We start from the raw sequence: 224,355 nt of genomic DNA on the forward strand, positions 1-224,355 counted from the left end.
TACCACCCTTTTGAAAAAAAGTTGACTCTGCCTTTGGCACAAGTTTTTGCATTTCTCTTTATAAGGGATTGATGAGGTTAGATGTGAACAGGACAGCCAAATACGAATACTCCTTCACTTGATGAAATTCTTTCCCATTCAGAATCCATCTGAATGCTGAAGGATCTTTCTTTCTTTTGTTCTATCTATCATCTATCTCTCTTTTTGGAGAAAATTTCTCTAGTTTTCTGGTAGTTTATTTTCAGGCCTTCCTCAATACAGTATAATATTCTGAGAAATTTTTACATGATCTCTGCAGACCAGCTCTTGTCTAAGATAGCAGAGCAGTGTCATCAGCTTAAAGCAGAACTGGAATGGTACAGCTGGCCAAATGGGGTGGATGACAAAGCTCATTAAAGTACATCAAGAGAGCATTCATATATTCATATATTTCTCCTCCAATATAAAACGTTCCGTCACAGACTGAGCTGGCCTTGCAGTGTGGCTTCTTTGTTATAAAATGAAGCTCACTGTCCCACCCTGTGACTGACAGATCTTTTTGGCTTTACCTGGAACTTTTGGGGAAGTTGTGAGAGTTTCCTTTACTTTAACCTTTGCCAGAAATGGCACTGAGAGATTGTTGTCAAAAAACAGATTAAAGGTTTTATTTTACAAAGAGGACCAGAGTAGTTGGAATGAGGAAGTCAAGCTTTTTCTATATTAATCAGGTATTACTCAGAGGTTCTTAGTTACAGGCTTTAAAATAATTCTTAGGCTTTTCTTTCAGATTTTAAGTTTTCTCTTAAACCTTAGAGGTACTGTTACTGAGTTTGTCTAAAAACATGTCTGTTTTTCTTTTCTTATCTTTTTGAGTTCCACCGAACTCCCCTGACTTCTAGAAGGTGGGCACTCCTGGCTAGTACAACCTATATCTTCCTTCCTAGAAGTACCAGTAACCCACTGATTACTGAGAAGGCTGAAACATTTTCTCACACAAGAGTCTGAGAAAATTCTTATATCTGATTTCCTCTTTTTAACTATGCAGGGATACTCCTCTCCTTGGAAGAATTCTCCTTCCAGTTTGGTGTGAATTGGAAGTATAGTTTCATTGCCCAAATTCCCTCTGCCAAATATCTGTCCCACTGTCTAGACACTGTATAGAGCAGTGGTCAGTAAAAACTCAGTTCTCTAAAGTTTCTCCTCAGAGTGGATGGTCAGCTACTGTCAGAATCCTCTCTCTTTCTGAACCGACATCAGAATTCCCTTCAGCATACAGCATATATCAATGCCATATCAGCTGTTGCCAGTCAGTCAGAGTGCTCAGAAGAACAATTACTAGTATTATAGTCAAAGAAATTGTCTAGTTTAGGCTGAAAGCCTACAAAAGTCAGAGAGACTATTTCTAGACATAGTAAAACAAAGAGAGATCCAGCAACGGGTTTAAGTATAACTATAACTAGCTAAAAATAAGTCTTAAAAACTCTACCAGGTAATTAAAAGTTGCTCTCCTGCTCCGTTGCTCTCCTGCTCCTCAATGTCAGTAGAGAAAGAGAACTGAGTCACAATGAGTACAGAAGGAGTTAAGTTACTTAATCACTAGCAGGTAGAGGCAGACTGATTAGAAGCCAAGTAAATAATAGATAATTGTCCGATAAAGCCAGTTTGGCATAGCGGTTAGGAGTGCAGATTTCTAATCTGGCATGCCGGGTTCGATTCTGCACTCCCCCACATGCAACCAGCTGGGTGACCTTGGGCACGGCACTGATAAAGCTGTTCTGACCAAGCAGTGATATCAGGGCTCTCTCAGCCTCACCTCCCTCACAGGGTGTCTGTTGTGGGGAGAGGGAAGGGAAGGCGATTGTAAGCCGCTTTGAGCCTCCTTCAGGTAGTAAAAAGCAGGCTACCAAACAAACAGGTCATTTTCTTCTGCTTCTGGTATACTATACTAGTAGGGTGTATAAAACAATGGTATTTTGAGATACCAATACCAGTACGGGTAGGGAAAAGCGGCATATAAGAACCAACTCTTCTTCTTCTTCTTCTTCTTCTTCTTCTATAGTATTCTTATTCAGTAAATATTTGGGAAATCCATTTTTTTTGCTCCAGTCTACTCTACAGGGTATAATGGAGAATTGATTCTGTTATCTTGGGGTCAGGGTGGGGGAATGTTTTTTGAAGTAGAGATAGCATAGCTACTGATTCCTCTTCTAAAAAAAAACTTCCCATCTTTCAAGAAGATTGGTCCAGGGTGTCTAATTCTATGGACCCCTAAAGAAGGTACTCCCATCCTCCATTATGTCCAGTGGAGAGGGGAAGTGTTCAAAGGGATTGTGATCCCTTTAAATGCCTTCTCCAAGTTCAGAGTTCACCCGGAAGGCATGTAGACAGACTGCGATTGCTTTAAATTCCTTTTAACTTCTGCTATCGGGTGGTCTCAAAATCCTAAATATTTTGGAAATTTTTTCAGGCTCGGCCAAAATCAGCCTGATCTATATCTGGCTGAAAGATTTTTTTCCCCAGCTAGAATTAACCAAATGCACACCTCCATCAAAAACACTTTTCTCATTTCCCTTATAGCCCGAACTATTAGTTCCTTAAAGGAGGAAAATGGTAGAGAAGAAAGAGTGAGTGAGAGAGAGATAAGCAATAATAAAGCCACAAAAGGAAAGCAGTTAATTACCATTTACGCACTGGGAACTTCACTGCCCCAGCTCCTGTGCAGGAGCACAAATCAGGAGCAGATGAGGTGCACCAGCCTAAATGCTCCCCCATGTGTGTGCAGGATGAGGTGGGGCAACCTGCCATGACTAAAACTCCAGCCTGCAGCACGGCATGAAACCTCCAGTGCATAAATGGTCAATGTGAAAAACCCTTTGGACTGTTTTTACATCCACTCCAGCAGGTCCATTCCCCACAGGGAAGGGGAGGAAGACTTCAGCATTGAACCTACAAAACAGAAATAAAAAGAAAAAGCAAGCCAGAATAAAAGCTCCATAAAATGGAGAAAAGGTTAAATATTAAAATGAAGATAATACTAGAATAAAGTCCATTGAGCAGGGGAGAGGGAGGGAGTTTTTTGTTTTTTGTTTACAATGCTGAGAAGGATAACTGTTTTATTGTTTTACTAGTAAAAAAAAGCCCATTGTACAAAGGATACAATGGGCGCTAGGAGCCAGTGGCCAGAGCGAGGGATGGAAGGCGACCTTAAAGAGGAGGCGGGCGGCGGCTCCTCAGCGGGTTGGGCTCCTCGGCATGCTGGGCTGCGGCGGCTCGGTTCTTGAAGGCTGCTGGTCATCGTAGATCCTTCTCGGCGGGGCGTGGCGCTGGCAGGCGAGTTGCTGCCGCAGCAGAGCGAGGCCTTGGCGTCGCGGCAAAGGTCCCTCCGATGATCGCAGGGCAGGCACGGCCGTTTGCTGGGCGGGCGGCGCCGGCGATCGCAGCGCCGCCTCCTCGAGTAATGGAGGCTCTTCCGGTGCCCCCAATCACGGCTGCGGCGTCGATGGCGTTGCCGCTGCTTCCAGTGGCCACAGGTCAGCTGGGTTGGTCAGCAGGCCGCCGGGCAGGGAACCCCCGGAAGCCGCGCTCTGCGCGATTGCCGGGGGCTCCCTCTGGCGGCGGCCTAACGCGGCGGCCTGACGCGAAGCGTCTCTCGCCGCGCCAAGCCGCCAGCAAGGAAGCAACTGCGAGCGGCGCTTCGCGCGGCTTGCAGTTGCTTTCTTGAGCGGCGGCTTGATGCGGCGAGAGGCGCTTCGCGCCTCTCACGGCGCCAAGCCGCCGGCCAGGGAGCCCCCGGCAGCCGCGCTTCGCGCGACTGCCGGGGGCTCCCTGGGCGGCGGGCTGACGCGTCGGAGGCACTTCGCGCCTCCGACGCGTCAGCCCGCCAGCAAGGAAGCAACTGCGAGCCGCGCTTTGCGCGGCTCGCAGTTGCTTCCTTGTGAGTGGGGTGGGAATCGACCGAGCCAATCGGCAGGCGCTTCGCGCCTGCCGATTGGCTCAGCCGATGGTCCGTCAAGAGGAAGGGGCCAATTGGCACCCTTCCTCATCCCGGACCGAACCCGCCCTAACTCCTCCTACACAGCCCTTACGGCTTTATTTAGTCCGTGGCGCCCGTGGCGCCATGGGCGGTGTAAAGATAGGGACAACAAAATCAGAGTTGAGTAGCACCCTTAAGACCAACAAAGATTAAAGGTGCTACTGGATTATGATTCCTCCTTTAAGGAACTAATAGTTCGGGCTATAAGGGAAATGAGAAAAGTGTTTTTGATGGAGGTGTGCATTTGGTTCAGTCTAGCTGGGGAAAAAATCTTTCAGCCAGATATAGATCAGGATGATTTTGTTGTGCTACTTCAGACATATACGGCTACCCACTTGAATCTGTTTTATGGGGAGTTTTACTGTGGAGTCTTTTACTGCGTTACCCACCACTAACTAGCTTGACTGGGAGTGGCGGGTTAGAAGACAAATAAATAAATAAAAGGAATTGAAACAGATAAAAGAAGAGTTGGTTTTATACCTCGCTTTTCTCCACCCAAAGAAGTTTCAAAGTGGCTACACTACACTACATTAAGGTTTCTTCCCCCCGCCCAATGACTGAGGGGAAGAGAGTTCTGCCCTCCTACACGCATTGTTTTCAACGGGCTCCAGAAGGGATGGAGAGCACCATGAGAAGAGGTCATTCATAAATCAGACTTTGTGCAAACATGGCTTACAAAACAATAGTGAGAAGTCGCTCCTCAGAGCTGGACGCCCACCTAAATTGTGATCTATTTTGTTGGCAAAACCCATAAGCATTCTGGGAAATCACCCGACCTGGGTACATGAGCTGATGAACCAATCTACAGCTCTAAAAGTATAAACAGTATTTATTTAATTTGGATTTGCTGTTTCATTCCAGGAGTGCTCATGGTACAAGCCCAATACAAGGAAATACCTTTTTTTTCCCACCAGCATCCTCCTTCAGCTCATTACATCAGTCCCAAATGGGAACTTCAAGCCACCTTCATAGGTAAAGTTTTGAAGAACTAGAACAGGTAAACTAAACTTAGTGTTCTCTTCTCAAAAGTTCCTGGTTATTTTTTTCCCCTTACGAGGCCTATATTTTCCAATCCAGACCATGTGCCAAAATATTCTAAAATGGCTGGTCAATTATTTCGGACTAACAACCTCCTTCCAGGGAGGGGGCTTGTTTGACCTTAGGGCTGCCAACCACCAGGTAGCACCTTGTTGATCTCCCACTGTTACAACTGATCTCCAGATGATCAGTTCACCTGGAGGAAATGGCTGCTTGGGAAGGTGGACTCTATGCCGTTTTACCCCATTGAAGCTGCCCGCAACCCAACCCAACTCTCCCCTGGCTCCAGGCTCAAAATCTCCAAATATTTCCCACCCAAGAGCTGGAAACCTGAGGCATTATACCTCACCGAGGTCCCTGCTCTGGCTTCCCCACCAAATCTCCAGGAATTTCCCAACCTGGAGTTGGCAACTATACTTGAACTAGCCCTAGAAAGAATCAGGATCTGATACAAATAAACCAAGTAAGTAACTACAAGCTAATTTGTCATTTTTCAAATTAGCAACTACCTTCAATGCATTACATCAGCCACAGGAAGGGATTATGCTTATGAGACACTTTCATTAACTTGAGCAAGAGAGTCCCAGCATGGTTCCTGCTGGCACTTCTTCTGATGCCCATTGAGTGTTTCTCAAAAGTACATTGATCCAAGTGGGGCTTCTGCCCAGCCAGTGTGGTGAAGCAGTTGAGAGTGGCAGCCATTTTGTGGTTACACCCACAAGGCTGTGTGGGGATGCCAAAGGTTCTCACAAGTTCAAAAGGCCAGGGAGTCCTTGAACTAGAGCATCTTAGTAAAAATGAATGTTTTCATGCCCCAATGTGCTCCAGAATAGTCTAAAATGGCTGGTTCTTACCTCAGGCGATTAGTCTCAATGACAGCCATGTCAGAAAAGCATATTAAAGGAAGCTGAGGGTATACAGGGCCCTGTTTCCATTCTAGCTTGTGCCAGGCTCAGAATGAGACAAGGAAATGACCATAATTTTTGTCTTATTTACACTGTGGTGCTCATTGTCATCCAATACACAGATGGTTCTAATGTTATATTGTGAATGTCCCAGATATAGAGAATGTTGCTGTGCTCATCCAGCTGATTTTAAACAACAGCAATGACAATTTCTCCACAACTGAGAATCCCACTACAGCTCCCCTCTTGGCAGCCATCAATATTTGAGCAGTGGAGAGCCGTTAAGGCATCTAAGAGATAATGCAGACCATTACTGCCCTACAGCAAAGACTCTCATATCCTCAGGGACTTGCTTGTGTCTTATTTTCCTCTGCAACAGCAGTGCTGAATATTTTCACTCATTCTGGTCTCCAGAACCAGAATTTCCAGTAAAACTTCAGGACAAACCTCTTTCTTAGCCTGAAGCCTTACTGAACAGCCAGATAACTCTGAGCACTGTTCTTCCCTTTTTTTCTGAGACCTCAAAGCTCTGTCTTTAGAAGGCAGGTCATTATGGCTTAGTACAGGAGTGAATCAAATATAGAACCGTGGATTCCTCAATGTGAACTCAGAAGAAAAAAGGAAATCACGAGGCACATAGTAGTCTTCTCTATGTTTATAGATGAAAAGGTTATAACATATAATATAAAGTCTAAATGGTCAAACATATGATCAAACATAAAGAGTCAACCAAAGAGTGGGGGCACTTTATGAAATCCCCAGACGATTATGAGCATTTTGCCAATGTGATACTACGACTACTACTATGACAGTATATTGGAAGAGCAACCACTGAAGAAGATAAAACAGAAAGCGGGTCACTTAACCTAGGATCCCGTTTTGGTTGACTCTTTATGTTTGATCATATGTTTGACCATTTAGACTTTATGTTATAACCTTTTCATCTATAAACATAGAGAAGACTACTATGTGCCTTGTGATTTTCTTTTTTCTTCTTAGTACAGGAGTGGCCAAACTGTGGCTCTCCAGATGTCCATGGTAGAATATTGCACATTAAGTATTTCATGAAAGCAGTTCCTATTCTGCATACAATAGATAATGCACTTTCAATACACTTTAGAAGTAGATTCTCTGGTTCCACACAGGAAAACCCAGCTGCCAAAGCACATTGAAAGTGCATTATCCTATGTGTGCAGAATGGGCCCAGGGTTGACAGCCTCCAGGTGGGGTCTGAAGATCTCCTGGAATGACAGCGGTTTACAAAATAGCGTGTTCAGTTCGCCCTAGAGGAAATCACAGCTGAGGATACTATGACGAAAAGATGCACAGTTGATTTCACAGTACCAGTAGTTAGTCCGAAATTGAAATCAGAAAGCCAAAATTATAAATCTCTCATTCCACTTTTGTTGGACATATTAATCAATCAACTTCTCGGCAACCAGAATGGGGTCCCAGGTAAGCTCCTTCCATTTTCTGAATCTTCCTCAGTGATTGCCAATCCAATATCTATGTTCCATTTAGCAGTTATCATAAATCAAGTAAGGCTTATCTCTGAGCTGTAAGCTCTGCTCTCTCAGGCCGTTTTCTCTCAATATATCCAATAAAAGTGGAATGAGAGATTTATAACTTTGGCCTTCTGATTTTGACTTTGGACTAACTGTGGATCCCATGACGCCTGCTGCTGTGTTTCCAATGCATCCTCAATGACCTACATTGATCTATCCATCCTGGATAACACAGAAAGGAATACCTGGCCTTGCTTCCAGACATACCCATGATATAAAAGGGCTCTTCACCAGCATCAACAAGCCACCTAACTTAACCACAAAGTGAAATCTTGGAGCAAACTCCAGTGCCTGCTGGTCCTGTTCTCCTGATCTAGTCGGGCAAAAGATCAAGAGGAATACTGGCTGTATTAATAGAGGATCGTTTTTCTGTTCATCCTTCCATGTGATGAAGGATGTGATGTTAACAACATAAATGATTTGGATGAAGGAATAGAGGGAGTACTTATTAAATTTTCAGATGACACTAAACTGGGAGGGGTAGCAAACACGCCTGAAGAATACATCAGAATACATCTTGACAGGCTAGAAAACTGGGCTAAAATGAATTTCAGTAGTGATAAATGTAATGTTCTTCAATTAGGTAGGAAAAATCATATGAATCATTATTGGATGGGAGAGACTTGTCTTGACAGTAGTACATGTGAAAAGTATCTGGAGGTCTTAGTTGACCAGACACTGAACATGAGTCAGCAATGTGACTCGGAAGCTAAAAAGGCAAACAGGATTTTGGGCTGTATTAAAAGAAGTATTGTGTCCAGATCATGTGAGGTGATGTTACTGCTTTACTCTACTCTGGTAAAACCTTACTTTTGGTACTGTGTTCAGTTTTGGGCACCAAAACTGAAGAAAGATGTAGAAAAACTGGAGCATGTCCAAAAGAGGGCTACAAAGATGGTGAGGGGTTTTGGAGATCAAGTTGTATGAGGAAGGTTGAGGGAGCTTGGTCTGTTTAGCCTGGAGAGGAGACTAAGAGGTGATATGATAGCCAAATATTTGAAGGGCTGTCAGAGGATGGAGCAGAGTTGTTTTCTGTTGCCCCAGAGGGTCAGACCAGAACCAACAGACTGAAATGCCCAAAGTTTGAGTCCAGGGGAATCTTTAAGACCAACAAAGTTTTATGCAAGGTATAAGCTTTTGTGTGCACACAAACTTCCTCAGATATAATGAAATGAAACTTATCAGTCCATACATATAGTAAAGAGGGAGCAGTAAATTAGCATACAACAAAGTGAAGATGCTTAACAGATTCTGGGACCAAGCAGAAACAACAAGCTTAGCATTTAAAGTGAGCATTTGTTTCCTTTGGTTTAATTCGGGGGAGGGGGGACAGAGAAGGAAATAAATCCTTCACAATTAGAGGAGTGAATGGGCAGATGTACCCTTAATTGTGGGATGCTGAGAGTCATTAACCATACATATAGTAAAGAGGGAGCAGTAAATTAGCATACAACAAAGTGAAGATGCTTAACAGATTCTGGGACCAAGCAGAAACAACAAGCTTAGCATTTAAAGTGAGCATTTGTTTCCTTTGGTTTAATTCGGGGGAGGGGGGACAGAGAAGGAAATAAATCCTTCACAATTAGAGGAGTGAATGGGCAGATGTACCCTTAATTGTGGGATGCTGAGAGTCATTAACCGGGACTGTGCCATTATGCTACCTTTACCATCATGCAATGAAAATGGTGAGAACCCAGAGCAAAGAGCAAATCGGATTGGGTTTGTACAGAGGGGAAGGTGTTCCACTGGAAGAGCAAAGCTGTGGCCAGGCACCACTGCTCCTGCGAATGAAATGAAGAGTGTGCGTATCTGGCATAATTCTGAACTTGGCTTTGTTTTTCCCTCTGTAAAAAAACAAACAAACCCACAGCTCTATTGTTCTAGCCGTACAATCGTTAACATGCGTACCTGTTGAAAAGAACTCAAATCCAGAAATATGAGAAGGGAAACCACCGGGAGGGGAGTGCTAGAGTAGTCATGGGAGAGGGGGGACCGGAACAGTAACAGCCAGCCTGAGAAAGAACCCTGAAAAACTCGCTCATTTTGGGTTCGTCCTCTTAAAGGGTGTTTGTAGGGCTGCCAGGCGGGCCCTGGAAATGCCCTGGAATTCCAGCTCATCTCCAGGCTGCAGAGATGGGTCCCCTGGAGGAAAGGGCTGCTTCGGGAGGCGGGCTCTGCGGCACCAGGCTCTATCCCCAAATCGCCAGGACCAGGCTGCGGGGCCACTAACTCCACGCCTTTGGGCCCCAGCCCCGGGCCACCTCCTCGGCCCCCGCCACGGGCCGGCGCTCCAGGCGCGCGGGGATCTTGCCGCGAGAGGCGGGGCGGCCGAGTGCGCGGCGCGGGGGGCTGGGTGGACCCGCAGAGCCCGCAGCCAATGGCGACGCCGGGAGCCGCAGAGCCGAGTGTCCAGAAGGGCGGGGCGAGGCCGCGCCTACGGCTTTCGAGGGGCGGCGCGGCGAGCGGAGGGAATCGGCCGGCGGCCCGAGGTGGCGCCCCGGGCGGATGGATGGCGCCCGGCGGGCAGCTGCCGGGCGGGCCAGCGAGGGGGCGCGCGTAGCACCGCGCGGGTCGATTCCCGAAGGGCCCCGCGCAGGGTCTCGGCCGGCTGACGGCGGGGGAGCTGGCGGCTGCGATGCTCCGTCGGAAGTCGCCCTTCCTGCTGGGCGCCGCGGTGCTGAGCGGCCTGAGTGCCCTGCTGCTCCTGCGCCCGGGCCCTTGGCCCTCGCCCGCCCGCCGCCCGCGGGGCTCCGCCGAGAGCCGTCTCCTGCGCCGGGCTTGCGAGGCGCTGCGGCGCGACGAGCGCGCCTTCGTGTGGGGCCGCCCGCTGGCCACGGCCTGGAACGGCTCGTGCGGCGACTACCTGCGCGCCGGCCGCTACGTGCCGCGCCCGCTGTCGGCCGAGGAGGCCGCCTTCCCGCTGGCCTTCGTGGTGACCCTGCACAAGGACTTCGGCACCTTCGAGCGCGTCTTCCGGGCGCTCTACGCGCCCCACAACGTCTACTGCGTGCACGTGGACGAGAAGGCGCCGGACGCCTTCAAGCGGGACGTGGCGCGCCTGCTGCGCTGCTTCCCCAACGCCTTCCTGGCCTCCCGCGCCGAGCCCGTCGTCTACGCCGGCATCTCCCGCCTCCAGGCCGACCTGCACTGCATGCGCGACCTGCTGCGCTCCGGCGTCCGCTGGCGCTACCTGCTCAACCTGTGCGGCCAGGACTTCCCGCTGAAGACCAACCTGGAGCTGGTCCGCCACCTGAAGCGCTTCCAGGGCAGGAACATCACCCCCGGCATCCTGCCCCCCGCGCCCATCACCCTCCGCACCCGGCACGTCTACCGGGAGCGCATGAGCAAGCGCGCCTCCTACGTGGTGCGCACGGCCGCCCTCAAGCGCCCCCCGCCCCACAACCTCACCGTCTACTTCGGCTCGGCCTACGTCGCGCTCACGCGGCCCTTCGTGGAGTTCGTCTTCCGAGACAGGCGCGCCCTCGACCTGCTCGAGTGGTCCAAGGACACCTACAGCCCCGACGAGCATTTCTGGGTGACGCTCAACCGGATCCCCGGTAGGTGGTCGGGAGGCCGTTCGGCACCGACGGCCCTGGACAGGGACGCCGGAGCACCGGCCGGCCTGTTGGCCGACCCTGTTTCCATTTCCCACCCTCCCCTGGTGAGATGGGGGCTGAGACCTAGGAGGAAAGGCTGCAGATTCAAGTGGGTAGCTGTGTAGGTCTGAAGCAGCACAACAAAACAAAATCACAGTGGCACCTTTAAGACCAACAAAGATTTATTCAGTGTTCAGTCTGGAGGTTGAGAGGGGACAGGACAGCTCCTGAAGTGTGTGAAAGGCGGTCGCTTGGAGGAGGGCAGGGAAAGCTTCCTGTTGGCAGCTGAGGGACCTGGGAACGTTCAGCCTGAAGAAGAGCAGGTTGAGAAGGGGCAGGATTGCTGTCCTTAAGTCTTTGAAAGGTTGTCGCTTGGAGGAGGGCAGGGAGCAGTTCCTGTTGGCAGCTGAGGAGAGGACCTGCAGTAATGGGTTTAAACCACATGGAGAATGGTACTGGCTAGATATTGGGGGGGGGGGGATTTCACAGCATAGTTCAGCAGTGGAATCAGCTGCCTAAGGAGGTGGGTGAGCTCCCCCTCACTGGCAGTCATCAAGCAGCGGCTGGGCAGATCGTTATCCTGAATGCATTGGGCTGATCCTGCATTGAGCAGGGGGTTGGACTAGATGGCCTGGATGGCCTCTTCCTTCGCTAGGATTCTCTAAGTCATGCCACCAAGGACGCAGGAAATGGCTGCCCGGGGAACAGCCTGAGGGTTGCAGCTTGGATTTATGTTAAGATTAATTCATACTCTCCATCCAGGTTCCTAGAAACTCAACTATATTACAGTGAACAAATAAAACATGGTGAGAGAGCCAGTACAATGTAGTGGTTAAGAGTGGTGACTGGGTTTCACTTCCTCCAGAAGTGGCCAGCTAGGTGACCTTGGGCTCATCACAGTTCTCTCAGAGGAGTTCTCTTATAGCTCTCTCAGCACCACCTACCTCACAGGGTGTCTGTTGAGGGGAGAAGAGGGGGAAAGTGTTTGTAAGATGCTTTGGGATTCCTTTGGGTGGTGAAAAGCAAGGCATAAAAACCAACTCTTCCTCTAAGTGACGTAAACCAGAGTTCAGCCCCTCACAAAGGAATCTACAGCAGGAGACTCCAGTTTCGTTGAGCCTGGGGGCACCTTTGTGATTCTGATTACAGGGCAGGAAGGTGCAGCTACACAATTACCACTGTGGGAGGCAGAGCTGACCCCATACCTAGAAGAAGCCCGAGGGCAGGGGACAGGGGAGAAGAAAGGGAAGGAGATTGTAAGCCACTTTGAGATTCCTTCGGCATATAAGAATCAACTCCTCCTCCTCCTTCAAGAGGAGTCAGTATTAAGAACACACCAGGAAAGAGGAAGGAGTGAAAGCCTGGGATGGCAGTTCCCAGAGAAATGAGATTATTTTAATCTGCACAGCCTATCTGAAAGCCAGTTTGGTGTAGTGGTTAGGAGTGCGGACTTCTAATCTGGCATGCCAGGTTCGATTCTGCGCTCCCCCACATGCAGCCAGCTGGGTGACTGTGGGCTCGCCACAGTGCTGATAAAACTGTTCTGACCAAGCAGTGGTATCAGGGCTCTCTCAGCCTCACCCACCTCACAGGGTATCTGTTGTGGGGAGAGGAAAGGGAAGGTGACTGTAAGCCGCTTTGAGCCTCCTTCAGGTAGGGAAAAGCGGCATATAAGAACCAATTCTTCTTCTTTTCTTCTTTTCTTCTTCTTCTTCTTCTTCTTCTTCTTCTATCAGATCTCCATTGAGCAATCAGGAACCCACCTGGCCCAACTCACATTCTAAAAACATTCAGCAGGCACCATTTAAGGTGCTGGCAAGCACATGATGCCCGTGGGCACCATGCTGGGGATTGCCTAATCTAGAGGAACCATAAATTTCACCCCTCATACATTAAGGGTACAGTTCCTCTTATGGGCTGATCACTGGTTAAGAAGCAGGAAACAGACCAGCTGTTTTCCGGAAGAAGCAAACAGTTGGGGGTTTCATGAAATCAACACCGGCTGACTTCTTAGCTAATTATCCAGCACTGAGGGTTGGCGGTGAGGTCAGTGGATTTTGTGGATGGCACCAAATTATTTAGGGGGAAGGAGATCTATGTGGTTCTGAGTAACACAGGGCAAACTAAATTTTGTGTGTGTGCATGCAGTGATTTATCTGGCTGTTCCAATGCAGAAAAGGGATTTTAGGACTGTAGTCCGTGGTTCCTTGAAAACATCATCACAGGGTGCAGCAGTGAAAGAGTCAACTTTCAACATAGAGATCTGGATGAAAACTGAATGGCCAGAATCATAACATCTTAAGTGTTGGATCCATTTGGAGTTCTGGGTACAGTTCTGGACGTTTCGTCTTTCAGAAGGAGCTGGGAAAAGGACAGAAAAGAGCAGGGAAAATCCATTCAGTGAACATATTCTCTACTAAACAAATTTTGAGTCCAGAGGCACCTTTGCAATCAGCAAAGCTTAACTCTTTTCTGTCTTAGCTTTTATTTGTGCTCACCTGAACCACTACAAGGAAATCGTTGGGGACTTTTCTTAGTTTTTTTATTTTACTTTCTTTAGAGGGAGACTAATTGGGAACATAATAAATGTTTATGTATTTATGCTTCATGAGAAGAAGGTGGGCAGGGAGAATTTCCCCTCTGCTTATCTAAATTAGAACTCCAGCACGCCCCAAAGGAATTAATTGGCAGGAGATTCAACACAGACAAGGCAAAGGACATCCCCAAACAAAACGCAGCCGACTGTGGCAAAGTGATGGCTTTAAAGGGGGAGTTGACAAATTTTGTAGCATTTAATTCAGCAGCTCTTCCGCAGATGACTGAACGGAACCTCTGTGGACCCCCAAGCAATGGACTTTTCATTACGAGCTATTGGGAGGGGGAGAAATAACAGGGAAGCTCTCTTGTCTTCATGCCCTCCAGCTGAGCTTTGTGGAGCTGCTGACTGACCAGTTAGAAATGGGATACTGGACAAGAAGGATTCGTGATGCTTCAAGGATTGGTTGGGGGAAGGAGCAGAGTGTGTTGTTTTTGTTATTTTATTATGTAGAAAATTGGAGAGGGGAGAGAATCACCAAATCTTCAAAAATAGAATTCTACATTTTAATTGAACCGTGGAGTAGTTGGTGTGCCCTGACCTGGGTCGTCCAGGTTAGTTGGATCTCATCAAACCTCAGAAGCTAAACAGGATCCGTCGTGGCTAGAATTTGTATGGGAGACCTCCTAGGGTTATCACGGTTCTGGAATGGAGGAGGCCTCTGGGCAACTCTTACCTAGAATATCTTGCCATGAGTCAGCTGTGACTTGATGGCAAAAAATAAAATAAAATGGGTGGTACAGAATCACCCCCAAATTAAAACAAAGAGAGATCGTACCACTTGATTGTGTCCCTTAGCAAGCAGACTTTAGCAAGGGAGTCATAGAATCTAGCCTCTGTTTAAACATTTCCAAAGGTGGAGAACTCACCACCTCCTGAGGAAGCTTGTTCCACTGAGAAACCGCTCTGTCAGGAACTTCTTCCAGACGTTTAGATGGAATTCCTTTTGAATTAATTTCATCACATTAGTTCTGGTCTGTCCCTCTGGAGCAAGAGAGAACAATTTTGCTCCATCCTCCATATGGCACCCTTTTAAATACATGAAGATGGTTATCACATCCCCTCTCAGTCATCTTCTCTCTAGGCTAAACAGACCAAGCTCCCCCAACCTTTCTTCATACATCTTGGTCTCCAAACCCCTCACCATCTTTGTTGCCCTCCTCTGGACACGTTCCAGTTTGCCTAAATGACAAGGTAAAGGTAAAGGTATCCCCTGTGCAAGCACCGAGTCATGTCTGACCCTTGGGGTGACGCCCTCTAGAGTTTTCATGGCAGACTTAATACAGGGTGGTTTGCCAGTGCCTTCCCCAGTCATTACCGTTTACCCCCCAGCAAGCTGGGTACTCATTTTACCGACCTCGGAAGGATGGAAGGCTGAGTCAACCTTGAGCCGGCTGCTGGGATTGAACTCCCAGCCTCATGGGCAAAGCTTTCAGGCGGCTGCCTTACCACTCTGCGCCACAAGAGGCTCTTAAATGACAAGGTACAACTGTAGAAAACTAGAATTCTACAGAATTCAAGAGTGTGCAAGAAAAGTTGCTGTGGGATCTGTGGCCTTACGGCAAAACAAACCAGATAAGATGGACCTCTCATGGATCAAAGAAACAAGAAATGCGTGATGGTCATTCTCTCCTATTCTTTGCAGAAAGTAGGATGCCAAAACCGGAGAGGGAAGACCCCAAACTTTAAGACTCAAGTGGGAAGCAATGTTGGTCTGGAGCAGCTGAACAAATTTAGAGTCTGGTTGGACCTTTAAGACCAACAAAGATTTTAGGAATGGATGGGACCAGGTAGGGCTTTTTGCCCAACAAGGCTTCTGTTAGACTTGGAGATTTGATTGGCTGTGCAAATCTCACTTTGACAGCAGCTAAGCTGTTGCAATCATTTTGTGGCTGGCTCTGCCTCCTGCCGTAGCCGTTCTGCTGCAACCGTTCTGCCCCTGTGCCCTCCGTGCCATGTCAGAATTCCTAATGTGCCCGCAGGCTCCAAAACTTTGAAGATTCCTGCTCCGAATGTTAAGAGCTGGTTCGCACAGACAAGGGCAACGTTCACAGTTTGCATCATCAGGTGGTGAACACGCAGGTCTGAATGAGGCTTCTTGGATTGCCACAGACAGGACTGTCTTTTCATATCAAACACAGTGGCTTTCAATTCACACATCAGCACCGCACCACTGAATTCAGAGTACACTAGGGCAGGAGTAGTCAACCTGTGGTCCTACAGATGGTCATGGACTACAATTCCCATGAGCCCCTGCCAGCAAATGCTGGCAGGGGCTCGTGGGAATTGTAGTCCATGACCATCTGGAGGACCACAGGTTGACTACTCCTGCACTAGGGCATGAATCGATCCCACATCTGGTCTGTGTTAGCCAGTAGCCCTCACCCACGTCATCCAGAGCAGAAATGAAGATGGTTTCCATGGCCATACAGGTACCAGCTAAGGATGCCAGCCTCCAGGTAGGAGCTGGAGATCCCCCAGAAACAAAGCTCATCTCCGGACTTCAGAGAACAGTTCCCCTGGAGAAAAGGGATGCTTTGGAGGGTGGATTCTTTGGCAGCATACCCCACTGAAGCCTCTCTCTTGCCCTGGTGCTGCCCCCAAATCTCCAGGAGTTTTCCAACCTGGATCTGGCAACCCTATCCCCTCTTCATGCTGGCCACCCGGAAACACTAGTGCTAACATAATTTTTAAAAGTGGCTGGAAAAAAATTACGGAACCGTCTACCTACGGGACCTACATCACGGAGACCGGTGAATGTGGGGATTCCAACTGCACTGCTGATATGGCGCTGCCACAACCCCCATTTCTGCTGAATCACTGACCTGGGCCCAGAGTGCCATCTGAAGCAGAGCTACACCTTCACAGGCAACACTTAGCAGGGTGTGACTGTGATTAGGTTTGCACTGCTGGTTCCATAGCCAAATGGCCCCAATTAATCACACCCAGTTGATCACACCCAAATGATCACACATTTCTTCTGCAGTATTTTTATTACTGCAGAAGAAATGCGGACACAGGGAAGTTCCCAAATCTGCGCAGAGAACAATAGCATCACATGGTGTTAAATACACTTTCCTTGGAGGCAGGGAAAGATGATGCCCTTGTAGGATGAGCCAGTAGCCTGGGGTCTCCACCTCCTGGGAACAGCCTACAGCAGTGGTCCCCAACCCCCGGTTCAGGGACCGGTACCGGTCTGTGGATCAGTTGATACCAGGCCGCAGCTCCTCCTCGTCCTCCTCCCTGGCTGCAGCCTCGGGGGCTGCCCTGCCACTCTGCCACCGGCTCACCTTTGGTGCTCTCCAGCAGCCACTATGGCTGGGGCTCCCCTCGGTGTGGCACTGCGCAGCTGCTGCTGGCAGCACCCCCCAGTGGGCAGCGGGACGTCAGGGGCACCAGCGGCAATGCAAGTAGAGCAGGGGCTTAGGCGGTGGTGACGATTCCTCGGTAAAAGACTCCCCCCCCCCCGCGGACCTCAGCAAAATTGTCAAGCATTGACCAGTCCCTGGTGAAAAAACGGTTTCGGACCACTGGCCTACAGCCCTTACTCCAGCCTTCCAGGAATTGTTGACAGGGGTCTGGGTCTTTGCCTGGCATCAATCCCAGCCCCCAAGGTTTATAGATTGCAATGGGTTACTCATGCCTTCTGGGCTTTGGCGCACAAGATAAGACCGGCTTTACCTTGCTCAAAACATTCTCTCCTCTGACTCGTGGGAAGCTACATCCTGGAGAGGAACATGCTGCTCTCTTGATAGGAACCAAGGGTCAGAACCAGTCAAACTAATATGCAGAACTGTAGCCAATTTCTAATAACTGTATGATCAATCAGAAGGTTGCAATCATTTACCACCAGGCCATCAGGTTTGCTACATCTTCCCAGTTTTCCACTGGACCATTCTTGATCGTTCATCGACATGACAGCACACTTCTTGCTGGGCAGCGATGCTTCCCTCACATGGGCACTGTGGGGAGAGGGTGATGACCTTTTCTTGTTTACAGACAGCCAGGTAACCTAAAACAACTTTATCCGCAATGATAAACTACTTTAACGATAGCATGGCCAGGCCTGCAACAAACCAAGATGCCAACGTGGCTTTCATATAGGTCCGAGCAACACCATCAGTGGACCCAGCAACATCTGCTAGACCAGGGGTAGTCAGCCTGTGGCCCTCCAGATGTCCATGGTCTACAATTCCCATGAGCCCCTGCCAGCGTTTGTTGGCAGGGGCTCATGGGAATTGTAATCCATGGACATCTGGAGGACCACAGGTTGACTACCCCTGTGCTAGACCATCTCAGGTTCATAGTCCTGCTCATTCTCTAATGTGATTTATGCCATCCTGTGTCAGCAAGGCCCTTCCACCCTGCATTGGTCGAGCAGGCCAGTCCCTTCAACAAAGTATTAATGGACATAAGTTTGACATCAAGAACCACGACATTTGAAAACCGATAGGGGAACATTCAGTTGCTGATCTAAGAGTAGCAGTTCTTTTACAAAGAAAAGAGCAATTGCCGAATTACAACTGTTAATGAAGCTCATGACAATGCGTCCTCCAGGACTGAATCAAGACTTAGGTTTCCTGTCATTACCAATGCTGATACCTCCATGCCTGCTACCCCTCTACATATTACACCTGCTATTGCCATTCTACTACTATTGCCATTTGTCCGCTCATGTCATTCTGTATCTGAAATCGCTCCACTTTCCAGTTCTAGCTATATCTGAAGCAGTGAGCAGTGACTCACCAAAGCTCCTACCTTGCCACATGTTGTGTTAGACTTTAAGGTGCTGCTGGACTCTGTTCTACTGCTGCAGACAGACGAACACATCTTGATCTATCCTTTGGAAGGGTGACTGTAGCTAAACTTCAAAACACAGAGCGAAAAGGGCCACCAAGGCTGTGTCTTCTTAAGCTGCAATAATGTTGCATTGCAGCAGTAATTCACAACTGGGTTTTCCTATGTGAAGAACAGAGAGTCCTGAAGGTGAATTATTTCTGTGGTGTTTTATGGTTCAGCAATATCTTGATGATTCGTCAGTGTACCTCAGCCTAGGTGGGATGCTACACTGCATAACAAAATCCAGGGAAAGTGGGGTTTTTTCAAGTAATTCTTCTGATATTTATCATAAGGCTTGTGCAGTATAGCCAAGAGGCTTGTCTGGCAGTCAGGCGAGGGACATTCAGAGGTGGTTTGCCCTCGTGTTCCTTGGAGGAATTACCACCCCAGTCCTTTTAGCTCTCCCATCCAAGTGCTAGCCAGAGTCAACCCTGCTTAGTTTCTGAGATTAGACGGGTTTGGGCTTGCCTGGGCTATCCGGGTCAGGGAACGATTCCTCTGGTATTCAGGCTGGAAAGGTAATTCAGGCATTCTAGCCAAAGGACACCCTGGCTTGGATAGCCCAGGCTAACCTGATCTCATCAGATCTCATAAGCTAAGCGGGTCAGTCCAGGTTACTGTTTCGATGGGAGACCAGAAAGCAAGTCCAGGGTTTCTGTGTAGGGGCAGGCAACGGCACACTGCTGCTGGTTGCGTCTGGCCTTGAAAACCCTCTAAAACCACTGAAAGTCAGCTGTGACTTCACAACACTTCATCAGGGAGGGGTGAGGGGCATGGGGTTCCCACTGCAGGGTGGCTTGAAGGCCTGGCTTTTCCCATATGCATGGGCCTAGCCCAGCTGGGCTTCTGATGGCTGCCATGACAAGAAAGGGAATGCAGAAAAACCAGCATTCCCTTGCTGCGGGCCATCGGAGGCCTTAAAGCAGGCCAGGGCTGGGAGAGGGCCTGGACGGTGCTGCCCGTCATGTATAAGTGGGGATTAGCCCTGCTGTCATGCAAGCGCCAGCCCGCCTTTTCCTGCCCATGTATAATTAGTCTATGTGCTTGGCAACATTCAGGAAACTCACCATGTTCTAAAAGCTGGCCCTTCCCTTCCCTTGACCTCAGAGCCTCCCTTGAGGGCACAGAAGTGTCAGGAGCCCTGACAAGTGAACTTACTTGTTCCTGGAGGACAAGGACTGTTCTCATCTCTCAAAGGACACCTTCAGGCTAATCCATGATGCCTCTTTATGCAATCTTCCAAAAGCCACACAGACTGAAAATACAGGCCAGCCTTCTTCGGAGCTTCTTTTTCTTGCCTACTTTTCCATTCCTGTGGGCCATTCCACAGCCCTTCCAAAGAACCGATTCTGGAAACCAAGTCTGGAGATCAGAGGCAGTACCAGGACATCTCCAGGTCTTCTTCTAGTGTGGTTGAAGTCAACTTTGTGACTGCTGAGTGATTGCTGAGTTGCACAGACAACTAAATGACTGCTGAGCTGCACGGTTTCCTTTTTTGATACCCAGCTTGATCTTGGCAACTCTAATCTGGGATCAGCTCTCCTGCTCCATCCCCCAGGAGCAGCACTTCAGGGACCAATCTGAGCAGCAGCAGGATGGTGGAGGCGGGGAAGTTTCATTTGCCTGCAGGTGGAAATCTCTCCTGTTAGCAGAGACATACTACAGGGTGCATGTCCAGGCTTATGAACACATATTTGTTCCACTCGTCCAGGAAGGGCCTGGAGAACTGCTTGCTTATAATCTACAAAAAAAAAAATCACATGCAATGATTTGTGGAGTGATATTGTAGCTCACATTTCCAAAATCTAAAAAAGGAACACTGCCACCCTATGTAGAGTTGCAACTTTCATTATTTCCTGTCCCTTCAACCACATCTTGAGACCAGTTAATCACTGTGTTTTATAATGATTTTAAAAAATTGCAAGAACGTTGGCATCAACTTCCAGCTAATCCATATAATTAGAAAACAATAATTTCAAGATAATGTAATTGCTGCAGCATAGACAGCCAATATGCCAATAATGGCCTGTTTCACCAGCACAGTCTACAGTTGTGGGAGTTGGTCACTGTGGTAGTCCTCATGGCCAGTGGTCCCCAACCTTTTTATCACCGGGGACCGGTCAATGCTTGACAATTTTACTGAGGCCCAGGGGGGTAGTCTTGCCAAGGGACGTCACTGCCGCCACCTGAGCCCCTGCTCCACTTGCTTTCCCGCCGGCGCCCCTGACTTCCCACCGCCTGCTGGGGGGCGCCGCAAGCAGTAGCTGCACAGTGCCATGCCGAGGGGGAGCCCCAGCCATGGCAGCCACTAGAGAGCACCAAAAGTGAGCTGATGGCAAAGTGGCAGGGCAGCCCCCGAGGCAGCAGCCAGGGAGGAGGACGAGGAGGAGCTGCGGTCCGGTACCGACTGATCTATGGACCAGTCCCAGTCTTCGGACCAGGGGTTGACAACCCCTGCTCTAGCCCCTTTATGCTTTATAGACACATATGTTCCCTACACAGTGAAAACTGATATGGAATCTTGTGTGCCACCTGCAAGAGTTGGCCTGAAGGCTTGTCATTGTTCGTTGACACTTATCTACAGGAAAGCTTAGCCCATCTGCTTCCGCCAAAGGAAGGAAGGATGTGACAAGCCATGCTGAAGCCAATCGATGACTGCAGCATTACTGATTCTCCCCCCCCCCCGGTTGATAGCAGCTTTGGGGACAGTGCAGGGTCATGTAGCCAGTCAAATCCAACTGGGGTGTTATGTTATAAAGTGAATTTGTTGAAGGGGGGAGGCAACAGTCAAGTACAGCCAGTCTCAGGACTGTAAACAAGCACTGAAAAAGTGAACAAAATGGGGGGGGGCGGGGTGAAGCCCCCCCCCCCAGTCTCTTTCATGCCAAAACACTGCTTTTGAAGATTCAGGGCAATCCTGTTGACTTTTTAAACAAATGCATATTTTCCTGGATTCATGTCAGAGATGAGGGGACTATTTTGTCTTGGCTGGGGTCTAAAAGGCATGTTGCTAAAGACAAGCAAGGCTAGGTTTGATTAGTGCCTGATACGATTCCAAACTACCTGTAAAGGAGGGGGGCAGAGTCATAAGAACATCAGAAAAGCCTTGGCAGATCAAACCAGCCAGACATCTAACCCAGCATCTTGTCTCACACAGTGGCCAATCAATTTGATTCCCCATTCCTCCACATGTAGCCAGCTGGGTGACCTTGGCTTGGTCACAGAGCTGTTCTTGCAGAGCAGATCTTTCAGAACTCTCCCAGCCCCTCTTACAGGGGTCTGTTGTGGGGAAAGGAAGGTGTTCGTAAGCTGCTTTAGGACTCCTTTGGATAGTCAAAAGTCACTGTTGGGTGAGTGTGTGTGTGTGTGTGTAAAAGTGCTGACAGGTTTTCAAGGGAAGAGACATTCAGAGCTGTTTTGCACTTGCCTGCATTTTGCACCAGCTACAATTTCCGGGTCAGAGACAAGGGCTGCCCTGCATAGAGCAAGTTACAGAAATCAATTCTGGAGGTGACCATTGCATGGATCACCATATTCAGGGGACAGGTAGGGTGCTAGTAGCCAAGCCTGGCAAAGATGGAAGAACACCTGGCAGGCTACTCTCTTGTTCTGAGACTCCATAGTCACTGAGGCATCCAAGGTCACATCCAAATTCCTGGCTTGGGGCATGATCGTAAGTTGCGCCCTAGCCAGGGCGGGTAAAGTCTTGCATATCCCAATAGAACAGGCAGCGGGTGATGTTACCCAAATTGCTGGGGAATCATGAATATAGCAAGAGGCAGGGTAACACAGGATCTTTTACTACCAATTTTTACGGGGTCCTTTCCCTGGAAGAAACCCTTCTTAAATGAAGAAGACAATTAAGCTTACACTCAGGGGATTTATTTGGGGAAAATATTGGGATACACTCAAAACACACACAGAGCAAAAACATACACTAAGTTCTACAGGGGGACAAGTTACACTAAGTTCTACACTAAGTTCTACAGGGGGACAAGTTCAAGATACTGCACCTTTCTTGGATCCGAGCAGCCCAGACACAGGGTTGACGACATCAGGGGTGGACAGGATGTCGGGTGTGGAGGGAACAGCACAGGGTGTGCACAAGGCTTGATATAGTGTTTGAAATTCCCGGGCCAGCCCCAGAGACTGCCCACTAGGAGGTCCGTGATTGTTGAGCTGATATTATGAGTACCTGATAGGTGTGTTTGAACTGTGAGGTCACTAGAGTGGGAGGTGTAGAGTAATCTCATCAATTAGAACAATACCTTGGCTAGGTGTAAAAGGTAAAGGTAAAGGTATCCCCTGTGCAAGCACCGAGTCATGTCTGACCCTTGGGGTGACGCCCTCTAGCGTTTTCATGGCAGACTCAATACGGGATGGTTTGCCAGTGCCTTCCCCAGTCATGACCGTTTACCCCCCAGCAAGCTGGGTACTCATTTTACCGACCTCAGAAGGATGGAAGGCTGAGTCAACCTTGAGCCGGCTGCTGGGATTGAACTCCCAGCCTTATGGGCAAAGCTTTCAGACGGCTGCCTTACCACTCTGCGCCACAAGAGGCTCTTAGGCAGGCTAGGTGTAATGTGTCGCTAATGGCCCTGTCTTTGTTTTATCAGGAAGGACTGGGGGAAGACATTTGGGGATAAGAGGCGCTGCTAGGCAGAAATTACACTGGACAAGAGAGACAAAAGAAGTTGCAGTTAGTACCTTGAAGGGATATTCCTTTCCTGTAGATAGTCTAATGGTCTTTGGCTGGGGGAGGGGGGGGGTGATTTAGATAACGTGCACATTTAGCTCAGTCAGTTGGGCAAGGAGGAAATGTAGACCTGGCCTGGCTTCCTAGGTTTGTTGAGAGGCCCTACTGACTCCATAGTCAGTCTCTGTCAGGCTGGTTTCTGTGTGTGCCACCTGCTCAGAGTCCAGCCATGGGCTTCTGTGCATGAAGGTGTCTCTGTGTGAGGCACCCTTCCATTATGGGCTACCTCTAGGGTAACAGTGATGGGAAAGAGCTGCACCTGAGACTTTGCGGGGCCTCTGCCAATTGGAGCTGACAGTAATGACCTTGACGGGCCAGCACTCTGATTCTGTATAAGCCAGCTTCATGTGTTTATGTATCTTTTCAGACAAAATCAACAGTGAGGTAATTCTCAGGACGATAGATTGAAGTCTTCAATGCCCAGTTTGGAATGTTCAAGATAAACATGGATAAAGGATAATGTTTCATTTGTTTTCTCCTCGCACAATAGGTGTCCCGGGTTCCATGCCCAATGCTTCATGGGAAGGTGACTTACGAGCAGTTAAGTGGAGCGATATGGCAAGCCTTCATGGAGGGTGTCACGGTAAAAGACATTCTTTCACTGTTTCTCATGCAGTTTTGGCATTTCTAAAATCCTACAAACTGTCCTGAGGCTTTTTTTGTGCAGAGATTTTACTTTTTTCCTTCTATTTTATGGATTTTTAAAAAAGATTCTATTAAATCAGGTGGATTTCTGAATCTCAATTAGTCAGACCCAGAGGCAGTTGGTCCTGTTGGTTTACCGGGCATTCTGCCCTCCTGAAAAGGATTGGCCAGATGTTAGCATCATCTGTGCAGTCTGGTGATAAAAGAGGAACAGGGGAGATGCTGTGGCTCAGAGGTAGAGCAGCTGTTTTCCACGCAGTAGATCTCAGATTCAGTCCCCGGCATCTCCAGTTAAAAATGGAACAGTCCATAGGTGATGAGAAAGACCTGTGGACCGGTAGCAAAGCAAAGACACTTTGGACAAAAATACAGATATTGTATCTTTGTTTTCATATATATGACTAGTATCAAAGCCCATTTTAAAAAGGGGCTTTGAAAGGGGCGGCAAGCAGGAGAGCGTGAGAGGGTGGCCGCAGCTCCCTTTGGCCTGGCAAGTGCTCTCGCCGCTAAAGGGAGTGGGAAGTTCACAGCCCACAGGGAGGCTGCAAACTCCGCCTCCCCCAGCTCCCTCCCAGCAGGAGTGTATCTGCGGGCTGCAAAGCCCTGTCGCTGCCTCTCTCCTCATGAGCCACAAGGTTTCTAGCAGCCAAGGAGGGAGGGTGGGAGCTGGAGCGGAAGGGCCAATCAAGGTGGACCTGGACAGACAGGGCCCTGGACAGTCTCCTCCCAGGAGGCTGTTTCCCAAATATATAAGGGAGCAAAATAGTGTTACGGATAACCGCAGCCAGACTCTTATATGCTCAGTATGCAGGAATGCCTACAGTAGAAGACTGGCTGTTAAAGATGTTGGAATTTGCAGAGATGGCTAAATTTGGGTCTTTGATTAGAGAAAAGACAGCAGCTCCTTTTATGCCTAAGTGGAAACCCCTTACTGACTTCTTGCATGAAAGGGAAAACTATGATTTGATGATTTCAAATAATTTTGAAATGAATTTAGTACAAGAAAGTTATCTTGTTATAAATGGGTGAATTTGAATGATTTGGTAATTGTTCGTGTCCTGGTTGCCTGGAAACTCAAAAATCTATTGTGATTGTTTTCCTTGTCTGTTTTTTGCTCTTCATTCTATTTTTCGGTACTTTATATCTTTTTGCATTCAGAACTCTTAATAAAACTTTTTTTAAAAAATCTCTTCCTGAGACACTGAAGAGCGGCTTCCAGTCTGAGCAGGCAATACTGACATTAATGAACCCAGAGTCGGATTCATTATAAGGCAGCTTCAGGTGTTCATGTGTCTCTTCTGGCCCCACCATTCCTGTTTGAAAACATATTTTAAATTTTTGTGTAAGTGTGTGTGTGTGTGTGTGAACATTACAGGAGCAGTAGCACAAGAGCACATGATGAAAGCAACAAAACTGAATACTACATTTTCTGTGCTTACAATGATGAATCTGTATGTAAGAATGTTTGAAAAGAGGCCAGAGAGTGACTGTGGTTTAGTGGTTGAAGTGTCAAGACTAGTTCAGGGGTGGCCAAACTGTAGGCCTCGAGATGTCCATGGTAATTGTAGTCCTTGGACATCTAGAGAGCCACAGGTTGGACACCCCTGGACTAGAATCTGGTTCTGTAGAGCAGTGGTCCCCAACCTTTTTATCACCGGGGACCACTCAACGCTTGACAATTTTACTGAGGCCTGGTGGAGGGGGGTAGTTTACTCCTCTACTCTCAGCCACTGCCCTAACGCTCTCTGATCACTATGGTCATGTTTAAACATCCCTTCAAAATAAGATACAGACACGCCACAACAATGAACATAAGGGACATTTTATTTTCATGGAAATTTTAACTCATGACAATGACAAATCAATGGGAACCCTGAGCTTGTTTCTCTGCAACGAGATAGTCCCATCTGGGAGTGATGGGAGACAATGGCACCCGAAGTCTGTTGTAAAGGGCCGGGGGGGATGAAGAAAAGGGCTGGGCGGGGAGAAGGCGTCCTTCGCGGCCCACCTCCAATTAGTCGACGGACCACATGTGGTCCATGGCCCACAGGTTGGGGATCGCTACTGTAGAGGTTTGGTCTTGGGCCAGTCTCAGCCTAACCTACCTCAGAGGTTGTGAGGATCAAACAGAGGAGAGGAGAAGGACATGAGTCGCTTTAGGTCCCCCTTGGGATAGAAAGGTGGGCTAGAAAAAAAGCAAATAGAAGAGGCACAATCTGTTCCTTGCTACACTTTCTTTGAAGCCCGTCATAGTCGCTGAACACAGTGGGACATCCGTTTGTCTAAGATGTGGGTAAGGCTGGTTGCAAAGATCTCAGTGCAAGGTCGTCCTTAGTCGTCCTCATCTGTCCCTCACACTGCTTTTCTGAGACACTTTATGCCTTTGCAGGTCATTACGTCAGAAACATTTGTATCTATGGGACGGGAGACTTGAAGTGGCTGCTGGACTCCAAAAGCCTGTTTGCTAACAAATTTGAACTTGAAACATACCCACCTACCGTGGAGTGCCTGGAGCTGATACTTCGGGAGAGAGCCCTGAACCAGAGTGAGGTACCTGTGGATCCCAGCTGGTACTTTTAGCCAAACCTTGGAGCTCCCTCATGACTGATGAACAGAGACAATAATGGAGAGTCAACCTTCTGGAAGAACCATTTTTTCCCTCTTGAAGACTTTGCAGTTTAAGAATATTCAATACGGGTACATTTTTTTTAAGATTGTGAAAATCTTTGCACTAAGGCTGGAATTTAGAAAAGCAATCAGAATATACATGGACCGTTGTTTTTTAAAATTATTTACGAAGGGTTTCCCCCCCCCTCCAGAACTTGCATCCCATTTTGCAGGAAATGACCCTATTTCCCCAAACAGCCATGTGTTCTTTGTTTATTCCTTGGCCACCCTGCAGAATGCTCTGATAAAGGGAGTGGAAGACAATGAGTTCAAATTGCAAAATGGTTGAATTAAGATCTAAAAATTGGAATCAAGCTTCACTGTGTGGTTGTTCAGATGAGTAATTTCCAGTTCCTTCATTGTGCCCCTTAACAGGACTGGGAATGAAACTACCTTTAACAGACAACTTTGTTGTTGTCTGCTCTGGCTGATGGAGCCTTTCTGGGGATGCAGCTCTGGAGATTTTTGCTCTAAACGGACATGGCGATTAGGCTTACTGATACACTCCTAAAGAGACCCTTCGCTGTGCAAGGAGGCTGCAAGCCTCTGTCTTTCTGGTTCACTGTGAGCAAGAGTGGCTAGGCCAGGAGATCCTACCCAGAAAGCTTTGCACATGAGAAACAGGCCAAACACTGGCTCTACGTGATGCCAGTCTCACACAAAATACTTCCTGGCTGTCACAACAGTGATGCAATGAATCTGCACAAAGAAAGGGCTTGGAAGGCTGATTTTTCCATCCCCCTGGCACAACAGTGACAAAGGAACTGACAGCACCTGGCCAGTGGCTAATCTTCTCAATGACCCCCTTGAAAGTATTGTTTCCCTTAATGTTTCTTCCCTCCAGTAGCTCCTTCTTATTTTTAATCACTGGCACATCAAATTCTCATTAAGAGAGGGCCTGTTATACCTGGACACTCCCCCCCCAGCCCAAATTCAGATGTGGTCAACACCCAGAATTTGCCTGGAGCCTTACGCTGACTCCAGAGGTTGCCCCGTAAGCCTATTAAGGTTTCTTTATCAAAGTTTGGTTCACCCATTAATGAACCCTCTGTTTCTTTGATATTGCTCAATTAATCCTATCAAACATTGTCACAGGGATTCTGTGCCCTGTCCATAGCCCCAAGTACAAAATTTGTTATGAAAAGAAAACAGAGACAAGCCTTGGTTCTTGTGTTTGGTTCTTCCTTGCACGAAACCCTGCTGCTCCTTCTGGACTCCTCTCTACTTGTTGGATGATAACTTTAAACTTTCTTTGACTCAAATGTAATCTTCTATCGCACCCGATCATTACCTTGGTTTTTCATCTGTATGATCATGTTTAGCTTAAATTGAGTGTATGTTGTTAGTTCCTTTTTTATTTGTTTTAATAAAAATCCTTTTAATTAATTTTTAAGAACTGTCTGTGCCTAATATTTTTTACCAGATACTCTCATGGTATACATTGGTGGAGTAATCTCATTTGTTGCCCTCTCACAGGGCTTTGTCTCCTAGAATTGCTAATTCCGCCATCATAAATTCAAGGGACAGGTCTATTTCAGCTAACATTACCAGGTCTCCTGGCGTGTCAAGAGAACTCCCACTCTTTGCCCACTATCCCAGCTGCCACTCAGCAGGCTGGCAGGAGGGAAATGACTGAGAGAGAAGAGTTGTCATTTGATGGCACTTCCAGCATAAACCAGGAAGTGACACCACCACTTCTGACATAAACCAGGAAGTGACATCACATCAGTGTAGACTGGATTTGGCTTTACACCTCATCGAAATCCCTCCCCTTCCCAAACCCCATTCTCCAGGTATTTACACACCTGGAACTGGCCATCCTCATCATACTTCATACTAAGGATGCCACTCCCCAAGTGGTACCTGGGGAATCCCCTGGAATCACTGCCCATCTCCAGACCAAAGAGATCAGTTCCCCTGGAGAAAATGGCTGCTTGGGAGGGTGTTATACTCCATGGAGGTCCGTCCTTGCCCCAAATCCTGCCCACTCCAGGCTCCACCCCCATAGTCTCATTTACCAACCCAGAGCTGGTAGCTGTACTCCATACTGAGTACAGTTCAGCCATACTAGCCTGTGTAGACCAAGAGGCCTTTCCCACCATCAGCACTAGGAGGAGGAAAGGGTGCTTGAACTAATGGGGATCCTTCCCTCTCTTTAATGATGGGAGCTGCTTGTATACCAGTGGCTTTCTAGGTAGGAGGGTAAGAAAGAGCATCTGTGGGAGCCTGGAGAAAACTTTCTGTCGGGCTGGTTGTATATTAACGCTTCTGCCACATTTGGCTTGGCTGCTTAGCAGCGCTGGCAAGGCCGAGGAAAGGAAACGTCAAAAGTGTACACAAATTTATCAGTATATTACAGCCCAGCACATTTCAATGTGAGAGATTCTTCCTCAGGCCAATTAAGCCTGTTTCTTCAACTGAGGGGCTGAGCCTAAATCTCCTGTCTCTTTGACGTTATGTAAATGGTAGTCATTCAGGTATGAGAGGAGACAATTTGGCTTAAGATTGCAGGGCCCTGTAAAGAGGAATCTGCCCAGCTCTGACCATTCTGCATTCTTTCCCTTGAAACATATCAGCTCCCTGGAGTTGCTCTTTGTTCCTTCTAGGAAAGCAAGGCAAAAGGATACTTCAGCAGACCCATCTGTCACTAGGAAAGCATGTAGGGGAGGGGGGTAAGCCTCACCCTACACGATAATTCAGGCTGCTATTGATACCAACAGGATCCCACTACAGATCATATCAGCATATTACCTTCCGTACTGATATCGTTACCAGGTAGCATATAATAATGTGGAAATAGGTTCTCTGGGAAACTGATGTAGACTCTCATCATAGAAGAAGAAGAAGAGGAAGAGGAGGAGTTGGTTCTTATATGCCGCTTTTCTCTACCTGAAGGAGGCTCAAAGCAGCTTACAATTGCCTTCCCTTTCCTTTCCCCACAACAGACACCCTGTGGGGTGGGTGAGGCTGAGAGAGCCCTGATATCACTGCTCAGTCAGAACAGTTTTATCAGTGTTGTGGCGAGCCCAAGGTCACCCAGCTGGCTGCATGTGTGGGAGTGCAGAATTGAACCTAGCATGCCAGATTAGAAGTCTGCACTCCTAACCACTACACCCTTCTATGACCATTGACTTGAAGGAGCGTTGAAAGATGTCACTTAAGTTTACCAACTTCCAGGTGGCACCCAAAGATCTGCAGACAACAATCGCTCTTCAGACAACCATGAACTGGCTGGACAGATCCTTATCCTGCATGCTTGAGGCTGACCCTGCATTGAGCAGGGGGTTGGACTAGGTGGCCTGGATGGCCCCTTCCCACTCTAGGATTCTATGGCTCACCAAGATCTGGTTTTATATTACCCTTTGATTAGCTGCTAACAATCTCCTTAATTTGGGAAGCACAGCGTCACAAAGGAGCTTATCTCGGTAGAACTGGGAGAAAAAGGCTTGCCTAATGCCACCCAGGGAGCTTAGGTCTGAGAGCGGCTTCAAAACAGGGTGTCCCAGACCATAGAAAGCTGTCTTTTATGAAGTTAGGCCATTGGTCTTTTGAGGTGCGTGGCAGCAGCTGCTCTCCATAGTCTCAGGAAGAGGCTTTTCTATTACCTCGGAGGTTGAACCTGGGACCTTGGAGGGGTAATTAAAGAGTGGCAGCCTCTAATCTTGAGAAAGGGACTTGATTCCCCACTCCTCCACAAGCAGCCAGGTGGGTGACCTTGGGCCAGTCAAAGTTGTCTAAGGGCTGTTCTCGCAGAGCAGTTCTCTTAGAGCTGCTCTCTCTTAGTCCACATGCCTCACCAGGTGCTTGTTGTGGGGAGAGGAAGGAAAAGGTGTTTGTAAGTCACTTTGGGGACTCCTTTCTTTCCCACTGTGCCAGGGCAGTCAGCGGACCTGTCTCTGCAAAACCAGCCCAGCAGGAAGAAAGGGAAGGATCGACTTAATTGGAAAGGAGACTTCCCAGGGGGCTTTGGCCGGCAGGCTTCCTGTTTTCCAGTCCAGGGCTCAGGTGTGTGCAGGGTTAATTCCCTCTGGTGCTTTGAAAAGCCACACGAGGGGCAGTTTTTAATGCAGTGCAGGAGAATAAGAATTTTATTTATAGATAGTTCCGCAAGTGGGAGTGGGAGTCAGTCGCAGGATAAAATTAAACGGGCATCCAGTGGTACCACAAGCACTGAAAGAAGCTATTCCACAGAAGCTATCAGGCACACCCATCTGAACAGCTCAACGCTGACTCATGGAAGCTGATGCCAGACTGTGTTTTGTTTCACTCTAAGGTTTCACCGGTCTCTTGTTTTATTTAGATAAATAAAGCCTCCTGGGAGGCAAGGGTATGCGAGAGTCCAGGCCGTGCGCGGAAGATTAAATAAAAGCAATAATACAAAAAAGCCACTCATTGAATGAATGGAAACCCATTCACATTGGGACAAGGTGGAAAAATAATAGAAAAAGAGTTTTGAAATTCAAGAAAAAGTGGGAAAGAGCTTATTAAGAAGTTTCACGAAGGTTCTGGGATGTATTGTAAATCTTCCTCTGCCCCTTTTAAAAATCATGGCCATGGTGAAAGTGGCTTAATTTCTGTTGCTCAAGGAGATCTAAAATATGGTATGTTAAATCCCTGGGTTCAAAGAAAGCCAGTACACTGGGAGTTCAATTAGCCTTTAATTGCGATCTCAGCATGAAGTTATAAGAAGAAAAACTGAACTGAGAACCCTGTCGAAAACCCCAACTTAAGCAAACAATGGATCTTCCCACCACGGACTGCCATTGGTCAGTTTCAGGTTTCAACTGGCTGGATCCAGCAGATGGAATCTGGCTGTGCACTGGTCAATTGTTTCTACGCCAGAAATCATAAGGACTGCACTGGTGACACAGCTGAACAGAAGGTGAATGGAAGATGTGTTTTTAAAGGTTTGAAAGTTTTAATGTCTATGTTTATTAACTATATGGTTTCTTTTCATTGTGGGGATGCGTCCATAACAACCAGACAGAAAATACCCTCAACATGGATCATTGTCCATAGAAACCTTTGTTGTGGAAGTGCTAAGTGATCGACAAACACCTGGAAGCCCATTGTTATTCTCACTGGCCTGCATTTCTTGTATTTGTCCCCTGAAGACAGACTTCAATCTCTTCTTATTCTTTTATTTATTTTTTCATGCCTGTTTGCCTTGCTGTGATTATGCAAATACTTTCAAACACCAAAGAGCCTGAAATTCTTGTCCCATTCCCTTCCAAAACTATCCCCCTCAGTCACATAGTTTTGCATGTGTTTGCTGATCTCTTTATTCTTGAAAAGAATTCTTTATTCTTGAATAGGTCAGTCTTCAGGTGGGGCTGGGAGAGTTCCCATTTTTACAACTGATCTCCAAATAATAGCACCCCCTGGAGGAAATGGCTGCTGGCCCTTTATCTCTTGGAGCCTAATCTAGCCACTGATCCATGTGATAGTCACCTCTAGATTTGACTTCTGCCATTCATTCTATTCAGGGCTGCCTCTGAGATTGCTCCGGAAACTGCAACTGGTGGTTCAAAATGTCCTGACACTGACTGGGTGGAGAGCGGGTATAACACTAGTGCATTGTTTCCTTAACTCAGCTGCATTGCTTCCAGATTGGAGACCAAATCAGGCTCAGGATGCTGGTTTTGACCTTTAAAGCCCTAAACAGTCTGGGACCAGCATATCTACGGGACCACCTTTTACCTCATTATCTCCCAAGGTCCCAAACCCAAAAGAGGTGATGTTGGCCTGGTGGAATGTGCTCCCAAGAGAGATCAGGGCATTGCAAGACCTAAACCTGTTCTGCAGGGCCTGCAAGTTGGAGCTCTTCCACCAGGCTTATGTCAAGGCCGAAAATAACACCCACCAATAAAGGCTGGTCTCACCGCTGGAGGAGGAAGTGAGTTGGAAAAATAACAATACCTCCCTGGGAAATTCAGCGGTCAGCATTAGGAAAATTGTTAAGCTTTCGATTCTTGGATGTTTTAAATACAATGTACTGTTTGGAAGCAGTGATGGTCTGGCTCAAGGAGAGTCACCTGAAACTCAGCCCTTCTAAGACAGTCCTGTGGCTGGGTTGGAAAGCATCAGATCAGGTAGCACGTCATCCCTGCCTGTATGGGGTGCAGCTGGAGATCTCACCCTTGGCCAGGAATTTGGGGCTGATTTCTGATGCCTCCTTATCTATGGAGGTGCAGATCACTAGGGTAACCAAACGGACATTCTTTTACCTGTGCCAAGCAAGGCTACTACCACTCTACCTGACCCCAGAACACCTGGCTACAGTTATCCACATGATGGTCACCTCCAGGCTAGACTTCTGTAACCTCCTCTATGTGGGTCTACCCCTGGGCTTGATCCAGAAGCTTCAGCTGGTGCAGAATGCAGCTGCTAGAGTCCTCACTGGAACATCTTGGAGGGCTGATATCCAGCCTGTGCTGAGGCAGCTGCATTGATGGCCACTGCTGTTCTAGATCAAGTTCAAGGTTTTGGTACTGACTTTCAGGGCTTTACATGTGGGCCCAGCTTACCTAAGGGATCGCTTATCCTCCTATGTCCCTTGCAGCAGTGGTCCCCAACCTTTTTATCACTGGGGACCGGTCAATGCTTGACAATTTTACTGAGGGGGGTAGTCTTTTGCCAAGGGACGTTGCCACCGCCGCCTGAGCCCTGCTCCACTTGCTTTCCTGCCGGCACCCCTGACTTCCTGCTGCCCGCAGAGGGGCTATTGCCAGCAGCAGCTGCACAGTGCCACGCTAAGGGGGAACCCCAGCCGTGGTGGCCACTGGAAAGCATCAAAAGTGAGATGGCGGCAGAGCAGCAGGGCAGCCCCCGAGGCAGCAGCTGGGGAGGAGGACGAGGGGGAGCTGCGGCCCGGTACTGACTGATCCATGGACCGGCACCGGTCCCCGGACTGGTGGTTGGGGACCACTGCCTTGCAGGACTCTTTGTTCTGTGGGTACAAACAGACTGGTGATTCCTGGCCCTTGTTAAGTACACCTGGCCTCCATCACCAAAGTTCAAATGAACTGATTATCCTCTTGTCCAATTTTTTCATCGTCCAACTTTCACAGCCGTACGTGGCTACTGGAAATATGATAGATCAAACTAATATATATTTGGTAGACAGGCTTATGTCTTTGCTTTCCCATGTTCGGTTCGAACTTGTCATTGCTGAGCAACCAGAGCAATTCGATGTTTTATTTCCATACTGCAATCACCAGTCTCATCAATTTGTGATCCAAGCAAAATGAATTCTTGAACACATTTGATCTCTTTGCCATCGTTATTGTGAGATGCCTGTTTTTTGCAGTGGTCATTGTTTTTGTCTTGTCATAATGTCTCCATAGGATCTACATTTTGTAGCAAAGGAAGAATTAAAAGATTCCTAGGCTCAGAAAAGCAATGACGTCCAAAGGCCACGTGATACAGGGTGTCTACACTCCCTGTGCCACAACTGCATACTCTATCAGAGTCTGGTATCTTAAAATACTTCCCTTGCAAGATGGTAAGGCATTAAGGCATGCCAACATAAAGGCACACCTTTAGTGAGAAACAGTCAAATATGAGCAGTAACTGGGAAGCTCTCCAGGTGAAAGAATACCAATAAGCTGACCAGAACAAATACGTCCTGCTCTACAGATTGTGCTGTTATAATCATACTTAAATAGACATTTCCTAATCAATTTTACGGCTTCCTGTCTGGCATTGGATTAAAACGAGTCCAAGGAAAGACTGGGGAGCTGTAGTTGTTGTTTGACAAGTTTATCCCAGTGGGAAACAGACTCCTCTCTGACTAAGCTAAGGAAGCCCTCTTGGGTGTATAATTTTAACTTTCAGGGGGAAAGCCAACTCTAGCCTTAACCAGAGCCAGAGCCTTCTCATCCACGGCCCCAACCTAGTGGAACGAGCTCCCCAACTGAATCAAGCCCCTTTCGGAACAGTTCCCTAGGGCTTGCAAAATGGAGCTCTTCCACCAGGCTTTCAGATGAGGCCAGTGATGGGGACCTCCCTACAACCTGTCCCCTTGCCAGGCAACCTTGACATTCAGTGTGTCCCTTCAATTGTTTATGATCACCCATATGTTGTGCTGTTGAAGTTGGATTTTTGGTGTGTGTTGGGGGGGGGGTATGGTTCAGTTCAGCTCTCTTCTTGTACAAGTGGAACGAGAAAGATTCAAGCCGAGGTCCCTCCCCGCTCCCCCCAGGCATTTCCCAACCCAAAGCTGGCAGCCTTCCTAGGAAGGAAGTGCCAGAAAAATGCCAGAAAAAAAAATCTTATGCCTTGAATAAAACTTTTCTGGTCTTCAAGGCGTTCCTGGACTCCAATCTTGCCGCGCTGCTTCAAACCAACCCTGCAAAGGACCCCTCCCACGGTTGTCTGGGGCTCAAGGGGTTAACAGAGCTCCGCCCCGAGCGTCGTTCGCCCTTCTCTCCCGAGCTGGAAGGCTTCACCTGCCTTTGGCGCTGGCTGATGACGTTGCGCTGTGGGAGGGGTCCGCGTGGGAGCGCTGCAAGTCCGCCGCCCTTGGAGGAAGGTCAGTGCAAAGCCTGCAGCTCCTGGCGCGCGGCGAACCCCGCGCAGACCTTGCAGGCATTTCCCCCGCTCGCTCTGCTAGGGATGCCAGCCTCCCGGCGAGACCTAAAGTTCCCCGGAAGTGGCAAATATGCTTGGGAAGCATAGGTGTGCACGTGCCCACCCCGGGGCCCCTCCCCTTCCCACTCCCTCCAGGCCCATCATGGGCCCTCGGGGGGGGGTGCAGGCCGACATGACCATATTAAGTTCTAGCACCCCAAAAATGTTTAACAGATTTAACAAATATATATAAAATTAATGAACTCCCACCCATTCAGGAAACCCTTCCTGGGCCCAAAGAGACCCCGGGGGTTCACCCGATTCAGACTAACCAATTAGACTTTCAAGGTAATTTGGGGGGGAGGGGGGCTGTCCAGTCACATTGAACCTACTCGGGTTTTTGAGGCAAGAGGTGTTCGGAGACGGGCTGCCTGACTGTCCCCATCCTGGACTTCCTCGGTGGTCTCCCAGATGCTAACCTGAGCCAGCCCTGCTCAGGTTCTGAGCTCTGGTCTAGTCTGGTCTACCCAGGTCAGGTTATGTAGTTGATTTTGTTTTTTTCAGAGCATCCCCACAGAAAAGTTCATAATGTTAACCCATAACCCATAACCCATGTGGACAATCAAGGGGTGGTATAGCTTTAAGCCTTTCCTCCTCTCTCCTGTGGTGCCATGGTTGAAAGTGTTGGACTAGTATCTGGAGGACTGTGGTTTGAATCCCCACTGGCACCATGGAAGCTCACCTTTGGCCAGTGACCCACTCAGCCTAACCTACCTCTCAGGGTGTTTATGAGGATAAAATTGAAGAGGGACATAAGGAACGAGCCCTCTCCTTGAAAAAAACCACCTGAGAGCTGCTTTTTGAAAGGGGGAGAAGGGGAACCTTTGACAAGAACAGGGGAGGAAATGTAACTTATAGGTTTGCCCCTGACTGCCCCATGTTAAGGGAAAGCACAGAAGTAGCTCCAGGATATGAATCTGTTGAGACTGCTTTGGATTCCCTTTCCCTCTCCTGTTGTTAGAAGCGGCCATTCCAGGGGATGGAGAAGTGGGGTTTATTTATATTTATTTATTTTTAAATTTATACCCCACCTCTCATGATACTGTCACCTTGAGGTGGCTTACAGAATAAAACCATAAAAACAATGTATCCCATAAAACCCCATTAAAACAACAATAGCATTGATCACAACATCCCTCCATTGTAAGATTGGCAGTAACAGAATCTCCCCAGTGGGAGCTCATTCACCAGGTTGGAGCCAAGGACGAAAAGGTTCATCTTCGAGGAGGGTGTCCAGTTCATCAGTGATGCTTGGACAGAATTTAATTGATCCTGGCAGTCCTTCTCAAACAGCTGCCCCTGCCTGTATAGTCACAGATCTTCGTAACTGTCTTCATCCAATCTCAGCTATTGTCACCCAATTTCTGGGTGAGAGCTGGCTAGGTGTTGTGTTTAAGAGTGGCTGCCTATAATCTGGAGAGCCTGGTTTGATTCCTCCACAGGATGCCAGCTGGGTGACCTTGGGCACAGTTCTCACAGAGCTCTTCCAGTCATCTCTCTGTTGTGGGGAGAGGAAGGGCAGACAATTGTATGAGATGCCTTCAGGTACTAAAAAGCGGGGTACGAAACCCCAGCCCTTCTTCGCTTCTTGTTCTTATGCCTCTTGACTCTAGCCAGCCCTTCCTGGCAACTAAACTCTCCCTCTACCTATATGCAATAGTTGAGGATATTTCGTTTCACTGTATATCCGATGAAGCATGCATGCACACAAAAGCTCATACCTTGAATGAAACTTTGTTGATCTTAAAAATGCCCCTGGGCTCAAATTTTGTCCTGCTCCTTCAGACCAACACAGCTTCCCACCTGAATCAGCGATCTGAGAACACAGGTAAATAAAGTCAAGCAATCAGACTTGCCCTAACATTCCACCTGTTCCTATTTCTGTCCCAGAATGAGTGTGGATTGGATTGGCTACGGCTATGCAGCGCTGGTCACTACGGGTGGAGTAATCGGCTATGCCAAAGCAGGTATCGTACTACGCAAACCTTAGCCTTTTCGGTGTTCCTCATTCTTATGGATTCAGCACCATAACACAGGAGTGTCAAGTAGTTGTGGGGCTGAAGCCCCCTTGGGATTCCCTGGAGGGGGCACTGCCCCCCTATGGGCTGCCAGATAGCATCATGAAGTTGCTCAGGCTTAAACTGTGCAGGCTCATCCTCTTCACCTGTACTGAGGTTGCCAACTCTACTTTCTTTCTTCGGGGCTTTGGGTCATTTTCAGGAGCACCCCTTTACTGACTTATTTTTTTGTTGTTCCTGGGATTTTGGGACGTTCTGCCTAAAGCTCCTGCTTTCTACCTGCGGATCACTGAAACAGACAATGTACTGGAAGTTAAGGTGATTTTGGTATCGTGGGAGTCATAGCTTTCAAGAAAAAAATAGAGGGCGGGGGAATATTTCTGTCTTTAGCCATGGGTTTTGGCGGGGGAGGGGGGGGCAGAGGGAGAAGAGACCTGTGGCTTAAATGCTGGGAGTTACGGTGATTTTGATATGCTGAGACTCGTAGCTTTAGAGAAAAAGGAAAGGGAAGTATGGAAATAGCCATCTTTTTGGCTTTGTGCATCTGTTTATGGGTGGGGGAGAGAAGAGATAAAACTGGCTCTTCAGATACAGAAAGGAGGAGCCTTGAGAGGAGCCTGAGGATTGGTGTGATAGCTGCAGCTTGACAAAGAAACTGGTTGAAACTGGCCTCCCCTTCTTGCACCCACGTATGACAGGAGTGGGAGAGAAATTTCTGCTTTTGAAAAGCTGCTCAGTTTACTTATCTGAGTTCTGTCCATCGGTGAGTGGCTGGTGACTGAGGCCTGACCATAGTCCCATATGAGCCTCATTGTGGCCCAAGGAAGGAGCTTTGCTGCTTCACGTGTTGGCAGATTTATCAAGGGCTTTGGAACAAGGCCTTCTCTCTGGTGCAAGAATTGCTTCATGCCAGCTCTGTTCTTGCCTTCAAAAGAATTACAAAAACCTCTCTGCTCCGGACACTTGGGGGGGGGGGTGTTCAACTTCCCTTGTAGGTATGTTTACCCTGAGAAGCTCCCTGTCTATTTAAAACCAGGGCCTGTTTACATTTTTTCCAGGGTGTGATTTGTATACTTTTTGCGGGTTTTGACTTATGTAATGTTGGACAGGGTGACATTATTTACCTTGTTACAAGCATCTCTGGCACCAAATAGTGCATTCCATGCCTGTATCTTTGCCCTGTTCTAGTGAGCAAAGTATGTCATGGCGAATGGATATGTGGGGCTGGGGGCTGGTTAGGGGTTGCCTGGGTGCCTGCTGATAGGTGTCCTCTTTCCTTTAATCAAGGCAGTGTCCCGTCTCTAGCAGCTGGCCTCCTGTTTGGTGGTTTAGCCGGGCTCGGTACCTACCAGCAGTCTCAAGATCCAAAGAATATTTGGTTCACCCTGAGTAAGTGTTTCTTTTTTTAGACATAACCAGTTGGCATATTTAAAGGAAAAAAATGTAGAAAGTTTTCTTTTCAGGGGTGCACCAATGGCAGGGCAGTGGGTGCGGTCCAGCTCAGGTGCACACGAGGGGGCACATTGTCAGAAACAAGCTTGGTTCAGAATCAGAATACCTTTATTGGTTAATTTCCCAACTCCTCCCTCCTGCCCCATCACCGCAGGCAAGTGAGACACAAAAGTTCTCCCCTGCAGCATCCCAGCTGCACATGTGCAATGCCTTGCCCTGTAAATCAGGGGCAGACCGCCTGTTCATGGACTACAATTCCCACGAGCCCCTGCCAGCAATTGCTGGCAGGGGCTCATGGGAATTGTAGTCTATTAACATCTGGAGGACCACAGGTCGACTTCCCCTGCTGTAAATGACTCGACCTGGGTGTGTCCCAATGTTGCCTGTCTGTCACACTCATTGAAGGAAGGTGGGAAAGTGCGTTGCCCCCCTCCCCCCACTTGTGCGCACAACATTCCTCAACGGCGGGGCAGACGATTAGGGAGAAAGACAGGCTCCTCCCAACTCTGTTGGAATAATTGAGTGAAGAGTGATGATGCTCCTTGTCCTGCCCTTAGCCCTGGCTCCTCCCCTTTCCCTCCTCCCCCAAGGCTCGTTGAGGAATGTCCGGGCAGAAGGGAGGGTTTATATAACCGTTGAAAGTTGAGCTTTTGCTGTGTTTCTGCCCATCTGCCACCATCCCTCATCCCAGCCTTGATTCCATATCTCAATACCAGAGGATGCTGAAGGATGGTAGGAGGAGAGCAGATAACAGTATTGCAAGGCTTGTTCCTCTCAAGTTAGTCTCAAGAGGGAGCCCACGTTCTCCGATAGTGCCATGCTTTGCAAAGGGTTGGACCGCTTTTAGGTCAGTGGCTCCCTTTTCTTGCCCCTCTGCACTCACGTACTCTTCCCCCTTGACTCATGACTTTTCTGCTCCAAGAAGAGCTTTTGCCACTGTGCTGGAACCTTTAAAAAGGCAGTAAACCACACTTGGAGAAACACAGGGATACAGCAGATTTTTAGGAATGTAGCATAGGGAAGTGCCCTAGTATTCCCAGGTTCTGTGGGTCTGTGCAAGAGCACATGCTTTGTTTGCAGAGGGCTGCAGGTTCAGCCCCCAGCATCTCCTGTTGGAAGGATAACACAGCTAGAAATACTGCTGATGACAGCTAGAAAGCTGTTGCCGGAGTAAGCTATTTTGACCTCGAGAGTCCAGTGGTTTGGCTTGTTATAAGGCAACACCCTGTGTAAATTCAGTAATGCTGATTCTTTAATACACCACTGAGTGAGTCAGTGCAGTATAAAGATTTTCAGTCCATGAAGTGGCATTAAGTAGGCTCGTATCTACATCTTTGAAAGATTTGAGGGCAAGCTTCTTCCTCCTTTAAGATCTGTCATGCTAACTGGGGGGTTTGCTGGTGTTTGTTGTGGATTTGTAAATAGGCTAAAAGTTATTTGAATTAACTAGAAGGCTTCAGGGGCATGTCCTTCATGCAGCACAGACTCAATCTCACAGAATCCTAAATTTTTTTTTTTAAAAACTAGTAAGTTTCTAGTCCTCTTCACTGCAGAGATAATCCTCACTAAAGGCTTAGAGAGGCAGTCTGAGCTGGTCATTTTAGCACATCTTTTAGTTCCTCTTCCAGCAGCCATAATTGTCCTTTACCTTCTATATTTATGTTGACTCAAAAGTGTTTTCTAGAGCCCGATCCTCCTTTTCCATTTCTATAAGCAACACTCTAAAGGAGAATTTTCTCAACAAAATACTGATCAATTTCAAAGGATGTGGGATCTAAAGCAGTTGCCAGGAACTAGGCTGGACAGAGCATGTGGCTTATAAATATCAGCCATCAGTATCTCTCTTCAACCAGCTGTTATTTTCTCCCCTTTAAGTTGCATCTGGAACCCTGACTGGTGTGATGGGAATGAGATTCTATAAGTCCAGGAAATTCATGCCTGCGGGGCTGATTGCTGGTGCCAGGTAAATAAAGCAGCGCTTCTCCAGTTATTATGGTTTGATAGAATCATGGAATCATAGAATAATAGTTGGAAGGGACCTCATAGGTCATCTAGTCCAACCCCCTGCACTGTGCAGGACACTCACATCCCTATCGCTCATCCACTGTAACCTGCCACCCCCTTGAGCCTTCACGGAAAGCCTCTCCATCAGATGGCTATCTAGCTTCTGTTATAGTTAGCATGACAGATTTTCCAAAGATGGAGAACCCACCACCTCCCGAGGAAGCCTGTTCCACTGAGAAACCGCTCTAACTGTCAGGAACTTCTTCTGGATGTTTAGATGGAATTTCTTTTGAATTAATTTCATCCCGTGGTCCGTCCTTCAGGGTCAAGAGAAAACAACTCTGCTCCATCCTCTATATGGCAGCCTTTTAAATATTTGAAGATGGCTATCAAATCCCCTCTCAGTCGTCTCCTCTCCTCTCCAGGCTAAACAGATCAAGTTCCCCCAATCTTTCCTCATACATCTTGGTCTCCAAAAGCCTCACCATCTTTGTTGCCCTCCTCTGGACACACTCCAGTTTGTCTACATCCCTCTTCAACTGGGGTGCCCAAAACTGAACAGTACTCCAAGTGAAGCCGAACCAGAGTAAAGTGGTACCATCATCTCCCGTGATCTGGACACAATACTCTGTTTGATACAGCCCAAAATCTCATTTGCTGTTTTAGCCACTGAGTCACACTGTTGACTCATGTTCAATGTATGGTCTACTAAGACTCCTAGATCCTTTTTGCACATGCTACTGCCAAGACAAGTCTCCTCCATCCTATATTGGCGTGTTTGGTTTTTCCTACCTAAATCTAGAACTTTTCACTTGTCCCTATTGAACTTCATTTTATTCAGTTTAGCCCACTTCTCGATGTATTGTTTGGTTCCAGTAAATAGGGAAAGGAGCTAAGCTTAAGACCAAGTTGCCTGTGGTTGTGTGGCTGACATTACTCCTGTCCGGCTCGTAACAGTGTTGACCAAAGTGTTGTTTTGTCTTTTGACCTCTCAGCCTGTTAATGGTGGGGAGGCTGGGACTGCAGATGATGGAGAAACCCCTTCCGCCATAATTGCACAGCAGATCAGCAGCCAGAGAGACGGCCTGGAGAGATTCTCTGAACAGACAACTGGAAACAAGCATGGATTGTATTTGTGTCCATTGGATACCGAATGTTCTTGACTGCCTAGCTGCTGGGTGGAAGTACCAGAGCAGGATGTTGCCACGTATGCCGATCATTCTCTTTGCTGGCTGCTAGAGCACAAAGAGATAGCTGCAGCTTTTGCTTCTCGAAAATACGCACATGACAGATTTTGTGCGGTGGATTTGAACATTTCAGGACTGCAGGGGTGGGAGGGGACGGGAGACAGAAATACCTAATGATGCCAGTGTCTTTCTTCAATTTATTTCTATTCCTCCTCCTCCTCCCATTCTCTGCCAACTCCCCCAACCATGTGTTCATGTTGCTAAACAGAAATGTTGAGATTCCCATACAAGGATGACTTAGCATTTTAAAACTCATCCTGCTGGGGCTACAAATCAAGGACCAGAGGCTCCATGAAGTAAGTGGGGCTTGTTTCTGAATCAGTGCATGGGACTGGGCTGTATGCTGTGAAAGTGCTTTTCTCAAAAACCAAGTTCAAATTTGCTAAATCTCTGGTGGACTATGTGCAAATTGTTATTAGATCAACGGCTCATTTATTAATAAACACAATTTCAGTGAGTTCAGGGGTCTTCATTTAGTGCTAACAGCAGGAGTGTGTTTGTGTATATTTAATATAGACGTCCACGCATATACTATACATATATTGGGTTTCTCTTGGGGACATATTCCTGAAAGAACAGCCTGAAGACTTTCATTAGGATTCACTCAAGAGCACTGCTTTCAAGAGCAATCTAGACCTTTATGGGTATTTGATATCGTTACAACGCACATTCTTTACCACTGCTTTATATCAATGTTGGTGATGGTAAAGGAAAGAATATGATATTGCAAATCCAGGTATTCTGTATGAGGAGCTTACACAGAATTGTTGTTTTCAGTGGCAGTCTAAACCTGAGATGCTAATAAAGTGCAGAACTGTAAAAAAAAATGACTTGTCTCCTAGAAGAATATTGTCTTATATTCCTGAAAAAATTACTTTATTATGAAATAAATAGTTTTCATTTGAAAAAACCAGCCCACGTGGGAAGGTAAGTGACTTATTTTTACCAGCATAAGAAATCTAAACAAGATATCTAGAAGACAACATTTAATATAAGGGAGCAAAAGTGTCAGTAGCATAGCTTTAGTCTGATATTCTTGTTACTTTGCATAGGGATAAAATATTACTTATTGCCCTTGTGGTCGCAGTTAAAAACAAAGTTTCAACCTTAAACACACTTAACACATAAGTAAACCCTACTGGGGGAAAAAATCAAGACAGACAAGACTTTCCCACTGAGCCCTAATTCAAGCGTCAGCCAACCAATAAATACTCTACAACAAATATACATTCTTTAAAAAAAATAGTAAAATACATACAAAATAGCCTTTGAATTAATCTTTCAACATTTCACATTTTTAAAATAAGGTACAATACATTCTACTTTTAAAAGTTTGGATTGTCACTTTTAGTATAAACAAATATTACAAGATTTAGTAGCTGAAGAAGCCCAAAGCTCAGAGCGGAGTGTAATGGTCTCTAGTATTTTAGCACATCTATTAAAAACCAAAGTGTCTTCAAAAAAGCACATAGATTCTGTAAATTATGGCATATAGAAGGTGCAGTTTTTGTCCCGTGGCTGGAATGAAGCCTTAAGAATAAACAGTCTGACAGGTTAACTAACACCTGGCATAAGCAGTCCCTTTGGGAACAGGCAGGGGATTCTAGTTGTTCAGCTTTGGTTACCAAGAGAAGGCACTACAACTGGAACAAACCAGAACGCAGAACTAGCAGCTCAGGCTTCTTGCACACTATTGTGATGCTCCCATCCCAAAACTCCCCTCCCATGAACAGGAGGAAGGTGGTAGGGGCAAGGGTTTGGGAAGAGAGGGAGAGTCAGCTGGACGTATAATACATTGTGTTTTCTAACTTGGCAATCCTGTTGACTGGCCTTCTGTGGAGGCAAGTGGGGTTCTCCAACGCCATTCGTATGCCAGTCACAGGATCTCACCTGCATGTCATCTCCATGAAACCTTCGAGCCCAACTGAGAGCTCTTTTTCATGCATTAGGATGCTTTGGGCCCATATGCCGCTTAGGCCAGGACAGGCTTCACCTCTCAGGCAAGTGCCAAGCAAAGCTGAAAGCGCTGAGTGTTTATTCAAGATACATATGTGGAATCCATTGCTACACATGAAGGTCTGTGGATTAAGATCAAAAACGTTTTACCTGGATCTCTTCGGTGCCCACGCCGGTCTCGTACAGTCACAAGACACGTGTCTGCGTTCTCAAAAATGGTTTCACGCTTGCAAAATGGAACATGGAATTGGTGCTCAGGGTTATCCCACCTTCCTAAAATGATTATTTTGCCGGTCTTGATTCATTCTCTGGAATCCAAAGCAGTACAGGTGCAGCCCAGCTCAAAACAAAAGCAACTGAGTTCAATTTAGGCTGCAGTCTGATGTTTGTTAGGCAATGCTGCATTCGGACTGATAAGTTTTGTTCCCACTGTTCAATCTGAGTTACCCCCAAAAAAGTTCCCAAAGTAACATCTGCTTGGAAAAAGAAAATCCACCTCTTGCCTATCCACATAAAACGGAGAGACCTAGAGTTGTCCAGTGGTTAATACACCAATTGACATGTTTATGCCATTAAAAATAAACTTTAAGGAAGAGATGGATCCAACAATTGTCATCCCTCGAGCAGGAATTCAAATACTTGTTACCTTTGGCAAGATACTTTATGGAATATGTAGTAAAAAAAAATCCTACCGTAGAGAAACTTATTCTGAATGCTTTCTAAATAAAATATATTTATTATTGTTTCCTATCCCTAGAGGTAATAAATTTCATGCTCTCGGTTTTTTTCAGGAATCAATATTCTGTTTATAGAAATGCATCTCAAAGTGTCCCAGGATAAAAAGAATGGAAAGAATGTCACAGTCGACAGAAGCAGCTCTACCGATGTCCTCCGTACTTGGCCATCCAGTCTGTCCGTCCGTGTACTGGCTGGATGGGCGGCGGCCGAGTCAAAATGTTAATGCCTTTTGTTGCTGGGTTGTAAGTAGTTCCTGGTAACTGAGCACGAACAGCTTTTGTTTTCCAAGCATATTCCGAGGAAGCAAGAAAATATGAAGTCAATACACATCAGACTGACTAAATGGCTTCTCTTATGGCTAAACGGAGTCATACAAGACCATCTATAACCCCCGATAGTGAATGCCTAGAGCAGAGGTAGTCAACCTGTGGTCCTCCAGATGTCCATGGACTACAATTCCCAGGAGCCCCTGCCAGCATTTGCTGGCAGGGGCTCCTGGGAATTGTAGTCCATGGACATCTGGAGGACCACAGGTTGACTACCCCTGGCCTAGAGCTTACAGGCAAATCAACTATAACATTTCACTTGCATTGGTAGGAGAGGGAACACTAAGCTGGTCTAAGCATGTCTAATTATGCTAAAGGGATTAGATATGTCGCTTTACCAAAGCCACAACAAAACATCTACTGTTTTTTAAAACAGCATTTGTACAATAATATGCTCATATGCAGGACCACACTCCTTGCAGAGAAATTCTTTCACTCCAAGACAGCTAGGCTACCTCTATGTATCGTGCTGCCGACTGATAAAGAAACCTTGTTGCTTTGAATCTAGAAACTCCCATTTTAGACAGAGGTTCGGGCAGAGTGGCACAGCCCGGGATACGGCCAAAGAATGAGCTGAAGAGGACTTGATTTGGGCTTGCCCGATTTAGCTTCTTGCCGGTTTCTCCGCACACTACTTGCTGCCAAACCAACTCTAGAGGAGAAAATAAAAACCTCACTATAAGCCAGGGGTGGCCAAACAGTGGTTCTCCAGGTGTCCGTGGACGACAATTATCACGAGACCCTGCCATCCGTGCAGGAAGGAAATGGCCAGAATGGAACCAGGGGGAAGAAAATGGTTCCCACGAGTATGGGACTGGGGCTGGCAGGGGCTCATGGGAATTGTAGTCCACGGACATCTGGAGAGCCACAGTTTGACCACCCCTGCTGTAAGCTGAAGCAAGGATCCTCCCCCAACATCAGTGAAGACTGAGGGAAGAGCCCCCTACTTGCCTCCGTCACATGACGGTTTGGGCAGGAAACTCCAGCATGCGATGTGAGTGTTTCAAGAGCATGGAAAGTCCTGGATTCCTCATTTCCATGACTGGCCAGTACACTCACACTCCCATGCGGTACTGCACAGAAGCTACCAAGATCAACATACATTTTTCAATTTAGGATTAGAAAGAAAAGCAGTTTAAACGGTTCAGATTTCACAGTTTTTAGAGAAACTTATATCAGAGATGCAGGAACGATGTGGAACCCTCCTGGAACATCAGCTCCACACAATGGCTGAAATGGATGCTGCGGCTACACACATGGATTTCACCCTCCTGCCTCTGTGTGGGAAGTCTTTGTGTCATAGTTGCAGGCTGACTACAGAGTGTGCACTCTCCGTGAAATTCGGGCAATCCATGCATTTCCCCCCCTCTCTGCATTTCAGACATCCTGTATGAGCAGCACAGAAAGCAGCTATGCATTCATCTGGCATTTTAAACATGTAGATTATGTCAAGAAAGCAAGCTTGGAAACCTTGTTTTAACACTACTGTCAATAGCAAGCAACTGAATTCTGGCTTGGCTTAGCGCTTTTACCTTTCTTTGTGTCACAGATGGCAGGAAGATCTGATAGAATAAAAGATTGGGGGGGGGGAACAGTGAGAACATTTCAGGGGGAGAGAAAGGATAGTGAGTATGAAAAAGTGAACAAGAACAGGTTTTCTCTGAGGAGATAAGAGATTATTACAAAACACTCAGGGAGTTAAAGGAAAAGCTGGACAGAGCAATCTTAATTATGCACTGTGTTGTTCTTGCCACCATGAAATTCGTAAAGTTATCAGTTTCTTTCAAAGATCTGTTTCGTGAGCTTAATTATAAGTCTTCATGCTGAAAGTAAATATTGCTCTTTAGGACAAAATCTGAGTCCAGTGGCACCTTTAAGACCAACAAAGGTGCCAGTGGACTCTTGTTTTGTTGTGCTGCTTTAGACCAACACGGCTACCCACTTGAATCTATTGCTCTTTAGGATTTGCCCCAAACCAGGGGTAGTTAACCTGTGGTCCTCCAGATGTCCATGGACTACAATTCCCATGAGCCCCTGCCAGTGTTTGCTGGCAGGGGCTCATGGGAATTGTAGTCCATGGACATCTGGAGGACCACAGGTTGACTACCCCTGCCCTAAACCTTTTGAGTTTCCAAAATGGAGGACCCTCCCCTGACAGAGGCTTTTGCGGCTTTGGAATATATTTGGCCATCTCCTGCAATCCTGTAATAAATATAGATTTCACAATGATGGCTAATAAGAGCTGAAACTAAATGCCAAGTAAAAGAGAAACGATTTATAAAGACTGAAGGAATCATGCTGGAGAGGTGCTGTACCATGGAAGCCTGGTTAACCTTTGCAAAGTTATGACTATAACCTTAGCTTAGGTAGAATGGTCCATTGCTGGAAACTGACAAAACTTGAGAGAGAACAGACTGGTTCATGCCACAGCCTTGGTCAAATGGTCTGTGTTTCCATCACTTGGGGTGCCAAGCCCCATCTTTAAAGAATGTACAAAGGGTAAAGGAACCAGGAACACTTAATGCTGCTTTTTCCCTACACTGCAAGCAATTCGGGCTTACCTGTGGCCGATGGCCCAAGCGGTGCTAGCTGAATCCTTTGACCGGCGGAGCCAACTTCATTTTTGTGAAAAGAAGGGATGTAGCCTCCAGAGGAATTGTAAGCTGCACCTACAAAGCCAGGGTTTCCTGTTGGTAAGTACAACATTTTATAAGTTTTTCAGGGGGGATTTGGACAGCACTTTCTTACCATTACTCTGACGATCACTTAAAGACTCTAAAATCTTACAGAAGCTTCCAAATATGTTCTTCCTTTTGCATCCTGGTTCACCTCAGAGACTATTCCACACAGGTTAGATAATGCACTTTCAATGCACTTTAGAAGCAGATTTTCCTGTTCCACACAGGAAAATCCAGCTGCAAAAGCACACCGAAAGTGCATTTTATCCAATGTGCCCAAGTTAGACTTTTCCACACTTACTGCAGTAAAAAGGACAGCCCACCCTGGGAAGGGCTGATAAGATTATATATTGCTCCATACAAAAATACACAGAAAAACAAAACCAAGGAGGATTCTGATGAGTATGGAAAGGCATACAAGAAACCATCCTCAGAGGCAGCTCTTTCACCTGATGACACTTTTCTCTCATTAAGGTCATCTAAGACTACTGTGATGCATGGCTACTTCCCCAAACTGAGTTAGTCACGTCACATTTGGCCCAGAGGAAACCAGCTAGAGCCCAACATTCCCATTGTTCTGCATGCCAATCTGTCCACATGCTGAAGTTCCAATCCCACAAAATCAATTCTTTTCATCTTTACCTAACATCTGCCAACACCCACTAGCCCTACCTGAAATCAGTTTTAAAATCGCAAACAACATTTTAAAAGTAGTTTTTATAAAATGGTACACAAAGAAGGGTACTGTTGCAGTTTAGAAAACAGTCCAGTATGAGTTCACAGTCTTGTCTTCGTCGAGGCCAGGACATTTGTAGTAAAGTGGATTTACTAATGCAGGTTCAGCCTGTTTGAAACAGACCTTGGTTAAGACCAGGGAAGACCTTCTGCAACATACCGGTAGCATAGGACAGAAACTCAACAACAAATGCAACGTTACAAACAAATCTCAGTGGCATCTATCTACAGCAGGAGTCCCCAAACTTTTGGCACCTGGGGGGCCCATTAGTGTGCCCAGTGCCTAAAGAGGGCCACATATTAAACCAAAATGTAACAAAATTATTAACCTACTTATTTAGATCAAAAGTAATCAGTGAATCTGTTCTGAAATTTCACCTGCAATAGGTTCAGTGCTTTGATGTCTCAAGATTGAATTGTAGATTCCCATCCTTCTCAAATTTTAGAGCATTGCAGCATGAGAAGTTTGAAAAGGTACCTTCACTAACTTCTGTCACAAAAATGTTTTTTTGCTTCAAAAGCTTTAAATTCAGTATATATGTCACACACAAGCTTTACTTTCCCTTGCAGCCTTAGATTCAATGTGTTCAGATGTTCTGTGATGTCCGTTAAGAAAGCCAAATAAAAAATCCATTCAGGGGCAAAAAGCGCTTCTTGGCCTTTTCCTTTCTCCTTAAAATAGACATCAATATCATGATGTAGACTGGAAAAAAAATAAAGGACTCTGCCTCTGCTAAGCCACCTAATTTCTGCATGGTACAATACATCCCCATATTCTGCATCTGTCTCTGAGAGAAAAGTTTGAAACTGAGGATTAGCAAGTCCATGATACTTGATGTAATTAATGCTGGATACAACAATATGCATCACACTTTCCCACTGAAGAATCTTACTACACAAGGCTGATGAGTGATGCAGTGAAATTACATGGGAAGTGTACTGTTTAATTTCAATATCTCTCCATTGATTTTTGCAACTACACAAGTTTTTCTTCCCACCATATTTCTCAGTTGTGATGCTTTTCAATTTATCCCAACTCAGACCAAGATTTTCTACTGATTTACACATCTTCAAGAACATAATTTCTGCAGATTTGGTGCCTTTCAACTTCTGCAGTGAACGCAACTTTTCTGTAATTCTGAAGTTGGAATCTATTACCCTGACAAAAATTAGTAGTTGAGCAGTGTCTATAACTTTATTATAGTGTCTATAATAAAGGGGAAAAATCAAAACTTTTCCCCTTGACAACCAGTGACATATGCAGCTCTTCTCCTAGTTCTTCAACACACCTGGTGATTGCAGATGCAGATTAACTGACATAACTAACACAAGATACCTTCTCAGGGCACATTTCCTCCATTACTTAACCATGCACTTTTTAACAAATTCACCATTAGAGAATGGTCTACCACTCTCAGCAATACATTTAGCAACATGATAGCTGGACCTCACAACAGACAGGTTCTCTTCAACGTGCTTTCTAAAACTATTTTGCTGCAAAATCATTGTTTTTTTAAAGAAAGTTTATCTTGTTCACTCGCACCTCTCCTTGATGTATTGAGCAGCTCTTGTGACAGGATTCAATGTGCCTTTAAAAATTGTACTTTTTTAATACTGAAAACAAACTGCTTTATCCTTGTTAAAAACAAAGAAGTACTCAGTAGTCCATTTGTCACTAAAGACACGGTGCTCATGTGCAATTTTTCATTTATTTGGAACAGAACTTCCTTTTGCAGACATCTTAAAGGGTTTTTAGCAGAGCAGCAGTTGCAGAGTTTTAATGTTATCCTTGAATAAATAAAAATATGAGTAGTATAATTTTAGGGGCCTAACTCCTCCCTTTCCCATTAAATCCACTCCATTCTAGCTCCTATTAGCTGGGGATTTTCAATTTGACCATGGAAAAGAAGACCCCTGCCCCTCCCCTTATCCACTACAGTGCTCAGAAGCACTGGACTATATACACAGGCTAGGAACAATTATTTAAAAATGGATTATGTATCTGGCCTACCAAATGTTAGAGTTATAATCCTAAGTACATTGAATACTATGAGATTTATTTCTTAATAAACACAGTCCCTTGAAGTATAAATATACACCTGCAAATACGTTTTAATTTTAATACGTTAAAAATTGGGGTCCCTCCAAAAATGGGCAAGTAGACAAAAAGAGTGAATGAGTGCAGCCTTCCAGAGGATATGTCATTAAGTTGATTTCAAATTATACACAGGATGCACATACCCATCACTGCCTGCCAGCCAAGCCTCAATCATGAGAAGTGAAATCGCAGCTAGAGGAAGGGAAATTTGGCTGGAGGAAGATGAGAAGGGGAATGCCATAAGCTTCCCTGCTAAGAGAATATTCAAGGGGCTACTCACTGGCTCCTGCAATCATAGATGTATAAGAAGACTCCTAGCTGGAGTGAGGAAGGGAGGACAGGCAAAAGGAAGCAAGGCTAGAAGTCAGAGCAACCAGCTCTTGTTGTGAAAGGAAGAATGTATTTGGTTGCAACAGCAGCAACCTCACCAGTGACTTGGGAAGCCACTTGCTTTGATGGGTAGAGCCTCTAGAAATGTTCAGTATGCAAAACACTTTGCATCCTTTTTTTGTAAAAATACCAAGCCTTTTACTGTTCTTTTCCCACCTTTTTTTGCAAAAGCAGACCTGACATCTCCTGAACCCATCCACACAGCTACTTTACCTTCCTTATATACATACATAGCTTCAACATGGTAATTCACGGAGAGGGGGAGTTAAAAAGCAGAGTGGTATGGGTTAGGGTTGGGTGCCCGAAGCAACCGGTCTCTTCTGACGCCTGTGTGTGTGCGCCTGCCGGCACCCATGCCTCCCCCCCCCCCCGTGGTGCGATGCGACGCTGGCTGCGCCAGGAGAGACCAGCTGCTTTAGGTGCTGAAGCACCCAACCCTAGTATGGGTGCCTGCACTTTGCTGGGTAACAAAGCAGCTAGAATGGCCAAAAAGCTATTATGGAGGATATAAAAACAAGAGAGGGCTGATAGAAGAAACCATGGAGACCAAAACAAACAATGTTACTATTGTATTTTTTGCAAGAAAGGGACAGGATGAACTGCATTTGATGCTGCCTCTTGAGGCAGGAAGAACAGTATGGGTCTGAGGGAAAATGCCCTGAAGGTTATAGCAGCAGACAAGCAGGTTGGAGGGCCACACAGAAAGAGGTTGGGGGTTGCATGAGGCCTGTGGGCCTCAGTTTGGGGACCCCTGATCTAGAGTAGCGATCCCCAACCTGTGGGCCGTGGACCACATATGGTCCTTCGACTAATTGGAGGTGGGCCCCGAAGGACGCCTTCCCCCCCCCCCCCCCCGGCCCTTTACTTCATCCCCCCGGCCCTTTACAACACACTTCGGGTGCCATTGTCTCCCATCACTCCCAGATGGGACTATCTCGTTGCAGAAAAACAAGCTCAGGGTTCCCATTGATTTGTCATTGTCATGAGTTAAAAGTTCCATGAAAATGAAATGTTCCTTATGTTCATTGTTGTGGCGTGTCTGTATCTTATTTTGAAGGGATGTTTAAACATTACCATAGCGATCAGAGAACGTTAGGGCAGTGGTTGAGAGTAGAGGAGTAAACTACCCCCCCCACCAGGCCTCAGTAAAAGGCGTTGAGTGGTCCCCGGTGAGTGGTCCCCGGCGTTGAGTGGTCCCCGGTGATAAAAAGGTTGGGGACCACTGATTTAGAGTACATAATGTCTGTTCCCCTTGTGAAACCGGGGCCAGAAAAACAACACTGTAAGTACTATACCCGGGGAGAGATGGAGTGGAGAGATCATGTGGCAAAAAAGTCAACCCAGGGTAAAGGGCCACCTTGTCCTTAGGAAACTTAAGTGTATGGAGCCGGAGGTCACACTGTAGAGCATGCAGTTCTCTCACTCTGCATGCTGAAGTGATGCCCATTTAAAAATGCAGACAAAACAACTCCAAGTTGACATGCCAAACAGTTTATATATAAGCCTGCGTTTGGAGTCCTGGCCCTGAAGTTCCAAGGTTTGCAGCAATCCCAAGAAAACAATATGCAAGATCCGGGTTTGCTTACAGAGAGGCTAATAAATCATTACACTTACAGAAATGGCAGGCCAGCTTCCATTTGCTGGGCCTCGAACTCATACAGCGAAGCTAGCTAAAACTTGAGACAAGACATATAGCTAAAACTAAACATCTTATATCCTAATTGCTGGCTGAACAGAGGTGTATACCCGGTACCTGAGGGGCCATTATCCCCAGCACAAGCTTATTCTTACACATTTTGTCTATTGTGCAGTCTGTCTGGAAGTGAAAGAACTCCTGGCCTTCAAAAGGCACATCTTCTACCATTGGCCCTGTTGTCTTTAGGCAACACCAAAGATCTCAGCCAAGAGTGTCTACTGGCACCTATAGCGCATGTGCAACAGTGAAATGCACACTGAGAAGCATTTACTTTTTGTTTCCACAATTTACCTCACTCTGTGTGCATAAGCAAGACACTTTTTTCATCACTGAGCAGATGAACTGGGACCACAATCCCAGAGGAACATTTGATACCTGCCCGTTATGGCTGTGAAATTGGTACCCTGAAACCCAAAGTCCTGGATGAATAATTTTTTCTCCCCAAACCATCAAGCTTACACCCCTCTTTGTCTAAAGGAGAGGACTGAGAACCTGCCCTCTGCTTGAACACATTTCAATTTGGACGTTTGTTCTACACAAATATTCACAGAGCTTTTCAGTTTTGCATGGATTGAGCCCTTTGTTGACTCAGCGGAAGAACCATCCTCCTGCCTTTGTCTCAAACATGCACTTTAGTACAGCGCCAGACTCAACAGAAATTACATTATCCTCCAAGGATTTGAGAAACTACGTTGCAATGGGTTTGAGATTCATAAGCAAGGGTCACTTGACTATTGTTCTACCTACAGTGATAATATTCCAGAGGCATCTAGACAAGAGCATTACAATATTGGCCATTTTATTTTCGATTCTTTTCCTAATAATCCCCAGCATGCAGCTGGTCTTTTCCACAGCTGCCACACATTAAGTTGAAAATTTCATCAAGCTAATCACCCCTCTATGTCTCCTCCTCCATCTTAGCCAGTTACAGCACCATCAGCAGATATTGTGATCTGAGCTGGAGGGAAGGACCTTCTTTTGTAGCTGTGCACTGAACCAGATTGCCTGGTACAGCCATTCAACTCTATGGCTCACTTCTATACACACCGAGTTTTCTGTGCTCTGTACATACCAGGCTCTCTATGTGTACCTGAGAGCTGATGGACTAAAGCCATGACATGTCAAACTAACATGGGATACTAATGCCTTTGCAAAAGGATATCAAATACATACAATTTGAAAAGAATAAACCGAGAAGGAACAGTGGGCTGCCGAATGTTACCATAAATTACCTTTCGAGTCCTCTAATTTTTCATTCACTCTTTCTTTGCATGACAGCTTTTCGATTGGCTTAATTATGTTTTCTTCTTCAGAAGAAGCAGCAAAGCAAATGGAGGAGGGAAAAGGATGAAAATAAATACTTTAGGAAAACAGAACGAAGGGATGAAATGTATGCAAGACTAAAAGAGAGGGAGAGAAATATGGAAATATAGCACATGTCAATTTGTTTCTAGGAGATCCCACAGTTATTCCTCACTGAATCTGAAACGTTGGGTCTAGCCACAAACTCTTATGCTGGAATCAATTCTGGCTAGTTTTTAAGATGGTATAGGACTCCCACTTATTTAATGCAACTGATTAACTTGGCTACCACACTGAATTTTGATGCCTCTGTAATTTTATTACTTCTGTTTATGCTCAAAGAATCATCTTCAAAGAAAGCTAAACCAGTGACCACTTAACTTATACCAAGATCTAAGCAAGCAATGTAAAAATTTAAATCTTACAAGACTTCAATCATAAAAAAGCCAACTGAACACTGCAAGAGTGAGTTACCTTTATTAGTCCTAGAAAGAGAATCATAACACATGTGCTAGATTTTATGAGCCTCTATTCTTTTATACACTTTCTACAGCACAGGAAATACTATCATTTTTATTACCTAAGTTCATGTAAACCTAATATTAATACTCAAAAATAGCCTGGACATTTAGGCAAATGTGCTTACTTCTTCTGGAGCACATTTACAGTTTGAGGGTATTTGTAAAATGCATTTTACAGACATCCAATATGATCGTTCAACATAAATAAAAATCCAATTCAACTCCATATAGAGTCATATCATTCCAAAAGAGCCAGAAAATAAGAACAGCGCCTCTTCTGGATATACAAACCTTACCATCCAATTTCTTAATGCATCATATGTCTGTAAGGACCAACAGTTCAGTAGATTATCTATGCTTCTGGTTACTAGGCAAGTGTTTTGAAGGAATGAGTATGTAAATAATAGCTACAGATTTTTAAACTGGGGGAAAAATCTTGATAACTTTTGTCCAGAAAAACTGAATGCAAGTTGGCCATGCCCCATGCTAGTTCAATATTTAAGTTATTATAACTGACATTATCTTTTAAACAATGAAGGCTTTTGGTTTCATTTGCAAAAGGTCGTGTCCTGTTCAATATTCCAGGCCAACCCAAAGGAAAAGATAGGTCAATTGCTTAAATTAACATGGTAAACCAGTGATTTACACAGGATTAGAATGAAAAAACCTTCCTGGCAGTGTTTCAGTTTCAGATTTAGCATGGGCATCCTCCACTCCACAAAATGAGATTTAATTTCTCTATGCTATCTGGAGTTCTAAAAACCAAGCAGGGTTCAAAAGACTGGGTTAAAGAAACAAAATTATCTTCTCAGATGAATAAATCACCAACCTGTCCCACTATATGACCGTATTTCCAATATACACTTTTTGCACTGCTTCAGATACTAGACCTCTAAAAAGCCTCTTTAGCACTTTGTGGCATGGCTTTATGGCCCTGCAGGTATGTTTTCATTTACACTGCCTCTGGCTACATGGCTGTTTTTGCAAATACTGATACCTGAATCAAGGCCACAATTTAAAATCAATGCAAACTAACTGTGAAGCAACACGGTTTGCAACCAAGGGCTTCTTCCATGAGAGAAAGGGCAGGCCAGTTGGTGGGCTGAAGAGAAAGAAGAAACACTCACACTGTTTAATACCTGGGGGGGGGCACAGTACTTTGAGGAGCACAGCAACAAGAACGGAAAGGTGGGAAACTGTTGTTCAAGAGGTGTTCCACTCACAGGCCTCTGGGCATAACCCAGTGTATTTGGAAATAACATGCGGTGCACATACCTTTAATGGCATGTCATGTTAATTACCTGCATTAATTCGGCTGAACGATAGCCCTCCGAGAGGTGCTAGCGGTTTTGAGAACACAGAATTGTTCCAGGTCCCATGGCATCCTTCTTTATTGGCTGCTCCTGAGGAGACATTCTTAGGGTTTACACCTTAGAAAAATAATTATTTTTTAAAAGTTAATTCCGAACACAGACAGTTCCCATACGCAGTCTGTCACCCTCCAGCATGACCACTCGTGATATGCCCCAGACAAACATTTCCTTCAAAAGGCAATTTTAGGTCCTTGTGCAAAGTACTATATAAAAGTAGAAGAGAAGAAGAACTGGGTGTTTTTATACCCTGCTTTTCTCTCCCAAAGGAGTCCCAAAGCAGCTTACAAACACCTTTCCCTTCCTCTCCCCACAACAGGCACCCTGTGAGGTAGGTAGGGCTGAGAGAACTCTGAGAGAACTGCTCTGTAAGAACATCTCTAAGAGAACTGTGACTGGCCCAAGTTCACCCAGCTGACTGAATGAGGAATCAAACCCAGTTCTCCAGAATAGAATCCTCCACTCTTAACCACTACACCACGCTGGCTTTCCTAATATTCTCACTACTACTTACAGCAAGTTACTTAATGTGTTGGATTCCAGATTTAAATGGACATGTACTCTAATTTCCCTTTTCCTGCTGCAGGCTGCTGTCTTGATGTGTCCCTTATCCCCCCAGGAGTAGCATCTCGTACTGATCTGCAGCAGGAATAAGGAGGCAGGAAAGTTCCACTCTGGCCCTGGAAAATTCCATCTAGACCCAACTCACAGGGGCAGCAATCCATTCATCCCGTGCACCTGCTCTCGTCACTATTCAACAACAGTGCCAACCACCCAGTTTTCCAAATGATGTGTGTAAATAAGTGCAAGGTTCTTTGTTGCAATAATCAGTTTTTCATGGTGGGAGTTGCTGTGACAGGAAACAGAAAAGAACAGGAAAAAAGTTTGTTCTTATATGCTGCTTTTCTCTACCAGAAGGAGTCTCAAAGCGGCTTACATTCCCCTTCTTTTTCCTCTAGCCACATCAGACACCCTGTGAGGGATGTGAGGCTGAGAGAGCCCTGATATTACTGCTCAGTCAGAACAGCTTTATCAATGCTGTGGTGAGCCCAAGGTCACTCAGCTGGCTGCATGTGGGGGAGATGGGAATCAAACCAAGCCCGTCAGATTAGAAGCTGCTGCTCTTAACCACTACACCAAGTTGACTCTCCTAAACTAAAGCCATGCACTGTGGTCAGCTGCATATGTAAAATAATGTACTTTTCATGTGTTCATTGATTATGCTTCAGGTTCCAGCTCTTCAAGACAACACACAATCAGTTCTCCGAAACAGAAGTAATCAGCAAGAAGGGAGGAATTAGTGCTATGCACAGAAAAATAACCTTGACTCATGGAAAGTTCACCTCACTATGGAAACTGAAAATGACTTGATCTGAAGCTGGTTCATGCCTCAGACTGCTGATGCACCTATTCAATTCTGCACATATTAGATAATGCACTTTCAATGTACTTGAGAAGTAGATTTTTCTGTTTCACACCGAAAAACCCAGCACTGAAAATGCATTATGTAACACAGGGGTAGTCAAACTGCGGTCCTCCAGATGTCCATGGACTACAATTCCCATAAGCCCCTGCCAATGCTGGCAGGGGCTCATGGTAATTTTAGTCCATGGACATCTGGAGGGCCGCAGTTTGACTATCCCTGATCTTACACGTGCAGAATCTAGATCAGTACTAACTAGATCAGTACTGTGACTACCAGTGGCTCTCCCGGGTCTTAGCCAATAGCCTTCTGCCCAGTAATCAGACAGGTGAGGGAATTCACCTGGGAACTTCTGTAAGCAAAGTGCATACGCACTCTACCACCTAAGCCATCCAGGGTCTATATTACACAGTCGGACTTCCAGCCTGGCCTTCGTAAAGGCTGAGCCACGCTGCAAGCTGTTTATGACATTCTTCTATCCAGGACCGCTTTTTGAAATGATATCCAGTAGTCCAAAATCATACAGGAGCAGAGGGAGCTAAAGACCTGGTTGTCTGAACTGCCCATGCTGAAATGCAGTTTCTCTGCTGCTTTGGCAAGCAACCTCTCTCTTCACCCTTTACATGTGTATTCTCTGTTGTACTGTGCATGCTAACAGACAAAGCTCCCCCACTAAAAAAGCAAAGAGGTCAAAGCATTATGCAATTCACCCCACCCCCTTTTACCAGGTATGTATCTCGACTGCTTAAGGTAGTACTGTTTTGCTGATGTAGTGGATATCCCAGAGTCATTTCTCTTTAGAACTTTGTTTTCTCCTCCTGGTTGGCCTGAGGTAGGGGACTTAGGAACACTGAAAGCAAAGAGAATGTATATTAAAACAAGAGAGATTTCTGCTCAACTTCAGATTTGTCTGCCTGTCCGTTTATTGCAGAAGCGAAGGTAACTTAGTGCCTGGTTGACGTACAGTGCAGACACTAAAATCACACCGGAATCAGTGCCAATGTGTTAGGAAACAGAGCAATTCAGACTGCACTTCTGATAGAAAAAGCTATGCAGACAAATGCATTCAGGTTCTGAATGGGCTTCTTTCGTTCTGACAGTACTGATATAATTTCTTATGTGTGTTGTAACTAATTATTACAGCTAAATCTCTCCAAGTACTTTGCAGAATGGAACAGTGAATAAAAACCTTTTAAAAATATTCACAGTAGCTCTAAAAGCAAGAGCCAGTCTGCCATTGCCTCATCTGCTTTTATCTAAAATGCTCTCAAATAGCAAAACTGCTCCTGGCGTCTGCCATTTCAAACCTGCAGATGGAAGAATACTCCTCTCCTCTCTCTCCCTCTCCTTATAAGACAATTCCTTCTACAAAGAAAACAAGATATCAGGTGGGAAAGTCCTAGCTGACCTTCTTTTAAGACACACTGATTTTCTTCACCTAGATTCTTGGCTTTGGGTGGAATATTCACATATAACTCACTTCTTACAGAATGGAGCTCAGGGACATTACAGAGCACAGGGTCCCTCTTTTATGGAACTGAACAGTTCTCCAGATATAAAATATGTCATTTATAAACTGGCAACCTCTTTTTTTCCTGTTCAAATGTGTCGCTTGGCACTTGTGTCCATGTCTAACTGGACAATTTGTGATTTCTTTTAAAAGGGATGGAAGAGGAGTGCCAACTCATGTGGTCAGACCTGAGATATATAGTCAAGGTTCAGATATGTAGCCATGTTAGCCTGTAGTTCAGACTTTCTCAACCAAGGTTTTGTGAAACCTTGTGGATTCTTGACAGCTCTGGAAGGAAGTGGGATTTTTAGATTTGTTAACCATTTATTGGGTGATATAGTCATGTCAACCCATGCCCCAATGGCCAGTGATGGGCTTGGAGGGGGTAGGAATGGAAGGGCCCCAGGTGGGCATGTACACACTTATGCCTCCCAATCATATTCTGCATGATCGTGCCACTTCTGGGGTTTCTTGAGGCCTTAAGAATGTTTCAGGGGGTTCTCAGTGGTAAAGAAGTTGAGAAAGGCTGCTGGACTAGAATGACATTCAAGTCCAGGAACACATAAAAAATCAGCAACATTTCCCAGATGTAAGCTTTCATGGGTCAATATTGACTTCGCCAGATACACGAGAAACACTAAACATGCAGAATAAGAGCCTCTCAAGAATAAAGTAAGGTGACTTGCAGTTCACATTTTGATACTTTTGCAATAAACACAAGTTGGATGCCTGCCCGCCTGCCACCAACCATGGGCACCAACACAATCCCAGTGCAAGGCATATACACAGCCCCATGGTGGAAGGGCCTCCCCTGCTACATGACTCCTACATGACTCCTGTACCTCGACCCACTCCCTTGCTTCCATCCACTGACTGTACAAAAGAAACACTTTGGCATTCTGCCACATCCTTTGCAAATCTCTTCCAGGCAACTCTAATCTTGTTAGTGCTGAAGCTAGTGCCAAGGCAACGGTCTAAGGACTAATCTTGCAAGTGCCAGCTCCCCTCCAATCCAGTTCTGCCAGGGCACATGGCTGACTAAGCCCATAGCTACGGACCTTCTGCTGAAGGGGCTGTGCATCTCCAACCACACGAGCTGACGAACCATTTGTATCTTAAAGGAGCACTGGTTAGAATAAATTATTGTCTGTTCAGATTGCAATTCACTTTTACAATAGGCCTGCTAATGAGAAATTGCAGTGTAGAGCAGGGGTGGCCAGACTGTGGCTCTCCAGTTGTCCATGGACTACAATTACCATGAGCCCCTGCCAGCTACAGTAAGGGGCTCATGGTAGCTGTAGTTCATGGACATCTGGTGAGCCACAGTTTGGCCACCCCCGGTGTAGGGGGTGATCTAAGAATCTTCCAGAGAGAGGCAGAAGAGATTACTTAGCTTGCCATATATGAAGAAGAAGAAGAAGAAGAAGAAGAAGAAGAAGAAGAAGAAGAAGAGTTGGTTCTTATATGCCGCTTTTCCCTACCCAAAGGAGGCACAAAGCGGCTTACAGTCGCCTTCCCATTCCTCTCCCCACAACAGACACCCTGTGAGGTGGGTGAGGCTGAGAGAGCCCTGATATTACTGCTCGGTCAGAACAGTTTTATCAGTGCTGTGGTGAGCCCAAGGTCACCCAGCTAGTTGCATGTGGGGGAGTGCAGAATCAAACCCAGCATGCCAGATTAGAAGTCCGCACTCCTAACCACTACACCAAACTACACCAAACTGGCACAAAGCATTCTGAATGTACACCCTGGGACAATCCACAGAGATTTCATGGAGAAGGAACTGCAAGTAAGACTGCATGCACACAAAAGTATGTGCCCAGAATTAAACTTGGCTGGTCTTAAAACGGAGTATCCAGCATGTAGCAAGTAATCACCAAATGAATCCATGCAGGCTCAATAAACAGTTTCAGGAGGGAAACCTCTTAAAAAGAGTGTGCCAATTTCCAACAGACAAGTCCTGGTTAATTGCACTTGTTTTGGGCAAAGCTTCTTCAGTGCACAATGTTACAATCTGTGTCAAAAGATTAAAATACTAAACATTCCACTATTCACAAAGGGTTTTGTACTACTACTGGAAATTGGCACACTCCTGTTAAGAGGTTCCCTTCATTAAACTGTTTACTGAGCCTGTGTGGATTCATTTGGTGATTACTGGGTCTGAAATGGTGCCCAAACTTTGGGCTCAAACTTTGTTCTGCTGCTTCAGACCAACATGGTGACCCACCTGAATCCACTGTCAAATATGAACTTCAATGCACTGTTAGCATGTGTACAAATAGTATAATAATACTAGCTTTAAAGCCCATTCCTAAGAACGGGCCTTGAAAGGGTCCCCTCCCCTGGCCCCCAGCCAGGCAGCTTAAGGTGGATTTGGGCTGCAGCTTGCAGCTGGATCAAGTGGGGCGGGCGGGGGCTGAGCAGCTTGTTAGCAGGGCTGGGACAGAGCTCCTTAGCAGGCAGTCAGCAGGCCGGGAGGCCCTCGTTAGGAGGCCCAGCTTAGCAGGGCAAGAGGCCCTCGTTAGCAGGCCCTCCACCCCGACCCTTTGCCCAGGGCCCTCTCCCCTTACCTGCTGCTGGCTCCAGGCACTGAGGTGCATCTGAGAACAAAGAGGCTAGAGTCCAGGAACAGAGGGCGGGAGCTGCAGGGGCAAGGCCAATGATTGGCCCTATTCCAGCTTGGACACCCAGACACGTTCCACCCCCCAGGCTGTTTCACAAATATATAGAGGAACCATGGATAAGGATTGCTCAAAAAATTTCTTTTTGGATGACAGGTTCCAGCCTATATACGCATTCACGTGGGCAGACACGGTTTTTTAAAAATTTAGTACAACTGATAAACTACTTGGAAGAAGAGAAAGAGAGCCTTACCTAAAGAGAGATTCCTTTGTTCTCTTCTCATTCATTGTTGTAATGCTGGGTTTCTTGGAATACGAAATTCCAAATTCTGCATCCTCAAAATCATCCCAACTATCCATAGTCTTTAAAACAGTCTGACCCCAACGTCGTCGGCAATTTTTCAGGCCCACTGCACCATTTGAAGGTCCTATGGCTGTTTGCTTCTGGATGGATTACAAAAAGGCTATGTTATTTCTAAGATCATATTGTGCTTTTGCTCAGACAAGCCCGATCTCATCAGATCTTGAGAGCTAAGCAGGACCGAACCTGGCTAGTATTTGAATGGAAGATCTCCAAGAAACATTAGGGGTCAAGAAGCAAAGGCAACCAACGGCAAACCACCTCCAAACATCTCTTGCCTGGCTGCCAGACAATCCTTGAATCTCCTGGCTACACGACACATGGGATGAAAAACAAAAAAGGAACAAAAATCCAACCTGGGAAAACAAATTGGCTCCTCTGTCTTTCACTTAATTCCCCCCCATTTACTTGCCCAAATACAGTGTTGACTGAAAACTGTAGGGAAATTATTTTAAGGAACAGGGTGGCGCTCAAGCAAAAGAGAGTAATTCCCAGCATGATTCACAATGACAACTGAAACCAAGGTGTTGAAGATTTGAACAGGGACCCAGTCATTTGCACCTGAGAAGCTATTTTGAACAATGAGAGAACGTTGTAATCTAAAAGGAGAGATTTGGTATATGGGTGTACTTTCAAAAAAAAATTTGGAACCAGAGCTACATTCAGGTGATGGAGGCCATTCGCTTTGGCTGCTTATCTTCCCCGTTTGCTATGCAGTGTCATCTCCTTCCCTCCCCTCTGCAGCCATGTATCTTTGACCTCCCTTTATTTAAAGTTAGAGGGACTTCTCCCCCACCTGACATCCTCACTGCTATGAATCTCATTGGGTAGCCTTGGTCCAGCCTAACGTAACTCACAAGATTGTAAAGTTAAAGGGAGAAGGGAGGCAAGAAGTAGCATATAAGCTACCATGGGCTCATTGGAGAAAGTACAAGGCAACATTCGATAGATCCTTGTTTGTTTTGTGTCTTAATTTTCTGCTTTCTCCGAGGTATCCATGTGTCAACACAAGGACTGACATGAGGGTGATATGATGGCAAAGTCCACTCAATGGCTCTGTGCTTATCCCAACAAAATGGAATAAACTGGGATGCTGTTTAATCCTGTGTTTAACAGTTCTAAGAACTCATATTATAAACAACATCTTCCAGTGCCTTGCAACTGGAACTCTACAATAATATCTTCATAATCGTCTACACAGAATACAGAAATGTGAACTGCCTTTAAAGTTTGACGGGATTTGAAAGTTAAAATCCATTATCTTCTGTATGATTAGTCCTCTCCATCATGGATACATAAACACAGGTGGAGTTCATGTCAAGTGGCCAGCTACACTGAATGGCCCATCTGAGCCCTAAACACTATCACCATGTGAAGTGCTGAGAGAGGGAGACCCTTCGGCCCAAGGGAAGAGAGAGCTGCAGAAGAGAAGCCGAGCAAAAACAGAATGAAGAAAGAAAGGAGAAATAGGTATAAGCCAAATGCTGTGGGCTGCGGAAAGAACAGATGCTGGAACAAAATGAAAAGAAAAAGGGAAATCACCAAGGAAGCAGAAAGCAGGCAAATCCCACTGAATAAAAATGCTATGTGGAAGAAGAATTCAATCCTGATTTTTCCACCCTTTGCAGCAAACAAACAAACAAAGTGTACCTGAGAGACCATCTCTCTGCCTATACCCTCAAAAGAGCATTACGCTCCACCACTGCCAACTGGCTGGTGATTCCTGGCCCCAAGCAAGCATGTTGGTCCTCAACGAGGGACAGAGCTTTTTCTGTCATGCCCCCCACCTGGTGGAACGAGCTCCCTGAAGAGATCAGGGCCCTGCCTGAACTCCCACAGTTCCGCAGGGCCTGCAAAGGGGAGCTCCACCAGGCATTTGCCTGAGACCGACCACAGGTCTCCCCCACCTCTGACATCCCCTCCATGGCCTGAAGCAGCCTGACCTCTCTAGGGGGTTAGCTTGTTATGTTGTTATTGTTGGGATCACTGAAGTTGTTGTTTAGAACCCCTGTTGGTTTGTTATTGTTGTATATTGACTAAGTTGTATGTTGACTCGTTCCAAGTATCCCCCTATGATGTTGTATGTAAACCTCCCTGAGAAATATAGAAGGGTAGTATAGAAATCAAATCAAATGAATAAAAAGTGCATTGCACAGAGTGGAACCCAGGGCAAAGTGAATCCCCCTAGCCCCAAATGAGTAAACTTACTAAGTGATTCCCCCCCCCCATGAGTACACCATCTGCATCCAAAAGCACAATGCCCACAAAAGGAATGTGTGCTTGCCCTATGCTTACATAGATCTGAGTCCCATTGCAATTAATGGGAACTCTGTTATTGGCAGGCAGCAGTGCCTGTTAAGCTTTGGGGGTTCCCTATTGTGTTTCCAAGGCTAGAAAACACCACCCCCACCGTTATCCAGCATTTTTGCACGAGTTTTGGGGTGGGTTTCATTTTCCAAACAGCCCAAGCTGCAGCCAAAAGCTTGGACATCTCTTCGAAGAAGGAAGAAGGAAGAAGGAAGAAGGAAGAAGGAAGAAGAGTTGGTTCTTATATGCCACTTTTCTCTACCCGAAGGAGTCTCAAAGAGGCTTAGTCACCTTCCCTTTCCTCTCCCCACAACAGACACTCTGTGAGGGAGGTGAGGCTGAGAGAGCCCTGATATCACTGCCCAGTCAGAACAGTTTTATCAGTGCTGTGGCGAGCCCAAGGTCACCCAACGGGCTGCATGTGGAGGAGTGCAGAATCGAACCCGGCATGCCAGATTAGAAGTCCGCACTCCTAACCACTACACCAAACCATACACATGCCAAGCATTGATTCCCCAGCCCCAATCCAGTCAGAATTTGGCACAAATTTTGGCTTGCTGTTTGATTTGTACCCATCCCTAAAACTCTCGGCATGATTTGAATTGCCCTTGTGCAACTATAACATGACTGATTCGGAGGTGAAGTGTCTTGAAGACCACTTACTGGTGATGTGTTTTTATTGATGGCTGGAAAGAACAACTGCTGCTGCTTTGATGGGTGCTGGTTGGCTGAGTTCAGCGGGAGCTGAATTGGCTGGAGAGGCTGTTGGTTATTCTTCAACAGAGACTGTAGCTGAAATCTGTCCGGTGCATCCGGTGACGTCTGAGATTCTGGCTTAGATACAGGTTCTAATCTTGACGGAGGTTCTAGCTTGGATAGAGATGGCCTTGGCTCTGTTTGCTGGACTGGCTTAGGATGCAGCTGTTTCTGATCCAAATTCTGTGGAGGTGGTCCCAAAACTTGGCCAACTTGGAAGTAGGGGAATTTCAGTGCCTGACGGGAGAAGAAGAGGGAAAGCACACTGATAATGGAACTCTCCAATGCAGACAAAAAAAATCACACAGTGTAGGAGTAAGATAGGCAGACACTAATCCATCTCTACCCTAACCCGGATAGCCCAGGCTGGCCTAGTCTCATCACGTCTTGGGAACCAATCAGGCTTGGCCCTGGCTAATATTTGGATGGGAGATTTCCAAGGAATACCAAGGAATGGCCAACAACCCCTGAGTGTAGGCAGTTTGCCACTGCCAACCCCAGAGAAATCACATTGGCCTCAGTCAGGTGAAATGCTCTTCCAAATGAGATCAGCGCCCTGTGGGACATTAAACAATTCTGCAGGGCTTGTAAAACTGAGCCTGTGGCTGAGGCCCAAATTGGTATGTGACAATATTTGGCCTCCCCGCTGAAAGCATTTAACAAGTCTAGATAGTTATCACAATATCTGCGATTTTATCAAAGGGAATGTTAACATCAAAAATGCACTTTATGTCCCTTTGTCTCCCATCTGAGAGAAGGTGGTGGCTTTGATACAGCTTTCAACCCAAATTGACTTGATTAAGCGAGTATAATATAGGTTTGTATCTTATACAGAATGTTGTGAGCTGCCCTGAGCCTTTGGGGAAGGGTGGAATACAAACCTGAAAACAAACAAACAAACAAATAAATAATAATGTAGCTTGCCTTGAACACCCTAGGGCGTCAGCTGTGATTTGACAGAAAAAGGGAGAGAGAAATCCTCTCTCCAGCCCTATCCAACGACCTTGAAAAACAAGGTACCTGAAGGCCAGCATGCCTCTTTGGGGATATCATGCTGCAAAATCAAGGGAAGCTAATGGTTCCTACTTTGACAATTTAATCTGCCAAATGGAAGACACAAGGACTAGAGTTCTTAAAGGCCAGTAAGCTCCCCCCACCCACAGAAAAGGAAGATATGTCAATCCAGAACACAAAGGGAGGAACAAGCATCTAAGACTGAGCCTAGACATTCAACAGCCAATAGTGTGCATCTTCCCTTGCCTAAAACTGCCGGGCTGTGATACCGCAGTTGCAGCTCCTGAATTATTTCCAAGGGCAGTGCCATGCATTACGGCAATCAACCTTTGAGGCTTGGACATGGATACTTGTTACATGTCTCTGAGTGCCTACCACTGTCAAGAGACACCCCAAATCTTGCAACAAGTCCACACGTCATTGCATCAAACAGTTGTGATGAAAAAGTGCTTCTGGCCACTGCCCCAGCCAACTGATGCGCCAGAAGGGGAAGGTTCAGAACAATGTTCAGGCTGCAAGACAGGGCAATCCAACCAAACACAAGCCATTCACATAGTGTCCTTTTGATCCTGCTTAGATTCAACCCTTGCTATAATCTATGTCTGAAGTGGGAAGAGAGATTTCTTCTCCTGTAAAGTACAGCACTGACAGCAGTTACCACAACAATCCTACAAAAGTTTCCTTAAGTTATGAAGGCATCTTCGACTTGCAAATCCATTAACTCAACTAGTGGCTATTTCTGGCAGGTGGCAATCTTACATATTTATTTTATTACATGTCTTGATTGATAAGGGGGGAGGAATATATAAGCATTTCTATTTCAAGTGTTAACCATTTCTATTTTATTATTTACAGAACTAGCCTGCATAAAAACGCTCTCCTCCCCCCCCCCCCCCCCCCGCAGGGTTCTGTGCTGTTCACAGTGTGGCTCAATGTAAGCTTGACCCAGGATTTCTTATGACCGGACTTACATACCCGACTTGCAGTAGGTCGCCTCTTTGGATCCCAATTCAACATTTCATTCATGAGCTGGATTGCTTCATTGCTAGCATTTGGGATGAGAGTCTTTAAGTTTATGGGGACACACTGGGGGAAGCGGAAGTTCATTGCAGCCGCAAGCTGGTACCCTTCTGTCCAATCACTCTGTCAGAAGACATATACAAAGTCATCTTTGGAAGCCCCGTTGCCTTTGTGCTGTACTACACGAGCCTGCCCACCTGCAGAAAACACCACTGACAGGATAGTTCATACCCTACACCTCTGCCCAATGTTGATTACTATGGGAAAATTCCTCAAATACTATTAATTCACTTTTATGAACCTCTGTCCCTACAGATCCTGCAATAATCTGCTGCACTCTTCAGTAGAACGACTATTATTACAACCCTGCAGTGTTCCCCTGGGACCACCCTAATCTGACTATAGGATAAAACTGGCATCTACAATTACCGAAAAGGGCCAAATTCCATGAAAAAGAGTGAAGTTCATCTGGAGGTTTCTAATTTTTATTTTTTTTTGGGGGGGGGGGATACCTAAGGGAGAACAAGATAGAAATTTGTAAAATAGTGTGTATTGGGGGAAAGTAGCAAGACTGCTTTTCAAATTTAAAAAGGGATAAAAGAAAGCACTTTGTTCATACAATGTATAAGTAACTTGTGGAACTCATTGCCACAGGGTAAGTGATCCACAAACTACAAAGGGAGGTGGGACGAAATGCACATTGGGCATGAATTCTCCTTGAATGCCATCTTGTTACAAGAAGATAAGAAAGACTTTTTCTCAACTGCTTACTATTATATTATCTGCCTCAAACATTTTAATTGGGAGAGCCACACTGATGATTCATATGTACTTGTCCATGTAGCAATTGCTTTGTGACTACTGTAATTCTTTTTGCAAATACACTATAAATCCTAATCATTTAGTTAGGTAGCTGAGTTCACACGCACAAGGTAAGTGACGGATGCTGCTTCAGAAAGAATTAGAACACCATTCATGGCTATTAGACCCATCAATGGCTGTTATCCAATACAGAAGCTTCACATCAATACTGGTTGCTGAGGGCCCCCTTGCCTCCCCAGCTTGAAGATGGAATTGGGATTAAGTGTGTAGCCCTTTGGTGGTTTCACTCTTTTCTGTCTGGCTGGACATCAAACCTCCACTGGAAGTACAAAACCAAATGATCAGAATTTATCTTGTGGAGCGCTTAGGGTCCTATTCTCTCACCCATGCTTATATATCGATATAAATATTATTTTAATGAGATTTTCGCTTCGTGTGTCAATATGCAGATGACACCCAGCTCTGTATTTCATTATCCAAGCCTCCAGATGTATTTTTTTTTTAGAACAAAGTTTGAGTCCAGGGGCATATGCACAAACACTTCCTCAGATACAATAAAAAGGGAGTGACCCTTTGACAGTCAATCACCTCATTTCAAAGAGGAGGAGGATGTAGAGGTGCCTCTGTGCTTGAGAGGTGGATGGAGAATAAGGGCAGGGTCTCAGCATTCCAGTTAAAAATACACCTGCCTATAACTCTCCTATTTTGATTGATTTAATTCCTTTAATGTGTTTTCCCATGGACTGTTTATGCACTGGGAACTTCACTGCCCCAGCTTCCTTGCAAGAACACAAATTGGGGGCGGATGAGGTTCACCGGGCCAAATGTTCCCCCATGTGGGTGCAGTAAGAGGTGGGGCAACCTGCCATGACTAAAACTCCAGCCTGCAGCCCAGCATGAAACCTCCAGTGCATAAAAGGTCCTGGAGCTGACCCCAAACAAATGGTAACTTTATTAACTAAGATGATTATTTCTCTTTGATTCTGGAATATATTAAACATTTTCACTGTGCTATATGTTAATTTATTACGCACACTTTGTCTATAAGCATGGACTGGTAATTCCCATTTCATTGTATCTGAGGTCATGTGAATGCAGGTGAAAGTTTATACCTGAATAAAACTTTGTCTTAAAGGTGCCACTGGACTCAGATACAATGTTCTGCTGCTTGACACCAACGTGGCTACCCACTTGAATCTATCTTCATTTCTTTCCAGATCAAGCTGGGCCCAAGGGGCAGTGGACACATAAACACCACACAAATTGCATGGTGATCAAGAGAGTGTTATCTTTTGTGTTATGGGCATCAAAAGAGTGTTATCCATCCCATACAGTTCAAACATGCAGCGGGCTGCCTCAACATCCAAATCACTTTCTCAGTGTAGTAAAGTGGTTAGAGTGTTGGGCAAGGCAGTGGGAGGCCCAGGTTTGGATCCCCACTGTGCCATGGAAACCATGCTGGGGAGGAAAATCAGGCTATGAATGAATGAAAGAGTCTTATTCTCACCAATATCAACATTATATATTGGCCAAACAGCTCACCTTCTTTGGGGTTCCTAACACTTGGCAAATTTTGAAGATTTCATCAACTTCACTTGTCCCTGGGAAAAGGGGCCTTAATGTGTATAGCTCAGCCATTATGCTGCCAACTGCCCATATATCGATAGGGGAACTATAAACCGAAGATCTCAGCAAAACCTCAGGTGCACGATACCTGGGATAACAGAAATAAGTAAATGCATTTCTATTCAGATACAAATGGCATGTGAAGGTCTAGCTGAAAAATATACTCACCACCTGGTAGAAACATAATCAGTATACGGAGGCTGCGATCTTAGCTCTCTAGCCAGTCCGAAATCAGCTATTTTAACAAGTTCCGGACCCATACAGAGAAGGTTTTCAGGTTTCATATCCCGGTGGAAAAAACCTGTCAATGTAAATACAGAGGAGGGCAACATAAAGGGGGGGGGAAACCTGATCACTGTATTGACAGCTACATAAAGGATTTGCTTTCAAAAATCTACTGGAAAATAAAGAGATCCCCCTCTTTTGATTTCTGAGCCTGATAAAGACTTAAAGAATAAGGCAAAATGGCTACAATCATGGGCTGGCAATCAGAATTTTTTACTCACTGTAAAAAGAAACAAAATGTGGAGAGGGACAGCTTCCAGCAATAAAATAAAATAAAATCTTAAACTCATAAAATATTTCTCAATAGGCTATCAAAAATAGATAAGAACTTCTAATCAAACTGGCTATATTTCACTCATATATGTACAGTGTTGTTGTGTTTCAGAGGACAGTATAAAATGAGCCAGCAGTTTTATTCCCCATATGGTCCATAAGGAAAAGTAAACCTTTTCGAGTTACGAACACGCTACTATTCATTTCCACTTTTACTCAGAGAAAACTATGTAGCAAGAGACCTACCATGTTTATGGATAAAAGCTAGTCCTTGCAATATCTGATACATAATGTTTCTGATGACAGACTCTGGGAACAACTTATTTCTGCAAGGAAACAAATTCAGAATTACATATTTTAATGCAAATTATAGCTCTGTATGCAGCCCCCCCTCCCCCCACATACACGCACACAAAAATAGGACATCACTTTACAGTGTGGCTTAGACCAAAACTAACAGTAGCATTTATGGTTCTTGTTTTACTTTTATTCTCCCACAAATAATAAAAATCACATAGTGAATGAAAATAACAGCTTCCTCCCTTGCTGGCAAAGTGGGGGCCTCACACCAGACATTTACACAGTGGTCTAATATCTGAATAGGGCATGAGCACAGGCTTGAACAGTACAGCCAATATCCCACTTTGGACCCATGCACATTGGATTTCATATGCCCTAGTAGAGCATGACCAATAAAGGCAGAATACACACAAGCCCAACGGGGGGCAAGAAGTCACAAACTCACACACCAAGAAACTGGATATCACCAGAAAACACACCACAGATTTGACAAACAAATTTGACAAACAGGTGAGTAATTTGGAATCTGCTGGATCCACAGCTCAATTCTCAATGAGACTGCTGTGGATGAAGAGTAAGCCAGTTTCTTTCATACTCTAGCCCAAGTTTGGAACATTTCTACTTTTTATTTATTTATTTATAGTTTCATTTATTTTCCGCCCCTCCCATGAGACTCAGGGTGGATAGCTTTAGAGGTAAAAACATAAAATCGTAGTACAAAATAAACATGTAATGTATATCAATTAAATTATTATTATAGGTACAAGAAACAAGGATTAGAACTAATTGCCTCCTCTTTCTCTCATGGGAAAGGGGGAGGGTTCATAGAGGTGGCCATTTGAGTTGGCTGGTGGGTTCCGACGGGGAGGCCTGTGGATCTGATGTTTACAAACCTCAACCATAGATAGGCCTGGCAGAATAGCTCAGACTTACAAGCCTTGAGGAACTGTCCGAGGTCCTGCAGGGCTCTGATCTCCGTTGGCAGAGCATTCCACCAGGCCAGGGTCAAGGCCAAAAAGCCTCTGGCTATGGTTGAGGCTAGTCTGATCTCTTTAGGGTCATGGATCCCGAGCTGGTTCTGTTGACTAGATCTTAATGCTTTCTGAGGGACGTAGTGGGAATGACCATCCCATAGATATGATGGTCCCAGACCGTTTGGGGCAGAGGTAGTCAAACTGCGAACGCTGGCAGGGGTTCATGGGAATTGTAGTCCATGGACATCTGGAGGGCCGCAGTTTGACTACCCCTGATTTAGAGCTTTGATAGTGAGAACTTAAACCTTGAACCAGATCTGGTCTTCTGTCTGGAGCCAGTGCACCTGCAAGGGCCCTCCATTTTTATTTCCTAGCCTTCTGTTCAAAGACAATGCAACATACAGAGTATTGTAGAAGAGCTTGCAAGATCAAGTCAAGTGAACTCTATAAAACAGCAGATTCAAATGTGTCACCAGAAGAATGTGTCACTGAAAGCTGAATGCACTGGGATGCCATATTAAGTTTCAAAAGCAGACATACCTGTCCTTCATTAATTGATACAAATTTTCTTTCATATACTCAAACACAAAATAAAGATGATCATTTTCTCGGATAACTTCTTTCAGCTTTATCACATTGGCATGATTCAGTTTCTTCAGTGACTGCAAGACAACCAACAGGATTATTTTGAGCTTGCTACAGTTCCCCGAAATGTATAAAAACAGCTGCTTGAGGAAGTCTGTCACCACAATATATTTATTATCTGCCATTGTGATATTGTTTTAATTACGTTTTAATGGGTTTTATGGGATTTTATTGTTTTTATGAATTCTGTAAACCACCGCGAGACATTTGAGAGCGGCGGTATATAAATATAAATAAATAAACAAACAAATGCCTGAGCAAGACACAGGCCCCATTTTGAGCACATGAAAGGCAAAACATAGCCCAGAGGTCTCTCTATTTAGATTATTTATTATTTATTGTATGCTGTGTATAGTGTAGCCAGGAGACCTAAGAATTGTCTGGCAGCCAGGCAAGGGATGTTTGATTTGCCATTGCCTGCTTCCGCATCATGACCCCTAGTGTTCCTTGTAGGAACTACCACCCAAATCCTTGGCGGTCTCCCCTCCAAATACTATCCAGGGTCAACCCTGCTTAGCTTCTGAGATCTGACAGGTTCAGGCTTGCCTGGGCTATCAAGGCTAGGACTCCATCTAATTGTTCTATATTAAATGCATACAGTTCTCCCTAACTGCTTAACTTTTGGTTGTAAAGCAACCATTTCAGTTTACACTGGCCAAAGATCCAAATTAATCCCATAATTCCAGGGTGCTGGGTTGGCGTGTCTTTTAAGCCTTCCTGGATGTACCAGCAGTTCTGTTTCCGGCAATATGTCCTCTCAAGTGATTAAACGGACAGTCCCATTTTCATGCTAATTTGTTTCTATCAATCTGGATATATCTCTGAGTTCATCAAAGGTGGACCAATCAATGACAGCCACAGCTATAACTCTGACTAGGGTTTGAGAGAGAAATAACTTGGAAACCAAGTTAAAGGATCCATCTAGGAACATTATAGCCTGCTTCATTTTGAACTTCATTATGACCTTCTTATCAGTTCTGATCACTAGCCTTCCTTAAGCCCAGCCAGAGACAGAAGACCTGTGATTTTCCAGAAGTTATTTAACACTGAAAAGCAGCCATGGAAGTGGAGCATATCATACTAAGGAATGATCTAACCCTCTGAGGAGCAATCTAAACCTTCTGGCAGAAATCCTGACCTGGTAGTAACCCCAGTAGAGTAAGGCAGGAGGGAGACAGAGCTTATAGTTCCTCAGCAAAAAGATCTACTAGAAAAAAATGTTTTGGATAGAAGTGTGGAACCCCACTTTACCCTGATTCAAATTAGGGCCCCACACAGCTACTTTTTAACTATAAAACATACAATACGTATATTCATTCTACTTGTGCTATAAAGTTCCAAGTGGTGAAGTACTAATACTTCTGACTTTGGGAGTGGCCTGTCATGTCTTTAACATCCCACTTTAACATTAACAGCCAGATGAGGGTATCCTTAGAAAACCCAGATTTTGTGTCACCCGGCTTGCTGACATCATAGTAACATTACAAACAGTACAGACAATCCAAAATTCTGATACTAAGATAAGTCTCCAGGGTAGAATATCTTCCAAAATTCAAGCCCATGGTCAAACCACCAGACTTAAACAATAGTTGACTTTCTAGTACTGTTGAAAAATGATGCGGTATTTAATTTCTAATTTTTTGTTTTAACAATTCAAGCCACTATAACTACCATGCAGAAGGGAAGGATATAAATTTAAAGGAAAGGGGGGGAACCTTTAAAAAATAACCACAGTAGTTTTAGAGGCAACGATGAAGTAGGGGGAGGTAAAGTAAGTCTGCCTTTGCCTCTTCTGCTGTTCTCTAAAATGCTCTCAAATAGCAAAACTGTTCCTGGCGTCTGCCATTTCAAAACTACAGATGGCGGAATAGTCTCCTTCCCACACACTCTCTTTATAGGTTAATTCCATACATGTAGAAAACAAAATGTCAGAAATGTTCTAGCTGACCTTCTTCTAAGACATGCTGGCTTTCTACATATATATGAAGGAATATTCACATCTAATTTAGACCTTACAACATGTAAAGTGAACTGTTTCATCATATGGTGGGATGTTCTTGTACTCCAGACATGAAATGTGACATTTGAATACAAGGTGACTCTCAGTAATTTTCCAGTGCAATTGTGTCAATGTGTAACTTTTTAAAGGAATGAAGGATGGATTACAGTTTATGTAGCCATTTCTCTGCTATATGGTTCACTATGTGGATTCAGGTGGGTATCCATATTTGTTTCTAGCAGAACAACATTCATATGCAGCAGCTCCTTGAAGACTAGCAACATTTTCCAGGCCATAAGTTTTCATGAGTCAAAGCTCAATGTCAGATGCTATAATTAAAATTAGCTTATTATGATAATTACCTTGACTTCTCTCAAATTCATACATTCATCCCAAGAGTAGAACTTCCTTTTCATTCTGGAATAAAAACCACAGATAATTAAGTAGCACTTAATTGAAAACAATTAAATATCACATAATTGAAAGCAAAAGGAGACAGAAGCCAACTAAACCTAGCACTGAAATATGGTTAAATTGCTAATCTGCTCCAGTAAATAGCAGGACAAATAAATATATAATCTTGATAACAATTGTAGAAATGCAATGCATTTCTACAAAGAATCTTCAGCAATGGGTTAGTGCAACATACAGTCCATAATAAAATCTTCCCCAAAGAGTCATAACTAACAGGGCTCACAGCACCTCTTAATGCTGCAGCTCTAGTCAAAGGCCCAGCCATAAAGCCAGATGGTTTTACTCTAGTTGGATATATTTTGGGCATTACTAAGCACAACCAAGAGGGGGGGGGGAGACACACACACACAGAGATGCAACCCCACCAGAATTACCTTTCAAGACACTATTTAAAAACCAAAATATTTAATGGCACGTACCTTTTGATGGCCACTAGCTCCCCCGTTTCATTGCTCTTTCCCATCAACACGCTGCCATACGTCCCATCTCCAAGTTGCTTCATGGTTGTATAACGATTCATTTTGCAAGAACAGATTAGCCGATCCTCAGAAATTATGAAACTCTTTTTTCCCCGGTATGGACATCTAGAACGCTTCTGTTACATAGGTGATCTGTCATAGCAGCTGCCTGAGTCATCGGTTTTCTTTTCTATTACTATAACCACTTCATCCAGAAATAACGTAGCAGGAAAGGAAATAATGCTGCCATTCTTACAAGCATCCTTCACAACAAAACATATAGTTAAGTATTCAGTAAAAAATACATCACAGCGTCGCAACTTTCAACCACCTAGTAAATTTATATATTCTCTACCAAGGGAATATATAAAGAGCCTCTTGTGGCGCAGAGTGGTAAGGCAGCCGCCTGAAAGCTTTGCCTATGAGGTTGGGAGTTCGATCCCAGCAGCCGGCTCAAGGTTGACTCAGCCTTCCATCCTTCCGAGGTCGGTAAAATGAGTACCCAGCTTGTTTGCTGGGGGGTAAACGGTAATGACTGGGGAAGGCACTGGCAAACCACCCCGTATTGAGTCTGCCATGAAAACGCTGGAGGGCGTCACCCCAAGGGTCAGACATGACTCGGTGCTTGCACAGGGGATACCTTTACCTTTACCTACCAAGGGAAGTATGCATACAACGTATATCTACTAATATATTTTTAACAGGGAATCAAAAGTAGCTTTCCCAAACAATCCTTGTATCGTACAAAATGGGACCATGAATAATATATTAGAATGGCATCAATTGGGATGACTAGGAAAGACAGGAGTCAGTATAATTCCAATATCCAGGAGAAAAGGATGCCTTTGTTTGACTAAAAGTTCTTTTTTCAATTTTTTCAAGCAAATATACAATTAAAATGTTTTTTCCCAGTCAGCAATACACTCACTAGAATCCTAACAGTCTCAGTATTTAAACTTAAGTCTTTAGCATGCATAATAGTGAAGAAATATCTGAAAACGTAATTACTCTGGATGTGTGACTCTTTCCAAATTCCAACACTGGAGCAGTACATAACCTGCAAGGATTCATCTCATCACAGATTTATCCTATTCCAAACTATATACTGCAATTTTAAAAAAAACCTCCACAAACTATAGCTTATGGGGAAAGTAGTTATCCAATATAAGTGAAACATGAAATAAATACAGGTGCTGCCCAGGAAGATATGTGACAGCCTAGGGGACAAGAGAGAAAATTTTCCATTTCCCTCAAACCCTTTTCCATTTTCTAATAAAAATATCTGAAGTTTTGGGGAGCATCAAAAAAAACCCAACCCTCCTTTGAATCGGGAATGAGTGAAATGTTTTTAAAACAAGGTTTTACTGACTCAAGTAAACAGGATTTTACTGACTCATAGTATGAAGGTTTAGATTCAAAATATTTTCCAAGGCTGTTTTTTGTTTTGTTTATGTATACATCTATGTATATCTACTAAGTGGATACATAAACGTTTTCAATGGTATGAAGTTCAATTCTGTACTCAAACATGTTATTGTGACTTTATGAGTTGAAATTACAGGCTTTCATTTGTTTATGATAGAAAACAAGAAAAAATATTTTCATCCTCTTCCCATGTCCCTGGGTGTATATGACAGTGATACAGTGGGAGAAAAGAAAGCTGCCATCTGGCCATACTTTTAAGTCCACAAAGGAAACAAGAGTATCAAACTGAATTAACTGTGTGATGGGGGTATAAAGGATGACGTCTAGGAGATAAGGAAAGAAACGGTGACTTTCAGAGTAAATACAGAAGTGGGGTCATATTCACAGAATCAGACGATGGGAAGAACAGAAGAAATTAATCCTTCAGTTTATTCTGTCTAAGATTATTTAAATTATTACATGTTCTGTCTTTTTATCAGTACGATTATTATCATTGTTGTTGTTGTTAGAACAACTGGATCCAGCCCACAGAGCATTCTGCACCGGCCCACAGAGTATTTAACACCTTCTCATTTCATGGATCTTACGTAGAACTGGGATACAAACTGACATTGAGGTCCCCCGGGGAATACTTGTTAAGAGAAGATGGAAGAAGAAAAACCCTACTGTAAACAACAGATTGTTCTTTATAATGGATGACATGCTACCAATAATCTCCTTGTAGAAGATTAAGGAAGGATTAAGAAAGAGGACAGACAGAGGACAAGTTCCGTTTACTCTAAGATCTCTATCAGAAAACTTGCAGGAATTAACAGCAATTCATTATACTGAATTAACTAGTATGTACAACCAGATTTTCAAGCCAAATTCCAAAGAAAAGGTAATTTACCAGTAATGCCATTAAGCTCTTAAAATGTATTTCCCTAACTATGAAACAGCAAGGACACTGAGGATTGTATGTAAGTATTCCAGAAGTTGTCCTATATGTTCTGTCAACAATAACCACTGACCATAAAACCCTCTCAATAAAGTAAATGAAACTGCCTGCATAAAAATGTAATGTAAACACACGTTATGAGTGGCAGAACTGGAATCCAAGTAGGTAAGGCTGATCAATTAACCATAAGCTTTGCGGTTGTGAAAACACACTCTAAAAAGCATTTGGAAAGTACGCCATGCCCCGTGTAATTAACAGTGCCACTGAAGCTGTTACACCCTTCTAATTCCACTAAAATCAATAAGCAGAGAGTGATACGGCTCCATTTAGCATGGTCCTGGAAATCAGTTTTCTAGAGAAAACCAGATAACTACATTAAATAACCTACCCAATCCAGATACAGAATGTGCTAGTGATCCGTGAGCATATCTCTGTTGCTTTTTTTCCCTTGCTGCCAAGTCACAACTAAATTATGGCAGCCCTGAGCGATTTTAAAGGCAAGAGACATTTAGAAGTGGTTTACCACTGCCTGGTTCTGTGTAGAAATCCTGCGTTGTCTTGGTGGTCTCCCATCCAAGTCCTAACCAGGGCTGATCCTGCTTAGCCTCTGAAATCTGTAGAGATATCCCTGTTGCTTTAAATATCTTTAAATTACAGCACTACATACAGCCCCAATATAGATCAGAAAATCATGCTCTGTTTAATTTGTAGCAACATTCTAAGCAGAGTTATGTCCTTCCAAGTCAATTGATTTCAATGGATTTAAAGGACAGCAAAAAGAAACCTATAAAGGGTGCCCATAGTTCTTCAGTGAGAAGGTGGGCTTGCTTGCCAAACCAAGACAATTAGCACAGATAATTTTTAAAATATACGTCCAAATGTAAACAATCACGATACCAGGGTTCTTACCCAGTAAAAGAAAGTTGGATGATTATGTGAATTTTAGATGAGTAGTAACTAAATATGCATCTTGACGAAAGCAATAGGACTTAAGCAAAAAACCCCAAGCAACTGTATTTTGTTTTAGATAATGTTTTCTAGTAGTCAGAATCTTAGAAAAGGCATTTCTTCCTGCCCACGGCAGGAAATGCCTTTCCTAATATTGTGCTTTTCATAGTTTTTATAAGTGACAGTACTTAAAATAACATCTTATTTTTAAACGCTGTTTAATGAAGACATTGTTTTAGTCACTATAAAGTGTAATTAATTAGTCTAACTGATCCATCAGTCCACTGTTGCAGCTCTACTAAATGCCATCTTTTCAATGATACCTACGGGTGAACACAACTGCAGCAAATTCTAAAATTCAACAAGGCTTTAGAGACATCAGAAATACAATGTTATTAAAAAGAGGCTTAGGGGGAATGATGACAAATGGGATTGATTGGGAGCATTTGATTTTGGCCATTTGGTTCTGGAATATTCAGCAACTTACAAGAACATGGTGCTGCCAGGACCCTATGATTTGGGTCAGAAGTCTTACTACAAAAGAAGGGTTTTTAGATCCCACTTTTCACTAACTCAAAGGAGTCCCAAAGTGGCTTACAAAACCTTCCTTTCTCTTCCAACAACAGACACCCTGTGAAGTAGGTGAGGCTGAGAGCACTCTGAGAGAACAACTCTGCGAGAACAGTTCTAAGAGAACTGTGACTGGCTGCACATGGAGACGTGGGGAACCAAACCCAGTTCTCCAGGCTAGAGGCCGCCACTTTTTAACCACTACACCACACAGGCAATGCATGCTCTGCAGACAAGTAAGAAGGTTGTATAATGTGGTATTCCTCTAAATATAGCACAGAGAGAACAGTTTTCTTCTTTAATCTGAAGATTCTTCATGAATTTGCCATCAGGAAGAACTGAAACAAAGTTTTGGGGGTTTTAACAACTACTGGAGTGAGAAATATTATGCAGGCAATGGAGGCGCTGTGCATGTGCATACTAAAAGGAACTACAAAGTTACACCCAAAATCCTGGAAAGTATACTCTCCTTGATGTACTGGTTGTAGTGGTTAGGAGTGCTGACTTCTAATCTAGCAAGCTGGCAAGCTCCCCCACATGCAGCCAGCTGAGTGACCTTGGGCTCCCCACAGCACTGATAAAGCTGTTCTGACCAAGCAGTGATATCAGGGCTCTCTCAGCCTCATCTGCCTCACAGGGTGTCTGTTGTGGGAAGAGGAAGGGAAGGCGATTGTAAGCTGCTTTGAGGCTCCTTCTGGTAGAGAAAAGCAGCAGATAAGAACCAACTCTTCTTCTTCTTGCTCAAATCAAACATGTTGCTCTGAACCAACATAATACTCAAGGATCATTGTAAAACACATGCAGACTTGCGTGGATACTGGTGCTGTGCCAGAGAACATAAGAACAACGGCCTATTTAGCCCAGCATTCTGTTTCACACAAGTGGCTAATTAGATAGCATTGGAAGACCTCCAAACGGGACATGGGGTCATTTTATATTATTGACCCTCCCTCCCCTGTCTGTGTTGTCACTGCTTGGCCTAGCCTCCATGAATTTGTCTACATCCTTTTAAAGCCTGAAACAGATCCTGTGGCAGATCCACGAGTGAATTATTCACTGAGTGAACAAATGCCTCCTTATACTTGTCCTGAAATTATCCCCCATAAAGTCAATGCTAGCTGAAATACTAATGATTAATTATATAAACTGCTGCTCATAGGGCTAAACTCTCACTCTGAGTTCTTTCACACTGAAAATCTTGAGTACTTATTATAACTTTGTAAAGGCAACTTTCTATGCATACCACCCCCATTCTCCCGAAACCCCCAATTCTGCACACGTTGGATAATGCATTTTCAATGCGCTTCAGGAGTAGGTTTTCCTGTTTTACACAGGAAAATCCAGCTGTGAAAGCACCCTGAACATGCATTATCCAACATGTGTGGAATAAGAGTTTGGGCCTCTTTACAAAACAAAGTATGCAGCATAAACACGGGCTGTCTCCACACCCTATAATTAGGCAGATAGCGGCTGTGCTGTTAGAGCTCCTTCTCCCATTAGAAACAGGAGCCTTCATTGGAGGTTCCACACAAACACACAATTAGCATCTTGCATAGGGTTCACCTTGCTACACTTTTCTTCTTTTGTTTACTTTTACAGGACAAACTGCTTCTGTTGCTAAACAGTGACAAGTGGTAGCCTAGGTAGTAAAACAGACCTTTCACATCCTTTTATTCATACAAAAGGTGCAGCCTTTGTTTTATTCCAGAAGAATGAAAAAGTCTTTCCCTCCTGGGACTCTGTCAACATGCCCATGAAAGGAAGCTCTTTCTCCACCACCCAACTGTATTTTTGATACAGCACCCATATAAATAAGATGCAGTCAAGATCTTTCCACTAATTTGCTAAGTTTCTATTTATTTCTTAAAGCCTAGTCTTGACACCTTTACCTGTGAATATGTCTCCTTGATCTCAGGTGAATGGACTTGCAAGTAACCTTCATTCTTATGTAGAGTCAGGCAGATCTACAGAAATCAAACCCACTCCCTACCATATAGCAAGCAGGGTGACTTTGGGCTAGTCACTTTCTCTTTCTTTCTAGTCACTTTCTCTCTCAACCTAATCTATGGGCACTTGCACACAACACTAAATAACACACTTCTATGTCACTTTCGTTGCACTTTGCAACTGGATTTCACAAAGTAAAATGACATTATTTAGTTGGTCACACAGTTGTAAGAACAGGACAGGCCCAAGAGAACTAAGTGCCACATGTGCCTATGCCCTTTGGAGAAAAGGCAATATTAAAACAATGTAATAGATGCTTTCCACTGAAATCAATAGGGTTGTAAAAAGTTCTTATCTTCACAATTATGCCCTAGAACTGCAATGCTAAACACTTAGGTTAAATTCAGATGTTATGACCTATTCAACGCAGGAACCTATTGTCACATAAGTACCAAGAGGACTGCAGTCTTAGATGCACTCCCAAGTAAACCTATTTGGGGGCACACCTGTAAAGCCACTGGTCTCCCTAATCTAATTTATTCTGTATGCTTGAGAGTCAGCATGGCGTTGCAGTCAAAAGCGGCAGACTCTAATCTTGAGAACTGGGTTTGATTCCCCACTCCTCCACACACACCCAGCTGGGTGACCTTGGCCTGTTCTTGCAGAACAGTTCTCTCAGAGCTCTCTCAGCCCCACCTACCTCACAAGCAAGCCAGCCGCTTTGGGACTCCCAAACAAAAGTCACAATACAGCTTTCTTATGAAAAAAAACAACCAGCAAGCAAAGCAACACAATGCAGCACAGAAGCAAGCCCCATTCCCTGAAACTCTTGCTCCGGCTGTGCCCCCTCCCCGAAAAATTATGGGAAACGTAAAAGCTGGCATGCTGCAAGTGACTGTTGCTAGGACTGCGTTTGGATTTTGCTTTGAATTAACACGAGTGAGGGTTTGGGGTTGTGGGCTACTTGTTTTTGTTGCTTTGCTTGCTGGCAGAGTGCGTTGACTCAGGAGATCCGGGGCCTTACAGGTGTGTCCCCGCACAGGCTTCCTCGGGAGAGCCTCGAAGCCCATCCTGGAAGAGACTCGAATGCGCCAAAGTCCTGCCAGGAGGACTCCTCCCCCCCCTCCGCCACGCCCCCTCCGCTCGGCCGCGCACTCACTGCGGGTCTTCTGCGGAGGCGCCGGGGCCGCGCCTCACCCTCCGGGTCTTCCTTCTCCCCGCGGAAGCCTCATCCCAACCGCCGACCGCGCCTGCCACTCGCCCCGGCCCGGGCTCTGCGCCGGCGGCCGCTCGTCTCCTAGGCAACAGCCCGCGGAGCCAATCGCCGCGCCGCCTCCCGGCCGCGAGCCAGCGTGTCGTGGAGGGGGCGGGGCGAAGGAGGAAGGTACCGGAGAGCGGGCGCTCGGGCGCCCCGTTGGGCGGCTGCGATTGGCTGGCCTCCTGACGTCCTCTCGCGCTCGGCGCTTCGTTTTTTAGGGTTTGACGCGCGCCTCTAGGGGGCAGTATTGTGCCCGAGAGTAAAAAGCGAAACGTTTTCTTTTTGGGGAGGGGGATCAGAGATGGGGTTAGAACCGGCAAACCTTTCGTTAATGTCCATTAATATTTTATATTTATAAATAGATTTCCACTTAAAAGGTGATTTTAAAAACCGACTTCTCCCAATTTACTGTTCATGTATTTATAGCCATGCTGTAAACTGCCTTGAACCTTGGTAGAAAGGCTGTATAAAATCTTATTATTGTGGTTGTTGTTGTTGATGATATAATAACAATAACAATAATAATCCAAAGAGGAACCCAAAGAAATTGTAACCATATAAACTAAACTTGTAACTCCTGCTTGGTCCTTGAATCTGTTAAACATCTTCATTCTTCTGGATGCTGATGTTCGGCTCACCCTCTGCCTATATGTATGGAGTAATTCCCATTTCATTGTATTTTTGGAACGTTTATGCCTTGCATAAAATTATGTTGGCCTTAATGGTGCCGCTGGACTCATATTTTGTTCTGCTGCTACCCACTCGAATAATAAAAACAATACAACTCACCTATAATAAAAACAAAATAATTAAAGCAATTGGTAGAAAAATAGCTTTGGGGGGGGGGAAAACCCTTCAAGATACTCACAAAGCAAGCATTTGGAGGCATTTCTAAAAGGAGAACCAGTATGGCTAAGAGCGGTGGCTTCTAATTTGATTCCCTGGGTTTGATTCCCCGCTCCTCCACATGCAGCCAGCTGGATGATCTTGGGCTCATCACAGTCCTGATGGTTCTGTTCTAACTGAGCAGACCTCTCTCAGCCTCACCTGCCTCACAGGGTGTTTGTTGGAAAAGGAAGGAAATGTGATTGTAAGCTGCTTTGAGACTCCTTCAGGCAGTGTAAAGCAGGTATAAAAAACAACCAATGGGGACCCCAGCTCTATTTCCTGCGTGACATTGCCCTTTGCTGTTTAAAACTTCCCCTCATAATCCCATATTTGCACAGTGAGCACCTACCACAGCTGAAAAATATAGCCTTGTCCCCAAAAAACTTTGGTGGAAATACAAACGCGTAGCCTTTGAGATGCCACAAGACTCCTGTTTATTTTTGCTGTGACAGACTAACATGGCTATCTCACCAGAATTATTACTGAATGAGAAAATACATTCAGTAATATAAAGTAGTACACATTTCCCAGTTTTATTTGTTGGGGTAATCGTTTGGATTACTGGGTGGATGTTTCCCCAAAGGCAACTAATTATGAAGAGAAACTCTCCATAGTTAGATTCAAATGGGTAGCCGTGTTGGTCTGAAGTAGCACAACAAAATCAGAGTCCAGTAGCACCTTTAAGACCAACAAAGATTTATTCTCCATAGCTAAAGTTCCTTCTTGAGTGTTATGGAAGGACTTGGAGAAGATGAGATACCTACATACATCAGGGTAAATATGGCAGTGGACGTAAGGTGGACACGGCAGCTAGGAATGCCAGCCTCCAGGTGGGACTTGGGGACTCTTGGAATTATAGCTCATCTCCAGCCTAAAGAGATCAGTTCCCCTGGAGAAAACAGTGCTTGGGAGGGTGGATTCCATAACATTATACTCCACTGCAGTCCCACCCCACCCCAAATCCTGACCACTCCTGACTCCACTCCCAAAGTCTCCAGGTGTTTCCCTACCCAGAGCTGGCAACCTTAAAGGTAACTGTGAATAGGCTGAAAGTGAAGCGCCTTGAGGGGCAGCATGTCTCTGGGGGAGAGGGAGTCTAATGTGGAACAGCAGATCTGCTGCCCTATAAGAATGTCTCTTTACCTCAACCTAAACTATATTTGTACATTTGTAAATAAAGGAAATAAGACAAAGACTCCAAAGATCTCCAGGGTTCCAGGCTTCACTTAAAGAACAGCACTGCCCCAGAACTTCTTTCTATTTGGAGATGTACATAACTGTATAAAGTTGATTGCCTGAAAGGAAACCACATAAGATCCAGTAGGTTTATTGTCTGAATAAACGGGTTTAAGGTTGTACTATGTGATGGCAGTTCTATAGTATGATGCCAGTTATATAGTATATACCCTGCCCTGAGAGAAAGTTCCATTGAACACAGTGGGGATTACTTCTAAGATAATTTGCATTGTGTTGCAAGAAACTATTTCTATTTGCTTTACTTAGAACCAATTAAGAGTGAAAATTCACTTGAGTTACAGCCATTGTGACTGTTTGTTATACTGACTGGCTGCCTCGGTCAACATTTCGATGTGATGATAGATAAAGTGATTTCACAGCATGTCCACGGCATGGAAAATCAAGGTAACTGAATCTCTTTTCTGGAATCTAAAGGCTATATTGTTGAAAGGATTAGAGAACTTCCCAGGTGAAAACAGGCTCAAAAACTTAAAACCCAAGCCAGGTGCCAAATTAGGCATGGAGAACTACTGTTATTGTTTTCATAGCAGCAAATCTAAGGTCTTGGTTGAACGAATAAATGAAATGGTAAGAAAAATATGAAAGGAGTCTAACGAGAATTCTAGTGATGTACAAATTACTAACTGGCCGTTGGTTTATCCAAAGCAATACTCTAACTTGAAGATTTTGATCTGAAATGGGTCTGAATCAGCAGCTTTCTGCATTGCTTTCTTTTCTGTATCTGAGCAAGATAAGACTTCCCAGGAAACATGCCATCTTGAAGCCTTGTTTTACCTTGTAGCCACAGGTTATGAAATAATTTCATTTACCGGACACCACAGACTGGGTGGTTCCATGGAGTCAATATTGCTGCTGCTGATTCACCTGTCATCCATCTTATTAAACAAAACATCAATTGACCAGCATTAGGACAGACTTATAATTCTGTTTACCTTAAGGAGGTCCAGCTAAGAATCAAAGTTCTTAGACTGTTTCTTTGGGCCTACTTATATCCTTGAGCCTTCTTACTAGGGTTACCAGCTCTCAGTTGGGAAATACCTGAAAATTTGCTGGGGTTTGGGGAAGAATGGGACTTCAGTTATAATGCTATGAAGTCCACCTTCCAAAGTGGCCATTTTCTCCAGGTGAAATGATCTCTGTTGGCTGGAGATCAGTTGTAATCCCAGAAGATCTCCAGTTACCACCTGGAGATTAACAAAAAATCGCATGTGAAGAAAAGAATTTTTTTTCCCTGAGAGTATTAGAAAATTAATTTTTTGCCATACATGTAAACGGTTGTTAATTTTTTTTGACTGTGTGGCCAACTCTATATAGTGTTACCACCTGGAGATTGGTAATACTAGCAAAGAGTATTGGCCATCACTGTAAAATCCGTGGGGTCCGAGGTGAAACAGATACCAGTAGTGATTTGAGCTCTTTATTAAGATCCCAGCAGGGTATCCCCCCCCCAGAAAACCCTCCAGGAAACCCCAACTTATATACACAGGCAAGCAATGGATCTTCCTGCCAGTGGGCGCTATTGGTCAGTTTCAGTTTAACCTGATTAGATTTGGCAGACAGGATCTAGCCACACATTGGTCAATTACACTGTAAACTGCCATCCTGCCTTTGCCCTCAAGCTCGGTCCTCAGCAGGTCTACGGACACAGCAGTTAAGATTTTGGAAGAGGAGGAATGAAAGAACATCCCCTTTCAAAAGCATAGCATTCAAAGTCAGCAGATAATCAAAAATTAATTCAAAAGTATGCGTTCATAAGCCCATAAGAAGTGCCTTGCTGAATCAGACCAATGGTCCATCTAGTTCAGCATCTAGGACCAACTTCTTCAGAGCCAACAACAAGACACAGAGGCTGAGGCCTTCCCCTGATGTTGCCTCCTGATTCTGGGATTCAGAGATGTAGTACCTCTGAATATAGCGGTCCCACTCAGTCACCATGGTTAATAGTGTTGGGATTTCTGGACTAGTCTTGGTTCTGAGTCCCTCCAGATATATAGAGCTGCAGAGTACAGGAGCATTTGAAAGTATGCAATTCTTAGCTACATTTGTGGATGAGGTTGAGATCCCGTCTCACAGCACTTTGATATTTAAAAGAGAGAATCTTTACTGCTCCTTACTGAAGCAGAGTACAAAAGCTTAAAGACTGGTTGCAAAAGCAGCACATTGCAAGTCTCTATGGCTAGGTGGCAAGCAGACTACATCTCACACATCAGCAAATGGAGAGAGCTGACAGCCTTAATTGCTACTGCTTCTTGCTTGAACAAAGCATACACTGTTCTTTCTCTTCATGAAGAAACAGGAGGTAGGCAGGAGCCCATCTTAAACAAAGAGAGCTCCCAGGCATGTGCTTGGGATTTTTCCACTGCTCATGACTGCAACCCCAGTACTCACCATCTAGCATCCCTAGTGAACACACAGGTGCAGCTTAGTGGCTTAAAGGGCTTAACAACAGCCCTTCAAGGCTGACTTCACCAAATTACTTGCTGACTGCAATTCCAACAATTAGCCATGGATCAACTTATCCTCCATGAATCTATCCAATTCCCTTTTAAAGCTGTTTATTCCTATGTCTCTCACTACAACCTCCAGCAGCAAACTCCACGTTTTGATCACTTCATCCTTGGGCAGTGAGTTCCACATTGGAAGCATATTTTAAGCATATCTTAATGCATTTTGTACATGTCTGTATTACTCTTTGTGGGTCACATTGTGAGAGTTTTCTGTCGGTCTGTCTGTTCCTCCATCAATCACGCTATTAACTTCTCGTCTTTTGCTCCCAGTTCTTAAGTTTCACAGGTAAAAGGTCAGGCTGACCGCAGGAGCTCCTTCTTGTTTATGAAGAAGACGGAGCATTTCCCAAAGCGATGGGATGAACAACACGTCCCGATCAGTTAGCACTTCATTTTGTCCTTCAGACACAACAACCGCAGCATGTTTTGCTCTTGCTGCGAACCAGGGAAGGAAATGAAAGGTAGCCGGGGGAGAGCGAAAAGAGCCATGACGAGCAACGCTGCTTGCATTTTTACGAAAGGCACCGAAAGCAACAACATCTCATGGCACCTGCTCCCCTACTCAATTTACACGATCATATTTCTATCTTCTCCTTCCTCCAAGGAGCCCATTTTATTCTCACGACACCCCTGGGAAGTAGATGAAGCTGCAAAGAACTGACTGGCCCAAATCTGTTTCTTGGCAGAGTGGAATTTGAGTCTGGTTCTAGTCCCGCACTCCTACCATACTGGCTGTCTGCACTGCAATGTTCCCCATATTATTTCAAGATGGTTCTGATCCTCAGTTATTAGAACTGTTTCCTTTCACCCAGCCTTTCCCTACGCCAGAGGTCCCCAACCTTTTGGAGCCTGCAGGCACCTTTAGAATTCTAACACAATGAGATCATCTAAATATTGACTACTTTGACTCATAGCAATTCTCTGGGCAGAAGCCTTTTGCCAGTCCTGATTTTTGTGACCTCTGAACTGAAGACTAAGCCCTGAGAAACTCATGCAGAACCCCGGGGTTTGATATCCCTCAAGTCATTTAATATCAATTTGAAGCCACTGTGAGAAGTCATCAGGATGTTTAGGCTGCAGTGTCACCAATATGTGGATGATACCAAGCTCTACCTTTCCTCCTGGATAGCCCTGCCATGCCCAATCCCATTAAGTCTCAGAAGCTAAACAGGACCAGCCCTGGCTAGTAATTGGATGAGATTTGGGTGGTAGTTCCTCCAAAGAACATGAGAGGTCAAGATATGGAGGCAGGAAGAGGCAAGCCATCTCCCAACATCCCTTGTCTGGTTGCCAGGCTACACTACACAGGCCATGTGATATATCTACCTTTCTTCCCCACCTCATTCTGAAGTGCCTGGAGGCAGGAATGAGAAAACCAAAGTGTTTTAAGCCCAGTTTTAGTTGGTGTGTCAGCTGCACCCCTTCCTGGTTCAGTCAGATCTAGCCATAGTCATACATACTTTAATGACATCTAGACTGGACTACTGCATTGTGCTCAAAGGCATTGCCTGAAGAGTGTTTGGAAGCTGCAGCTAATGCAGAACACTGCTGGTGAGACCCAGCTCTTGGAAGCATATGGCAAGGACACTTGCTACCAATACACTCCCAAGCTCAGTTCTCAATGTTGGTTTTGAACTTTGAAGCTTTATGTGGCTTTTGCGAGGGCAGGGGCAGGGCTCTAGGTACTTTTCCATTCTAGGGCCGCTTCCATCTTAATAATCTCAATCTGAAAAATTATTTTTGATATAACTTTAAATGCCTCAGCATTTTTTTTTCTGTTTTAGGCAAGATTTAATAGATTTGCCAACATTTTCTGATGTGAGAAAAACATCTAAATATGTTTCTTTGGCCCTAAAAGTTCATTTTTTGTTTCTGATTTTAAAACCAGGGTATCTGAAGGACTGTTTTCTCCCATATGCTCCTGCCCAGGAATTAAGATCACAGGGACAGGCTCTAGTCCTGACTGTCCCATCAATTTGTGGAACAATCACCTCTGGGAGGTGCATCTGGTCCCCACACTTGGTCTTTAGAATATAATTGAAGATGTTTTTATCGAAGATGGAAAACGTTTTTAAAAACACAAAATTTAAAATCACAATTCAGGAATGTTAGTAAATGTTGGTTTTTTTATGCTTTTCAATTTTTTAATTTTATGTATTTTATTTATTATCTGTTGCAGCCTGCCTTGAATTCTGTATGGAAGAAAGGCTGCTAATACTTAAAAAAAAACTGCAATACTGACACTACATGCTTGCTTCCATTCACCCAAACAGAACAAACTTTGAGACTGTAGGAAAATTCATGTATTTGTCCCACTATTATTACCACTCTTTCAACAACTGACACGTTTCTAGCATGCCCCAGGGGTCACATGGCTCCTTTCACTATTTGTCAGTGGCCTCATTACAAAATGAGCTAATTTTTCTTATGAAAATAATAGACATGTATCTCTCTGGATTATGGCCAGCATGTCAAAGTTTCCTACTTCTTTTACCGTGGAAGATTTCAAACTGATATGTGCTTTGCTTTACAAATGAGACATTTTTGAAGAGAGATTTTGTCTTAAGAATCTCTATTTACTTTAACCACATAGTCAATTCTGTTTAATTCTTTTCTTACAATTTCTACTTCATTGAGAAATGAAAATAAACAATACAAATAGGTTTAAATGAACACCAACACAATAACATCTGGGGCAAGACTAGAAACTAGAAATCAATTTTATGTAATTAATGCACTGTGGACAATATTGCTGGTGTATTGCTGCTTTCGACTGAAAAGCAAAATAAATAAATAAAATGTTGCTACTCTTCTTAAGCATAGCGACTTGTGTCACTTGTGTTTTCCTTTTCAAAAAGAAGGATTAAAAAAACTCCCATTGTCCAAAAAAAAAATAGTTTGTGAATTTCTGCACCATGTAAACCAACGGTGGCCAAACTGTAGCTCTCCAGGCAGCCATGGACTCCAATTCCCATGAGCCCCTGCCAGCATCTCAGGAGCCACAGTTTGGTCACCCCTGAATTGTAAACAGTTGAAACATAAGTGAACAAGGAATTGGCTTGGCCTTTGGTATCGTTGCGTCCTAATTCTCTTCTTCTGCACATTTGAGTTGCAGCAATGGATATGGGGAATGAGCTATATAAATGCTTAATAAGAATTTGGGTCCATGTTATAATCAGTGACATGACACACACACATGAGAACAAAAGGATGTAGCAACTGTTCCAGCTTGAAGGGGGGGAATCCCTAGACGTTCAAGGAAAGTCTAGCTGTATATATGAAATGTCAGGCTGTACATGCTTTCTTTCTGCAAGCATTGGCCAATTTACAATCTCCATGTTTTGAGGACCAATCCTTAATGAGAGGGCTTCAAAGTGCTAGAATCAATATAAATGCCAAAACATCATCATCTTTATTTTTGTATCCTGCTCTTCTAGGTAATTCCGGGCAGGTAACAACACAGGTTAAAACAGTAATTACAGTAATAACATTAAAACATCTAAGTAAATTATATTAGCCCCTGCAATAAAACTTGGGGAGGGGGATTCCAGATCTTCCTTGGAGAGGTAGGCTTTCCTTCTATTTCGGCAGTGAGGCCAGCATCATGTATGTTAAAAATATATATTCTTATATGTTATATATTATATTATTGTTATTATTATTATTATGTATATAAGAGGTTATCTTACTGTCTCTTTTCTATGGTTAATTACACACCTTGCAATAGCAACAGTGGTAAGAAAAGAAAAAAGGAATCACTATCAAAGTAAAATACAGCCTGTTAGCAATCAAAATTCCTTTCCAGGAAAACTGTAGTGAAGTACACAACTCGATAAAATAAATCCCTGTTTATTATATTGTATCCTATGTCAGTTTTCTTATTCATGATTCAGATAGCTATTTGAACTGTTAAAGAGTAACTGTCCAGTTTCTGTACCTATGCTGTTCACATATTGAAAACATTTTCTGATAGTCCAGACAGAGGGAGAATATGCTCATATAATGACAAAATACACAAAGTGAAGAATCTCTCTTGCATGCAAAATCCATTTGAATATATCAAAATTCACTGTGCCTTTGTGTGTGTCAACGGAAGATGCACCAGTGACTTTTCCCGTAATTCTGGAAGCCAAAATGAAACTCCAGAATAGAAGCTACTAAAAGGCTTAGGAGAAATCACAAAGACTGCCAAAACTGTCTTTAATATGGATAATGCTTGTAGATATTTTATAATAAAATTTTAAAAATCTGCTCTCCATTTTATTGCTTTATTGCCTTGTCTCTGCAGGGTTTTTACATAAGCATTTGCTATATATACACATTCTATTAGTAAATGGTCCTTGTACACAAATGTGTCAGCTGTTTATGGAGTACCACATTAAGGGCTTAGTATTCAGTATTCTCAAATCCAAATGTTTCCCCCTCATATTCCGTATAATTCCTTTCTGTGTTTGGACCATTCTGATAGGTTTCCATTGACTCTCCATGTTCTGGCTTATTGTGGGTCAGAAATTGTTCACTGACTGAGTTGACCATTCTCCAGTCTTCCTGAATTTTCACCTCAGGGCAGGCATTTCTAGAAATACTTTCCCCAAGGGGACAGCTCAAAAGATCTTTTGCTTCATAAAAACTGTCACCACATTTCACCACCGATGACTTATAGGTTTCGTAGGACATCTTAGTGGTTGTAGTTATAATAGTCTGCAGAGCTGGAAATTCGAGAGCAGAGTGAGAATCGTAGCTGCAAAGATACCCTCCAGTATTTTCAGGGTGATTGGCACCAGGTTGGTTCATGCCATGGCCAATGCTTTCTCCATTATTCGTTTCCTCTACCAACTGTTTCAATCCCTGGTGTTTAAGGATTCCATCTAGGTTCTTTTCATGGGGACTTAGTGAATTTATGCAATACGGGAGTCTGTCCAGCATGACATGATCAGAATCCGCGGGGATATCCATGGAGTCTTTGTGAAATGTTGAATACAAACCGGATCCAATATAACCAGGAAATGCGCGTTCATAGCCACAACTTGGCTTAGCTGCATGGATTGTGGAGCTTGGGCACTTTTGGAGTGGCAGTTCCATAGCCTCAGGAGCACTGGCTGCATCGTAAGCCACTTTGTAAGAGTCTGCATTTTGAAATGTATGAGGAGGCTGGGCTGGGAGTGGCAAACAGGTCTCTGGAATTATGCTGATTTTTTCTGCTCCTTCACATGCCAAATGATGGATGTAGTGAAAGCATTCGCTGTTCTCATTACATGATCCTATCTAAACAGAATATCAATTAAATTGATATTTGGAAGCATACGTCACACACATACATACACAAAGTTATTGCAGGATAAATGAATATGACAACTGAGATAAACCGGTTTTGTTCAGTTTTAAAACTATTTTTCAGATGCATGGTGGAGATTGCTTATTTATTTAGGCTTTTTTTTTACCCTGCTTTTCTTCCCCGTGGGAAACCAAAGCAGCCTACAAAAACACAAATGCAGAATTAATAAACAGACAATTTAAAGAGACTGAAATACCATTTAAAGGAAAAAACAACAAGCAAAAAGGACCCTGGGTTGGACTCTGATCCTTTGGGTTAGCTTACTGTCCGCCAATATGGTCTAAGAGACGAGTTTCTGGCCATGGCAGAGCTTATATTTCACACGTTGCATTGTTTCCCCTTCTCTTCCTCATCAATCTCTGCTCCCCCATGCCCCGCTCTAACCATTTCTAGCGTGTGGATTTCAACCATTCCAGACTTGGGACTCACTAAGTTCTAAGCCCATGATATGAGGTCACATGACAGGAAGAGGGGAAACCAGAGCTGTGACCTCATCCGTGCCAAGGCTGGTAGCCACGATTTTGGGGTGGTGACTAATTCAGTTGTGTACAGCTCAGTCCACACTAACATTTTGCTGCTACAGTACTTGTGTATGGGATTGTGTGGAGAAATTCAGCAGGATCAAATCACCTGTAAATCATTAAAACCATTTTGCGCTAGTCAATTTATTAAACCTTTTCCAGTTCTTCAGAGGAGCTCAGGTGGCATAAATTAGTCGTCCCCAACCTTTTTATTGTCCCCCAGCTGGGGACCGGTCAATGCTTGGCAATTTTACTGAGGCCCGGGGGAGGGTAGTCTTTTGCTGAGGGACGTTGCTGCCGCCGCCTGAGCCCCTGCTCCACTTGCTTTCCCGCCGGCGCCCCTGACTTCCTGCCGCCCACTGGGGGGCGCTGCCAGCAGCAGTTGCGCAGTGCCACACCGAGAGGGAGCCCCAGCCACAGACCATGGAGGAGGAGGAGGATGAGGAGGAGCCGCAGCCCGGTACCAAGTGATCCACGGACCGGTCCCAGTCCCTGGACCGAGGGTTGGAGACCACTGGCGCAAATGGTGCTTCCCTAATCTACATATCATGCATCTTCTTCTTCTTGCTTCTAGATCCTTCATGTAGCTGAGCAATGTTTCCCTGGTTAGCTCGAATAATCCCTTCTTGAAATACCAAACATAGAGAAGGCCTTTCCAGTATGAGCAGAGAGGAGAATAAAAAGTTAAAGGTATCCCCTGTGCAAGCACTGAGTCATGTATGACCCTTGGTGCCCTCTAGCGTTTTCATGGCAGACTCAATACGGGGTGGTTTGCCAGTGCCTTCCCCAGTCATTAGAATATATGCCATGTATTAGAAGAAGTAAAAGAAGAGCTGCTTTTTGAATGACATTTTACAAGTTACCTGAAAGTCCAGGAGCCTTTTTTTCTGGGATGAGTGAGAAGGAGGTGCTTGCTTTTTCAGGGCACTTCTTCTGGCCTCTGTCTCAGATTTGCTCTCTGGTCTAGGATGGTCATGAAGTCCCTTGGCCTGCAGAAGGATTCGTACATCAACAAGGAAAGAAATAAGGATGAATTGAGGTACCACCTAGCAATCCATAAGCCAGTTAAGGAGAAGTGCATGAGTGTAAGTCAACATGATTTACAATCGAAGGCTCCAGCTTAGTTAGTCTGAAGTCTTGTCATGAAAGAGACTCAAGAAAATCTAATAAGCAGGTCTTAATAACTATTCTTCAAGACCTTGGTTGATTCACAGAAAGGAAAACACTCTTTTGCCCTGGGTCAAACTACCAGCAAAGTCTGCTTTAGGAGCCCTGTTAAAATTTGAGGGGTAGACAAACTGCTGCAGCCAAAGGAACAAACAATCCAGTGGCACCTGAAGGCCTAACAAGTTTATTGCGGCATCAGCAATATCTACTGTGAACCAAATCCCACTTTTTCAGCTGCATGAAGCTTAACATTTAGTCAGCCAAGAGATTTATCCCCAAATCTCCAAGTACCAGAGAGGCCAGAAGGCAAGATATCATATTGCACAGCACAGGTGAATGCAAGAGCCAGTCAAAAGAATAAACGGTCAGCCCCAGAATGAGTTTAGGCCCCTTCCAGCCCTTAAAGAATTGTCAACGAAGGATGAATCTGAACTGGTAAAGAGATTCAGGTGGGTCACCATGGTGGTCTGAAGCAGCAGAACAAAGTTTGAATCCAGGGTGCCTTTAAGACCAACACAATTTTATTCATGATACGATATCTAAAGATGTGTGCTTGCACACAGAAGCTTCTATCTTGACTAAAATATTGGTCTTAAAGGTGCCCTTGGACCCAAACTTTGTTTCAAAGTGCGAAGGAAGAGCAATGACTTTTTGTCAGAAGCAAATTATCTGAAGTTGGCAATGACTCCGTCTGACAGCACCAGTTTTGCATGTGAATCTCAACTCAGCTCTGAACTGTTTCAAAAGATCCTTCTAAGTCAGCAGTCCTTCTAAGTTGGTAATTCATTGTTTAGAGAGGTTGTTTCTGAAAGCGCTACTGCCTCTTATAGCTTCTTCCATGGTTTGTTAATTTTGTTTTTTACAAATTGTCCCACAAGGATTGTTTCATTATCAAGGAAGAGAATGCCATAGACTAGAGAAATGTGGAATTTTTACTCTTTTCTGCCCTACTGTTTCCTTCCTGGAAAAAGTCACCCTTAAGCTGTTTTTATCCGTCCTAGGAAAAAGTACATAGCCCCCACCATCACCTTCTGCAGGAATGCCTTAACCCCTCAGTATTAATTCATACCTTGCTGGACGCCTTCATAATTTTGCACTTTCTGTTTTTCACCCACAAATGAAACATACGACATACTTATATTTTACCTGGAAAAAAATCACTTTGCCATCATGTCTCCAGAAGTTAGTTACTGGGTAGCCACTGTGTCCCCGGCAAGGAATCAACTCAAGGGCTGAACTGCAACTGGGGCAGTGCTTTTCTGTAAGAGAGAGAAATCGTCGATCTCAAAGTTAGTGCCCTCCGAACTGGCACCTTCCTTTGCTTCCATGGCCTTGGAAAGGTGTAACTCTGGAGAGGCTGGCACTGCTGGTGGCAAATCAAATGTAACATTCTATATTCCAGCTTCCAAACTTCCAAGCAAAGCAAATGAAACATCCTGCATCTACTCCCCCTTCCCCACCCATCAAGTTGCAGCTGACTTATGGAGACCACAACAACAGGAAGAAAAATCTTATTCCAAACAAGGGTCCAGGAACCAAAAAAAGGTTAACAAGAAGGGAAATGTCCATGGAAAGTACGCTGAAGGCCATATGGCTCCCTCTTGACTGCTGGATGCTGAAAGTGCAGGCTGGGACACTATTCATGCTTGCCTTGACCAGGACCTGTTTTGGATAATTCAGAGAATCCATTTGAGAATCCGTTTATTTTATGCGGTCTCTCAGTCCATACATCTGACTAATGGTCCACACAATGTCCTTTGTCTATGTGTGTTAAGGGATTGGCTGTGTAAAGGAACCAACACTACAAAATCCACTATATATTTCTTGTATGCTGTTCTTACATACATGCCAGATGACTGATCATGGCAGCAATGCTGAAATGCGTTTGGTCAGTGGCGTTGAGGTTGTAGTATGTTCATAAGATGGGATTTTATCAGAGGCGATGTATCAAGCCTTTGGGTGTTTTTCACTTAGATGGCATTATTAATAAATACTGGTGTTTTTATAATCACATTGAAATGTATAAACTCTACGGTGATTTGTTTTAGAGATGTTACCGAAAGAAGAAGAGAGCTGTTATTTTGTACCCCGCTTTTTACTACCCAAAGGAGTCTCACTGGCAGTCTTCAAGCAGAAGCTGATCCTGCATTGAGCAGAGAGTTGGACTAGATGGCTTGTATGGCCCCTTCCAAATTTATGATTCTAGAATTCTAAAATGGCTTAAAAATGCCTCCTCCTCTCCCCATAACAGGCACCCTGTGAGGTAGGTGGAGCTGAGAAAGCTCTGAGAGAACTTTGATTGACCTAAGGTCACCTGGGTGGCTGCTTGTGGAGGAATGGGGAATCAAATCCAGTTCCCCAGATTAGGGGTCTTCTCCATGGATTCAACCTTGGAAAAGGCAGTGTGGATGCCAGAGTAATTTTGCCAGCTGAACACAGTTACAAGGATGCTCCAAAGAGTCATCCCATGTGCATGTTTCATTCATTTGAAAGAGATCTTGTCTGTGCCCAAAGATCTCTGAGATCCACATATCAAAGAGCCTACTTTTGGATACTAAAGTCAAGATTCAGTAGGAGTTGCACTGTGGTTGGAGATCTGATAAACAGACTTCATCTATATGGAACTCTCTGTTAGGAAATATTATTTTTTATTCTTATTATCTTATGGTTATTTTAATTATTCTATTAATTATTATTATTTATCATATGGCATGTGTAGTATAGCTAGGAGATGCTAGGATTGTCTGGCAGCCAGGCAAGGGACATTTGGTGGTTTGCCCTTGCCTGCCTCCACAACAGGACCCTATTGTTCCTTGGAGATCTCCCATCCTAAACTATAGAGAAAGCCAGCTTGGCGTAGGAGTTAGGAGCACAGACTTCTAATCTGGTGAGCCGGGTTTCATTCCTTGCTCCCCCACATGCAGTCAGCTGGGTGACCTTGGGCTCATCACAGCACTGATAAAGCTGTTCTGACTGAGCAGTGATATCAGGACTCCCTCAGCCTCACCTATCCCACAGGGTGTCTGTTGTAGGGAGAGGAAAGGGAAGGCGATTGTAAGCCGCTTTGGGACTCCTTCGGGTAGGGAAAAGTGGCATATAATAACCAACTCTTCTACTTCTCCAGTAATATCAGGGCTTTCTCAGCCTCACCTCCCTCACAGGGTGTCTGTTGTGGAGAGAGGAAAGGGAAGGCGACTGTAAGCTGCTTTGAGGCTCCTTCAGGTAGAGAAAAGCAGCATATAAGAACCATCTCTTCTTCTTCTTCCTTAAATACTAGCTAGGGCCAGCTTCCAAGATCGGATGAGATCCAGCTTGTCTGGACTATCCAGGGCAGGGTAACCTGTTAGGAACCAAACTCTGTGGGTGTCATATACAGCTCCCCAAGCAAAGATGAACTACACAGCCATTTGGGGGCTTCTCCCCGTTCACTTTTCTCACTTTGTTGCTTTTGCCGGGCTTTATCGCATATAGCAGGGCGGAGCTGCAGCTTGGTCCCATTGGGCAGTGTGCAGTTCCTGGCACACACCACCACACCGAGACAGGACTTCTTCAGGATTTGGCAGTTGTGGTTGTTGGTGTTGCGCATGGCCCAGCCGCTGAGATGCCGCTGTGCGTTTTTGTCCTCGCTGGAATAAATGAACCTGTTATAGCCATCTGGCCACTCCTGGAAGGCATCGAAGTGCTTGGGCTCCTGCGTCAGAGACAAACAGATAAAAGAGAAGGAGAGGAAGCGGAGGGGCAGGAAGAAGGAAACTTTAAGAGAGCAGGCATCTCATGACAGGGAAAAGCTGGACCATCCTTTCCTAAAAAGGCCAATAATCAATACACCAGGGTTGCCAGGTCTCCCCTGACCAGTGCGGGGGTTAAGTTGTGAGCTCTTGTTTTGGAAACTCCAGGAGATTTGGGGTGGAGCCTGGGGTGGGCAGGGATCTCAGCGGGGCACCATGCCGTAGCATCCCCCCTCCATAGAATCCATTTTCTCGAGGGGAACTGATCTGAAGATGAGTTGCAATTCTGTCGGTCCACTAGGTCCGGCCGGAGGCTGGCATCCCTAACGCCAGTCCCCTTTTGCAAAAAGTGCAGCACAAAAACTGCAGCACAAGAGCTTCTGTGTATGCATGGAACTGTGTATGCATGGAACTTCTGCTTTTCCCGTCAGTATCCCCCCTATTGTCAGATCCACATTCCTATCCCAAGTGAATGCTAAATATGCCAGTGAAGCAGTAGGCTTACAGTTGTTAGGGCATCCCCCCAAAAAGCCCTGTTCCCAGATGTTACTCATCACAAATGATGGGGGGGGGAAACTAAAGAGAAAGTATCAGCAACATCAGCAACACTAACTAAAAATGCAGTCCTAAGAGTAAATACAGGTGTGATAATTAAGGATGACACAAAGACCTAATAATTAAACCACCATGATCTAATATACATGAATTAATACAATAGTATCATGAACTCCACAATAATAATAATACAGTTACATAAAAGGTAATAGGCTTAGAAAAAATGTTCCCAGTAGACAGTCAATCCTGGGAATCAATATAAATAGAAGAACATAAATGTGTTGAAATACTCAGAACACCAAGTTTCACTGTAGCACAGATGCTGGAGCATGACACTTGCATTGAAGCTTCATATTGCTTGGTGGTGGGGCTGAAGCATTCTATTCAGTCCAAGTTCGGCAGCCGCATGGCATGGCAACAGACATCTCAGGCAATGTCTGTTTTGAGTTTCTTTTTCTATTAGTCACAGGAAAGCCCAGTAGACAAACCTTGCATGAGAATAATCTTAAAGCATGCTCACCTTTTTGGTGACTGTATTGTTGTTGAGTTCATGCTACAATTGTATTAATCCATGTATATTAGTTCACCATGGTTTAATGATTAGATATTTGTGTTATCCTGAATTACCATGCCTATTTTGACTCTCAGTACTGCATCGCAAATGATGAGCAACAGAACTCTCCTTTGTGAATCTGGCATTTCAAGTTGCATTCTCATTGTGTCAGCTTGTTCAGGGACCGTGATGAAGGTTTGCAGCCACCCAGAAACATTTCAGCCATTGGGACAGAAAATATTTTTAACAGCGAAAGCTCAGCAAGAGGTCATTCACTTATCGCACCCCCATGACCACGTCATTAAGCCATTTGGGGCACCCTTTCCTTCGTTTGAAATCCGTGGGTTCCCTGCGCTCCCTTCCTCCTATGCTGGAACACACATCTAGGTTTGCAGAAGGGGAAGCCGATCCAGATAGCCCAATTTGTCTCCCTACAATCCATCCATGGTGTAACGCAGATTGGACTTCATGCTATTGTTTGATGGACTAGGGCTTGAAAACCACAAAAGTTTTACACAACAAGGATTTGACTCTACCTGACTAAAAAATCAGAGACATCACCCTGCCAACAAAAGTGCGTGTAGTCAAGGCTATGGTCTTCCCAGTTGCAATGTATGGCTGTGAAAGATGGACCATAAGGAAGGCCGAGCGTCAAAGAATTGAGGCTTTTGAACTCTGGTGCTGGAGAAGACTCTTGCGAGTCCCTTGGACTGCAAGGCGAACAAACCAGTCAGTCCTAGAGGAGATCAGCCCTGACTGCTCCTTAGAAGGCCAGATCCTGAAGATGAAACTCAAATACTTTGGCCACCTCATGAGAAGGAAGGACTCCCTGGAGAAGAGCCTAATGCTGGGAGCGATTGAGGGCAAAAGAAGAAGGTGACGACAGAGAATGAGGTGGCTGGATGGAGTCACTGAAGCAGTTGGTGTGAACTTAAATGAACTCCGGGGAATGGTAGAGGACAGGAAGGCCTGGAGGATCATTGTCCATGGGGTCGTGATGGGTCGGACATGACTTCGCACCTAACAGCAACAACAACCTGACTATGCTAATCTTTTCCAAACTTTTGGCTGTGAAGGAACCCCTGAAATATTTTTCAGGCTTTGAGAATCCCAGAAGTGGTAACCTGCCCCTTCAGAGAAGAGGGTGTGGAAGTAAGATGGGGAACCCATCAATCAATAAATCAATTGATCATTTGCTGTTCCTGTAGTTGAGAAATGGACCAGATCCATAGAGCAACAGGGGAAGTTGGTTCTAGTGACATGTAGTGATGTCAGTGACCATTAGAACTTCTGAGAATGGCCACATAACCCCTGGAGAGATTCCCTAGAACCTGGTTGGGAATCCCTGGGCTATGCAGACAGAGGGACCTGAGCCTTGAAACCAAGCCTAGTAGTCTATAGCAGGGGTAGTCAACCTATGGTCCTCCAGATGTTCATGGAATACAATTCCCATGAGCCCCTGCCACCAAACTCTGGCAGGGGCTCATGGGAATTGTAGTCCATGGACATCTGGAGGACCACAGGTTGACTACCCCTGGTCTATAACATGATCTGTGTCTTCTTATCCATACCTGTGGCAACTTGGGGTCATTGATGTCCCACGTTAACTTCATCCCATAGGAACAGACATAGTTGGAGTCTTCAAAGGGATCTTTCGACATGTTGATCATGGACCTAGGAGAACAGGACATGCAACATGTGGCAGGAATTCCTTCTAACGTGGGTTACTGGGGTCCTCTTCCTAGCTGTGTGCTATCTGCCCTGATTCCATCTTGGCTACATTCACCTTTGCAGCCATTGTAGGAGCTAACAATGCCAAACTTTGGAGAAGGTGAGGCCAAGGTTCTGCTCGAGTGATACTAATGAGGGGCGGAAAAAGGATTCACTGATGGGGACATCTGGATACCTCCCCATTGTGCTGGGGACTTGTATAGCCAGGCATTCGCCTAGGTCTATCGGTGTAATTTCCACAATGAATGCAAGTCTTCCCAGGTACAAAGTCTAATTCCTACCAAGCAGCAAGGAGGGCTGGATTACCTTTTACAGACCCTGCCTGAATGTCCCCTCTCAACCTGTCCCAGAGATAAGCAAAGACTCTACCCTGCTGGCCCTGTTGTCCACATTACCTGGGTGCAATCACCTTTTGCTGCATTCCTGCTGACACCCCCCTTCTCAATGCAGTCAGAGACAGGGAACTCATAGATTCTCATCCTGGACTCACCTGAAATTAATCCCTTCCTTCCTTCCTTCCTTCCTTCCTTCCTTCCTTCCTTCCTTCCTTCCTTCCTTCCTTCCTTCCTTCCTTCCTTCCTTAATCAATCAATCGCTTTGATTTATATAATGGCCCCTCCCAGATCCCGGCTTGGGGCGATTTACAACATATAACTACATTAAAAGCATTAGAAGAGCTGTTTTTTAATATCCCACTTTTCACCACCCGAAGGAGTCCCAAAGCAGTTTACAAACCTTTCCTTTCCTCTCCGCACAACAGAAACCCCGTGAGGAAGGTGGGGCCAAGAGAGCTGTGCCTGGCGGAAGGCCACCCAGGGGCTGCCTGTGGAGGAGGAGTGGGGGATCCGAGCCGGCGCCGCAGAGGAGGGTCCCCCCCGCGCATCACTTGCCTGGGCAGCGGCCGCTCTCCTCTGTCCGCCGGCGCCGGTGCTGAAATCCCTCGACGGTCGCGGCGGGGCTGAGGGCCGCCTCTTGTGAGAGCCGGAGCTGGGCAGGGGCTCTTTTGGCAGCCCCCTCCCCCGGGAACGGGTCGGCTCCTCCCCCAGGAACAGCCCAGGCCGCTGGGGAAAATCAGAAAAGACCCCTAAGACGGTCCCGATTTCAGCCGCGATCCGGCAGCCCTGCCACGCCGAGAGGCCGGCCGCCGCCCTTAGCACGCTTCCTCGGAAGTAAGCTCCCCTGAAGTCCCCCTCTTCGCTGGCTTCGCCACGCATGCCTTTAGAGTCGTCCAGGCTCCTTTTGGCGATCCACAAACTGGCTGTGCGGGACGACTTGCCCTTTGAAAACGGTTTAGGAGCTCCGGGCAGTCCGCCGGGGGGCGGGAATGTTTTGCCCCAAGAGGGTTGAGGACCGCTGGAGCAGGTACGAAGCCCGAAGCGCTGAGGCAAGAGAACAGCTCGAGCAGACAGACGGGCGCGGAAATCGGCTCGATGGGAAATGGCAGCCCAAGCACGCAGTTAATCTCGCCTTATTTAACAATTCGGTTTCAATTCGGTTGGAAGTGAACTCTAGTCAGTTGTGGGCTGCTCTTTTAGAGGTCGGAAGCCAAATCACGCTTTCACGCGCATTGGATAATGAACTTTTTTCTTATTTTTATTTTAAGAAAAGAGATAAGAATATAATAGAAAGATAGGGAAAAAATCCAAAAAGGGGCTATCTATAAAGATTCACAGTGTTATTTTAAAGCTGCTATGCACTGCATCCTGTGTTAAACAAACAGAGACGTTCTCCTCAATTTTTTTCCCTCATCATAACCTTTACAATGATCCTTTATTTTTATTTCCAAACATTATAACCCATCTATTTTACAACTGTACTGTTATTTTTCATCACAATCATCCATCTCATCAGTTATTAGCAAGGAGGACTAATACATCAAAATACAGCAGAAGAAGGGAAAATCTGTTAGATATCTGGCAATTAGAAAGAGATCAAGAAATATAACAAAATATAATTGTTCAAATACCAATACTACATAAATGTATATTCACGTTATTCTCATTTAATAAAATACATATGCCATGTATCTATATACCATTCGACATTACTTCACATTCTAAATTTATTTAAATTAAACCGCCCTGAGCCCCCGGGGAGGCCGGTATATAAATATAAAAAATTAAAATAATAAATAAATAAATTTCCTGCTTTTATTTAAAAAAACAAACACCTTTCCATTTCTCTTCAGATTTTGACCTTGATTTTCCCCCCCAACATGATGTCATCTGTGGTTTGTAACTTTCCGTGTGAAACAGGAATATCCACCTGCAAATGGTTGCAATGTGCTGCAGTTGCTTTTAAGCAACTGATGATATTTGGAGGAAACTCTGGATTTAGTAAATAGTAATTGAAATAGAGGAGGAGAGGAAGGCTGGAGAACCGTCATCTCAAGAAGAAAGGCTTTTTGGAGGTGCAAGGGAGAGAGAAAAAAGTTAACAAAAACTGAACAAAAGCGCATTTGTCCCTTATCCAACAAGAGTCAGTTATTATTATTAATTATTATTATTATTATTATTATCCTTTAATTTATGAAACTGAATTGGGGGCTTTGGTTGTCAAGTCGCCGCTGGTTTAGTAGAGAGCGATCCGGGAGGGTTTCCAAGGCCGGAGAGGCGCTTTGCCACCGCCTCGCTCGGCACGATCCCGGGTCTTCCTTGGAGGTCTCCCATCCAGATACGAGCCGGGACCGACCCTGCTTAGCTTTGGAGAGCGGACAAGATCGGGCTTGCCTGGCAAAACAATCTCCCTGAACTCCCTAGGACTCGTTTCCAGGCAAACATGCAGTCGGGACGGGAGTAAGTCCACTGAGCTCGGGACAGGATCAGGCTGCGCGGGATCCAGAGCCTTTTGGTCTCACGGCCTCCTTCCGCCATCCAGCAGCGTCAAGGGCGAGACGCCAGCGAGCCCAGCGGGCACGAAACGGATGCTGACCGGGGGTTCTGCCCATTGAGTTTGGGAACTTCGTTATTTCTTTGGAAGTATATTATCCACTGTGGTTATTGCACTGTAAGTCGTACGCCTAGAATCGAAAACTTCTGACTTACTCAGCTCTTACTCCCTGCACACTAACAGGATCAATCGAATAGCTTTTTCCCGGGGGTGAGCCCTGCTGAGTAAAATGGGCTTGCTATCGAAATGCAAGAGTAAGCGGGGTTTAGGGGTTTCCCGAACCAGAGGGCAAAATGCACAAACTCGTGTTCCTCATGTGTTCCTTACTGACAAATATTCTTCGCACGTATTTTTGCTCAAGTAATCTTGAATGCAGTCAAGCCTTATTCCAGTATTCCTACCCGAAAGATATCTCGATGCCAATTATTTTTTCCCCTGCGTAGGTAATAGGATTGCACTGAACAGAACGGTTTAAAAACTCTCTAGGCTCCATTAGAGACCCTGGGCTGTACTGCTGTTTACCTTATTGTAAGCAATGTCATGTCATTTCTACACCACTAAAGGGCCAGATAAAGACTTATGCGACGCTTCAGTCCTTTCTGGTGGTGGTTCCAGACTCGTGAACGACTACTGCCTTGGCTAGATTCACATGGGTAGCCGTGTTGGTCTGAAGTAGCACAACAGAATCAGAGTCCAGTAGCACCTTTAAGACCAACAAGGATTTATTCAAAGCATAAGTTTTCGAGTGCAAGCCGTTGGTTATTGAACATCCACTTCTTTGGTGCTTTTATGGGCTCACTCTGTGGAAAGCTCTTTGAGCCCTCTCGAGAATGGCGGAATCGAAACGACGAAGCTAAAACCAAGGAAATCAATGCCCAGCCCGATCCTGCATGCGCTGGGCGATTCCGAAGTGAGAGCGGCCGGGAGCGCAGCCGTCTTCCGGCTACCAGGCGCGCTCGCCTCCTTTTGCACCCGGGCCGGCGTGTCGTCCTCGCTTCCAAGCCTTGCCGAGGATCAGGGCGCGCCGCTTTGCAAGCACAGCCCGCGCCGATTAAAAGTTCTCTGGCCGCGACGCTAGCACGTGGCAGGCAGGCAAAGCGGCGAGTTCCGCCAGGCCCTGTGCAGCTCTAGGCCGGGAAGGGCGACGTCGCCATGTTGCAGGTCCGTGAGTGTTTCCCCCCAGCTCGGAGGGGTTGCAGCGGGCAAGGTTTCTCTCTCCAGGCCTTCACGCGATTAATTTCCCCGGGGAAACCTTATTTATGGCCACCGCGAGCTTTGCGGAATTTAATCTTTGGGTCTTTCCTGTTTGGCCCAGTAGTAGTGCGGTCCTACGAAGACTTACTCCACCGAGTAATCGGTGCGCTTTGTTTGGGGGAACTTTGCAGAGCGTGCCTAGGGATGCAGGCCTCCAGGTGGACTTGACGATCCCCTGGAATTCTCGCTCCTCTCCCGTTGCTCAGGAGAAAATGGCTGCTTGGAAGGGTGGAGGTAGGGATGCCAGCCTCCCGGTGGGGCCTGGAGATCCCCTCGAATTGCAGTTCATCTCCAGACTAAAGAGATCGGTTCCCCTTGAGAAAATGGCTGCTTTGGAGGGTGGGCTCCATAGCACGATATGCAGCTGAGAGACCCTGCCCTGCCCCAAATCCTGCCCACCCCCAGCCCTTCTCCCAAAGTCTCCAGGTATTTCCCAGCTCAGAGCTGGTAACCTTAGCATGGGGTTATTAGCTGCTCAGCCCATTCCTTTGAGTTGCTCACTGTTGAGCATGTCCTTTTGAGGGAGGACAAGGAGATGACGGTTTGTCTTGTTAAATGCTGGCGAGGGGATTCCTCCACTCCTGCCTAAGTAGTTGTTGCACTCCCCCTGCGATCGAGGCTTTAGGCTCCTGGTCAGTTGGCGTGCCATGTCTGAACTGCCCCAAAGTGTTTTCAGAGGAGCTGTATTGAACTGCTAATGCATGGGTGGCTGTGACTTTTATTTGTTTATTTGTGGGATTTTTGTACCTCCGCTCCCAGCGAACAGTGTCATTCATAAAAGCAATATACAATATAAAAATTATACAACCTGATTAATAAAAGTTAGCAATCTCTCCTCCCCCCAACAAATAAAATGGGGGTACATAAGGGTGGGGTCCCCGAGAGAGAGAGAGTCAGCCTCAAAATGGATGCTGCAGTTTCCCTTCAGTCACATAGTCAGGATCCTTACCCAAAGCATCATTCATAAAAAATCTGCATGGCCAATCAAATCTCACCTGGCCTGTCAGAAGCTTTGCTGGGTAAGGGCCCCACCTGGGCCTGCCCACTTTCCAAAAAAGCTTGGTGGGTAACAGGAAAGGTTTTGGGGTGCCCACAGGCACTGCATTGGGAACCCCTGTGCTAATGACTTAAGTCTTAAAATAACTCGCTTAAATTTTGTTTTTATTTACCCAAGGAAGAAGATATTCCACAGCAGATGACTGAAATACCAGACCACGCTGAATACTATGTAAATAATCTCTCCAGAACTGTTTAAGTCAGAGTCCTTTGCGATTTTCTATACATACCTAATGCTTTGAATCATAAAGTTATAGAGTTGGAATGGACCTCCAGGGTGATCTAGTCCAACCCCCTGCACAATGCAGGACACTCACAATTACCTGCCCACTCAAAGTGACCCCAATTTCATGACTAAGTGATTCCCTGACCACTAAAAATCTCCAGAATCTATCCTGGCCTGGAGGAAATTCACCTACCATCCCACAGTGGTGATTAGCAAGGAAGGGCCACAAGAGACAAACACTGGCACATCCCTTCCTGCTCCCCCTTCCTGGCACATCCCCTTCCTGCTCTCACAGTCTGCTTGACCTTCGGTATATGTCATTTATGAATGAATGTATTGCAGTGTAACTCTTGCTTGACCTTCTGGGCAATCCAAAAATGTGCAGATCCATCTGGAGAAAGTAATCTGCTCACTTTTCAGATATTCCTACAAGATTGTGTTTCCTTGTTCCATTCTAGCTTGAGTCATTATTAGCTGATGCCTTTAAAGGGAAAGGATTTCAGAAAATAAGCGAAGCGTTGCAAGAAACAGTTGTTTATCCCCAGAAGTACAGCGAACAACTATTAAACCAGCTCGACAAAGTCCTGAAGAAGGCAAGTCACCCAACTTCTAAAGACGTTAAGCTAAACTACTAATTTAGGCAGTAACCCTTGTTTGGTTCCCTTTCCTTCCACAGGAACTGGACAAAAATGAGTTCTCAAATGTTTCTTTGTTGCTGAAATGCATCCAGCTGTATTGTAGAAGCGATCCTCAGGAAGGTGTAAACCTGCTGCTTCAGCAAGGATTGATACCAAAGATAAGTAACTCTCTGCTTGGGGGCTATCGTGTGACAGATCTAAGCAAAGCAAGTTTGTTTTTAGGACTAGAGAGGCACCTAAATGGTTCTTTGTCTGTGCTGAATTGAGGGGTACTTGTTTTCTCCCCTTGCAAGCATTTAATTTGACTGTGATAACTTCATAAGCAGAGAATGAGATTTTCAGTTTTAAATAGGCTTTGTTACATCAGTGGTCCCCAACGTTTTTATCACTGGGGACTGGTCAACGCTTGACAATTTTACTGAGGCCCGGGGGGGGGGTAGTCTTTTGCCGAGGGACGTCGCCACTGCTTGAGCCCCTGCTCTGCTTGCTTTCCTGCTGGCGCCCCTGACTTCCCACCGCCCGCTGGGGAGTGCTGCCAGCAGGAAGAAGAGGAGCTGCGGCCTGGTACTGACTGATCCACGGACCGGATCCGGTCCCCGGACCGGGGGTTGGGGACCACTGCATTACATGATTAAGGGAATGATTGTGTTGTGTTCAAGCACAGCTAATAACCAATCTGTAACAAAGTCATAGCACATCAAGGACATTGCAGCTTATCTCTTGCGCTTGTATGTAAGCAACACATTTCTGGGTAAAGCATCCTCCCTCCCTAATTTTAAACTGTTCAGGCATTGCTGGCCATATTGCTGCGATGTATTGATGCTTCCATATCTCCTCCTCTCCCCTAAGTGTAGAGATCCTTAATGAATATTAAGGACATTTCTTAAAATGATGTAGATTCAGTTCAGTGTAGTCAGTGCTGTGTCTAAGAACCCATGCAGTCCTGTTTCCCCCTCCCCCGAGACAGTTGCCTCATCTCCCTTTAGTTATCCCTGCAGAAAATAGCTGGTATAAATGGAGCTTAATATGCAGCCAGTTGGCTCTTGAAAGTTCCCTTGGAAAACAGAATGTTTGCACATAATACCATGCTTGGGATTCAAGACGAGCCAAATACTTTCTGTGCAGACAGACTTTGCTACACCTAAATGCTAGGCTGTATGTAAGATTATAATTTGGTATGCGTGTACCTGGCTGGGTAACCTTCCTTTTTCAGCTTGTTGCAATCCTCAGCAGAGGCTTTGGATGAGGGGAATAAGCTTTTGTTAATTTCTTGGGGGCCCTGGAAGTTGTACAATGATTGCTAGAGCTTGTCTGTTCAACTCCTCTCAGTGTTCTGCAGGGCCTGCAAAATGGAGCTCTTCCGCCAGGTCGTGGGATGAGGCTGGGCGGCATGGATGATCTGGCCCCCCTTATAGTGGCAGTAGCGTAGTCCATCTGGCACCCTCTGTTCTCCCCCCCCCCACCTCTATAGTGGGGCAGTGTAGATATGAGCTGTATTTTTGCCGCATCTTGTCTTGTTTTTATTATGTGGGGAATTGTATATGATTTGTTTTAATATTTCTATTGTATGGTTTTAGGGGGATTTTTATATGCTTGTAACTTGCCTCATAAGAGCCTCTTGTGGCGCAGAGTGGTAAGGCAGCCGTCTGAAAGCTTTGCCCATGAGGCTGGGAGTTCAATCCCAGCAGCCGGCTCAAGGTTGACTCAGCCTTCCATCCTTCCGAGGTCGGTAAAATGAGTACCCAGCTTGCTGGGGGGTAAACGGTAATGACTGGGGAAGGCACTGGCAAACCACCCCGTATTGAGTCTGCCATGAAAACGCTGAAGGGCGTCACCCCAAGAGTCAGACATGACTCTGTGCTTGCACAGGGGATACCTTTACCTTTACCTTTTAACTTGCCTCGGGCCTCTGGGGAGAGGTGAGGGATAAATCCAAGGAATAGAATAGAATAGAATAGAATAGAATAGAATAGAATAGAATAGAATAGAATGAAAAGTTTTGGCTCAAATACTGGTCCAGCCACTTCCTGGGTCAACCCGAGGCTCTGCACCAGCGGTCCGCAGAACCAGGAAGTGTATTTGGGTGTGGAGAGTGAGGGTAGAAGGACGTTTCCACCTCCTTTCCCTTTTGGTTTCTGCAAATATCCAGTATGTGCTTGTTAACTTATAATTACTTAATTATATATTGCCCCCCCCATCGCCCAAGAGCTTGAGAGCCAGCCTGGTGTAGTGCTTAAGACTGGAGGACTGAGCTGGGTTTGATTCCCCTCTCCTCCTCCACATGCAGCAAGCAGGGTGACCTTGGGCCAGTCGTAGTTCTGCTAGAGCTGTTTTCATAGAGCAATTCTGTCTGAGCTCTCTCAGCCCAACCTACTTCATAGGGTGTCTGTTGTGGGAGCGAGGAAGGGTAGGTGATTGTAAGCAGCTTTGGGACTCCTTTGAGTAGCAAAAAGCAGGGTATGGAAGCCAGCTTTTCTTCTTCTCTTCTGACATAAATCAGGGCAATATTTGTGCTTCTGTATCTCTGTTTCTACATGGTCACTTGGTTTGAAAGGACGCGAGAATTTCTGAGCCTGATAGAACCAAAAGAAAGTAAATTCTTAGCGAGGCTGGTTGAAGACTTTTTTGACACAACGCTGGTAAGGACACACAAAAGGAAGGGCTTCAACTTATGGGGTTGTGTGGCGGTCTTTCTACATTCCTGCGTGGGCCATACCTGTTCTCTGGCTCCATACAGTTAAGTATGTTATGAAAACATACCTAACTTTGGATTGGGGATATGGGCAAGGGTTAAAGGGTCTTATAGTGCAGTCATCAAAACCCACTGAAGGCTTAGAGGGATATAACTCTGTTTAGGTTAAATCACTTGCCTGAGAAATGTTTGAAGATGCTGCATTCCCTGATCTGGAAACTGCAAAAATGCGGCCGCCTGGTCCCTGACTAGGACCCCTTGGAGGGCTCGCATCCCACCTGTCATCTAGTTGCTGCACTGGCTCCCAACTGTACTCCTGGTCAAGTTTAAAGGGCTGGTTTTAATCTTCAAGGCTATATGCAGCCCAGGCCCTGCATACCTATGGGAACGCCTCTGAATATGTCCTCAGAAGAGCCTCATGATCTGCCAATACAAACAGGCTCATGGTCACTGACCCCAAAGGAGTTTGGCTGGACTCAGCCAGAGCCAGGCTCCTTGGCCTTGTCCCCTGCCTGGTGGAAGGAGCTCCCAGAAAACATCCGGGCCCTGTTGGAGCTCAGTGAGTTTTGACTGCAGGGCCTGGGAAATGGAGCTCTTCTACCGGGCCTATGGTCGAGGCCAATAAAACAGTCAACATCAACCTCTGATTGGCCTCCCTCCTGTAGCGCACCCCCACCCAGGGTTCTGAATCTAAATATGTAGTCTAGGTGGGTGTTCTCTATTCATCTCCATTCTGCTCTCCTCTTCCCCTTTGTCCTTTCAGGTCATTGGCAAAAGCAACCCAGAAGGTCAGTCACTAAATTTTGATAATTGCCTAACATTTATATATATACTAGGGGCCAAGCCCATTGCATTCAGGAATACAACGGGCACTAGATTGGGGGGGGAGAGAACTCTGCGGATCGCCTCTCCCTCCCCCCAGGACCTGTAAAGCTGCAGGCAGCCATTAGGGAACCCACCGGCAGGGGCAGTTCTCATGCAGGAGGGATTTGCAGCCTCCGAGCCTCGGAGGGAAGCGGAAGGAGGAGGGGATGATCAGGGGTGGGGGATGGAAGGTGATTGCCTGGACTGACAGGCAAGCCGGTTGGAGGAGGAGGAGGCACTCGGGTGGGACAGCCGCCCTGAGTGGGTGTTAAGCACTGAGTGGCACTTAAGCTATCAGACATGCTCCTCCTCCCAGCCCTCACCAGAAATATTAAGAGGAACAGGTTATTATGAATTTATTTATTTATTATAATTTATTTGTATTCATATGATTAAGCCTTACATTTTCAAATGTGATGGTTTAACAGTCCCAGCTCATATATATATATACTATAATTGCTTGCATGCAGCTTTGAGCTACTGAGATGAGAAGAGGTTAAAGAAAGAGCGGTAAGGTTTTGTTCATTGTACTGGTTGCGTATTCCATTCAGCATAGCTAATAGAGTAGCACTCTTTGCTCTGGCTGCTTGGAAGTTACAAGCTGAACAGGCAAAAGTTTCAGAAACTAGTACACAGCAGGTCTGTCGGCTTCATTAAACCATGGGTTTGTTGTTAGTTTCACTTACAGCGTTATAAGAATTTATCCTGGTTATATTCTGAATTTTGTATTTTATAGTGTATATATTGTACATTTTATACTGCTAATATTTCATATTGTTGCGGCCTGTGGCCATACGTAGTAAATTCAATAACTAAATTGATATGCTGGGTTTCTCCCCCTGCCCTTCATTGCTTTGTTCCAGGGAAGAAACAGCTCCTTGCTTCTTTCATCCCTTACTTGGGACACATGGCTATTGAACCTAAAGTGAGCTGTGCCTTGCGGCAGGAGGTTAGTCTCGGGCAAGGCGAAAGTGAAATGAAAAGTATGTGGGATGAAGCCTCCCTGCCGTTAATGACTCTTGTTGTGCCGCATTTCTCCCCATCACTGCAACGAAGGCTCTGAGGACCCTGAACACACTGTTGGACAACGTCGCTCGAGAGGAACGGAAGAAGTTTGCGTTGTCTGAAGAGATGTGCTCGCTTACGTAAGCACGGTTCTACTGTGAGGGATGTCCATTACACAAGGGAAAATATATTGTGTCTCCTCTCATGTACAACTTATTGGTCTCTCTTAGCAGAAACATGAACTTTTTGCTGAATAGAAGGTAGCATCCCCATATTGAAGGGCCAAAGGCCGATATATATGCTATATTATTCAATAGAGGTTGAATTTGGATATTATTCATGATATTTACATGCAAAGGACAACCATTGAGGAAAATTTCCATTTGAAAATGGGACATACCTAGAAACCGTTTTGATTGGATCCTACAAGCCAATAAACAAGAACAAAGAACCCTTTACTTCATTTATTCTATAATTATTTTAGTAACATTTATAGTAGCCTTGGGATAGGATTTTTCTTTCTCTTATTGTATTCACTACAAACCGCCCCACTTGTCTATATTTGCTTGAGTAGAAGGTAGCTACAATGTGGCCCTGTTTGCGATAGCATTTTGCAAAATGCAGAAGAAATTTTGTTTAAACTGATTTTTGTTTGCATTACTTATGACAGGATGCCTGGCATGTTTTGCATTGTTCCCAGTTTTTATGATCATATTGTTCTTGCTTTGTTTGCTGGAAGTCTCATGCTATTTAATTGGGTTGTCTTGCACGTTGAGTCTCTGTGAGAAAGGCAAATTGCAATGTAAGAATATGAATTATGTCCACTATTAAGGTAACTGTTGTATGCAACAAATACATAATACTATTGCTATACATTTATAGATTTATATATGTGACAGTGGTAGCTAAAATAAATCGTATTAATGTAGAGCAGTGGTCCCCAACCTTTTTATCACCGGGGACCACTCAATGCCGGGGACCACTCAACGCCTTTTACTGAGGCCCGGTGTGTGGGGGGGTAGTTTACTCCTCTACTTTCAACCACTGCCCTAATGCTCTCTGATCGCTATGGTAATGTTTAAACATCCCTTCAAAATAAGATACAGACACGCCACAACAATGAAGTGTGTTGTAAAGGGCTGGGGGGGATGAAGTAAAGGGCCGGGGGGGGGGGAGAAGGTGTCCTTCGGGGCCCACCTCCAATTAGTCGAAGGACCACATGTGGCCCGCGGCCCACAGGTTGGGGATCGCTAATGTAGAGTCTAGTATAGCAGGTTAAGGACATGTGGTGGTAGTTTTGACACAGAATGATAAGTTCTTTGAAGTTTACAATTAAATTTTGGTAAAATATTTTTGACAGGTCACAAGATGGTCAACATTTTGTTTTAGCTGCAGCCTAATCAATCAGTTTATGTCTTCCAACATGGTGTAGTGGTTAAGAGCAGTGGCTTCTAATCTGGAGAGCTGGGATTGATTCCCCACTCCTCGTCCACATGTAGCCAGCTGGGTGACCCTAGCTAGTCACAGTCCTGTTAGAGCTGTTCTCAAAGAGCAGTTAGCTCAGAGTTCTCTCAGCCCCACCTACCTCACAGGAGGTCTGTTTTGGGAAGAGGAAGGTGATTGTAAGCCACTTTGAGACTCCTTTGGGTTGTAGGGAATAAAAGCCAACTCTTCTTTTCCCATTTAGCTGACTACTTAGTCGTAAAACATTATTTTGTTCACCTCCATATAAACTCATTAATCCATTATGTGGTTGCAGGAAAGAACTTGCAAAAATGATCCTGGATGTTGGAGGTAAGGATCCAGGGCATGTATCAGTCGGTATGCCTGGTTAAGCACCCACTTGTAGCTAAGAACATGAGTTGTACAATCCAAGTCTAAAGTTTCAGCATTATTGTGGACATGCGGCATAGTCCCTGGCCGTTTGCAGCGTGATTACTGTTGATGCTCCCGTGATGAGCTGAATGGTTATAAGAGCGAGTGAGAGATTTCAGGCTGGGGTCCCCATTCTTATTTCACAATTGTTCTTTGGAAATGTCATAAGTGAATCAGTCCTTACCAGTTCTCATTTACCTTTTAGCATCTCATTCTTCTGAAAACAGTGATCTCTTTCACAGGAATGGATAGCAAATCATTTCTGATTTTTTTCTATTTGGCTTAGCGGTATTTCCACCCGCTGTCTAATGGACTAGACTAGGGCAAAGGCTACATGCCTAAAAGAACAGCACTTCTTGGCTATAATTTGCTATGCTAGGAAGATAATGGGTCCTGCTTTACTTGCCAGAAGAGTTCCTGAATTGCAGGAGGTGTTGTGTGTGTTCTCTTTTGAAGAGCTCTTGTGTCTCTGCTCTACAGACTACGATATCCAGGTTGCTATTTTGGAGGCCCTGTTCAGGCTCATGCTGAAAAAATGGAGAGATGACCTTGTTCACAATTGGTTTGAAGATAAGCATATTGCTGACGCTTTCAAAGAAATCAAGGATAGAGACTTTGAGACGGTAAGCTCTTCTGTGTTTTCACGGTAAAACAGTTCACTGATTCCTACATAGGTTGTTTTGCTTTTGCAAAACATCCAGTGTACCAGGGGTAGTCAAACTGTGGCCCTCCAGATGTCCATGGACTACAATTCCCATGAGCCCCTGCCAGCACCGCTGGCAGGGGCTCATGGGAATTGTAGTCCATGGACATCTGGAGGGCAGCAATTTGACTACCCCTGCACAATAGCATGGGAGAGATATCTTTTAGGCTCGTGTTTAACAGGGACTTCTCTTCTACTGTTTACTAAATTCATGCTTATGATCTTTGGTAGTATCGCTGGTTAACTTTAAGAAAATGCGAGTGGTTTCATTCTGTTTTGTATTGATTATTTGAGCTAAGCTTAGGTTTTCTGTCAGTTTACTTTGTATATTGGCTCAAAGGATCCTTGAGTTTAGAGAGTGCAGATCAGATTTGGAATACTGCTGTTACTCTCTATTCTTTTGTTCTTAAAGGACTGTAGGAAATTTCTCAATGAAGTAAACGAAAGACTCGCGGAAAAGAGAAGGTACGGTTTATGGTGAACCTGTTCACCTGAGGTTTAAGCATCAGCTTTTATTTAGTGACCCACAGAGTCTGGGAGACAGGTAGCCCTGCTGTAAAGATACCTCCATGCTTGAAAGGAGACGATTGGCATGGCTTAGTTATTTGCTCTCAAAATTTGAGTCCAATGGCAGCTTCAAGACCAACAAAGATTTCTTCAAGGCATGAGCATTCGTGCATGCACACTTTCTCCTTATATCTGCAGAGTGGGGCAGGGTGGTTTTTCGTCCCCAGGGTGGAATAGAGTATTTTACTGGGGTTTTATTGCGTGGCTTTGAATGTGTAACCTGCCATGAGCCAGCTTGGCTGGGAGTGGCGTGCTATAAATCAAATAAATAATAATAATAATAATACTTGTAATAATTCCTGTTCCATTGTCTGAGGAAGTGTGTCTGCACATGAAAGCTCATGCCTTGAAGAAATCTTCGTTGGTTTTAAACGTGCTATTGGCCTCAACATGGCTATCTACTGTATCTATCTTAACTACTCTCAGCATTCCACAATTAAGATTAAATCTGCCCATTCCCATCTTGACATATTTATTTCCTTCCCTTTTCCCCGCTTATTAACCCAAACGAATGATGACCTTATACACTCAGCTTGTTATTTCTGTTTTAGTTTTGTTTGACCTTTGGATTTGTTAAACATCCTTATTACGGCTTCATGCTAATTTACTGCCCACCCTCGACCCCTATGTAAAGATTCAGGAAATTCTGTCTCACTGCATCTGAAGTATGCTTGCACATGAAAGCTTATACCCAGACCTAAACTTTGCTGGTCTTAAAGGTGCCCACTGGGCTCAGATTCTGTTTTGCTCCTTCAAATCAACTCGGCTACCTGCTCGAATTGGTCTTCCCGGGATAATTACAGTTCTTACTTTGTTGCGCCCCCTTGTGGTAACATTTCTCCCCTTCAGTATTGCTACATTCCGCAGCAGAAATAGCTGTGTGCAACTGTGCTTGTGCATAAATTAGCCTCTTATGTTGTGAGAGAACTGTATATGGCAGGCATGGTGTATTGACAGGGGTTCTTGTCATGATGGGGCATTGGGTCACCTCTGAGCTTGCCCCTTCTGGGGCTCTGCTTGCTCCTGCTGGGTGCTGGGAGTGATGAGGAAACCTTCCTGTTTGGTCACAGGAGGCAGTTACCCTCTGATGTTTCCTGGGTTAGTGTTAGGGTTCCTGGGCACATAAAGGTAAAGGTATCCCCTGTGCAAGCATCGAGTCATGTCTGACCCTTGGGGTGACGTCGTCTAGCGTTTTCTTGGCAGACTCAATACGGGGTGGTTTGCCATTCCCTTCCCCAGTCATTACCGTTCTGTTTTGTGCTGTGTGGGGGAGAGAAAAGTAGCATTCCCAGCTAACTGATAGAATGAAACTGCTTGTGACTCTGGGTGTGCTTGGATTAGCAGATCCTGCCCCACATTTGGAGAAATGCATGCTTTGTGGGGGTGGTAGCAGGTCACCTTGAAGTTGGGGAAAACCACATGTTCTTCAGTCCTGGAGTGGACCTTCGGAAAACCAATTAAGTGGACACAACTCATTCTTTCTAGAGCGACTGGAACCAAAGTTCTGCTTAGGATCCCTGCTCTAAGGGTAGAATTTTGCTTTTTTTGCAGAGTGTTCTCATTTCCTTGTAAAGCTGCATATGCTGACATGAACGAGGTACTGTCTCTCCCCCCCCTTGTTTCTAAGTGACATAGTCAAGAATTCTGAATAGCAACACTATGTCTTTTAGATAGCTTTTAATTTTAATTATATCTTGGTGTAGAACTTAAGAGTGGTAGCCTCTAATTTGGAGAATCACCCCCCCCCCCCGTTTTTCCACATGCAGACAGCTGAGTGACCTTGGGCCAGTCCCAGTTCTCTCAGAGCTCTCTCAGCCTCACCTGCCTTTAAAAAGTGGGTATGAAAACTGTGTTGTGGAGGAGGGGTGTGGAGAAGAAGAAGAAGAGTTGGTTCTTATATGCCACTTTTCCCTACCCAAAGGAGGCTCAAAGCAGCTTACCTTTCCTCTCCCCACAACAGACACCCTGTGGGGGAGATGAGGCTGAGAAAGCCCTGATATCGCTGCTCAGTCAGAACAGTTTTATCAGTGCTGTGGCGAGCCCAAGGTCACCCAGCTGGTTGCATGTGGAGGAGCGCAGAATCAAACCTGGCATGCCAGATTAGAAGTCCGCACTCCTAACCACTACACCAAACTGATGTATATTTATGAATGCAGCAGCCCTCTTTGATTTCATTTAGCTGGGTGTCTCTATGAGGGCTGTGTGCTACGCAGGTGTCTCTTAGTAGTAACCAACTTGTATGTTGCAGCAGACAGAGAAGCCCTTCTCACTTGCACAGAGCCCACAGAGGAGAAGGACTGGAGAAAGTTTAGTGCTGTTCTCCTTGAACTCCCCCCTCACCTTTACGTCTTCCATGTCTTGAACCCTGTGGAAGTAGGTGCTGCAGAAAACCTCCTCAGTTTGCTCTGCAAGGCAGATGGACCAGTCAGGGGCTTAGTTTACACGGGAGTCGAACAAATCAGAGATCCCAAGGTCACCACCGAGATCCAATGTTAGGCTGCAGGATCAGGACCTGAGAGACCCAGGTTGGAACCTCCTTTCTGCCATGGAAGGTGTGCAGATGGCCTTGGGCCGCTCACATTTATTTATTTATATGTACATCCATACATACATGCCACCCTTCCATATGGCTCTGGGTGGTTTACAGAAAGCATCATAGGGTAGATACATAGATCATCATAACAAATATAACAATCATAGCATATCAGTTAGAACAATATTTTAACAGGAACAGGAACTTTGACAGAATCCTTAGGTGGGTCAGATTATTCAGTCATGGAAGGGTGTGTCTGGGGGGGTCAGTGGATGTTGTTGGGTCTGCCAGCCTCAAGCAAATGCCTGGTGGAGGAGCTCCCTTTTGCAGGCCCCTCGGAATTGTGGGAGTTCAGGCAGGGCCCTGATCTCCTCTGGGAGCTCATTCCACCAGGTGGGGGCCAGGGCAGAGAAGGCTCTGGCCCTGGTTGAGGTCCGACATGCTTCTTTGGGTCCAGGGATCACCAGCCAGTTGGAGGTGGTTGTAAGTGCTCTCAAGATGGCAGCCCCTCATGGGGTTTTTGAGGCAAGAGATGAACAAAGGTGGTTGGAGGGTACCTGGCACTGTGCAGCACCCTTTGGTCTCTCACCTAAGTACCAGCCAGGGCTGACCCCACTTCAGATCCAAGATCTCAGTGGTCCCAACCCCCACGCTGAGGACCGGGATCGGTTCTTGGATCAGTCGGCACCCGGCCGCAGCTCCTCCTTGTCCTCCTCCCCGGCTGCTGCCTCAGGGGCTGCCCTGTCACTCTGCCGCCGGCCCTCCTTTAGTGCTCTCCAGCAGCTGCCATGGCTGTGGCTCGCCCTGCTGCTGGCAGCGCCGCCCAGGGGGCGGCATGAAGTCAGGGGCGCCGGCAGGAAAGCAAGCGGAGCAGGGGGCTCAGGCAGCAACAACGACGTCCCTCGGCAAAAGACTACCCTCCTGGGCCTCAGTAAAATTGTCAAGCATTGACTGGGCCCCAGTGATAAAAAGGTTGGGGACCACTGCAAGATCTGATGGGACTGGGCCAGCCTGAGATATCTTTTAGTCGGCTTAATTTATCACACAGGATGGATAATGTAAAATGGAGAAGGGAGGAATGATGCCGCACGCAATTTTTGGAGCCTGTAACGGAATAAATAACATACAACTGCAATTTAGCATAACATTTGCCCTTCCAGCTGCTGGAAGGAACATATTTGCCATCAGTGTTTCTGGAAATAAAACTGTCTTTCTGTTCCAAGTTAACAAAGCCGGCCGATGAGAAACTGGAGGAGTTTTGGATTGACTTCAATTGCGGAAGTGAGAGTGTAACTTTCTACTTGAATAACCCCGAGGTAAAAAAGCAAAGCCCAAACCCACCCATGGACTCCTGGCGTTTGGCTGGAAGGTAGTAGTAGGTGTCTTATTCCAAATGTTCTTTTCCAGAGTGCTCTCTGGGAGTCTGTGAGATTGCCAAAAGAAGACGTCAGCAGTTATTGTGTGCAAGGTAAGACGCTGCCAACACCAGCTTAAACTTCGTGTTAACTCAGAAAGTTTGGCTGTAAATTTTATATGGAACTGGAATTCTTGTTGCACAAAGGCAGTGGTAATGCAGGAGCCGTACTCCCCCCCCCCCTTCCCATATATATTTTTCACAGAGATGTGAAAGGGGTACAGAATGAAAAATGGGCTGTATAGCATAATTATGTATATATTAAAAAATAAAAAAATGATGTAACACAGGATGTATAAAACAAAACCACCCTAATTTTCAAAACACTATAAAATAAAATAATACTACAATAATAGTACATTTATATCCAACATTTTAAATCTCAGGTTCCATAACTCACCTGTTTTACATCTACATTATTGATTTCATCTTCTTTATTACATATTTGGTATTATTGCATATTATATATATCTGTTCCACATAATATATTTCTGGTAAGGCCTTGGACGAGGAGCATGTCTCATGTCTTAAGTACCACTTAACACCAACTCAGGGCGGCTGTCCCACCTCTGAGTGCCTCCTCCTCCAACTGGCTTGCCTGTCTGTCCAGCGGCCAGCCAGTCGCCTTCTGTCCCCCACCACTGATCCCTGCTATGTGAGAGCTGCCCCTGCCAGTGAGTTCCCTGACAGCTGCCTGCAGCCTTTCTAAGTCCTGGGGGGAGGAAGAGGCTGTCTGCAGAGTTCTTCTACTCCACCCCCCTAATCTAGTGCCTGTTGTATTCCTGAATGCAATGGGCTTGGCCCCTAGTGTATATATATTTGCTATCTCTGCCTACTCAGCGTAGCTTTTAAGAGTACCATAAGAACATTTGTAATATATCTCATCATAAGAAAGTAGAGGATATTTCTGCTCAGGACTCACTCCTCTATACATTTATATTTTCATTTTGCTCCTGCGTTGCAACGTGTGTATATTCATTGAAGTGCATTTATGTCCAGTTTTAAAATTTGTCTTCTGTGGGCATCGTAAACACTCATAATATAGGAATTTTGAAAGCACTTCATTGTGAACTGTGAAGCACTGGCAGAAGTTCAAGAGCTCTTTTGTATTTATCCTTTCATAACTAGCCTTTCCTGGTGTTCCAAGTTAGGAGTGCACATGGGTAGGCTTGCCATCTGCTCACCCATTCATATGACAACTAATCCACTTACTTCTGTACCTGTGCAGATAATCTCCCCAGGAGAACTGGGGACAGGGATTGCATTTGAAATCAGAAGGGACAGTGCTTCCTGTCAGCATTCTAGCAATGTGCTCAGATCTCTATGTTATTTACCGCAGGGCTTTGGGGTGAAATCCTAGACCACCCCACACCTCTTTCTCTTGCTGCGATAATCCTACAGAAGGGCATCTGGTAATTCAGTTACTTGCCATGGGCAACGTTATGCCCTCACTGTCCTATTGATCTGAATACTTAGATACTCTCTTACACTGTAAAATGATCCCTGGGACACATAATACTGATTTTCCTAGCTCTTCTGAAGTCTTCGGGGAAGTTAAAGCTGGAAGAATCCACCTGCCTCACTAGAAAGAGTCCTAGATTGCTACTGGTGCCACCCATCCCCTCTAAAGTAGTTTGGTGTAGTGGTTAGGTGGGTGAGGCCAAAAGAGCCCTGATATCACTGCTTGGTCAGAACAGCTTTATCAGTGTGGTGGTGAGCCCAAGGTCACCCAGCTGGTTGCATGTGGGGGAGTGCAGAACCGAACCCGGCTTGCCAGATTAGAAGTCCGCACTCCTAACCACTACACCAAACTGGCTTTGGTGTTCTCTGTGGTAGGTGTGTTGCTCTGAAGCAGGCTCACAGAATTTGTGGGGTGCATACTTTCAGGATGGCAAGTCTGTTTTGTTCCAGAGGGAATTTAGTGGAGGGCCCTTGGCTGTGTTTTAACTCTGCTTTTAATTTATTTCTGGTTTCTTACAATAATTGGGTATTTGCAGGTTTAGCACAGCAGCTAACAGCACTGGGTATGAATACTTTAAATGATTAAAATTTTTTCTCTCTTTTTGTAATAAAGAAGAAGGGGGAGAAAAGATTCTTAAAATGCTCTTGAAGAACACCACTACAATCAACAGAAAAGAAGTAACAAAGATAAAAATTCACTTTGATGGCAAGCTTGATATTTCAGAACCCCTCACTAAAATCTCTGGAAAGGATAAAATGGCAAGTATCTGTATTCTCCCCCCCCCCCCCATCTTTAGATGCTCGAGTAGATGTTCTCTCTCTTACCTTCTGAATTCTGTGTATTTATTTATTTATTATTTATTTATTTATTATATTTATATACTGCCCTCCCCGAAGGCTCAGGGCGGTTTACATAAGAACAAAGAACAATACATAAAACAGTCTATAAACATGTGAATAACCTTTACATATATTAGGGCAGTGGTCCCCAACTCCCGGTCCGGGAAGTCATGTCAGTTGGTCACACACCCCTGCCACGACATGTCACCAGAATAGATGTCACCACCTTTCCCCCTCCTTTTGCTCCCTCCCCCCCCACCTTTACTCCTCCTCTTCCTCCTCATGTTGGCTTGAAAGAATGGCAGGAGACAGCCCAGACCCTCCCATACCATGACCCAATTGATTCCCCTGCCTTTGATTTTACATCCATGGCCTATCCACTGGCAGCCAGTTCCCTAGCGTGTGGCCAAGTCCATTAAGGTAGGAGGGGTAAGGCTGAGGGACCCCCCTGGATCTCCCACAGAATCTCTGCTTCAGTCTCTTGAACCAGATAAGAAATAAATGCTTGAATGCCAGTCTCTTCCAGCTTCATTAGGGAATCTGAACTGTAAGCTAAGTTCTTAAACTCTTCCTTTTCAGCAGCTTGGACAGATCGTATTGGATAAAACTGGTGCCGATAACAGCAGGGATCAGCCACAAGAAAATGGCATTGGTGAGTGTTTCCTGACTTACCCTGGTTGCATGCAAATAGGCCCCTGGACAGCAGTAACCATGTTTGGTTGCTTTGGCCCTGGTTGAAATCCCAGTGAAATGACGGTCCAGCTTTCTGATCCTTGCTGGTTCAGATAACAGAATCAGACTTTCCAACACATTTCAGGGCAAGGTTTCATATTTAGGTTTCAGAGTGGTGTTTACGCTTGTCTGTTGCCACCAAAATGTGGACGTCTTGTGGCACCTTAGAGGACCAGTGAACTTCAGGCAATTCCTCATGCCTGCTCTTGGGCCCCATGGAGCCTTTGCCCCAGATCTCCAGGGTCTGTCTTGTGCCTCTCAGTCTCACATGTGCCCCTGTCTCCTTGCTGCCATGGAACACAGGTAGAGGCATTCCCACCACCACAGTTTTCATTTTCTCACACTGCTCCACCAAACTGTAGTCCACTCCATTGCAAAACTCATGTGCAACTCTATGAGTTACATGATTTCATGAACAGAATGTTGGCAGGGTTTAAATACACAAAGGGGTCAAGCTGCTTAAAGAATAAATAGCTTTATTAAGAATTGGGATAACTTTGGAAAGAGAGAGGAATGACCTTACTGTTTAACTAACTGTTCTTATTCGTCGGAAGGCAAACAAGCAGGAAGTGTGCTCCAAGGAGCAGGAAGTCTCGAGCTGAGCCAATCAGGAGGAGATTATGTGAAAAGTACCAAGAAATGCCTGATCTAAATATGCTAACTTCATGTCTCTTCCACTGCCCCCTGTAGGATAGTCTTCCCATATGCTGTTGAGTCATGCTCATTACAGATCTTGCATTTTCCAACACAGAGTTGGTGGTGTATTCGCAGGACAGTTTGAGGTAGTGAAAATGAGTATTGGCGGGTGGGTTTGAAGCCAGTTCTCCTGTGCCACAGCCATGGGGAGAAAACACAGGCGAGTGTGAGGCATAACCATTCCCATTGAACGTTTGACGTGAACCCCTTGTGTTGTGCATCTGAAAATTGGCAGGAAAGATCTCTTGAGGAAAGGCTAGAGCCACTAAGATCTTCATCCCAGCTACATGATGGGAAAATTCATAGCTGGATATCTTCCCGTAGAATCAAGAAGAAGAAATTAAGTTAAAACAACAACAAGTAATGGTGCTTCACTCCCCCCCCCCATTTGTTTTCATGAAATTAGTGGGCAGGGTTTGAAGCTGTCCTTGTAGATTCTTCATGTCTAGGACTGGAAACAGGTGGCATTCCAGGGACATTCTTTCAGTCCATTTTATTTCTATAGCCCACTCTTCCCTAGTTGGCTCAGCATGGGTTGACAGTGTCCGGTTTCCCCTGGCGACAGGGAAATTAAATAAGGGGCAAAATGAGAGGGTGTTGTGAGTGTCACAGTTCATTTGGGCTAAGAGTCTTCTCTCTCCACGTATGTGAGATCACCGGCTGTTCTTGCCTCTCTGAGAAATAGGTTGTTATGCCAGAGGCTGCACCTACAAAAGAGTCAAGAGTCCGTACCTAACAGAAGGTGATTTCTAAGTAAAGGGATAATTGAAGAGCAGTCTGACTCCTCGCTACGCTCTGCGTGAATGTGTGTCAGTGGGGCAGGGTCAGAAGCTTCGTATGGCTGCCCTTAAAACCTACGTTTGATCTAGCATAAAGGCATTCAAAGCATCTCCAGGCTGGTGCAACCCTTCATGACATCTGTGTGGCGCAAAGGATTCTGAGTTATGCTCTTGGCTGCATAACTGGTTTGCATGAGTTCCTACCCAGGCTAGTTGTTCTGCCTCATTTTCCTGAGTAAATTGGGCCCAAAACTGAGCCTTTTTTGGCACTTCTCAGATCTCCCCTCCAGGTTAAAGAAATGGGCCCCCTTTGACAGTATCCCTGAATCCACCTGGGTGGTAGTATCCTTGAGCCATATGGAAGGGCGGTATAGAAATCAAATAAATAAAATCGAGGTATTTTAGATCCACAGTCTTCTCACAATACACTAGGTTAGAAACCAGTCAAAGTGTGATGGGATTAGGCTGGCAGGATTTATTCTTGATGCTTCCATGCTAGAATCTTCGAGTTGTTGCATTGTTCTCCAGACCCTTGTAAATTGTACTGCAGTCAGTCTGTTCTAGTTAACTTCCATGATTCTGTGTTTGACTGACTGTTCTGTTTCTTGGATCCTCCTTTCTGATGATCAGGATAGTGTTTGCCTGCTCTCCAGTCTGGTGGCACTTTACTGGTCCATCAGGATTTCTCAAACATGATGGATTCTGAGAGTGTATTTTTCAAGTTCCTTAAATACTCAAATGCTTGAATTGGTAGCCTGTAGGAGGCTTAATCCATAATATTAGAGAGCCAGCTTAGTATAGCAGTTAAGACTCGACTCTACTCTGGAAAACCAGGTTGGATTCCCTACTTCTCCTCCACAGGCAGCCAGCTGCGTGACCTTGGGCCTTCCACAGATTTCTCATAGCTCTCTCAGCCCTGCCTACCTCACAGGGTGTCTGTTGTGGGGAGAGGAAGGGTAGGTGATTGAAACCTGCTTTGAGACTCCTTTGGGTAATAAAAAGCAGAGTACTAAACCCCAGCTTCTTCTGTGTATCACATGTACCCTCTTGAGTTCCAAATCATGTCTTTCATTTTATGTTATTGGGGTGTAGGGGGTGTGCTGATGCCCTGCAAACTCTTCTCTTGTATTGCATTTGTGCTCACCTTCAGGCTTATATCAGATCCTCTATAAGCTTTAGCTGCCTTAAAAATATTTTTGGGGAACATTGTCTTGCAGCGCCAAGCGACTGTACAAACTGGGTAAAAGATTCTGAAGGTACAGATTCCTTATCGGATATTTTTGGAGCGCATCAGAGTGATGAATCTGCGACTGCAATGACAGTAAGCGTGTACACCTTGGTCAGGCAAAGGAACTACCGTTGCCTTTTCTTCTTCCTGCATTTCACTCTAAATTTTTGCCTGTTTTGTTGAATCATGTGATTGCTTTCCTATTAACTCTATGGAAATATCCTCTGACCTCTGGATTGTCGGTGGGCAAGAGAATGTTGATTGTTGCCTGGGCTCCCTGATTGGCAGCCATATGGGAAAGGATCATCTGGGCACGCACCTGATATGGTCCGCCAGCTGTTGCTTTCTGCTTAAAGGCCCTAGAGCAGGCTTTCTCAACCAGGGTTTTGTGAAACCCCAGGGTTTCTTGATGACCCCGGAAGGGCTTCCTGAATGGGTGGGCGTTAATTAATTTTTAAATATATCTTTGAAATTTGTTCAACATTAATCATGAGATGGCCATATATGGTCATGAAATGGAATCTTTGGTGACTTTCATTAGCCCTGCAAGAAATTTTAATTTTAATCCATAGATTTATCCTAATCTACCACCCCTCAGATACTTGAGTTCTATAAGAAGGAAAGAACTCAGTTTTTAGTAAATCTGAAGCTCATTCGTTGTATTTTATGAATTAACTAGTATCAAAGCCCATTTTAAAAATGGGCTTTGAAAAGGATGGCAGGCAGGAGGGTGTGAGAGGGTGGCCGCAGCTCCCTTTGGCCCGCAAAGCGGGCTAAAGGGAGTGAAAAGCCCCCCCCTGCTGGCAGCAACTGGGCTTTGCAGCCCTCAGGGAGGCTTCAAACTCCCCCCCCCCTAACTCCCTCCCAGCATACCCAAGCATACCTGTGGGCCGCAAAGCCTGTCACTGCCTGTCTCCTCGTGGGCGACAATGAAGGCCGCAGTCACAAGGCTTCTAGCAGGCAAGGAGAGAGGGTGGGAGCTGGAGGGGAAGGGCCAATCAGGGTGGACCTGGACAGACGGGGCCCTGGACAGTCTCCTCCCAGGAGGCTGTTTCCCAAGTATATAAGGGAGCGAAATAGCGTTAAGGATTGGTCTTTTTTATAGTGGAATATGTTGGAAACCGCCCTGAACTGGCTACTCTGAGAAGGATGATAAATAAATTACACAAATAAATAAAATCAAGCTTCTCTGATTGTCGGTGGGCAAGTCTTTGTTGCCATAAGTGTGTGGCCGAGCGCCTGTTTGCAAGACTGTTGCCAAATGTCTAATTTCTGGTGTAGGCAGGCGTGTGTGTGTGTTAGCAATGGAAGTCCATAAGTGCTGTGTTCATTATTGGCAATCTCTCTGGCAGAAAATGGCTACTCCTGTTGATGCCACCGCAGTTGATAAAAGACAACAGACAGGAAAAGAGCATGGCAGTCCTGCAGAAGGTCAGAATGCTTCTTGCTGCATCTTCTTCTAAGATTGCAATCCTGTTTACTTAACATAAAATATCTTTCCGACACTGGGGCTTGTTTTCGACTAAATTAATTCAGGTGGATGGTTAGATTGGAAGGAACCAAAGCTGCTTTTTGACAAGTAAACATTTTCTGTGTCTTTTAAGCATCCGTGGATACAGTGGCGATTCCTCTGACACACTCAGCAGCTATACTGCAAACGCCTTCACCGTTGAAACCTTCTCCAGGGAAGCAGAAGTATAAGACTAGGTAAGTTCCGTGGCTGTATAGAGCTGATCTCCGAAGTGTATCTTTTATTTTCGGGAAACGACATGGATTTGACCAGCTATGCTTGCTTATGCTACTGAGTTTCTGCTTAGAATTGGCACACTGATCAGCTGATTTGTCAAGGATTCAGTGATGATGAGGATGCCTTTAGGAAGGGGGCAGCTGCTTGCCTCTTGATCTACTTGTTAGCAAGAGAGAGTCCCCTGGCGACACAGAAGTCATGGATCAACCTGGCAGCACAGCAAAGTATCTTCAGCAGTTGCCTTCCATAACTGCCAGCCTCTTTACTGAAAGAACTGCTGCCTGCTTAGCACAGTCACCTTTGAAAAGAAGAGGAGCTGCCTTTTTGTATCCTGCGTTTTACTGGCCATCAAGGTTGCAAACCTATGGGCCATATTTTTCCACTCAGTATTCTACCTAATATAGAAGTTATACTTCAGTAAAGGTAAAGGTATCCCCTGTGCAAGCACCGGGTCATGTCTGACCCTTGGGGTGACGCCCTCTAGCGTTTTCATGGCAGACTCAATACGGGGTGGTTTGCCATTCCCTTCCCCAGTCATTACCGTTTACCCCCCAGCAAGCTGGGTACTCATTTTACCAACCTCGGAAGGCTGAGTCAACCTTGAGCCGGCTGCTGGGATTGAACTCCCGGCCTCATGGGCAGAGCTTCAGACTGCATGTCTGCTCCCTTACCACTCTGCGTCACAAGAGGTGCATGTAGGACTCATAACTATGGACTACTACAGAAGAAGAAGAGCTGTACGATGATTTTGATCGATGATTTTTACTCCCCAAACATTGTGGTTTTCTTTACACTAGCTATTGAACAGTACTTTGTTTCTGTGTGCCAGTCACGGCCACAGCATTTAGACTTCTCAGTTTTTCACCTTTTATTGTTATTTCTTGTCTCTTTAGCAATTTTAAGTGTTCCATCAATCATTCATTGAGGCTTTTCAGTTCTTTTGACTACAGGGAAAGTCTTTGTACATTCTTCCTTGATAATCTCTGGTTTGAACACATAGTTTTTCTGGTTCCCTTTCCACTTAAACTTAGTAATGCAAATCTGTTCTTTTGTGGTCTTTAAACTCTTTAGGAATGTTTAGATTGTATTTTTGGCAGTACTTAATGGAAAATCCAATTGAAACTAATGGGAATTTTGCTTTTAAGCAAATTGTTGATGCCTCTCTAAATGCTCACTGCTACACTGAAAACTAGCTGGCTTTTAGCTACCATCCTGAAGGGTCATTCCTGTCCTTCTTTGTTTCTGGTATCCACAGGGTGCCGAGTGCAAAAGGAGAATCTGATATCCTGCCTATAGAAACAGTCATTGTAGAGGTATGTTTTAATTTGTATCCCATTACGGTGGTTTAAAAAACTTTTTGTTATAGCTTTCTGGGTATTTCAGATTTATTGGCCCAGATTTCTTGGGATAGGGTAGGAATGTATAATTCAAAATGCCTGCACAAATCTTCAGGAATAAGAGTTAGCACAAGTTATTTCATAATTTGTTCTGTTACCTTGAAAACATCTTAAGAAACTTACTGATAAATTTTCTTAATGATCTGAAATCCGTGAAAGAGATCCGTGGCAGTCCTAGCAGTGGTGGTAACATGTTGGTGAGGAAGCATTGCAGGAATATTTATGAAAATAAGAATCTCTCCTGTGAATCACTTCTGTGTAACCACAATAAATCTGTGTGACTGCTCCTTGCTGCTGTTGCTTGTTGTTTGAGTAATAAAAGATGTCTTCCCCCAAATCTTGTTCTAGCTTGAGCCACTTTTTTGTATTATATTATTTGCTTCTGAGTTGCACGGGGGGGGGGGGGGTTCCCTGCCCCTCCAATTCATCCTGAGGGCTAATTTCCTTCCAGTTCCCTGATAATGCTGCAAAGGGCCTTCTTTGCAGCCTGTCGCCCTTGATCTCTCTTTTCTAGGATAAGGAGAAAGGCAGAAAAAGAAGTTCAAGCAAAGAAGCGATGGAAGCAAAGTAAGCCATTAAGCTTGATATATGCTCCCTTCAGACATTTACGCTTAGTGAGAGCCCTTGGTAGGTGTTCCGTGTGACCACATGGGGTGGGGCAGAAATACGCATGATCATCCTGATACCCACGTGTCCTGTTTTGTCTGAAAGGGCCAACACGTGTTTTCAGCTTTGTCACATCCTGACTTTTCGATGGTTGGTTGGGTGCTAACCACAATTAGTCCAAATGCCAGTACAGATGAATAAGACCTGCTATAGTTAGCTCTGAAAATTAAGGGGAGGGTGAAATAGGCATGTAAGAGCAGAGGTATATTGATATATTTATTTTTAATTTTATACATGAGTTGACGGTGATGCGTGGCATGGTGGTTAAAGAGCGGCGGACTGTAATCTAGAGAGCTGAGTTTGATTTCCCATCCCTCCTCCACATGCAACGAGCTGTGTGACCTTGGGCTAGTCACAGTTCTCTTGGAGCTGTTTTCGCAGAGCTCTCTCAGAGCTCCTGTCTACTTCATAGGTTGTCTGTTATGGGGAGAGAAAGGGGAAGGAGTTTGTAAGCCGCTCTGGGACTCCTTCAGTGAAAAGTGGGGCATTAAAAAAAACAACAGCTCTTCTTGATGTACTGACCTTGTTGAAGGTGCTGGGCACCTTCATTCACAGACATCTGTTTTGGAAATGCACTGGGGAGAAATCCCTCCTCCCGTCTCTCTCTTTATATTGGCAGAATTTAAGTAATGTTTAATGCAGCTTCTCTGAGTCCATGGGGCAAAGCTGTCATGAGGTAGTTCTTTACATAATTCTGCATGGGAAATAGTTGTTTGTACCTATTCACTCAGTGAGCAGTTGCTCAATAGCATCTGAGGGAATCTCACTCAATCTGTCTTTGACAGAAGGAGGCAGGAAGGAGATGTACAGTGGCTTTCTTGAAATTGCCACATTAAAATAGAACCCCAGAATTATGACGGTGCACGTGGAAGAAATGGACGGGCAAGAAAGAGTACCTTGTAAAATGACAGCCTATTGAGAATTGTAAGAAATTATGGGTGGGGGGAGGTGTAATAATGAGCCTTCTTTAAAGATGGGCCCCTCCATTCAGTTCCACACAACTTAAAATTCTGTATGTTCTAAGCTGCGCAAATAAATGCATAATTCCATCTGTTTTCAAGAGTTCAGTGATCTGTTGATCTTTATGTTGCAGGAAGGATGTGTATGAATTTGGAAACTTATCTGATCCTGTGGCGCACAATGTGGTAAATATTTGTTTGTTGAACTTTCATGCTGCTGCTCCTGACCAGCCAACTCATGGCGGCTCACAACAATAATTCTAACAATAAAGCCAACGAACAGTGCCATGAAAGATCACCTCCATCCTCCCCAGCCCACTCTAACCCTACCTCCTAGCTGCCATCTGTGCAGGGCAGATGTCTTAAGCTGGACCATCAGAGGAGGGGCTATAGATCCTCCCTCAGCTGACCTCAACCAAGCACCTGGTGGAAGAGCTCAGTCTTGCAGGCCTTGCAGAACTGGGTTAGTTCCGTCAGGGCCTTCAGTTCTTCCAGGAGCTCATACTATGCTAGGGACTATTTTTCCCTGGATATTTTTCCCCAAACATATTTATTTCAGGAGGTACAAATGCAGTGAAATCCATGGCTTCCGATATATTGCTGCTTGAAATTCCTTCATAAAGAGCTTTGAATTCACTTTGTTTTTAGGTCACTGAAATGAAACACAAAGTTTTTGCCCAGAAGACGCCTTTACACAGGTATGGGAACGTGACACTGAATGTTTTTCCCATAACCTTTGTGCACAAGAGAGAGATGTGTAAGTGAGCAGCAAGAGTAGGCTGGAAATGAGGAGGACAGGTTCCCTGGGCAGTGGAAACAGTGAGGGTGGGAAGACTTGGGAACTGAATACGTTGTGAACCAGTCTGAGCAATGGGGGAACATTGAAGAGAAAGTTGGAATGATAAAGTCATACAGTGGCCACAACCCAGGTGTCATCAGGTCCACCAGCAGAGCCAGAACTGCAGAAACCATAGCCACTGTTGCCCCCCAAGCACCAAGACTACAGAGCATCACTGCCCCAGATCTAGTGTTCCATCTATATCTTGCAGCTTAATAACCACTGATGGACCATATATTGATACAATCCCCTCTTGAAGCTTTCTCTGCTGGTCACTATCTCCAGTTCTTGTGGCAGTGAATTCCGTGTATTAATTTCTCTTTGGTGTTAATTCCTCTTCCTTTTATCTGTCCTGAGCTTAAAGGTAAAGGGATCCCCTGTGCAAGCACCAAGTCATGTCTGACCCTTGGGGTGACACCCTCTAGCATTTTCTTGGCAGACTCAGTACGGGGTGGTTTGCCAGTGCCTTCCCCAGTCATGACCGTTTACCCCCCAGCAAGCTGGGTACTCATTTTACCGACCTCGGAAGGATGGAAGGCTGAGTCAACCTTGAGCCGGCTGCTGGGATCAAACTCCCAGCCTCATGGGCAGAGCTTCAGACAGCATGTCTGCTGCCTTACCATCCTGTGCCACAAGAGGCTCCAGCTTACTGCTCATTAATTTCATTGAGTGCCAATGAGTTCTTGTGCTGCGAGAAAGGGAGACAATTGCTTTTTTCTCAGCCTTCTCTATCCCGTGCATAATTTTGTAAACCTCTGCCGTGTCCCCCCTCAGTCGTCCTTTCTCTGTGCTAAAAGGCCCTAACCCCTTTAACTTTTCTCCCCAGGGGAGGTGTTTTGCAGTAGTGTGCTCTGAGCTTCTAATTTGGTGTGCATGTGGGTTGGGTTGTGCTTGCAGGAGGCTGGAAAAAGGAGCTGTGGAACTTCAGAAGACGAAACGAAGGCAGGTAATGAGCTCATATTTAATATTGCTTGCTTATGGGTGTAGAGGTTTCATTAATAGTAGATTAAAGATGTACACGAGTAAATTCATTGTCATAACCTCTCAGCAGTGAGGAAAGGTCTGCCCTCTTGAGTTTTATTTGGGCATTCAGATTTGCATGGCTTTAGATTCTCTGCTTTTGATGCCACGTACACATTGGGCACAGTATCAGAATAAGATAGATTTTTGTAAGTCCTGTTTCTCTGGATGAGCGTGGATACAGGGATTTTTCAAATAAATAAAGAATGGGTCTCTGCTTATCTACAACTAGCATTTTGGGAGAGAGATTATCTCCTGTCCTGTCCCATTTTTCCCTAGGCCTTTGTGGGTGTTAAATTGTTTTAAAAAGAGCTTATTTCCTGTTGACAAAGGTATAATTGTTAAACCAGGCAAACAGATGTAGCCTTTTGTTGAACCAGCTCAGCATTGACAGGTGGAACTCTGTCTCCTTGGTAGGGCATCTGCTTTGCATGCAGAACATCCCAAAATCAAGCCCTGGCATCGCCAGTTCAAAAGAACAGAGAGGGTGTGATATTGTAAGCCTCTAGCTGAGGGCCTGGAGAGCTACTGCCAAGCATAGTCGTCGAGACTGAATGTGATAGACCAGCATTCTCTACTTTTTTACCACTGAGAACCCCCAGGAACATTCTTCAGACGTCAAGAAACCTCAGAAGTGGCACAATCGTACAGAATATGATTGGGAAGCAGAGCTGTGCACACGCCCACCCGCGGCCCCTCCCCTTCCCATCAATCCAGGCCCATCATTGGCCACTTTGGGAGGGAGGGTCAAAATGTCCATATATGGTCATATCACCCAATCAATGACTAACTAATTAAAAAATATATTAAAATTAACTCTCCCCTATTTGCGAAACCTTTCCAGAAAGCCTGTGACAGGCTAATGCTCTTGCTTTAGTGCAGTGGTCCCCAACCCGCGGGCCACGGCCTGGTGCCGGGCCGCGAAGGCCATGGCGGTGGGCCGCGGCTCCCTCTCCCCGTCCCCCCCCCCCCCCCCGCAGTAAAAAACTTCCCAGGCCGCAAGCTTGCAGCCCGGGAAGCTTCTTACTGCGGGAGTGGGGGAGAGGGAATCAGGGCCGCGCCTGCGCGATTTCGGCCTGCCGGTCCCCAGCCTCAAAAAGGTTGGGGACCACTGCTTTAGTGTCTGCTGAGTCATAGGTTTGTGACTCTACTCGCAGTCAGATACATCAGGGGGATTCACCTGTGTGTGTGTGTGTGTGAGATTTTGGCCCTTTTTCTTTGGCTGCATGTGTCCTTCCTGATACACATGTGTCTGAGTCCAGTTGTACACCTGCCAGCTGCCATGCTGTTGTCGATGCATCGTGTACTTCTGCCCTCCGTATCAGAGAGCAGCTGGTTTTGAGATCTGACATGTAACGGATAAAGGACCGAGTGGGATTTTGTCCCCATCTTGCTGTAGTCGGCTACTTCCAGGAGGCATCTCTTCTCTGAGAGCAACCATGAAACGCCCAGCAACAGTGCTAGTGAGAAAAGCTGGATCATCGAGACTCAGAAAAAATCCGGGTCCAGAACTGTCGACTATACTCGTAGAAGGCCAAAGGTCCGGAGCAATTTAAAAGGTAAGATGGATTTGTACCGTACAGTCCAACGTCATTAGAAATGTCCAGATCTTATTCTTGTTTTGAATTCAGTGGGACTTTCTCCTAAGTAAATGAATGCTTAACTTTATGCTCCGCCGCCACCAACTGGCTAATGATCCCTGGCCCTAAAGAAGCCCATCTGGCCTCAACCAGGGCCAGAGCCTTCTCTGTCCTGGCCCCAGCTGGTGGAATGAGCTCCTGGAGGAGATCAGGGCCCTGACAGAGCTAAAACAGTTCCACGGGGCCTGCAAAAGAGAGCTCTTCCACCAGGCATATTTTTGAGACCAGGTGACCAGCAACATCTGCAGGGCCAATGCTCCCTCCCTGCCAGAGATCGACCGATGGGTTCTGCCCTGGACCTGTTTGCAGCATTATATTCTGTTACCTCTGTTTAATGTTATAGTTAATGTTATTGATACTATGAAAAGCTGAGATCCATGTCATGTTTTCTCTGTGTTTATGTAAACGGCCCTGAGCCTCAGGGGAGGGTGGTATATAAATACAATCAATCAATCAATCAATCAATCAATCAGTCAGTGCCCCTAAGGGACCATCCCTGTGGTTTGTCTTAGCTGTCACTCAAGTTACAGCCTGTGCTTGGCTATAGCTCACTCTTGAGGAGTCTGTGTAATTCTCACGCTTGAAGTATAAGAAGTACTAGGTGCCTGTTGTTTGTGTCTTGAAGTCATCAGCGTTGGTCAGTCTTCTGTGGTCCCAAAAATGCGTCAGCCTTGGAATGCTGGTGGTTTCATTTTGAACCTAGGAAAGGAAGGCAATCGTAAGCCGCTTTGAGACTCCTTTGGGTGGTGAGAATCAGGCCAAGAGGAAAGGTTTCTGTGTCACCTTAAAAGTGAACACTTCTATCCCAGCATAAGCTTTTGTGGACCACAGACTGCTTCTTTAGGAGCTGTGAGTGGAATTTCTCTTTGCAGACTTCTTGCAGAGAAGCCTTTGTTGAAAAAGCGAGGTTGAGGATCCATAAAGCCCAGGAAGTAGATGATCAAACGGAGCAATTCCATCTAAGACTCCATCCCATGTTATTTGTATTTTAATGGGTGCTTGACCCCCCCCCCCCTTACATAGTTCATCTTCATAAGATGAACCCACTCGTTGCTTCTAAAGAAGCTGGTTTACACGGGGAATCCCCAAGAGCAGTGAAGGGATACAATGGGATCCTTAAATTTTGCTCCCTCTTCTGCCTGCAAAAATGTTAGGTAAGATCCGAATCCATCAGCAGGAGCTACCTATAAATTCTGCTTCCATTTGGCTGCATTAGTGAAGCGTAATATTTGTGCATTAACAGTGGATTCATTTGGCTTGTCTTACCTTAGTACTGCCGTTATCTTCTCCAAACAGTAGCAGTGATCACCATGCAAAGAAGGTAAGATAATATAATTCTCTTTGGATTATTTTGGATTTTTATTTATTTGGGCTTTTATACCGCCCATTCTTTATTTCTCTTATTTTGAAAATAAGTGGGAAATCCAGAATGCAGTTTCCCCATTTCTTTTTTATTCTAGCTCGGCTCCGTGGTTTTTCGGGTGTCAGAAGTGTTTTTCAGTTCGGCGTTCAAGCCTTTTCACGGATGGCTTGCAGCTTTGTGACTTCTGTAACCTTGATCATTTTTTTTAATGGTTTAATATCAGGCTTTATGGTTAGTAGCTTCAGAAATGTGCTTGTGAATTGGGTGGCTGGCTGAAGAGAAGTTCATCAAAGCTGGATATTTGATCAGGCTGAGGGAGGCAGGACTGGGCAGTCTAAGTGTTGCCCTGTAGAGCAGTGGTCCCCAACCTTTATATCACCGGGGACCACTCAACGCCTTTTACTGAGGCCCGGTGGGGGGGGGGTAGTTTACTCCTCTACTCTCAACCACTGCCCTAACGCTCTCTGATCGCTATGGTACTGTTTAAACATCCCTTCAAAATAAGATACAGACACGCCACAACAATGAAGTGTGTTGTAAAGGGCTGGGGGGATGAAATAAAGGGCCGGGGGGGGGGGGAGAGAAGGCGTCCTTCGGGGCCCACCTCCGATTAGTCGAAGGACCACTTGTGGTCCGTGGCCCACAGGTTGGGGATAGCTACTGTAGAGGACCAGTGTAGTTTAGTGGTTATAGTTCCAAATGAGAATTAGGCTTCACGAAGGGCACAACATGGTCCGTTTGGGTCTGACTTTGGCATAGCAACCCTGATGAGAATGAGTCATGGCCCATTTTCTTCTGGGTACCATTCAGTGTCCTGGTGCTGAACTACTTGGCCCCTGCCTGCCTTAATTGTCCAATTCCTCCTTTATGTTCCATGATATTTTAAGGTTAATGCCCCCGCCTGGTGCATGAGCTTCCAGAAGAGCTGAGGGCCCTGATGGGGCTAACCCGGTTCCGTAGGGCCTGCAAGACAGAGCTCTTCCTCCAGGCATTTGGTTGAGGCCGGGCAGAAGAAAGATCTTAGCCCCTCCTCTGATGGGTCCAACAGTAATATCTCCCTGGATATGTGGCAGCCAGGAGATGGGGGGGGGGGTGGCAATGACTGGCACGGGGATTTGTGTGTGGGGTTATGAACTTCTACTGCTGTCATTGTTATTTGATGCTGTAAGCCACCAGAGCTGGCAGGCAGGGAGTGGCGGCCTAGAAATTGAACAAATAAAAGCAAAGCAAACAAATAAACCAACAAAAAACAATCACACCTGCTGTCTCCTACTCTAGAAGCTGACAAATGGAATGGGATTTTCTCATTCATTCAGACTTTAGCAGCCAGTGACTTTGGTCACCATCGTGCATGCAATGTGGCCTCTTCCGCAGGGCATTCCAGGCATGAGATGAACAGAGCTGGTTTGCCATTGCCTTCCTTAGTGTAGCAACTCCAGTTTTCCTTGGTGGTCTCCCATCCGAGTCATGACCACAGCTGAGGCTGTGTAGCTCCAAATCATGGGCGTAACAAGGGCTAATCAGGCTGCTGGGGAAACTACCAAAGAGGGGGAACAAATTCAACCCTGATGGTCCAATTTTGTTAAGAGGGTCAAGCCACAATAAATAAAATAAAATAAATATATAAATAAATTGTACAGTCTGATGTTCAGACACCTAATGTTTTTAATTATGTGCACACTATATTTGTTGTAGCTTACTCATGCATACATGCCATGAACAATCTTGTCCAAATATCCCTACAGGGTAAATGTTAACAAGTTTTTTTCCCTTGCCTCTTAAATGAAGCAATAGGTTGACTTTGCTTCATCAGAACCGGCAACCTCTCCCATCTCTTACAGAATGAATTAATTTAGAAGCCTACAAACTTTTCTTCCAGGTTGGGACTTCATCCATGTACAGAGACATGGCCAAGAAAAGAAGGCAGCTCTTAGCTGCACAGCAAACTGGTATACCAACACCCCTGGCATATAGGAGTCAGAGTATGTTGTCCTTTCAAAATGTACCATGTCCTTTTTGTGTGGTGTTGATGGTGAGAGCGAATTTGGTGTAGTGGTAAAGAGTAGCAGCTTCTAATCTGGAGAGTTGGGTTTGATTTTCCAGTCCTCCTCCACATGCAGCTGGGTGGCCTTGGACTAAACACAGTCTTGTTAGAGCTGTTCACACAGCAGTTCTGTCAGAGCTCTCAGTCAGACCTACCTCACAGGGCATCTGCTGTGGGGAGAGGAATGGAAGGTGACTGTAAGCTGCTTTGAGACTCCTTCGGTTAGTGAGAAGTAGTGATTTTATTTGTTAAAATAGTTACACCTTGCCTTGTGGCCCAGGGTGGCTTACAGACCGCAATTAAAAAACAGGCCACAATTAAAAAACGCAATAACCTCCCACATTAGACCTCCTCCTCTGTCCCCCCACAAAAAGATGTCTGCAACCTATATTAGGGATGTGCAACACCCCCCCCCCATGGCAGCTTGACAAACAGTTGATCCATGGAGAAATGTATCTCTGCTGCAAAGCTGATCCCCAAAAAGGCTTTTGTTGATGCCAGATGGGTTTCCCAAAGTGGAGGCAGGTAGCAAGTGGCCACCAGAGGACCTTACCTGTTGTATAGGTGCTCTGCAGTTGACGTACCACAGTGGTGGCACACGTGTATGTGCCAAGTGAACAGGGAAACACTTAAAAAAATTCCTTGAAGCCTCAAATTTCCCTTTGGCATGACTCTCAGAGCTGGCTCAAATATGCTGGAATAGCAGGCTTGTGCCTTTTCCCCTAATTGTATGCATTCAGACAGTAGTTCTGGAAATTATCCCATGTTGAATCCTCCTGCCCCCTGAAAAGTCATCTACATACAGAAAGCTATCAAATTGGGGGGGGGGGGGGGTAAAATTTCTGCTGCCTTCTTTCCAGTCTTAGAGCCCCACAGGTGTCTTTCTGTGACGTGACTTTTCCATGGAGGTTCATACATGGGGATGAGGGACAGCATTCAGATAAGCTCAATACTGGGAAAAAGGTATCTGAGGGGTTGAGGTTCTCTTCTTGCATCATGCTAAAAAGAATAAGGAGAGAAGTTTTACTTTACAAATGAGATCGCAAATCTGTAGGCCCAAAAATGTGTTCTCAGCTGTTTTGGGAGAGGCCTAAGCTGTTTCACTGAGACCTAAGGGAGCCATTTCAAAGGCATGTGTGATATTTGCTCACGGATCATCCCATTAGTTGAATGGGACTTCTGTAATGTTCTGCTGGCAAATAAGTATTCCTTCTTGTTATTGCGTTTAGATTATGTACCTCGTGAACCAGTTACCTTGTCAACCATATAGTCCTTTTCAGTGCACCATGGACTTTTAGCACATACATAGATAGCCACTACTTTCTTGTCCATTTTATAAATATATAAATAAATAAATTGTACAGTCTGATGTTCAATTGTAACCTGATGAAATAAGCTGTTTGATATCTCTGTGGCTTTCAGGGACAAGTACATTTCAGGGCTCCCCCCACCCCACCCCCCATGAGACCAAGATCTTGCAATATATTTGACTGGTCATTTTCTTCTCCCAGATGGCTTGGAAATAGCCGATGCCACTCAGCCACTGAGCAGTCCTTCTTCCCTTGATGACTCAGATGCCGACGGAAGCAAGGTATGGGGGGGGGGGGAGTGTCTGCATTTAGCTTGCTGTTCCTACTTCTGAATTTCAAGTATAATGTGAGAACAGAGCACAAGAAATATGTTCTGTCTAGAAACTTGATTGTTAGTTCTTCTTGCTCTCCCTAGAACTATGATGCTGCACCCAGTACTCTGCCTCTGAAAGACTCCAAACCTAAGCGCAAATTCACAGGTAGGGTTGAGCACATATAAAACAAAATGTGGGGAGGGCCAGTGGGCTGGCTTAAGCACCTATGCTGCTAGTTGCTTTAAGGGGGAGGCATGATCCTTTCCCCTACTTTTGTTCCCCTCCGATCTGTGCAGCCCAGCCTGTGGTATTGAGCACTGGTCATCTTTGCAAGATCATCAACGTGGTCTCCACTGCAAGGGGCCAAACTGATTTTCCTGAATGTTGTAATCATCCGGTCCTAAGTGGGGTTAAATCTGTTACAAACTTGGGTTAGATCTGTTGCAATCAAGATTTGATTCCAAAACCCAGTTAGCATATGGGGACAAGTGAAGTGAAGACCTTCTAAACCCCTGCAAACTGCAGTAGCACCAAGACATATTCTTGTTTCTATTAGGTTTCCAAAGTACTCTCAGTGAGAAGCGATTGAAAGCCACCAAGAGGAAATCTGGTCACGAGAGGTCTTCTAGCCTGTCTTTTGAACCCAAACAACTTTTTGATTCCATGGAGGTGGAAGAGGAAATTCATAAAGGTGACTATAGGTTACCTTGTGCCACCCACTTTTCTAAAGCTGTCTGTCATTTTAGTCACTCTACAAATCCTAAAGGCTTCCTTATTTTCCAAAATTCTCTTTTTTAGTAGTTGCCTCTTTTATGCAATGTGGAGAATTTTGCTTTAAAAAAATTAATCTGTAATTGTTTAATTATTGTGGTTTTGTTAACTGAGAAATCTGGTTTGTAACTCTAGAAGTATTCCTGAAATTTAGGCATTTGGCTGAAGAGAAAAATTACTCTAGCATGAGATCTTGATAGTGTGCCTTTGTAACTTTACTCGGAAATAATCAGGTTTCTGATATGGGAAGGGTAGAAAAAATACCCAAGTTGGTCTTCAAGGTCCCAGATGCGTGTTACACCATTCAGTGTACAATGGGTTCCTTGTTTGTAATATTAGCCTAATGGGCATTTAGTTATTTAAATGCATAACACGCCCTCTCCACTAAAGGCCGACTCAGGGCAATGAACAGCATATGTACCATAATACAGTTCATCTTGTTTAAAATATGTAAAATCTAAAATCCAGAAGTCTAGAGCCAGGACCTGAGGGCCTGGGGTAGGGTGTGGTGTAAGGTGCAATATAGGAGGAAGGCTGAATTAAATGTTAGCTGTTTTCCTGGCCTCAGCTGTAAGCCCTGCAGAAGAGCTCCGTTTTACAGGCCTTGCGGAACTCAGTGAGTTCTGACAGGACCTGAGGTTTTCTGGGAGCTCTTTCCACCAGGAAGGAGCAAGGGCCAGAAAAGCCATGGCTCTGGTTGAGGCCAGTCGGATTTCTTTGGGGCCGGGGACCACTAGCGTGTTCGTATTGGCCAAGTGTAAGGCTCTTCTAGGGACATATTTGAAGAGGTGGTCCCTTAGCTCTAATGGGCAAGTTGTCCTCAGACTTCAATGATACCAGATTGGATTAAGTATTGCGTACCCTAGTCTTTCCATACGTAAGGCAAAAGAATGATCACATTGACAAAGAGATGTTAATACAGATGTTATGCTCATTGAAAAAACTAAGGGTGGGGTGTGCTGGATCACTTGGAAGATTCATTTTCAGTAATGCATCATTGCTATCAAGTTCCCCGGGGCATCCAGAAGAGGGTAGGACCAAGCCAGTCCCATCTTTCTGCTTGGGCTCTTCTTCATCTTCTGCGGAGGCGACCTGTACAGTGGAGCGCATGCAACTTGTGCTAGAGCCTTCTGTCTTGCATGAGCAGAAATGACCAACATTGTTTTTTATCTGTTTGAATCCAGCATCAGCAGCCTTATGCATCTGCTTGCATTCTGGTGTACAAGCAGGTCTGAGTGAACCCAGTAAACCATTAGCTATTGTGGAAGACTCAATGCAGGGCCACCGAGTTTGAGTCCAGTGGCATCTTTAAGACCAACCAAGTTTTATTCAAAGTACAAGCTTTCGTGTGCATTCGCACTTTGCTAGACAAGCTTTTATCTTGAATAAAAGCTTGCTGGTCTTTAAAGTGCCCCTGGACTCAAACTTCGTTCTGCTGCTTCAGACCAAAGTGGCTGCACACCTGAACCAATACTTCTTTCGTGCAGGAGAAACCGTAGATGTGTTCGAAGATAATGTATCCCGCATGTTGCAGGAAGATGTTGGTGATCCAAGTGTCATTGCCGCCTTTGAGACCTTCACAAATGAACTGAAGAAAACGTTTTGGGTAACCCACTTGTTTATTTTTGTTCAATGTAACCGACTTGATTTTGGAATACTTCAACATGTAGGTGATTTCATATGCATAATTCTTCCTCCCCTGGCCTAATCGGCTGGCACCGTGATTTAGTCTCGGTACAAGAGGATAGAGATTTACACGCGAAATACCTTGAAGCCACCTGAACAGAATATGTCCGCATTATTGAACCAGATACATCAATGCCGGTGAGTGCTGAGGTGAGGGTGGAAATTGCCTTGCATTGGCTGTCGGAAAAGGAATCCTTTCTTTAAGCTGGGAAGGCAGGGCAGGAGCAGGGAGCTGTCTAGGCTTGTGTGGTTCGGCACGATTCGGCCACTTCGGCAGCCATTCAAGCCCGAGGCGGTGCTGGCCTCCTCGGGCTTGAATGGGTGCCGAAGTGGCCAAACCGCACCGAACCGCACAAGCCTATGTCAACACCTTCCTGCTGCCACCGATATTTTCACCCGTGAAAATATAGGACCTAATGTTTTCTCTCCTGAAGGATTGAAATAATGTACGTGTGTGTGTGTTTCTTCCCCCGACATCAGTCTGAAGGAACTGGAAAACTTCCACAGGACAGTTGTTCAGGAACTAGACAGTCTGGAGAAGAGAGCTCAATTCCTCTCAAACCTTGAGGAGGACACTGTGGTAGGCTACCCCTTTTGCTCTCTCGTGCGTCCTCTGTAGATTGGTTTTTCTTTCTTGTTTAGTGCTTTAACTTGAGACTCACATTAAGAACATCGTTTCAGGAGTTTTGGACTAAGCAATCCAACAAGTTGAGCAGTACGCTGAATGCTTTTTGTGCTCGTCAAATGCAGAGGTATTTCTGTCCCGGCTGTCTGTCTGAGTGGGCACAAGTGGCATCTTTTCAGGCACTACTTTGGTGGCTTGGGGTCCAGAACACCCTGTTCTTCTGAGGGCTTTTGTGGCCTGTTTTCTCTCACCGCTGTTGAGGGTGTCTTCAAGAGGCAAAGCTAGCAGATCCAGCTCAGTGGCCCACGAAGGTACGCACCTTTCCAGGTCAACATAGCCAGTGACCAAGAAGTGCCTTCCATTTCAGAAAAATTGGACTTTTCCAGTAATACATTGTTAAGGGGGGAAAATACGGTCCTTTGCCCGCACTACAGGGCAAACTCTTAACTTGACATTTAACTCCACAACTCCCAGATAGAACATCGGCATGTGGGTTCTTGGGTGAGCTCTTAAAAAGGAGGGGAGGCAAATCAGAAAAGCTCAGCAGGAGTTATGGTTGAGAGAGAGATTCTCAGCCCCCCACGTATTAAACCCAGCCAAGGCTGGATCACTGAATTGTCAAAGGCTTTTGTGGTTGTGGGATTTCTGGGCTCCGTGGCTGTGGTCTGGTAGTTTTCATCCCTGATGTTTCGCCCGTAACCGTGACTGGCTTCTTCAGAGGTAGAACATAGCAAGATGGGAATCCCTCCGTGCTCAAGTGTGGAGTGTGTGAACAGTGGCTGAGCCTTTTATTTACTTCTCAGGGTGGGGTGTTTGGTTGAGCCCGAGAGCGATAAGTACTGGGGAAATTGGACCCCCTTCCCCTAGTCGCCATGCTTAGGTGCTAGACCAGGGGTAGTCAAACTGCGGCCCTCCAGATGTCCGTGGACTACAATTCCCAGGAGTCCCTGCCAGCGAATGCTGGCAGGGGCTCCTGGGAATTGTAATCCACGGACATCTGGAGGGCCGCAGTTTGACTATCCCTGCCGTCAGCAACTACCCTGAAGTATTTCCATCCTCAGCTGTTCCAACATCTGAATCAATAGCATTGGAGTTCTGGGTGAATTAAATGTGTTCCCGCCATCTTGGGATTTGTGCAATATTAGGATGTTTTATTGGGTTGTTGTTTGTTTAATGAATTGTGATTTTACTGTTTCATTATATATGTTGCAAACCGCCATGAGCCAGAATTTCTCAGGATGGCGGCACAAAAGTCAAACGATTAAACAAACAAACAAATAAATGTATCCCTGTCTTATCTGCAAGTCTCCCCGGGTGATGGACTTGGAACTAGGAAGCGTTTTTCTTGTGTCTGGATGGAGATCAGGAGCTAGTCCATTTGGAAGTGTTTTTCTGAGAAGTACATCCAATGCCTCTGAAGGAGCCAGCCACAGTTCCTGGCAGAACCTCGGGGACTAAAACTACCAGATCACAGCCATACTGCCTGGAAAATCCACAACCACCAGTTCACTCTGGCCACGAAGCCTGTTAAATATCCCAAAAACTAAGACAGCCAGGTTGGTGTAGTGGTTAAGAATGGCAGCCTCTGAGCTGGAGAACTGGCTGTGGTTTCCCACTCCTCTTCCACATGCAGCCATCTGGGTGACCCTGGGCCAGTCACAGTTCTCTCAGAGCTCTCTCAGCTTCACCTACCTCGCAGGGTGTCTGCTGTGGGGAGGGAAAGGGCAGGCGGTTGTAAGTGAGACTCCTTCTGGTAGAGGAAAGTGGCATATAAGGACCAACTCTTCTTACTCCTCGTTATGGCTGGTGACCTTGTAGCTGTTGGAAGCTGAGTAAAAATACATTCTGGTGGATAAATCCATTTATGCCCAGAGTTGTTTTTCTTGCAGGATGCAGTCCATGAATTCAGGGCCAGACGGAACCGCAGTGAATTTAAAGGAGACAGTCCAAAATGTCAAGGTACGCATTGCAGGCAACAGGCAGGCAGGTCTGCATGTATTACAAGCTGAACATCAGAGGGGAAATGAACCAGTGAAGCATGAGCATAATGTTTAACAAGGAGAGTTCTGCAACAAAAGAAGGTTTTTATACCTTTATTTGTGTTTAGTTGGGTTAGACATTCACTGCCCAAGCCAGCTTTAACAATGAAGGGTGGAGGATTTTGCCCTCTTCTGTTGTTTTGAAATGTAGCAGATAGAGGGAAGACTTTTTTGAAGATGGGAAAACGTGTGTTGCATTCCCATGTGTGAAACCTTCTCCACACACGTCTGCCACAGGTTTTCCCCAAGCTTCAGGGAGCTCAGAGAAGCATCCAGGGTTCCAGTTCTCCCTCCCCCCTCCAAAGACAACTCTTTGAGGTAGCTAAAACAGAGAGAAGGTGACAGGCCCAGGCTGAGTGCAGCTCCCCTGGTGCTTTCTACACCTCCCGTTCTGCATCAGGCTGAGCTGCTGAGATGGTTTGAAAGCCATTTTGCTGGTTTTCAAAGCTTTCTGGGACTGGAGATCCTTGGCTGGCCCTCTGACTTGAGAGGTGGGTGGTGCCTTCCAATTCCGCCCTCTAGCTGCCTTCAGCCTGCTGGTCACTCGGGCAAGAATTGACAGCTGCCTGTATGTGTGCTTTCTCTGTTGTGGCTCCCATCTTGTGGAATGGCCTGCCCAAGGAAGTCGGGAAGGCTCCCACTCTAGTAGCCTTCTGCAGATTATGCAAAACTTAAATATTCAAGAGGGCCTTTCTGCACAGATTATAGGATTGCACTGTGCAAAATGGGGAAGAATAGGGATTGGCATCAACTGGAAAATTCCAGTTCGCTTTAGGGTTTGGGTTGTTCCTGAATGAGAACGACCTGAAATGAACCAACAGGTTCAGACTTATGTATTGTATCCCGCCACGAGCCTTCTTGGGAGTGGCGGGCTAAAAATCAAATGAACTAAACTATTTTGTTCTGTTTGGGGGAGGGATGAAACAGTAGTCAACCTGTGGTCCTCCAGATGTTCATGGACTACAATTCCCAAACGCTGGCAGGGGCTCATGGGAATTGTAGTCCATGAACATCTGGAGGACCACAGGTTGACTACCCCTGGTTTAAATGACTTGAACCCCAAACCTGTCAGGGAGAAGTTTGGGGAGGTACCTCTTCCATTAAGGTTCCATACTGCTGTGTATAACTTACAGTAAGTAGTACCCTGTTATGTTGATTTTGCACTTATTAATGTGTCAAGTTAATCTTTGTTATGCTTAAATTCCGTCTGTTGATTCCAGACTTCTACACTCCTGATACACTGTTATTGAATGGCTCCTGCATTGTGCAGGGGGTTGGACTAAATGACCCTGGAGGTCCCTTCCAACTCTTTGATTGGACTGTCTCACTTTGCATAATCCATTTTGGTTCCCTGTGAGAAAGGTGGACATTAAATAATGTGAATAAATATTCCCCTTCTTCAAGGAAACATGCTGTTTGAGTCAGTCGCTGTTTCGTATTGCCCCTTTGAAATGCTCCTCATGACTCAATCATTGGTCCCTATTGACCCATTAAAGCACCTTTAAATAGGCTGGATCATCAGTGTTAATAAATGGTCACTTTACATTTTCTACAACTTTTCACTTTCATACTGAGATGGCCTTTTTCTCTCTCCACAGTTTGGAAAAATTATAGACCTCGAGGAAGAGAGAAACAAGGTTTTCATTATTGCTTCTGACTGATGATTAAAACTAGTTGCAATAAATCTAAAATTCCTCCAAGGCAAATGTTTGGATTACTTTTACAGTTTATTTACCACCTTACCGTCATTCCTGAGCTTATATGCAGTTCACTGTCTACACTGGGGAGGTGCACCAGGGAACAATTTGGTACTGTGTTGATTTGGATCCAATCAATTGAGGTATACCCAAATCATCCAAATCCCATTATCAGTATTCGATTCAGATGATTCAGGTACAGCCAATTCAATTAAGCCACAGCCCGAAAAAACAGCGGATCCACAGAGAGAAACCTCTCTCCACAAATCAGCTATCAGCTTTATGAGAGCCAGCTTGGTGTAGTGGTGAGGAGTGTGGACTTCTAATCTGGTGAGCCGGGTTTGATTCCCCACTCCCCCACATACAACCAGCTGGGTGACTTTGGGCTTGCCACAGCACTGAGAAAGCTGTTCTGACCGAGCAGTAATATCGGGGCTCTTTCAGCCCCACCTCCCACACAGGGTGTATGTGGAGGGGAGAGGAAAGGGAACGTGATTGTAAGCTGCTTTGAGACTCCTTTGGGTAGAGAAAAGCAGCATATAAGAACCAACTCTTGTATGTGGGGCATTTCGGGGGCAGAGCCCAACAAACAGCTGAAGATCTTTAGGATCAGATTTTGGTGGGATCGTAGTCAGTCAAATCAAGCTGGAATCAATTTGGGCTTCTCTGATTCGGCTCGGATAAACCTGAAAAGTACTCGAAGCAGCACTGATGCAAGTATTTCCAGGTTTTTCTGAGCCAAACTGCCCATCCCTAGAATGGTTGTGCATTTCTCCTCTGGCCCACCACGGGGCAGCACCGAAGAGCTCCCAATCCCAACCTTCAAAATAGCTGAAATGCTGTGAGTTACTTCCAACTTTGCCTCAACTGATTATATTTTATATATAAGCCCTCTGGGGCCTATTATGTTTTGCATCTTAAGCTATTCTGTTATCATGCTTCCTAGGAGACAACTTGGTTTATCCTAAACAGCAAAAACATTAAGGGATTAGCAGGTCAAAAGAGGCTTTTAAAGCGTTTCAATCTTTGCCATTAAATACGATCTTTCTCGGTTGCCCTTTGGACTTCTGGCACCACCTAAGAACTTTCTAATTAGGGGGAAAATGAAAATAACCGAAAGCTGGTCAGAAGAGTTTGGAGTAGGTTGCCTCCGTTGGTCTGGGATCAGGAAGAAGAGTGAAATTCTGGCAGGGGCTCATGGGAATTGTAGTCCATGGACATCTGGAGGGCTGCAGTTTGACTACCCTGGGTTATGATATTACTTGCTTTAATGTTTCTGAATCATTTTCTTTTTTCACAAATAGCCTTGAACTAAGGAAATATGGTATGGAAATGGCTACATAAATACCTCCCAGGGTCTATTAAGTCTTTCACCTCCTTGATGTACTTCCTAGATTAGGGAGGAAAGGGGCCGATCTTGTCCCTGGCGTCTCCCTCCAAGTCATTTCAGTGCCTTGCAGCGGGAACAAGAGAGAGACCATGAAATGCACTGACTGGAAAAGGTATTTATTTCAGTGGTACATTACAGGAGAATCGCTTTAAAAAGATTCCATTTGGGGTATTTCAGAATAGCAGCATCTTGTTCATGGTGTTTTTACATTTTGAGCAAACCTGATTTCTAATTTGTCAAGTGTTTTTGCGTCTGTAAGACGGTGTGTTTTGTCAGCCCTTTGAAAGATTGAGTAAGGCATCGTTCCTCTTTTAAGCATAAGCTTTTTTTTAAAAAAATGAAAAGGCAGTCTCAAGATGTCTGATGGGCTAGACTCAAGAAACTGGAACCAACCTGTGACATCGGAAGTTCTCTAAGAGCTCACCCAGTGACCCCAGCAACATCTTCATAGCTCAACGGTTCAGAGACAGTTGGGTAAAATTTCAATAACTATTTTCCTCGCTTTTATGGTCACCAAGTTCTGGGATATGGGACCTCATTCCTTCTGAATCAGTCTAATGGGAGGCTGAGCATTTTTTTGGTGTGTGCTTTTAAAATCATACAACCTCTCTGTACTCATGACCTAAAGCTGCCTATCTCATTGTTCTCCCCTCTTCACCTCATCCTCACAACGACCCTGTGAGGTGCACTAGGCCAAGGGCTGGTAATGGGCCCAGTGGCACCAGCAGGCCCCCATTGGCCAAGCCGGGACACGGACCTGACTGGGTCCGTGCTTTGGCTAGGCTAAGGCTAGGCTGGCTCACAAATGGCTCAGGGTGTAGCAGATGATGGATTTGCAGGTCATCCAGAATATGGCTTCCCTGGAGTCTGGTCACACTCTCGAGTCTGCCAGCCCAGCTCAGAGTCTTTCTGTGATCTGTCCTCCTCCTGTCCCCCTGCTCTTTCTTTCTCCCAAGAAGCTCAGGTCTTTTGAATTGGCTCTTGCTCCCTCCGCTTTATCCTCCTGGGATGTAAATTAGGGTAAAAGGTGTATAGCCAGGGACCACCCTGGGAGTAGGGTTATTATAAGTCCAGGTCTCTGGAATCTTTTTATTACATCACATTATTGAGAACCAGCATGGTATCGTGGTTAAGAGAAGCAGACTGTAATCTGGAGAACTGAGTTTGATGCCCTACTCTTTCACATGCAGCCAGCTGGGTGACCTTTGGCCGGTCACAGTTCTGTTAGAGCTGGTCTCAGAGCAGTTCTCTTAGAGCTCTCAGCACTATCTACCTCACAGGGTATCTGCTGTGAGTAGATAAAGGTGTTGGGAAGCCACTTTGGGAAGTGAAAAGTGGAGTATAAACAACCCAGCTCTTCTTTACTACATTAGACCAGTGCTCAGAACAGATGCTTGTGAAAATTTTTAATTTGAAATTCAAATGGCCAGTTTGGAAACCACCTCTTCAAAGAGATTCCCCTTAAAATGAGAATGGGTGCCTTTGGTTTTCATAGTTCTGTGACGAGGGCTTTGCTGGGGCGGGGCGGGGCGGGGCGGGGGGGGGGGGACACGATGCCTTCTTTCCCGTATCCCATCCAATGATTACTTTTGGAGATTGCAGAAGTCTCTCCTCACTGGTTGCCTGAATCATCCCAATATTCTTTCCTTATTGCTACACCTTAGCAATTAACATCGTGACCAGGAGAGAGGCTTTCCTTGTATTGCTTTTCAGGGATGACGCTACATTTAATTTTTTTTTAATCAAGCAAGTATAACGGACAGCCTGATTCTCGACTGGTTTCCCCAGAAGTAAATCCCATTGATAACTGTGCTTTGGACCCCAGTCCTAGAAGGGTTTGTTTTAACGTCCAGAGACTAACGTAACTTGCTAGTTTCGGGGCTGCAGCCCCCGTTATTCCCTGCTCACTTCTCCGTACTTCCATAACCTCCTCATCTATGGCGTCTTCAGGGTTGGAGTTAGAGCCACAAGGGAAAGAAAAGCTCCCTGCGCACTGCTGTTGGTGGTGCAGATGGGGAAAGCTGAGTGGCACCAAGGAGCCCAAGGCCCCTGTCCTGCCCCGGCCTCATCTGAGTGGGCTGAGCCCTCTTTCCCTGTGTACGATGCGGGGGTCGTCAAGCTGGCCGAAGAACCAGCCGTCCAAGCCCTTCACAAAGCAAAAACACCCCCTAAAGGCTAGCCAAGGACGCAGGTGAGCCAGCCCTAGAAGCCTCAGGTGCATCACTTTATTTCCAAAGAGATCACTTCAAAGTCATTTGCAGACTTGCCTGAGCCCGGTTGGTTTACTCTTGGGTCAGCAAGCGTCTCTCTGCACTTGTTCTCCGTTTTTGTGTGTCTTTGTACACTGCATGCACCACTGGGTTGCATGAGTCTGGCAGAAGCCAGGTTTATTGGGTGGACGGCCCCATTTTGGGTGAGGGATCTGGAATGCTTGGATCTCTTCATCTCACACTCCCAGTATGTTTACCGAGAAACGTTTGAAGGGAAGAGATGGGACCTGAAGAACTTGTGTTTCGTTTGATGCGTTGGTGAGACTTGTGACTGTCCTTGCTCCAGCCCAGGCCGTGACAGCAACATGGCAGCAACATGCTGGGGTGACACAGCTAAGTCAGCTTAGATGCCGCACTAACAGCATCTTTGCTCTTTGTGGCCCTATCCATTTTGGCCAGCCCCACCTTTGCCCATCTGAGCCCACCTGCTGTGCTTTGTCTGCTGGCTTGTTGCTTAGTGATGGCTCACCAAACCAGGCTCTGTTCCCGCCCATTTCCTGACACTTAGCTAAACGGAGTGAAATGTACATCCAATAGCTGCAAAGCCCTGTTTGAAAGAAGGCTGGATCTTAGATTACAGAAGTGTGCTGGTAATCCGAGAGAGGCCATACAGCAGCCAACCGGTCATCGTGGACAGGTGGCAGCGAGGGCCTCAAGATGAACCCTCCCCCTGATCTTGCCTCCTAGCACTGATCCTTGACCTCTCACCCACCCCAGCATCGGGTGGGGGTGCAGTCTTAAACTGCTGTGATGGCAAACAGCCCCGAAGTAGACCTAGTGGATGCTAGAAGACCACCGAGGGGGAAAGCTTGTAAAAGTTGGAGATAGCCTCCCAACTAAATATATTTCAGCCCTCTTTATGGGCAACCTCTGTGCATCTTTGGCTTCTATAAGCAAAAATAAGAGGGCAAACCAGGAGCCAAAAGGTTCTGATTTTAGGAATGTGTAAGTTATTAGAGCTTGTGGCTTTTAAAAATCTTTTCCTCTGATTTTAAACAAGTACTCTCCTAGCAAACGTTTAGGAAGGTTTTGTGACTTTAAAATCTTTCCCCATTTTTAAATCTTTTGCCCTGTTTTAAAACAAGTACTCTCCTAGCAAACCTTTAGGAAGGTTCTGTGCCTTTTTAAAAATCCTTTCCCCTGTTTTTAAGCAAGTATTCTCTTGGCAAACTTTTAGGAAGGTTTTGTGACTTCAAAATCTTTCCCCGTTTTTAAACCTTTCCCCCTGATTTTAAACAAGTACGTGTTTTGCGTGGACTTTCCCTTCCTGAGCCAGGGAGCGGGAGGGCAAAAAGGCCATGAATAATGTTACCATCGACTGTCACAATAACTATCACAGTGTCTAGGCTATACAAGATTTGGTGTGTGAGACACACTTACTGAGAGGCGAATTACAGCTGACACGCTTGTTCGCTTGTAATCTCCTGCGATTCTTAAAAGTGGGGTGGATGCCACTGTGTGCAAGTTCTCATGGCAGGCCCACGCAGAGCAGATGCCTCTATTGGCACTAACTTGTAGTCAAGCCTAACAAGGCCTTGGTCAGACAACTCCTGCCCTTTTGCTATAACGGAAGCCATTTTGGGACACGTAGGTGGTGGCAGTCAAGTGTCATGGGCACACAAGCTGGGGGTACGCCCCCCCCCCATCTATCATTGATAGAATGGAGGGAAGGAAATAATTTGGAAATGAAATAAAGTACCTGCTTTGCCTAACCCCGATATTACTGCGTGTGACGGAAGAACTAATAACGAAGCAGCTCGCAGATTAGATCCTAAAGGTAGTACGCTAGTGCGAAATGCAACCACACTTTAAATTTTTCTGAAGCGAGGGTTGTGTCAGGCGTTCTGCCCCACTGGAGATGAAATTGTGGCATTGTTTTTGGCTGAGGGGTGCGGACGATCGCAGCGTCCACCCTGACACATTATTCTGCTGGTGGTTTTCATCAAAATGTTAGCTACTACTTTGCCTTCTTAACCTTAAACGACAGCGAGTTAAACACCTGGGAGCAAGATAAATGTAACCAGACTTGAGACGAAGGTCGTCCTAAAAGCTGCGCCCGCTCGAATGATCGACTCGAGCCCCGCAATCCTAAGAACACATTCCTGGGAGGAAGCCCCACTGGAGAGTGAATGAGGCTGACTTCTGCCTGGACCCGCTTAGGATTGCTCTCTGTCTTTTTTAGGAAAAAAAAAGAGTGGGAGGAATTTTGTCGGCTACAATCTATTGTTAAAGTATACTCCTTATTGTGCTTTCTTAGCGGTCAGAGCACCGTTAGCTGCCGATATGTACTCTTTGTGGAACCCGTTCTTGATTTCTGTCAGCGGAGAGACGTCTTTCGTGTCAGTCCTTGAAGGTCTTTTCCGATATGTCTGGAGGGAAAAAAATACCAAGAAGAAACAAAATTAGGAGTTCTTCCTATGTCTCAAGTAGATATAAAACATATAGAAGTCCACCAGGTAACTTTTAAGGACCTTTCCTATGCATCCTTCGGGTGGTCCATTCCCAAGGACTTTGTTCATCTCCTCTTTTCAGCTGCCTGAAAACAGATGCTGTCCTGGTACCCAGTCAGCTGGAGCCTGACAGAAGGGCAAAGAAGCTTTTGGGGTGGTTTAGAGCAGGGGTAGCTAACCTGTGGTCCTCCAGATGTCCATGGACTACAATTCCCATGAGCCCCTGCCAGCAAATCATAGAACAGAATCACAGAATCCTAGAGTTGGAAGGGGCCATACAGGCCATCTAGTCCAACCCCCTGCTCAACGCAAGATCAGCCCAAAGCATCCAAGAAAAGCGTGTATCCAAAAGGTATGACATTTCACATCAAAATACTTTTGAAAATTCATGGTATAAAAAAAGTGCATAAAGTACTTGTTGTGGCTTCCTTCTTGGTTTACACCATTCAGTGGCAGCAGATGAATTCCTTTCCTAATCAGCTGCCTTCTATACTGGCTCCTAGATATGAGTGCAGTAGCAGTTTAGGGACCAGCAAGATTTTTGGAGTATACGTTTTTGAGCATCAAAGCTCCTCTCATCAGGGACCTGACAAAGGGCACTTTGACTCTCAAAACCTGAAAATCTTGCTAGTCCCTTTTTCAACCTTTGACCGCGATCCCATTTACCCCCCAGCAAGCTGGGTACTCATTTTACCGACCTTGGAAGGATGGAAGGCTGAGTCAACCTTGAGCCGGCTGCTGGGATCGAACTCCCAGCCTCATGGGCAGACAGCATGTTGCTGCCTTACCACTCTGCGCCACAAGAGGCTCTTGTGACTATTCAGAATTATGACTATTCACCTCTGAAAAATGGGTCTGGTGCCTACATTTTTAGATTGGTTCTCTGAGCCAAAGGAAATGTGTCAAGGCCTGAGATAAGGGTTAGCTTACCGACTAATCCTCTCAGGAAGAAGTGAAGGACTAGGAGATATTTACTTGTTAGTAAAGTATAACCTGACCCTATCCGGTCTTCCTTCCAGTCCTCTGATGCTGTGGGGTGGAGAATGATGGAAGAGGTTCCATGCAGTATAACAGTATGTCTGTGATGGGGTAAGGTCTTGCGTCATGCTTTTAAGATGGCCGCATTAGTGGATTATGCCTGTAGCACTGGAGATGGCCAAAGTGATGGGTAACCCTCTTTCTGCAGAAGGAGAACTGCTGACCCCTGCACTAAATCTAGAGCAGGGGCTTCTCCTCTCCTCCCCCCACTTTATTATTTAAAGAAATGCCCAGCAGCATCTTTTCTCATGGAACTGCTGATAAGCAAGATTCTGCAGAAAAGTCATTGCTCAGCTTGTTATGTTAAAAAAGGGAGAAGCTCTTTTCCACCCAGTACAAGAACACTATAGTTGTGATTAACAGCGGAATGCAATATTGTTAAAACCAAAGAGGTACAACCAAGGCAAATATAGGGAACATGAAATGTGCATTTCTAGGGCAAAAATTTGCCTAGAGCCCGCTGCTGCCACAAAAGTCAGCACAAAGGAGATAACTAGATCTTTGTTAATGAGATGGAATGCTTCTCTTCACCATATACCGGAGTAGCAGCACACCCAGCACAGGGTATTGTGATTCTCTGAGTGCTTTTCATACACGAAGCACTTCAGTTTCATGTTCACAACCAGTCTGTGCCTCTACAGCTGGCTAACAGATGGCCCAAAATCTAGAGGGAATCCTTGGAGCTCAGCTAGCCCTCCCCCATTTGGGGGAGAGGGGGGAGGAAATTAAACTGATGGTGAAGTAAATGAGAATAAATGTAGGTGTATTTACTACATCACAGAGTGGACAAATCTTTAATCTATTTTCAATTGCTGACAGTCAAACTCTGGATTTCAGGACGATTGAGTGCCCTGTTCCAAATTCCGGTGTCATCTTTTACCCAATTCCAGTCTGTTTCCAAAGCTTCCAAAAATCAAGTATTGCTACTGGTATAATTAAGGCTGATTGATTAAAACCACCAAGAGGCCAGCACACCATCAAAATATAAAATGTTACTCTCTTCCACCTGTAAACCAGATTTTGAAATGACAAAGGAAAGCCGCTCTGAAAACCTGCACTTTCAAGATGGCATGGTGTGTATGTTTCTTTTCACTGAATTGTTAATGGCCTGACTTGTAAGTTAATGATGCAGAAGAAGCTGTGTTGATCTGCTTGAGGGAGTTCTGGGTTGGCTTTAACTCCTGTGCAGACAGCCGTTCAGCTAATGAGCTCCTACCACAACCATCACCACTTGCTGTGTGTATTTAATATGTATGATGCTTTATGTTAGTAGCTCACGTATAGGTTGAAGCACTGGGTTTTTTTTCTCTACCCTACTTTTCACTACCCAAAGGCGCCCGAAAGCAGCTTACAAACACCTTTCCCCTCCTGTCTCCACAACAGACACCCTTTGAGGTATGTGGGGCTGGGAGAGCTTTAAGAAAGTTGCTCTATAAGAACAGTTCTAACAGAACTGCAAATTGTCCAAGGTCACCCAGTTGGCTGCTTGTGGAGGAGGAGTAAGGAATCAAAGCCGCTCCTTAACCATTATATCAAGCCGGTTGGGTTCCCAGATGTCTCTGTTTCTGCAAGGTAAGCAATAAAGCTCCCTAATACCAGATTATGCAAACCCAGAGGGTGCATTGGATTATATAGATTTGCTTTGCTCTCTCATGAGGAATGTACATGTACATGCATGTGCTGTGCTATGTGACTGTGCCCCGCTCAATACCTTGTTTGATGCAAATGGCAATTCATCATTCCCATCCGAGGCCAGCAGCTTGAAGCCAGCTCTAGATTCCAGCACTAAGACTTTAACTTCCATGTCGCTTCCCTGTGTTGAATTCCAGCTGTTCTTATTGTACTGGGTTTGCTAGCCCCTGTTTTAATGTCACATGTCTCCCCTTCCCCAGTTATTAAATCCCGGTGAAATTTGATTTTGCTTTGGGAGCCAAAGACAAGCAAGGAGTTTGCAAAGGACTCCAAACGCTGCAGAATTGGACACTCCCCCCCCCCCCCCGCGGACACATTATCACACTGCAGTGAACACATTATCACACTGCAAGATTGCTGAGGTCGTGTCTCTTGCTCGCTTTCATGGTGAGATCTGGCATGAGTGATGATTTTAAAATTTAATAGGATTCCCTTATCGTGTTCAGCAAATGTCAAGGGAAAGTTTGACCAAATTGGCTGTGAGGAGGTGTGGCCCCTTTCCCAAGTTTTAGTTAATATCAGCTGGTCATCAGTCCTCATCCAATAAAGGAGAGATTTGTTAGCTAATCTTATAATGTCCCCTGTGAGCATCTAACCCCATCATCTCTAGTAACCTCAGGTGGGTAGCTGTTTTGGCCTGAAGCAGCAGAACAAAGTTTGAGTCCAGTAGCCCCTTTCAGACCAACAAAGTTTAATTCTGGATATAAGAAGGGCTGTTTTTTATACCCCACTTTTCACTACCCAAAGAAGTCCTAAAGTGGCGTACAAACACCTTTCCCTTCCTCTCTCCATAGCAGACATCTTTTGAGGTAGGTAGGTCTGAGAGAACTCTTAAGAGAACTGCTCAGTGAGAGCAGCTCTAAGAGAACTGTGACTAGCCCAAGGTCATCCAGTTGGCTGCATGTGGAGGACGACTGGAGAATCAAACCCTGTTGTCCGGATTAGAGTCTGCCACTCTTTAACCACTATACCATGCTGGTTCTTTCATGTGCCTGAAGAAACGTCAAACTCAAAGTGTGCTTGCAAATGGAAGTTTACACCCGGAATTATACTTCATCCCTAATAGTGAAACATACAGTTCTTCAAGACCATACACGGTCAGGTTCCTGTGTACCTTAAGGACCATCTGTTTGCATATATTCCCCAAAGAGTGACACGCTCTACCCATTCAAGCCACCTGGTGATCCCTGGCCCTAAAGAAGTCCGCCTGGCCTCGACCAGAGCCAGAGCCTTCTCCTCCATGGCCCCAACCTGGTAGAACAAGCTACCCAATGAAGTCACAGCCCTATCGGAGCTCAAACAGTTTTTCTGCCAGGCTTTCAGATGAGGCTGATAATGGGGACCTCACTCCAACCTGTCCCCTTGTCAGGCAACCTTGACTTCCAGTATGTCCCTGACTGTTGCTGTTATCTCTTTCTGCTGTTCCTGATTACCTATGTAAGCGTTTATATCCTTTCTCATTCATGTCGTTTCAGGTGTTCTATGTGTCTTTCCCATTCCCCTCTGATTTTGTGTGTACTGCCCCAAGATGTCACAGTGAGGGACAGTGTATAAATTGCATAAATGAATAAGCAAACAACACATGTATTCTTCCTCTCCCCCAGCTTACCTTAACATAAAAGTTAACAAAGAGAATGACTAGTGTGGCCATGTATGAGGACTGGAAGATCAGGCAACCAAATGGAAATCCGCATGGCTTCACGACAGCACTGAGGGTGTGTGTAATGGTGAGCAGAAACTGTATCTGCAGGGGGAGAAAGACACACTTATTGTTGGCACAATTAGGCATTGGGCCCAAATTCCCCAAACACACTTGCAAATTCTGCATTGCTGATATATGCCCACAGAAATAATTTTAAATGCACCTTAATAGTATTAGGCTGCGTGCATATTTTTGCTCAGTAAGAAGGTGGTAATAACTCTTCACAGAGTCAGACCTCGGTAGTTTCTTACATTTTGTCAGGAAATACTGTGCATGGCTATAAATAAGCGTATAATTATTAATACAAAAGCCATTTGCATTTGTTGCCAATTTATTGCCTAAAGCAGGGGTAGTCAACCTGTGGTCCTCCAAATGTCCATGGACTACAATTCCCATGAGCCCCTGCCAGCAAATGCTGGCAGGGGCTCATGGGAATTGTAGTCCATGGACATTTGGAGGACCACAGGTTGACTACCCCCTGGCCTAAAGTACCCAAGCATTTAAATTTAAGCATCTAAATTTAACATTGGCTACAAAGAACCCAATGCTAGAATGATCAAACACATTGCAGACTTAGGTTCCCCAAAGGGCTACAGACCATGTTGTCTTTGTAGCCCATGTTACATTTACATGCTTTTTGACAAGAAAGATGAATGAATTTTGATTAACCTGGTGAATATATTTATATTGATGAAGGCTTGTAGCCAAAACATCCACCTTGTTAAATAACATGAGTTCCAGTTTTCGATACTTCAAGCGATAAACTTGGCAACACAGATGCTTTTGTTTTAATAATTCTAAGTTTGTTTAGAGTTGTACATAGTAATTTTACTGTATTTAGCTTGAAACCGTAGACCTCATAACAAACTATAGTGGGGGGGATTAAGATGAGGCCCCAGCAAGATGAACACAGCTTTACTGAACAAGCAACATAATGATCTATGCCAGCCTGAAATTTGACTGTCATTTTCTTAATGGGATAGTCACACTTTTTAAATGCCATAACTCTAGATAGGTCCCTATTCTCCTCCTCCTACCCCCCTCTATAGAAGAAATAATCTGTTGTATGAGAATGTGCTCCCACTCTCACCCCCACCCCCAGCCCAGTTTTCTCCTTAGCCCTGTTTGAAGATGGTTTGTAAGGGGGTTTGGCTTACTGCTGGGTAATTTTTATATTTCACACTGCAAATCAACAAGAGCGAATGAGAATCTCAAGTGTACCAGCTGTGCCTGCGTAAGGTATTTCTTCCACCATAAATACTTGTGCATGGACGGAATCACAGACAGACCGTAGTAGGAGTACATGAGGACATGGATAAAACTGTTCAGAGTGGGTCCAAAGAAACCTGTAACAAATGCATTAAACTGGTTAGCACAGTGCATTTTCGATAAGGGTCAGGTGTTCTAACCACCAATGCAGCCACTCACAGACAATCTGAAGAACTGACAGAATCCAGCAGTGCCTCTTTTTGGATTCAAGGCTCTTTCAGACAATGAACTGCTCTGTAAATACTATATGGGTCTGGAGAAATATGAGCAGGAGCTGTTCTGTGGGTTTATGTTGCTCCCCTTCCCTCCCTGGAGGCTCAGCAAAAGAGGAGACCGTTGGAAGGGCAGATCTACCTGGTAGTGTGGCAGACTGGTTGAGCTCTTCCTCAGAGAGAGAACAGAAGGAGAAAAGATTTAGCATGATTAGTAGCCAAAATCTGTTCCCTTTATTGCACTGTGATCAATTGTGAAGAGCAGATCCTATGGGCCACTGTCCCTCCAATCCTTACTGCAGCAACAGGCGGTAACAAATCCCATTCTTTGTATTCAGATACTGAAAGGAGAGAAAGCGGGCATTCCCAGGTCTCACCAGCACAGCACAGATTGGGCTGTAAGTAGAATTTCTTTATTAGAATCACAGAATCAGAGTTGGAAGGGACCTCCAAGGTCATCTAGTCCAACCCTTTGCACAAGGCAGGAACTTACAACTATCTGCCCACACACACTGACCCCAACTTCATGCCCAAGTGATCCCCCCACCAAAAATCTCTAGAATCCAGCTTGGCCTGGAGGAAATTCACCTACCATCCCACAGTGGCGATCAGCAATTCCCTGGGTCTGCAAGGACCACAAGAGACAAACACTGGCACATCCCTTCCTGCCCACCCACTCACAATCTGCCTAAGTTCATGGAATCAGCATTTCTGTCAGATGGCCATCTAGTCTCTGTTTAAAAAGTTACAAATTACTTTGCATTTTTATCCATCACAAATTCTGCTGAACAGAGGCATGTATGAGATGGTCACCATAACATACGAAATCGGACAACACAGAAAAAATGGCAACTGAAGAGCAGCTCTGTTTATTTTACAGTGTGCCTCACCACCCACTCACTGCTTCCTTCACGTACCTAAGATTCCTAAATATACCAAACAGTAACCTCAGATATAGCCAAATCTCGAATAAATGAAAATACCCAGTTTTAAGCAGTACAGTTTCTCTCTAATATATAATCATAAATGTGTCTGTTTTGTTCACATATTTAGACTACAAAAAAAGGATAAAATCCTCACTTTGTCCACATGGTATCCAGTTCATGACACACCACCAGATGTTAAACATCGTCGCGTGATGATAAACATGAAGGAAAGTAATTTGATTGTTTTTCTTCCGTAACACAAAGAAAATAGTGTCAGCAAATTCAATTACTTTGGAAAAGTAATACCACCACAGCACCTTGGCCACCTGCAAGAACAAGACAGAGACATTAATATCCGCTGCTTGAAGGAACTGCATCTGCTGTTCCGCAAGAATGTTCCGTCCAGGTGAAACTTCCGCTTACAAATATCACTGTTGCTCAAATTAAACCAGGGCTTCCACAAGGGTGGAGCAGATTTCTGCCTGCAGAGCATGACTTTCTTACTGCAGCTCAAATTGTCCATGGAAAAGCTGCTCCTGTGCTACAGGAGACTCCAATGACAAAACTGGGCGGTTGCAACGATATTGCAGGATGGTGAAAACCGGACCTGACTGTCCAGAACTCCAGTAGGATCTTCATAAATTGCATGAGTGGGTGACAATGTGGCCATTGAAGTCTAACGGAGCTAAATGTAAGGTGATGCACACTGCGGCAAAGAATCCCAACTTCAAGTAAGTGTTAATGGTGCCTGAACCTGCTGAGACCGAGAATAGCTCAATGAGTGTCAACCTACTAGGCCACAGCACTAGATAGCTCAGGCAAGGCCAATCCCATCAGATCTTGAAAGCTAAGCAGGACTGACCCTGGCTAGTATTTGGATGGGAGAGCTCCAAGGAGTTGGATGGGGTTCCTCCAAGGAACCTTAGGGGACATGACGTGGAGGCAGGAAATGGCAAATCACCTCTGAACATCCCTTGCCTGGCTGCCAGACAATCCTCGGATGGCTACACTAAACACGCCATGCAATACATGACAACAAATAAATAATACCACAGTGTTGAAAAAAGGCAACCTATGCTGGGGATTATTAGGGAGGTGATTGAAAATAAAACCGTATTATAATGCTTCTTTATAGATCTATGGTGTGGCCTAATTTGCAACGCCGTGCACAGTTCTGGTCACTGTATCTCAAACAGGGCATTGGAGAGCTAGAAGAGTACAGAGGAGAGCAACTAAGATGATTAAGGTGCTGGAGCAGCTTTCCTTTGAGGATAAACGGAACAGCCCGGTACTTTTAAGTTTAGAAGAGAGATGATTAAGAGAGGGACATGATGGAGGTTCATCAAATTATGCTTGAGAGCAGAGAGAAAGAACAAAGAGAACTTTTCACCCTCTCTCAAAATACTAGAACTCAAGGGCCTCTAATAAAGTTCATGGGTACTAGATTCAGGACAGACAAAAATAAATGCTTCTTTACTCAACAAGGTACCTGGTGCCAGGAATTTGGGAGTGATCTTTGATGCCTCCCTTTCTATGGAGGCTCAGATCATGAGGGTAGCCCAATTGGTGCTTTACTACCTTTGTCAGGTAAGGCTACTAGCACCCTACCTGCCCCTAGAACACTTGGCCACCGTGATCCATGCAACCATCACTTCCAGATTAGACTTCTGTAACTCACTCTATGCAGGCCTATCATTATCCCTGACCTGGAAATCACAATTGGTTCAAAAAGTGGCTGCTAGGGTCCTTATGAGATAATCCTGGAGGACCCATATCCAGCCTGTACTGAGGCAGCTGCACTGGTTGCCGTTTAGCTTCTGGATCAGGTTTAAGGTTTTGGTTCTTTCAAGGGCATCCGTGGCTTGGGCCATGCTCACCTGAGGGACCGCTTGCCTCCTTATGCCCCCCGCAGAGCCCTTTGCTCTGTGGTTTTGAATCAGTTGGTTATCCCCGGCCCCAGGAGGCACACCTGACCTCGACCAGGGCCAGGGCCTTTACAGTCTTGGCTCTGACCTGATAGAATGAGTTCCCAGAAGAACTAAGGGCCCTGACAGAGCTCTCGCAGTTCTGCAGGGCCTGCAAGATGGAGCTCTTCCACCAGGCATTTGGTTGAGACCAGATTAGGAAAAACGGGTCCCTCCTGGTATAGGCCCCCATAGGCTGGACATTGCCAGAAGATCTCCCCCCCCCCCCGGGTGTGGGTGCAGTGGTGGCTGCTATTATAGGGGGTTGATGGGTGGGTGAGGGGAGGTTTATAGAGTGTTTTTTTTTGCTGTATTTTATGTATTTTGTGTGGGTTTTAAATTTTATTGCAAACTGCCATGAGTCGGCGAGATCAGGGAATGGTGGTTAATAAATGTAAACATAAATAAATAAATGACTTAAATAAGGAATGTACTGCTGGAGGATGGCAAATAGATTCATGGAAGATAAATCTATCAGGTGCTACTAGCCATGATGAGTAAAGGAACTTCCTCATCCTGAGGCAGTTGTTTGCTACTGCCAGGAGGGGGAAGACTCAGCCTGGAGACACAGCGCAAGACTGGATAAATGGCTAATCTGATCCAGCGCATTCTTCTTCAGACATTCTTGTCAGGGTTTTATAGTGAAAAACCATACAGAGCATCGCCAGATACAAGCTGGAACAAAAAGGGAAAGCATGGGGAAATAACCAAAAGCCAATGGATAAATCTTAAAAAGGTAAAGGTATCCCCTGTGCAAGCACCAAGTCATGTCTGACCCTCTAGCGTTTCCTGGGCAGACTCAATACAAGGTGGTTTGCCATTCCCTTCCTTAGAAGTGCGGACTGGCATGCCGGGTTCGATTCTGCACTCCCCCACATGCAACCAGCTGGGTGACCTTGGGCTTGTCATGGCACTGATAAAACTGTTCTGACCGAGCAGTGATATCAGAGCTCTCTCAGCCTCACCCACCTCACAGGGTGTCTGTTGTGGGGAGAGGAATGGGAAGGTGACTGTAAGCCGCTTTGAGCCTCCTTCGAGTAGGGAAAAGCAGCATATAAGAACCAACTCTTCTTCTTCTTCTTCCTTAGGGTCATTTGCCATTCCCTTCTTAAGGATCGTCAAAAGGCGGGTAAATGCAATGATGGAAGACAACTGAGAAGGAAGACTATTCCTTTTCGGAGGCCTGCTGGAATCGTTCCTTGTGCCTTACCCGGATGTCAGCTTCTCCGGCGCTGGTAAGGTTCTGGCACTGCAAGTTATAACCTCCTTCCCAAGTGGCAAGAATTAGCTGGAGGAAAAAGCACAAACATCACTCTGAGTAGAGATTCTCACTGCAACGATGAATCGTTGATGCCGTTTTTATAATGCTTTTCATATAACATTCCAAAGCAGCTTACAGTGACAGAAAACATGTTTTAAAAGTTAAGAACCCAGATAGCAGCATTTTAAAACAATCATCATCAACCAAGAACAGAAGCAAAAGAGCTGCACCGGCAGCAGACAGGTTGCTGAGTCAACCCAATAAGCCCAGGGTTACTCCAGAGGGGTCACTCCAGTTGGGGGGGGGGGGGATTGCATTTTTTAATATACATATATCTTAAAAAATTTAACTAACTCAGGGAGAAGTCAGGAGGTCAAATTGGTTTTCTGCTTGCTCTGCAGTGGCCTTGTTGAATTTACAATGGAAAAGAAATGGGAGGGAAGATTTGAATCTGCTGCACTTTTGCCCCCTTGGGGCAATATAGGTAGGTAGACAGATGGATAGATAGATAGGTAACAAAAAGACTTTAAGCCTCAATATTTTTTTTTCTGGTACTTGGATCAGAGTTTTGTCAAGGTGAAATGCGTATAGCAGCAAATATGAGAGCGCACATTAATGAATCTTCTCAAAATTTGTTACGTGCCACCCAGCTGCATAGCAATATAAATCTCTAGGGGGAAATAACTCATTCTGCCTTTCTTTCTTTTGTGCTAACCACAACATCAGTTAATTGTTCTTTGTATTGGCTACTGATGTTGAAAAGATCAGCCAACTTCATACCAACGAGGTGGCAAAGCAGAGGGCTCCTGCACATGTCAGCCCTTTCCCATGGCTTTCCCCATAGGGTAGGGGTGGCCAAACTTTGGCTCTATAGACTACAATTCTCATGAGCTGGCAGGGGCATGCCATGAAACTTAATACAAGTTACTCTTGGGACTTGGATTCTGTTGTCCCGCCGTGCCCAGTGCCCACCCTACCAGCGCTGTGGGAGAAAGGGGATAGCTCCATAACAATCTTTCCCAGCCAGGCTTGGCCACAGAATTCTCACCCCTGGCCATTCCACCAGAGTGTGCCCCACTGTCTTGGGGACCACAACAAGAATCCTTCTCTCACAGTTGGTTTCCTGTGGCTGGGGTGACTGGAAGTCCCCTAAATTAGCTTGAGCAAGTGATACAAGAACAAACCCCCAAGGTTGGCTGACACAGATTACCCCGAAGAAGCGAGTTGTGGGTTGGGGGAGCTTGGAGTAAAGCAGGCTTCTTCAACCAGAGTTTCATGAAATCCTTGGGTTTCTTGAAGGCCCTAGAAGGGTTTCCTGAATGGGTGGGGGTGAATTAGGTTTTTATAGATTTTTTAAAATTTCTTAAACGTTTATTGGGTGATATGACCGTATATGGTCCTGTTGATCTATCCACTCCTTCCAAAATGGCTAATGATGGGCCTGGAGAGGGTGGGGAGGGGAGGAGCCCCAGGTGGGCGTGTCCACAGCTATGCTTCACAGCCATATTCTGCAGTATTGCATCACTTTTGGGGGTTTCTAAAAGCCTCAAGAATGTTTCAGGTGTTTCACAACAATGAAAACGTTGAGGAAGGCTGGAGTAAAGGAAAGTCACCCTAGTATCTCTGGAACAAGTCCTCCAGGGCAGGTTGGGTGGGGGAAGACATGCTGGCACACACAGATCATGCCCCCCCCCCCAAGCTGGGCTAATCACAGTCTTGTTAGAGTTGTTCTGACCAAGCAGTAATATCAGGGCTCTCTCGGCCTCCCTACCTCACAGGCTGTCTGTTGTGGGGAGAGGAAGGGAAGAGATTGTAGATTCCATTGGGCAGTGGAAAGCCTGAAGAATGTTTCAGGGGTTTCTCGACAGCAAAAAAGTTGAGAAAGGCTGGCCTAGTGGAGAACATTTAAGATTCTGGCCTTGATCTGTGGAATTCTTTTCATAGGCAGCCACTACCCCCTGTACCTTACAACCGCTGCAAAGAACCCTTTTGGCTTTACCACTCATTTACCAAGTCCGTATTACAGATGCATGCGTTATTGGTAACTATAGGACTGCCTCAGAACTGGAAGTTTTCCGAAACACATTTTGGAAGTACAGTATACCCTCTGGAGAGAGGGATACCCGGTTCCCTGGTCCTCGTATTCCATTGCTTGCAATCTGGGCCCTCTTTCATCAGCTTTATTGTTGTCGTTTTGAAAGCAATCCATGCACTCCAAAAGGTAATGGCGCCGCTTGCATAATTCAGCACAGGGTTTTTAAAATATGTATCTATTTTGCTGCCAGGGCCGTAACTGATTCCTGACTCTGGCTCCGTGCCTGCACAGCTTTTCACTTGTGTCCTTGGAATCGCAAGACAAATTTCCTTATGGAGAGGCGTCTTGGGATTCCGGTCTAAGGGGGGTTAAGTGCCGGGAGGCTGTTTAAAAAATATTCCCAGAATGGTCATAAAAAAAGAGCAGTGATCACCAGTAATTCCGCTTTTCTTTCTGCACCGTTGCTTTACCAAATTATAGACCTTTACCTTTTATTTAATAAAGAGGCAAAAGTTAAACGTGGGGTTTAGAAGGGGATTGCTCTGCTTAGTGTTGCACTAGGGAATTCTTTAACGATCCTGTCCCTAGCACAGGCCGTCTCAATGAGACCCTGGGGTTTCTTGGCTTACAATCTGACCCTGGGGTTTCTTGACAGCCCTGGAAGGGTTTCCCAAAAGGGTGGGAGTTAACTCATTTTAAAATATATTTTATAAATTTGTTAAACATTTATCAGGTGATATGACCATATATGATCATGTTGACCCACCTCCACTCCCAAAATGACTAATGATGGGCCTGGAGGGGATGGGGAGAGGTCCCAGGTAGGCGTGGTTCCCAATTCTATTCTGCACAATGGTGCCACTCCCAGGCTCGGTTGAACACTGGAGAACGTTTAAGGGGTTTCTCAATAGTAAAAAAAGTTTTAAAAGGCTGGCTTAGTAAATAGTGGTAAGAGGAAAATAATGTCTGAAAGAGTTGTGCAGCTCAAAGGGAGAGGACCCATTTTTTTGTAGAGCAAAACAAAATCACATCTCCCAAGTTAGAAGATGAATGAGGAACGTGGTGTCATGGTTAAGAACCGTGGCCTCTGAAGAACTGGGTTTGATTCTCCACTCCTCCTCCATATGCAGCCAGCTGGGTGACCTTGGGCCAGTCACAGTTCTCTCAGAGCTCTCTCAGTCTCACCTACCACATAGAGTGTCTGTTGTGGGGAAAGGAAGGGACCATAAACCGCTTTGAGACTTTTTTGAGTAGTCAAAAGCAGGGTACAAAAACCCAGCTCTTCCTCTTCTCTTAATAGCAACTGAAGACAAGCTGGCAAGAACTTGCAGCTGTGGAATCCCCACAAATGCAGATGACACAATTTGGGCAGGATGCCCCAGGGGTAGTCAAACTGCAGCCCTCCAGATGTCCATGGACTACAATTCCCAGAAGCCCCTGCCAGCATTTTCTGGCAGGGGCTTCTGGGAATTGTAGTCCATGGACATCTGGAGGGCCGCAGTTTGACTACCTCTGTGCTGGACTGTTCTGAGCCAGCTTTTTGGAGTCAAGATGCAGTTTGACTAGTAATCTAAGGAGTCAATCAAAGGGCTCATTATCTGACATGGTCCCTTAAATGTCAAATGCCAGCTAACAAAACTGTCCAGCGTGTCTGCTGTGCCCCGATGAATGCCAGGGAAGGCAGAGAGGAAGAGCCAGCAGGACAGTTTGGCATACTGACAAACACATCTCCAAGAAACGGAAGGAGCACAGATTTCCTGTTCATTAGAACAGTCTTCATATCGTTTGACTTCATCACCAGCGGTGACGAGGTCAGGGAGTCAGTCAAAGAGGCTGAGGGAGGCCCCACTAAAGGGAAATCTTGGACTGGTCTTTTGCCAAAGGCTCTTCTTCCCCCACATCCCATGTATTACATGTTACCTTCATGCCAAGATTTTATTTCTGGGGCTGGAAAGAGCCATAACTCTGGTCCATTCTGCCCACATTGGAGAATGCCCTTTCAGTGTGCTTTTGCAGCTGGAGTTTCCTGCGTGGGACAGGAAAATCTACTTCTGAAATGCATTGGAAGTGGATTCTCCAACCTGTGTAGTCGACTTGTATCTTCCCTCTTTGCATTATTTCCCCTGTTATTTCCTAACAGTTCAGCACACCCCAGCTGATTTTTCAAATAGGTGCGTTCCCACACAGCCTGATTTTAGTCTCCCTCTGCGTGGAACTGCTTTGCTCGGCTAATAAACCCTGGGCTTGGCCTAGTGTAGATGTCATGTGAAATCACGGTTTTGTTGAAATCGGTACGAGTAATTTCATGGTCCAAACATGGCCACTCCGCCAACTAGGCTTTGTGAGGCAAAGTAAACTAGACAGATTAGACTCAGTCCGGAGTTGTTTTATTAAACACTATTGTCCCTTGAAACCAGCCAGGAATGGTGGCTGGGTCTCTGTGAGAGAGGCTGGGGAAAATTGGAGCAGGCATCAACCAGCAGGCTGGTTGGAGCAGGCATCAAGCAGGCATCAGCTGCAGGAAACCGACTTGAAATACTCTGCTCTCCTTCCCTGGTTTCCCCCATAAGCCGTAGTTCACATAAACCTCCAAGATTTTGAGTGGAAGTTCCTCCAAGGAACGCAGAGACAGGAAATGCATGTCCCTTGAGAGCTAGCATGGTGTAGAGATTAAGAGCAGTGGCTTCTAAACTGGTGAACAGGGTTTGATTCTCTACTCCTCCTCTACACGCAGCCATATGGGTGACCTTGGATGCATCACAATTCTGATACCTCACAGGGTGTCTGTAGTGGGGAGAGGAAGGGAAAGGTGTTTGTATGCAGATATGAGACTCCTTCGAGGAGTGCAAAGCAGGGCATAAAAAACAACTCTTGTTCTTCTTGCCTGGTTGTCAGACAATCCTCAGACCTCCTGCCTACACTACACATCCTGTACGATAAAACTTATCTCAGTAGTCAGGAGATGAGCTGTAATTCCTTTAGACTTCCCAAGTGTCTGGAGAGTTGGGAGGTGCCGACTGAGTATGACAGAGAGCTCAAGGCATTTACACTGAAACAATCAGAACTGTAACCTGAAAGTGCAAGTCTGAATGTTTGTGCTCTGAGTGTCTTTGCTGCATCTGTAGTGCAGCAAGGATTCCCAGCTCCAGGTTGGGAAATTTCTCGAGATCTTGGTAGGGGGGGGGTGAGATTGGGTAGCTGTAGTGCAATGTCTTCTTTTATGATACTTTGCCACCATAGGAGGTGGTGGGTTCTCCATATTTGTAAATTTTTAAACAGAGGCTGGATAGCCATCTGACGGAGAGGCTGATTCTGTGAAGGCTCAAGGGGGTGGCAGGTTACTGTAGATGAGCGATAGGGTTGTGAGTGTCCTGCAGAGTGCAGAGGGTTGGACTAGATGACCCAGGAGGTGCCTTCCAACTCTATGATTCTAAGATTCTATGATTCTAGGTGACAACAGGCAGCTCGCAAGTACTTAATGCAATAGTCAAATTCATGTTAAAACATTGCTGTTTTTCCTCTTTGGGGAGCTGCTTTGTATACTTTCTTTAAATAACAAAAAGGCCTAGCAGACATTTCCTAAATGAAATAAATAAAATGACAACTCATAATAGCCAGGGCATGGGCTAGATTGTCTCCTGGATATTAGGTTACTACCGACCTCTGATGAACAGCAAAACGTTTTGATATTCAGTATTATGGGGAAAAAGCTTTTCCATTCAGATGGCCCAATTAAAAAGCTTCTGTTGTAATGCAAGTAAATGACCTCTGCTCTACAACCAAGTATAAATAGACTCTGCTCATAATGACAGTCTTGTCACAAAAACCCTTGACTGTTTGAATATGTGAGACAGAATGCAAGACGGAAGACAGATGGATATGAGAGAAGCCAGCTATGCATGCTGACTTGGTTAGGGCCAAACCAGGGCAAGCTGTGATATTGATGCCCATCTACAGTTCTAATGTAAGGTCAGCCACTGAAGAAACCACTGATATTTAATAGAGGCATTGGTCCTCCATGCAATCACTGTCTCAATAATTATTCTTATCATGCTAGCTAGCGTGGTCTAGTGGTTAAGAGCAGTGGACTCTAATCTGGAGAACTGGGTTTGATTCCCTATTCCTCCTCCACATGCTGGGTGAGCTTGGCATAGTGACAGTTCCCTTAGAGTTGTTCTTGCAGAGCAGTTCTCTCAGAGCTCTCTCAGGTCCACCAACCTCACAGGGTGTCTGTTATGGGAAGAGGAAGGAAAATATGTTAATAAACTACTTTGGGACTTCTTTGGGTACTCAAAAGTGGGGTATAAAAAACCAGCTCTCCTCTAATTCTAATTAGGAGAAAGATGGACAAGTATTGAGTTTAGGATAAAAATGCTGGTAGTATTCTGACAAAGGGAGCTTTTACTCTTGAAAGTTTATGACCTGGAGATCTTGTTGGTATTTTAAGGTGCTACTGGAGCTGAATCTCGCTCTTCTACTTCAGACCAACACAGCTACCTACCTTAGGATGCCAGCCTCCAGCAAATACAGCTCAACTTCAGACTACAGAGATCTGTTCCCCTGGAGAAAATGGATGCTTGGGAGGGAGGGAGGGCATTTGTATGGCATTGTACCCAGCAAAGATCCCTGTCTTTCCCAGATCTCCAGGAGTTTCCCAATCTGGAAACGTAGACCTGGCAATCTTTATCCACATGAAATGGGTAATCTTCTGTGAGTGCTATTTTGCTGACAATATTCAACATTCTGATTTCCTCCTAGGTGAGTGGTTCAGTAACAAAAAATCACCTTTCATGCACCTTATGTCCAAGAATATGTTTTGCAGTTTTGTGACCAGCAAAAAGGTCTAGCCGCTTGAAGCAACTGCTTCCGATTCAGATGGGAAATGACAGTATTACAGGGTTCAGCCACATTTCAGAGGAGGGCTCTAAATAAACTTCCCAAGGATTCTTCCCAAGTTTCCCCACCATATAGATTCCCAGTTCTCCGCTGCTACTAGAGGAAAAATCATCCCTCTTTCTGGTAGGGAAAGCATTCAGCAGGCAAAGTTTTTGCTGGCATGGAATAATGGTGAACTTGATGCTGCAGGTGTCACGTTAAGGGCTTCCAATCCGGCTAGCAGTCCATCCCCAGTCGTTCCTTGCAGCCAGGTTATCCTCACTCCCCTCTCCTCGGCAACGATAAACCCACGAATCCATGTCAGTTTCAATCACAATGAAAGCAGCATTAAGGCAGGGGGGGAACCTGGAGGATTTCTCTCTGCTATTCCTTCTCCATATTTCCGACTTCGGCAACAACAGTCCGATACTGAGGCAAGGGTTAAAGAAGTACAATTTGCGCTTCTGATATTTTCCCTGAACGGCTTGAAGGCAGGCCTAGGGAAGCCAGCTGGGAGAGAAGATACGGCAGGGTCCAAAAATAGGCAGCACGTCGGACTGTAAGACCAACCCTGACAACATGTCAAATATACAATCCGTGTGCCAAGTATAAACGCTCTAGCACAGCAAGTGTCAGCTTATCTCCTGGGCACTTAAGAGACCTGCACATGCTGGAGAGGCAAATGGAAGTCTATGTCTGGAAGCCAACATGCATTTGCCTGCATTCTGTTGGACCCAGGCTTGTTTCGGCTGATACAGATAGGAACCATTCCCTTACTGGTTGCATTCCGTTCCTTACTGAACTCCAAACAGGTCTTCTTTTCCATTTCATGTTAGTTGGATTCAGCATCCTCAAAACTTTCCCTGGGACTATAACTACTCCTGAGGTCTCTATTCATGCACAAGAAACATGGACAGAACGGGCCTGGGACAAAGAACAGGGAAACGCTCTTGATGTTATTCAAATAACGTTACTCCTTCCTGACTGAGATTTGCCTCGGAGACTTACAGTGCAATTCTGTGCACTTACTCCAGTCAACGCTGGAAGGAATGGGCTCAGGAGGGGGTTAGTCTGCCTAGGATTGCACTGAGGGTCTTCTGAAGATGTTGCAGGACTTGTCTACTTGGAAAAACATTTAGTGATTAAATCTTAGCACCAGTGTTAAACAGAAGTCCTATTTTGGTCTGCATAGAGCAGGGGGGCTGCGAATTGTGACTCTCCGGACATCCATGGACTACATGCTGGCAGGGGCTCATGGTAATTGTAGTCCATGGACATTCGGAGAGCCACAGTTTGGCCACTGCTGGAACAGAGAGCACTGCTTCTGTTTCAACCGGGTGAAGGCAGAATGGGTTGGAGCAGGACTAGCAAACCAGAGTGGCTGTTGAAGCAGGGTCCACGTTCCTGCTTTACTCAAGAAGTCTGAGAACTCACCACTCCAGGGCTCCTGTGGGCTGAAGCCCTGCTTTCTATGTAGGTTGACTATTTTTAGATGATCTTCGAAGAGCTGCAGTGTAATCCTGGGTTTTAGATAGGCCACTGAGATATAAGACGGCTGGGACTTAAGGACGCAAGTGGCCTAGAGACCTCAGATGCTTGCAAGTGGTCGAAGTAACCTCCAAAACGTGGCAATGGCTCATAGCCACAAAGGAACATATGCCAGATGGCATATAGAGAATGTCTACAATTGCAGAATCACAGAAGGAAGAAGTTGGTTCTTATATAGAGAATGTCCAGAACTGCAGAATCGCAGAATGAACGCTTCAGTCAGGAGGAGCTCCATGTTTTGGAGGAGGGGAGACTGGGCACCAGAGCCCACCAGTCATGCCGCACTTTCTACCCACTCCCATGTGAGCCCGCACTTGCCTACGTATCCTTTTCCGACTTGCAGATCTTCCCGCCACCTGCATTCCCAGCTGCCAACGTTGCCTCTATGCCTTTTGGCTGATGGTGTTAGGCAGGGCGTGCAGTTGGAGATGCTGTCAAGGAGCACCACCACTGAGCATCACCCATATGTTCTTCTCCAAGGCAGCTTGCTCAGCAAGGAGCAACAGTCGTGGAGCACATATGAGCAGGTGGGGGATGGGAAGGAGGCAGTCAGGGCATGTGGAGGATGGAGACTGGTAGCAATGGGCCCCACTAAAAGCCCTGAGCCCTGGCACCTGCCATTCATTCATTCATTCATTCATTCATTCATTCATTCATCTCTCTCTCTCTCTCTCTCTCTCTCTCTCCTTCCTCCCCCCCCCCCCTTTCTCACAGGGATTCAAGGGAGATAACCCATTGGGAGTCAGTACAATCAACAAAACAAGACGTTCAATAACTAACACATTAGGCTATCAGTAGTCTGGAACCACCAGAAAGAAGTAGAAGCTCAGCTTCAGTATTCACATAAGACAGTAAGTGGTATAGACGGTGAGGGCTGTTCGTAGATGGGATATGCGGCCTCGGAGGGTGGAGGAGCCTCCTTCGTTGGAAGTTTTTAGGAGGAAGTTGGATGAACACCTGTCAGGAGTCCCCGAGAAGGTGGGGGGCTGGACTGGATGGCCCTTTGTGGTCTGTAGGATTCTAGGATCCTGCTTACAATATGCTATATGCAGCAGTTCACAAGCCACTATCATTTACCCAAGTAAATTTGTGAGCCATTTTGTACAGAACAGCTGAATCACCTGTGCAGAGAAGCCGTCTTGAATAGTTCAGTTTTGCAAGAGTTTGTGAAAGGCAGGGAGAGTGAGAGCAGGTCGTTCCACAAGGCAGAAGCCTCAATGGGGAAAACACGTGCTATCTGTCCTCATTCTTTGCTTAGCTCTGTGTCTTTGGGTGTTCAACAGCGGCATAGAAAATGTTCAACACTATCAAAGAGTGCAATGGAATTCAGGGGCTTACTGTAAAATATAGGAATGGACATGACCACATGAAACTGTCTTATACTGAATCAGACTCTTTCTCTAGGCATCGAGGTCAGTATTGTCTACTCAGACTGGCAGCAGCTCTCTGAGGTCTTGAGGAAGTCTTTCCCATCACCTGCAGCCAGATCCTTTAACTGGAGATGTTGGGGATTGAACCTGGGGCCTTGAAGCTGATGCTCAACCACTGAGCCCCAACTGCAGCTGGATATGAAGTTCAATATGAAATTGGGAACCGGACATTTTGGAGCTTGTGAAATGCACAGAAGGAGCTAGGAACACAGGACTGGATCCAGTGGTACGCAAACAGAAAAAAAAAACCTACTTAGTGTACTCTACTGGCAGAAGTGACTGCACAAGATCCTGTGCAACAGATTCCACTTCCACCTAAATTTGCTCTTATACACAATGACCTACAAAGAAGATCTTGTGCAACAATCTTCTCCCGCTTTCATACGGCACCTCGGAGATTCCCTTTGAGAATGGGCTGCTTGGGTCACTTCCTGAAACCCCAGCTTTGGTTGCTCAGCATCTCGTGCAAAGCGGAAGCACAAATATTGCTACGATTAGCTTGCCTTACTGCAAACAGCTACTGTGGTCCCTTTTCCTGTGTTTCTTTTTGCACAAGTACCCCAGAAGTGAAGATGTGCTTTGTCCAACTGATAATCTTTTATTCTACAGGACTATGAAGGAACAGATTGCAATAAGGTGGAGAGGTTAGGTGTGGTCAGGACATTCAACTGGGTTGTTCTTCATCTTATGTGTTTGTAGTTAATGTATAAGCAGGGCTGCCAAGAGCCACCATGGGCCCCCAGACAATGATTCCATCTGCCCCCCATATGATCTTATCCAAACCAGATATCATTAACAAAATGAACAAATTGCTTGGCTTGCTGTTACTATGAATCTATAATAATAAAATAATTGACCTGCCTGTCAATGTATATTTATTTATTTACATCCTATTTTTCTCCCCAATGGGACCTAAAGCAACTTACATGATTTTCTCTTCCCCCAGGTTATCCTCACAACAACCCTGTGAGGTAGGTTAGGCTGATACTATGTGACTGGCCAAAGGTCACTGTGACGAACTACCCTTTCTATAACCTTAGAAGTGCTGTATAGAATAAAAGATTGTGAAAGGTTAATTCTTCACTCAAACAGAGAGCCTTGAATGACAGGCTTCTCCAAGCAATCTGATTGGTTAGCATCAGCAGAGCAGAGAAAGACTTGAGAGCTGCATGCAGAGGAGAGAATCAGTCAGATTTTTGCCTTGATTGGGTCGAGTATGATTTCAGCCTAAGCTGAGAGCAGTTTAACACAGAGAACTGCCGAAAAGCTGGCAAGGAAGTATGGGAAGTAGGTGAAGATTCCCATTTGGGCCAAGGAAAGGGAATAGATCTTTTACAGAGAGAAGAAAATTCCCTACCCAGTCAAACAGGGAATTAGCTCTAAAGATTGCAGAGATCCCTGGTCTGGTGTGATTAGAATATGCCTTTAGAGACCTTAAGAGTTAGTTAAAAACTCAAGATGAGTACCAGCCTTCTGGAAACAAAAAGAGTTCATGATTACACAAAGTATGCTGAAGTATTTGGGGGGAACACTGGAACAAAAGCCTCTCAACATAAAGATTTGTCACTCTTAACAGCTTAAGAAACTCTTATTAGCCTGGAATATAAAAACTAAAATCTGATATTTGTCCTGGTTTTACCTCAGAAATTTCAACCCCTGATTTCCCCTCTAAATTAAGTACAATATTTTGTTGTTTTTCAATTTCAAAACGCCTCAAGTGCCATTTAAGTTCTTTAAGTTAAACAGGGTTCCTAATCCTCTCAGGTTCTTGGGCTGACCCAACAGCCAAAATACCATACCGTGACAGGGTGGGACAGCCAGAATTCTTCAGCAAAGAAGAAAATGCATGACTAAGATAGCTCATCAGGAAAGGCAAATAAAAATGGAGGGAAAATCTGGTCTCTGAGGGAGGGAAGTGGTGGGACCATCATAGGCACGCAGCAAGCTTCCATGGCAGAGTGGAATTTGAACTTGGGTTTCCCAGATTCTAGTTTGACACTTTAACCACTACACATTGATAGGCATAACTCATCAGAGAATAAAGCTAGGAGACTCAAAACTGGCCACTAGCTTAAGGATAATTGTGGTCCAAACTGATAGACATTGGACAATCCTAGCCCAGGAAAGAAAAATCGCCACCACACCATGCATTTTGCAACCGAAGCCTATCCTCATGACAGACAACATATAATAAGAGTTTTTAAGCAACCTGGCATGTTTCTCTAAGACACAGATCCTTAGTAATAATGAACCAATGTAATAATGAACAGCCCAATGCCTGAATTGTAACTTCTGTTGCACATGTGGGCACGAACCAGCTCCTGAACCTTTGTTCATGACGAATTTGGGTTGGTTCATGGTTTGTGAACAGCAGCCTGGCCACAAGGCAGAGTTTAGAGTTTCATGGGTTGTAGCTGAATGGGGGAAGCAGGATGCTTCAAGCCACTTAGCTGTTTAGATCAAAAACAACTGAGTAGTGGGAGTAGTCTGGTCTTGCAGCTCGGCTGTTTTGGCAACTTGTGGGAAGAAGGAAGCAGGGGTTTAAAACGTCAGAATTGCCAGCCAATGTGACTTGGGAAGAAACCAAAAATCTTAGTAAATATCAGTCATCTGAACTCAGGGCCCAAGAGCATAATTGTGCTGCAGTTAAGGGGACTTACCTCTACAAGCATGTAAAACGAAAGCATTGTGACTCCCAGGTTATATACAATGAGGAGACCCCTGAGTGAAAAAGCAGGCCTGTTCTTCATAAATGCGGTGCCCAGCCATATCGAGAGCAGATATCCAACAGTCAGTAAAAAAGTAGGCAGATAAGAATCCAACATGAGCCATCCTCGGACCCTAGGATCTGAGAGAAACAAAACAAAATGTAAAGGACTTTGTGTGCATATGTCTTTCCTTTTCCTGCAACACAATCATGAATGGCCTGGGCAATTTCCTAACAGCAACACCCCCCCCCCCTGATCTTTGAATTCCACTCCTATTGCTGTGTTCTCAAAAATGTCTATGTTACAGCTGCCAACCTCCATGTAGTGCCTGGGGATCTCTGGCTGTTACAACTGATAAAACTGATGAGTTATTGCTCCAGGTGACAAAAGTTCAGTTCCCTTGGAGAAAATGGTAGCTTTGGAGGGTAGCCTCTATGGCAGGGGTAGTCAAACTGCGGCCCTCCAGATGTCCATGGACTACAATTCCCAGCATTCGCTGGCAGGGGCTCCTGGGAATTGTCGTCCATGGACATCTGGAGAGCCGCAGTTTGACTACCCTTGCTCTATGGTATTATGACCCATCCGCCCAGTGCCTGCCCAGCGCCCGCCCAGCTGGGAAAGGCCGAGGGAGGACCAGCCCTGCGGCTGGGTGGAGCGGATGCTGGAGCGGCCTTTCTCCTGCCCCTTCAGGCGGCCACCTGCATGTGTGTGCCTGCCACCCACGCCTCCACCCTGCCTGGCTGCGACGGGCGGGACACACCTGGGATTTTTGGGGAACGTTGTGGGACGCAGGACCATTCCTGGAAATTCAGGACGGTCCCGTGAAAACCGGGACGTCTGGGCACCTTACCCATGAACCAATCAGGATGAAGGAGGAGACTATTTGAAAAGTACCAAGAAGTTCCTAATCTAACTATGCTAAACACACATCTTCTCTGATGCCCTTTGCAGGACACTCTTCACATGCTTCAGAATCATGCCCACTACAGTTCTTGCATATCCCAACACTACAGAGGAAAGCAACAGCAGACCACCTCTGCTACTCACGTGCCTTGGAAACCCCATGGCAGGGTCCCCGTAAGTTGGCTGTGATTTGACAGCACATTATATCTATGCACTGGTGTTTCCTTTAGTTATTAGGAAGAGGAGATGGGAAGAGCTGTTTATTGATATACTGCTTTTCACTCAAGCTGTTTTTTTATGCCCCAAAGGAGTCCCCAAGTGGCTTACCAACAGCTTTCCTGTCCTCTCCCCACAACAGACGCTCTGTGAGGTAGATGAGACTGAGAAAGCTCTGATCTATGAGACCAGTTCTAAGAGAACTGCAAGCAGCCCTGGTTGCAGATGGAGGAGGAGTGGGGAATCAAACCTGCTCACCACTCTTTATCCACTCCACCATGCTGGCTCTCCTTAAAGAGAAGTAATATGTCACTTATCTTAGTCATAATATTCTTCAACTGGTTGCTATGAGTTCTGCTACATTTCTTAAGCTCCCAATACCCATTAAATGAATGACATCAATTATGCATGTATGGGGAAACACAGATTCTGTGTTTGCAGTGAGCCATGTCAATGCAACTCATATACTTCTTTGTCAGATTTGTATTTCAAACTTCCACTGGGAGATTAGGACAATGTACATATTCATTTTAACCTTACAACCACAATGAACTGGCCAAAGAGGTCTTCCAGCCCAAGGTTAGTACCAGATGCATTGCATCATAAATAATCAAATAATCTGGACAAGTCTGCAAGGACTGGGGCAGTGGAAGGACTGGAGAGAGATGAAATGGGTAGGCGGTAACAACATACTCTGACTTCAACAGATAAATGCCTTGCAAAGTGGGGCCTCTCATTTTATTCTGGGGGTGTTCATTAAGGATACCCAAACGCTGCCCTTGGAAAGCTCACATTTTATGTTTTTAAATAAATAATGATTTAAATCAGTAAATGTACCAATGTTTTTCTTATTAAGCAACACTTTGCAAGATGATTTTAGATCTGACATTTGCTAGATTCTCTGTCCCATTTGACATTCTTTTTCTCGGTTTGAACCTTCCATGGGGAATCACAGGACTCTTGAGGCACTAGAACCAAGTTCTGATCTGTTGACACCTTTAAGGCTAACAGCATCTTATTCAAAGTATAAGCTTTCGTGGGCAAGATACAGTGAAATGGACGTTACCAGTCCATACATTCAGGCTAAGGGTGAGCAGTAAGTCAGGACAACAAAGATGTTTAACAGATCAGTTGTGATAATAAATGTTGGAAATGTGTAGATAAAGTTGGTTCTTTCTATCACATGTGGTGGAAATGTGAAAAGCTGTATAAGCATTGGGCTAAGGTTCATAAAGAGCCTCTTATGGCACAGGGTGGTAAGGCAGCAGAAATGTTGTCTGAAAGCTCTGCCCATGAGGTTGGGAGTTCAATCCCAGCAGTCGGCTCAAGGTTGACTCAGCCTTCCATCTTTCCGAGGTCGGTAAAATGAGTACCCAGCTTGCTGGGGGGTAAACGGTAATGACTGGGGAAGGCACTGGCAAACCACCCTGTATTGAGTCTGCCATGAAAACACGAGAGGGCGTCACCCCAAGGGTCAGACATGACCCGGTGCTTGCACAGGGAATACCTTTACCTTTGAGGTTCATACAATAATGCAGAAAATGTGGGACTTGAATTTTCCTCTGAACCCTGATTATATGCTACTAAGTCTACTGCAACAGTGCCTTCCAACACATACAAGAAGTCTATTCTTTTATGCGACAATGGCAGCAAGACTAGAAAATGGAAAACGCAGGAGCTACCGTCAATAGAAGACTGGTTGAGCAAACTGGCAGATTTCGCCAAGATGGCTAAATTGACATTAACTGTTAATGGAAAATCAGAAGAAGCTTTTCACGAACAATGGGGTCCCTACTTGAACTATTTAAGAAAGTAAAACATACGGGAAAAGGAGGGGGTTCTAATATGCTTAGATTCTAAATAATTGCTTCACAGATGTTTATTATATGTATCTATTCTGTTTCTATCTTTTTTTGGGGGGGAATTTATATAAAAAAAAGATGTTTAACAGATCCAAGGACCTTAAACATTCTGCTACTCCAGGCTAATATGACTACCAACCGAGGGATTCTTAGGAGAACCTGCTGTGTAAGTGTTCAGAAGCAGCACAAGAAAACATGTGACAAACTAGGCTGTATTCATTACTAACAAGAGTGAGAAAAGGAGCAAGACTATGGTAAATTGACAGCCGGTGCTATAACATTATCCAAAAGTATCATTGTTCACAGACAGCATACCAGATGCAGGAGTCTAATGCCTTCATACTCTCCTTCTATGCTTCCCCAAAGCATCTATCTGGCTACCTACTGCTAGGAACAGGAGACTGGAGAAGGACCTTTGCTCTGAGCCAACAAAGCAGTTTTTATGTTTATTTGCCTAGTTTTGCATCATCTCCCATTTAAGCTCTATGAGCTTGTAGGTTTGTCTACAAAAACAGGGGGGGGAGGACTTGTGGCCCTAGGTTCAGGGGAGGGAGTCAAGGTTCAAAGGGGGAAAACTGAAGCAGAAAACCTGACAGGAGGAAAAAACCCTACAGGCTTCAGCTTTTATTGGACACAATCACAGAAGTATTGGCAAAATAAAGGGCAGGGGTGGCCAAACTGTGGCTCTCCAGATGTCTGTGGACTACACTTCCCATGATCCCTTGGCCATGCTAGCAGGAGCTCATGGGAACTGTAGTCCACAAACATCTGGACAGCCACGGTTTGGCCATCCCTGGATAGGGCATTGATCCAGCATTGGACCTGTTAGTTGTTGACCCCCACTATCATCCACCTGGGTAAGGAATGAGGGATGGCAACTCCTGGGTCCCACATGGGTGCAAGCCACTCCTGGAGTTTCCTTTCCATCTGAAGATGGGAACCAGACAACAACTAGGCTTGCCAATCTCCAGGGGGCTCCTGGAGATCTCTTGCTATTGCAATTAATCTCCAGATGACCAAGTACCCCAGGAGAAAATGGCTGCAGTGGAAGGGCAACTCCAAGGCATTTACCCTACTGAGGTCACTCTCTTCCCCAAACCCCACCTTCCTCAGTCTCCACCCCCCACAGGTCTCCTGGTATTTTCGAACTCAGAGCTGGCAACCCTACCAACAGCCCCGAAGCTGGAACTGGCAACTCTAAAGCTGCAGCCAATTGAAGAAAGGCCCCAATGATGGCTGACTATGTCTGGAAGAGTGGATCAGAGGGAAGACTCTAATTCCTAGGTCCTCCTGGAAACTCTGCCCCATCCCGGCCAGCAAGTGCCTGATTTGCTGACCTGGGCTGTAGCCAGGGTCCATCCATGCCCCTTGCTGCCCCTGCAAAGCCCCTTTCACTGCCTCCTAGCCCAGCAATGGCAAGAGTGGCCCCGGGGCTGTCACTTCTCAGAATTCCACATAAGAAGAACAGCTGGGGTTTTGTACCCCACTTTTTACTGTCTGAAGGAGTCTCAAAGCGGCTTATAGATTAGAGGCTGCCACTCTCAACCACTTAATACGTGATAGTTTCTCTTTCGACCCACAGCAGAATCCCGATAGCTCCACTGAATGTGTCCCCCAGATCCTCTGTAGCTTTTTCTTATACCACAACAAAGGAAATGTTTCCCAAAACTGTTTCCTCCTGTGGCAAAGAACAGGCCATGAATATCGACTTAATGCCTTTTGCCCCTCAAGTAAGCTTTCCGTTCAAGTGAGCAAACTGGCACAGGTAGCCTGCTTGTTACTAAAGTGCCTTTAAAGAGCCCTTCAGAGCTATAATATCTATTGTGTGGCTTTTATGAGCCACGACGGCTTTCGGGCAGCACACTGTGGACAGAGAGATAAATAAAGCTGAATATCTGGAGACTATCATTATCCTTTGTTTGAAGTAACAGCCAGTTTTGCGAATGTCTTCAAGAGACATATTCAGTTAGGTAAACATCGGCTTCTATTGTTTTGTTTTACGTTTCCAGTGCTTGGAACACTTTAGAAGACAGAGGAGCTGCAGAATAACATTTCCAGTAGTCAGAAGTGGATTTTCATTGCTCTGCACACTTCTTTTTTTTTTTTTTTTGGCCTCTCCTTATAACCAGGAGATATAACCTAAATAATGCAAAATTAATCAATAATACATGCAGTCTAAATAGTGCAAAGAGAGATCATGCACCTTTGCTAAAACTGTATGATGTATAGTGGCTGAAGAACTCAGATTGTCTTGGAATGAAAAGCAGATGCAACGAAGCATGCATTTTTGGATCATTACATATTTAAACCATATAATTGATCTGGATTGCCCAAGAAACCCCGATCCTGCCAGACCTTGGAAGATAAGCAGGGCCGACCCTGGCTAGTATTTGGATGGGAGACCAACAAGGATTTGGATGGCAGTTCCCCCAAGGAACACTAGGGGTCATAATATGGAAGCAGGCCATGGCAGACCACCTCCAAACATCCCTTGCCTGGCTGCCAGACAATCCTCCGATCTCTTGTACTTGACAATCCTTGGATCTCCTGCATAATGTTTCTGCCTGTTTCTGCTGTGCTCACTCCCACCCACCTCCAAGCAAGCAACAACCCCAAAATACAATACAGAGCCATGTAGCACAAAGATCAAGGGAGGGGAGGTAGGAGGGGAGCCCAAGGCCTTTTCAGACCTGGCCCCAACCTGGGTATAAATTACATGTAGCTTTTGTTCCAATCCCAGGTTGATTCAGTCCCTGCTGTCTACAAAGAATGCGATTTCCGTTTTGATTTTGGGCGATTTAAAGTTTCCTTCTGCAGCAAGAAGGATTGATCCGGAGTGACCCTACCTTTATTGTGCAATATCTTCGAGTGATTTTAACCCTCAATATTTTAAGATTCGGATAGAGAAAGCAGGCTGTTTTGAATCTGGGCTCTGCTCCATGGTAGAGAACCCCTGATTGACCAAAGCTGCTCATGTGACAAGCTTGCCTTAAAGGAGAAGTTCTTAATTTCTCTCAACTTCTGTCGGTCTTGGATTTTTTTCTTTCTCCTTTGCCTTCTTTGATCCTCTCCCCTCTCTCCCCCTTCAAGAAAAGAAATAAAGAGGCTGTGCTTGGCTCCCCACCCCCTTCTGAACCACCCTAACCACATGCAGAACACTTTTCTGTTTCAATGGGGGGGGGGGAGAGAGGAAGACCCGAGTTCAAATCAATCTGAATTCAACAGGATTGACAATGGAATAAACAAAGTAAGTGCAGACTCTGATCTGGTGAAGCAGCCTGCCAGCTGAGATCCAAGCCCTGAAGGACTTACTACAGTTCTGCAGGGCCTGCAAAATCAAGGCGTTTCCACCAGGCTCAGGGCTGAGGGTAGATGCCTGCTGTCGCTGGTCTCCTGGTCGACCCCATTTCCCTTCCTCAAGTAATGTATTTTTAGGACGGCTGGGTTTGTCTTTTAAATTTGAAGTGTTACTCATTTTTAATAATGTTATTCATATTTATTCTTGTTCATTGTTGTTAGCCGCTCTGAGCCCACTGCAGCACAGGCGACGTATAAACTGAATTTATAAAACAAATAAATATCTACTGAACTATGGGTTGTCTTGGCTAGGGTTTATGTAGCGCTAAGGAAGGGAGCCAGTGTGGTGTCACGGTTAAGCAGCTTCTAATCTGGCAAGTCCGATCTGATGCCCTGCTCCTCCACATGCAGCCAGCTGGGTAACTTTAGGCTCATCACAGCCCTGATAGAGCTAGGCTCATTCCACACACAGAGGATAATGCCCTTTCAATGTGCTTTGGCAGCTGGATTTTCCTGTGCGGAACAGGAAAATCTACTTCTAAAGTGTATTGAAAGTGCATTATCTATTGTGTGCAGAATAGGCTGTGTTCTGACTGAGCAGTCCTGTCAGAGCTCTCTCAGCCTCACCTCCCTCACAGGGTGTCTGTTGTGGTGAGAAGAAAGGGAAGGCAATTGTAAGCCGCTTTGAGATTCCTTCAGGCAGTGAAAAGCAAGGTATAAAAACCAACTCTTCTTCTTCAAGACTGTGTATGGCTATAATCAGTATTCTGTGTTCTGCCAGGGCACTCATGACCAGGACTCCACCTCCGAGTGGGGGGGACCCATCTTGTCCCTTGGTATGAGCACCTATGGGCTATGCTGTGGTTTTTGCTGACGTAGCTACCTGCCGGCTTGGGGGGATGGTTCCAGGCTGGGATAGTTTAGGATGCTGACTAAAGCTTGGCGGACCCCTTGGCAGACCCCTTCCCCCCAAAGCTTCTGTGACTTTAGGATCCCCCCCCCCGCCATTGCACTTCTAATGTTGCAACACAAATGTTGCTGCGAGTTTTTGTGCAATGAACAGACACAATTATGAAGTAGCAGAAAACATTATTTGTGTATTTGTTTTTGTCTTCACCGGCAAGCAGACAAGATACGTGTGCCTCTGACTCCCGGCACAGTGGCTGAAAAGATGAAACTGGGGATTAAACGCTTTATTAGGTCAGCTTCCTGGCCAGCCCTTTAGACTATTGGATTAGAACAGTTCAAAGATTATGCAGTCGATGGGGGCTGCAGCCATCTCCGAGAGCAACAGGGGAAGGAAACTGGATGATTTTCAGTCAGTTTAGTTCTGTGGTCGCCACAAACTTTTAAAATACAGGCTGAAATGTGGTGCAGTGGTTAGAGTGGCAGATCAGGACTTGGAAGGCCCAGGTTCGAATCCCCACTCGGCTGTGGAAGCTTCTTTGGTGACCTTGGGCCAGTCACACACTTCCAGCCTAGTCTACCTCACATAATTGTTGTGAGGCTAAAATGGAGAAGAATGATGTCAGCGGCCATAGGTCCCAATGGGGGAAGAAGACAGGAGATAAATGAAGGAAGCAAACAAACCAGGCTGATAATGTCAGTGTCCGTTTACGCGGCATAAGTTGACATGGGAAAGGGTTATTCAAGAGCAAATAAGCTGCTGTTGGCAAGCTCCAGCTCTCCTGGGAGTACAACTGACCTCGAGGTGAGAGAGACCAGCTCAACGTCCACTATGGAAGCTGGACTCTGTGACATTAGACCCCAAGCAGACCCACCCCTCCCCAAACTCTGCCTTCTGCAGACTCCATCCCTAAAATCTCCAGGTATTTCCTAACCAAAAGCTGGCAACAAGGCACAGCTGCTTCCAAGTGGAACTTGGGGATCCCCCAGAATTACAGCTCATCCCCAGACTGCAGAGATTAGTCCCCTTGGAGAAAATGGATGTATGGATGCCTTGGAGGGTGGACTCCATGGCATGGCAAGTCCCTGTCCCCCCATGAGTTTCCCAACCTAGAGAGGAAACCCCATCCTCTTCGGCAGTCAGGGGGGGGGATCTAGCAACATTGCTGGCAGCCCTAAAACAGACAGGTTTTTGCTGTTGTGTTGTTTCACCTTCAACAGGTTACTCATCAAAGATCTTCCAGTGCGTGCAAAGTACGCATTCTTCGTGGCCTAGAAAGCGTTCTTTTCCAGCTCCATGCTCGTATGGGGAGGGGGGGGGACTGAAGCAGCACCGGCAACAGCTGCCTCAAGCAGTTCTCCCGACCCTTCTTCCACACAATGAGTTCAAGTAAGAAAGATGCCAGCACCTCTCAGGATCAAGCAAAGGACTGACGCAAAAGAAAGGCTGGCGCTCAGGTCAGTGACCCGGGGATAACAGGAGCGATTTGCTGTTTAATGCATTTAAGCGCCATCGGCCGCAGCCAACGAAATTTCAGAAAATGTGACGATGGTGGGATCGTTGGGGTGGAGAAGAGCGAAGGATTAGTCAATTAAAATTATGAATCAGAACCAAGTGAGGGTTTTTTATATACTCTAGGGCCCAAACAGACATAATTGTCAAAATAAGCCTGAAGACGGTGCTGCATAATGGCTAAGAAATTGGATATGAATTCGCAAAGGGTCATCAAAGGAATGGCTTGCTTTTATATTGTTAATCTGTCATTTTAAGCCAACTCAAGCGGGACTCGGACAGAGCAGCACAGAAAGCTCACAAATAAATGTGTAAATGGAGGAGGAAACAAACTGGCCACCAAGCTGAAGCCCCGTAGCATTGTCAACCGACCGACCATCTCCCACGATCACAATTAATCTCCAGATGGGCCAGATCAGTTCCCCTGGAGAAAATGGCTGTCCTGGTGGGTGGACTTAAAGGCAGGGGTAGTCAAACTGCGGCCCTCCAAAGATCCATGGACTACAGTTCCCATGAGCCCCTGCCAGAACACTGGCAGGGGCTCATGGGAATTGTAGCCCATGGACCTCTGGAGGGTCGCAGTTTGACTACCTCTGCTTTAAGGTATTTATACACTGCTTAGGTCCTTCACTTCCACCAACCATGCCTTTCACAGGCCCCACCCCTCCAAATCTCCAAGTAATTCCCAACCCAGAGCTGGCAACCCTATGGATACACCACATCCATAATTTCCCACCATAAGCATCAATTCCACCTTAGTTTGATAATTTCTCAGTTTCTGACGCTCTCTCTCTCTCACACATCTCCCTTTCCCCAGGTCCACAAAATTCCACGGCCTGTGGAGAATAGCCTAGGCAGCAAAACAGTCACAAGGAGGATCGACAGCAGAAGGGAAGAAGAGTTTAAAAGAGGGTCTGCAGTCCAAAGTAGTTTCCTGATCTCTGCCTGCCCCTAATCTTAATGGGACGGACAGGGAAGGAAGCGTTTCTCTGTCCTGATCTTAGCGAAAGGAACGTGTACAACAGGTACATAGAAAATGGGGGTGGGGTGGGGAAAGAACTCCAATGTATTTATACTCCAATGTCAAGACAATACTTCAGAAAGGATATGGACAGAATTGAGATGATTCAGAGGAGAATGACGAAGACGATCTGGGCCTGGGGACCAAGCCCTAGGAGGAAAGGCTGCAGGACTTGGGAATGTTCAGCCTGGAGAAGAGGAGATTGAGAGGGGGCAGGATGGCTCTCTTTAAGTATTTGAAATGTTATCACTCAGAGGAGGGCAGGGAAAGGTTCCTGCAGTAATGGCTTTAAGCTATGTGTAGAAAGGTGGGGGGTGGATTTCATAGAGTACTTCAGCCATGGAATCGGCTGCCTAAGGAGATGGTGAGCACCCCCTCAGTGGCAGCGACTGGACAGATACTTATGCTTGATGCTTTAGGCTGATCCTGCATTGAGCGGAGGGTTGGACAAGATGGCCTGGATGCCCCCTTCTGACTAAGAATCTATGATTCCACATTTTGGCCAGCATTGTACTGTATTGCAGTACTTTTGTTCTGCAGTTTATGAATGCTAGGCAAACTTTTTGCAAATGGTTGAGTGGCATTCTCCTGCCCTTACAAATTGATTCCCATAGATGTTGCACACACTCCTCCTCCACATGCAGCCGCCTGGGAATCCTGCTTCTTGTGTGGAGGAATTGGTTGCCTTGTCTAAACCATGTGGCCCTCATGCTGTGCCGTGGTTCACTGTGCTTTCCCTCCTCCGTTTCTTCCCCCAAGAGGGACTCACCCTCAGGGTCATCTCTGTCCCTTGCCCATCCGCCCACCCAGCCTCTCCTCCCAGCCACTTGCCTCAGCCAGTGTTTTCTCCCCTTCATCATCTCTCTTGGCCTCCTTACACTCCCTGTGGTTTCTCCCCCCATCACACACACACACACACACACACACACACACACACACACACACACACACACAGGCACACACTTTTTCACCTCTTTCCATTATTGGGCACCATTTTGAATTGCAAACATGCATCCAAAGTTCTGTCTTCATATGCGAAGGACAGCAGGTATTTATACCCCACTTTTTTACTACTACTAAAAGAGCCAGTTACAAGACAATGTAGTGGTTAGGAGCAATGGCTTCTAATCAGGTGAGCCAGGTTTGATTCCTCACTCCTCCGTATGCAGCCTGCTGGATGACCTTGGGCTCCTCAGAGTCCTATTAGAGCTGTTCTGACAGAGCAGTCCATTCAGAGCTCTCTCAACCCCACCTACCTCACAGGGTGTCTGTTGTGGGAGAGGAAAGGGAAGGCAATTGTAAGCCACTTTGAGACTCCTTCTGGTAGAGAAAAATGGCATATAAGAACCAACTCTTCTTTTTCTTCCTGAAGGAGTCTCAAAGTGGCTTCTAATTGCCTCCCCTTCCTCTCTCCACAACAGGCCCCGTGGGGCTGAGAGAACTCTGAGAGAACGGTGACTGGCCCAAGGTCACCCAGCTGGCTGTATGTGGAGGAGGAGTGGGGAATCAAACACAGTTCTCCAGATTAGTGGTTGCCACTCTTAATCAAAACACCAAGCTGGCTCTATACAGATATCACTTTTACTATATTTTAAAGCTCTCCTTCTTGAAGTTTTCCTCTTTTTCTGCCAACCCAAGTCCCCCCCCCCTCCCCATTTTGCAGAAAATATGCTCTAGCCTCATGGCTGCTCTGCACTTGGCTATTAGAGATACGATAAATATTACTGCAAAAATGCATATGAAATGTTTTGAGCTCTCGAAAGGGTGTGCTCTATGAATGTGTCTGTGCATGTGTGTGTGTGCATTCAACATTACAAGAACTATGTTGAGAAAGTGCCATAAAGTGACAAAGTGTATCATAATCGCCATTACATTAACCGCCATTGACAAGATCACCTCTGGGTCTTGTGGTTCAAGTCACTCCCACCGGCATGCAAATTCCTACATCTTAAGACGGGACCGTCTTAAGCAGCTACAGACTTTGAAGAGCATCGAAGTAAATGGGATTAGAGGGGTGCAACTCAGTTTAGGACGCTACTCTAAATCTCTGGCGGATTGAGAGCTCTGAGAAAAGAATACTCACCTCTAGCTCCAAACATATAGTCCACAAACTCGTTCACTTCTCGGTCGAAATCCTTTAGCTGCTCCTAAAACGAAACCAAATGGAAACACGTTAACTCCCCGGTCTCTCTCTTATACATATCCGTGAGAACAAAATGTAATCTCCTTGCTCAAATGCAGCATCCCTTGGAACACCTGCTGCTGGGTGCAATTGCCAGGGGAAGGATGTTGCCATAATGTCTCGTTTGGGGCTTGTTCCATGGCTCACAGGGTATATCCCTGAAAGAAGAGGGCGCTGTAGTAAGTACCATTGCTAGGAATGGCAACACAGCTGCTGGAGCCACGGCTGCCACACTGTGCAGTCACATGGCAAACGGCTGGCACAACCTGGTGCCCTTCAGGGATGTTATCAGCTTGTCCCTGTGCAACTGTGTGCTAGCCACTCAACTGCTGTAGCTTTCATCCCGGCAGCAGTAGCTCTGTTCTAGGGAGGCCAGCCTCCCGGTGGGACCTGGAGATCCCGTGGAATTACTGATCATCTCCAGGTGACAGAGACCAGTTCCCCTGGAGAAAACAGGAACTTTGGAGGGTGGATTTTATGGAATTATACACAGGAGCCAGCCCACAGGTAGGATCTGGGGATTCCCTGAAATTATAGCTCATCCCCAGATGATAGAGATCACCCTTCTCCTCCTGGACAAAATAGCTTCACTGGTGGGTGGCCTGTGTGGCCCTGCTCCCCACTGAGATCCCTGTCCTCCCAGTTGGCAGAGTAATCAGCACAGCAGCGGTGCACGATCTGACTAAAGACTAGTTAATTTAGGAATTAACATACTGATAGGGAAGAGGGGAAACAGAGAGAGGTTCCTAACTACATGCCTGACTGAGAGAGAGGAAAGAACTGATTGTGGCACTTCCGAGGAGAAGGAAGAAATTAACCTAAGAGTTGCAATCTGGAGACAGCCAAGGAATGACACTTAACAGGAGAGAATGCCCTGACCTCACTCCCCTATCTGTCTTCTTGCAGCCACCTGCAGGGTCTTCTTCTTTGCACACCAGACATTGCCTTTTCCAGCACTCCCCAGACTCCATCTCCAAATATCAGGATTCAGAGTTCTCCAACAGGGATCTGGCAGCCCTGCCCCCCCCATCCCCCACCAGTGGCAAAGGGTGACCAGGCAACGCTGCCTCGTTCACAGGTTACGGTGAATGTATGTAAATCCTATAAGTACACACACACAACCATTTGTAGGAAAGACCCAACACAAATCCATTGAATGAATGAAGTCATGGACCAGCATCTGGATAACTTTGGGGTTTCTATCACAAGTTCAGCTGTACGTGCATTGAAGTTAACTGGATGCATTTTTAAAGGAATCAAGTCTACACTGCTCTGTGAGCATTAGCTATAATGAGAACGGGGCTTCAAGTTGCCACAGCTCAACACCTGTCAATAAAGGAGCTGCCTTCACCCAGCACCGGCTTCACAGGACCTGTGCCGCTGGAGCCAGTGTTAAGGATCTGAGAGCATCAGCAGAGCACAACTGGCGTTGTTCCTTGTGCTGTAACAGCGGGGAGCCCTTCCCAGGGATGGCTGGAGCTTTGGAAGCAACTTGCAGCTTCCTATTTGCATTCTTTCATGCCACATTTATTTATTTTTATGTTATTTATGTAATTTATATCCCGCCACTCCCATGCAACGGCTCGGGCCGGGTCACAAGGTACTCATTAAAAATCCCATTGACCATACTGTTTTTTAAGATAGTACTACATTATTCTTCTATTATGTAACAATATTTGCTTTGCTAGCTGGTTTTTCATTTATTTTCTTCAACTTTTTTGTAAACGCTTTATATATAACAAAAATAAAAATTTAACAATCACAAAAATCCCATTAACACCCCCCTTAAAAGGACATACTAATACAATTTAAAATACAAACAGGTGATAAATAAAACAAGCCCCGCATCCAAGACCAGTGGTCCCCAACCTTTTTATCACAGAGGACCGGTGAACGCTTGACAATTTTACTGAGGCCCGGGGGGAGGGGTAGTCTTTTGCCGAGGGACGTTGCCACCGCTTGAGCCCCTGCTCCGCTTGCTTTTCCACCGGCGCCCCTGACTTTCCGCCGCCCACTGGGGGGCGCTGCCAGCAGCAGCTGTGCAGTGCCACACTGAGGGGAAGCCCCAGCCATGGCAGCTGCTGGAGAGCACCAAAGGTGAGCGGGCGGCAGAGTGGCAGGGCAGCCCCCGAGGCAGCAGGCGGGGAGGAAGACAAGGAGGAGCTGCGGCCCGGTACTGACTGATCTACGGACCGGTACCGGTCTCTGGACCGGGGGTTGGGGACCACTGCCCAAGACTATAGGGAAGGAGAGAGGCCCTAGCTGGCCATGCCCAGGTGCTAACACCAGCCACATAAGCATGAAGATCTCCAAACAATCACAGTGTGTAGGGCCCCCTAACCATACTGGACAGCGGAGCCCCTGGAACTGCAGGGCTCACAGTACATGCTACATGTGCTGCTGCCTCCAGTGTTAGCAGAGCAGGGAGGGTATTCCTTTCAACCTAGCCCATAAGGAGCTCCTTGTACAAGCGTCTGGCAGGCCATTGTTGGAAGCAGAATGCTGAAGGAAAGAGACTGCTGCTCTGATTCGGCAAAGCTCTTCTTTATGTTCTTAATGGAAACACAATAGAGATCGCAATGCATTTCTTTATGAGTGCCTCAAGGTACGGTCACAGCCTGGTCCAATGAGCTGTACAAGAGAGTAAACAGTACACAGCATTGGGCACAAGATACTGCTAAGGCTCCAGAAGACTCCAAGTGATTGGCAATAGGATTTGTCTGTCTGTCTGTCTGTCATATGGCTTTTGGGCACATTAACATTATTCTATGCTTTTGGATCTACCTGAGCTGAAAATATGCCCGAAAAATTCCTTATTGGTATTCTGCAAGTTTATTTCAGTCCCCAAAATGTATCCAGACTTACTTGGGAAAACAAAAAAAAAGTTCTGAGAAAATCCCAGATATATTTAGGAATTTCGGGAAGATTGGAGAACTGCTAAGAGGCAAAAGCTGTTTCTCGGGCAATCTTATGCAGAGACTGCAGAAGTTAGCTTGAGAATCAACCGGGATGGCAGCAAGCTAAGAGCTCCCCACCACCTCAGCTTTTCTTGTAGCAGGGCTGCAAGAGCGGTCAGCCCAAGATCAGCTGGTCAGTGGGGAGTTGAGAGCTTCCCACCAGTACAGGTCTGTGCAGGCTTCTCCTACCATTCTGTTTAAACTGGGCAGCGGGAGAGGGCAGCCCAGTTGACATCACTGTGCCTGCAGAGAGCCCATTGCTTCCTGCAGACACCCTTTGTGCTGGCTTCTCCTGTCACCCAGTTTAAATTGAACAGTAGGAGAGGGCAGCCCAGTCAGGACTGCTGTGCCTGAGGGGAGCTGACAGCTCCCCAGGCTGACAGCTCCCCACAAGTGCAACCCTGCACTCAGTTTAAACCAGGATGCAGGAGAAGCCAAGACAGCCCCAGGATCAGGCTGGTATTTTTTTTACTGGTATTTTCCAGTTTGGGTCTATTGGACCCCCAAAACTTCAGAATGTTTGAAAAATCCCAGATCTGCATAGCAGTATTTAGATCCAATAATTTTTTGGAGCCCTGGATACCAATAAAAAAATTGTGCACCTCTAATATTAATGCTTCAAGTTTTTCCCAAATTGTTTGGCATTTTTTTCTATTGTCTGCAGTTTTATATTACATTTTGTCTGTATTGGTTCGGTCTGTATTGTACGACCCCCCCCCCGCCCCCATCAAGGAATCTTATTAGAACTATTTGGTCAAAGCATCCAATTGGAAACAACAGAGCAATACTACATACTTATTTATTTGAATATGAATACCCTTCCTCTTCTGTCCCCTGAGTAATAGTGATTTGATTCAAATGGAGAAGCTGCTTTATTTGTATTAAACACCTACATACTTATAAGGCACTTCACTATACAAGCGTGTCTAAAAGCAAACCCACAATAGCCACACTATAGCCATACCAGTTAGCAAATATAATATTAACCTTGGGCCACAGACTGTGCCTTAAATCCTAAGTACCCATTCCTGGCAGTGAAACTCACCAAATAAAACAGGACTTATTGCAGAGTAGATTTGCTTAGCATTGCTCCCTACATTTTCAAAGCAGACATGTCAGATGTTTCAAGTGTAATCCTAAAAATGTACACTGATAATGTAACAGACTCAAAGCTGTACATGCACATAGCACAAAGATAATAATGTTCAAGGATCTCTGGTCAGAAGGCTACATTTTTTATTTTTTTTTAAAGCACACGGCTTTAAATGAAAATCTGAGCCAGGAAATGTGCAGCGTGAAAGAGCTGAGAACTTTAGCTGATTCTTACTCTTTCTGTTTAACAGAGGCATCATTGTCCTGAGACTTAACAGGGCATTTGATTTTTTTAAAAAAATGCTTTGTACATGGCTTGTAACGTATGGGAAAATCAAAGCCCAAAAGCTGCTTGCGTTTATGATTAGATTATGTAAGTGATGCTAATACAAAGTAAGAATAACGGCATTATTAAAATGAATTCCATTGCTGCTGGGCAAATCTATGCAAACACCCAAGGCTGAATTTTAATGAGTATGGGTGGCATGTTGGTTTGCATGAAGAATAAGGAAAGCAACAGTGAAACTTCCTGGGAAAAACAAACAAACCAAGCGTCGTTGGTATTTTCATTCACTATACTTATGCTCTTTCTTCCACTGCTCAACTTGTCTCACTCCTTGATGATCAGTTAACCTGCAGGGTTTGATTTATGGCTCTAAGATGGGTGTTGAGAAACAGGGCACAGCTCACAAAGTCTGCCCACCTTCTGCCTGCCTACTTGGGAGTAAGTCCCACTAAATGCAGTGGAGCAAAATGTGAGTAATTATGTATCCGATAGGTCCACACAATATGCCTTCTTGTTCTTGATGCTGTAAGCAGGCTGATTTGAGCCATGCACCTCCAACAGGATCAGGCCCTTCTTCCTCTGAATGCACCGCAGCCACACACACATACACACACACACACACCAGCCACCACTTTGTATTTGCTTGAATTGTGACAGCTGAATTGCACAGGCTGTTTTTAAAAAAAATCATAATTGGCCCTCAAGTTCTCACAAAATTTGCACAAGATGAAAAACAATGACTATGTTCACGATAATGTATTTACACAATTTCCATTTTTCACAGGGCTTCTCCATATTTTTTTGTCAGTTCTGTCCCCATGCTGCTTCAGTTTGCCCTCTGATTTCTGCACACATTTGTGTGTTTTCACTTCAGTGGCCAGTATTTGGATGGAAGCCTTCAAGAGTTGGGATGGTCGTTCCTCCGAGGAACATGGAGGCAGCCGATGTCAAACCACCTCCAAATGCCCCTTACCTGGCTGCCAGATAATCCTCAGATCTCCTGGCTACACCACAAGACTACTTTTTATGCCTTGTGCATAATGTTTCTGTCTGTTTTCTTCGTCTGCTTACTCCCAACCACCTCCAGCCCACTTTAAATGACTGGACTATCAACAACATCAAACCCCTGTTCAGAAGAGAAGTAGATTCATGCTTGATCTTTTTAAAAAATACATCCCTTATCTACTGCTATATCTTATCTACTGCTATATCATAATATACTGTTATATCAATATAAGCATGAACAATAATAACAGTAATGCCAAAAAATAGACGTAGCATATTGTCTGAATCCCCAGCTTCATTTTTAAGGCAGATTAAGCCTCTGGTACAGTGGTTCTCAACCAGAGGGATCGGGACCCCTTTGGGGATCGAATGACTCTTTCACAGGGGTTTCGGCAGGGCAAGCAGCATGGCCGGGGAGGGGGGGGCGCTGCCACTGTTGCTGCTCCTCCTCCAGGTGCCTGTGCTTGGCTGCTGGCCACTCCAGCAGTGCCTCCAGCGCAGCGCAGTCTCCTTCCAGGTACTCCAGGTGGCCGCGCAGCTCAGTGGGACAAGAGGCAGAACTGAACTCAGAAATCCCAGAAAAAAACAATTTATATACAATCATGAACAACGGATCTTCACACCATTGGTCAGTTTTGATTTATTTTCTGTGAAATGACACTTGCATAGTTTTATGGTTGGGGGTCACCACAACATGAGGAACTGTATTAAAGGGTCGTGGCATTAGGAAAGTTCAGAACCACTGCTCAAGTAAATAAGAATGAACACTAACTAAAGAAAATTCAAACCAAATCATGTATTTAATATGCTTTTCTGCATCCAACTGTTAAATATTCAACACTTGAAAACCTCCATAAATGGCCATTATTCTGGTGCAATCTCCTTTTCAGACACACATGATGCAGAGGAAGAGAAGCAAGGGAAGCAGCAAGAGAAGCACCTTAATGTGACTCATGGAGCATTTACCAATGAGAAGAGTTAGTCATTGTCCCTGCCGATAGCCATTCCTGTGCACAATACTTCCAGTCACTGCCAGCTTGCAGATGGTTTTCCTGACTGTAAAAAAGTAGAAGTGGGTCATTCTTGCTTGCTATTTTGTTTTCTGCTCCTGCCTGCCAGGGGCAAACACCTTCTTTATACACCTTGGACTGTACAGATGGTGGTAGGGATGGTAACTGATGCAGAGAACAGCCATGCGACATCCCTGCGCTGGGTGTGTCAGGAATGGCAATGCACACACAGAGGAAAGATGCAAACATTTTGTTTGTGCACCCTGGAAAGCGCATGCAGGGAGGGGGCAAGAGACAGCCACTCTACGTCTCCTATATTCACTACGATATGCTTTGCATTTTCAGGCAGGAGGAAAGTTGCAGCAAACAAGAGCATAAAATAAAGGCAACTGCTTGTTTTCTGCCCCCCCCCCATACAAAAGGTAAGTTATAGCTTCACCTCAAATCTAGTTAAATTAGAGTTAGGACTTTTTTTTCCATGTGGGGAAACACTCAACACTATGGTTTACCTGTATTTGCAAAGCGAACAGATGCATTTAGGTATTTATTTACTCCTTGTATACCCAACATGGTCTCCCAATGGGGATCCAGGATGACTTTTCCCATTCTCCATTTTATCTATGGATAGCACCCCCACCAGTGCAGGCTGGAAGCCCCCGGTTCCAGGCCTGACTCTCCATCACTGATCAGCTGACCAGGGAAGGAAACTGCCCCAGCAGTGGGCCTATGTGACTTCAACATGACTCAGAAGTAGTGTAGGTATGTTAAGGATGTCAAAGCAATGCTCTGGATTTTGGACAAACCCCCTCAATAGTAGAAGCAAATTTTAACAGTTTTTGCCTGCAAAGTGTCCCCAATGTGCCTTCCCCATTTCCGGGTCAGGTTGGAAGTCACATGGGCATGTTGATAAAACTGATGATGAAATTCCTGCTCCCAGGAATCTCACGCCCCCATCCCCTGCTGGCTGCCTGCAGGCACCTAATTTTATCCTCCCAACTAGGGACGTGCAATTTTTTAAATTGGTGTTTTTTTTTTTCTGGTCTACTGGATCCCACGGTATTCGGATCGGGAATTTTTCAGACATCCCAAATTATTTTGTGTGAGAAGCTGGTCTCAGGATCTTCGTGTAGCAAGGAGGTGCCCGCAAACCTGGCTGGGATTCTCCTGCAGCCCAGTTTAAACCACTTTGCAGGAGAAGCTGGCTCCAGGAGATGTGGCTAGGAGACTGCTCCCAGCGGCACAGCCAATCCTAAGGTTAGCTTGTTCTGCATTCTGATTTAAAGCAGGCTGCATGAGATACCAGCCCAAAGTCGAGCCAGCGGGAAGAGTCTGCTCCCCCCAGCACAGCTGATTCTCAGGCTGTCTTCCACAGTATCAGCAGTAGAAGCCTGACAAACAGTAGAGAGGCGGGAACAGATCGCTGCTGTTTTTGGATCTGTCAGTAATTCCCAAATATATCTGGGATTTTCTTGGTATTTCCCCCTCAATTGTCCTGAAAAATTTCAGGTACATTTGGGAAGTTGAAATACTCATGTATAATTTCAGCTCAGGCAGATCCAGATGCATACCCCTAACAACAACTATGTGAGGTAGATTAGGAAGAGAATGTATTTCTGGCCCAGGATCTGAACCTGATCTCACTGATCCTAGACCAACATTCCAACTATTACACCTTGCTGGCTCTCACACTAAGAGCCAACTTTGTGTCGTTGTTAGGAGCGGGGGCTTCTAATCTGGCAAGCCTGGTTTGATTCCCCACTCCCCCACATGCAGCCAGCTGGTTGACCTTGGGCCACTCACAGCCCTGATAGTGCTCTTCTAACTGAGCAGTAATATCAGGGCTCTCTCAGCCTCACCTACCTCACAGGGTGTCTGTTGTGGGGAGAGGAAAGGGAAGGCGATGGTAAGCTGCTGTGAGGCTCCTTCTGGTAGAGCAAAGCAGCCTATAAGAACCAACTCTTCTTCTTCAGTAATATCAGGGCTCTCTCAGCCCCACCTAGAGTCTACAAGTCTACAGCATCATTTATCCATAGGGTCATCAACTGGCCCACTTTCAGATGATATGTTTATCACTTAACCGTACTTGGTTTCTGTGTCTCAATTAAAACTGACCTAAGCTTGAGAAAAACAGAAAATGTGTTTATTTTTTCTTTTCTTCAGCACATATTTGCTTAGTTTTGCTGACTCCAAACCCATGCCCAGGTTCTGAAACATATTAATCTTCTAGTCTAGTAGTACATATTTGGCCAATGTTTTACTAATTATGGGAATGCACCTGAGAAAATGTACTAGAAGTTGGCATTAGGGTATTTGCAGGTATTAGTGTTGTCACACAAAAGAAGCCATAATTTATGAGTTGCAGATATGGAAAATTAAAGGAAGTGATACCACCAAAATTTCTTAAAGAGAGTGACCACAAACATAAATATTGTCCACCAAAACTGGACAAGCATTGTAGAGGGCAAAAAAGTCGAAATCAGCTTTCCTGAGCAACAGATTGAAAAACATGGTACAAATGCATTTAAAACTGCTTTTCTGTTTTTCACACCTGTACACCAAACCACAAAGGAAAGGGTCTGAAATAGCATCTCAAACAGCATTTGGAAAGCTGTTCTTAGTCTCTGCAACCTAGCCAGAATCCTCCTCCTCTTGAAAAATAAAGCATATGCAAAAAGTGAAGTTCTTCGTCGGCTTTTTTTCTTTTCCTTTTTAAAAAATAGGCGTATGTAATTTAGCTATACATATTTTTCCTGGTTATTTTGCTTCCCTAAAAAAAGAGAAAGAAATGAAATTAAAAGTGCAATCACACTGCGCTTCAAATGTGAGTTAAATTTAGCCTTCTTTGGAAAATTTCAAATTTACAGTTCCAGAATCTACCCACTTACTCCAATGTTACAAAAGGAGCCTGGCTGGAAAGTAGATCAATGAAATCCATTTAAAAGTAATCCTACTCTATTTTACCTACTTTATAGTGGAACATCAGCTTAACTTGTAATTAAGGGAGATTAATCCTTGGAAGTATCTTAAGATATGGCGTGACTGTTCCCAAGGAAATGACCATCAATAATTACCCGCTTCCACCCCCTCTCTTTTAGCCCTTTACAGCCAACGGCTACTAGAAGGCACCGTTTTCCAGCCTTTCCAGTGTCAACATGGAACTGAGAAGTCAGTCAGCTGCAACAATTTCAAGGACCAGCATTCTATATCTGTATTCTTTACAGTTCCGATGTCCCCCCGCCCCCCCGGCCACTAGTACTGCATGGGAGGAGGGGGGGAGGACTGCCAGAGCTGATTAGGAAACTCCTGGAGATGTGGGGTGGAGCCTCAAGAGGACAGGGATCTTATTGGATACAAGGCCACAGAGCCCACTCTCCAAAGCTTTAGTTTTCTCCAGGGGAACTGATAGCTGTAGCCTAGAGATGAGCTGTAACTCCATGGGATCCTCAGGTCCCACCTGGAGGCTGACATCTCTGTTTGCTCCTAAAGGACAACGCTTGTATGTTTCTTATGTTTTACAATTTAAAATAGCTCTATCAATTTTAAAAGCCACAAACTTAGCTAAGGAAACATTTTAAACTATTTAAAAATCAGGGCAGAGTCCTATGACTTCCTCTACCTACTATGAACATCTGAAACAATCCATACCATGAGTTGCAAGCAACTGTGACCTAGAATTCATGGAATGTTGCGGTATATTTTTCTGATTATTTCTTATTTTTTTGTGATAAGTGTATGGGTGTAACTGTGGTAGAAGATATGGCAAAAGTTCTTTTTTAAAAAATATAGACATGCACGTACACAACAGTGCAACATTAAGAACATCTGTCACTGTACCAACCTTGTGTTGGTGCAGACAAACATACATATGTTCTTAATTGTGGGATGTCCACTTCTCAATAAAATGAGAATCTTGTTGCCATACTCCCCAGCAAAAAGGGCAAGAGAATGAGAGATCTCTTGCATGATCAAGAGACAATGTATTTCTAAATCAAGACCTTTTCGCATAGGCATCAGTCATGTAGTAACTATGAAGGGCTCTTGTCCCTCTGACAGCAAATGCTAGGAGGTTTTAAGGACAGTACCTGGGAAGGGTAGAGTTTCAGGAGGAAGTGATGTCACTTCCAGGTGATGCTATAGGAATTCTCTCTAATCTTTATAGCTAAGACCACAGACTACTGGAAATTCCTAGAGGGCCAACAATGATGTGGCCCTTCATATTTCTCTTGCTCCTCAAATTATCAAGGGTGGGGGGCTGAGGACTGGGAGCAGTGGACTGACAAGCCTATCATTATGAGAAAAGCATGCCTGTAATGCAGGGATTCCCAACAATGGACTGGGTATGTATGTGTTCAGGCTGTATTTTCAGCTCCTTTTGGCTACATGAGGTAGAGCCACCATAGTAGTAGTAAAGGCAGTGAGAGGGAGCAACAGGAGGGCCAAGCGTGTGGGTAGTGATGTCACTGTTGGGGATCTGGTGGGGGCGTGGCCAGATGACATCACTTCCAGGGCCCCTCAAAGTGTGAAAAATTAATCCAGGGGTCCTCCACAGTCAAATGGTTGAAAAAGACTATTGTAATGGGTGGCAACCTCTGATAAACTACGTTCCCCCCCCCCACTGCTGCACGTAGTATTCATCTTTGCGAAGCCCTGGAAAAAAGCAGATGGAATCCTATACCTGGTAATGGCTGCACATAACTGGGTTTCCCCACACTGGCTTTTGTCTGTGCTATCCAGATGTGTGAATAAACCCTACTGAGGAAGAGTGCTTGCACTCGAAAGCTCACGCCTTGAACAAATCTTTCTTGGTCTTAAAGGTGCCACTGGACTCTGATTTTGTTAAACCCTACTGTATTAGCAATAATTGTTTTATCACTCCGTTATTGATCATATCGAGCTCTCCTATTCAGAAAGAGAGATATATGCTCACAAAAACCAGCCTCTATTGCTAGAGTTTCTACATGGAAGTATATGCAGATATAAGAATAACAAGTTTTCCCAGACATCTTCTTGGTATAATAAGACACTGAATTTGGCTAGCGGCAGAAGTGATGCTTAATATGTTTTCACTGCTCATAAAAAGGGAGCGAGGGAGCAGTATGACACGGAAACAATCAAGTCAATGTGATGCAGACTAATTATCCATTTAAGAGCCGTAAATGGCACTAATCGGATTAATTGGATGCCTCTGCATGCCTTAATCCAGCCCTGTCCCCCAGTTTTTGCTTCCTGCCCCCAGTAAATCAGTGCCCTCATTTCGCCTTTGGGATAAATTGTGTGGATTGACTTAGAATGCTGCTAATATAGGTTGCTAGAACTGCTGTTCTCTAGATCTCTGCATGCTTCCCTGGAAAATAACAAACAAATCATCTTTATGTGTACAGGATTTTTTTTTGGGGGGGGGGAATAGGGTTGCCAGGCCTGTGCCTGCAAATCCCTGGATAGTAAAGACCATACAGATTAATGGAAATTCATAGAGCAATGCAGATACAACATCCCTCCTCCAAATTTCTTTCTGCTGTTCAAATGACTGGGCAAAAGGTAAGCCTACAGTAGGGAGGCATCATTCTGGTTGACAATGCATGTGCATTCATAAAGAGAGCTGGGTTTTCTATACCCCACTTCCATTACTCAAAGAAGTCGCAAACTGACTTGCAAACACTTTTCTTTTCATCTCCTTACAACAGGTAGGTGGGGCTGAGATTTCTAAAAGAACTGCTCTATGAGAACAGTTCTAAGAGAACTAGCCCAAAGTTACCTAGCCCGATGTCACCTAGGTGGCTGTATGTGGAGGAGTGGGGAATCAAACCCAGTTCTCCAGATTAGAGTCTGAACCTCTTTAGCTACTACACCATGCTAGCTCTCTAAAGGCTAGAAAAGAGGAGTTGGTTCTTATACGCCGCTTTTCTCTACCCAAAGGAGGCTCAAAGCGGCTTACAGAATCCTTCCCTTCCCACAACAGACACCCTGTGAGGTGGTGAGGCTGGGAGAGCCCTGTTATTACTGAAGAAGTAGAAGAGTTGGTTCTTATATGCCGCTTTTCTCTACCCGAAGGAGTCTCAAAGCGGCTTACAGTCACCTTCCCTTTCCTCTCCCCACAACAGGCACCCTGCAAGGTGGGTGAGGCTGAGAGAGCCCTGATATCACTGCTCAGTCAGAAGAGCTTTATCAGTGCTGTGGCGAGCCCAAGGTCACCCAGCTGGCTGCATGTGGGGGAGCGCAGAATCGAACCCGACTCGCCAGATTAGAGGTCCGCATTCCTAACCACTACACCAAACTGGCTCTCCACTTCTTGGGGGCTAGAAAGTGCTTCTTCCCTTCCATCGACTACAGCAACTCATCCAGTACAGAGATAGTGTACAGCAATGGATATAGATTTAAAAAACCCCCAAAAATAAATGGTTGGTTGAACTGAAATCGGAAGTGGAATTGCATTGGGAGATGGAATTGCATTGGGAGTTACAGCCCACCCTTGGGGTGGGGAGAAACTGTCCATCTTGTATCACTGCTAAAGAGGTATCTGCTGTCCGAAGGAAAAAGGTCCATGGCCATACGCAATCCAATCACAAACCAACAATGCAAATTTGGTGGAGACACTATCACAACTGTTTATTATAGGATGCCCACTACCTTAATTTGAATAACCAGAGTTTTTGAAGGGGAGTGAGCATATGAGCAAGTTACTGGTGGGTTTCCCCAACAGATCATATAGTGTTGCCCCAAACCACTTTCAGCTGGAAAATGGTGTCCAGGAAAGACTGGAGTCATATTCTGAATTGGGCTCCATGCATGTGGAAACCAAACCTGCCGCTTAAAGAGAACGCAAGTGAAGAAGAAATTGAGGAGGCGTCAAAATCAAACAAAAGAATCTAGCTTCTTCAATGGCAGATGAGTCCCATGTTAAACAACAAGATGCCATTATTTAACATGGGACTCATCTGCTGGAGACTTGGGGATACTCTCTGGAGCTAGACTGTGCCATTTATTTATTGAAGCCTGACTACCAAATGTAGATTAGTTGGATCTATTCTATTTCCAGTAGCCACTTATGGCTGTGAAAGGTGCATGATGGAAAAATTGGACAAGAGAAGAATTGCTCCCTTCGATCTCTGGTGTTGGAGAAGGCTTCTGAGGGTTCCATGGACAGTCAAAGTGACAAACAAGTAAATACTACAGTGCTTAAAGTCTGATATATCATTGGTAGGCAAAATCATGAAACTCCGGCTCACTTAATCTGGCCATATCATGCGATCCAACTCAATGGAGAAAGCAATTAGGATTGGTCAGTGGAAAAAGGAAACAAGACTGACAAAGAGCACTGTGGTTAGACATGATCAAAATGGGCAAAATGGGCAAATTACACAACTAAAAGTGGTGCAAGATCAGAAATCAGACGACATCTGAGCCATAGAACTGCCAAGAGTTGGACTTGACTGAATGGCTAACATCATCATAAAACTTTAAATAATTATAAGATTTGAAAGACTCTGTGAAACAATGTTCAACTGCATATGTTCAAGATGGAATATATTTATTATTGCACAAATTCATGATATTTTGGTGAAAATATGAAGGGTTAATTTTCTCTTCATGATTGTGTATTCTATTTTGATCATAGAGGTGAATACTGATTGGATACAGGTTTAATATTTTTGGGAATACGTATGTTTAGAGGTTGGAGGTAATTTCTATATTCATTGCTACTTGCATAATAGTTTCTGTGGAATTATAAGATTGCATTCGTTATGTTTTACGATTATTTATTTATGTAGATATAATAGCTACTGACGAAGGAGTGTTCCTCGAAAATGAGTTATTCATGCCGTCGTCTCATTTTGGCTGATGATTTCTAAACAATAAGACTGAATTCTTTTGTTTGTTTTTGATGCCAGGTCAGTTTCTTCTTCGCTTGCTTTCTCTGCAACTGACGGGTCTTTCAGATTTCGTGCTGTTGTTTCTGGACTCAGAAGAGGAGGTTTCTACACCCTGTTTTTCTCTACCATAAGAGATCCAAGAGGATTACAATCACATTCGTTCACATCCCTACTACAGGCACCCTGCGAGGTAGGTGGGGCTGAGTGAGGGAACTGTGACTGGCCCAAGGTCACCCAGCTGGCTTCATGTGGATATGGGAACCAAGCCTTCAGAGCAGAGTCCCTGGCTCTTGGCCACTCCACCACTCTGGCCCTGAGTCCTGGGTGGGGACCTCAGACCCAACCAGTGTGCTTCACAATGTATAAACAAGCGTTCACCCAGAGGTCTACAGTGGAAATCTTGCACTTGCCTCGCAATATGGACATGTCAGAAACGTTAGCCTTCCTTAGAAGACCGCTTATATTGCCCCCAAGAAGTAAAGAGGTGGAAATGGATGAAAATCGTTTCCTCTCCTATACCATTGAATCTCACCATTTGTTCCTAAATAGGTCATTTATCTTGTGGATTGCTATGATGCCCACCACGAAATGTATCCTCTGCATTTTTCTTAATATGGCTTGGGACCAGCATACCTGAAGGACTGCAGAGCTAACTGACTGCTGAGATTTTCTGAGGTCCTACTCGGGGTTCCCCCACCTTTTGGGATTAGACGGCTACCCATCCAGGAGAGGGCCTTCTCAGTTATGGCCCCAAACTGTGGAATACTCTACCCAGAGAGACGCACCTGCCAGCAGGTGAAGACTTTGTTCCCTCAGTAATGCATATGTAATATGAGATTTATTTTCTTTGGACCAGGATAGGAAGACACATAATAGAATTACCATCCTAAATATTTATTTGTGATTGGATTTATGAAAACCAACCCTTCCAGTGAGCTGGATTGGGGTGGTTTACAACATTGCATAACACATGAAAAATTAAAATAAATAAAAGCAATTAAAACATTTAAAGTGCAGTTCAATTCCATTACAACACCAGTGTTTGCAAACCGTTGCCCTCTCATTCCAAAGGAGGGCTCTTATACTCCACCAGGACAGAAGGTTATTTAGAATGGGGCCTCTACGCGCTATCTCTGCCTTGAGACACAATTATTGATTTTAAAGCAATTTCAACTGAGTCCAACTTTTAGAAATTGTTGATTAGTGCAAAATCTGGAGCCATTGTGTAATGTTTGACCGCGGAAGAAGGCCATTTGGCTGAAACATGATCGTCAGGGTCTCATATGGTCCTTGTTTGAAAATACTGTACAATTTTATTTTGTTTGAAGCTAGAATTTGGTGGTTTTAATGTTTTATGTGGAGAATACCATTAGGCCCTTACATTTCAATTTCTTTAACCTTTGGGTTCTTAGTGCCTAAATAGGGTTACCAACCTCCAGATGGTAGCTGGAGATTACAAATGATCTCCAGGTGACACATCCAGTTCACTTTGGAAGGTATATTCTATGGTATGAGTAGCCAAACTGTGACTCTCCAGATATCCATGGACTATATTTCCTGTGAGTTCCTGCTAGCATATGCTGCAGAGGCTTATGGGAACTGTAGTCCATGGTCATCTGGAGAGCCACGTTTGGCCACCCCTGCCCTACAGCATTGTACACCACTGAAGTTCCTCTCCTCCCCACACCCCTCGCTCCTCAGGCTTTGCCCCCAAAATCTCTAGGTATTTCCCAACCCAGAGGAGGCAATCCTAGGGATACATTTTATAAATAATGCAGATGCATAGAGCTCTTTTGGTCACGAGGATTTAGAAAACAGGCTCAGAGATGTCATGGCTCAGATACCATGACATCCTGAAGCCTTAAGCTATATCAAGTTTAAAAGGCCTTATAGAATCACTTTCCAAACAGTAATTTAGAGAAAAAATACCTTTGCATAGTGAGACCCTTTTATAATTTGAGGCCCTAAACTGTAGCTCGCTTAGCTTGCCTCTGCATCCATCTCTCTGAACCTCTTTATCAATTAAAGCAGCACAAACTACAATTCCATTGAGTAGCTGTGTTGGTCAGAAGTAGCGCAATAAAATCAGAGTCCAGTAGAACCTTTAAGACCAACAAAGATTTAGTCAAGAAGTGAGCTTTCGAGTGAAAATCTTTGTTGGTCTTAAAGGTGCTACCAGACTCTGATTTTATTGCGATTCCATTGCTATTCAACATACATTTGGGTTTCTCCACAGATAATGGTTGTAAGGGAAGATCTTTTTCTTTTCTTTTCACTTTAGCGCATATTAGATGCATAGCTAGTGCACAAGATCTCTACGCTAATTTGGCAATGGAACGTTTAAAAAGAAAGAGGGGTAGAGAATGCCTTCAGTCTTTCAACCTCTCTTACACTGGCTGTGAGACAAAGGGGCTTTATGTATAAGAACTAGGTTCTTGGTCGCTGTCCCAGCTGCCCGCAGTGTAACACTATGTCCCCAAGGCTGGGATTAGTGCACAAGGGGTTCCCCTTCTGCTAATGCTAGGAAGGATCATAAAGGATTTTCTATCACACATTCCCCTACTTGCTGCACAGTGTACCTTAAAAGCCTTGCTCAGTGTGAAAATGTAATTTTCCCCTATATTAAGGAAAATGCAAAATATCCCATCTCAAGCAGGCTGCAAACAGGAGGACTTTGCAGAGAACAGAACTTACATGATGCTCTGCTTCCAACAGCAGCCTTTAACACTGCTCAGCAAATTGCCCAAGAAACCTGGGACAATCTTGGAAACATCAGGAAGAGCTGCTGGCAGAAAAAGCTGGGAGATGTAAGGACTTTCCCCAAACTGCCTCGAGAGCTTTGTAGCTAAGCTGGGATCGGAACAACCACCATTTTAGTCCTTGCTAATAGGGCCTAACTTCATTAATGTAGCTGGAATTCAACATAACCATGCTGGTTACCCTAAATGGTTCCTGAACATAGAGTTATTATTGTTTATCCAGTGGCACCTTTAAGGACAACAAAGTTTTATTCAAGGTATAAGCTTTTGTGTGTATGCACACTTCTTCAGCTATCCCCTCCAAGTATCTGAAAAAGACTGCAGGCACGAAAACTCATCTTCTGTTCCACATAATATATTGCTGGTAAGGCCTTGGAGGAGGAGCTGGTCTCATGGCTTAAGTGCCACTCAGCTCTTAACACCCACTCAGGGCGGCTGTCCCGCCTCTGAGTGTCTCCTCCTCCAACCGCCAATTGCCTTCCATCCCCCACTCCTGACCACCTCCTCCTCCTTCCACTTCCCTCCAAGGCTCAGAGGCTGCAAGAGAGCTGCCCCTGCCGGTGAGTTTCCTGCCTGGGGGACTCCAGCCTGCAACCTTTCCAGGTCGTGGAGGGAGGAAGAGGCCATCCACAGAGTTCTTCCATCCCACCCCCCCCCCCAATCTAGCGCCCGTTGTATTCCTGAATGTAACGGGCTTTGTCCCTAGTACCTTGAATAAAACTTTGTTTGTCTTCAAAATGCCCCTGGACTCAAACTTTGTTCTGCTGCTTCAGACCAACACTGCTACACACCTGAATCTATCTTGTTTGTAGGGCATCACTCATACATCAGTAATGTCACCACAAAGTAAGAAAAAAAATGAGGAAACTCTGCCCCAAGGAGCTTACACTTCAAATGTCATTTGGGGTAGGGGAAAGACAGCAGATCACAGGAGCACACAAAGCTGCCTTATGTTAGCCACGTTCACATGTGTAGATCAGTTTGTAAGGAGGAGGCAAGGTGCTGGGGACCAGTGCTTGGATAAATGTAGGCTTTACACCACATGCACCTGCATTGAATCTGACATGAGAATGATTCAGTGCATGTATAAAGCAAAAAAATCAAGTGTACCTTGTCCACGGTTTGTATGTGCACTCACCTATGAGCACTCAAGGCCAGTATTGCCTGACAGTGGCTTGCTGGGGTCTCATGCAAGAGTCTTCCATACCACCTTCTGCCTGATCCTTTTCACTGCAGAACCTTTGGGACCTTTTCAGGCAAGGAAGGCATCACTCTTAGCAAGGCTAGACATCTTTCCTTCGAGGGTGACCAATGGCAGGCACTGTCAAATTCCAGTAGTGGAGAAACTTTGATTGCGATGGTCCTGTCTGATACCCTTCCTCACATTATTCTGGCTTGTCCTGCTTTCTCTGGCGACTGCAGTTTGATTCCGGTTGATACAATTAAATTAAGATCGAATTGTAGTAATGAACTACTAATTATCAACGCCATGCTTAGTGAGAAGGATTAGGCTCTACCGTCCAAAGTTACCAATGTACTCTGCTCAGTGCTAAGATTTAATGCTCTCTTCCTGTTAAAATCGTAAATCGTGCAATGGTACTTTGGGGTATATTTGAGCATTCCTTTGAGCTGTGTTAATCTGTACGCATTTGGGTCCTCTTTTATGCCATTACAGGTTATCAGTATCGCTGGAGAGGCTGGTGACTGAACCTGGGATTAGTGCTAGAGCAGATACTCCGCCACTAAGCAACAACCCCTCCTATAACACAGGGGTAGTCAGCCTGTGGTCCTCAAGATGTTCATGGACTACAATTCCCAGGAGCCCCTGCCAACAAACGCTGGCAGGGGCTCGTGGGAATTGTAGTCCATGGACATCTGGAGGACCACAGGTTGACTACCCCTGCTATAACAGATGAAGTGGAGAGCATGGCAGAACTGACTATGGAATTTAGGCACAACATCCAGATTATGTACACCATCACCGTTCTTTTCTATCGACTTCAATATAATCACTAAAAATAATGCATTAAGTTTCAATACCAGTAAGGTCAAAAGTTTCATCCACATATTAAAGAGCGGTCATGTTGACTTTAATACAGGGACTGTGAATGACTGTCCCAAGTCGGACCATTTGCCATGCAGTAGTTAACTCAAGAGACCTTTTATCATCAGTGAGATTTTGAGGAAATAATGCAGGCAAAATTACATGTCTGCTGCCTTTTGAAGCCTGTAGAATATCATCTCTGGTACAAAACACACAGACTAACAAGCCATCTCTTTGCACAGACAAACACTTGTTATAGGAAGTCGCTCAGCATTTAATCCGGCGGTGTAAATTCATTTGGCTTCCTGCCCGGCCAACCAAATAAATTAAATCGCACAAATAACTGGAAAGCAAAACTGGCCTTGCGGCCATGGCTTGAAACTTTGGAACCTGGCAAAGTGAACGCCGATTCCTTGGCACAAGCACTCCCCACCGATCCACCCCTTTTAAACTTTGCGCCAGTCATTCACCCCGTGCCAGTTAGAGGTGCACTGCTCTTTGGAAAGTTTCCATTCATGTTGGCAGCCAAGACTGTAAGGAACAAGTGGCTCCATCTACTTCATGCTGGCCGTGAAAGATGCATGTGTGAGAGGAGGCAGCAGAATCTGATACCAGAAGTGCCTCTTGAGGAGATGAAAGGAATGGGGAGACACAGCCTGTTCTCCAGCAGTCAAAACTACGGGGGCCTTGCCTAGATTAACTCTGCCCAGCTTGGCAGGTGCATTTGCATAGCCTGCTAATAGTGAGCTCTGAGATTTCAGCTGACCGAGCCGATGCCAGATCTAGCCCAGTGACAAGAAATAGGCCCTATTCAATGGGGGATGCAGACAGAATGTGACCTTCCTTTCCCTTTCTAGATCACCAGCTCAGCATGACTGACGTGTACACAGTGTCCTGGGCTTTATCCTGCTGCCACTCACCCCTGTGAAGTGGAGTCCTGTTATTTCCACTCTGGTGATGGAGAGGTTCGGGCTGACTAGAGTTCCCAGGCGCCACCACACTGTCAGCCGGGGAGGGGGGCGTTCTCCAGGAGCTCCACCCCCAGACTTAACCGAACTTAGAAGAGTGTCCAGCATGCTGATGTCACCCAGAACTGCAAAAGTAACTTGGGGGGCTTCCTGCTTTTTGAAACAATGCCAAAACGGGCATTCCCTCAGCCCCAGCAGAGGCCTGGCTTCTCTAAGGCTGCCTGATTTACCTAGGGCAACCAAGGGACTTAGGCTTGCCAACATCCAGGTGGCACCTGGAGAGCTCCCACTATTACAATGGCTCTCCCGACAACCAAAATCAATTCCACTGGGGAAAGTGGCTGCTTTGGAGGGTCGACTCCATACCCTGCAGAGGTCCCCCCCCCCCTCCACAAACCCTGCCCTTCCCAGTCCGGAGCTGGCAACCCTAAGGGGACCAAAGGAGAATGGTACCCAGCAGTGCTATCCTACGCAGTTGCTCCAATCCAAGCCCACCGAAATCTATAGGCCTACGGATGCCACTGTCGCTCTGCAAAGGTCTCCACTGCAAGTGTCCTAAGCAGAAATACGCTGCTCACTTGCACTGCATATATTTTGTTGATCACCATGATATGCTCAAGATACAGAATATTATAACTACAATAATAAAGTGTAAATTTTGAATGGTTTTATCCGATGCCCTGCCATGATGTCAGAGGTGAGTACATCAGTCCACAATCCAGGTGCACCCTTTTACCAAAAAAAAAAAAAAAAATTCCAGGAATTTCCCAATCTGGAATTGGCAACTGTGTGTTTTCCACAAGAAAGCAGAAAGTATTTCTGATACATCTAAGACAGTTCCACATTTATAACTGAAATTTCTCACTGAGTTTGAGGCTGCCTTTTTCTTTCATCCAACCCAGTAATGTTTAGCTGGAAATTGCTCCCTAGTCTTAAGAGTTGCTGGACATCTTAAAGACTAACAAATCTGTGGCAGGGTATATGAGCTCTTGGGAGTCACTGTTCAAAGATTTACAAAAGCTCATACCCTGCCACAAAAGGAGTTAGTCTTGCTACGGGACTTTTGCGCTTTTCTTAGTTTGCTATTGACAGACTAAGTCAGCTATCCATTTGGATCTAGAATGCTTGTCAGATAATGCTTGTCACAACAACACAACAGCTCTGTAAACTAACCCCATCGGTATATAGGAACTTCAAAGGGAGAAATGGACAATTGCTGGAAATACAGCAAATCACAACATTTTTAAAATACATCCATAATTCCTTTGCAGACCTATATGAAGTCAAATTGAAAGATAACTGGAGAATGTTTAGTGCATACCAGGGGTGGCCAAACTGCATGTGCTGGCAGGGGCTCATGGGAATTGTAGTCCATGGACATCTGGAGAGCTGCAGTTTGGCCACCCCTGGTATACAAAGGAGGCAGGATTCTGCAAAGCCCTGCAAAATCAACTCCTGGCTTTCAGGGTCAAAGCTTAATTCCAGAGGTTAGAAGATAAGATAAATTTATAAAATGTGTGACAATCCGGAACAAACAATTCCATCACAGTTAAGAACGCTGGTTGTCAAGAGGAAACATATTCTACAAAGTCAGCACAAACCTAATCCTACCCCATAGTTAGGGTTCGAACCTCCAGGTAGCTGGGGATCTTCTGCTATTAAACTACTCTCCAGAGATAAAGAAATAAATTTCATTCTGTTTTTACATGCTGCCCTTCCCTGTCAGACTCAGCTTAGATCACCAAGCGAGCACGCTGCTTTCGAGGGCTGCTATGGCACTGAAGTCCCTCCCCTTGCCAAACCCCGCCCTCCGCCCCCAAATCTCCAGGTATTTCCCAACCCAAAGCTGGCAACCCAACCCACAGTGGAATGAGGCAAAACATACTTCAATCCTCCTAAATACTGCAATATATAATGCATATATACCACACACATTGTGCACAGCCTTCCTACTAACTCTTTTATATACAGCAGAACAGAGTTGCTGGCACTTTGCTCTTAAAAGTATTAAGGGCACATCACTGCTATTGCAATAAATGGCATTTGTTTGTTTATTTTGTATACTGTCCCTCCCCACAACAGGTTCACAACAAATATCAGTAAAACATCCACAAAACCTACATAAAACCATAAATAATACTAATATTTACTCCCCATCCACCCCCTAACCATCTCTATCCACCATCAGGTTGTTCATTTATTGGTGGGTCTCCTTGGAAGGTGGGGGGGAGCATAGCATGGAAATAAAAAGTAAACACATTTCGAATCAGGCTATATGACTGACTACTATTCTTTATTTTTAAAATTTCTGAGCCTCTTTTTGCGGGATATTGCTGCAGGAAAACTGATATCCTGAACAGCATTATGTGTACACATGTCAATCAACTGCGGTTTAATACCCTAGATTTCTTAAGGAATACTAAAAAGTGAGTCCATCTTGAGCTAATTTTCTCAACTGGTCATTTCTGGGAATGCTTAAAATCTGAACTATATGTAATGCTGTATGTTAATATATATTTAAAATAAACAGAAGGTTCACAGCTAAATATATGGACACAAATGCTTAAAGTTCAACATTTCTTATTAGCAGCAAAACTAGAATTGTAGCAGTGACAGCTATATCCTGGCACAGGTAACAGAATACAGGTTCAGGTATCCTGAGCTGCATTTATCCTAAATATCTGAATGTTACAAAACATTTGAGTTTCTTCCCATTTTTAGTTTGATTTTCTTGTTAAATGTTGGGAATGTTAATTTATATATTTCATTTTAATGTTATTAATTGCTATACATTAATTATGACTGGGTTCTGAAGGAACACTAACTTTTTATTCAAATATGTATTTGTATGCATATTTGGAGAATCACAGAATCATAAAGTTGGAAGGGACCTCATGGGTCATCTAGCCCAACCCCCTGCACTCTGCAGGATACTCACAACCCTATTGCTCATCCACTGTAACCTGCCACCCCCTTAAGCTGTCACAGAATCAGCGTCTCCATCAGATGGCTATCCAGCCTCTGTTTAAAAAATTCCAATGATTAAGAGCCCACCACCTCCCGAGGAAGCCTGTTCCACTGAGAAACTGCGCGAACTTCGTCCGGATCCCAGCCAATATATTACAAAGCAAAGGAATATTAAAAAGCAAAGGAATTTGCCATTACTCTTACAGTCCTCTCATACATGAGTATCCTCTCCCGTACTGTTGTGTATAAGGCAACTCTTTCCCATGTACTTTCAAACCTAAGAACAGATCAGCATTTGTTCTGTGATTCTTTTAAAGGATATTTGCCCTAACCTTTTGACATCCGCTGAGATGTCAACTTAGGGACTGTGGGAACACTAGCGGATATAGGCAGGGAAACATGCAGGGCCCTTAGAAACAGCCCCTTAATGAGTCCCGCCTTCCCTCTTTCATAACCTGGTCCATTTCTTTCTTTTTGGCTGCCTCACACTTCTAATACTAGTAGTGGCGCGGGTGATCAGAAAGCAGAAAACTGGACCGAGATTTAGACTGTTTGGGGGTTACCTCCTGTGTTTGCTCAGGAGTAAACGGGGCAATTTAATTCTGCCCGGAACCTTTTTTCAACATTAAACTGAAAGCCCAACTTGAACAAAAGGCGTGCCTCTGGGCATGTGCAAAATACCTTTTACTCCCAAATAAATAACCACTGTCAAGCTCCTGTCCTTATTTCAATCAAAATCTGGCCCAAGGGCTAAAGGCCTGAACAGACTTATTGTGTACAGGCAGATCTAAATTACCAAACCGCTCACTACAGGACAAGACGTACTTCACGGAAGAAGACCAAAGAGCTTGAAGGGGGTGTAATATCTACCTCATCTCAGTACAGAAAAACAAGGTATTCGGAAAGATCTGAAGAAGTCTGACACAAGGATCATGCCAAGACTACAAAGAAGAAGAGCACATTTCCTTCACTACCCACATGCCTACCTCTAATTAGGGGCTGAGTTTGGAGATTGGAGAATGCGGTTTGTAGCAAGAATCTCCCACTCTAGCAATTGAAGTCCAGATATATAGTTATGTTTCTTACCTTCACCCTTCTCAATGTCCTGTTGCCACTATACTTGTTACAAGGTACCGGACACCCACCCTGTGTCCTGAGTCGCAGTCATGCTTGAGTTGTGGGTTTTCTTCCATTCTGCAGGTAGGCTACCCAGTTCAAACTGTGACTATAGCATACATGAAGAAGGGACTTTGGTCTTCCTGACCGGGAGCATACAGGTGAGTTTCCCTAAAGTGACTGAGGTCCCCTCTCCATAATATAAATGAATCTATGACTGTAAATCAAATCAGGTACCAACACAGGTGGGAACTAAGAAGAAGAGCTGGGGGGGGGGGTTGTACCTCGTTTTTTACTATCCAAAGTGGTCTCAAAGTGGCTTCCAACCACCTTCCCTTCCTCTCCCCACAACAGACACCCTGTGAGAGAGGTGAGGCTTTGAGAGAACCGTGACTGGCCCAGGGTTACTGAGCTGGCTGCATGTGGAAGAGCGGGGAATCAAACCCGGTTCTTCAGATTACAGGCCACTGCTCTTAATCACTTAATCCAGGGGTGGACAAACTGTGGCCCTCCAGATGTCCATGGACTACAATTCCCATGAGCCCCTGCCATTACAGATATGTTAGCACCGGAAAACCCCAAATCACATGTTCACATTTCAAGCATTTAAATTTTGCAATTTTAACTCTATTTTCATAACAATTCTTAAGAATTTTTTAAACATTTCAAGTTTATGTTACCCTTAGAAACCAGCCCATCTCTGCACAGAACATTATCACTGTTATGAAATGAGGCTGAGTTTTTATACTGGCAAAGGCAAAAATGATTTATTGCCTGCACTGGGTAGATCTTTTGTCAATGGATTTGGCCTGTGTAAGAAAAGGAGGAGACTGGCTTACAAACCCCATTCCCTTCCTCTCCCCATAACAGACACCCCAGGAGGTAGGTGGGACTGAGAGAGCCCAAATAGAACTGCTCTGTAAGGACAGCTTTAAGAGAGCTATGACAAGCCAAGGGCACCCAGCTGGCTGCCTGAGGAGGAGGAGCAGTGGGGAATCAAATCTGCTTCCCAAATTAGGGTCAGCTGTTCTTAACCTTGCTGGCTCTTGAGCACAAGCAGCTGCCTTATACTGAATCAAGGAATCAAGCAATGAGTAATAACACCCCAATATGGTAAGTTGGAATGATTTGGTGTACCATATTGAGGTCTTGGTACTTTATTGCTTATTCCTGGAGATACCAGGAATTGAACCTGACTCCAAACAGAGGGTCTATTACTGTACCATGGCTGCAGCTGTCATTTAAACTTTCAATACATTCATAGTATGTTTTTAAAGTAATGCTAATAAAAATCTTAATACATTAAGCAACTTTATAATACCAGACTTACATTTATGAGGGAGGGCTTGCTGTTTCAACTGATTGATTTATTTGAAACAGTTATTAGCCACCTTTCTATCTTGTACAACTCAAGGTAAAATGCAAAATGACAAAAATACATCAAAGACCACAATTTAAATCACAGCTTAAGAGTGCCAATAAATTTTAAAACCTAAATCAGTCAAATGAAGCTCTAAAGAAAACTGTCTTCAACGGCCTCCTAAAGACTGAAAATGAGGAGACCAGGCACACATTCTGGGAGGGTGGGGGGAGAGGTCATTCCATAACTAGCAGGACACCACCGAAAAGACCCCTCTCTTGTGCACACACTGGACAAGCTTATAATTAGTTTCCTTTCAGGTTACCCTTATACCACATCATAAAATTCCTAGCTCCTTTTGTTCTGCACAGTGATACAAGAATGATGTTACCATTTGTTATCAAGAATATGTATTGGTCTCCAGTTATTTATCATTTCCCTGCCTTTATAGGTTAGTGTCCTTTTAGATAGCTGAGGGTGAGGGAGGCAAATCCAATTTAAGCTTTGTCAAAGGTGAAAGCTAAACCAGTGTCATCTCAGTACAATACTGCTTTGGCCTGGTAAATGACATTGTAAATAGCACCTTAAGGGCTTTCTTGCACAGTAAGACGCAAAGGATCACAAAAGTGAATAAAAAGTCAAAATACTGAATGTGCTCCTCGTGGCTGTCATTGCGGTGTACATACTGCAAACTCTGCCCAAGACTTGATGATTTCTTGCATCAGATAGCAATACTTTTTGTACACAATCTGAACATGAAGGGCTGCCTTTTGTACTCCACATTTTACTACCCAAAGGAGTTTCAAAGCGGCTTACAGTTGCCTGCCCTTCCTCTCCCCACAACAGACACTCTATGAGATAGGTGAGGCTGAGAGAGCTCTAAGAGAACCGTGACTGGCCCAAGGTCACCCAGTTGGTTGATTGAGGAGTGGGGAATCAAACCCAGACTACAGACAACTGCTTTTCACCACTACACCAAGCAGGTTCCGACCAAGCTGATGCAAATATCACCATGGAAGATCTACACGAATAAGGACAATAAGAATGAAGGAGCAACACTAAGGCTGCAATCCTAAGGGTGCTTTCCAGTGAGTGAGCATTCATTAAATCAAATGGGACAGTGCTGAACAGCCCGGCTAAGGATTTCTCTCTCAGCCACAGATGCTCAGTTGTGACATTGGTCTTTTGCATTCTTAAGATCAAAGTGAAAACAACTTCCGGAAAGGTTTTGAAACTGCATACAATTTGTTGTGAGGGCATCAAAGAAAGTTTTCCTATAAAATACTCTGTTCTAAACAAACTTGACACTGGGCCACCTCTAGTGTAGTGTAGAGGGAGTGTAGTTTCTTTAAGCTAGTCTAGGTTTCTTTTCTTAATTTTGTCTAGCTACCCTGACGGACAAGTGGGAACACTCAAACAACTTCTTGGATTTTTTTTTAAAACCCCTTCTGGTGGTGTTATGGTCTCCTTGGGACAACAGAGTAACCTAAATTGAATAAACACCTCTCATTATGATGGTGCTGTGAATGGCTATTCATTAGAAGAGCTCTCCAGGAACGGCTTATGAAAAGAATGCAGAATGCAATGGGTACATGGGCAGGAACGGGAAACCCTGGGAAATACAAAATGTAAATGTAAACTGGACCCTTCTCTCTCCCTCCGTCTCTCTCTGGATGGTTTGGATGGTTTGGATGGAGGGGGGGGCAAGGAGAGCGTGTCTTTTGTGAGAGAAATCTCAGCCTGCAAAGGAAACTTTCTAGGAGCCGCTGAATGTGTCTTTGTTTAGCCCGAGGGTGAGAAAGGGAGAGCTGAGGATCACCGTGTGTCCCAAATACAGCCTGAGCCTCGATAAGAAAGAATGAGGCGCACAGTTCTTGCGAGGGAGTCTTCAGAGGATGAGCTAAGGGAACCGTTTGTTGCCTAGATGTAACCGAGCAATGAAACAAAGATGGATGTTATTTGTAAGGCCAGGAGACAGGATGTGAATCTGTGTGGGGGTGTGGAAGTGTGTGCCGATACCATGCCTTGTGTGTACGCATGCATGTGTGTGGCGCGGGGTGAACTCGTGCAGCGTTAACCCAAACCTTCCTGGGTAGGAGAGAGAAAGACAAGGTAGCCGTTTGTCTGGGAAAGAAAGGGAGGCGCTTTCTACAGGTGTGTGAAAAGGAGAGGGAGGAACGCGGTACCTGGAGGGGGCAGCTTGGAAGGACAGGTGGCATCTGCCAGGGAGGCTGAGGGAGAGCAAGAGCGAGGGGGTGTGCGCGCATCGGACCAGGCGCATGAGGAGGGAAAAGAGGGGGGAGGCGGTTCCCAGACCCAGGAGTGGGGCAAGGGCAGGTGTCTCTAGCAAAGGGAGAGATGGATTCTCCTTAAACGCCACAGATGCACAGGGAAGGAAAAGAAGAAGGTGTGTCCAAATTGTGAGCTGGGGGAGGGGAGAGAAGCCCCCCAGCCCGATGCGACGGGAGGGGGGGCTGCAAGGCAGGCGGAGAAAGGCCCTCCCCCTCCTCCCCCCTGAGCAGCTGCCCTGCTCCCCTCCCTTCCCCCTCGGAGGGCTTTGGCGTCGCCGGCAGCCCCCTCCGCTCGCTCGCTCCCTCGCTCACCATGTCGCCGGGGAAGGGCCGGGTGGGCTGCGGGGCTCAGGCGCGGAGTGGCCGCCACGCGCGGGGCGCTGTCCAGGGCGCTCCTCCTCAGCGTCGCCAGGCAGGCGGGCGGGCAGGCAGGCTGGGGCTGGGGCTGGGGCTGCGGACAGGCTTGGGCGCTCCCCGGGCGCTGTGCGCTGGCTCGCCTGCTGCTCTCCCTCGGCCGCCTTCGCCCTCTCTGCGGCTTAAGCGCGGCGCCGGCCTCCCCATGCTCCCTCCCCCCCCACCCCCCGCGCACGGCGAGGAGCCGGCGCTGACTTCAGAGACGGGGCGGGGCCAAGGCCGGCGGGGCTCTCCCCCTCCTCCCGCGGGCTCCACGTGCGCGCCGAAGGGGGCGGCTCCCGGCCGGAGGGGCGCCGCGCCTTCCTTCCCTCCCTCCCTCCCTCCCTCCCTCGCCGCTTCGGCCGGGGGGTGGCTCTCGCGTGCGGGGGCTACCCCCGAGGGGTCCGCGCGCTCCCCGCTGCCCTAGCCTGGCCCCAGCGCCGTCGGTGGCTCCAGCAAGCCTCGGCCACGGCAATCAGGGCAGGAGCCTGGCTCTGCAGGAGTCCAACGAGGCGCGCATTCAGCTCTTGGCTTGGAAGAGACGTCGCTTGACCTTTCCTGAGATGCTAGCTTTCCCCCTCCCAAGCCAGGGATGGATGGACGTCTCCAGTCCAGTGTTGGCAGAAGTAAAATACAGTCGAACTTACAATTTAAAAAAGAAAAAAAAAGGGGGGGGGGAGCTGAGTGGCAGTGTGAGCTGCTTCAGATAGTTCCCCAAAGTCATTTTTTTTAAATGTGGAGGACAAAGTTGGAGTCCAATGGCATCTTTAAGGCGGACAAAACTTTGTTCAAGCTATAAGTTGTGTGTGAAAGCTTACACCTTGAATAAAACCTCATTGGCTTGAAAGGTGCTCCTGAATCAAACTTTGTTCCTCTGCTGCAGACCGACAGGGCTAGTCACCTGCATTTAGGGATGCCAACCTCCAGGTGCAACTTGGGAATCCCCTAGTTTTACAGATCATCTCCAGGCAACAGAGCAGTTCCCCTGGAGAAAATGGAGGGTGGACTCCTTCCGCTGAGGTCCCTCCCCATCGCAAATCCCACCCACTCTCAGCTCCACCCCCAAAGTCTCCAGGTATTTCCTAACCCTGAGCTGGCAACCCAACATGAATTTAAAGAAATATGTAACCCGTAGGTCACAAAACCTCAAGCCAGCTTTGACGTTTTTGTCAGGGAGCGTTTATGGAGAGAAACAGGAAACTGACCCACAGTGCAGAAAGAAATATGATGAACGCTGGAGAATTCAAGTTGACCATCAGGCATTGCATCTGATTTGTGATACATCTGTGATTACATTCATATGGATAGCAAAAGTAGCACAGAGAAGTAAGAGATACCACAAAGGAACAAAAGAAATCTGGGAGAGGAGAAGATAAAACAATGGTCTCTGGCATGTACAAATGTTTGCTAGGCAAAATTGGCTCTTGTGTGTTTGCACTGTAAGCTGGAAAATGCATTTGTTCATGTGTGGTGGAAGTGCCCACAGGGGGCGAAATCTTGGCAAATGGTGACCGACCTGATTTCTGCTGGAATAGGGTTTAGATTTCCCTTTGTCCTAGAATTGTGCATGACTTGCATTTGTTCGCTACCGGAAAAAAAATAAAAGAAGGAATGGATGCAGCGGCTTAAAGAATTGTATATTATGCTGAAATTCACAAAACCGGAATCAATTACAGTTGTGGAAATTAGAACAGAAAATATGGAACAAATTTTTATGTAACTATTAAACTATTTTATGAAATTATTAAAAAGCCAAAAAATTGTCTCTCCTTTTTTACAGTGTGAGAGCCAAAATAATTGTACATAATAAATATTATGCTGCCTGAAATATGCACATGGTTTTGTGTTGGGTCTGCACATTATAAATAAGCCTATGAACTTCATGCTAACAAGGCGAAACAAACCCCAAAATTCCAGGGATAAGGTTTCTCAAATTCTGAATTCACTTCTTAAATTCTTTCAGATAATTTCCTCTTTTGCTGGGTGAGAGCTGTTAAGGAGAAACTACATTTCTATGGGTTTACTCCCCTGGTCCTGTGCCATCTTGGCTTTGGAACCCAAAGAGATAATTAAACAGTAAATCTGGGATACGGCTTTCCAAGTAGTCAGAAGACAAGCACAGTTATATTTAGTGGCAGGGAATCATAGTAAAAAGTTTGTTCCAGCAGACAATCTCTGCATTTTAAAATTCCTGAAATAGTAAGGAGCCTTCACCTTGGCCTATTTGAATGCACTCCCATCAGCTCTTTTGGAAAGGAGATGCATGCTTATCCTTGCCAATTGGACATGGTTGAAGCAGTCGATCATATGTCATGGCATTGTCCTTTGTATAGGTACATTTAGTCTCTGTACATAACTCCAGTCTTATCAAGTTTTCTCGGTGAACTTGATGAGTTTTCTATTTCCCTCCTCTCCAACTGTTCTCATAAAAACATCTTTTAGGCGGCCACATTCTGCTTAACAAGGAAGGAGCAGATTAAGTCCTTTCATTAATAATTTCTGCACTATTGAAATCAGTTTATTATATAGCTCCAAAACTGAATGAAGATGTGTTGATGACTCTGTCTCTCTGTCTCTCTGTCTCAGTCTCAGCTGATCTATGGTCATAAAAATGAAAGGCTGAATGCTTTACTTTGTGCTCTTAATCTCAGGGGGAAGACACAACTGTGCATTTATGTTGTATGTAGTCAATGCACACCATGGAACTTCATGGAGCTGGAAGCAAGCAAATGGAACAAAACTCAGAAGAACTGTGTGACCCTTTAAAAACTGATTTCTTGTCCCACAGACTTTTTTGAAGATAGAATGGGTAGCCATGTTGGTCTGAAGCAGCAGAACAAAATTGCCACTGGATTCAAAACTTTTGTGAGTATAGATAACTAGTAACGTTCAAAGACCGTTTGTCGTTTGGGCTGCTGTAGGCTAGCATACTTGCCCCTTTTGGAACGACTCCCAAAGCACTGATGCACCTGTTCCACCAATTGCTTCTTGTCCAAAACAGAATGTACAAAGGCAGCTAGGAGGAAAGCCAACACACAGGACCTCTGATGGGCTAAGTACTACGTTTATGACGTTGCATTTCTGCCTCCGCACATTAAGAGTGCTACATTTCAGTCAGCAAATGTGGCCCTTTAAAAAGTTGTACTGTATGGTAAAAGCTCTTGGCAGAAATACTTATTCAGGTACGTTATAAATATTTAAATTATAATAAATGAAATGAACGTTTCATGCCAGTTCCAAAATGTTCTCAGTGTTTGTTGATAATTTGAGTTGCCAGCTGAATATTTCCTAGCCTTACTGGCATATAAGCTCCTGATATAGATGCCCATTGCTAGACATTTATTTATTTTATTTATCAAATTTATATCCCGCTCCCTCTCCCCTGAATGGGACTCAGGGCAGCTAACAGCATATAAAATACACCAATAAAAACAATACAAAGAGGCCATATATAATTGAAATATAAAATGGTTAAAAATCTATCCTCATTAAAATCTATCCACTATCAAGCAGGGAAGGATGGGTGGGTGGTGAAGAAGAAGAAGAAGAAGTTGTTTTTTATACCCCACCTCCTTTCCTCGCAACAGGCACCCTGTGAGGTAAGTGAGGCTGGGTGAGAGAATGGTGACTGGCCCAAGGTCACCCAGCAGACCTCTTGTGTCTCAAAGCGGCTTGCGATTACCTTCCCTTCCTCTCTCCACAACTGACACCCTGTGAGGTAGGTGGGGCTGAGAGAGTTCTGAGAGAACTGTGACTCTTTAGCACTACCACCACACCAAATTGATTCGGAGACTCTTTGAGGTAGAAAAAAGTGAGATATAAAAGCTTCCTCTTCTTCTTGTCATCCTCTGTCCATATAATCTGGTCAGCTTTTTATGGCTCCTTCATACTGCTGCTCTTAATGGTACTCAAATACACAATCTGAGGCTGGCAGGAGCAGACCAGACTGATCAAGCTCTGGCATGATTTGCAAGAAGAGGAGTGAGAAATTTTGACAGAGATTATGAAGAACTGTAGCTTCTCCATAAGAACAGTTATAAGAACTGTAGAGCAGATGGAAAGGAGGCAGACGTGTGAGGCACAAAGAATATCAATTACCACTGGAATTTAATACATAGAGAAGCGCAATGCAAAGAAAGGATCTGAAATCTAAAGTTACATATTTTGAACATCATTTAGGACACTGAACTGAACAAGTATGATTTTACTTTGGCTAGCAATGTTTCAGCTGAGAGGACCTTTTCAGTATGTGGGTGAGACAGAGACTAGGGAGGTAAATACCTGCACAACACACTTGAGTGAGGGCTGGTGGTGAAGAGCGGCGGACTGTAATCTGGAGAACTGGGGTTGATTCCCCACTCCTCTTCCACATGAAGTCTGCCGGGTGACCTTGATCTAGTCATAGTTCTCTCAGAGCTCTCTCAATCTCACTTCCCTCACCGGGTGTTTGTTGTGGGGAGAGAAAGAGAAGACCATTGTAAGCTGCTTTGAGTCACATGAGGGCCTGTTGGGTGACCTTGATCCAGTCACAATTTCTCTCTGTCTACAATGTGCCAGTTGTGGGGAGAGGAAAGGTAGCTGATTGTAAGCCACTGAGACTCCTTTGGGTAGAGAAACACAGAGTATAAAAATAATTCTTCTTGTTCTTCAGTTAAGATGACAACAGAATGCAATAAAAACAAGAAGATCTTCATGAATTGTCCTTAATGCTTTCAGTCTGGCCATAACAAGGGCAGTGTGCATTCTAGGATTTGTGCCCTTTTCTTTGAATGCAGAGGACAAGGGTCAGCCATCCCAGATAAAACCGAGTACACATCAGCAAGGCAAGGTCCAAGGCCACAGTCTGCGCAACCAGAATGGCAAAGCAACATCACATCCAATGCATACAATGACCTGTGTTTCTCACCTTACCCAATATCTTTTGCTGCACCTCAGTCCAACCTGGTGGGAGACTTTCTTTATGGAAAACACTGAATATTTTTAATTGTGTGAGCTTAACAATTGCACACTTTTAAAACCCCATGAGCAAACCTCAGTAAAGTGTTTTGCCTGTGGAGCACCAGGATGTTTAAAGAATAAAATAGTTTAATTAATTGTGTAGGAAGGAGAGAGGGGGACCTAACAAACTGTTCTAATTGTTGCCTGCAATCATTTTTCTGTTCAACTGCTGTTCTGGAGGCAAGCAGAGAGGAAATAAGCTCAAAGTAACAGGAAGTCTGGACCCTGGAGGACAGTATTTGAAAAATCCCAGGAAGTTCCTCTTCTATCTATGCTAAATGCACATATCTCCTGATGCTCCTTGCAGGATATTCTTTTTTGCTGTACAATTATGCACACAGCAGATCTTGAGTATTCCAACAGCGGTAGGTTTAACTTGAGCCAGGATTCTTTCTGAAAAGCTATTTCTAGTGTTAGCATTCAGTTACAGAGGGTATGCAGTGTTCACGGTGCGCTAATAATTTCTTAAGTGATTTAGGGCGTGGCTGTGCCTGGTGCCTCTTACTGGGAAGTAACGTGATCTCCAAGGTGGTGGCGGGAAGTGTCATCAAGCCGTAGTCAACTTATGGCAACCCTGTAGGGTTTTCAAAGCAAGACACATTCAGAAGTCGGTCGCTGTTGTCTGTCTATCCATCACAACCCTGGACTTCTTTGGTGGTTTCACATCCAAATACTTACCAGGGCTGATGCTGCTTAGCTTCCAAGATCTGACGAGATCAGGCTAGCCAGGGCCACCCAGGTAAGGGCCATAACACACATAAGGAATGGGATACATATGATATTAGCACCTACAGTGAGTTTGGAATCCTAGATCCTTGTTTAGTCCTGGGGGTATGTTGTTCTGAATTTGTGAATGAATGCAATCTAACTCAGAAATTTCACACTGGATTCTCCCCTTGGTTTTCTGTTGTAAGACAATGGTGACATTTAGATCAGCAATAGAATGTCCTGGGCCACCCAGGTCAGGGTTAGAGCTCTAAGGCTCCCAAACATAATAATACCTTTCGGCAAGGAGCTGCAATGCAACACAATACAATACAAGTTTATTGTCTGTGGCCAAAGGCCGTAACAATCTGACACATATCGCTACAATGCACATAATCTGTACTACTTCTCTGACAAATTCTGTGGGTCTTTTTGCTTCCTTTGACAGCAAACCCAGTATAAGGCAGCTTCATGTATTCTTTATGTATGCTAAACTCCTTGTGGGGAGGGCAGGATAAACATATACATAAAATGACAAATCTCCACTGCAAATCTCTCCTTCAAGAAATGCTGTCCATCTCACTGAATTTCTTTTTTGGGCTTGCTCAAGATTCGTCCGATGTTTCCCCTCAGCAGAGGCCTTCATGTCTTCATTTCATACCTTGAAAATTCACTTTAAGCCAAACTGGGGATCATAATCCTTGCTTTAAAAAAGAACGATTCGGTAGCCAAAGCCCTGATGTGCACATAGAGTTTGCTGCAAGGCCAGGGGCTCTATTCATTCAGTGTTGGACAGCTCCATTCATGCAATGGCCCAGGTCCCGTCAACCTGAGCGGCAGGTATTTATTTGTTTGGCATCGGACTTTCCCCTGGCCTCCCCAATCTATTTTATAACAGCAGTGGACATGCTTACCTCCCTGGCAATTAAATTACAGAGGGAAAGGCTGGTTGTGAAGCTCCCAATTCTTTGGAGTCGGCAGCTTCCAGGGATATGTATGTGTAATGGTTAAGGCAGATAAATAAGTTGAACAGAATTCACATCAGCAAATATTTCATTAGTATATTCAGGAGTGAGGAAAGCTCAAAGAATTCCCAATGTCCCTAAACTGGAAGGTGCTACCTCTGTTGGGTATCTGTCTAAAAATAATGGGCGGGGAGAGGCTGGACAAATTGCCAGGACAGGTTACTGAATTGGATGTCTAGGTGCAAGTTAGTTGGGACCTTCTTACCTGCAGAACATCCTCCAAAGAAGCCTATGCTCATGGGAGCAGAACCTGCTCAAGATTCCCAGTTCCAAGGATGTCCTTGGCCAGGTGGAATGTTCTCCCTGGAGCAGGGGTAGTCAAACTGCGGCCCTCCAGATGTCCATGGACTACAATTCCCAGGAGCCTCTGCCAGCGTTCGCTGGAAGGGGCTCCAGGGAATTGTAGTCCATGGACATCTGGAGGGCAGCAGTTTGACTACCCCTGCCCTGGAGAGATCAGGGCTCTGCAGGACTTGGGACAGCTCCCCAGGGCCTGTAAAACACAGCTGTTGCACCAGGCCTATGGGTAAGGCCAAGAATGATGCCGAAATTCTGGCCTCCCTGCTCAAAGCATCAGCCGAACCTTCACCCTACTTGCTATCTGTACCCCCCCCCCCCCCGGGAGATTGGAGATGGCTTTGAACTAAATTGACTGGAGAATGTTTTACTATATTAAATATTGTTAGTTTACCACTTTTATATGTGTTGCTATTCATCCAAGCGGCTTACATCCACCTTCCCTTTCCTCTCTCCACGACAAACAACCTTGAGGTAGGTGAGGTTGAGAGAGCCCTGATATTACTGAAAAAGAAGAAGAAGAGTTGGTTCTTATATGCTGCTTTCCCCTGCCCAAAGGAGTCTCAAAGTGGCTTACAATCACCTTTCCTCTCCCCTCAACAGACACCCTGTGAGGTAGGTTGAGAGCCCTGATATTACTGAAGAAGAAGAAGAGTTGGTTCTTATATGCTGCTTTTCTCTACCAGAAGGAGTTTCAAAGCCAATCTACAAGCTTTGTAAGTAAAAGGCAAGTGAAGGCAAGTAAGTAAAAGGCAAGGTCCTTTCAAAGCCTGTTTTGGCATTTGAGTCGTGATTTGGAGGCATTGCCTAGCAGTGAAGAAAAGAAGGAAGCAAGGAAAGGTGAAGATATGGGGCTGCCAGGAAGATGAAATGGAGAAATAATGGGGGAGGGGAAATAAATCTTTATGGATTTTCCACTATGGAACAGGCCTTGGTCTGGAGGCCAGCACTGCACAACTCAGCCATAATTATACTACGGGGGAGGAAGGAGGGTAAGAGAGCAGATTTAAGTAGATTCTCTGGTGCATGGGAAGGTGAAAAAGAAGCAGGGAAAGGGGAGAAGCTATGGTAGCTTTGGGGAGAGGGGAAATTAAGTGTCCCCAGCATATCCATGCTTCAATTAACAAGATTATTGCCATCCTAACACAGAGAAAAGCTCCGATCTCTTTCTTCAGCCTGATCCAATAATAGATCGAAGTGCTCAAGTTTTGCACAGAATGGGGGTGCGTCACGTATGAAAAACACTTAATCTAGTTAATGTCCTTAATCCTGTCAAGAAAACTGGGGGCAAAGAGACAACTCATTTAGACCCTGCTATCCACACTAACCCCTCAAGCTACTGCTGCATGAAATCATCTTTTGCGCTACTTTCTTATTCCGTACAGGGATGACACAGATACAAGAAACAGGACACCCACAGTGGATTAAATCTATAGATATTATGCAACAAGAAGTAACACCAAGATGTGCTGAAAGGTTTAGTCTGGTGGCACCTTTAAGACCAACAACATTTTATTCAAGATACTAGAGGCAAAGCCTGTTGTACCCAGGATTACAACGGGCGCTAGGATGCACACCTGCACTGTGGCCTTCCCGGGGGCTGGCTACATGGCAAAAACTCCTGCCCACCCTTGGACTCTTGAGGCCCCACCTCCAAACCTCAAGGAACATTCCTGACCCAGGAGTCACCAACCTCCAGCTGCGGCCTGGAAATCTCCTGGAATTGGACTATAGCGATCAGCTCCCCAGGGAGAAATGGCTGCTTTGGAGGGGGGACTCTACAATGACAACTCATCTCCAGGCTCCTGGAGACGAAAGGCCTTGCTTGGGAGGGGGGGGGATGACTTACTCATGTGTTCCTGACTTACTCATGTGTTCTACCCTGCTTCCCAGGGTAGAGGCTTTTCCTGGCTGTCTGCATGCAATTTGACCTGATTGGTACTCATTGGCAGAGTGCAATTTGAATTGATTGGCCCTCATTGGCAGAGTGCAATTTGAACTGATTGGGCCTTATTGGCAGTGCTCTCTCCCTATTGGTGGCATACACCAAGGGAGGGCCAATCAGGTGGGAGTGAGTTGGCTGCAAGAAAATTCATCTTTATAATGTTTAGTGATAGTGATAGTGATGATAAACCAGCTTGGTATAGTGGTTATAGAGCCATCTTAGTTAAGACCGGCGGCTTCTAATCTGGCAAGCTGGGTTTGATTCCCCACTCTTCTACATACAGCCAACGGGGTGACCTTGGGCTCATCACAGCCCTGATAGTGCTGTTCTCATAGAGCAGTAACCTCAGGGCTCTCTCAGCCTCATCTACCTCACAGGGTTATGTTGTTGGGAGAAGAAGGGAAGGCAATTATAAGAGGCCTTGAGACTATTTCTGGTAGAGAAAAGCAGGGTATAAACGCTTTCCTGTGCATGTACACTTCTTTAGATTCTTCAGAAGTAGCAGGAATTATTTACTTAACTTGCTCCGACTTTCTCCCAAGGATTCTAATTCTTCCATTCTCCACTTTATCCTCACAACAACCCTATGAGGTAGGTAAGGCTGAGTGTACCGAACTGGCTCAAGGGCATCCAGCAAACTTTCATTGCAGAGTGGGGATTCAAACCTGACGCTCCCTGGTCTTTGTCTGACACCACTACTCCGGGTCTCTTGTTCGTCATGCATCCCAGAGAGCTTTATAAATACTACATGGGGTAAATGCTGTAAATTTGCTTCTGATTTGTGGTGACCCTATAAAGGAATGGCCTCCAAAAGGACCTATAGGTTTAACAGCCTAACTCAGGTCTTGCAAATTGCAGGCCACAGATTCCTTGACTGAGTCCATCCATCTCTTGGGTCTTTCTCTTTTCCTGCTGCTGTGTTAAGACTTGAGGTTTGCTTCAGTTCTGTTTTTAGATCCCTGTTTGGTTCTGCAATCCTCATCCTGTTGTGCTGTTTTATTGAAGAAGAAGAGCTGATTCTTATATGCCACTTTTCTCTACCCGAAGGAGGCTCAAAGTAGCTTACAGTCGCCTTCCCTTTTCTCTCTCCACCACAGACACCCTGTGAGGTGGATGAGGCTGAGAGCGCCCTGATGTTCCTGCTTGGTCAGAATAGCTTTATCAGTGCTGTGGAGAGCCCAAGGTCACCCAGCTGGCTGCATGTGGGGGAGTGCAAAATCGAACCCGGCTCGCCAGATTAGAAGCCCTCACTCCTAGCCACTACACCAAACTGGCTTTTTTAACTTCTAAAGAAGAATATTTTTTATTTAATAAGCCTTCTTATTGGAATCCCTTTCTGCTACCAATCGATGGTTGTAGAAAGGAAATAAGGGTTTTATTCTGGACACTTTATGTTTGGCCGCCATCTGCTGGACAAAAGCAAGAATGTCACTTTTCTGGCATTTATTCAGGCGGGTCGGGTTGCTGTGCCCGTCTGAACTGAAGCAGCAGAAAAAAGTTTGAGTCCAGGGACACCTTGAAGAGCAGCAAATGTCTATCCCAGGTATAAGATTTCGTGTGTACAATGTGTCTGAAGAAGCGTGCTGTGCACACGAATGTTTACACCTTGAGGAAAACGTTTTTTGGTCTGAAGGGTGCCACTGGACTCAAACTTTGTTCTACTTCACAGATAGTTACTGTTTCTGTTTCAAAAGACAGTGGGAGAAAGGGGGAGGGAAGTGTCACAGGAGAAGTAAAAGGGATCCTGCTAACAAGATTTTGTTGCCTGGCAGGTTGTTGACAGGGTTACCATCATCATTTCAACTGAAATAAGAGCCAGAAGGGGCAGCAGCATGCAGTTGTCAGCTGTCTCTTCCCCTTACTTGGCCTGCTGTTCTCCAGCCACCACATCCCTGTGTAAAGTGGTATTTCTTTTGTTTGTCCTGAACCTACTGCCCAACAGTTTCATTGGATGACTTTAAATTCTAATATTTTGGGAGAGGGAGAAAATTTCCTCTTCCTCAGCTCTCTCCCTCTGTTGCATAATTTTAGGCTGATTTAAAAGAAAGGCAAGAGCCTCTTGTGGCGCAGAGTGGTAAGGCAGCCGTCTGAAAGCTTTGCCCATGAGGCTGGGAGTTCAATCCCAGCAGCCGGCTCAAGGTTGACTCAGCCTTCCATCCTTCCGAGGTCGGTAAAATGAGTACCCAGCTTGCTGGGGGGGGGGGGGTAAACGGTCATGACTGGGGAAGGCACTGGCAAACCACCCCGTATTGAGTCTGCCAAGAAAACGCTAGAGGGCATCACCCCAAGGGTCAGACATTACCCGGTGCTTGCACAGGGGATACCTTTACCTTTACCTTTAAAAGAAAGGCACACAGTGGCCGTTTATGCACTGGGAACTTCACTGCCCCACCTCCCATGCAGGAGCACAAATCGGGGGCGGATGAGGTGCACCGGGCCAAATGCTCCCCCATGTGGGTGCAGGAAGAGGTGGAGCAACCTGCCATGACTAAAACTCCAGCCTGCAGCCCGGCATGAAACCTCCAGGGCGTAAATGGTCAATGTGGTGTAAATTGTCCTTACTGTTCTTGTTGTTAGGTGTGAAGTCGTGTCCGACCCATTGCGACCCCATGGACAATGATCCTCCAGGCCTTCCTGTCCTCTGCCATTCCCCGGAGTCCATTTAAGTTTGCACCAACTGCTTCAGTGACTCCATCCAGCCACGTCATTCTCTGTCGTCCCCTTCTTCTTTTGCCCTCGATCACTCCCAGCATTAGGCTCTTCTCCAGGGAGTCCTTCCTTCTCATGAGGTGGCCAAAGTATTTGAGCTTCATCTTCAGGATCTGGCCTTCCAAGGAGCAGGCAGGGCTGACCTCCTCTAGGACTGACCGGTTGTCCTTACTGTCATGGTGAGTAAATGGCTTGTTCCTAAGGCCAGGGGGATACAGCATTCGATCCAGGCATTCTTGTTGGGCCAGTCCATGGGACATCGAGCCCATGCTTTAGTGCCCTGGATTCAGTGATGTGGGAAGTGCAATAACTTCAGCATGTTCCATGTACTGCCTTGGAGGAC

At 45.4% G+C, this 224,355-nt stretch overlaps 6 protein-coding genes and 1 long non-coding RNA gene across 18 annotated transcripts; 4 read left to right on the plus strand and 3 right to left on the minus strand.

The window, feature by feature from the left end:
* Nucleotides 1–9,949: 9,949 nt before the first annotated feature.
* LOC143845110 (N-acetyllactosaminide beta-1,6-N-acetylglucosaminyl-transferase-like) lies at nt 9,950–28,015 on the plus strand. The gene is made up of 3 exons (XM_077353179.1): nt 9,950–11,077; nt 23,798–23,890; nt 26,342–28,015. Exons 1-3 carry the CDS (start codon nt 10,156–10,158, stop codon nt 26,530–26,532), a joined length of 1,206 nt encoding a protein of 401 aa, XP_077209294.1. The 5' UTR covers nt 9,950–10,155; the 3' UTR covers nt 26,533–28,015.
* Nucleotides 28,016–35,047: 7,032 nt separating this feature from the next.
* Nucleotides 35,048–42,428, plus strand: LOC143845113 (transmembrane protein 14C-like). Its single transcript, XM_077353191.1, has 5 exons — nt 35,048–35,152; nt 37,141–37,217; nt 38,556–38,657; nt 40,596–40,683; nt 41,720–42,428. Exons 2-5 carry the CDS (start codon nt 37,142–37,144, stop codon nt 41,775–41,777), a joined length of 324 nt encoding a protein of 107 aa, XP_077209306.1. The 5' UTR covers nt 35,048–35,152; nt 37,141; the 3' UTR covers nt 41,778–42,428.
* Nucleotides 42,429–42,494: 66 nt separating this feature from the next.
* On the minus strand, nt 42,495–81,802 carry MAK (male germ cell associated kinase). Of its 8 annotated transcripts, none has more exons than XM_077353187.1 (16): nt 81,636–81,802; nt 74,611–74,912; nt 74,080–74,134; nt 71,614–71,735; nt 70,046–70,125; nt 69,410–69,542; nt 69,158–69,329; nt 66,749–66,916; nt 64,667–64,996; nt 61,589–61,779; nt 57,930–58,054; nt 55,713–55,814; nt 53,821–53,892; nt 47,553–47,678; nt 46,524–46,553; nt 42,495–44,939 (listed from the first exon to the last, which is right to left on the minus strand). In XM_077353187.1, exons 2-16 carry the CDS (start codon nt 74,709–74,711, stop codon nt 44,806–44,808), a joined length of 1,941 nt encoding a protein of 646 aa, XP_077209302.1. In that variant the 5' UTR covers nt 74,712–74,912; nt 81,636–81,802; the 3' UTR covers nt 42,495–44,805. The 8 variants fall into 8 exon arrangements, with proteins under 8 accessions (XP_077209302.1, XP_077209300.1, XP_077209299.1 ...); XM_077353185.1 differs by having other exon boundaries at nt 53,821–53,895; XM_077353184.1 differs by having other exon boundaries at nt 55,713–55,841.
* A 28-nt stretch (nt 81,803–81,830) lies between these two features.
* On the plus strand, nt 81,831–89,356 carry LOC143845114 (uncharacterized). Its single transcript, XR_013234285.1, has 3 exons — nt 81,831–82,111; nt 84,126–84,263; nt 86,657–89,356. It is a non-coding gene; the product is annotated as an uncharacterized LOC143845114 (long non-coding RNA).
* Nucleotides 89,357–90,772: 1,416 nt separating this feature from the next.
* On the minus strand, nt 90,773–99,906 carry GCM2 (glial cells missing transcription factor 2). The gene is made up of 5 exons (XM_077351211.1): nt 99,817–99,906; nt 96,848–97,100; nt 94,556–94,668; nt 93,106–93,231; nt 90,773–91,651 (listed from the first exon to the last, which is right to left on the minus strand). Exons 1-5 carry the CDS (start codon nt 99,904–99,906, stop codon nt 90,773–90,775), a joined length of 1,461 nt encoding a protein of 486 aa, XP_077207326.1.
* Nucleotides 99,907–103,852: 3,946 nt separating this feature from the next.
* Nucleotides 103,853–143,544, plus strand: SYCP2L (synaptonemal complex protein 2 like). 5 transcript variants are annotated; one of them, XM_077353196.1, is made up of 36 exons: nt 103,853–104,026; nt 105,294–105,347; nt 105,860–105,994; nt 106,078–106,197; nt 108,574–108,678; nt 109,495–109,519; nt 110,459–110,544; nt 110,652–110,740; nt 112,360–112,394; nt 112,956–113,098; nt 113,591–113,643; nt 115,297–115,342; nt 117,502–117,594; nt 117,686–117,746; nt 119,767–119,912; nt 120,573–120,645; nt 123,418–123,521; nt 124,781–124,859; nt 125,033–125,135; nt 126,431–126,488; nt 127,087–127,139; nt 128,332–128,383; nt 128,846–128,895; nt 129,933–129,981; nt 131,455–131,614; nt 132,967–133,016; nt 134,938–135,040; nt 136,614–136,693; nt 136,828–136,891; nt 137,283–137,417; nt 138,985–139,103; nt 139,227–139,321; nt 139,664–139,763; nt 139,865–139,935; nt 141,698–141,767; nt 143,446–143,544. In XM_077353196.1, the coding sequence occupies exons 1-36, from the start codon at nt 104,018–104,020 to the stop codon at nt 143,506–143,508; spliced, it is 2,931 nt and encodes a 976-aa protein (XP_077209311.1). In that variant the 5' UTR covers nt 103,853–104,017; the 3' UTR covers nt 143,509–143,544. The 5 variants fall into 5 exon arrangements, with proteins under 5 accessions (XP_077209311.1, XP_077209309.1, XP_077209307.1 ...); XM_077353194.1 differs by lacking the exons at nt 103,853–104,026; nt 105,294–105,347; nt 105,860–105,994; nt 106,078–106,197 and having other exon boundaries at nt 108,010–108,678; nt 134,938–135,007; XM_077353192.1 differs by lacking the exons at nt 103,853–104,026; nt 105,294–105,347; nt 105,860–105,994; nt 106,078–106,197 and having other exon boundaries at nt 108,010–108,678; nt 120,576–120,645.
* Nucleotides 143,545–145,034: 1,490 nt separating this feature from the next.
* On the minus strand, nt 145,035–212,513 carry ELOVL2 (ELOVL fatty acid elongase 2). Its single transcript, XM_077353197.1, has 8 exons — nt 212,253–212,513; nt 184,116–184,179; nt 172,267–172,454; nt 159,668–159,745; nt 156,648–156,819; nt 155,308–155,432; nt 153,994–154,128; nt 145,035–149,573 (listed from the first exon to the last, which is right to left on the minus strand). The coding sequence occupies exons 1-8, from the start codon at nt 212,253–212,255 to the stop codon at nt 149,445–149,447; spliced, it is 894 nt and encodes a 297-aa protein (XP_077209312.1). The 5' UTR covers nt 212,256–212,513; the 3' UTR covers nt 145,035–149,444.
* Between the last annotated feature and the right edge of the window lie 11,842 nt (nt 212,514–224,355).

The sequence above is a fragment of the Paroedura picta genome, chromosome 9 (assembly GCF_049243985.1).
Source record: "Paroedura picta isolate Pp20150507F chromosome 9, Ppicta_v3.0, whole genome shotgun sequence".
In the NCBI taxonomy this organism is placed as follows: domain Eukaryota; kingdom Metazoa; phylum Chordata; class Lepidosauria; order Squamata; family Gekkonidae; genus Paroedura; species Paroedura picta.

Coding starts and splice junctions, on each gene's coding strand:
- GCM2 (XM_077351211.1), bottom strand. CDS start 99,906: ATGTCGAAAGATCCCTTTGAAGACTCCAACTATGTCTGTTCCTATGGG. Junction 94,669..96,847: donor AGCCCGGCAAAAGCAACAAA/GTGAGAAAAGTG, acceptor TCTCTCTTACAG/AAAAGCACTGCCCCAGTTGC. Junction 93,232..94,555: donor GCAAAGTGATTTTTTTCCAG/GTAAAATATAAG, acceptor ATCCTTCTGCAG/GCCAAGGGACTTCATGACCA.
- MAK (XM_077353182.1), bottom strand. CDS start 74,711: ATGAATCGTTATACAACCATGAAGCAACTTGGAGATGGGACGTATGGC. Junction 69,543..70,045: donor AGCTTTTATCCATAAACATG/GTAGGTCTCTTG, acceptor TTACATTGACAG/GTTTTTTCCACCGGGATATG. Junction 64,997..66,748: donor GGCGACCTACTGCAAGTCGG/GTATGTAAGTCC, acceptor TTCTCCCGTCAG/GCACTGAAATTCCCCTACTT.
- ELOVL2 (XM_077353197.1), bottom strand. Junction 172,455..184,115: donor CTATATGTTTGGAGCTAGAG/GTGAGTATTCTT, acceptor TGTTTCTCTCAG/ATCCTAGGGTCCGAGGATGG. Junction 154,129..155,307: donor ACCTTACGCAGGCACAGCTG/GTACACTTGAGA, acceptor CTCCCCCTGCAG/ATACAGTTTCTGCTCACCAT.
- SYCP2L (XM_077353196.1), top strand. Junction 105,995..106,077: donor TCGACAAAGTCCTGAAGAAG/GCAAGTCACCCA, acceptor TTCCTTCCACAG/GAACTGGACAAAAATGAGTT. Junction 113,644..115,296: donor AGACTCGCGGAAAAGAGAAG/GTACGGTTTATG, acceptor CTTTTTTTGCAG/AGTGTTCTCATTTCCTTGTA.
- LOC143845110 (XM_077353179.1), top strand. CDS start 10,156: ATGCTCCGTCGGAAGTCGCCCTTCCTGCTGGGCGCCGCGGTGCTGAGC. Junction 11,078..23,797: donor GACGCTCAACCGGATCCCCG/GTAGGTGGTCGG, acceptor CTCGCACAATAG/GTGTCCCGGGTTCCATGCCC. Junction 23,891..26,341: donor CCTTCATGGAGGGTGTCACG/GTAAAAGACATT, acceptor ATGCCTTTGCAG/GTCATTACGTCAGAAACATT.
- LOC143845113 (XM_077353191.1), top strand. CDS start 37,142: ATGAGTGTGGATTGGATTGGCTACGGCTATGCAGCGCTGGTCACTACG. Junction 37,218..38,555: donor AATCGGCTATGCCAAAGCAG/GTATCGTACTAC, acceptor CCTTTAATCAAG/GCAGTGTCCCGTCTCTAGCA. Junction 40,684..41,719: donor GGGCTGATTGCTGGTGCCAG/GTAAATAAAGCA, acceptor TTGACCTCTCAG/CCTGTTAATGGTGGGGAGGC.